The sequence below is a fragment of the Sciurus carolinensis genome, chromosome 3, assembly GCF_902686445.1.
Source record: "Sciurus carolinensis chromosome 3, mSciCar1.2, whole genome shotgun sequence".
NCBI classification, from domain to species: domain Eukaryota; kingdom Metazoa; phylum Chordata; class Mammalia; order Rodentia; family Sciuridae; genus Sciurus; species Sciurus carolinensis.
In genome coordinates, this window is record NC_062215.1 from 37,626,630 (window position 1) to 37,912,985 (window position 286,356).

Consider the following 286,356-nt stretch of genomic DNA (forward strand, 5'->3'; position numbering starts at 1 on the left):
AGAAGCAGGTGGAAATGAAGGAGATGTTAAGGATATTCCGGAAGGAGAAGTTGGGTATGGTGGTGCAGGCCTGTAATCCCAGAGACTCAGGAGGTTGAGGCAGGAGGATCATAAGTTCAAAGCCAGCCTCGGCAACTTAGTGAGACCATTCCTAAGTAACTTAGTGAGACCCCATCTCAAAATAAAAAATAAAAGGTCTGGGGATGTGGCTCAGTGGTTAAGGGCTCCTGGGTTTGATCCTCAGTACCAAAACACAAAACAAAAAAATATTCAGGAAGGAGAAAGGAGAGGGCTTGTAGCTATAAGTATAGGTTGTATAGGTAGTTGAGGAAAGGTTCCACTTCTGTTCTGGGGTTGCTATGGTGATAGGTGAGTTGGTCCAGGCTGGGGTCAAGAGACCCCTCCTCTGGCCCCAGTCTACCACCAGCCCCACTCACCATACTTATCCATTCTTTCCCAGACTGTGCTGCCTGCTTCCCCTGATCAGGGACTGGGATTGTGAGAGAGTGCCCAGAACACACAGAACTTGGTCTGGTCTCCGCCCTCTGTTGGATCACAGGGGGCGGAGCTAGAATCTCATCTGCTCCTAGGGCTCCACCCAGGAATAGCTGCCTTTTCCAGAGCCTCCAGATGCACTCAAAATTTTGGGATCCCCCACCTTTCATCTGGGGAAGGCATTAAAGGAGAGTAGAGGGTTGTAGTTGTAGCTCATGGGAGAGCGCTTGCCTAGCACTGGGTTTTATATTCAGCATAACATTAAAAAAAAAAAAAAAAAAAGGCGGGGGGGGGGGGGGCGGGCGACTAGAGGGTGTCTTTGGTCCCTGAGAAGCTGGGCTTAAATCCCAGCTCTACGATACCGGTAACCGGTACCTTTGATTAAGTAGGACTCAGGGAGCAGAGTTTAAAAAGAGCAAAAAGTCATTTCACAGGAACAATTTGGCTAGGACTCCATCACTGGAGGATACTTATGAACATGGCCCATGAGCAACCTTGAGACATTCCCCCCGATCTCATATCCCTGGCAGGCACATCTGCAGCAATGAGCCTATATTGTGACTTTTAGGGGGCATCCTACCAAAACACCACAAGCTGTCCCCAGGCCCAGTATTCGTCTCATCCTGCACCCCCAAGTCTGATCTCTCCAGCAGCCCTTCACCACCTTAGGGTATACATTCCCTCTCCTAAGAGCAAATTTGAGTTTTGTGGAACTTTTGTAAAACTTGAATTATTGTAAAAATAACATCAGCATAAAAGCACATTGAAAACGGATGTCACAGAGTAATCCTAACAGTCATCAGTGAAAACAGGAGAGTCAGCAGGCAATTCCAACAGCAGCAAGAACAGACATAAGCTCCTGCCATCTTGGAAGACCTTTCAAAGGGCCACTGATAATGAGAGCAAATTCAGAATTGACTGGTTCTGTATCCATAAGAGACAGCTTAAAGTCAGAAGAGAGCCAGGCATGATGGTTTATGCCTATAATCCCGGCTAGTTGGGAGGCTGAGACAGGAGGATCACAACTTTGAAGCCAGCCTGTGCAATGTAGCAAGGCAGTTTCAATAAAAAAAATAAGTGGGTATGGAGCTCAGTGGTAGGACACCCCTGGATTCAACCCCAGTACTTGGGGGGAAAAAATAACAAAATAACGTGGTGCAGTGGCACATTGTACCTGTAATCCCAGGGATTCAGGAGGCTGAGGCAGGAAGATTTCAAGTTTGAGGCCCACAGAGCAACATATAGAGGCCCTAAGCAACTTAGCAAGACCCTGTCTCAAAATTAAAGAAAAAATACATAAAAATAAAAACAAAAGTTTGGGGATTTAGCTCAGTGGTAGAGCATCCCTGGGTTCAATTTACAGCACCAAAAACAAAAACTAAACAAAATAAAATTGGAAGAGAATAAACTGTATTTATTGGCAAGTTGGAGCATTATTCTCTGCCATTCATAGAAATCATATTTAGAGAACAAGATGAGGTCCGTTACCAAAATTAAAGCTGCAGTTTTTTCATATTAAACTTTCATTTTTAAATTAATAGTATAAATAGCTCACTTAACTTTTTTCAAATTTTGTATTTGTTGTAATTAGTTATACATGACAATAGAATGCATTTTGACACATCATAAATAAATGGAGTATAACTTCTCATTCTTCTGTTTGTACCTGATGCACACAATCACACGGGTCATTAAGTCATGTATATACATGGGATAATAATGTCTGATTCATTCTACTATTCTTCCTATTTCCATACCCTCTCCCCTCCCTTCACTCCCCTTTGCCTAATCCAAAGTAATTCTCTTCTTCCCTGTCCACCCCCCTTATTGTGAATTAGCATCTGCATGTTAGAGGAAATATTCAGCCTTTGGATTTTTGGGATTGGTTTATTTTGCTTAGCATGATATTCTCCAGCTGCATCCATTTATCAGCAAATGCAATCACGTTATTCTTCTTTAAGGCTGAGTAATATTCCATTGTGTATGTATGCCACATTTTCTTTATCCATTCATATGTTGAAGGACATCTAGGTTGGTTCCATAGCTTAGCTATTGTGAGTTGAGCTGCTTCAATAGTTCATTAACTTCTAATAGCTAAGTATAACGGATGTGAAATATTCATTTTAGTTGAGCAATAGAGAACTTAAAAGAAAAAGTATCCAGTAAGTTAGTATGTAAGCACCATGGTATGGGAATATCTGTAACAACATCATACATTTGTATAACAAAAGGAAACAGGGGCTCTTGAACTTTGAGCATATGTCAGCTAAGATGTATTTAGAATGTCCAAGTAGTAATGGCTCAAACTTCATAAAATTTATTCATTATTAATTAGTCTGAAGGCAGAGGCTCTTGGATTGGCTTAATGTCTTGATGAAGTTATTAACAGCCCTGTACATTTTCCCCTTTCCTCATCTCCTCCTGGATGCAGAATGACTGCTGCAGCTCCAAGCATCACGACCTCATTTGACCATGGACGGAGGGGAGGAACGGCTTACCACAAACTTCTCATTGAATCTCATTAGCCAGAATTGGGGCACAAACCCATTCCTAAACCAACTAATAGCAAAAAGAAATGGGATTGCCCTGACGTAGGCTAGTTGTAACCAGTACCTTTGATTAAGTAGGACTCATGGAGCAGAGTTAAAAAGCACTTCTGTTTTTGCCTTCTGTAATTCTTTTAAACCTGCTCAAAAACTAAACAAAATGAAACTGGAAGAGAATGAGCTGCATTTATTGACTCATAATATGTGACACAGACAGTATGTGACTCCTTTCCTTGTCCCCGAAGGACAAATCAGGCAGGCCCCAGGACTTGTTCTGAGAACTCTTAGGAAATAGAAAACCCTCTAGTCAGTGAAAGTGGACACTACATCTTCTGTAAATAGGACGGCGTGTGGGCAGAAGGCTCAGTCCTTTTTCCCTCCTTCCTTCTTTCCCTGACCAACCACTGGTCTTGTCCCTCCTTGTCCCATTCCAGGCCATTCCTTGGATCCAGGGAACACTGAAATCTGGAGGTCAGCAGTTCCCTCCACAGTCTCTAGGAATCTGATGGTCCACTGTCAGCTCCCCTCTCCTGAGCCTCTTCGCCTCCCAGGAGGCCCTGCTGCACAAATCTTAGAGACCATCTCTTCGTACTTCCACATGACAGGCCCAAGGAGACACACATTTCTGTTCAAATGGCAGAAACACTGCTGATTTCAGTGCGGCCGTTTGCCTTTGCTCCTGGGATGGAGCAACACCGAAGTCACCTTTGACTGGTACTGGATGGCGCAGAGCTGCAGGAGGTGAAAGGGGAGGGGCCTGTGGCCACCCGGAGAGGATCAGTAAGGGGATCAGGGAGCAAGTCCAACCTCAGGAGCCCCGAAGGCTGTGCGCACATCATCGGAGGTCTGTTGTTGTCAGCAAACAATCTTGGCTAAACAGAGCAGAAAAGGAATTTTCTGAAAGGATATTGAATAGCCCCCACAGAACCACCAAGAAGATCGAGGAACTAGGCTCTCCAAACAGGCAGGATAAAGACCCTCTAGGGGTCCAGAACCATAGTTAAAATCCTGCCACAGAACATGGATCATGAAAGATTGAATCCTTGACTGCTGCCCCTGTGGTTCTGGGAACCAGGTGTGGATGTCACCATGGCTGCCCCCAGAATGGATTCTTCGCTGCTTCTGGGTGCCGCTGACTCCATGTCATGGCCCAGGTGGTGGGTTTGATTAGTTGAACCAAAGATACATCCGGGTGCGGCCTGTTGAACTTCCAAAGGTGGACCCAGGATCCTTCTGAGTGGGGAATTCCTAAACATGCTTCTGGGTTCAGAATCTCTGCCATATAACACATGCCCTTTACAGATTAAAGGCAGGAGGGGAGAACTCCACCTTGTTCACTGTACTTTTTTCTTCCAAATTCATTTGACTATAACTGACAGCAGACCAACTCAAACTAGCTTAAGGATAAAAGGGTGGGTGTACCCTTTCTCTGTCACTGAACCATCTGTGTCTTCTGACTAATTAAGATGTTCTCTGACCTAGTAAAAGTGGGAGCACAGATTTTTCTCATTTCTTCCTCAAAGCCCAGCTCAAATTTTATTTATGTCATTAAATCATCCAAATGGGCTGCATTTCCACCCAACCCCCCTTCAGAATTAACTAGATGCTTGTTACAGTTCTCTTCCCTCTGACACATATATTTAAATTCCTGGTGCTGGGGGTGTAACTCGGGCACACCTTGCCTGGCATGTATAAGGCTCTGGGTTCAACCCCCAGCCCCAAGAAAAAGAATCGTGTTCTATGATCAAAAAGTAAAGACCGTATTTAATTGAAGAAGACTAAAAAAGGAATTTATTGATTTATGTAATCTGTTAGCAAACAGACGCCCAAATCCACACCTAGCCTATTTCTGTATCACCTTGAGCTTAGAATGGTTCATTTTATTTTTATGTTTTCTTTTTTTTTTTTTCAGTTGTTGATGGACCTTTATTTTATTTATATGCGGTGCTGAGAATCAAACCCAGTGCTTCACACATGCTAGGCAAGCGCTTTACCACTGAGCTACAGCCCCAGCCCCCTCATATTATTATTATTATTTTGTTGTGGTGCTGGGGATTGAACCCAGGGTCTTGTGCATGCGAGGCAGGAACTCTACCAACTGAGCTATATCCCCAGCCTGTATTATTATTTTTAAAGGACTGTTAAAAAAAAAAAAAAAGCGAAGAATAATATGTGATACAGACAGTATCTGACTCTCAAAAACCTAAAATATTTGCTCTGTGGACCTTCACACACACTGTGAAGTAAAGTCAGAGAAAGGCTTTGCTCTGGGACTCTCATATGGCTAGGAGTGTAAGTCACGCCCTTGTCTCCATTCTACCCTTTAGTAAAAGGACCTGTGATCATCAGCTGCAGTTTCAGCCTCCCATGCAACTAAATGTGGCCAAATGCCTAAATTCTGACCAAACGCATTTGAGTGGAAGGGATGTGTGTAACTTCCACTTTAACTTTCTTGTATTGCCATACTGGGGATCCAACCCCAGTACATGCTGGGCAGGTGCTCTCCCACTGAGCTACATCCCCAACCTCACATCATGTTCTTAAAAAGGAAGCTGTCTGACCCATGTCTCTGTTCTCCCTTCCTGAATTTGGCAGAATTCAAAGTCCTGGGAATCCAACACTGATTGTTTAGGTAACAACGATAGCCAAAGAGAGCGACAAGATAGAAAGAACCCGGGTCCCTGTTCGACCTCAGGGGAAGCTCCCCCTGCCTACCTCTGAGGAAGAGAAATAATCTTTTCTCTTATGTGAGTCACTGCTTGGGGGTAGTTTTTGTTTGTGTGTATTCTGTTTTTATCACAGCAGCTTAGCCTGTTGCTAACTAACAGAGAAAGACATGAGATTGGCATAAAAACAACAGGACCGAGGACTGCAGCATCCTCAGGTTCTCTCTCCCTCCGTCTCTGTGCTTGTCGTGTGACAGCTTCATTCCTTCTTACTGCAGAAGGACTTTCTCCATGTGCTGGGAATTTGGACTCACATCTGCATCCATAAAGTCCTAATCATCGGACTGGAAAAAGAACCTGCTCCTACAGCTCCAGTTTGGAATGCCCGGGGCAGGGCTCTGTTTGAACTAGCTTGAGTCTCAGGCTCACCTCCTAGATCAGGACCTCTCAGGTGGGTGGGGGGAGAATCCCCCCCGCCCCAGTGGACATCTGACAATATCTGGAGACGTTTTGTTTGTCATTAAGGGAATGCGGTTACTAGTGGCATTTAATGCAGAGAGGCCAGAGATACTGCTAAATATCCTACAGTGTATGGACAGCCCCAAAGAGTTATCTAGCCTAAAGTATCAACAGTACCAAGACTAAGAAATGCTGTTTTGAACCAACCTTGTGAACTCTTCAAGAGTTAGCTAGACTGATTGTGGTGGTACATGCCTTTAACCCCAGCTACTCAGAAACCTGAGGCAGGAGGATCACAAGTTTGAGGTCAGTTTGGGCAACTTAGAATCTCTCTTTTGTTTTGTTTTGTTTTGTTTTGTTTTGTTTTTTTGGGTGCTGGGGATTGAACCCAGGGCCTTGTGCTTGCAAAGCAAGCACTCTACCAACTGAGCTATCTTTATTTATTTTTATTTATTTATTATTTTATTTTATTTACTGACCTTTTTATTTATTTTTTTATTTCAAGAGAGATAAATAAAAAGGTCTGGAGGTGTGGTTCAGTGGTAGTATAGCCACTAGCATGTATGAGACCTTGGGTTTTATCACTAGTACTTGAAGAAAGAAATAAAAAGGAATGTGAGTTCTTGGCCTACCTGGCCCAAGCCACTCTTGCTCTTCCTTGTATGATGGCCCTAGAATAACTCTTGCCTGACTCCACCTTTGGTCCTGCAGTCCTTCTCCACTCAGCAGCCTGTTACCAGAAAATCCTTCCTCTACCCAAAACTCTCTAGTACATTTTTCATTTCACACAGAGAAAACATCAGTCTCTGGAGTTACCCAAAGGCCCTGCATGATCTGGGACCCCGTTTCTTCTTAACCTCATATCCTTCTTCTCTTTGCTGTTCTTAGACTATGCTAAGAAGCTCCTCCCACAGAGATTTTGCACTGGCTGTTCCCTCTGCCCAAGCACTGTTCCCCCAGATAGTTGTGAGACTCACTTCCCCACTTCTCTCAGATCTCTGCTCAACTGTCATGCTCTCAGTAGGACCTCCCTGACCACCTTCTACAAAATCCCCACACACCTTCCTCTCTCCTTTACTCCCTCATTTTTCTCTGTGGTGTTTATCACCATCTGACTTACCATGGATTTGTTTATCTGTCATCCATCATGGGAGTAGCCTCATGACGTCAGGGACCTGATCTTTTTTTTGTTTCTTGCTATATCAGGCCTACAATAGCATCTGGCACATGATAGGTGCTCAAGAAATCTTTGTTGAATGAATGCATGGCTGTGGTTGTGGGGGTGAGGTACTGTGACTGACAGCCTGTTCTAGAAGAATTACATGGTTAAAGCAAGGGATGGAGCAGGTTCTCCAGAGAAGGTGGGAACCACAGTGCTGACAGGGATACTGGGAGAATCACTGAGAGCTGGGAGCCACCCAGAACTGTGCCTGTGTTCTGGTGGTCTGGCACTTCCACACGTTATTCCTTTATTCCTTACAACACTCCACAGAACTAGACATTATCATTCCCATTTTATAGTTGGGAAACTGAGGCACTGAGAGGCTAGGAAATACATGTCTCTTGTATAGAGATTTCAACAAAAATCCTGTCTTTGAACTCTGGTGCTGTATCTCTCATGTTTTTCCTCCAGTGCTCACTAAAACCCGAGGGACCCCAGTCCCTGACCCTGCCTTCTCCCCCACTCCCCAGAAGCCCCCACAGGGGTCAGTCTGGTGAGAAAAGCCAGCCCCGGCCTCTCTGCCGAGCTCCACCAGCTCCAGGGCCAGCTGGTGCCTGCGGGAAGGGTTAAGGAGGAGTGTTTGTAGCAAACGCTGTCTCCAAGGAGAGGAGAGGAAAGCGGAGTGGGGAGGCTGACGGCCATGCCAGGCTCCCTGGCCTGTCGTCGTGGCCGGTGGGAGGCAGCCAGACGGACCTGTTCAGCCCTGGGGGTGAGAGAAGTGTCTTCACCTCCCCCGGTCCTGGGAGGTGCTGAACACTGAGTGAACTGGGCAGTCAGAGAGTGAGGTTGCTGCAGGGCCACCAAGTAGGGAAAGTTCTGGCAGGATCTGAGGAATGTGGGGGGGCGAGGCCCTGGCCCGGAGGCTAAAGTCAGCCGCAAGCAGCAGAGCCGGAAGTCCTGGACTCTCGGGGGTAGAAGGGGACCCCCCGACCCCAAATCAGGGAGGACCAGGCCAAAACCTAGCAGGTAGCAGAAGTAAAGAGGCAGCAGTGAAAGGGAAGAGGTGGGCAGACCTGCTGCAGTTCCAGCCATGTCTCAGCAGCGGGGATACAGGAAGAGGCCTGGGACCCCAGGGCCTCCTGTGCGCAGCATCCGGCCCTTCAAGTCCAGTGAGCAGTACCTGGAGGCCATGAAGGAAGACCTGGCTGAGTGGCTTCGGGATCTCTACGGGCTGGACATCGATGCAGCCAACTTCCTGCAGGTTCTGGAGACGGGCCTGGTACTCTGCCAGCATGCCAACACTGTCACTGAGGCTGCTCTGGCCTACCTGGCTGAGGACCCTGTCCAGGCCCGAAGGATTCCCATGCCCCGGACGGGGGTTTCCTGCAATGGAGCCGCCCAGCCGGGTACCTTCCAGGCCAGGGACAATGTCTCCAACTTCATCCAGTGGTGTCGCAAGGAGATGGGCATCCAAGGTAACCACCCTATCCCAGACCCTTATCTTGTGGGGCGTTCATCCCTTCTCTGAGACCTAGGCTAGATCTGGGGGTGAGGAACCTGAGTTCCTTCCTGGTTGGACTTGAACCAGCTCACCTCTCTTCATTCTCCGTCTCCCCATCGCATAGTCGATCCTCCCAATATGAATATTGATGATTGATTAATGCTTGTTAATGATTCATTCAACAAACACATATGAAACCCCTATTCTGTATTGAGCACCAATACTTCTTGGGCATCAAGAAGTGAGAGGAATGAGATCCATTACCCAAGGAATTCATGGTCTAGCAAGGCACATAGATACAAAATTACAGCCCATGGACTGGGGATATAGCTCAGTTGGTAGAGTGCTTGCCTCTCGTGCTGGAGGCCCTGGATTCAATCCCCAACGACGGCAACAAAATTACAGCCCAGGGCAGAGGATGCTCCAAGTCCAGGCGAGTGGGCCTGGAAACCAGGAGAGAAATCAGTGAGCTGGTGATGTAGAAGTGGGAGTCCAGAAAGTCACACAGAGGAAGGAAATTTGGGTTAAATCTTGAGGAGAAATGAGAAGTTTGGGGAAAAGGGAATTCTAGGCAGGTGGACAGCACTGACAGAGGCACAGAAAAGCTGCTGCATTTATGATTCAGAGACTGGGGTGTGGGGCCAGGGTGGGAGAGAACCGGAGAAGAGGCAGAAGCCCAACAATGGTAGGGAGGGTCACAGTCATGCTGAGGCTTGCAGGACTCAGGGGAGTGACATGTCAGGGTCTGTCATCTCCTTGGAATAGGATGTACCTGAATGTTGTGCCATCCTCCAGGCCAAAGGTAGTAGGGGTCAGACAGGAAGAGGGTCAAGGTTAGGCTACAGGCTGGTGGCAAGGCAGTGAGGAACAGGATTGAAAGGTTAATAAAAGCTGGCGTTTGGGCTGAGGGTGTAACTCAGAGGTAGAGTGCTTGCCTGTCATGCATAATGTCCTGGTCCAATCCCAGCACCACTACATAAATAAAATAGGTGTTCTGTGGAGCACTTACACTGTGCCAGACATTATCTGTAAATGCCAACAACTATTAGCTTATCCAATCCTGACAACCCCGAGAGACAGACTACATCCCCACTTTACAGAAGAGAAAACTGAGACTCAAGGTCACGCAGCTAGTAGGTGGGAGAGTCAGGACTCAGCCTTAGGGGCAGTACGTGCAGAACCTGTGCTCAACCCAGCCTGGTTATACCTGGACTGGGCGCTGCGTCTGAGGTGCTGCGTGGATGCAGGAGGTGAGAGAACCTGGTGGGAAGCAGGACAAACTACTTCCTGTTCCTGGACCCAACCTGGGAGCTGAATAGGGAGAAGGGCAAGGTGGAGGGAAGCTTTCTTCTCTCCCACAGCCCACAGAGGCTCAGGGTTCCTCGGTTTTGCTGTGTCACCTCTTCCCACCCCAGCTTCTCCTGTGAGACTGGTGGCCTTGTCTGCACCCAGCAGCTGACCGAGGCTGCCCAGACCCCTCCTGCTGGCTGTCACCACCCCAAGATTCTGAGCTCTGAGCCACCTTTCCAAATCTGCTGCCTGGGTCTTGGGCTGACCCCAGTACTTCCTACAGGAGGTCAGCAGGGGACTCACTGCCTGTGCTGCTCCTCCCCCACCCCACACCAGAGGTACTGATGTTCGAGACTGAGGACTTGGTGCTGCGCAAGAACGTGAGGAACGTGGTGCTGTGCTTGTTGGAAGTGGGCCGTCGCGCCTGGCGCTTCGGCGTGGCGGCACCCACCCTGGTGCACTTGGAGGCGGAGATCGATGAGGAGCTGCGGCAGGAGCTGGCCTTGCCCCCGCCCGACCCCCCACCTCCTGTGCTCCCCACACGCCGTCCCTGCCACTTCCGCAACCTGGACCAGATGGTGAGGTGCCCCGCACACGCCCTCAGGTCCCTCACCCAGGTCCCTCTCCCCCATTCCAGCCCAGCCCCCTCTGAGTCACCCACTGCTTGAGCTCCAGTTCCAATTGTGTGGCTTTAAGTAAGTCACGTTCCACTCTGAGTCCCAACCTTAACCACAGGCTGTAACGGCTGTATCAACGTCTTACCTTTATTACCAACCCAGCCCTGCTTGGCTCTCATGCAGCCCCCAGTGGGATGGGTGTGAAGAACAGGGATGCTGGCATCCTCTCCAGGACCCTGGCTCAAGGTCTAGTTCCACTGCTTCCCCACTATGAGACTTTGAGAAAATTATTCAACCTCTCTGTGCCTCAGTTTCCTCACTGGTAGCATAGGGACCGTAACAGCACCTACTTTCCATGACTGCTGTATTAATGGGCCTGCACAGCATGTGGAATAGTCTGCAGAGAGGGGGCACTTCAAAGGATCGGGCTCTTGCTGTGATTAACCCTATTTCTTCCACTGGGGAAAATGGAGCTCATGGAAGGTTCTTAACTAAAGGCCTTTGGTGCAGTGGAAGCTGGACTCCAACCTGAGCTTACCAGATTCCACAGTCCCCCTACTTAGCCATTACTGTCCGCCACCTCCATCAGCTGACCCTCAAGGGCATTGGACCACAAAGGGCTGCTCCTGGTCTTCTCATTGGGTCTTCCCTACCTTCTACTTGCTTCTCAGCCCCCAGACCCTACCTCAGCAGCAAGCAGGGAGGACCCCATTTAATTTGACGCAGAGTTGGAGAGGGGACTTGGGTGCACAAGCAGAGGGAAGGGCTGAGCCTTCTGTCCACTGCCTGCAGGTGCAGAACCTGGTGAGCCACTGCACATGCCCAGTGCAGTTCTCCATGGTCAAGTTGTCTGAGGGGAAGTACCAAGTAGGGGACTCCAACACCCTCATCTTCATCCGGGTGAGTCTGGACTGGGGGTGGAGGGGCCCCTAGTCTCAGCAGAATAGGGTTTCTTTCCATGGATGTTGCCCGAGCCTCAGGGAAAGGACAGGAAGTCACTATACACACCAAGCCATCAAGCCCTGGGGCTTTCCTTCTACTCAGAGATTTCCAGGACATTCCTGGCAAAGCTGGCAAGCCTATCCTCTCCTTTCATCAGGGAAGCTGGAATCACCACCTGCCATTACTTCCCTCATAGCCCAGTTTAGAGAGTACCTCAAACAGAAGTGGGGCATGAGGAAGATACCCTCACTTTACATTCCACTCTGCTCCACCCACAGGTTTGGTCAGAGCAAGGGTTCTGAGAACCCCAAATCTGTGTCCAGTGCATGGCCCCGGCCACGTGGACCCCAGAGTCCACCCCTCACATAGCTGGCTTACATACATTTCTACAAAGTGAGTAGCAGTTCAGGTCTGAGACATGCCTCCCATTATCCTTCCTGATACCTGGTTGCACCTCACCAGAAGTGGTTTGTGCCCAAGCCCTTTCCTTGTGCACAGGCCACACCTGTGGGCAGAGCCAGGAACCCGAGCCCCCACTCAGACCCTGAGGCAATAACATGGGTAGGGGCAAGAAATTGTGGCCCCACTTTTCAACTGAGGAAACTGAAACCTGGAGAGACCATGAGACTTGCCCCAGTGTGGAGTGAGGTGGGATTCTCACAGATTCTGTCACAGATACACAGAGGCGAAGCCAGAGGCAGTTCCGACCCACTTTAGATAGACCTGTGGGCAGGTGCCAATCACTCTGTAGGGAAGCCAGAGAAAGGAGTGCAGTGGGGCCTGGTTAATGCCCATGTGATCCCATGTCTGGCTAGGGGACAATTTTCTGTTGGTCAATTTGGCCCCCACCCTTGAACACATGGAAAAGATCAGACTGCAAAATATGCCCACTCCCAGTCACGTGCACAGGAGTGCCTGAGTGATCTGCACACGAGTTGGCATATCCCCACATGTGTGCCAGAGGCCTGTCAGAGGGTCCAGGAAGAGGCAATGCCCTCCACCCTGCCCTCAACCTCACCCTTGCCCCCTCAGATCCTCCGGAACCATGTGATGGTGCGTGTGGGGGGCGGCTGGGACACGCTCGGCCATTATCTGGACAAACATGACCCCTGCCGGTGTACATCCCTCTGTGAGTCCCCTAAGTGTCCTCCCCCTGTGGGGCTGGCTGGTTGGAGAGGTGTAGCTCTGGGTCGGGAGGCCAGCAGCAGAGATGGGAGGAGTGTGGGGAGGATGGAGGTGGTCGACCTTACAGCGGGGCCGTGATGCAGTACTAGTTAGAACCACAAGAGGGTGTGCAACACACGCAGAATCAGCATTTGGTTAGCGTGCGTCCAGGCAGTTCTCAGGCGCAGGGGTGGCACCAAGTGTGATTTAGAAGGTCCTTCACAATCTCCTCCAACACCTCGGGCTACCCCAAATAAGCACACAATCAAACTGAAAGTCTTAAACCTGCAATACAAACACAGCTTTAAACAAGGCCCTCAGCTGGGCCCTCTGACCAGATGGTCCCCTAAACCCCTCCTGTCAGGAAACTGGTGCTGCCACTGTAAGCCCCACTAACTTTAAAGTGGGATGGGGACACAGGACAGCTGGGCAAAGGGAACAATGAGCTCCATCAACATTGAACTTTTCCTTCCTCTCTTTCTCTGGGATACTGTGTTGGTAGCCCACAAACAGGGCAGCTTACTGAAGTCCCCAGGCCCACGGGTTCAGCATGAAGTAAGGGTGCAGGATGGACCCTCACAGTTCCAGCCTACCATGACCATCAGCCGCTCACAGAGTCCACTGCCTCCCGTGGACTGGAAGACGTATACCTCATCGGGCCAAATGCTGAGGCCTCCTGCTTCCTCCTCCCCCAGACCCCAAAATGAACGGGGAGCCGGGCCAGGGGACCTCAGAGAGATGGCTTCATTCCTGAGGTACAGCAGAGGGATGGGGAAAGTCCTCTTTCTCCTTTCGAGTCCATATTCTTAGAGGCCACCCCACCTCAAGATAAAGGGAACACTGCTCCATCCCTTAAAAAACCTTAGGTATTTGGAACCAAAATAGTTTCCATTACTTTGGGATCATCTAGGTACTTTCTGTGCCCACCCATTTCATAAACAAGGATGCTGAGGTACAGAAAGGGAAGAAAACCAAGGTCCTTCTGCCATTTCATGGTAGGGCTAAGATTAAAACCTACCCTTAAGTTGGGTGTCCTCTGGTTATCAGACCTGGTCTAGGACATCACTCAAAGGATCTGAAGTCACCACAGACCTGGACCAGGTTTCCTCCTATTTGATATTCAGGGGACCAGGGGGAATAGACTTCAATAGTGATTGATATAGGGGGAATGCTCAGGCAGTCATGGGGGAGAAGTAGCATTTGTCCAATTCAGCACAAAGTCTAGCCCCCTTAGAGTTCCAATGGGGGAAAGGCCATTCTTCCCAGAGTCAGGGGACTACACTCAATGGCCCTACTGCCCTGATGAGTCTCCCCTTCCAGCCTGTGATTCTCATTTTCAGGTCCCAGGAGAGGCTACTCACCCCGTCTCGGAGGCAGCCGTCAGCAGGAGGCAGCCCACCCAGCCCCCAATTTTCTTCTACCCATAGGGGCCAAGACCCACAATATACCCCATTAGGGAAGAGAGAGGACAGATACCCTGGTGAACTCTCCAGGGGAAGGACTCCCACACCTTGGGTTTATGAGGAGAAAACCAGCCAGGCAATCCATGCCAGGGTCCCTACCCTCAAGAGACTCCATGTCCCTGAGGCCACCACCAAAGGGACATCAGCAAGAAGACCTCTCCGGTATTGTCCCTCTAGCACAGCACAGCCCACAGGCCTCAGGCCGCCACTTCAGCGTGAGGTTGAGGATGCTTCTCCCCAGCTCAGGGAGCCAGCGTCTGTTCGTTCTCCATCCCCTATCAGAGGACTCACCAGGCTCCCCATCCGCCTGCCCCCTGCCCACCCCTCCGCTCCCAGAAGCAGCTTTCTGGACACTGCAAGTGGAGGTCCCATGGCAGAAAGAGACCCCAGTCCATTAAGGGTTGTCACTGGGGATCTGGCTAAGTCCAGACATGGGGACTGCTCTGTAGAAGTGAGGCAGAAAGACCAGCAGCCAGACAACCAGGTCACTCCAGGGACGGGAGGGGACGCACAGGAGTGGGAGGGGAGGTACACACCACTGGCCTTGGGCAGAATCAAGGAGAAAGATATCTACCATAGCCTTGAAGAGGACATCGTGGCCAACATGAAGCTACTAGAGGTGGGGGGTGCCCATCCCCAGGGCACAGGGTCTCGAGTTATCCCCCGCAGTGGAGTCTATGTCCCCAGCTTAGGTGGGCAGTGGCCTGAGCCTGGGGGTCCTTATGACAAAGTCATCCAAGAACTGACTCAGGGACCCCCATGCCTTCTTAAAGTGGATCTGGGAGCCTGGAAGGGAGCCCCTAGCAACTCCCTTAAGCCAGCTGTTACTACGGACCCTGGAAACCCAAAAGGGAAGCTGGAAGCCAGAGAGAGCGAGCCAAGGGCAAGGGCCAGCCCGAGTGCCATGGGCACCAGGATGAGAACAGTCTCACCTCCAGGGAAACCGGACTGCTCACCCCTAGCTGTGTCTGCCAGCCTGGAGCACCCCAGTTCTGACAAAGCCAAGGCATGCCTGGGCAAAGGCAAGAGAACACTCCGGAAGCCCCGGAAGGTACCATCCATCTACAAGCTGAAGTTGAAGCCCAGAATCCGGCCTCGCAGAGACCACAGACCTGAGAAACGGCCTTCCCGAATCCCCAAGCCACTGGCCTACCTGCACCTGGGTCCAGCCAGGCCACCCCCCCGGGGCAGGCTCTTGAGAGCTGTGCTGGGCAGCCAGGGAGGGGAGGCAGCTCAGTTGGATGGAGCTTCAGTGAGTGAAGAGAAGAGCGAGCCAGTCCCCCCACTGCAGAGCAGCCCCCAGCCTCAAGTAGGGCAGCTTAACCAAGTCCCACTCCTACCAGAGGAGGAATCTTGGGTCTGAGGAGCCTAAGAATGGAGAAGGGAAGCAAAAGGATGCCCGTGTATGCGAGAAGAGAAGGGAGGCTCCCTCACCTCAATACAGGGCCTTGGCCAGGGGTGGCCCAGAAGATAAATATAGACTCAATCTGTTCTGATGAGCAAATGGGTAACACACTCATCCAACTCCAGCATTAGGCCAGAGGCAGTGGGGAGATCCTACATCCTATTGTCCTCCCTTGGATAAGTTCTAACTCCTGGACTCTGCCCATGGTCACCTGGTTCCATAACTGTAAGTAATTAAACACATGTGGGTCTGTTCTTGAGCCCTTAGCTTCTTGAGTCCTTTACTCAGCAATGTGGAGATGCAGGAAGATGTAGCTTCAAGCATTATCCCACCGGACGGGTAGGGACAAGGGGGAGGGAGCCTTCCTCTTCTAAGGTCCAGTCACCCTTGCCCAACAGTCTTCTCTTTCCTGGAGGCGGCAGGCAGTCAGCACCACAGCCAGGGCCAAGGGAAGCCCAATGCAAAGGTTTCTGCAGGCCACCCTTGCCAAGGACTCCGAAGCTTTGAAGGGTCAACTCGACAGTTCAGAGTGTTCCTAACACCTTTATGTCCAAGAAGTTAAGATTGAGAGGCCACAAAGTTTCAGTCCTGAGTGGGAGGAGCAGATGCAGAAGCAGTTGGGGCTCAGTCCTGTTATGAAAAGTTTCCAGAGAGTGGCAAGGGGAAAAGTCATTTTCCTCCTGGAAGGTTTTAATGAATTAGAGGGCTTGGGGTGGCGTGAAAAGAGTAAGTCTCCCACTCTTCTCCTTTGATCTCTTGATTGACCTGGCCTTTGGGACTGGGGGACACCTCATTACCCTCACCCTTCTTCTACACAGAGCTCAGAAGGCAGGCACCCTCCACTCCCCTCCCTCCACGAGGAAAGCCAGTCGACACTTTGGTACAGAAACAAGGGAAAACACTCCCTGATTTTTAATCTGACTTCCAATAACAGATCAATGGGCATCACACACACTTCCAGACCCTGTGGTGGGAAACCCTGGTGGGGTCAGGGGGTGGGGGAAGGACAGAGACTCAAAATGGGTGCAGTGGGACCTGAAATCCAAGACCTGGGGTGAAGTGGAGGTGGTGAGAGGGGCTGGACAGGGGATACATTCCAATGGCTCCCACGGGGGGCAGCCAGAGGCCTGGGTCCCCACCCTCACCTCAGGTACCTCAGAGTTGGGGGTGATAGGGCAGATGAGATGCTGCCATCCTTCACTCCACCCCCTGGTGAGCCAGGCGGTGGGGGCGCAGGAGACAGAAGGAGGCAGGCCCTCTTCCTTACCCTCCCAGCCACTCTTAAAGTGTGGGGAAGGGGAGCCACCGCCTCTGTTTCAGAGGGGGGCTCAGAGAGAGCAAGTCACTTGCCCAAAGTAGCACAGTGGGACTAGAACCCAGGAATACTGGACTGCCCAAGGTCAGGGCTGTTGATCTAGGGCTGTGCTGCCTCCAGTGAGTGGAGGGAGTAGGAATTGGTGGGCGGGGGGAGCAGGAGAGAATCACAGATTCCCTCCCTTCCTGGATCTCCATAGTAAATTCCCCACCCACAGCCCTTTCTCCAGACTTCCCTCCATCACACTCTGGGCTATTTGATTTCCTGGTCTATGTGCTTCAGCCTTGGCTAAGGCTGGGTTGTTATATGTACCCCTCCTTCAGCAAGTGTCCTTGATATCCTCCCACCAGACCAGGGCTGAGGGCTCAGCCTCAAGGAGCACTTCCTTTGGCTGGGGGCAGGGAATGTGGCACCACTTCTCCTTCTCTCCAAGTCCCCCAGCAATCCCTCAAGCCATTCCTATAATCTTATTATTGTTATTTCTAAATCGGTACAAAACTGACAGTGATCAGCTCCGGTGACGAGAGGTAGAAACCCGGCCAGGCAGCCGGAGAAAATGGGGGCGGAGTGAGTTAGGGCATAGGGCCAACTGCTGTTGGGACAAGGGGGTGTCAGATCCTGAGGGTCTCCACTTATGGGTGGAGATGCAGGAGTATCTCCCCCAAGCACAGGGGTCCCCATAATTCTTTTCCTGGCTCTGCTCCTGCCCAGATTAATAAAGGTCATCTGAGATCTGAGGCAGGCAGAGTCTGGGGTAGTCAGATTGAGATGGGACAGGGAGACATAACGGTCACAGGCACAACCTGACCCCCTCCTGGGCACCGTCCTGCCCACCACCAACAGCCCCCCAGAACTTGGCATCCCCCAATCTGGCAGACCACCCAGTGCAGGAGGTAATAGAGGACTGGAACTTGGCGTCATGGAAAGGAACTATCCTTTGGGGGATTCCCTCTCCACACTCTGTCCAACAGAACAAAAAAGTTTTAACCCAGGGGGTGATCTGACTTTGGGATCAGGAAGAGGGTGAGGGGCACCCGGCAGGGATGGACCATCGAGTTAAGGCTGGAAGGTAGGTTGTTGTGTCTCTGGGGGCTGCTGGGCAGGGGGGTCTCTCTGAAAGCAGAAGAGCTCAGCCTTCTCCCCCTGACTGATCTGGGGCCTCAACTCTCAGACCCCTTGATCCAGGTCCTTGGGTCACCTGCCTCTCTCTGCCCTGTGCCAGTGGTGCAGACAGTCAGAAGGCCTGGCATCACAAAAATGCCAGGATCTGTGACAAAGGGATGGATGAAATGAGAGCCCTGTGAGTGGAGCTGCGGGGTGGGGAGGGAGACTGGAGGGTGGATAAGACAGGTGAGGACTAACAGACACTTGGACAGACAGACACAGAAAAGGAAGACACCGGGCAAAGACAGATACACTCTGGAAAAGACAGGTGGGGGCCCGGCCAAGGTAGCACCTCCTCACCCCACCCTCCATTTCACACACTCACCCCCGATCTCAAACGGCTGTGGTGCACTTTCAGGCCTGGCCAGGCCCTGCACTAACTACAGCACTGAAGGTGGCTGTCCCAGGAAGACAACCGTGGGAGAAGGGGAGTACTGAGTAGTTAGCGGAAGCTCCCTCTTGCCCTCTGCCTCTCACGAGCGTGGAGGTGTGAGCGCAAGTAGAGGTGCGTGGCTGCGAGGGTGTCTCAGGCCAGAACCGTCAGAGTTCTATTCTTGCTGGCTCCTGCCTCAAGCCCCAGTCCTGGAAGCCGCCCCTGCACTGCTCTGCCTTCCACTGGAGCCAGTGGGTCTGCAGCCTGTAGCTGTGCAGGGCGCATGTGCATCACATGATGGCGCAGCGATTGCGGCGCAGAGCGCCCTGGAAGCGCAGGGCAGCGTGCACGTGTTTGCAGCGGGCGCAGCCGACGCTCTTGAGCAGCTCGCTGAAGAGCAGCAGAATGTGCCAGTTGTACTTGGCCGAGCATTCCACGTAGCCACACTTCCAGGTCTTGCGCACCAAGTGTGACACGTTCCAGCGTGGGATCACGCGACCGCGCTGCAGGTCCCGCTTGTTGCCTACGATGATAATGGGCGTCTCCGAGGTGCCAATAACCCTGCAGGGTGAGGCAATAATCTCAGAACTCTGTCAGTTTTACTGGACTCTACACTATGGTATGTTCTGTTCCAGGTACAGCTTGGAGCCCTTGGATTGAGTTGTATTCTCTAATCAACACAACTGATTCAAAACACAAACAAAAAAACCCAAACACCTGTTATTGTATCCCCATTTTACAGATGAGGAAACTGAGCCTTATATTATTAACTGGCCTACAGTCATGGAGCTGAGTGATCCTGGCAGTCTTGTTCCTGGAGTATATGTTCTTAACCACTTCCCTAGACACCCCACAGTTAGGGGTCCCCAAATGAGTCAATAGAAGTGGGATGAAAAATATGAGTGTGTGCATGTTTGAATGGATGTGTGAGAACCAAAGGGCACATATACTTCACCAGTGTTCCCTTTCCTCTGGGGTAGGCTAGCATCACAGCCCCTTACCGGGTCTCCAGGATCTGCTGGCGGATGGTCTTGACGTATTCAAAGCTGTCAAAGCAGCAGATGTCGTAGACCAGGATGTAGGCATGGACACTCCGGAGTCCCCTGCAGCAAGCATCTGCCCACTCCTGCAACACCCACAGCCAGTGCAAGAGTTAGAGCAGCCCTGAGAGCTCCCCAGACTCCTCCCATTAGACTGACAGTGCTTTCACCTGTCACTGCACCAGGAGCCTTCCCCTCACCCCCCAGGAGGCCAGGCCAGGGGGAATGGAGGTACTCAGTGCTACACTTCTCCACCCCCAACCCAGGACAGAGCAGGTCACATGTTGACTGACCTCCGGGGTCACTTTACTGTCTTGAGCACATCTGGAGGTTAGACCGCCTTGTGACATTTTGCCCCCTCATCCATTCATCTAGTGCTTTGTTCAACAAGCACACTTATTAAGTGCCTCTAAGATCCCAGCCCTGAGCTAATTATCCTATCTCCCAATACTCAGCTGAAGTGTCTTCTCCTCTAAGAAGCCTTCCTGATTTGCCAGCCTTCCAGGAACCAGGGAACTATTCCCCTCATCTCCTATATTCTGACAACCCTTTGATTATCTCCTGGTTAAAGCTGTTCCATTTTCAATTTCCTACATTTGTTGTGAGCTCCAAGAGGGCATGGCCAGAGGTCATTTTGTACACTCCTTCCTCTGCTCAGAGCCCAGCTCTTGTTGGCTTTTAGCTTATGCGCCTTAATGGCACTTCAGAGCCTAGTGAGCTCTCCATGGTCCTGAAGCCCACCTGGCCTAAGCTGGAATCAATGAATGTCCTGCCCCTAACACTGTCCTGAGATTGCTATCTGATGGGTCCCTTCTGTATGCTCCTTTCTGCCCTAAGGGCTGAGAAATAGAAATCTAGATACACAGGAGGGTAGGGTGGGGGAGATGGAGAGCAGGATCTCAGGTTGGCTCCACGGAGATGGACCTTCCTGAATGTCTGTGGCAACTTCTCAGGGAGGGCTGCAGCTTAAGATGAACAGGTACCCCTAGAAAGGCTGAATGTGCTCAAGAGAAGATTCCTTAAGAGATTAATTAGTTAATTAACCTGCCAACAGATGCAACTGCAAGAGAAGTTTCACAAAGTCGGTGTACTAAAAAAACGGGGGTGGGGGGCCCTTGGAGTTGGGGAGTGCAGAGATTTTTAGGGGCAAGGGGAATCAGGGTCTTCCTTGAAGTCCCATGCAAATGTTTAGAAGGAGGGGACCAGGGGCATAGCTCAGTGGTAAAGTATGTGCCTAGCATGCATGAGGCCCTGGTTCTGATCCCCACCATGAAGAAGAAGGAGGAGGAGAAAGGAAAGGCAGAAAGTCTAGAAGTGGGTGGAGGCATGTCTCCTGTCCCAATTTGAACTGAGCTGGGGCAAGGATTGGGCACAAAGGAGAACTACAGCTGGTTCAGCACCTCAAAGAAGGAATATGAGGAAAAACATTCTAGTGATAGTGGTGGAGAGGAAAGTCTGACTTCAAAACAGCAGTTGCCAACTCAAAGGTTTGGAAGATGCTGCAGTGGATTTCCCCAGGGAGATGATGTGGCATCTTTTCTTTGTGCTGAGTTTTTAATTTTTGGTGCAGGGGGAGGATGCTGAGGAAGAATCTGAAACTGTAGGAAACCAAGAAATGGCTTCCTCTCAGACCAGGGAAGAATGCATTCTGTGGGACGCAGTGACCTCTGGGAGCCAGGGACCTGTATGTACATAAGGTTACTTTCCTATCCCACACAAGGAGTGGAGATTGGTGGGAAGAGAAGCGGGAGGAGATGCTCCCACTCTCTGCAAGCTCTCTGCCGGGGATAGGGAGCAGCTGCCAGCTTCCAGGGTGACAGCCCCACCTCTCCCCCAACATGCTGCCTCCTCCAGGGGTCCTCCAAGCTGCCTCCCACTCACTCCTCTCTGGGGGCCCTAAAAGGGACAGGCAGAAGGCTTCTGATTGGCTGGGTTATCCCTTTACCCCTTGATTGAAGGGAAGAATCAAAGAAGCTCAGTTTTCCTTCCAGTTTGCTCTGTGCAAGGTTCTAATTTGTTCCCCCAAAAGACTATTTTAGAGCTGTATTAAGACAGAGAAAGAGGGGCTGAGGGCTGGGGATATAGCTCAGTTGGTAGAGGGCTTGCCTAGCATGAAAAAGGCCCTGGATTCAATCCCCAGCACCACCAAAAAAAAAAAAAAAAAAAAAAAAAAAGAAAGAAAGAAAGAGGGGCTGAGCATATAGCTCAGTGGTACAACATATACTTAGCATGCACAAGACCCTGAGTTTAATCCTTAGTATATACACACACACACACACGCAATGGAAACTGAATTTTGCTCCACAGAGACTGAGAGGCTGAGCCACCTGGTCTCAACCATACGTTTGTGGGTAATTCTTTTGGTAGGCTGCATATGCCCTCTAGCCTCAGCTTCCTTCTCTGATAGAAGTGGAAGGAATGACTTAAGCTCAGACCTAAGAAGTACCACTGTCCTGGGCTGGATCTCATTTGACATTAGGGAAGAATGTATTATTTTGTTTTCAAAGAAGAGCCATTGGGATTCTTGAGTTTATACTGATCTCTGGGGCTTCTAGGGCCGCTTCTTAAGAGTTTTTCTGCCCAAAATCCCCTACCTGTGCTCCAGAAGTAAAATCTTAGATATCCTAGAGTCCAAGATAAGAGTCAATCAGGAAGAAAAAGGCCAAAAGATCCAATAGAAAAATGGACAAAGGAGATTAATAGTTTTCAGAAAAAGCAACACAAAGGCCCTTACACATGGAAAGATGCTTGACTTCACTCACAAGCAGAGATGCAAATAAATATTACACTGAGAATATCATATTTCATCTCTCAGACTATCAAAAATGTAACAGTTTGACAATACTCTGATGGGTAACAGGTTCTCAGATACAGCAGTTGTAGGAGCACAACGTGTACAACTTTTATAGAGGGATTTCTGAAGATATCTTTTGGATTCTAAGTACATTTGCCCTTTGATCCAGCAATGCCCTTTCTAGGAGTCAAATCCAACAAGAAGGGATCAGTGGAACATCTTTTCACTGGAGTACAGAGCGCCCATGAGAAAGGAATGAGGAAGTCCTCCAGACGCTGGCAGGGAACGTCTCCAGGTTATGATGTTAAGTCAAAAAAACAAAGACTGGAGTTGGTGGCACACACCTGTAATCCAAGTTACTCTGGAGGCTGACAGGAGGATTTCAAGTTCAAGGTCAGCCTGGGCAACTTAGCAATATCCTCTTTCTTATTAAAACAAGAACAACAACAAAAGAAACAAGGTGTAGAGCTGGGGTGCGGCTCAGTGGTAGAGTGTCTGCTTAGCATGTGCAAGGCCCTGGGTTCATTCTCAGCACAAGGGGGAGGGAAGGGATGGAGAGCACTTTCTATGATTTTTGTTTTTATGTAAAAAAGGGAGTGGAATAAGAATACAGTTTTCAAACTTTTTTTTTTTAGTTTTGATGAACGTTTATTTAATTAATTTATTTATATGCTGTGCTGAGCATCAAACCCAGTGCCTCACATATGCTAGGTAAGCACTCTCCCACTGAGCTATAACCCCAGCCCCAAGAATACATTTTTTTATTTGAGCTAAAAAAAGAAAAATCACGGGCTGGGGAGATAGCTCAGCTGGTAGAGTGCTTGCCTTGCAAGCATAAGGCCCTGAGTTCGATCCCCAGTAATGCAAAAAAAAAAAAAAAAAAAAAAAGAAAAGAAAAATCACTGGATGTATGAATGAAAAAAACCAATGAGGGTCTGGGATATAGTACAGTGGTAGAACACTTCAGTATGTGTGAGGCCCTGGCAGGCCATGGATTCAGTTCCCAACACCATATAAAATCAAACCAAACCAATGAGAATGGTTACAGAGAGTAACCATGGGGTGAAGCGCGCAGGGATGGGACTAAGATTTCTCTAGACCACAGTATTTAAGATAGTTTTAAATTGTATCTGACCCATACAAAAATCAAAATTGCATTAAAAATAAACAATTAAATGTAAAAAAAAGGAACAAAACTTAGTGGCAGGCTTAGAGACAGATATGAGCATCCGCTCAGGCTACCATCAAAGCCTCCATTAGATGAGAATAAGAAGACCTGACCCAGGACCTGCTGCCTGGGACAGCTCAGCCACATTGTTTCTGGACAGTTCTGTGGATCAGGCTTTTGTCTTTGGTACTGATCCCAGGCACCTGGGATGGGAGAGACAAGTGTCTCTGGCAGGCTGGGCCAAGGTCCTCCTGCCCAGGGTTGCTGAAACAGTGCTGAGCTCCCCACCAGCACAGGTCTCCATCCCAGCCTGTGAGATGGAGAGATTGCTGTATCTGCTCAGTCACAACTGCCCAAGGCTCCACCTGCCCCACTTCTGTGGCTCCACCACGGTGCCTATCCTTCCCTGCAAATCTCTGTACACTCTGATCTGAGGCTTCATTTGTGAGCAAACATATCTTGGGGCTCAGCTTCTCCCTGTACCCGACTCTCTCTCAAACCAACAGATAGAGGGAAGGAGGCTGGGATCCCAGCAGGCTGGGGGAAGGTGCCCTTAATCTCCTAAATCTCCAGGGGCACTAAAATCCAAACCCTGCAGGGAGGTGCCCAGCATATTTGTCCTGAGATTTGGGGCATGGGGGGATCAACCTAGGAGAAGAGGTCCTTGGGCAAGAAACTGATTGGAGTCTCCAGAGTCTCTAGAACACACTTTTACCAGGTCCTAGCCTGTTTTGTTGTCCCTGCTACAAGGAAGATGAGTGGGAGTCTGAGGCCCAGAGAAGTAACAGGCAGAGTGTTCTCTGCCCTCTTCCTCACTGCCCCTAACCTGTCTAAAACCTACTTAGTTGATATCACCTCCTGTACTGCCCACACACCTGAGTCGGTTAGATGCCTCCTCAGGGCAACCTTAGTTCACTCCTCTTCTCCAATCACAGCACTTATCACACTCTATAATAAATGTATTAGTCTTCTCTCACCAGACTCTGAGTTCCTTGAAAGTCAACGCCATATCATTTTGCTGACCATTCTGCCCTGTGTCCAATGCAGGGCCTGGCACACATTAAACAGTCATCAAATATTTGTTGAATAAGCTAGCATACAAACGTCTGGCTTCCTGGTGCAGCTCTGAGCAGGGTGACCCAAGGTGCAGTGCAGAGCTCTCAAATTCAGTGGCAGAGCCCTGGCAGCAGGATAGAGTCTGAGCTGGTTGGAGTCCAGCCTCCCCAGCCCAATTGGCCCTGGGGTTGCCTACCTGCAGCGTGTTGACAGGGAAGGCGCTGATGGGTGGGAAGTCCAGGATCTGGAGGTCGTGCACATGGCCGTTCATGACCACAGCAGGCAGGTAGAGGCGGCGGGTGGTGGTGGGCACACAGACCTCGCTGAACTCGTTGTATAAGAACTGGCGTACGATGGCACTCTTGCCCACGCCTCGCGCCCCAAGCACGGCCACCCGGTAGGTGGAGACCATGCCTCCCGCCCCACTCCGCCACCGCGTCCTTGCCTGGGGCTCCCCCGGGCTGCATATTCCAGTGGCAGGGGGCTCAGCCACCGTCAGGACCAATCATTGCTGCCTCTGCTTGCTCTGGGCCTTCTGTGGCCTCCACCTGGACTGGGAGACAAGAGGTGGGCTTAGTACACAGGCTTATCCTTGGATATGTCCTGTACTTTTCCACCTCTGGGACTTCGCTGAAGCTGTCACTGCCACTTAGAATGTCTTCTCTTTCTCAGAACTGTCTCCACCTATCCAAAACCTCTCCATCATTTCTTCTCCTTTTTTCCTGCCGTTCCACCAATACATTCCATTTGACTTGCATTACAACTTGTCTTTTCACCAGGTCTGACTCCCTAACCAAGGCAGGTTGCACAGCAGAGGGAAAGAGCACCGGGCTTGGGTTCAAACACCAGCTTTCAAACTGAGCCTGGGACAGGACAGCAACTCCTGAATCTGTCTTACCTCCAGGCAGTTATGTCTCAGTGGAGGTCCTCCAGCATTTTGTGGGGAAACAATTCTTTCTTGTACAGGTCTGCCCCACATGGCAGCATGTTACCTCCTGGGAGCCATGGAAGTAACTGCCAGCAGTCAGTCTCTAGTCACTATGATGACCCAAAATGACCCCCACATTTCCCAATACCCCCAGTCAAGAATCACTGCAGTAGATGACCATATTAGCTCTGGCCAGCAACATCGTTTGAGCACTTTCTTAGCACAGGGTAATCTCCCTAAGGGACAGAAATTATTTCCACTTTAGAGAGGAGGCCCAGCGTGCCTAAAGTCACACAGTTGGGAAAGGCAACTGCTTCATTCTACTATGTTGCGGCACTTCTCACTTTCAAGTGTAGCGATTCTAAACGGTGACTGCCTATAGGCCAAGGGCTGGGACTGATTCTCTGGCATTCTTTGGAGTTCATAGGACTTGACACAAAGCTGCTGCCCAGAAAAGAGCTGCTAAGAAGCTAGACTTTGATAGGGATTTGTTAGCTTCTTGTTTGCTCAGTTTCCATGAATTTTAGAACTTGGGTATAAACTCCAGCTTTGATGTTTCCATGTTGTGGGGTCAGTGGGCAAATTGCCTGCCCAACCAAAGCTGTGTTTTGCATATATTTAAAATGGGTCCAACAGCTCCCACTTCTGAGATAACCCCAATAAGTCTCATAGCCAGGAGAAAGAGAGAATCTTTCTTCTCCAGGGAATGGCAATCCCAGTTACTAGTCCAGGACAAGTGTTTTTGCTAGACTCCGATGGGGCCATGATTTTCAGGGTCTGTACATCCTTTTCCTGTAGGTGTATGCTCTTTCCATATACACATAGCTGAATGTCCTCAAGCTGTCCTGCTTCAAAGGACTCAATCTATGGGGTGTGTGTGCATGTAGTATAGTGAAAGATTTGGAGTGGGAAGCACCAGGGTTTGAGTCCCTGCTCTGCTATTCCCCTAAAGTGTGACCTTGGGCCAGAAATTCGTGAGTTTACGCATGTAAAGCCCAGAGCCTAGCACAAAGTAGGGGGTCCAATGAACAGTGACTACTGTTAAATGCAGAGGACCTTGGCTCATTTGAGGTTTTCCACAGTTTCAATGGAGACCTCCTAGCAATCCTGGGAGAAGTCACTATCCACTGCTGCATGGGTTCACATACATGTAGTATGTGTGTGTGAGATTCTTCTCATTTTATTGAAGGAAAAACAAAATTAAAAACTCAAAGATGTATAGCAGTGAAGACCTCTTAGCCGGTTGTCAGCTAAGTCTAGGACTCTGGTCTCTCACGTACCCAGTACGTGTCCTTTCCCCAACAGGTGCCTGTACACTTATGTGCCCTCACGACTGCAGAAGTACTGATCCCTCTTCCCCATATATCCCATAGGTCCCTCCAGCATCCCTGGACACTGCCAGCTTGGCAGAGAGACTCAGCTGGGTTAATTACATAACAAGCAGGTGGGGAGGGGGCAGTCCTAGGGGAAGAAGGAAGGGCAAGGGATGCCAGAATCTGGTCTCTCTCTGGGTGTGGCAACTTGGGGGATTCTAGGATGTACCCTACCAGCAGATTCTCCTGGACACCACATTCCCTGCCCAGAAACCAGCCCTTTCTGGAGAGTAGAAAAAATGAAGACAGGGAACAGCCCTGGAGGCAGGGAGGGGGTACAAGAGAGGCCCCTAGGCAGGGACCAGCCTCCTAGAACTCATCAGGCCCAAGTGTGGCCCTGTTCCCAACTCAGAGGTGACTAGTGTCCCCTCCTTCCCAGGCAAGGGTCCTGGATCTAAGAATTTACTAATGTCACATGCCTGGTTGGGTGGAGATGGAAGGGTCCTAGGAGGCAGGGCCCAGGCCCCTGAGCTCCCTTCCCAAGGCCTGCTCTGCAGTGAGTCTGCAGACAGAGCCCGGCGAGAGATGGACCACACACTGGGACCAAAGCCTGGTTCTTGACCCCTTCCCTCTGCCAAGACACCTGGGTCCTTGCCCCAGACCAAGGAGGCCAGGGCTTTTGCTGGTCCCGAGGACCAGGTCACCAGTCCGCCGGCTGGCTGCCCCCACCACGTTCGCGTGGGGGAGGGTGGAAGGGGCACGGGAGCATGCCTGGCTCCCCACGACCTGACAGGCAGGAGTTGGGGGGATGCAGGAGCCCAGCTCGCTCTCCGCCTCCAGCACCTCGCAGGCACCCCCGGCCCCCAGCTGCAGCTCTCACGTGGCCGCTCCGTGCCGCTTCCCCGCCGGCCCCCTCCTCGGTCCCCGCTCTGGTCGCTGAGCGCCCGGGAGGACCCCGACCCAGCCCCGGCCCCGGCCGACCCCGGGCCCCGCCCGCTGCCTCCGCCGCTTACCCGGGGCCGTGCTCGCCGCCCCCTGCCCTGGCCGGCCGGCGGGACCGCGCTCCCCCCGGGCTCCGGCGCTGCCGCGGCTCTCCGCCCGGGGGGAGAGGAGGGGCGCCCCCCGCGGCGCAGTGGGCGCGGGCCGGCGGGCGCGGGGGCAGCAGCGGCGCCGAGGGTCGCGCTCAGCCCTGCTCTGCCGGCCGCGCCGCCCGCACGCGCCCGCGGGAGAGGGGGCGGGGCATTCCGCTGGGTCCCTGAGCCCGACGGATTCCTCGGCTGCCGGGGGCCGCTTCCTTCACCCCTAGCCTTGACCTTCACCTCCCTCGAGACTCTCCCTTCGAGAATTTAACTCGAACCTGGAGTGGGAGAAGGGGACGGGAAAGACCTTGAAGTCTGGCTTCGTTCCGACTCCTGTCCTCATATCCTCGCACCCCCATATCAAGTTCACGGTCACCCACCTCCCCAGCTCTGTCCTGACCTTTACCAGTCCACTCAATCAGTTTCGGTCAGGCGCCGAGTGTGTGCCCCGCACTGGGCGCTAGTCGTCCAGCCTCTTCTCCTCCACCCCGATCGAGATCTGAGCAAAAGGTGGTCACTCTCCTCCTTCCCTGCGGCAGTTAGAGGCAGACCAGGCTAGCGCAAAGCAAAGCTGATCCCCTGCCAATGCGTGACCTCCACTCCCAAAAACTGTTGTGTTCCTCTCTCCAGTAGCATTTGCCAGGGTTGAGGGCAAAATCACCCATGTATTTATTCTAACACAATCTTCATCAACATCATTTCATCACCAATAGCTAACATTTATTGTCCCAGACGATGTGCTAGGAGCTTTGCTTGAATCCTCGAATTTAGTCCCCACAACGTTCTATGAGGTAGATTCTGTTTCCCCTATTTTGCAGATAAGATCTCTGTGGATGAGAGTGGCTGAGTAACTTACTTAAATGCAAAATGTGGGAAACAAAGATTGAGAGTCTCTGGCTGGGTAGCTGCTGCTGGGTTTGGCATGGGGCTCACAGTCCAATTGGAAGACCAACAGCAGACAAGTCACTAGAAGATGTGCAGTGCGTGAAGTCAAGGTGCTGGGAGAGGGCAGAGAGAGTGTGCCAACTCCTTAGTGCCGTCAATGGAGGCTTCAGAGAAGGCAACTTTCAAGGAAGTAACCTTTTAAAGAAGTGGATTTAGGGAACAGGATGTTACAGAAGAGGACTTGCAGACAAGACAAGTTGGAAGCAATTATAGAGGTTTGAGAGGTAAGTCCAAGAACTAGACAGAATTCCAGGAGGCTGGAAGTATGGTGAGAGAAAAGGCTGGCTAAGAGGTTGGTTAAGGTGAGGTCCCAAAGTTCCTGAGTGCCAGGATGAGTTCAGATCCAGCCCTGTGTTGAACGGGAAAGTACAGATGGCTTTGAAGCAGGGCAACATGGTCAGGTTGCATTTTCCATGCTGATAGGGCGGGGAGAGTGGTGCTCTGAGAAGAGTACCAAGAGTTTCACCCCTGGGGTCCTGCATCTTCCACAGTGACTTTCCATTACTATGGGCTCCAGTTTCCTCTCAGAACTGTTTTCTTCCTCCTTTCGGGATCTGCATTTTGAACACCTTCCCAATTACTCGCCACCCAGTTTCTGTCCAGGTAGAAAGCTTAGTGGTCATGAGCGTGGGCTTCAGAATCAGACAAAGGTGAATTTAACTTCTGTCACCGAGGCAAGTAACTTGAACTCTCCAAACTTTTTATGAAATGGAGATGTTATTGTTGACAGGATATAAATGAGCTAAGGTGTGTGGAATCCTTAACACAATGCCTGGCAAGGAACAGTGCATCTCAGAGTGTGGCTTTACTTTTTATTGCCTTTTTAGAGATACACAACCACTCTAGGGGAGGAGGCAACACCCTGGAAAAGTGTTTCCATTTGTTTGAGGTGGGCTTCTAGAGGTCTGGGATGGGGGTAGGAGGAGAAAGCCTGGGACAGCAGCTGGAAGCAAGAATAGGGTTGGGAAGAATAGAGCCTCCACCCAAAGCAGAATGACTTTTTGGCAGGAGTGGAAAGATGGAAAGAAATCAGATGTTACTGGCCCCCCAGGATCATAATGGGGTCACTGGGAGCCTTTTAACTTGATTAAATTGTCTAGGACACTATCTCCTGTGGTATCTGAAAATCATTAATCCTTATTCTGCCTGAGGATCCCAGGTTTAATGTTATTCCCTTGGAATATGGTTCCATTTCAGCTCAAGGGGGACTAAAAATAAGAAATTGAGCAAGGCTTACACTCTTAGCTTGGGGTCAGGCTTCTCAGAGACATCTCAGCTTATATTATGGGGAACACAAAGTTCTGGGTTAATTATGGAACTTACTGGCTTTCAGTGGTAGGTCATTTAAAGCGTTTTTTTTTTTTTTTTTTTTTTTTGTGCAGTGCTGAGGATTGAACCCAGGGCCTCGTGTTTGCAAGGCAAGCACTCTACCAACTGAGCTAAATCCCCAGCCCTAAAGCGTGTTTTTATTAAAAACAAACAAACAAACAAAAACTAATAGTATCTTCACAGTGTGGCACATCTGCCTGAATTAAAGACATTTAATTCATTTTGGTTTGCTCAGAGTCACTTTGGGTCAAGAACATATACACTCTTAGAGACCTATTTCTTCACTTTCTGTCATTAGGGTTACCTTGGTAAAACCATTTGACAGGCTCCCCTGGATCTGTCTGGCCTTGAGTCTCAGGTGGTCTTATTGAGCTAAGCATGCCAGATGGCTAAGGTGCACACTCAGGTTCCATGGGCCCATCTGTAACATATGAGGCTTCAGCATAAAGTGGGACAGAAAGGACAAAGACCTGAATCTGTCTACCTCTGCCCCTACTCCATCATAGTCAAGGACACCATGGAGCATTCAGAAGCTGATTGACTAGATCCTGGGGCCTCTGACTGTAAGTGGAACATCAATGAAACAAGGGAGGGAATACCAGAGGCTAGACTTGAACCTCATCCTCTTAACACCCACACAGTGGGAGATGGGGATGAGTGGAGTTCTCTCAACTCAAAAGTGTTGGGGCTCTTCCCAAAGGAGGAATGATCCTAGAGATGGCAGTCTTGTCCCAGAACAATGCTCTAGGAAATCAAACCCTAGAAAATCACTTCTCTATCCAGTTTGAAGGACCGACAACAAGCACACACTTCTCTAACGGAGGAGCAGGGTCTAACCAACCCCTCAAATTAGCCTTTCCCTTGTTGGCAGCATGAACAACGGCAGGGTAAATGCTACATGAGAAACTGAAAGGGAAAGCATGGAGCCTACTCGGAAACTTTTCAAGAAACATCCTTGTTGCTAATAGCATGTCTGGGGGCAGATTGGAATTCTAGGTTTAGTGTTCAGGAGATAGAAATGGGTAACAACGGGGGAGGTGTCATCTTTCCCAAGTGCCATACCAGGTATTAAAATAAACAGGCTCTTGCCTCCTGGAGCTGGGGGTGGCAGGGAAAAGAAATCTGGGTCCAGGCAAAATCAAAAAAAGCATTAATGCAAGAGGTGGGAGTAGGAAGGCCCAAACCTGAGAGTCCTCAGCTGTTTTCTGGCTTCAGAAACAATATACCTGAGATCTCAGCATTTCCCAGTTACTATTCTAGGGGCAGAAGACAATGTAATTGTAGGTAAAAAAGTCTGGGGTCTCTGTGCCCAGAACATACTGGTCTTCTGGTCAGATGTGATGAGAGCTGAGGCAAGGCAGTGCCTATTACAGAACTTTGGGGGAATGAAGGAGGAACTGTAGTGGAGCAGGGAAGACACAGACAAGGGTCAGAAGCCTGGAGCAGTTAGGGACAAAGACGGAGTCAGAAGCCCTGGCTCTGCCACATCTCACCTGAAAAAGAGGGGAGATGAGACTGACAAGGGAATAAGCAGATACCATGTGTGTGGAAGTACTTCACCATTTCTCCCCTGACACAAGAACATGAATTTTACCATATAAGAGGAAGTAGGCGAACAGGTGTGTCTCTCTCTGGCAGTGACTTTTTGTAAAAAATTTGTTGAATGTATTTTGACATATTGTACATACCTGGAATATGACTTCACATTCTTGTGGGTATACATGATGTGTAGTTACACTGGCCGTGTATTCATATATGAACATAGGAAAGTCATGTGTGATTATTCTACTGTCTTTCCTATACTCATCCTCCTCCCTTCCCTTCATTCCGTTGTCTAATCCAATGAACTTCTGTTCTTCCCTCCATTCCCCAAACCCCTTATTGTGGTGTTAGCATCCACATATCAGAGAGAACATTCAGCCTTTGGTTCTTTTGGTATTGACTTATTTCACATAGCATGATGGTCTCCAGTTTCATCCATTTACCAGCAAATGCTGTAATTTCATTCTTTATGGATAATATTCCATCGTGTATATATACCACATTTTCTTTATCCATTCATCTGTTGAAGGGTACCTAGGTTGGTTCTATAGCTTAGCTATTGTAAATTGAGCTGCTTATAAACATTGATATGGCCTCATTACTATAGTATGCTGATTTGAAGTCCTTTGGGTATAGGCTGAGGAGTAGGATAACTGGGTTAAATGGTGGTTCCATTCCACGTTTGCTGAAGAATCTTTATATTGCTTTCCAGAGTGGTTACACCAATTTGCAGTCCCACCAGCAATGTATGAGTGTATCTTTTCCCCCACATCATTGCCAACATTTACTGTTACTTGTATTCTTGATAATTCTGGCACAGATCATCTTTTTTTTTTTCCCCATCTCCAGGTGGTGTGCACCCAAGTTGAGTCTCTTCCTGTGGAATTTCTTTGCCCAAAAGACATCACTTTAAACTGATGACTCCAACTGGTGATTTTAGGAATGCACCTCTTCCCATCTTTGAGTCTGAACCTCAAGAACGCCCTCACCCCACTCCTCCCCATGTATTTATTATTCATATTACAGCTTGGCCTAACCACAGCCTAGCAACTAGGAGTTCCTGGCTGCCAAAGGCAGTTCCTTCATGGTGCCAGGACATTCAAGTAATAAAAGTAGCCAAAGTTCTGAGTATCAATTAAGTCCTCCAACTGGAGTAGCAGTGGGAAGTATAGGGACCTGCTCAGGATCCCTCACTCCAACCTCTTTCCCCATCGGAAGGCTATGGGAGATTTCAGTGTCTGTCAGCTCAACAAATCCCAGGGTAATGTGTGTGTGTGTGTATTCCTCCCCACCCCACCCCCCAGTGCTGGGGATTAAACATGGGCTAGGGCCTTATGCATGCTAGGCAAGTGCTCTCCCACTGAGCAACTTCCTCAGTCCAAGACCCTCATCTTTACAACACCTGGGTTGTATCCCCAACACCACAAATGCAGGGACTAGACCTGAACTCCTTGGGAAGGTTGCTTGAAGCAGCAGTACTTCCATTTGCTTGGGAACATGCAGGCTCTGACTTCAGGACTGAGAGTCTTCTGCAAGTTAAGATCTAAGTGAGATGTCCTGAGTAATAGGAAACCAAGAAGCTTGGCTGTGCTTCTCCTACCATTGGGCCCTACTGGCAGGCTGCCTATCCACAAGTCAAAATAAAGCTTATTGCCCCTGGGAACACCTGCCAGAGAAGACAGAGGGGCTCCCCTGAGCACTCCCTGCCTGCAGAGATGCCTGTGCAGTGGTTTGGGGTTTGGTCAACAGGAGCCTCCCCTGAAGTATGTGATTCTTCCTCAAGTCAATCAATCAATAAATAAAATAAAATTAAATTAAAAAAAAATGGTTACTAATGTTCTGTCCTTCCCTGACCAGCTGTGTTTTCTCCTAGAGTTTCAGTTCTGGGAACAAAGTACATACCACAAACTTCATTTTGTGTAAATGAGTTTATTGACGAAGACATAAGGTCAAGCTTCGCCCAATCCCACCCTCCCCAAGAACAGATACCAATAAGAACAAAAGAATGATAAGCATTCTTAGGGAACACTTACCCCTTCCCCCACCTCTCTCCAGTCCTGGCTTCACAGCACAGACACACGGAACAGGCTTGGGTAAGGACAGACACTCAGGGAATCTCTGACCAGCAAGAGTTCTGGGTGTGTGTTTGCTTCCCTCGCCCTTTGTTATGTCTGGCCGAAACCACAAGGGGCTGGAAGAGAAGCTGTAGTGGAGGCACAGGCTATCTCTCCAGAGAAGAGGTCTTTTTATGTGAAGTGGAGTCCCTCCCTAACTGCTCAGGGTGTGACAGGAGGAGGAGCAAAGACACTGTGGATTGGCTCAGTCAGGTTGGCCAGGAATAGCAGCTGTTCCTGTTCTTGGTGGGAAGGCTGAGAAGTCTCAGTTTTAGGGGTTGAGTGACATATCCTGGCACAAAATTATGTTCTGTCTGCCTGCCCTGACACATACTCTTTCTTCTGGAACCATGGTTTGCTTTTAGATGAGAACATAGTGTTTGTAGTGTGAACCTTCTTCGCTACTCGTATCCCATGATTCCATGAATGAGTCCCAACAAGGGAACTTTATCAACTTGCTTTTCTACCCCACACATCACCAACCTACTCACCTCCCACACACATCCTGTGCTATTTCCTACTCCTCACGTGCCTGAAGTGTGGTGAGTGAGGGACGTATTTCATTTCTCCCAACCACTAATTCTTAAAAGAAGCATCTCGAGGTTTAAGAAACTGCTTTGGAGGACCCACTCCCTCCAAGTTTTGCAACTGGTATGAAGCAGGGTCATTTTGGACACGATGGGACTGTTTTCTGCTCATTTTCCATGATTCTCCTATAAGTCCAATGGGTTAGGTCTGAGTTCAATATTAGGACTGTGGACCCTGGAGTGCCTCCGACTTACACAGGGGAATCTAAGCAGAACTGTTGCCCCCTGAATACCAGGTGCCAGGCTATGCAACAAGTACCTGAAGTGTGCACAGTGTGAACACTGCTAAGTAGTATGGTGTTTTGGGTGTGAAGCATTCTTTGACCAGTTGTACATACTGTATTCACATCCCCCAGCACTCCCTCCTACTTTTCTTCCTGTGATGCTGGGGACTGCACTACTCAGGGGTTCGCCCATGCTAGGCAAACACTCTACCATTCAACTACATCCCCAGCCCTCCTCCAGTCTTTTGAGATGACAAATATTGCTTAAACTTTTGGGATGATTTTAATTTGTTTTGGAATCTGAATAATACGAGTAAAGAGCAGATCAGAGAGCTGAAGGGATAAAAGAGAATCTGCAGCATCTCTAAGCTCACTTCATCTCTGCACCCACCCTGTTGATGTTGGGAATTACAGTTCCAGGAGTACATGGGAAACATCAGCTATACCTTCATTCTGTCATCCAGATGTACCTTCAAATAACTGAAAAGATACTGTGTTGTGACCTGATGCCAATCAATATTGAGTATATGAAGAGCCACAGAGCAGGCAGAGAAAGGCAGGAGAAAGTATTGAGGAAATGAACAGCAATCAGACAGTCCTGCAGTGAAAACGACACTGATGGAAATTTAGGGGACCCAGCCTCAGCTCTGCTACTGAACAGCTGACAGGCCTTGGCAATAACACCCTTTTTGCTTTTTATCTTTCTCCTTTGTAGAAAAACAAAGTTGGATAGGTCATTAAAGTCTATTTCAACTTGAAAACTGGTTTTAGATGTGAACTGGACCTGAGGAATACAGGGCTGGGAAAGGACATTTTGGTCTTGTTCTCTTGTATCTACTCAAATTCCTCAACCAGTCTTATTAGTGGGTTAGTACAGTGGAAAGGAAGGTAGTAAGTCCTAATTTCTCTCAGCTTTCATGCTGACAGGCCCTCTGTTTCCTGTACCCTGAAACATCATTCAGTGATGATGACCATTCTAACTGCCAAGTCATCAATGAGATGATAATACAGGGTTGGGGGCGGGGGCACAAAGGCTTGCAGGAGGAAGGAGAATGGAGATTAAAAAAAGAAAAGAGAAAATATCCAAAACCTGGGACAAGGTTGCCACAGATGAGAAACCCTCTAAAAGAGTGGACTGTAGGGACTGGGGATATAGCTCAGTTGGTAGAGTGCTTGCCTCGCATGCACAAGGTCCTGGGTTCAATCCCCAGCACCACAAAAAAAAAAAAAAAAAATAATAATAATAGAGTGGGCTGTAATTGCTTCTCTTTCTCTAGGACTGCTGTGAATGATGATCATTTGTTTTAACACTTTCTATAGGTTAGACTACCTCAACTTCTCATATGTACAAAAATATAAAACAATAAAGTGCAGTTTATGTTTCAGTGACACTTTTCCTTGCATTAATATTTGTCTTTTTCTGCTTTTGAAATGAGCTGTCGATTACAAAATATCAAACTACACTCAAAAGAGGGTGTAGAAAAAGCCAGCAGTTGGCACAGCATGAAGAAGCCCACAAGTAAAGACAGACAGCAGCAGAAAGTGGCAAAAGGTGAGAAGTGACTGAAGCAGTGGTTACAAATGTTCACAGGAAGCTAAAACTATCCAACGGGTTGTGCTCTAATGTTAGCACAGGTTAGACTAGTCACTACCTTGGTGGGTGGCCTCAGTGTGTTTGGGTTCAGATTCTATACAATTTCTTCCAGTTAAGAGTTCTTGGCTTGCACCAATCACAGGGAGGTTGGAGGGTACTGGACCAGTTTATTAGTTTTTCAAAATGCTGTCGTAGACCTGATAGATGTATTGAGAGACTTCAGGAGCTCTACACTTCAGTGACAGCTGTTGAGAAGAAAAGAAGAAGGAATATTAGCATGGAGGTTGGCATTAACTCTAATGATATCCAAACATTCAGTTCAAGAAAACTCAGACACAATGAGAGTGAACCATCACTGGAGTAACCAAACAAAGAGATCATGTTTACTAGGTGCTGTGGATCCTAGAATTTCAATTTGACAAACATCAAGCTGTGTGTGTTTTTACCTCCATCCTATGTTAGTCTATGAGGTTAGGAAATAATCCACACTAAAAACATCAAAGCCTTTGACAGCAGGGGAAACAGTTGCTCTAATGCTTTACCAAGGGTTACAGGGATTACTACCGAACCAAAAAGGAAAGACAAAAACCCTTTTGGTGATGGTCATTTTGGCTGCCTGCCTCAGTTCCTCAGTCAGAGAAGGAGGATGGTGGTCCTTTCAGTCCTATTCAAAGGAGGATGTACAATGAAGTCAAATAAAAGCAAAAGTTTGGTAAGTCTTAAGATTTAAGTCCTTTCTATGTTATACTGGGGAGAGCATACACTCTTTTTTTATTGTTCTTTCTGGTCCTTGGGATTGAACCCAGGGCTTCCCACATGCTAGGCAAGTGTTCTACTACTAAGCTACACTCCTAGACTCACAGCATATACCCTGAAGGAGGGAAGACAAGAACTATCAAGTGACTTAGTATAACTGGACAGCAATTCATGCCAAATGCTTCATCTTTCATTTCAGATAGGCAAAGTAGATATTTCTGATACCACTTCTACTCCTCCCACAACTGTCTTTTCTTTTAGTTTTATGATTACCAAGTTAAACACCAAGGATTTCATTTTTTGGGACAGAAAGGACAAAATTTAAACCCAGTTTGAACTCCTTAATTGTATCAGATTAGACAAATTATTATTGACAATAACATCATAAGCAAGCAAAATGTATTTTAGAACAAGAATTTTTTTTTGGACTATTGACACTGTTGCTTTTATTTATTTTAGGACAGAGCAACAAAAGTTTGTGTGTGTGTTTTTTTTTTTTTTTTTTTGGTGGTGGTTGTTTTTGGTACTGGGAATTGAGTCCAGAGTTTAATCACTGAGCCACATCCCCAACCCCTTTTTAACTTTGAGACAGGGCCTCACTAAGTGGTTGAGGCTGGCTTTGAACTCTTGCTCCTTCTGCGTCAGCCTCCTGAGCCACTGGTATTACAGGTGTGTGCCACACACCCTGTCAAAAGTTGTTTTTAACAGTATATTACCCTAAGATTTTAGATTATTTTTCCTCTTTATTCTCTTATTAGAAACTCTGAACAATTTAACAATAGACCAAAGGTGAAAATATCTTTGGAAAAAAGTAAAAAAGATATTTGTCAATGCTCATTTTTCTGAAAAATTAACATCCTAAAAACAAAGTAAAATAAAAAGTAAAAGCAATTGAAAAAATTTTTAAAAAGATTCTATTTAAAGCTTTAACATTCAGTTTCCAAGGATGCTGCTTAATATCAGTCAGAAAGACAATTTTGATAAACATAAAAACCAAAACCAACCAACCAATTGAAGAATTTAAATATACATAAAAAACAGCTCCCCCTACCCTCCAGTTACAGCGTTAGGCATTTCACTGATTTTTAAACTCCCTATTGAGGAAATTCTTCTACCTCCTCCTCTATAGCCTTTCCACTGCCAATGTTGTGGAAACTTATAGTGGAGAATATGTGGGTTCAGAAGAGGAGGTGGAAGAGGAGGAGAGGAAGCTAAAAAGAACAAGAACAGCTTAAGGGAGTTAACTCTCAGACTAAAGAGGGGTAGTTCCTTTTTCTCAAAATACTGTCCTATATTTTTTCACACCTTTGTAATAATACTTTAAGTTTTATTGCTTAGAGGTTCCAAAAAAAGGTTCATGACAAGTAAGGAAATATTGCTATCCTTAACAAAAGCCCAAAGTGCCAAGGCTGGCATTGGATGAACGTCATGAATGGTGGATTGACCAGGCCTATACTCTGAGCATTACAGCTGCTCTTCAAAGGAAAAAGAACTTTTCTACCTTCTCTGGACTCCAGATAGTCTGTTCTCCCCACCCTCAACATGGCTTCCATTCTAGCTTTTAACAAAGAGTCACATTTGTTAAATATAGCTAGGGCCCCATGTCTCATTTTTCCTAAGGAAAAACAGGCCTTCCCTGGGACCTAACTTCTGAACTGCTGGCCTGCTTATGTGACATATTGTTAATACCAACCACTCATGAATGTTGCCCCACTAGACAAACCAAAGGAGGAGAGTCACCTGTCCCATCTAGATAAAGCCAGGACTTACACATCTACTTCTGGTGTATAATCTGGAACACATGCTTCTTCACCTGGGTCAAGTTGTCTTTCTAGTTAAGACTGACTTCTAGAGAAGTCATCCTGTGACCTCATCCTTATGAACTTTTTTTTTCATATTATATCCATTTTATTTATTTGTATAATTGAACATTATTTCACCATAAAAAGAAATACTGATACAGATAAACATATCTTCTTAATGAAATATAGTAATTACTGGGGTTAGAGGAAGATGCTTTATCGACCCCTCTTAGGAAATGAAGGGACCATTAGTCCTTCACTAGTATTGGCTTAACCAGATTTTGCTCCTTCTTAATACCAAGCTGAGTAGAGTGATGGAGGGAAGGGAATGGGTCTGGGTGACGATGAGTCTACAGCCTCACTCAGGGGAATAGATTAGATCAATGTCAGGTAATATGATGAAAGGTTTAGAAGGTCCTGTGGGCAGAGGGTACCTGGTCACCAAATGGATAAATAACACAAAAAGAGTAAAGGAGACAAATAATTATTTAAAAAGACAGCGGAGGACAGAAGGTGAGTGTGGCTAAAAAGAGATACCATTAGGACAAGATCTTGAGGTATTCTTTCTTTCATTTGTATTTATTTTAAGCTGAATTTATTCCTAGGCCTTATGGTTTTTCTTCCTTCAGTTTCTTCTGGGATATTTTCTTGTGGGCACCCTCCTCTTCTGGTTTAGAACAGTTTATTCCATTTCAATAAGGATCTTGTCAAAGTGGCAGGGGGAGCTCATGCATGGGTTAATACCATCATGAACTTTATAAGTACAGTGGCATATCTCAGGGCTTTGTTCACCTGGAAGTGTTCAATGATCAAAAATTTACATCTAAACCCTTAAGTTTAGCACTTTTTAAGCATGTGCAGAAAAAAACACAGCATTTTTGAGCCACCAGTGTTGTGCCTAGCCCTGCTATTTGGCTTAGGCTCATCTACCAACTCTACCTTTATAATATGGAATGGTACACATTGTTTCTATAAAGTGATATCTTTCAAATACTTGGTGGCTTTCTGGATTCATATACCTTTGACAACCTAGGTGGTTTCAGATGTTCTAAAAGTGAACATGAAGATCTGAACTTCTTGATATGCATGCTGTGTTTTCTGGATCAAGTAAATAGAGACCATTGTTAGAGATCACCTGAGGTTGCTTATGGGAAAAACTCACTATGTTATTTCTTTTCTTTCTTTTCTTTTTTTTTGCACAGTACCATGAGGTTAAGCCCAGGGGGGCACTCTATCACTAAGCTATATTACCAGCCTTTGTGTGTGTGTGTGTGTGTGTGTGTGTGTGTGTGTGTGTGCGTGCGCGCGTGTGTGTGTTGTCGGGGGGCTTGAGGACTGAACCCCAGTGGTTCTCCAACACTGAGTTATATCTCCAGCCCTTTTTATTTTTTACATAAAAACTGCTGAAATTTGAATACGGTATATAAGTAATTGTATCAATATCTATTTTCTAATTTTGTAAATGTAGTATGAGTGTATAAGATGTGATCAATAGAACACTGGGAACTGTGTGTTCCATTTAAAAAACTTAAGTCTTCGATTATCTAAAAATAAAAGGTTTTAAAGGATTTAACACTGTTTAGGACAGTGATACTAACAGGTTCTTCTCAAAATAAAGAATATGGAATAGGAAGCATCAATAAACACCTGACCTCTAAACACTACTCATCTACATACAAATTACACGATTGAGAACAAGTCTAATCATTCCTACTCATGGCTTCCTTGGGGGTAATTTTGCTTCTTTAACCTAGCTGAGATGAAAGGTTGTACACAATAAAATCATGAATGGTAAGCAAAAAGCAAAAAGAAACACATATACATGTGCACGCGTGCGTGCGTATACACACACACACACACACACACACACACTCACACAATCTAAGCCAATTTCTAGTGGAATTATTTTACAGGACTTTGATTTTAGAGTGAAAACCTGTTGCTTCAGAAACAGTACAGAGGGGTTTTTCTCTTGGGGAACTCAAGGTAAATGATTAGAGTGGGTTACTCTCTAAAAAAAGGCAAGGGACTGGTGGTGTGAGGGAGGAGAGTACATTGCACAAGGGAAGCATGATGTTTCCCTGCTCTCAGATGCTGGAGCAAAACTCTAACTTAACAGGACTCAGTAATTCACACATATAAGCCATTCCTGCTTACTTCAAGGGAGGGAACTGGTTGGGAAAGCACCAAGAATTTTCAGAGCTGGCTGGGCTATCCCTTAATTTAAGCTAGTAAAAACAAACTTAACTGTCAAAATTAAGAAATGGGGTCACAGATGTTTCTTAGTCAAACAGGTAAAAGGCTCCCTGGATTTACTGACTATTCAGCTTCCTCAGAACTAATCAAATTGAATGTTCTTCCCCTCTATCACTTTTCTGTTCCAGCCTTCAAAATTGCCTACTAGAAACTGAAATATAACACAAGATGACCCCCCTCTCCTTGCCAAACTCAAGGGTTTGTTTTAACTTTTCAGATAGCAGATTTGACAAGCAGCATCTTATTGAGAGACCACATTTTATAACAGTAAACAAATGCCGGTTGCTTACAGTATCAGTCTTTGCTGGTTAACAAAGAAACTGCTTCTGCCTTATGTTGCCAGAATTTTTACTTAGTTCAGTGAAGTACTGAAGGAGGTTTTCCAAACTGAAGTTCCTTTACAGGCTGTCAAGGTATGTTCCATTTTGCCTTACTTTTCACAACATACATTTCAAGTCATACAAAGGCTCATGTGTACATGGCTGATATCCTGACTTCAAAAGAGATAAGACTTCAAAAGCAGGAAAGTCCTCTTAAAATCAGTGAGGAAACCATCTTCAGAGTAAACTGTTATGTTACCACATGTGCAGTTAATGGTAGGTAAGTATTAACTTATATTTGAATCAAGTGGCCAAGTTTTGGGAGCAGCTCTATATGTAGCAGTTGCAAGAATGGGCGTGCAGCACTCCTTGCTGCCAGAGCCACCATGCCTGTTGCATGGGGCAGACACCACAATGAGGAGGTCTTCCATCAAGGCAACTGGGGAACTCTTTATTGACTGATATCTGGGGTATCTGTGATCTGAAGCACCTCCTCCAGGTCTTATGCTAAGCAAAAGTAGAAAGGCTCTTTCCTTCTTCCTCTAATCCATCTCATTCATTCTGAGAAAGTCCTTACCGTATAATTGGGGTTTCCTGGCTGGATGCGTAGCTCAGCCAAAATCCAAATGCCATTAGTGAGTTTCAGGGATTGGTATAGCATGTCCTGCCCTTCCACATTCCTCTTGGCAATAGTATAAACATTGTTGTTTTGCAACTTGCTGGAAACAGTGTCTAGAAATAGATTCAAACCCCAACACCATAAGTTAAAATCTCAAATAAATGCATGCTCTCTTCTGACATCCTTATGAGCAACATGTGCCCAAGTTCCTGACAAGTACAAGTTCCTGACAGATGTGCAGGTACACATTTCAGAAGTCCTCCCACCAACAGCAAAAGGTGAGAAACAGACTCATTAAGTACCTCCTACTAGATTTTCAAACAGAAAGCAGAATAGGGTGCAATAATTTCTAGAATGCTAATCTCGGATCAATGAGGATATAAAGACTGATAAGCAAATCTCCAACACTTCCTCCCAAAAGTCATTATTACTTCACTGTGAGCCACTTGGGTCTTAACAACAAGGATCAGAAAAAGGCAGAGTTGCAGAAGTCCTTCAAGTCACATTTAGTAATTGGGATATTTAAGATTTTTTTTTTTTAAAAGCAGAAATGATTTCTTAAAACTTTAGAGAACACCATGCCTCTAAATAAACCATGAAACAACTGTCTCAATACAAGGCTCTGCATAAGACTGAAGTGATGCAAAGGTGTCTACTGGTAGGCTTGGATACAAGTCTTCCTAATTACCAACTCAGGGTTAAGAAAACAGGTTGGTGTTTGGGCTCTTCCAGAATTAAAAATCCTTTCTCTTTGTGAGATGCTACAGCATCGGAGAAAAAGAAACTTCAAGAATACGGATGATAAACACTACTTCTTTGTTAACTATTTATTATGTTCACTTCTTTTTTTTATTATTATTATTGTATACAAATGGGATACATGTTGTTTCTCTATTTGTACATGGAGTCAAGGCATACCATTTGTGTAATCATACGTTTACATAGGGCAATGATGTTTGATTCTATTATGTTCACTTCTGATGAAAATTCAAATTACTCACGCCTCTTTCAGGAGCCAAATTCTCCTACATAAAATTCTTTCCTATTCTAGTGTGCTCTCTAGGAAAAGGTAGCCATGATAAATGGCCTTCTACCCTCAGCACAGGGATACTGGAGTTTTTCATCACTGTGCTTCCCACAGTACCTTGGGACACAACAAGGTAAATGTCATCCACATCTGTGAATATGCCTGTGACTTGGTGTTGGAGATGCCAATAGTTATATAATGCCATAGACACTAAAAACCATCTACACAGATACAGGCTAATTTGGAGGTACGGCTCGCCCCGATATGTCCTTGGACCACACTCAAACCAGCAATAGCTTGGGGAAGGATGCACTAAAGCCCCATTCATTAAGTATTTTCACCACACTTATTTACTATTTAACTTTTCCTCTTTTATTTCCTAGGTTTTCACTAACAACAAGTAGAATAGTTATATCTTAAGAAACGACTCTATCTGAGGAGCCAAAACGTGTACCTCAGAGTAGTTATATGCAATCACCTTGTGGGGGGTCAGGCGATTCTAGTTGTCATCCTCATTCCCACAAAGAAGGGTTCTTGCAGCTTAGACTGGGTTGCTAAGCAACATCACCAGTTGAAGTTTGGTTAATATCTTTTGACAGGATTGTCTTGAACACACAGGGGCTTGTGTTAAGTTGAAAAGCTATTCCTAACCTTTCAAGGTTTTTGTCCACTTCCCAGAATAACAGAAAACATATACAATAGGAACTTTTGTTTTAAGTTCTACATAGGCATGTTTGTTCTAGACAATGTGTGAAGCAATGCTCAGAGACTAGACTTATGATTTCACCACCTGTGCAAGAGATGACAGGCCAGGAACTTGGCTGTGCTCATACTGAATGAATGGCTGTATTACAACTTCTATCAGAAGACTGAATGAAAGGAGAACTCTTAACATAAATATGTTTGAAACAACTTTTTTTCTTTTCCTTCCTCTGTCCCTCTCATCTATCCATCAAAGTGCTAGGGACTGAACCCAGGGTCTTTTCCATGTATGCAAGTTCTCTATCACTGAGCTACAGTCTTAGCCCCTTTAAAATTTTTATTCTGAGATAGGGTCTCACTTAAGTTGGCAAGGCTGACCTCAAACTTATGATCTTCCTGCCTCACCTTCCCAGATAGTTGGGATTACAGGTGTGTGCCACCATCGTTCTTCTTTACTTAAATCATACTTCTTCTGGCAGTAATAAACATAAAGAAGGGACCCAAAGCAGTAAGTGGGAATGGGGGAGTTTGTATATGGAAAAGAACAGTCTATTATTTGAGCAAACGAATGAGTTAAGAGTTAACTGGGAAAGTTCCCATTTTTGAAATGTTCCAAAGGATGGGGAGAGCCATGACAAACACAGAAATTGAACTCATTATCACTTATTGCCCATATCTGAAGAAATATCTTGTCTCTCACACAGTGCCTAAAGAGTGAAAACAGATATACCATGTCTCTGAGCTTTTTAGAATATGATAAATACTTAATTGAAAAGAACAGATTTGTAGAATTGTTTTCCACATAGATTCCTTTTTGGATATGGCTAGAGATGCAACTACTTCTTATGCACTTATGGTAGTGTTCCCATATATGTATTAACTCCAAGTGCAGGTACAATGGTTGAGATGCAAAACAGATTCAGATAGATCTCTTGACTCCTGTAGAACTGATCAGTGCTAGGAAGCAGTGAGTTCTGTCCATTAGTGCCTTTCTGATAAAAAAATCTTTAGTTATTTACAACAACTAATGGTGCCATAAGCACCCTTATTGCATACACATTTCTATTAAGATCTGATTAATTATTAAGACTTGGGAAAAGGGTCTCTTTCTTTTTTAGAAAGATGGGAAAGAGCAAAAGTAAAAAAGCTCAATGCTAGGTTGGTAAGTCCTTTAAGTCTTCCTGTGACTTCTATAACCCAGAGTGTTCGTTCCATCTGTCAAATGTCTACGCTAGCACAGAAAAGCTATTTTAAGTGTTGCTGCTATTGTGATTAGGGCAGAGCAGCTGGAAAAGATGATATTTTTAGCTCTTAGCTAGACCCAGGGTGTTGAATCAGAAGGCACTAAACCTGCAAACACTCCTGTTAATAGAGCCCCATAAGACTGGAAGGAAATGTAAAGGCCAGAGCCCTCCAGACCTTGGGATAGAGTCAAAGAAAAAGTTAGAAAGGATTAGTTACAGGAAGTGGTCTTACAAAATTAGCAGTGATTTAATGTGTGAAATGATGGCCCTGGGCTGCTGGAGAAAATAAACTGGCTGGTTTTCTACATGTTCATGTGCTCCACTGCCACAAAGCAGTGTGTCACTGGAAAACCAATTCATTGGTATTTGGAGCACCTAAGGCAGGGAGGGATTGGACTGAGGCCATGACAAAACTGGTCAAATTGAATTTGCTTTGAGGGCTACATCAGAGGACACAGCTGCACTTGGAAAAAGGCCAAACATTTCCTCTTAAGCAAAATCACATACACCAAATGCAATAAGGCTTCAAAACTTTAACCTGGAAGTAGGGGGATTTTTTTTTTTTTTTTTCCTATTATTTTGGTAGAGCAGACTAAAGCTCTCATTCACTCCAACTTCAATTTTTCTTTTATGAAAAAGCATGTGTCTTTCACTCTGGGCCTCTAAAACCAAACCTAACTTCTAATTACTGTGGCCTTTCTAGGCTATCTATAAATGTTCAAGGAGCAATTATATTCCATGAGATATTAAAAAACACTTTGTGATTTTAAATTCCATGATTAAATAAATTCAGTTAACACTGAGTTAAACAGTTACTTCAATGAAAGCCTTCTCTGAGCTTTTAGTGTGTGAATGGCAACTTCTAAGAGAGGCATGTCACATGTTATATTTTCAACCTTAATTGTCCACAGAACCTCCATTCTTCTTTATTGAGGAACAAGTGATCTCAGGAACACGCTATCTGAAATGTTGCTACTGGATCAACTGCCACAAGAGTAATGGTTAATCCAGGGTCTGGTCTCTTCCAAGTGAGTGTAGAGGCTGTTTCTCTAAAGGGATCCATTCTGATTCTCACCACTAGCTCCTGTGTGTTTTGCACCCAGGGGTTCCTGAAGAATAGTTTATTCCATGCAAAGCTGTCCAACATCCTGTGCTTACCAGGTGAGGTTCCTGGTAACTGACCAGTTGAGTCTCAGTGAGAGGGACAGATGATACTGTCATCTACTTATGGCATGGCACAAGATGAAGAGAATCAACTAGTTATTTTGATGGTAATCATAGAAGACTCTCTCAACCCCTCTCCAAGGGCTGTGGAGGTGTTAGGTAATCCTACCTGAAGTTTATACATTCAAAAGATGGCAGTTTGTCTATCTTTTATATCTGAGGGCTCAAGCAGGGCTTGTCTCCTGAATGTCTCAGACAAGGCCTACTGGATCATCACATTCAAAAGAGGCATCACAGGAAGAAGCTGATCACTTCAGATTTCAAAGCTCTATATGAAAAGATGTGTCTGAACACAGAAGATGAAAACAACACAGAGAACTAATATTAAAAACAAAAAGTTGGAACAACTTTCTGTATTGCCATATTGCCTCTTTCCCCCAATATCCTGCTCCAGCTTCAAGGGGAACATGCATGTGTGCTGAAAGCACCTTTTGAGAAATATCTAAGTGTGGAAGAGGAAATGATGGGGAAATGAGGAAAGAGGACATACTGACCAAGCACCAAGGCTCATTTTCAGTCTTGTACTGAGACAGATGAGGGGGAGATAGAGGGGTAGAGGAAGTCCTCAGACAAGGCAGGCACAAAATGCAGGACTCTAAATAGTGAAGAGCTTCTTTCATTCCAGTGAAACAAATCCCCTGGGAATAACAGCTGCTATTATTTCTCCTCTTGGGTTACCCCTTTTTATGATCTATTATAGTAGTAAAATTAACTACAAAAGAGTCTAGGAATTTTTAATGGTGAATGAAAGAAGATAGAAGTATCATATAAAAGCTGATACAAGAAAAAGGTTACTAGCCAGGTTTTAATCAACCATAATGCATTCTTTAATTATAAATAGATTCTAAATACAGGATCTCAGAAAGATAGCTACCTTTCCTTCAAAACTTTTGGTATTGAAGGAAAAGATGAAATGGTCCTTTTAATTATTTGGAGAGTGCATATCCTCAAAGGACACTTCAATGTTTAATGATTACTTAAGTCATTTGATTAAGACAGATTAATGGGATGTTTAAGGAATATGATTCATACGTCTTCAACTACTGAACTGGGTAGATGGATTCATTCTAGTCTGTTTCCTAAATCTGTTAGCTTGTAAGTAATCTAGTACTTTATATCAAACATCCCAAGTTTGTAAAGAGAGATTTGCAAAGTAATGTATCTAACACTTACTCACTAGAATCATGTTTAGATATGGAAAGAAAGAGGAAGGTAAGGCAAAGATAAACTTTCAAATATCTAATTGACTTACTAAGATAAAAATGAAACTTAGTTACTACTCACCAGCATTTAAATGGCATTCCTTTATCTGAAACTGGAGTTCATTTTCATTGGGAATATCCTTCCACGTAGCAAGGAAGACCTGGCGTTCTGTATTGGGAAGCAGTGGGAAAGGGTGGATACTGTCAGCATTCTGATTTCTGGTGCTTTGCACCATTTCTCCTTTGGCCTGCTGACTCTTGCAATACAACTAGCAGCAGGCTGGAATTGGAGCCAATTTTTATCTATTGCACTGGTGTTATATACTCCAGAACAATCAATCTCTCATCAAAAGCATTAAGATACACTGGGAAAGAGTTTACATTTAGAATTCACTTTTGGCTTCCTTGTTTTCCTATTTGGGTGACTGGGTAATTCTCGTGACCTTTCTGAGCCTGAATTTCTTCATATATAATTACATCTGTCCCAACTATCCAAAAAGCCACTGTAAAGGTCAAATCAGTTAAGCACCAATACAACTTAATAGTTACTAATATTGGTTAGTTTGCTTTTTTGGGGGGCGGTGGAGATTACAGGGGATCCAACCCAGGACCTCAGGCATAAGCACTCTGCCAATGAGCTACATCCCTAGCCCTTTTTATTTTGAGACAGGGTCTAATTTCCAAAGGCTACCCTCAAACTTGTGATTCTCCTGCTCAGCCTCCCAAGTTGCTGGAAATTACAAGTGTGTACCATTGCACATGGCCTACAGACTAGTTTTCTTTTTAATTGGGTAGGGGTTTCTTAAACAAAGGAAAAGAGAAAAGTCAACAGTCACATAGGGAGTACTAATGATTTATTATAAATTACTCATTTCTTATCTTGAGGGGGTATGAACTTAGGACAGAGTTAATTATTAAATTTACTCTCATTACCTCAAGTCATCATAAAAACAATTTCCATTTTGCACTCTTGTAAACTGAAACAGAAAAGCCAAGAATCTAGCCCATAGTTATACAGCTGATAAATGGAAAAGTTAAGATTCGAGTCCACATCTATTGTCCCCCAAACCTCTCACACTGTATCCTGGGGTACACGTTTGATTGGACTATTCAGATACTAGATGCTGTGATTTAAGAGACCAATGGCAGCGCAACAACAAAATGACTCAGGCAAATAAATAAGGAACAATTATTAGGGTTTTAGAATATCCTTATTCCACTTTTTTTTTTTTTTTAACCACAAAATAACATGTATTCCTGGGGCTATGTTCTCTTGACATTCTGAGGGAAGGGCAACAATATATTTAGCAGAAGGACAGGAAGACATACTTACCCATTTTGCCATCTTCTACAAAAAGCACATTGAGTGGGATGAGGCAGCTGAAGTAGAAGACATCAATATTGTTTTTAACAGCCACCTGCCAGGAAAGCAACAAGGGAAAATGAGGACATCATAGGTGGCCAGGTAGGAGCGAAAGAAAAGTTGTGTGTCTAGAAATCTACCTGCTTACTTCCTTCCTCTTTCAGTTGGTGAAGGTGTCCCCAAATCATGACACACCAACCTATAGGTGTAAAGCACATCCTTTCTTACACCACTGACATAGAACCGTGAGTACCTGCAACCCTACTCCAGAAGGGCTGTCTTCATGGCATAACTTCTACACCCAGAATAATTTATTCAGCTATTTTTTTTTTCTGTAATATTTCTTTTGCTGGGTGCACTGGTACACTCCTACAATAAGTGACTTGGGAGGCTGAGGTAGGAGGATTCCAAGGTAGAGGCCTGGGCAACTTAGAGAGATCCTTCCTCAAAAAAAAAAAAAAAATGGGGGTGCCAGAGATATAGGTCAGTGGTAGAGGTCCCTGGGTCTAATCCCCAGTACCACTAAAAAAAAATTGTTTTCAGCTATTATCTAATACTTTTTCTAACTATCCCTTTTGAAACCTAACAAAGTAGGTATCATTTGTCTCTCATTTTACAGACGAGGAAACTCAGGTTCAGAAAGACCAAGTAACATCTAGGGTCACATAGCTACTATACAGAAGAATCAGGATTCAGACTTAAATATATTTGACTCTAAAATCTTGTTTTTTTCCTCCATAGCAACTAGTACCATATTGCCTCATCTTTCTAGATAAATGTTTCAAAGTTATTTCTTTTATAAACCCTTGTTTCCTAGGATCTATTGTTGGAAAATGCTTGCTGGGTCGAACACTGGTAAACCTGATGATTTTAATAAGTTTTCAGCCTTTTAGGTAAGCAAAGAAATGAGCTTTCCATTCACAATACAAACTTATGGCTGTGGTTTTACCATGGTCTACTCAATTCAGAGCATGCTGTTTTTAGAAAAGTTACACTTAGGTACTTCCATTAAGGGCAAGACTGATGGGTGTACACATCCAGGAACACGCAGATTCCACTGCAGCACAAGACCCATATATGGTGGGGAGGGAGGAGGAGAACTGCTCCAAAGCACCACCTCCCACTGGTTTCTGTCACAGTGACTTTCCTACCTATGCTCTTTGCACTGTAGGAAAGCATTTCTCTGGGCAAGTTCTGTGATCAGTAACCACGTCTATTTCTCTTTCATTTTGCTCTTTAAAAAAAAAAAAAAAAAGGGAAAAAAAGGGCTTGTCTGGTATCACTATTGTCCTTTCCCTTTTAGGACAAATACCTACACTTCAACCATGTATCTCTTCACCAAACTTTTGGCAATAAGATTCAAATATCTTTCTGAAGTACTTGCATTTTTTTAACATTCTTTATCAATTCATCTTCCTGACTTAACCAGTACCTTTGCTTCCTCCTCCATAACTGTCTGGTTATATCTCCCTGACAGTCTTTCTGATCTCTCTCCCAGAAGAATCCCTCCAATTACTTCCCTTGTAACTTGTGCTTTTAACCTTTCAATTACCAGGCTTAGGAGTTTCCCACCTATATCACGTACCTCAATGCCCAAAAGGCTAAGATAACAGAATTCTCAGAAAGACTGAGCCTAGCAGATTTAAGCAGAGTAAATAATGTCAAGAAAGAGGAACTTCAGACTTTCTTTAAGATGCACTAGAGCACTGCTTTCAAAGACTGATGCTAGTTGTGGGCTTCTGGGACTGAGGTATTTTCTAATCCATCTGGTACTCAGCAGAATTAGAAGGAGAACTCTTGTTTCAAATAAGGGCACCAAGATGATCTTGAAACAGTGTCAGGCTCTGCAAAGGACATCTAGAAGAGAATACTGGGGAGATGAAGTGGGCTAACGTGGGTCACATTTAGGTCTCGTGAAATATGAATGATAATCATTACTATCATTTTTTCAATATAAAGCAGTAATATCTCATAATGTGCCATCCATTCAAATGTTTACTAATTTTTTTTCTTCTCCCTGGTAATGGTGATTGAACCCAGTGGTGCTTTACCACTGAGCTACATCCCCAGACCTTTTATATTTTGAGACAGGGTTTTTCTGAATTTCCCAGGCTGGCCTAAATTGCACTCCTCCTGCCTCAGTCTCCTGAGAAGCTGGAATTACTGTGCCTGGCCCTTTTGGACTCTTTTGACAAAGAGATGAAAGCCAGGAACCCCCTTGCTGAAAAAGGTACATGCAACATTTTGACATTCAACTGTAGGAGTTTCAAGACACCCTGAAGACTACCCCAGGACTTCTGCTCTAGAGTAATTCTCTGAGAAGTGGGAACACCCTACTGGAGGCAGCAGAGACAGGTGTTCAGAGTATAGTCTGGGAGCCAGAACAGCTGATTTCAAATTCTGATTCCAACAGTGCTAGCTGTCTGACCTTGGGCAAGGAGTGCTCATATAGGTTTCTGTCTATAAAAGGAAGATCACAATGGTACTGAATTCATGGAGTTGTGATGAGGATAATGAGCTAATATTTGCACAGCATACAGAACATGCCTACCTCCCAGTATTATAACAAGTTTTTTTTGTTGTTGTTTTTTTGGTGCTGGGGATTGAACCCAGGGTGTTGTGCATGCAAGGCAAGCACTCTAAAAACTGAGTTATATCCCCAGCCCTTTAACAAGTATTTGATAGAGAAAAACTTATGCTTTCACCATCTCCTGTTTTACCTTTTTACTGAGAATTTTTCAAAATTAAGGATAACCATATTAGATTTATCTGAAATCTTATGCTGAAATGTAGTACAACCATTATGCAAGAAAAAGATTAGAAAATCAGAATTGGAGAATTGTTAGCTTAATGATTCTTCTTGTTACTGTGCCTTGATAAAATATCATCTTTTAGGATCTCCTGTATAGGTCGGTCGCTCACTGCAGAAACATTTCAGCTCTTTTACTTTAGCTTTCCAGATCTGTATTTCGCAGCTTTCAAGCTTTTATCCTTGCCTAGGATGGTGTTCATTTCAAGAATATGGCTCTCCTGAATCTGACCTAAAACTCACAGCTCTGTGCCTTTTTACATGTTGTTCTTTCTGCTTTTAATATATTCTTCTCCTTAAGCTTCAACTGTCTGGAGAATATCAATTTAACCTTAAGATTCAATTCAGTCTTGAAAATTCTCAGAAAGCTCAAAACCTTCATCACAGCAACCAGTACATACACTTCTATTATAGCATAAAGTAATTGTTTTTATCAGGCTCACTCACAATGAACTCTGTAAGTGCTGGAGCTGGCTTTCATTTTCACCAACATACTGCCTGGTGCAAGAAACATTCGGTGCATGAAATTAAGGGAAAGACTGTGAGCAAATGGAATGAAACTCTGGTCTCTCAACTTTTTCCCTGCCTCTACCTCATTGATATGCACAACATAATCCCACCAGTAACACTGCTCATTAGGCACATGGACTTTCAGTGAGGCAGGGGTAGGCGGATGGTTCTTTCAGTGAGGTAGGTGAGGCAGTGGTTCTTTTGGTTTCGAATTACTAAGCTAAAATAATATCTACACATTAAGAAAGAAGAACATAAGCAGTGGATCATAACCAAAGAATGCTAGATTCTCCAAGGATATGCCAATCATTATTTGGCAAAAAAATACCAAGGGAAAAACACAGTATGAAGCCAGTTCAATTCCAGTCCTGATGTCAACTACTCTTATTAAACAGAACTGAATCAATCCTTAAAGAGGGAAAGAGGGAGGGTGAGAGAGGGAGAGAGACCCAGGAGGAGAAAAGGAGAGGGAGAGGGAGAGAGGGAAGAGAGGAAAAGAAATTAAGGGAACTGTTTTCTTATTCTAAAATTCACTATCCCAACAGGTTCAGAATATATTGGAAGATACAGCACAGACACGCTGGAGAACTACTTCCATGAGCTTTAACATTATGCCTAGTTTGCCTATGGGAAATCAATGATCACATATACATCCAACTGCTTACTTATATCTTCTCTTTGCTAACTTACAGATATCCCAAAAGGAATATGTCTAAAACCAAACTCTTGACCTCCCTCCCCTCCCCAACCCCAAGTAGAACCTCCTGCTGTCTTTCAAACTCAGTAAATGGAATACTGCAAAGCTTTTAATGTCTCCCTACCTCTGCCCATCCCCTGCAACTCCTACTTCACAAACCCTGGCTTCCCCAGGCTATTCTCCACACACCACACTCAGTGATCTTAAAATGTAGGTCAGCTCATAAATACTCCTTGGTGCAAGCCTCCACTGACTTCCCATCTCAGTATAAAATCACAGTAAACAATTGCCTATAATCTGACCATTACCTCTGATGTCATGTGTTGCTATCCTCCCCGGTTAGCTCCACTCAGTCTCAGGAGTCCGCTGCTCTTTCTTGCACATAAAAGGCATGCTCCTACTTCATGGCTTTTTGTATTTTGCTGTTTTTTTCTATCTGGAATGTTCTTCCTCCAGAAATCTACATGGCTCACTCCCTGCCTCCTTCAGATCTTTGCATTAATGATCTTCCATGACCAAAGTATTTATAAGATTGCATCACTTAACCTCCAACCCTAGAAGTTCATACCTCAATTCTTGTCCCCCACATCATCCTCATAACCATCCAATATACTTTTTTTGTTTGTTTACTGCTTGTCCTGATGCAACATATATCACTTCCAACCAAGTACAAATTCTAAAAAGGAAGGGATTTCTGTTTACCACAGAATTCTCAGTTTCTAGAACAGTGACTAGCAGGGATTAAGTACTGAATATGATCATAAAGCATTTTTAGACAAGATATGAACTTAGTTTAAAGGTTCCAAAGGGATAGCACTTTTCATTTTTTTAGTGTTCTTCCCTTCCCTTAACAGAAGAGGAAGTGTGATACACTGGGAGGAAATGTTGAGGTGGCGAGGGAGGGAGGAGCATCAGGATTAGGGGCTTAACACAAAAGTAACCTATCATAAAAACAAAGTTTTTTTGAAGTTCCATGAAGTAAATTCTGTCATGAATCTATGTATGTTTTTAAAATGTGTTTCTCCCTTTAGCTCTGAGTAAAACTGATGCTCCAGGGAAATGGGCCTTTGTGTACTCTTTAGCTTCAAGAGTCCTTAGCATAGTGGGTCATGACCAACCAGTGGTTCTTATAATTAAGTGGGTTAAAACTGGCAGAAACAAACATATAGAACAGAAAAAAATGTGCATCTCTTAAGCAGTAATATTTCCTGTTTTGTATTTATGCATGTATGCACAACATGTAAAATGTATCTGCTACCGGAAGCTGAAGTTTAAAAAGCATAAACGCCACAATATTCACAAACCAAATTAAAAGTAGGGAAAAAAGAGGAAAAAAGAACAGAAATGCACACCTCAGTTTCCACAGAGGGTGTGCCCAAAGTGGACCATGGATGGTACAAAAAAGCTGATCACCTAATCCTCTGTTCCTCTAGTATGTCATATGTAACGTGTGACCAAAACTATATTAACTTGCTTCTCAGAGACAATAATAGGAAGAACAAATAGAAATGATTAGAAGGCATTTTGAGACACAAAAGTGGGCTATAAATGCTTAATAATAATAATGTTTTTAAAAAGTTACTTTCAGTGGCTGCTGAGTAAAGAGCAGCCTGTCAGTTTCAGCCTGCAACCAGCAATTAGTTTCTTTCCATAGTAGATGAAGCCTGCTGCAGGAGCTGCAGCCTCTTCATGGGGGCACAGCTGGAGATGAGCAGGCTAAATTAATATTCTAACCTTGCTTCATGTACTCAAAGTACTACAACAAGGTATGAGATGAACTCGGTCTCAACTCTGAAAAATAAGACCTCTTAGCACACCTCTCACTGCAGGTAACCAAAGGAGGCACCACAAGAAACACCCAGTCCAGCAAGACAGGGCTCTCCTTGAGATCCTATCATCTACTCTTCCATGACGTCACTTGTGACCTTTCCAAGTCTCTGAAGAATATTTTTTTCTATTATTCCTTCTCTCCATTTAGCTTTTGGAAAGATTATTTGCAGGCTGGTCCAAGTTAGGACCAGGCAGTGACGCCAACCATCCCCAGTTCTCTGAGGAATGATGATTCAGATGTGTTTTTTAAGCACCACACAACCTAGTCAACAGATCCTAGGGGAATGGTTCTGAGTGACAGGTTTTTAATGGCACTGAGTCCAACTATGTGATATATGTCAGCTGAGATTAAAGGAGAAGTGGCCCTTCTACTAGCTACTGGAGTTAAATTGACCTATACTTCTGCAAACCTAGTCAATACCAAAAATGTCTTCCATCTAAAGTTTAACATCATCTTCCATTTCAAACCCTATCAATGAATATATTAACTGACAATTCTCAGAGAGATCCTGACAAAACAGAGAGGTCTATCTACAACATTTGACTGTATCTGAGTAGAGTTTAAAAATATAGCAGAAATAGTCATGAAACCCTCCAAAGAAAATGTTGATTTATTTTCCTTCTGATGCTTATTAAGTTTTAACCTGAATAGCATCTTTAGTTCAATTCTGAGGCTAAATACAAACAAGAATTCTCTTTCTATAATTTTTTATAGTTCACCCAATAGATCAAGTGGATTACAAGACAGCCAAACAGACCTCAAATAGCATCAACCTGCTGTTCATTCCAACTAAAAGCCAGACCTGTTCTTAGGACATGTTAGGACACTGTTTGCTATTAAGAGCGTGTGGACAGAGGAACCCTTTATAGGGAAAAATTGACAGGTTCCTCTTCTTTCGATAGAAGCAGTGGTTCCATGTCCCTAGGATGACAGTCCCTGTGGGGCAATCACATGCACTTCAGCATTTCAAGTTTCCATATTTAAAGCCTTTGGAACCAGAAAGGAAAGCCTTGAATGGGTCTCCAGATGATCTCTAAAACTCTTAAATCCTCTGGCAGCACATATAATTATTGGGTTTTAAAAACACAATGAACAAAAAACCACTTTAAAAAATAAAAATATAGTGAGATCTTAAGATCCAATTTCCTGACCAGGTGTGGTGTGGCACACCTGTGATCCCAGTGGCTTCAGAGGCTGAGACAGGAGGATCAGGAGTTCAGAGCCAGCCTCAGCAACTCAGTGAGACTCTGTCTCCAAATGAAATATAAAAAGGGTTGGGGATGTGGCTTAGTGATTAAGCACCCCTGGGTTCAATCTCCAGTACCAAAAAAGAAGAAGAAAAAAAGCCAGTCTCTTAAGAGTTGTTTTTTGTTTGTTTGTTTTGAGCTACATTATCAGACCTTTTTATTTTTTATTTTGAGAAAAGGGTCTCACTAAGATGCTTAGGTCCTCGCTAGGTTGCTGAGACTGGCCTCAAACTTGTGATGCTCCTGCCTCAGTCTCCCAAGTTGCTGGAATTATAGGCCTGCACCACAGTGCCCAATAAGCAGGCCTTGTTTTCAGAGATGAACAAAACCCAGAGGATATTGAACCTCAAATACTATGACTCCTTCTGTAGTCCTTACTCTGCCATGAGATGTACTTAACAGTCTCAAAACACTCTCAAATAATGCAGATCATGAATTACAATGTATATAGATTAAATTATAGAATACCAAAGAGAAGATTAAGATTTTTAAGTGGCATGCGGAAGCACTGATTGAAGACTTGGACTAAACTGTCAAAATTCTGATTTGGGCAGGAGTAAATTAGAATGATGTACTCCGAGGCCGTCCACTGGGAGAAGTCCAAAGCACAGCAGGGTTAGAACTACTGAAATCAAGTTCTGTAACTCTTACAGCAACTGAAACTAAATTCTCAAATATAGCTTTAGAAGCAGCCCACTGGTAGTCATTACCTCTGAACTACAGAAGGTAGGGCTAAATTCACATACTCAAAGTTCATATACAATCTCTAATTCATGGACAGTCAGGCACAAACTCATTCCCAAAGTAAATTTCAATTTAGGGGAGGATCTCAATTTTTTTACTCCTTGCCTCTTAATTTATAATCATACCTATTTCCATCAAAAAGAAAAAGCAAAGAAAATCTGTAATTGGGAAATGTTAGACCATTAACTTTTTAAACAAAAGATTATTGTTCTTCTAAAGGCAAAAGTATTGCCTTCTGAGTATTATTTGAAAACTTGTTTTCTTAAAGCAAAGAACTGAGCAATGAGACAAAATTAGTATTCACTGGCAAAAGATCACCCTTTTTGCCTTTCCTTTTAAAGTTTGCCTCCTTAAACATACATGTATGTATGTATGTATGTATGCATGTATGTATGTATCTATCTATCTTCTATCAGGTTTATGAAAAAGATGGGTTTCTTTCTGGTCTTACTATAAAAAGGACTTGCTCAGCTCCACTTCCTGTCAGGCATCTAAATGATTTCAGTTTTCCTTGAGGCTCAAGACACTTAATGAGCATCTTTGAACTTCTTCATTTACTTTGAGCATGAGCTCAGGCCATTACTGTAGACCACTATTAGGACCCTGGCTTCTCTGCTTAGAAAACTACTAATGCAGTTTCTCCCAGATTGGTGATATAAGCCTGAGGATCAGGTTGGTGGTATAGAAAGAGTTAAACAACTTCCACAACTCTCACAGGACCATTCCTATGTCACTGGCATAGGTCAAGGGAAAATAATGCCAGGTATGCGGCTCATGTTCCGTTCCAGGAAACTCCCTCATTTTGTGTGTGTGTGTGGGGGGGGGGTGGGGTACTGTGGATTGAACCTAGGGGGTGCTCTATAATCCCCAGTCCTTTTTTAAATTTTTATTTTGAGACAGCAGGGTTTTTTTTTTTTTTTTTTTGAGACAGGGTTTTGATAAATTGCCAATGCTGACTTTGAACTTGTAATCCTCCTTCTTTGGTCTCCCAAGTCACTGGGATTACAGGCATATGCCCCTGTACCCAGCTATCATGTTTTATATGTTGGGAAAAATAAACCAGCAACTTACAGCAAGTGCACACATGACATGACATATCTCTGCTAAAACATAACCCACGTGTAGTAATACCATACTGACCAACCCTGTGACTATCCAGAAACTTTTATTATGAGCCTTTAGCAGTTCTCCCCATAGGTCTCTCAGCCTGCCTGACTGGTAAACTGCCCAACTTCTAAAAAATTTTTACCTTAAATAGGTTCTGGGAACCCTATCCAAGGATGAAAACACAAAAACCAATCAAGCAAACAAAAAACCCCTAAAGGTACTAACCTCTTTTTTCCCTTTAATGACAACTATGTGTATCTTGCTAAGACTGACTGATGTGATCCTGGTTGCAGCACCTGTTGCATCTTAGAATATTATTTATGTTAATATTTGGATGTGGGAAGGAGGGGAATCATGAGCTATTGTTTGCTGTGTAGGATTCCACTGCTCAAAACACATTTAATACACACTATTGAATCACAAGACAGCGAAGGCAGGATTAACAAACTATCAAGGTAGCCAGGCCTGGAGGCTCATGTCTGTAATACCAGTGGCTTGGCAGGCTGAGGCAGGAGGATCACAAGTTCAAAGCCAGCCTCAGCAACTTAGCGAGGTCCTAAGCAACTCATGAGATCCTGTCTCTAAATAAAATCCAAAAAAGGGCTGGGGATGTGGTTCAGTGGTTAAGTACCCTTGAGTTCAACCTCCAGTACCAAAACAAAACAAAACAAAATAAAACTATCAGGGTGATATTCCATATGTCAGTCTAGTATGTTATGGAAGGCCAACTAGAAACTTGAATAGAAGACAGACATTAGTAATAGCATAAAAACCAAAGATTATCTAGCTGCAAGTTGGAAATCAAAAGGATTTCCATGTGCTTCATGGCATATTATTCAACCTTATATGTATGAAAGGAGGTTCTGTGGTTGTAAAAGTGCCTGGACAATAGGCAGATCACTGAGCGCAGACACTGTCTCTATGTGGTCCAAGGAAGGAGGTCATACATAGAAGGGAGAGAAATTATTGGCAGGTACATAACATGAATGATGGAATTGAGAAACTGTGTTTTCATTCTGAGTATTTGCCCTCAAATTCCTTCAATGGTTCCTGGAAACAAAGGCTGCTACCAAGTCAAGAACCACCCTTTGCTCACATGATTTCTAAAACGATGAAGTAACATTTTCTTTAGTCTCCAAACCATAACTGATTATAACTATATTTGCCAGCACCCCTGTTTCTAACTGGTTCTTCTTTTTCTTTTTTTTTCATTCATTCATTCTTTCTTTTTTTCTTTTTTTTGGTGGGGCTGGGGATTGAACCAGGGGCCCTGTGCATATGAGGCAGGCACTGTACCATCTGAGCTATATGCCCAGCCCCTAACTGATTTTTCTGTTTAAAATCAGACTGACCACACAAATGCCTTTAAACTTAGGTTTTCCTGAAGTGGCATAAAAAAGAAAATGAATTCAGATTGAGAACATTTTCATTATAATCCTACTTGATTGGGCTGGGGTTGTGGCTCAGTGGTAAAGTACTTGCCTAGCACGTGTGAGGCAGTGGGTTCAATCCTCAGTACCACATAATCCTATCTGAATTTTTGGTCTTGTGTGCCTTGATTCAAATGGAAACTTGTTCTATAAAATCCTAAAATGTAGAACTAAGATCTACTATAGAAAGAATCTAAAGGAAGACATATTTTAGCTAAAATGAACAACTCCCTAATAGAGTTTTATGAAGATAGAATGGGTCATTTTTTAAAAAATAAACACAATACCTTTATTTTATTTATTTTGTGGTGCTGAGAATCAAACCCAGCACCTCACATGTGCTAGGCAAGCACTCAACCACTGAGCTACAACCCCAGGCCCAAATGGGTCATTTTAGGATAGTAAAACACTGGGAGTATTCATGTAGATACCAATGTGCCAATCACTGTCAATGTAGGATAAATTCTATCAGCAATAGATAGGGTTTGAACCAGGAAATATTAAAGGTCATTCTTTCCAAACTGTAAGATTTTGTATTCTTCATATGTACATGGTTCATATGGCTTAAAGCTTTTCAAAAGTTTTCTTTTTTTTATGGTACTAGGGATTGAACCCTGAGCCCTGTGCATGCTAGGCAAGTACTGTATCACTGGACTACAACCAAAGTCCTCAAAAGTTTCATGAGGACTTTTATGTACAGACCTCATATTATCAAGCCTACATAATCCTTACATAAAAAATATGAGAACATTATTTTCTTGCCTCGTAAAACATGATGCAAAATATAAGAGTCCATATAAATGAAAGCAGAACAGGACTCTCCAATGGACTTTAATTCAGCTCAGGAAAACCTCAGCAGTGAGTTTTCTTTCTTTTTTTTTTTTTTTTTTGGGTGCTGGGGATCGAACCCAGGGCCTTGTGCTTGCAAGGCAAGCACTCTACTGACTGAGCTATCTCCCCAGCCCCTCAGTGAGTTTTCTTTAACTTAAGGTTTTGAGTAAAGATTACCAGCAGAATGAAAACATAGAAAGATACCTTTTTCTTAAAAATTCAAATTCCCCTAATACATAAAAAGACCATATGGTTACAGCTATTTCTAATCATGTAACAATCTAGAAACCCAAAATCTGATTCCATTTTTATCAAGTCCTAACGTATGATAAAGATGGCTGTTTTATCAATCAAAGACCACAAATCACTTTCATTATTACTATTTTTGATCTACTTTTAAAAATTCATCTATCTTTTGCTCGGGGACCCTAGCATGGGTTTCTGTTTCTTGGGTAATCTTACTTCACAGACCCGCCCTGAACTCACTTTTTTGTGGGGGGGCGGGAATGGAGACTGAGGATTGAAACTGGGGCAGTCTTATCAAGGAGCTATTACCCTACCCTCAACATCTTGAATAGCTGGGATTACAGGTATATACCACAACTGGTCACTTTGGTGGTGGGGATTGAACCCAGGGCCTTGTGCATGCAAGGTAAGCTCTCTACCAACTGAGCTATAACCCCAGCTCCATAGGCCCCTTTTTATGAGGAACTAGCTTGGGTGTTTTGAGGACTGAGTTCTGGGCTTCAGAAACAACTGTATCCTGCCATTGAGGGCAAGTTTCTCATCCATCAGACCACTTCTCCTTGCCAGAATCTATCTTATTTTTGCAGGGCTAGGGAGTGAACGCAAGGGCCTCCCTCACACAGAACAGGCAATGCTCTACCACTGAACTACACTCTCCAGCCCAGCTAGAATTTTTGTCTACTTCTCATGTGTGGTCATTCAAGCTGGGCAGTTGCTGTTACTAGGCATATTCCTAAAAGACAGCCCAGATGCTGGGGATACAGCTTAGGGGCAGAGTACTTGTCTATCATGTACAAGGCCACCCCAGTACTAGGGGGAAAGGGAAAGAGGCAGAAGAGCCCAGAAACTGGTAATTGAATGGTGAGGGGCAGTGCTTGGAACAAAACCTAATGCCTTGTGCACTACATGCTAGGCAAGTAATGTACCACTAAGCTAAACCCCCAGCCTAAATCTTGGTTATTTTGGGGGGGAAAAAAAGGTATCAACAATAGCAATCTAGTAATAAAGGAATGTTTAGTAGTACATAAGATACTAAATTTCTCTAATGAAATTAAAGGACATGTGTGTAGTCCTGATGTGAAATGAAATGTGTAGTCGCAGCAAGTCATTTTCTATTTTCTTTGGTGGCAAAATGTTTTAATATTTCATAATTAAGAATTCAATACCTACATACTGCTTATGGAAAATTTTAGGTTTAGGATTATGTGCAACACTAGATCTATTTGTCTGACCGGGAAATCTCTGCATTGTTCCTATAATAGCTACCACTTCAAGAACTCAAGTGTACACAAGCAGCACTGTGATGCCACAAAAGCAATCAGAGTGTGCAATTGTGGATCTTGGAAGACCAAAGGAAGCTTTAACACTGAACTCGTTTGGACTATACAACAGTCAAGAAAAGTCAGCAAATGCCAGGCTGATTTGCTTCATTTGATGGAAGCTGCTGAAAAGGTCTTCCTCTTGGAAGCATTTACTAGTTTTTCTGGTACAATAGCTATAGTTGTGGGCTTTCTGAGTGTGAATGGACATATGCAAGACATGAAATATAAGGGACAGGCACCATTCGCAACTGACTGTTTCATAGGCTGGGACTGCAACATAGGAGTCACAAGGGACAGAATTTTCTTCTGGGGCCGTACATTAGCAAAAAACCCTTTTGGCTAACAAAGATCTTAAAGATATGTGTAAATAGGATTGGAAGATTGTATCCTTTGTAGCTAGTGTCTTCAGCACTTTGTCCTAATCATTCAAAGGTTAAATGAACAGAACTGATGATACTGCCTTATTTCAGAAGAGACTTTGAGAGAAAAAAACTGAGATTTTATATCTATTTCTTTTCCCTAATTAGCATTTAGCCTCTTACTCAACTGTGTTTATGTGAGGTTGAAAGACAATAAACAGATAAAAAGATTTTAAAAACATATATATATATATATATGTGTGTGTGTGTGTATATATATATAGCCAATAGATAAAAAATATACATATTTTCTATATATATATATGTATATATATAGAAAAAAGCCAATTCTTTATCCACAGATTCACCTCTAAGGTCCTTTACAAAATACTGTTAAAGGAAGGAAAGAAGAAATAAGAAGGTACTATCAGTCCTCTAGGCAAAGGCAGTACACTGAAAACCCCACTCAAATTTCCTTTCTTCTGAAAAAAATTCTGCCATAATTAAAGGAAAATAAAAAATGTTAAAGCCATAAATTGATAAAAAGAAGAAGTAAAAATCATAGTACTAGAAAACAGGTGGATTAGCAATAATACCTTAGAACTTTCAAAGGTTTAGGATTGGTACCACCTTTGAAATTGTACAGGAGATGGGCATTAAAAGAAAGATTGGGGCTAGGGATGTACCTTGCCTGGCACATCCAAGGCCCTGGGTTTGATCTCTAGCTACTACCGCCCACCAAAAAAAAAAAAAAAAAAAAAAAGAAAAGGAGGATTAGGATGCCATTAAGAGTTTTGGATTCCCTACCATTCTATACTGCCAGGCACTGAGTCCCTGTACAAAAATGAAGATTAATTCCTTTACAGAAGACAAAGTATACGGCACTTAGAAGTGAATGCCAGATAAGGTTGAGGGGGTGAGGATTAAGTGAATTTATACAGAGTGGATGCTAAGAGTCTCTAGCTTTCTTTCCTGACTTAGTTCCCAGAAGGCTAGCACAAAGTCTTTACGTTCCAGACAGTGGACTCAAAGATGATTTTTGTTTTGTTTTTTTGGTAACGGGTATTGGATCCAGGGGCACACTGCCACTGAGCTATATACATCTCCAACTCTTTATTTTTTATTTTGAGTCAGGGTCTCACTAAGTTACTGAGGCTGGCCTTAAACTTGTGATCATTCTGCGTTAGCTTCCCAAATTGCTGTATCAGGAAATGGGAATATGGGAAATATGCATGTAGATGATAGCAGTGAGGGGGGAGATGTAGAGTCCTAAACCTGAAGTCCTAATAAAAGCATGTAACTAAGAGATAAAGAGGTAAATGTCTACAGAATCAACCAAAAAAATTAAGATTACCTCTGTGGAAGAAGAAATTAGGGTCCTGTTGAGGAAAAAAAGATGGGGACTAGGTTTTTCTTACCTTAGAACTAGTCAACTCTTTAAACTGTGCTTTTGTAATCCTGGCAAGTAGTAACTTCAAAGAAAGATGCTACCAGTGTTCTCAGAAAAGTCTACAGCCCAGTGAGAAAGGAAGCACAGCATCTATGCAAAGACCAAGACCACCACTCTTGGGATGAACACAAAACATGTCATAATTCCACATCTTGCAGACAGACTTGAAGCAGCAGTCACTTGCCAGGTGTCAAGTTTGAAGAAGTATATTGGAAAAACATTTCTAAGCAACTAACAGATGAAATGAAAAATAATGACATCAGAGTCATTTAAACTCATTTAGAGAAAATTCATTTGGACATCTGTTAAGGTTTTTTTTTTTTTATTTAAGTAGAGGAAATCAATTCTTTTTTTAAGGAATATAATTATATGATATAAATAAACTCAAGAGAGGTTCCCAATAGGGGAAAGTTTAAATTTACTCTTTATTCTCTATAATATTTATAAATTAAATTCACAAAGGTATGGGTGTGGTGCTGGGGTTGAACCCAAGTCTCACACACATTAGGCAAGTGCTTTACCCTGAACCATGCCTACAGCCTCACAAAGAAAGACTTTTATAACCAACATGAATGAAACAACAACAACAAAAAATGTTTATACGTTTAAATCTCCACTAGTTCTTTAATTTCTGTCTCTAAAGCATAATCTGCCTTACATTTTAAGAACGAATGGTATCTTTTTAGCCTTATTTAAATGGGTTTTTCAGATCATAAACCAATATGTTGTATAATGAACATTTTTCCATATTTATCAGTGCATTAGAGTTGTATATAATGGTGGAATCTGTTATATATTCATATATGCACACAATATAACAATATAATTTGGTCAATATATCTCCCCTGTATATCCCTTTTCCTTCCCTCTTCCTTCCCCCATCCCTTTCTTCTACTCTTCTGATGGACATTTAAATAAAATTCTTATACTCAGTGTTTTATTATAGTTTTGACAACTGGGTTTGATTTATTTTGTTCTACACACTGATATAAAGTCAGTCAAAAATCACAAAAACCCCATAATCCATTCAAAATTTCATTTTCTCCCCAATCTCCCCCCATGACAATTTTATGGTGTGGAGTACTAGAAAAATACTAATTTTTCAAATAAGCTCTTAATCTAAACATTATGTAATTATGTTTAAATGCTTGATCCATTTTTCCCCCCTGGCTTTATCTGCATCTACATGGTCCACCTTTGTAGTGAAATTTTGATTCTTTTTGTTCAGATGGAGACAAGGGCAGAATGGAAGGTGAAATCTAAAGTAACTCACCCACCTTAAGCTAGTCATTAGTTTCAACTTCTATCAGAAGATGTTAAACAGAGCTGCTCTCAGGGAAAAAAATTTTTTTTTCCAATTTTTTGCTTATCTTCTCCATTGGGACATGCCAATTAATGAGAAAACTACAATTATCACATCCCTGAAAGAAGAGAACCCATGGGAAAAACTTGAAGACTCTGTAGTTGACTACAGATGGAAGATTTTTGAGTATGCTGTTTGTTTTCCCTTTTTTTTTTTTTTTTGGCACTACTGAGAACTGAACCCAGAGGCTTGTACATCCTCATTCCTTTTTAAATTTCACTTTGAGACAGGGTCTCACTTAGTTGCCCAGGCTGGCCCTGTACTTGCAATCATCCTGCCTCAGACTCCCAAGTAGCTGGGATTATAGGCATGCACCACCGAGACCTGTTTTATATAAAATCAGGTTTGTAAATTACTAGCCATAACACCATATCAATACTTTTGAGGGGGTGCTTTGAACTAAGATTCAACTTTAGGATAATTCCCATCTGGGATTTAATGAAATGGAAATGCAAGCAGGAAAGTTATTCATTTGTTTATGTTCTTATTAATAGCAGAAAATTTGCCCTGGTTTCTGTGACCCAAATTCCCTTTCCTACTTCTGAAGGAAAGCATTCTTGTATGCCTGCTGACTATTCTTGAATATTATTGGCTTGAGGTTCTTGTGGGTCAATGGGAAGTTAGATTTCAAGAAAAGAGAACAGATGCAGATTTGGGTTATTTGCTTCAAGATCTGAGCTGGAAAAGCCCCTTAACATAGTATTCTCATCATAGTAATAGCCAATTCCTACTGCACAGTATATCTTGTTTTATTCTTCTGGTCTGAGCCAAGTTATATTGTACCTCACCTTTCTACTCTCTAAATCTTTATTCCCTTTGCTGAAAGAAGCAGCAGGCTATTACTGTGGCAATAAGGTATTTGGTAGAACTGGCAAACAGGCCTGGTGCAATGAAATTTACACTACTGGAGAATGTTTAGTTTTAACTACAAGTAACTTTACTGTAACTTTACTGTTGCTGTCTCAATAAAGTATTTCCAGAACACAGAACAATGGGAACCCACCTGTCTTGACTGGAAAGTGAGTATTTTCTTTCATCGCTTCAAAGATAGTCAGTCTCATTCAAACTGTTCTATCATCTCAATTATTTATTTATTTATTTTTTATTTTATTTTTTTTTGCGGTGTTGGGGATTGAACCCAGGGCCTTGTGCATGTGAGGCAAGCACTCTACCAACTGAGCTATATCCCCAGCGCTTCATCTCAATTCTTAAATGGGGTTAGTGGAGTATTAATCTTCTTTGCCGTGTTCTTTGACTGTCCTTCACAGTGGACACCTTTTTCTTCCTCTCTTCCTAATTTGGTTAAATTGTGAGCTCACTTTCAGTAGAAGTTTTCTTTTCCTCAGGGACTCTAAATAGTCCTAAAATTTAAAACTGTCATTAAAGGGCTGCTTTCCATTTGTTTCTGCCAGGCACCCCAGATTTCACCAGTTCTGAATCAATTTTACCATAACTTATTGATTTGGAGATTTCTGCATCTACATAGCTAGTATAAATTTGGACTATATATCCATGTATGGCACAGAGTGGGTCTTCTAACAAGAGGACATCCAGAACTCTGCTTAGAGAGAAATTTTCTTATCATTTTTCTGAGATACTGGAAACATTTTTTCTAGCACCTCATCTCAAATTGGTTCAAGGTTGTTTCTACTGTCCTGGTAAGCAATGAAACCACGAACTATGGGACTTATAGTTGTTACCAATATATGTTCAGAGCTGCTACATCTTCAGCTTACTACTCTGCATTCATGTTGCTTGAATGCAGAATTGGTTTCTATTTTTCAAAGAGAAATTCGAGATAGTTGAAAACTGAATGAAATTCTAAGGTGTTACCTATATATACTAAAAATTCAACATTTTCAAGATGAAGAGGCTCTTGTAGATCTGATAAAGCTGTTCTCGGCTCCTCTACTGCTGCTTTACTATTACAGATATGTACACTAATAGGGGCATTTAAATTCAAATGAACATTTCTGTGGTCCAGTGTTCAAAGAACCTCCATACAAATTTTCTTCAAAATCCATTCTTACATAATTGACATTCAAATTTTGCTATGGAAGTTTTAGGGAAAAACGTTGGTAAGTAAAAAGTTAAGAAAAGTTAAGAAAGTTTTGTTCTTAAAATACACTGGTGTTGAAGGTGGGAGGATGGCCTAGTGGGAGAAGGTGAGGTCACCAGACACCGTGCCTCTGGAAGACATTAAAGAAGTTCTTGTGGGACCCTGATCAGTTCTTGTGAGAGCAAGTTGTTATAAAAGAGCAAGACCGGCCCCACTTTGCTCTTTGGCTTCCTGTCTTGCCATCATGATTTCTCCCTCTCGCACATGTTCCTGCCAGGATGCTATCCACCATGAGATGAAGCCCAGGGACAAGCAAGTGTTGGCACCAAGCTCTTTGACCTCCAAAACTGTTAGCTAAATAAATCCCTTTTCTTTATGAAGTACCCAGCCTCCAGGTTTTTGTTATAGCAATGATAAATAGGCTACTACAAACAGATCATTTTATATAAAAATGAAAACTGTCAAGACATCATCTAATACTACCCAGGTGAAGTAAAACTGACCTGCAGGTTATTCAGAGGTTCCATCTTCATGACTGGGCCCAAGGTGTTGAGAGGCAAGGAGACATCAATGCTCTGGTTTGGCATCAGTGGTGTATGGATGGCCAGAGGAGTGCTTGGGATGACACCAAAGCTTGGAGAGAGGATGAAGAAATCACAGAAACTGATCAAGATTTAGCCAGATCTTTGGTTTTCAATGGCTTTCTACTTCATTTGAAGGAAACATTTTTTAATACAATTAAATGGAAGAAATAGTAGGAAACAAGTTGTTCAATTTCAACTTGCTATAACATTGGTCATATCATAACCTCTGAATGATTTTCATTAAATGGACTTGGGGAAAATGAAAACATTGGTAAGTACAGTTATTCTGCTAATGCTGTGATTCTCAAAGTTTCTTCTGTTTAACATGTCACTAGAATTTTGATAAGCATCTCTTTTTATAAATCTTTCCTTAGATCATTGTTGGAAAGAAAATTTAAGAATTTCCACTCTGTAAACAATTCCTGGTGAGGATGTTAAAAAAAAGGTCCTTATACATTGTTGGTGGAACTGCAAACTAGTAACAACCACTTTGGAAAGCAGTATGGAGATTCCTCAAAAGACTAGAAATGGAACCATCCTATGAGCCAACTATCTCACTCCTTGGTCTAAAAGAGCTCAAACAGCATTCTAAAGTGATACATCAATACCAATAAACACTTATAGCTGCAAAACTCACAACAGCCAAGTTATGCAACCAGCCTAGGTACCTGTCAACAGACAAATGGTAAAGAATAGGTGGCTTAGGGCTGGGGATATAATTCAGTGGTAGAGGGTTTGCCTAAAGTTCAATCCCCAGCACCAAAAAACAAACAAACAAACAAAGAAACAAACAAACAAACAAAAATCCACAAAAAATTTATTCTTTAAATAGCTTTAGAAAGGAAGTCAGGGGCATGATATTTAAATAGAGAATTATCTTTTTCAATAGTTAGAATGGGTAAAGAAACATTTTCCTTTTCCTAACTGAACTACAAACCTATAGTACCAAAATATAGTTCAGTGATCCTGAGAGAACTCAAACCACTCATTTATAAGAGTCAAAATACATTTTTTTTTTTTTTTTTTTTTGATTTGTTCTCAGTCCTGGAAATTGAACCCAGTTCCTAAGTCATTCCTGGGACAGAAATATATAGAAGCAGCATGGTGCCAAATCTTTCAATTTTTCTTCTAAGTACAGGACAAAAGGCAAAGACAAGTAGAGATGAATGCAGGCTATGCACATTTCCTTTATTACAAAGAATTCCCCCAACAGCCCTGGTCTTTAGCAGGGGGTCAACCACCCAAAAACGGTTGGAAAAATAACTGGTCTTAACAGAAGGAAACACGAACCTTCTAGTACTAAAATGATTTCTTTCTTTCTTTTTTTTTTTAGGGGGTGCGGGTACCAGGGATTGAAGTCGGGGCACTTGACAACCAAGTCACACCCCTCAGCCCTATTTTGTATTTTATTTAGATACAGGGTCTCACTGAGTTGCTTAGCACCTCACTTTTGCTGAGGTGGGCTTGGAACTCATGAACCTCATGCCTCAGCCTCCAGAGTTGTGGAGGTATATACATCCGTGCCCTGCGTAAAATGATTTCTGATATGCCAAACTGTCAAATCCAGGATACCAAGTATTGCTAAATGATTAGAAATAAACAAGGACTAGTGTAAACTGTCATCAACCAATTTATGAAATCTGCTTTCATGGTCCAATTACTACTTTGTTACAAGCAAGCAGTTGTGTATCTTATATTTACAAATGAATGAACCTACTGTTGAAGTCTAGTTGCCAGTTTCCTGAATCACAAAATTTAATTAAAAACAAGTGATGTTTGAGAAGCTTAAGACCAAAATTTTACTTCTTAGTGTTATTTTTATTATTAAGGCACAGAACTTATTACTGAGAGCCTAATTATTTGGTTAACATGAAGACCATCTTCCATATTTCTGACACTGATAAAAGTACAATAGTTTTTTCTTGCCCAAACATGAACTTTAGATATCAGGTTTGATTGGTTCACGAATCAAGCACCAGTACCTAGAAACATCTGGCACATATATGCTAAAAATTTATTTATTGAACGAACAAATGATTCCAATTAAAAGTTTGTTTTAATTATTTTATTTAAAAATTCTAGTACTAGAATTCTTTAAAAAGACAATAAGTTCTGATTTCTTCATTTACATGGATGAATTTGTTTACAGGATTTCACTGCTTAAAACACATTTAATACACACCATGTTGAATCACAAGATAGTGAAGAAAGGATTAATAAACTATCAGAGTAGCCAGGTGAGGTGGCATACACCTGTAATCCCAGTAGCGCAGGAGACTGAGGCAGGAAGATCATGAGTTCAAAGCCAGCCAGCCTCAGCAACTTAGTGAGGCCCTAAGCAACTCAGTGAGACCCTGTCTCTAACTAAAATATAAAAAGGACTGGGGATGTAGCTCAGTGGTTAAGCACCCCCAGGTTCAATCCCCAGGACCAAACAAAACAAAACAAAACAAAACAAAACAAAAACCAAAAACAGAAACAAAAAACATATGGATGAGTGCTCCCTCCTCACCCCAAATTATCCAGGGCCTCCAGAGTTGAAGTTGAAAAGGGAAGAGACTTGTAAGAGCCCAGGATCACACTACATTGAGTAACTGCTAACCTATGAGTTTTTACTGACTGTTACATGAAACATTCTCTTATTAGACACAAGGTACACTGATGTCTCGACATCAAGCTAGGGACTCTTATCTCTTACCTATTCTTGTTAAACTGGATTGCAAAGTCTGTCATGTGTTGCAGAGCTTTGTTGGTAAAGTTCATTTCCATATAGATGTGCCCTTGGCGGTGAGTAAATGTTCCCGAAATCTCCAAACCTTTAGCCTTTACCGCAGGTAGCCAGACCTGAAACAGTATGAAGCCCAAAGGAACAAGATATGATTTATCTTGATGCTATTTCTTTTTTTAACAAATAAAAACGAAGCTAAGATTTCATTTCTTTGGGAAACTATGGTGGTTTTTATGCCATAAATATTGAGTTAAGAAGGGTCTGGACAAGTGGTAATTTCTGAAATTTGTGATCATTCTCAATTATTTAAAAACAAAAACAAAGCAAGCAAACTCAAAACAAAACAAAACAAAATGAAAATCATCTGTGTGTGATCCTGGCCCTTTCTCTATCCTCCAGTAACTTGGTAATTTCAAGGTTTTTGAGTACTGCTACCAAAATACACAATAAAAGTAAAAGAAAAATTCTGACAGTATAATCTCTGAAGACATTCATCATTACCAGTAATCTCCTTAGTGGCAGACCATGTCTTCCCCATATTTTAACTCTTGCTATTATTTCTGGTAAATAGCAAGTACTTGAGATTTGCTTAAATAATATGAATGTCTTTTCTCTACATATAATTGATTTACTACCCACACCTTGGTCCCAAAACCTGTGACATTACTGGATTAAACCAGTAAAAAAAAAAAAAAAATTTTTTTTTAAAATCAGAAATTCATGAGCTGTTCTGACCACCTAAGGCAGAAAACCAGAGTTTGTAGGTGGTGAATAATCTTGATAAAATATAGAAAAAGAAGAGGAGGAGGAGAAAAAGAAAAAGATAAACACCCACAGGATATTATTTTCTACTTATCAGAGGGTCAAAAATTTGAAAACCCCAATAAAGGAGGATATAAGATATCTGGTACTCTTATATTTTGTTGATGGGAAAGAAATCTGACACTACCTCTTTGGTAGGCAAGTTAGTAATGTCTATTTGAAAATATTTAAATGATCAAGCAAATTGCAAAATACACTAGGACATACAGAAAGCAAGGATGTTCCCTGAAACATCAACACCATCATCAACAAAAAGAGTGGGGTAAGTACTTACTGTGGATACAGTCATTCAAAAGAATGTGGTAGTGAAAAAAACAAGGTACAAAACAGTATATCCCACCGATGTAACATTTTCAAAGGATACAGATATAGGCATAGAAATGACTTTTTCTTTTTTTTGAAAGGACATATGGGAGAACACAGGAGAAGAGTTAATTTACTGTCTTGTATTTACATATTATTCAAACTGGTCATTTATAGGTAATACTTTAATGGTAGTAAATGAGTACATTTAGTCATTTTTTAATTAGTAGTAAAGTCTGTAGGGATAATATCAAAATAGTAGACCTTACAACAAAGATACTAAGTTGTGCCAAAACATTATATCTGTTTTGTCATGTTTGGTTATTCTCTGCAATGGCTGTATGCACAGCATTATAACTCCTGGAATAGACAACTGGTCAACATCTCATTAGCAAGGATCCTCCCTAAGAAGTCAGATGAGCAGACAGAGAAATCATGAAGCAAGCCAGTCTTCAGAAAATCAATTATGAAGTCAAGTCTAGCATGGTTTAGTATTCTTCCCAAGAGCTTAAATAAGCTTTGTTTATAGGAATTTCCCTGTCTTGTATTTAAATTTCAACCTGAGTCACATCATTTGAAGATGAGACTAGAAGAGCCCCAGGGACACAAACATAAATCAGAATTCTAAAGAGGTCCACTAAAATATGTGAAAAGCAAATATGAGCACTCTCGAATCCATATGTAATACCAATAAGGAAAGGAGAATAAAAGGAACAAGAAATGAAAAAGTTACTTCTCTCTGCTGTATCTTTTTCAAGCCTATGTACTATATATCAGATTTTCATTAGGTTTTCACTTCACTGTTGACAAAATAGACATTTCTAAATATGAGAACAAAAATTCAAATACTTAATTAAACAATATTTCCAATTTTAAGTCTAATTATAAAAGTATTTAACAAGCATGCTAACAGAGCTTCCTAGTGTTAATTTTGAAGTCATCTTTCACTTCCTTGCAAGGGCCAAATCTTGGATTTATTAATAGTAGAAGTAACACGATGTTAGAAGTAATTCGGGATTGTGACTCTGGTAGAATGCTTGCCTATCATGTGTGAGGCACTGGGTTTGATTCTCAGCACCACATAAAAAAATAAGTGAATAAAATAAAGGTCCATCAACATCTGAAAAATATATTTAAAAAAAAAAAAAAAAGGAATTTGGGCTTGTCCATTCAGGTGGTGGTGGGGAAAGTATTACTATGCTAACTCTTTACTTACAGCCTTAGGAGCCACATATCCACCAGGTGCCATGCCTATTCCTGTGGAGAGTTCAAACAGGTCATTTAGTCCACTGCTGACCACTGCAGGAGTAGGTGAAGGAGCAAAGGTGGCAGGCACTGATGATGGGATGAAGGACTGTCCTACCTGCAGGGAAAAAGAGGGAGAGAGAAGATCAGGAAGAACAGATTTACAGTCCTTAAAATTCTATTTATTTTATCTGTATTGATGTATCAACAAGAAAATACCACAATTAATGATATTCTTAGCTGTCAAATTAGTATATTTTTTTTTTAGTCATCACAGTTATTTTTTCATCACTGATAAGATACACACACTCTTCAGAAGCTTTATCAAGACAAGAGTATTCAGTAGGATACAGGAACACAGTAATCCAACATTTTGTCTGTTTCCAATTTTAGCTTCCATGATTCTGTGCAAAAGGCCTATAGATACCCAAACAAAGGGGGAGTTGATTTCTATAGAAAGAGGGAGAAGCAGCCAACTTAAACAGCAGTTTCATTTCCACTTGGGTTCAGCCAAATTTTATTTCCCCATTTAGGCATAAAAATGTGATAGGAAGCTCTCCTTGGGGAGATGGTAGTCACACTCCCATTATGAGGAGAGTCTCACTCTGAGTCCAGGTGACTCTCTAAAGGTCTTTCTAGATGACACCAGGGAATAAGAGCATTCTCCAGTCAAGATGGGAGGTTCCATTTCCATCAGCTCTTTAATGTCAGAAACACAAAGATCTCTACAGGCACCAGACCAATCCCTGAAGATGTCCCTAGATCACATGTGGTACATGACCCCAAAGATTCCAAGTAACCCTATACCACTATCTACTCCTCATATTACTATAAAGGTTTTGGTGTGCAGTGCTAGACAGCAGCAGTGGCTGGTCTGATAATGTGTGCAAAGGAAAGGCATCAATCAGGGAGCAGCGCTTCCCATGGTGAAAAAAACGGATGGCACTTACTGCCGGACTTCCTCCAATGCCCCCGCCAAGGTCACTGCCAAGCTGAAAGAGAGAAGGAGAGAGAGGAGAGAGAGGTAGAGTTCATTTAGCTAAGTACTAGATGCCCATATAGAATCTGAAAATTGCTCTACCGAGTTGCTGGAAATACATGCCATTCAACTTGTCTCTCAAAGCCTGAGAAAACTCTACATTGCAAAGAAATATGACCTAGGGGAACCAAGTGGTAGTAGTGATGGGGCGTGGCAGTTTTGAGAAAACTTGGAAAGAAGATGGAGCTGGGACATCTCAGGGATGTTTCAGATCCAGTCTTTCCACCAGGATACATGGGCACAAACCTAAACAAGATTTAAAGAATTTGCATATTCCAAGAAGTTCTATTTCCAAGTAGCAATGTTTTAAATATGTTTTATTTTTTCTTTAAAAATAAATTTAAAGGGGAGAAAAAGGAAAAGTAAAGAAAGACCAAAATATGCTTTGATCTATAAAACTTGCTGCCTCAATGAGATGCAATCAAACCAGTACTGAGCTGCAATTTCAAGCTTCAAAAATTATAGGTGAAACAAAAGTGATGTTTAGAACGTTCTTAAGAAAGAAAACAGCTGAAATGGAAAGATATCCTACCTAGGGAGAAGTGGAGAGGCATGCAATGCTTCAAATCTTTCTCATATCAGTACAACTAAGGGGAAATGCTGTGATTTATTTGAAGTATGTCATTTAAAAGAAGGCTAAGTATTAGGGAATTAGACTAATTGAATTAACTGGCTGACAGGAAAATAATTCCACATGATTGTAGTTTTGCCCATTTTCAATTCATGCTGAAGGCAGTCTTTCAAAAACATTAAAGAAGAATGAAGCCGAAAATAGCTGGCACGTAAAATGTAGCGCACGCGCACGCATGCACACACACACAACTAAAGGCACTGTTTACAAAGCAAAATATTTTTATTTTTGTTGTTACAGTTCCATATTTGTTTCTTCCCTAGTTCTCACTATGCACCTACAACAATCAACAAATGCCTTGTCTGCTCTAAAAACAGACTAGAAGTCTAAATATTTTCTTTTATTTTCTCTCATTCAGTTTAGAAGTTTAGAGATCATTTTGCTGTGGTTGTTAAAACATAAAACTGTAATATATCTTTAGGACTTGGGAAAGAGATTTATTTATCTTGTCTATAAACTTATAGTAGTATGTAAGATGGTGTTGCCAAAACCTAAAAATCAATCTATACTCAAAATCCATGAGGTCGACAAATGATCTCGCTGATAAGCAGATGATGACACATAATGGGGGGTGGGAGGGGGGCAAGACTGGAGGAAGGAGGACTCTACAGAGGGACAAAAGGGGTGGGAGGGGTGGGGGGGAGGGAAAAATAACAGAATGAATCAAACATCATTACCCTATGTAAATGTATGATTATGCAAATGGTATGCTGTACTCCATGTACAAACAGAAACAACATGTATCCCATTTGTTTACAATAAAATAAATAAAAATCCATGAGGTCTATCACAAAATTCTGTTTCTAGACTCGGAGAATAACCTTAGCAGGTACTTAATTAACACACTCTAACAAACTACAGAGCACTCCAAACTAGAGTCAACATTTACAGAAGCTGGTTCCTGAAGATTACTAAATGATTAGACATGGGATGAAAATCAATAGTTACACAAATGAAGAGGTCATCCCAAGCAAGAATTTGAATAACTGGAAAAGCGTGAAAGCAAATACTAAAGATTACACATATGCTTTCTCCTTGGTTCTAGAACAGCACACATTTGCAGCACACTATCTGAAAAGCATGAAATTCCTTTTATTCAAACAGACACTTATATAACATTTACTGTATGCAAGGCATGCAAAGATAAAAGGCAATAAGGGGACTGTATAGATAAATAAGAACTGGCAGGAAAAACAAAACATGAATGCAAAATCATACAGAATATACTAAAGTAAAAAAAGGAAAGTTCTGAAGGGAACAACCTCCCAGCTGAAGGATAATGAAGAAAAGATTCAAAGAAGTGGTAATGTGTGTTTATCATGAAAGGGATTATAAAATGCAAAAACAGAGGAGGGGCATTTCTCAAACAAGATGAACAAAACCTGAAAAAAAGCAAGCATAGAAGCATGATCAGGAAAAAAGAACAGACCAATTAAGACTGGAGCAGAGAGTAGATATGTGTTTTTTAAAAAGCTGTACAAAGTATGTCTGCAAAGGCAGTCTAATTTGGGGAGGTCTTTAATCTCCCCTTTATAAAAATCTGAAGGTTCTTAGACTAAGATTCAAACTTTGAAACACTAATAACTATTTCCATTATGTATGAGTAACTATGATTTTCAACCTTATATATACAATGGAATTAATCACCTGTTTGTGTGTGTGCACTGGGGGGCGGGGGTGTGGATGCTTTAAAAAACACTATTAGCCAGGAGCAGTAGTGCATGCCTGTAGTCCCTGCTACTTGAGAAGTGGAGGCAAGAGGACCACTTGAGCTCATGAGTTAGAAAACAGCCTGGGCAACATAGTGAGATCCCATTTCAAAAATAAAATATGAATTTTAGAAATTAAAAAATGCTATTGCCTGAGTCTTATTCCCAGAGTCAGTAATTTAATACTTCTAAAGGACACTGCGAGTATCAGAATTTTGAAAAGCTCCCCTAGTTGATTCTAATGTATAACCAAGGTTAAAAACATTGTATTAGAGAATTAATTATTATTTGGGGTACACATGGCTCATCTATTCAGAAATGACTTCAGAGTTTACTTCTGAATAAAAAGGAGGTCAAAATTTGGGCAGAAAGAAAGAAATCCCCTTTCTAAAGAAGGTGAGCAAACCATGGAAAGGGTTCTATAAAACATCTCATCTGTCCTGATTCTTTGATGTGGTTTTGTGACCTTCTACTAGGTTTACCCTTTATCCCTCAACCACTTCCTCCTCTAGCCAGGCTTAGAAACCAAGTTTAAAGAGAATTCTTTATGGACCTGGTTGGAACTCAATGACAAAAGGGGTTCGGGGGGAGAGAACCCACATTGGAAAGGAAACAGTAAATATGCTAAATACAATAAAAGGTATTGAGAAAAAGTATTCCTTGGTGATATTTATAACAATGGAAATATAAAGCCCATTTACAGCCTTTCTTAGAATTTATTCTTATCTTTGAATATCATGTGAACACTGTCTTAATTAGAAAAAATATAAATATAGTCTCACCCATGGTCAATTTTATTCACAATAATGGAAGAAACTGAAAAACACCCTGATATTCCTTTGTTTATGTTCAGTATATCAGAGGCAACTAGCCAGAATCAAGAACTCTTAAGGTACATATACACAATGGAATATTACTCAGTCATAAAGAAGAATGAAATTATGGCATTTGCCAGTAAATGGATCGAATTGGAGGCTATCATCATGCTAAGTGAACTAAGACAATCCCAAAAAACCAAACTCAATGTAGGGATGCTGAGCAGCGGGGAGGGAGGAGTATAGGTTCACCGGAAGGTGGGGGTTTGGGGGGAAGGGAGGGAGGATGGAAATGGGAAAGACAAAAGAATGAATGGGAAATAACTTTCTTAAGTTCATATATGAATACACGACCAGTGCAACTCCACGTCATGTACAACACATGAATGGGAAATTATACCCCATGTATGTATAATATGTCAAAATATGTTCTACTGTCATGTATAACTAAAAAGAACAAATAAAAAAACAAAAACAAAAACTCTCACTTGATCCAGACAAGGTCCTAAGGGTATCAGAGACACACAGCCAGTAATGTAAAGTTGCACCTAATTGTGCTATGTCCAGAGAGTGCAAAGAACAACTTCAATGTGTTTTCTAACTAGCAAGACTACAGCTTATTCAGACTTTATTCTGCATCTTTTCTCATAATGTAAAGAGAGAAAATAAGGGGAAGTTTATCCTCCTCTCTGAAAACATGGCAAGGTGCTAGCATAATTGGGGCGGGGGGGGCAGTGAGTAATAAATGTCAGGAAGGATGGAAGCCAATTACCCAGTAAGTGGCCTCACCTATCTACTATAGTGACAAGCAGGATGAAGCAGATAATTAAGGAAAAAAAAAAAAAAAAAAAAAGGAAACCCAGGAAAACGGTTGGTTGTACATCAGCCTGAACTAGACATTAACCATTTCAGTTCAGTTTCTGGTATTATTTGGAGTCAGGTTCATCTATCAGGGACTACTCTGGGCCCACACTTACCAGGAGCCCATATTAAATCAAATTAAGACTTGTAAAACTCAGAGTGATATCAGTGAAACTGGTGAGAGTCAACAGTGAAAAGGAATGAGTATAGGACATGGCTTTATTCCTGATCTTAGGTATCTAGATACTGTTTTAAGTGTCTCCTGGAGTTGTCCACAGCCCAATGTTGCCAGAATTGCCTTACTGAAGCTGCCATTTTCTCCATGAAGGAAATATTATCAACTACAGGCCAAATGAATCAGCATACAGGAAGGAGGGAGGGGTGCCAACTTCAGGAAAAGAATATTTCAAATGCTGAAAATTAAGCAGAATTCTCCTAAAGATCTTTAGCTGATACCCAGGTTCAAATTTTTTGCTAGTGGTATAGTTCCCCCAGACCCCTAAGAATGAAGTTAACATTCGGCTATTGTTCAAGAGTGGTCACTTTACTATGTCTGAAGTGCTAAATGAGACTCAATTCATGGTGAACTACACAATAATGTGTCATTGCACTATTAGTTCAGTAACTGAATAGTAAGCAGTGATTTCTGTGGTAACTTACTGTGACTTACAGGCTAATGTGATTTCAGAGTGATAACACGAGCTCTGTAGCAGAGTCAGGCAGAGTCAAAAGATTGAGAGTTGAGCCTTCATATAAGCTCCAGGTCAGCTATAGATACCAAAGGAACAATAACATTCAACAGCAATATGATATTGAGTCACAGAGAGAACCCAAGACCGAAGCTCTACAGGGGAAAAAGATTGCCTGACTCAAAGAAACAGAAAATACTTTTTTTTTTAATAAAGGAATATCAACTGGTCAGATTTTTTAAAAAAAAAACTGCCACAAATCAGCATAGTGACTAATCTGGGTTAGCCCATTTTAGGTATATATACCTGCTTTTGAAACTGTGGAGCTTGTCTGAGTATCTGAAGACATTTTCTTAATTACAGGTATATATTTCAGATATTTCTATGGTCCTGTCTATAGTGCTTACCTCTTTTATGTCATGCTTTCCAAAACTCACTGAATTGAAGGGAATTCAAGGAATGCATCAAGTAAGATGGCTTACCAATATTCAACAACAGAATGATGTCAAAATAGGATACAGTGGGGCTGGGGTTGTGGCTCAGTGGTAGAGTGCTTGCCTAGCATGTGTGAGGCACTGGGTTCGATTCTCAGCACCACATATAAATAAATAAATAAAGGTCCATCAACAACTAAAAATAAAAAAATTTAAAAATAGGATACAATGATTCCTATTACAAAGAATAAAACTGCTTTCAAAATCCTAGTGGTACCAAAAACAACAATCTGTTTTTCTTATTAGGGTTTAGATTTTAGAAGGCACACAGCATTTCAGAGGTGAAAGCAAGGTTCTTAGCAATTGGTTCTCCCAATAGCTATGCAGAAAAGCCTCATAATATATAACTAAAGAAATTGGTTAAAAAACTGTAACCATGCAAAAGCTATTTAAGTAAACTGACAGCTAAAAGTAGACCTCACATAGAATAGCCCAAGTGAGCTAAAATCATATAAAATCATCAGAACATTCCTTGAGGGGAAAAAAAGGCTTCTATCAGTAGTAAAGTAGGGTAATACAACAGATTACTTTCTGGTAAGGAATAAAAAGTTCTCACAATGGCCACAAAATTTAATGTTGAATATAATAAAAATCCACAGGAAAATCTCTGCATCCTGCCTCACTGTACTTCACAGTATTTACAACTTTGCTATATATGTATTTATCACTTATCTGTCTTACCCCCCACCCCACATTAGCAAATTAGCTTGCAAGGAGTCTTCTGTTCACAGCTACATATAGAACATATAACAGTAAGCACTCAAATAGTTATTTATTGAATGAATTAATGTTCTAGTAACTATGTAAGTAAGGCTACTGGCAATATTCTTGAGAAACAATTTTGAAACAAATCCTTTTATTGGAAAAGATGCTCACCAAAGAGACAGAAAGCTGACAAAATTGTTTACTAACTGGTCTAGAACACAGTATCTTCATCAACATTGCCAACGCACGTGAAAAGAACCAATGGGGGAAATATGAACCCCTCTATGCCGAAGCCTTTTCTAGAGGGAAAATGTATTATCTGTGTGGTTCTGATAGCAAGTTTTTAGCAAAAGAATACTTATACATCTTATTGTCCTGAAAATACTAGTGGTTTATTGCTGTTCACTGCCAAATAGATGGGGAGATGAAATTTCAATACTTAAAGAAGGTAAGATGAACAATCTTGATCCTTCTGCTGCAAGAAAGGTATATAACCTTGTCCAGTCTCTCTTTTCACAAATAAAAACAGTTCTACAGTTCTCAAACCTCTAGGGAAACGTGAAGGTATAGCACAGAGAGGCCCAGGGAAAGCAAGCCTCGTGCAATTTTACATTTTAAGCCCTAACACACCAGAGTTTAGTCTGTGTTTACATCACTCAACATCAAGTAAGACGACACTGCAAGACATGATCAGTAAGCTATGTTTATCGTGAAGCTTTAAATGCAGCCTGCACTTTGCTATGTACTCTAGAGACCATGTACCCATTTGATAAGGATCAAAGTTAGGTGAAACTGAAATCTATTCTACAAGTTTGCATAAAGAACAAACAAACTGGATGAATCAGGATAGTGGAAAGAGGAAAAAAATTGAAGCTTTTGTTTGCAGCACTGGCATTGTAGAACCAGGGCATTCCGCAACTAAGCTGCAACTCCAGTCCTTTTTTCTTAAATTTAATTTTTAAAAATTTGTCCTAATTAGTTATACATGACAGTAGCATGCACTTTAATACACCATATATAGATGGAGTATAATTTCTCATTCTTCTGGTTGTACATGATGTAGAGTTGTACCAGTCGTATAGTTATATATGTACATAGGGTAATAATGTTCCCAGTCCTTTTTATTTTGCCTTAGGATCTCACTAAGTTGCTGAGACTGGCCTTGAACTTCTGATCCTCCTGACTCAGACTCCCTAGTCACTGGCATTGCACGTGTGCACCACCATGCTGGGCCTAAATTTTGAAGTTTTGAAGAAATCCCAGGTTCCAGTTCTAATTTTCACTTACTTGTTATGTCACCTTGCAGTTTTCTGTAAAATGGAGAATACCAATTATGCTGTCAGATTATTCTGAGGATTAGAACTATAAAAGTTCAAGCACAAAAATTGGCACTCAATAATTAGTAATTATTCCCCAAAATGACTACTATAGTTAGATAGGTCCCCAAAGGGTACATCTGTTAAAGGCTTGGTTCCCAGTCCATGGTGCAACTGGGAGGCTACAGAACTTTTAAGAGATGGAACCTGGTAGAAAGGTCATGAGAGATGTACCCTTAAACAGGAGAGTGGAACTCTTTGTCTCTTTCTTTCATTTGCCATAAGGTGAGTGGTTTGGTCTATCATGCAATTGTACCAGGATATGCTTGCTGTCTTGCCACAGACCCAAAAGCAAGAGGGTCAACTGAACATAGACTGAAACTTCTAAAACTGTGAGTCAAAAGTATTTTTTTTCTCCTTACAAGTCTATGATTTCAGGTTTTTCTTACAGTGACAGAAAGCTGACTAATAACACTGTCTGAAACCAATCTTGACTAAACTTATGTGTTGATAAAAAGACAGCACTGATAGAAGACAAAATGAAAAATTTGCTGGGCAAAACCAGGCAACAACTTATAAAGATCTCTTTACATAACAAAACTAAAAACTAGGCCTGTAAGTCACTGCAAAAACTCCTCCAAAGGAAGAAAAGGTAAAGTGCAAAATCAGTATGAATGATGAATTTTCCATGGGCCAAAAAAACTCAACACTATTAATAGATTACTCATGAAAAAAATATCTGGAAGGTAAAAGCCTGTAAGAAACAGTGTGTGAAGTTTTGAAATACATACACCAGGAGTTAAGAAAAGTTCCCCTGCATGCTATTACACACGAACTGGGCACATAATTTACCTTTCTCTAGTACAAAACCTTTTAACAGTATATAGAAAGGGTACTTTGGAAGTGCTTCCTTTCCATTTTAAAATATATACCACTGCCACTTATCTAAACATAATAATGCACAATACCATGCATGAACAAAAGACTAATTTACCCAAGGCCTCTGCTGGCAGACTGATAGTTGGGATTCAATGATTATTTAAAAAATCCTTACAGATGTCAGACTCCTGAGCACATAACACATGTGCAAGACACAAGGTCAGTAGGTCAGGAAACCAGAAAGATCTACACTGGGAGAAAAATCAGACTACCTAAAACAAGCAATTCCATAAATATCTAAGGCATTTATAATAACAAATAAACAAAAACACAATACAACACATGCATGGGTTTCAAAACAAAGAAACAAACAAAAAAAGACCAACTACTTTTTGCAAGCCTTCACTTAAAAAAATGTAGTATTATGCTCTGTGTGCAGAGTAGATCAACCACATAAATTACATTTCTTGAATTCACTCCATAACAAGGTGATAGTTAAGGAGAAAATTACCTGTAGTTTCCTGTTATACCTGTAGTATAAGCAAAAGAAAATAATGCTGAAGGTCAAGCAAAAAATTTGGATCTGGGGGCTGGGGAGATAGCTCAGTCAGTAGAGTGGTTGCCTTGTAAGCACAAGGCCCTGGGTTCGATCCCCAGCACTCAAAAAAAAAAAAAAAAAAAAAAAAAAAAAAAAAAAGGATCTGGATGTTCCAATTAGAAAACAGGTAGGGAATTCATTTTAAGGCCTGTGCCATTCCATTTTTAACACTCAGCCTAAATCAATGATTTTCAAAGGTAATTGCCTCCTAAAAAGCATGCAACAACCTACCATCTGGGAGGTATGATACATGTATTTTCCTTATTCACAGCAATATCTCCACCCCAAACTTGTTTAAGATGTTACAAGACATTAGTACTGGTGGAAGAAGACTTGAAAATGCAGGTGTATTGTGTCAATTAATGAACATTTCCTGAATGTGACAGTTCTAGAAAAAGGTCACAATTCACTAAATCTCAAAATTTCACAAGTATGATGATGAAAGAAGGAAATAGAAACATCTCATGGGAGAACCATTGGGATATAAAAAGAATAAAAATAACTTCTAACGAGAAGTAAGGAAAGGTAGAAAGGACCCTGGGATTAACTATCTAAATTGGTCAAATTTCACTTCCAGTGAACTTCTGATAGGTTGGTTCATCTAACAGAAAAAGAAACAGAGAAGTCTATTTTTGTAGGATGTGCCAAAGAGTTTTGCAAGAAAATAGCATTATTTTAAAAATGATTCGTATTATTGTGTGTGTGTATAAGTCGCTGTCTTACCTTAGGGATAAGTTATCTAACTTCATTTGGAATTTCTTTTGGCTCAATATTCTCAATCCCGGCTGCAAAATTAAATTAAGATGCACAATTTTTTAAAAAATAACAATGTCTTGGTCCCACCTTGTGGTTTGTTAAACTGCTCGTGGGCCCAGGTATTGATTTTATGTATGTATGTATGTGGTGTTGGGGACTGAACTCAGGGCATGAGCATGGCAGGTGAATTTCTACCACAGCTTCATTCCCAGCCCTTTACATTTTTATTTTGAGAAAGGGTCTCAGAAAGGCCCTGGCTGGCCTTGAACTTGTGATCCTCTTGCCTCAGCCTCCAAGTAGCTGGGATTACAGGTGTGCACCACTGTACCCAGATAATCTTTTTCTTTGGGCGGGGGGTACTGGGGAGTGAATCCAGGGACACTTAACCACTGAGTCACATTCCCCAGCTCTTTTTTGTATTTTATTTAGAGACAGGGTCTCACTGAGTTACTTAGGGCCTTGCTAAGTTGCTGAGGCTGGTTTTGAACCCTTGATCCTCCTGCCTCAGTCTCCCAAGTCACTGGGATTACAGGTGTGCACCACCACTCTCAGCAATAGTATTGTTTTTAATGTTACTGATGTGGGACTAACTGTGTAGCTAGAGGTGAGAACTATGAAGAGGTTAGGAGCTGCCAAGCAATACTTCATAAGCTGTACACCTCTGACCTCTATGGGTGAGGTTCTGTTAGAAACCAATGCTAAAAGCAGCAGCAACTGTCTAGAGGCCTGGATGATAACTATTATGGTTTAAACATGTTAAATGCTAATGCATTTAAAGGCCTAGTCACCAGTCGCAAGTGACAGATTCTGTAGAAGGTGGAACCCACTGGAAGAAGTCAGATCACTGAGAATGTGTCTTAGAAGGCAATATTGGGACTCTGCCCCCTTTCTATCTCCGTCTCTCTACTTTCCAATTGCTATGAGGTAAGCAGCCTCCTCCATTACATGCTCCTGCCACCATATGTTCCACCTCACCAAGGGCCCAACCAAATGGGCCAAGCAACTGTGTACTGAAACTTCTGAAATTGTGAGCCAAAATAATTCCTCCTTATAAGTTGATTATCTCAACATATTTTGTTTCCAACAATGGAAGACTGAGTAACACAATACATTCTCTGAAAAGATCACTGAGCTAACCTAAATGCCACTGGCCAAATAACCACAAAATTTTAACTCTGGTCATATTTTATTTTATTATTTGTTATTTATTGTTTGATTGATTTAGGTACCAGGGTTTGAACCCTGAGGCATTTAACCACTGAGATACATCCCTAGTCCTTTTTTGTATTTTATTTTGAGACAGGGTCTTGCTAAGTTGCTTAGGACCTCTCTAAGTTGCTGAGGTTGGCTATGAACTTGAGATTCTCCTGTCTCAGCCTCCTGAGCTGCTGGGATTACAGGTGTGCACCACTGTGAACCCTGGCCATATTTTAAATGTAGACTTGAGTCACATTCCTTTATGGGGAGTAGGGCAAGTACTGGGAATTGAACCCAGCAGCTTTACCACTAAGTTACATCCCCATTTCTACTTAGTTCTTTATTTATTTAAACTAAATTGTTTAAGACCTTGCTCAACTGCTGGTCTTAAACTTTTAATCCTCCTGATCCTTCTGTCTTAGCCTCCAGTTACTGGGATTACAGGAGTAAGTTATGCCCACCTGGCTGGAGATCTGAATCACATTCTAATAGAGAGCAACACTATTCTCCCTAGAGAGAAAGGCGCTCAGTAATTTCACAAGTTTCTTGCCCTTTCTCAATTAATTTAGGGAAAGGAAGGAGCCCTTTTTTCAGGAATGAATTTACTACTGAATTCAAGAGAAAAAGGTGTCTGAGTTTACCATTAGCTATGGTTCAAATACCAAGGTCAAGTGGTTCATAGTGGTTACAGGTGTATTCTATTGTCCTTACTATACCAAAGGTGGCCCAGGGACCAGCAGCTTCAGCATCTCCTGGGAGTTAGTTAAGAAATGCAGACTCCTAGGTCTTGCCTCAGATCAACTTAATCAGTAATCTCTCCTGTACAAGATATTCAGAAGGTATACATACACACATTAACCCTCTCTAGTTTTGAGAATGTGTTCAAAAAATGGCACTGTCCATATAGATTAAGATAACTTTGAAGATTACTTTTCTCTTTAAATTAGATTATTTGCCCAAGAATAATAAAAGCAGTTTTAAAAGTGGCATAGTCCACCAGGCATGGTGGTGCATGCCTGTAATCCCAGTAGCTCGGGAGGCTTAGGTAGGAAGATTGTGAGTTCAAAGTCAGCCTCAGCAAAAAGAGAGGTGCTAAGCAACTCAGTGAGACCCTGTCTCTAATAAAATACAAAATAGGGCTGGGGATGTGGCTCAGTGGTTGAGTGCCCCTGAGTTCAATCCCCAGTAAAAAAAAAAAAAGAAAGAAAGAAGGGAAGGGAGGGAGGTGGGAGAGGAGAGGAGAGGGTAGGGGAGGAGGTAAGGGAGGGGAGGAGGAAAGGGAGAGGAGGGGAGGAAAGGAAAGGAAAGGAAGGAAGAAAGAAAAAGTGGCATACTCCATTGCTGCCTTATAAACTTATCCTCAACACAGTCAGATTTAGGCCTACCTTGTGATGTTCTTATAAAAGGAATCCTATTTCTCTGAGTGATTATGTATTCAATCCAAAGTAAAAATAAGTACTCTTTTCTTTCTCATCTTGATTTCTGGGATAAATTATATCCCAAAAGAAGCTCAAAAAATCTGTACTGTAAAAACTTTCTAGTGCTACAAGACCAAGGATACCATTTTAAATCTCAAAGTTAGGAAAAGCTAAAATTTAGTTACATTACTGTGCCTACCTAGCAAAGACTACAAAATATTTAGAAATCCAAATTGAGAAAATCATCTTATTCCCCCACACCAAAAAGAATGTTGCTTACAAAAAAGAAAAGCAGATTAAAAAGGAAAGAAAGAAATAGAAAATGGAAAACAGTCTATGTGCAACTTCAGCTAGTACAATCCAAGCAAGTTCTAACAGTTTTTCTATCTGAAGTAATACAAGAATTCTAACAGATAACTGGATATCCATATACAGGAGTAAAACTCACTGGTTTTGGAAGCTGGCAAGAATTAATACAGAGTCAAATGGAAATAACATGTCTCTTTCTTTCTGTGCTAAATAAAAGTACATCAGGAAATAAAAAGTCTAGAATCCTCCATCCCTCAATGTCACTCTTTGGGTCAATGAGTTCACTATGCCATAAGCTACCAGGGAAGGTAGTAAGCAAGGTTAAGGCATAAACTTGAAGAGGATACAATATTCAGCCTGTGGTTGATATGTCAAAAAAATAGGAAGGGCTATTTTTAATTTTATAAGGGATTCTTGTGAGCCTCCATGAATATTTAAATATTCATTTGTTTACCTTCTGATTCTATAAGGAAGCTAAATGGCAACGTGGAATGATTATATGAGGAAACTATTCTGCTTATATAATCAGTCAAGCCCATTTATTAAAGATAAGAATATGAAAAGCAAATCCCCCCACCCCCCAAAAAATAAAAGCACTCATTTGTGTCAATATAAGCTGAAGTCCATTGCTTGGCCAGTGTATAGATTCTGGAAGCAGTGACTTTCCATTAGTAAAATGCGCAACCCAGAGAGATATGACTATAACCCTATTTCCTCAGACTTTCTGCTAGTCAAAAAATAATGCCACCTGTACTGGCTGGCATTAAACCCCAGGCATAATGTTGCTCATAAAGTATAAGAAACAATGCTGGGATGTATAGCAGAGAATGAGGTTGTTTTGTTTATATATCTCTGAGAACACAAATTTTTCATAAATATGGTATTTGTCTTCCAGTGATGTGGGGAAGCAAATCAACTTATTGGGCATCTTTATAGCCACTGGGTTGAGAAACATCTCATTTCAAGTGTTTAGCTAAAAGAGACACTCTAATTTCACCACAGTTAAGTAACTTGTTTGCAGGAAGCCATGTGATAAAACCAGTTATTTTCCTGGTCTCTCTATAGACTGAAGATCACACTTAACATTTCTCATTCATCTTGTACAGCAACAAGAAAATAATTCTGGTTCCTATTGATGGCACATATTCACAGACAGTGTAGACTTTGGAGCCTTTTAGTATTAGAATCCTGGAAGCTAATTAAATTGGAAGTATAACATGGTAGAAGAGGTGGGGAAGAAGGGGATAAATAACCAATCAAATAGTTCTTCCCAATGTAACAGAAGTACCTTTATATAAAAATGGCTCAAATGGCTGCCTCAAAACCTTTCAGAATTGGACAAGGCATAAGCCAATAAAAAATTTAAAAGGTACAGGCTTGAAAACCTCAACACAGGATGATCTTTATGAGGCCTCTTTAATGCTATTCAGGTCAAAAGGAGCATTTACAGGGTTGATCCAGAGTTAAGAAGCAGGAATAATAATATACTCCATAAAGGATATTGGATATTAAAATTGCTGAACAACAAAATTCTATTTAGAGGCAAGATAATAGAATAATCGTGTACACTTGCAGACATGCCTAATACCAATGATGAACAGTACTGTAATTAACCTAGACAAATTATCCTGTCCTTTATCAAAGGACATTACTGCTTATTATGGAAAGGTCTAGTTCTAAAAAGCTGAATAAAAATAAAAATAAAAAGTTCTAGCATAATAAGAACTAAAAATAACCAGAGAATGGGAGAAGAAAGATACTTACCAGACTATCAAGTCCTCCTCCCAGGAGATCCACTGCTCCCATCTGCATGGAGGACACCTGTGGCACATTGACTGGGGGACCAAGGTCAAGATTTAAAAGATCCCCTAGAAGGTCTCCTTGAGAAGGGATAACCTGAGGCTGTTCCAGGTTGGGTGCAGTGGTGGTGCCAACAGGGCTGTCACCTGCATCAGTGCTGTAGTCATATATACACAGAGAAAAGAGAAAAGTCAATTTTACATAGGACATAACAAGGCAGCAAAGGAATATCAGATTTATAACTATAAAACATTTTAAAATTCAATTAGAGGGTTGCAGATGTAGTGCAGTGGTAGAGTGCTTTCCTGGCATGTATGAGGTCCTACTTTTGACAAACCCTGCCCTCAGCACCAGAAAAAAATAAAGAAATAAAAATTCAATAAAAAAATTGAAATAATTTTTTCTTTAAAAACATAAAAAATAAAATGCTCAGGTATTGAATTTATTTTGCTTGTTTTGGGTGTTGAGGATTGAACTTAGGTCCTTGTGCATGCTAAACACATGCTCTACTAGTAAGCTAACCCTACAGCCCCAAGATCCTCAGTTCTTAATTCTTTTAGGTTTCAAGTAAGAAAAATGAGTAGAGAAGTCCAACAGGCAGCTAATGACAAGTGACTGGCAGTGAGAGAGAAAAATTTGGGAAGAAATTCATATACATATCTCAGGTGAAATCACCACAAGAAGGTATGGTAATAAGAGCAAGGGATCAAGAATCAGAAGACTAAAATCAAGTATTGGCTCCACTAATTTCAAGTTGCATAATTTTGGACAGATGACAACTTCTCTGAGACAAAGTTTCCTCATCAATAAAATTATAATAATATCATCCAAACACAGGGCTTTATTATAGCAAGGATAAAATAAAAATATTGTATAAGTGATACAGTCTTAAAGCAGTAGTAGCTGTGGTTGGTAAATAATTTCCCTAAGGGAATACATAGATAGACATAGAAAAAGAGGGTTCTGGGGCTGGGGATATAGCTCCGTTGGTAGAGTGCTTGCCTTGCAAGCACAAGGCCCTACGTTCAATTCACAGCACCACAAAAAAAAAAAAAAAAAAAAGGAAGAAGAAAGAAAAAGAGGGTTCAGACTGAGCCTTCTGAGACAACCAAGATTAATGGTCAGAGAAGAGAATAAACATGGAACTGAAAAGATTAAAAATGATATAAGAAAGAAGACTTAGGAGGAAAAAGTATCAAGGAAGCCACAGTGAGAAGAGGCCAAATACGAAGAAAGAAATCAAAGGGGGAAGTACTTTCATATACACCTGGCAAGAAATACATGAAATCTTCATAGATTATTCTCTACACGTGAAATTATGTCATTTTATTGTAAGAACCCAGAAACCACTCTGGACATGGGAACTCACAGAATAGAGTTTATTAAGCAGAGTGTCTCCCTGCAGGGTAAGAGAGAAAATGAGAGGAAAAGAGAGAGAGTGCACGCAAGAGTGAGTAGGAAAAGAGAGAGAGCGGGCGCAAGAGTGTGAAAAGCGAGGAGAGAGAGAGTGAGTAGGAAAGAGAAAGGGCTGGGAACTATCTTTAAGCAGTCGAATTCTGAGGGTTAACAGGACCAATAATCAAGAAGGATACTTGCAAGCTGACTGATGAACCAATAGCTAGCTAGGATGTTCACAGACTGACAAGAAGTTGGGAGGTGGGGAAATGACTGCAGCGGAAAGGGTGGGGAGCAGTTTTATATTATATTACACTTATGACCTATGCCATTTAGGAAATGTGACAAAATAGATCTATTTATTAGTAATTCAAAGAATACGGTAGAATAGGTAGTTATGCACATATTTTTTTTTCACTGTAATGGAAGTAAGAGTACTATGACAAGAAAAAGTGAGTTAGATAACAGGAAGTAAAAGATCCTGTAAATTCATGATATACATTTAAGAACATGATAAATCATTAGTATACATTCTTATTAAAGGGAAAATACAAGAAAATTAATATGAAAGTGTTTCCCATCGTGACCTCATGGGAAATAACTGCATAAATGTTACCAGAGCAATATATTTAAAAGGTGAGAATTTTTCTAAATTAGACAAGTATTTACCACCTAACCTCCAGAGAGCAGTTGTTTAAGTACTAAGCATTGTGAGTATATTGAGAACATGTCTCCTTCTACTGAGTGATTTTAAAAGATACAGTGAAATAAGCATTTTTAAACCTTTTATGAGGTAAAATTAAGCTTTTAAGTGCTGATTTATTTCATATCAAAGTGTATACTTATTAACCTTATACGGCAGAAGAGAGTTAAGTAATATGTCACTTGCAGCAAAGCATCATCCCCACTTGTATGAAAAGGTATTTTTCCTATTTTTGTATATCCTTTAAAAACAAAAAGCAAGACTGCTCACTGTCAGGCGCCTATCATCCGCCATTTGCCTGCCTCTTGCCTGTCCATCGCCTGCCTTTTACCTACCCATCACCCACCCGATTGTCTGACAGCAGTCAGCAAACTGACCGCAGACCACCAGTGGAGGGCCAGCTACCTGCTATGCCTGGAAGTTCACTGTCGAAGTACCTGCAGGTTTGGTTACACGTGGCTGCCACCATTTTGAGACAACAGCCAGGCCCTGTAGGACCCCTAGCCGAACTAACTGAGCCCTGTCTCCAGTATCCCTCAGCCCCACCGATCATTCCGGCCCTCACATCGACTGACTGTTCCCCGCCACCAGGACCCCTAGACTGACTGACTATGCCCTATCACCAGGACCCCCAGACCAACTGATTGCACCCCACCCTCCAGGATCCTGCAACCAAACCAACCACACCCCACCTCCAGGACTCCTGCTCGACCAACTGCACCCTGCCTCCAGGACCTCCAGCCAACCACGCCCACACCCCAAGCTGCAACTCCACCATTTGCCAACAGCCAGAGCGGCCATCTTGGATAATCCTGGAAGCCATATCTCTCATCTTTAGATGGGGCAAAACTCATCCTGAGACACCTTCTAGAGACTGGAAGCTCACTGTCAGGTACCTCTCATATATCAGATTACTGAAAACTGGGAGGTTGGACTACTATATGACTGTTATAGTGTAGATTTTCTTTTTTCTCCTCATTGAAAAATTTTAAGTTTTTATTTCTTTACTTTTCTCGCTCTCTTTTCCTTTTGTTTACCTGTTCTCTCAGTCTCTTTCTCCTTTTTTCGCATGCTAACAACCAACTTCTTTTGATTACACTCTCACTCTTTCTATTATCTAGAACTTCTATATATTCTTTTCTTATCCCATTAACAGCTACATCCTACACCCCTCCACATCCTTTTTGTCCTCCATTAGAAACTGTAGACCTTATTGCAAATCTATGTTATACTGAAGATAATAATTGAATTAATTCTGTTTATTATGACAATATTGTTAACATCCTCATAGGGGCTATTTGGTTTAGGGTTGCATGTCTGAACTGGGCACTGCTAATATTCATTTCCCCCTTAAAGAAAAGGTTTTGGAAACCTATAGGCCTATAGGGGGGAAACTGCAATACCCCAGAGATCTACACTGTTAGTGGAGAAGATACATGAACAACATGAAAAAACAAGGGAAGAAAATGATCCAAACAAATCTAGATTCTATATTAAGAGAATCCAATGATAGTATGGTAGAAGAAATGTCAGAAAAGAAACTTCAGATTATACATGATTAAGATGATGCATGAAGCAAAGGATGAGATAAGAGAGCAAATGCAGGCAATGAATGATCATACCAATGAGCAGTTGAAAGAGCAACTGCAGGAAGCAAAAGATCATTTCAACAAAGAGAGATTCTCAAAAAAACAAAAAACAAAAAACAAATGGAAATCCTTGAAATGAAGGAAACAATAAGCCAAAAACAAAAAGCAGGAACAATTATTAATCAGATAATGACATTATATATGAGATTGTGTTTCTTTTAGATAGTTTAAGTAATAATTCTTTCCTTGTATTCAGAAAGTGTTATTTTGGATCCCCAGCACAGCAAAAAAAAAAAAAGTTATTTTGGTTCGTTGATTTGATTCATTTCCCTCCTCCCGTTTGAGGGTCAAAAGTTATCAGAAGGTCAGATTAAATGGCATACAAATAGTTACACGGGTAAGTTAAAATAGAAAATCCACATCTATGTAAAAAGTTGAAGCACAAACCAGGAGAAATACTAGGATACACAGAATATTAGAAATATTAGAAATACACAGTCACATTTAGAGAATATTGCACATGCTTGCCTTCAAGGACAAATTCCCTAATCTGTTATAAGGCCTAATCTTCATGAATCCACACATCTCCTTTGGGTTAAAATCATAGCACTGACCTACAACCAAACATTCAGCTCAACTAACGGTCATAAAAGATTAATAATTAACTTTCTTGGGTGTTGCCATTTCCTTTTTCTCTCCAAAATGTTGACTACACCAATTTGTAAAGGAATAAATTCTATGCTTTTGGCCACTCATGAACTACTTAAACAGAAATATACTTTAAACAATGGTACAACACATTCATTAATGGAAACCCAGTTATTCTAACTACTCTGGGAGTAAATTTTTCTTTCTTTTTTCTTTGTGGATTGAACCTGGGGTTTTACACATATGAGGCAAGTACTTCAGCACTGAGCTACATCCTCAGTCCTTTCTGGAGCAAATTCTACTAAGTTTTAAGACTTATTGTGATTGATAAAGATTCTGAAAAGTTTCTAAAATACACATTATAAGGATTTACTAAGAGTATTTTCCCTCCTGAATTAAAATTTTAAGGTAGCTACAAAGCAAGAGCTTCATGTTACCTGAAAGCCTGCTCATAACAGAATTTCCTTACTGATTTGATCAGTTTAATTTGGCAAAAAAAAAAAGCACTGGTAACTTAAAAACTATGCCCAATTAAAACTACATAAAATTTGGGCTGTTTATATAAGATGATTCTGTAAATATTGTTTCATTAATAGTTTTATTATATAAGAAAAGCAGGATCTACCAACTTTATTGATAAGTCTCAACCAAAGCTACAATTAAGAGATGAAGGTATAGGCTTTTTGCTAAGTTTTCAACTCTGGAAATATTTTTAGCCTTATCTTACTAGAGATTTAGGTGACTTTCAGATTTTACCAATCTAGAAGGACTTCATAATTTCCTAAAGATTATTGTACTCCTAGATTGGAATACAGAGGGACTTCCTAGGGCAGTATAGTAGCAGGCTTGCAAAATGTATAGCAAGTTCTTATCCAGGCTAAAAAAGCAAGAGGAAGACCAATCCTGTCTAAATAGTCACTTCTCACTCAAACTTAGTTCAACTGGTTACCTGCCATGATGAATTGGCAAATGCTTGCGATGGATCCCATGACTCCCCTCCACAAAAGCATTGGGAGGTTTATGGTACACAGAGGCCAAAGAACCAATGTGGCAGATTAGTTCATCCAGCAGAGTTGGCTCAATAAGGTCTGTTTCCTCAGAGATTAGTGGCTTCTCAGATAAGACTACTTCTTTGGCTGTCACAGGATCAGTTGAGAGAAGGCGCCAATAAATATAGCCCCGATCTCGAAGGTCAGGATTATCAGAATCCTAATGAAAAGGCAAATGCAAGAAGGTTTAGATTGAACCATTCATACAGAAACCCAAACTGCTGGATTTATCAAGGCAATGTTGTAGTGATTTATGCAAACTAGTTATCAAGAAGGTGTTTCACTGAGACTCATAATATAAGTCTTATACAGTCATAATCCTATAATTGCTAATATTTGAAGGAATTCCTTGAATATAATTTGAGATTAGTCCTAAGGCTCAAATTCAAAGGGAAACTGGAAAGAGGAAAATAAAGAAAGTGAACTAGTTGAGATGGCCTTGGGACAATTACTTTTAGGTACTTTTAAAAAAATTGCTATAAATACTAGCACATATCTTACATATATTTCACCCATTCATTCTTTCTTCACTAAAATATGTAGACGCTTCTCCTATGCAGACATTGGCTAAGTAGTAGAAATGAAATTCCACATGGCACTGGACTTTATGGAACTCACAGAAAAAATAATCATTACAATATAGTGTGAAAGGTACTATTATCTAAATAATCAAAACAACACTAAAGATAGCATGTAATAACTAAGGGCTTTCAAAAGGGATGGCAATTGAACTCAGTGGTTTTTCTTTGTTGGCATGGTTTTCAAATAATTTTATATTTATGCTCATGCTAAAAAAAATTTACCAATTCCATTCTACCGTTTAGAAGTGTATAATATAAAAAGAAACCTCTGCCAATTATCCAAACCCCTCCCTCAATTTCCCATTCCCCAGATAGCCTTAACTGGTAGTAATGGTATATATTTGTCCAGATAGCTCCCCACAACACACATTTATTTTATAACAGTCAGTTTCATATAACATACAAGTTCTGTAAGTTGCTCTCTATATTGACATAGAGAGCTGCAGTTTCCTACTGTATATATATCAATGCACCATTTTAACTAATTCCCTATTGATGAACATTTAAATTGTTGCCTCCTTTTCCTCTTCCTACTTTTTATGCACTGTTATGATCACCTCAAAGTATCAACAAATATCCAGGTATCTACTTCTTACAGTATGCCCATATAGCAGCAATATGAAATTGTTCAAATGGCAGATTATTGAAGGCAAAAGTAAATCCCTGTTTTAATTTCTATATTTAAAACTCACAAATGTCTTTAAAAGGTCAATATGTGGGAGTCCACATGGTTCTAAGTGAGCAGATAAATTGGTTCATGATTTAGCTGCTTAAGATATTTGTCAATATCAACAGCCACTCTGATGGGCATTTTTTGCCTCCCCCATCACAAAGAGGACTTTTGGTTACTATTAAAAGTCTAAATTTGAACAGATTCTTAGGCTGGTGGCTCATATTCACCAGCTCATTTGACTTTAGCACCTATCTCATCCCCAAGAGTATTTTCATGAAGTTCCTTGAGTTTTCCCAGTACAAATTTCAGCATCTTTACTTTTCTAAATCATGAAGTGCTAAACAGATTGGTAGGCTTTTTTTTTTTTTAAATGTATTTTCATTTGGTAGACCTGTTGGTGCTGTCTTCCATATGTGATTGCTGCATTTTTAAAAAATAAAACTCATGCACACAGAACAAAGCAAATAACCATATTTTGAAAATGAAAGACATTTTGTCACTAGTATAATCCATGCCATCAAAGGCAGTTTTTACCCTGAACACCCTCAGTAATTAGCTGGAATTTTCTAAATTATTCTGAAGATGAACAAGACTTCATTTAAACACATGACTCTTTAGACCAGGAATGCAACTTTGGTTCTTGAGTCTTTGTGATTAGTGTTTTCCCAGTATTTCTTATGCTGAACATAGCAAACAGGTGCTTTCATATCATATCAATCTTCTTCATAAAATGATAAACCACTTTCTTCTTGTCCAGTTTTCAGGGTGCTATACAGAGTCTCAAAAAGATCCCTGGTGGTTTTGACTACACAGTTTCAAATCATTTTTCTCAGATGCATAAGGTTTAATTTGTAGTCATAATGTGTTAAAGACAAAAAGCATAAAGAATACTGTGATATATAAAATTGTATATCATTAAGCACTAATTGTATATCATAAGCATTAAAATGGTAAATTTTATCATATTCATAGGTTGCATTATTCTAACAGAAATGCTTACACATATATAAAGAAAAAAAGTATATATAAGTCATATTAAACTTTCTCTAGTATTTGAAATGCCAGAGTTAAAGAACAGGAAAGAGTGATGAATCATATGTAATTTAATTAATTTTAATTTAATTTTTATTTATTTATTTACATTTTGTAGGGAGTGGGTGAGGGAATAATTTACTCCTGAGGAAGTATTAATAAATAATAATCTGAAACATCCTCACATAGGCCTCCACTTGGAAACAAAGTTGGAACATTATATGAAAAGTGTGAATTTGCTCAATCCTATCCTGAAAGAGTAAAGTGGCAGAAACAGAATCCTATCAACCAACTCAAATTAAAACAATTCAATGGACCACACTGTGCTTAAGTTGATACTCATCAGTCATAAACATTAGGTTCTTATCTTACAAACTTGAGAAAAAGAAAACTTTCAGTGGAAAAGATTTCCATAAATATACTTAATTACTCTTATGACAACTCCTCAGACATCATTAATGAACTGGACAGAAAAGGTAAGCCTAGAGAAATTGCTTATTATGAATAGTGAAACATAAAATGATCATACACAAAGCTCTTAAAACTAATAAATGAACTTATACATAGTGACTTATAGGCAATAGTTCTTCAGGCAGGATATATGTATTCTCAAAATCATTCTTAACCTTCAGACTAGAGGGGCAGAATAGCATAGTAAATAAAGGACATAGACCCTGGTGACATACCACCTGGGCTTGGGTCTCTCAGTGTTTCATTTTGTCATCTACAAAATAGGAATAGTAACAGCACCAGCACTTACTAGAATTAACTAAGTTAATATGTAAAGTGCTTAAAAGAATGCCTGAAACATGGTAAGCACTACGCAAATGGCTGTTACTAAGATTATATACTAGTCCCCACAAGGTCTAGGGTCAGGAATGGTTTGTTTATACCCTGTCCTACCCCAGAAAAGCATTTAACAAAACTTACAAAAATGAATCTATGGCTAAAGACCACGAGTTAAAACTAGAGGCTGAAGAATGCATGCCACAATGACCTGAACACTTTCCATGGGAGATCCTTAAATTTGACTCTAAGGTATCAAATAACCAATGGCAGAAAAAACAAACTTGGTCACTCAGGTAAGGCATTTAGAAGAGTAGTAAATACACATAAATGCACCAGAAAATCCAAAACTTGTTAGAAATTTGATGGCGCATCATAAAGAAGAAAATACAATTAAAAAAACAACTCTAATAACTACAACAACAACAAAGGATAGTTTTCTTATGATAACCTTTACTGGTTGATAGTGTCAATGTAATTTAATAAAAGTGAGGCTGTTAGTGTCAAGAGTCCGGGTACCCAGTTTTCTATTAATCTGGCTTGGTTTACAGATAAATTTTATACCATCTGTAAGCAAGTTCTCTAAACACTATCTCAAATTTTTATAAATACTGATACATAGTGAGATTGAGTTTGAACTCTGACAAGAAACCAAACATAGCTCTCTTAGGCTGCCTGTTAAATACAAACACATAGGCTTTAACAATGAAGACAGAGAGAGAGTTGAGAATTTGTGATAATGCAGGCAACAACCAAAGACACTTTCTTGATTATTTACAGGTGAGCAGAGAGGGAGCAAGGTCAAAATTCCTTTTAGAAATTGTTTTGACAGAATGTAAATTGCTCTAATTCTGTCATTCTATATAACTACTTGAAAGTTTAAAATTCAACATGAAATACAGTGTACAAAAAAGATAGAAAAAAAGAAATTGTCTTGAATTCATTTAAAGAGATACAAATAACCTTAGAGTTATTAATCAAGGGGCTAGACAGAAGTCTAGAATGTTCAGTTCGATATAGGTAAGATTTCAGAGTGCTCTAACAAAAAAAAATTTTAAATGTGTAAAATCAGTAATAGGAAAAATGACAGCTGAGGACTAAGCAAAGTTCTATACGAGGACTTTTAAGTTTTAATAATACATATCATTTATAAAGAGATAAAAAGGAGAAAAACAGTAAATTCAAAATCCGAATAGATTCCATGTGTATCTATACTTCTTAATTCTGACAGCCAACCCGTTCTCAAACTCAATAAAGAAAATCACTAAGTCATGATGGACTGATGGTTATTATACTAGTTACACTATAAAAAGTAATTATTTTGAATTCCAATGATCCAAAATGGTGACCTGGTCTTTAAGTTCAGTAGCCACATTCCTGAAATCATAATCCATCTGAATCTCTTTTCTTCTTCCCCAAAATAGCATATAATTCCAAGGAGGGCCAAAAATACCTAAAAATTCAAGGAAGCAGCAGAAGCACTTTAAAATTATCTCCAAGAGAAAGGCAACCCATACATGAGACCTTACTGAGGTATATACCATCTCTGCACAATACTTTATTTGAAAACCAAAGTCACCCAGGAGAGGGTACTATCAGACTTGACATCGTTTCCATATAAATATATCCACCATTAACACTACAGAATCTAAGTTCAATTTTCATGAATTATCATGAAAGCTACAGCCAGTCAACACATTTAAAAATTATACCAACCAGTTATAATTTAGTGGAACATATTAAGAGACTCTGTTTTAATAATAAAATTTTAACAGGATATAAATAGAGACTACTTTTTAAAAAACTCCCTAAATTAACCTTCTTGGGAACAGTTTCATAATTTCCTACACTTTAAAACAAGACAAAACAACCCCTCCCATTTTTTAGATTTCTTACCTGTGTTGCCAAACTCAAGACCTGTTGGACTAACTCCTGTGTTTCTGATGGTTTCTTGAGAAACAGCTTCACTATGGCAGTAAGCAGAGTGAGTTGCACCTAAACAGATAAAATTAGATAAAGTGAAAGGCATTGTATTATTCCTTGACATCATGTTTCCCCAACTATGAATTGCTCCTGGAACCTGTTTGATTTTGGTTGAGACAAAAGTTAAAACTCAATAATACTAATAATAGCAGTCAAAGGTGTTCTGAAATACAAGAGTACTGAAAATTCACTAGGATCCTATCCTCAAATTGTACTTTTGGCATAAAAAATGGCTTATTTCTGGGCCAGGTTATCAATCATATTTTTTAAAGTACACACTAACAGGCTAAGCAGCATAAAACTGGTTCCTGACCAAGTCTTAATTATTTATTTCTACCCAAAGCTAAAAGTTTGAAGGGATGATGGAAATCATCTGTCAGAAACGGGCAAGAGTCAAGACTATAGAATTCTGTCAGATCACAATCAATTAGAAGTAGACTGGTGGGCTAGGGTAGCTCAGTGGCAGAGTGCTTACCCAACATGCATGAGATCCTGGATTCAAACCCTGGTATCACAAAAAAATTGAGGAAAAAAAAAAGTGGACTGCTGAACCACTAAGCTGCTGGCTTATATGTGTTCCCTGTATTAAGCCTATTATAATTACTATAATGGGTCAGTTGCCTGTAATCCCAGTAACTGGAGTGATTGGGGCAAGAGGATCTCAAGTTCAAGGCCAGCCTCAGTAACTAAGCAAGGCCATAGGCAACTTAGTAAGACCCTGTCTCAAAATAAAAAACTATAGCCCAGTGGTAAAGCTATAATAAATAAATTAATAACATTTCTATAATGGATAACACACATGAACTTTATTTGCTGTAAGTACAAATGCCAGGGAGGAAGGGCTCAGTAATTTGTCTGTTTCTCTAGGCCTAAGGCTCACTTTTGGTAGGAAAGAGGGACAAGAGAATTTTTTCAAACTTTACTACAGTCCCAAATGAAAATCACTGCTACAATGGACCAAAGCCACTACTAAACAGGAATGTGTAGTCATCCTTATATGACAGGAAAAAAACGGTGATTACTGTCAAGTATAGTTCTGGACCAGCAATAGCAGCAGCATTATCACCCTGAATCTTGTAAAAACTGCAGTAAAGCACACCTCAGACCTACTGAGTCAGATTCTGGGGGTGAGGCCCAGCAACCTATATTTAAAAAGCCCTTCAGGTGTTTCCAATGCTCACTTGGTTTGAAAACCACTGATCTGAGTTATGTAGGTTTATTATACTAAGAAATCAATACAGCTGAAAAAGAATCATCCCTTTGGGGATAAAAATGAACATACTATATATAAACACAGAGAAGAGAGGGAGAGAAAAACAAACTGCTTATCTTTTACTTTCCCTGATCTTTCCAAAGAGATCTAGGACACAGGACAGCTGAGGACTTACTTGGGTACTTTCATCATGAAAACCCTCCAGAAAGCTCTCTAGTAACTCATCTGCATTGTCAATTCTTTCAGCATATTCTCCCACAATCCATATCATAGCTGCTCGAGCATCTGGCTCATCCAGTGAGTCTAAGTTTTCACAGAGAGTGGCAATGATACTTTCATACCTAATACAACAAAATGGACTATGGTTACCAAGGACAAAACTCAGAACTGCATTTAATAGTGAAGGCTAAAGGAAAAATATGGATGAGGGACCCTAAACCAAGCCACTGAATTATAAAAATTTTTTATTTGAGAGAACATAGGAACTTTAAGTCAGAAGATTATAAATGCCTTAAATTTCCTATTATGTTTAAAAACTAGACCTTAATAAAAACTCATCAGGTATTATTTTCAGAAAGAAAAATTAACCTGTGATGTAAGACAATACCACTATCTTGTGTTTCTAACCAGCTTTCTTATTACTAGATCAGAGAATTTTCCTCTTACGCCATTTTTGCCTTCATGGTGGAAAGGAATAGAAACCTCACTTTATTTTTAGGAAAACTAAGGTAGAAAACAACAGTGTTCACTAGAAACTGTAACTTTGTCTCTTATTCTACCTCTTTTTTTTTTTTTAAATAAAAGTGATCATTTTGTTTTTCTCTTCTAAAGTACACACATTAATGACTTGGTTTTCCAAAGAAACAAGTAATTCAAATACTTTTTATTTTTAGAGGTCTAAGGTGCCCATGTTTATCATGCTGAATCCATCTCCTTGGCTAATATAATTTTAAACATCAGAATGACACCATATAATAAATTAGATTTGAACAACTGAATAGTCCACTTAATAGTCAGCCTTACTACCACTGATTAAACCATGCTCTTGATTGCTTTCTTTAGTAAACTATCATAACCCCTTAGGGACAAATCAGACACACTTCTCTATCAATCATTAAGATACACAACCACACCCTTACTTTAAAAAGTTTAGAAACCTGACCCTCCTCTTTTCTGGCAAAATCTATGATGGTCTTTTCAAAAATTTCTAAAACTAAAAAAATTATAATTATATACACACACATGCTCACATATGTTGCTTAATAAGCTATCACCTTATCAAAATATTTCCACTAATTCTTAAGCATACCGCTAGGCAGAAGTTTATGCACAAGGTATGCCCATGGTTGTAAGCAAAATGAGACTTAGGATACTCACTTGAGAGCTTCCTGCTCTTATTTCACCCAGATTTCTTTTTTTTTTTTTTTTTTTGTGGTGCTAGGGACTGAACCCAGGGCTTTGTGCTTGCAAGGCAAGCACTCTACCAACTGAGTTACATCCCCAGTCCTATCACTCAGATTTCTTAATTGCTATCTTTTAGAATCAACACAAAAGAGAATTTTTATCCATAAACTAAGATCCCCTCAATCTGAAAAATCTGTGAAGCAAAAACAGACTTTGCTTATGCATATGGGAGCAGCTATGACATTTCAGAAAAGTTCCAAGACTGGTAATTTATTGTTACATGTTCTAAAATTTTCCATGAAATAGCAGGTATCTTGAAAGGTGAAGAATACAGCTATTACCTTCCTGGCTTTTATAGTACAGTGACCATATGATTTATCATTCAAACTGAGACATTTCTGAGGAAAAAGTACACAATCATAATTATGGCAAAAACTAAGAGCGTGCCCAAACAACCTGGAACATATAGGTTTCCTACTTAGTGATTCTGACAAACTAACTTTAATCTATGCCAAAGACACCGTTAAGGGGCATCATTTCTTCTAAAATTAACAAAGCAGAGTTAAACTCAGGTTTTAGTCCCTGCACTAACCACTTTTTATATTTACAATTTTTAATAAAGTAGCCTAGGTATGGTAAGTTACATTAAAAATAATAATTTGCGGGGCTGGGGAGATAGCTCAGTTGGTAGAGTGCTTGCCTTGCATGCACAAGGCCCTGGGTTCGATCCCCAGCACCAAAAAAAAAAAAAAAAAAAAAATAATAATTTGCACCTCGCCAACTTTCCAGTGTCTTACACATTTCCTAAATGATTTGAGGAACAGAGTAAAAAGAATTTGGACATACTTGTTGGGGTATTTGCGGAAGATGTCCCTTATGACAACAATCGCCTCTTGGACCACATAATTTACTTTGGTCTGGATTAGATCAAGCAATGTGCTTACGCAGCGCTCGGCAGATTGCTAGGAAAAAGAACACAAAAAATGAGAAAACAGATGACCTATTAATAATATTACCTCAACATAACAAGATTTGAAACACAGATTCATTGACTAATGATCAGGCACTTAATTTCACCAAGCTATAGTAGAAACTGCTATAAAATATATTTCTACATCAGAAGTTCTAGAGATACACCAAATTTTACTCTTTTTTGTTTGTTTGTTTGTTTGTTTGGTAGAGGGATTGAACCTAGGGGTACTTAAACACTAAGTCACATTCCCAATCCTTTTTTATATTTTATTTAGAGACAGGGTCTCGCCAAGTTGTTTAGAGCCTTGCTAAATTGCTGAGGCTGTGTGTGAACTCAAGATTCTCCTGCCTCAGTCTCCTGAGTCACTGGGATTACAGGCGTGTACCACACACCTGGCAAATTTTACTCTTTACAAAATATTTTGACAGATGAGTTGGTTCAAAAAGTCATCTTAGGTAGATGGAAGAATAGTTATAAGAAAGAATAAGCCAGGGAAGGAGGAAAGAATAAAGATTAAAGAATAAGCCAAAGTAGGCATTTAACTGGGTTAGTTCCTGGTTGAGTGGAGACAGTATAGGGTATTTTAAAATATCCTGAAATCATTTGCCAAATTTTGTATAAGTATACAAGCATTTCTTCCAGGGTCAACGTCTAAGGCTTTCATTTTATTTTCAAAATTATCTGTGATCCACTAGACAATATAACATCTTTAGGGCTATGGAATTTAGTTCATGGCCTTTGATAAATCACATTCCCATAGTCCATAATTCATGTATAAAATAAAGTTTAAGCTATTAATCTTTTATTATTATTATTATTATTATTTTTTTTTTTTTTTTTAGGTACTAAAGATTGAACCCAAAGGTGCTTTACCACTAAGTCACATCCCCAGTCCTTTTTATTTTTTTAAGACTGGGTCTCACTAAGTTTCTTAGGGCTTTGCTGAGTTGCTGAGGCTGTTGTCAAACTTGCAATCCTCTTGCCTCAGCCTACAAAGTTGCTGGGATTACAGGCATACGCCACTGCTCCTGGTCTATTAAACTTTTATTAAGTGAAGAGAATATGGAAGAATGCAATTGAGACTTTAAGTGATAGTTTTTTAAAAGAAAATAATTTCAAAACATTCTAAAAATTAAAGACCAATCTATCATGTTATGATGTACTTTTTTAAAAAATATTTTTTTAGTTGTTGATGGACCTTTTACTCATTAATTTATATTGGTGCTGAGAATTGAATCCAGTGCCTCACATATGAGAGGCAAGTGCTCTACCACTGAGACACAACCCCAGTCCACAATGTACATTATGTTATTCCTGATGGAATGCCATAGGAAGTATATAGCATCTCCTAAGACATATTCTTGTCAAAAACCTTTAGCATGTCTGGGCATGGTAGCACATACCTGTAATTCCAGCAACTCAGGAGGCTGAAATAGGAGGATCTCAAGTTTGAGGCCAGCTTCAGCAACTCAGTGAGGCCCTAAGCAATTTAGCAAGATCCTCTTTCAAACCAAAAAATAAAAAGGGTAGGAGATGTAGCTCGGTGGTAAAGCCCCTGAGCTCAATCCCCAAGTCCTCATTACCCAACCCTCACTCAAAAAAAAAAAAAAAACCAAACAACCAAAAACCTCAACATGAATTTTACCGAGCCTCTAAATTTAAATATTTAAAGGGGACAGAGAAATGAGATCAATAAAATCACTAATGTACAACAAACCATTTAGCCTCTGGGAAGTTCTGTAAGCCTTCAATAAATACTCAATCCCTTATAAAGGATACCAAAATAAAGCAGCTTGGGAGGTTGAGGTAGGAAGATCTCAAGTTGCCAGCTTAGGCAACTTAGGGAGACCCTGCCTCAAAATAAAAAGGACTAGGGATATAGCTCTGTGGTAAAGTACCCCTTGGGTTCAATTCCCAGTAACAATTAAAAAAAAAAAAAAAAAAAGTCTTTATCTGTTAGATATATACACTACACGTTCATTCCAGTTGGATAATATCTGTTGCATTAAAATACAATAGTACCCCTCGCCCTTAAAAGGGGAGGGACACCAAGGAGATAAAAGAGAAACAAAGTATTTCCTTAATAAAATCTTCTAAAAGTCCTATAATAATTTAAACTACCATAAGCAAAAATGTAATTAAAATGCTAGGTTGATGGCAGCACACTTGTAATCCCAGCAACTCAGGAAGTTGAAGCAGTAACACAGCAAGTTCGAGGACAACATTGGTAACGTAGGGAGACCCTTCTCAAAATGAAAAAATAAAAAGGAGCTGGGTGCAGTGGCACCCACCTGTAATTCCAGCAGTTTGGGAGGTTGAGACAGGAGGATCACAAATTCAAATTCAACAGCAACTTAGCAAGACCCTAAATAAAATGTAAAAAGGGCTAGGGATACGGCTCAGTGGTGAAGCATCCCTGGGTTCAATTCCCACTACCAAAAAATAAAAATTAAAAAATGAATAAATAAATAAAAAGAACTGGGGATAGCTCGGTGGCGGAGTACCCCTGGGGTTCAATCCCTAATACTGAAAAGAAAAAGAAACTAACAAATAAACCCTTTAAACTATTAACTATGTCCTTTTTTATTTTGATAAACTTTACAAATTTTAAAGAAAACAATGAGAACACTCAGAAACACAAAATGTGTGATTTCAACTCCCACTGGACACTTACCTCCACCTTGATGGCACATCGTCCAATGGCCCGGACAGCTTTGCGAACAAAGTCCACATCCACCTCAGTGGCATATTCTTTCAGTTCTGCCAGAACCTGTCAAATATCAAGGAAGTGGGTAATAAACAAGGATTCTCCAACAGCAAACTCACTTCTGAAGGCCAGATCTTAAGCTCTAAATCATTACAAATTTGAGACTACTTTAAAGTCTGACCTGAGCAATGTTGGCTTGGGATGCCAGACGAATCATGATGTCCAATTTCTCTAGTTTAACATAGATGGGATCATTATACTTCACAAAGAAGACTTTTATTTCCTGCTTCAAGATTTCAGGCCTGTGGGACACAGAAACACAAAAAGAGGAGGTAAAGACATATATTTATTGATCTATCCTTCTGAGTCTGTATTAAATCTGTGCCTCATTGCTCTCTTCCCATTCCACCACCAGGAAAAAAAACTCACAAACTTCCTCTATTCTTTTTCTTCTTTGTTTTGCAGTGCTGGAAATTGAACCCAGTTGTTTTGCCATATAACATTTTCATTTTCATAAATTAAAATAATGACCTATCAAATATTGATACTATTAAATTTATTTCAAAATTACAAACACTTTAATCACCAATTCACTATTTCCCAACCTTTTCTGGACAATTAGGTTGATGTTCCTCAGGGCGACATACTGCACTTCTGGCTCCCCAGACAGCAAAGTGACAAGTGGAGGAGCTAACTTCTTCAGTAGCATATTATAGTAGTCAGAGTCCTTGGGTAACAACTCTAGAAACTTCATTAGGACTTTCACCGCTGAAAGCACCACTGCTGAGTTGGCATGGGACAGCCGGGGGGTTACCCGCTCACAGATGCTGGGAGCAGAAAAGGAAAATTAATATCTTAGATCATAATTTCTTTGCTTAATCCATTTTATAAGGTACTGTTCAGAGTCCCATGGCCCAGGTATCAAGAAATTAAAGAATCAGTTAGAAAAGTCAAAGCTCCATGCTTAGGTCAAATTGGGATCCAACACTGCAGAAGCCTCATTCCCAGAAAAGTACAGACAGAGAAGACATCAGGAAACCAGCAACAGGGGATGTTCAAACTGGAAGGAAATTAGTGATACCTCAAACACTTGAACTCATGCCATTTACCTTCTGGTTTTATAGTCCTCTTTGTCTCCCTGCCTCACAGCCCATTTCTACTCAACCTATAAGAAGTCAAATTAAGCATTCTGAGAGTTATTTCATAGTGAGAGATAGCAACTCACTTGTGATTTAAGGTTTCACTGTAAGATAGAGGAGAAGGTGAATTGGCAAGAAAAACTACTTAACCCCATGCCTTTGGGATAATAAGCAAAGTTCTGAAAAGGGTTTGTTTTTCTAAATATCAGAACATCATTGCAATATTCTCCCAACTTCTTCCCCTTCTCCTAGGCCATGTCACCTATGCACAGATGACTCATGAAATCTTGGATATTTAATTATCCATGCAGTGTTCTCATAAACTAACTTATTTCTGATAGTTCTGGACAACATAAGTAGATAGCTTACTATCTATATTAAGGATACAAGATATGCAGGCTGTTATTCTCTCTTCTTCCTATACCTACTTGCCTAATTCCTGACCTCCTCCTGGTTTTCATACAAATATCACCTTCTCAGTAAACCTTCTCTGACTACCCGTTTCAAAAACTACATCCCCTCACCCGCAAATGCCTAGCATTTCTTAGATCTTTTCCTTTCTTTGTCTTACTTGCTATCACCTATTTCCATCTAATATATTGCATATTGTATTGTATATGCATATGATACATACTTCTACACCCAGCCCTCAGAATAAGTGCTCCATGAAGATCATGGGTTTCATCTGTTCACTGCTGTGTCCTTGGGACCTACAGAGTGCCTGGCATACAGCATGGGCTTAAATATTTGCTGAGTGCATGAATGAATGAGTGTTAATGTCAATGACCAAGAGAAAATAAAATTCTATGTGAAGTTCTTTCTATATTTTTTACTTTCAATGATGGAAGAAAACTACTGGGGGTTTCAGTTAAGACCACAGGGAAAAATTTCCTGAGGAATTAAGGAGCACTTATATTCTAATAGTTTGAAAATCAGCTTCAGTCAGGCAAGGAAGGTGCTTATTTACCATAATTAAAATGTCAACTTTAATAAAGAGCCAATTTTTTTCAGAAGTATCTGCCTAGTATACTGTCTATACACCCAAAATGCTCAATAAAAATTGGTGATAAAACATATATGTGTAGATGAATTCAGTAGTCAATTTCTGACAGTCAAGGGAAATCTGTAACACTAAGAAAGTAAAGGGCTGAGAAAAATCATGATGTGCTTTCCAAAATCTCCAAATTCAGACTGATATGATTTCTATATGTAATGGGAAGTAGCATATATTTTGCTGATTTAACATACTTTTTCAAGTACTAAATTACAGGTATAGTTCAGTTAAATAACTATGGTACAAAGTCACTTACTATGTATCTAACAGAACAAAAAGCATACTGTTGCACAGACATTCAGTAATCTTTATTTGCCAAATGGCTAAGAACTGAGAAATGGGAGACAATAAGGAAGGAAGTTTAGCAAAGGTATTGCTCAAATAAGAAATGAAAAACATACATTTCTTAGAAACAGTTGTTTTTGGCATGGTTTACTCCACAACCTAGAATGTTCCTAAATTCATTGAGAAAATATTTTGGGGATAAAAATGTCTACCCCACAAGTCCCTGAATCTCCTCAATCATACAGACTATTATTCTAACAGCATACACTAGAACTTACTGAATCAAGTAGGACTCTTAGCTACTACCCAGGAAAAGACTGACCTCTGAGCTTCCCGGTCATCTTTGGGGTTGTAATTAGACAGGCAGTCCAGGATGAAAATCTGGCCCCATTCTGTGCACTCATTCAGAGCTGTCAGCAGCTTATTAATGTTCTGTGGGTTCAGATCAAGTAAGTTGCTGTTTGGGTGAGACTCACTGATTTCAGATAATGCTGCCACAGCATTAGCCACCACCTGGGAAAGAAACAGACGTGATCTTGATGCACCCAGAATAGCACAAATGATGTCCAACACTTAATCAACCTTTGCTGGATCTCAACTCTTAACCATTCCTAGACATTTTATATAGTCAGTCAGAAAGAGATAAGTTATTTTCAAAACATATATTAAGACACCAGTAATAACAGCATATATAGCTTCCTAGTAGTCAGGCAATCCAGAATTATACCATCTATTGGCAGAGTCGCACATGTTTTACTATTAAAAGGTACATTAAATCATTCTAATAGTACTCAAATTATCAACAAAATAAAGACATATGAACAGCCGTAAAAATGAAGTCTAAATAAGAAATATGTACATCAGATAACAGAAAAATCTAGGTAAAAAAAAAAAATTTGGTACTAGGGATTGAACCCAGTGGTACTTTACCACTGATTCACATCCCCACCCCTTTTTATTTTTATTTTGTGAGGGTCTCACTAAGTTGTTTAGGGCCTAATTTGCTGAGGCTGGTTTTGAACTTGTGATCCTCCTGCTTTAACCTCCCCAAGTCACTGGGATAACAGGCATACACCACCACACTTGGCTTAGGTCAAATTATTTTATAGATGTATATACATAATGAGGAGGTGATGGTCTTGATCACAGGACAGGTCCTGCAGTAGAAATAGGTAGATTTGAGACCAGTTGCCAAGAGAACATATCTCTGAAAGATTCAATATCCTTGTCTGAAAACTTGGGATAACTGAATCCATCTCACAGATTTAGTTTGAAAATAAAAAATCAAATAACATATGGAGAAGGGCTTTTGACAGAGTCCTATACAAATTTAAGGTGGCTATTACTATCATAGTTCATCAAGTATAAGTTATAGATTTTCACATTATGGTCTCTGAAATTGGGATGCATTTTACAATCAATGGCCTGGCAGTTTAAGAGAAGGAATTTTTCAGGGTAGGGATGTAGCTCAGTGGTAGAGAGCTTGTCTAGCATGTGTGAGGCCATAGGTTCAATTCCTAGTACCACAAAACAGAAAAAGAAAGAAAACATTCTTCTTTTCTAGTAATAAAGAAAATAATCATGCAACTTATAATCAATGGAACTGTAGATTCAATGAAATATAGTATTCCAAATAAATCCTTTTTTTCAGAGAGTAAATGAAAAATTGCTATCCTAGGTAAGAAAATACATCTGCACCTGAACTCACAAATTTGTGAATTATGTAGCTACAAGATGAAAACTCAATACATATTCTATCAAATTAGAATACTTTTAACATAACTAAAAAAAAGTTTATAATCAATGAACATCTGAAGTTATTAAAAATGATGAAAACACTCAAAACACACAAAAATATTACCCTTCAGCCACGAACAAGTGAATTTCAAAACATTTTGTAGTAAGAACATGTTACTAAAGATTAAAAAGGTGAAGCTGAATATAAATCTGCTTAAGTATAAATGACATGACAGCATCAGCAATTATATATATATTGAAAAGATTCTCAAAAATGTCAATCCAGCTGGGTGCAGTGGTGCACACTGTAATCCCAAGCAACTTGGGAGGCTGTGGCAGGATTTCAAGTTCAAAGCCAGCCTCAGCAGATTACGGAAGCACTTAGCAACTCATTGAGACCCTGTATCTAAGTAAAATTTTAAAAAGGGCTGGTGATGTGTCTCAGTGGTAAAGTCCCTGGATTCAATCCCTAGTACCAAAGGTGGAAAAAAAACTTGAGAAATGGAGTTTTGAAATTATCCTTTCACTAGTAGGAAAAAAACCATCATGGCTATAATTTAGCTACTGGTTTTAGTATCTACAGTATATACATAGCCTGCAGATTATTCTTCTATATAATTTTGCCTAGAAGATAAATGTGAAGAGAATATAATTTTAAAAAATGATACTATTCATTATTATGTAAAGGATAATAATGGTATAAATAGCATAATATCAAACTGTAATATGGTGATTAGAACAAAGATTCCAAGATGAAGAAATCAAAGAACCACTTGGTAATATGATAAGACATTGTAATGTTATGAAGACAGATCAAGACCTACTGGATAACATATGAGATTCTTTTCTCACTTAATTTTGTTTGTTGACTCCATCAAGCAAGAGATTACGTGAAAACTAAAAGGCATACAAAGAGTGAAACAATCCCCTCTGTGTGCTTCATGAGCAGGGAAAAGATATTTTATTTCTCATGCTTAATAAACTCAATTAATCTTATAAAAATATCAAAATGTCATATTGGAAGATCAAATGCCTATTCTGATCTACTGCTGCCAACACATGCCTAATCTTTGTTATCAGTTATCTAAAATAAGCCTCCTAGCACAATTATCATTTCTGCTAGTGAAACTCTTTTTTTTTTTTTTCTTCTTCTTGTAAGTTAAATAAACCGCCCAGTTACAGAAAACAAAGAAGAAAGGTAAGAATTGGGATTTCTAAAAAGAACAGGAAGAGAACAGAAGGATGCCAAACAGAATGAGCAATTAAAATTCTTCTGTTATCATCACAGGCAACTGAAAATTAAACCATGTATACAATGAAGCTAATGCAGTATAAGTTCTGGTTGTTTAAATAGGCAGTTCCATTTATCATATTAAAACAAGGAGAGAGAGAAAGAAAAGTCAGTCTAATTAGAAGATACAGAAAGATTACATCAGAGGATTAAGCTGTTGAAAAAAAATTGACAAGACAACAGTGATCAGTGTCAGTCATCATCTGTGTCAGTGAAGGCTGGAAGGGATGCCCTCCTGCCCCCGTGCCAAACCTCTGCGCCTCTAAAACTCCTTGAGGTTCTTTCCATTCCAGTTCTCCGCTTTTATCTCCTAATCTTCACATCCAGACTGTTATGTTTCCAGAAATGTCCTGAGACAGGCCATGAGGAAGTGCTTCAAACCCTCCTAGTCAGTGAACCATTTCCCCCACTCTAATGGAAACCTGAAATAAGCCAGTCACGCTGAATCTGAGATTTTTAAAATTTTTTCAATGGATCTTTTATTTTATTTATTTATATGTGGTGCTGAGTATCAAACCCAGGGCCTCACACATTGCCAGGCAAGCACTTTACCACTGAGCCACAACTCCAGCTCCTGAAACTGAGATTGATGAAAAAAAGGACTGTCTTTAAGAACCAACTAGGTGGGGAGGACAATCATTTGTTGATGCTTACACTTACACTATGCTTCTTTGGAATTTTGTACTATGTACATATATTGCTTTTAAAAGTTAACTTTTAAAATTACAGATTGAAATTAAAATTTACTTCTTCCCAGAGAGCCTTCTTCAGACAATATATATAATAAGAATGGGATTTAGTAAAAAATCACAAAAGAACTAATTCAACTTTTACAGTAACTGCCTTAACTTCCCTGAAATATTAAAACACCAAAGAAAGTTATACCCCTTGCACTTGAAACATCACTTTGGTTTTGAACTGTTAAGACAATCATGTGCAATATAATCCCCCTAGAAAATTGGCATTTCTTAGGAAACAATGCTACAATCTCAGAAAAGTCAGTTTCCAACACAAAAAGGGGATCGGTAAAGAAAGATTTGCTTTAAAAATGAATTTATAAACAGGGTTTCTTAAGTGAGCTTTCTCAGTACATGAATTGATTTATAAAAAGTTGGCTTCTAGGTTACAAAGAAATATACCTACGGTATTAAAAAAAAAAATTAAAAAACAATCAAACCCAAAAAAACCTACCCTCTTTTTCATCTTGCCTCCAAGTTATGGTAAGTTCTAAATTCCCCACCCTTTCCCTTCACAGACTTAATGCAATATAGATGTGAGTATTAAAACTTTATACATACATATATTCACAAAAACATATGTACATACACATAAAATCTCAATCCTAGACAAATCTTTTTTCTGCCTTAACTATAGACTTCTTTGCTCATTTGTTTGTTTATAGTATTAGGGATTGAACCCAGGGGCTCTACCAGAGGTTTTACAGCCACAGCCACCACCCCCAACCCTTTTAAATTTTAAATTTTAAGATAAGGTCTCACTAAGTTGCCCAGGATGGCCTGTTGAACTTGCGACCCTCCTGACTCAGTTTCTTAAGTAGCTGGTATTACAGGCATGCACCATTATGCCCAGAAGATGTCTCTTATTTGATAATTCTTTATGGACCCCTGGAGTCACCTCAATTTTTTGTTAAGGTAAACAATTTGTACTCTGGCTTACTTTACATTATGCCTAATTAAGTGATTTGCCCAAGAGATAAAAGATTATAATAGTTAAACAAATTTATTGAACTTACTCATTGCCATTAAATCCTCATAAAAACTCTGAGGTGGTTGCTATTAAAATTCACCTACTACAGATAAGGAAACAGGCTTAAAAGTTCAGCAACCTGCTTAGGTCAATGTAGTCAGAAAGAGATACCTGCTTGAATCTAAACTCAAAGTCCATGTCTGATTCCAGTGTCTGAGTATGTACTAATCACTCTTGCCTCCAGCATTTATTTACAGTCCCTAGACATGTGAACTTCAATGAGGGTAAGAGAGAAAAGAAGTGTGTGTGGGGGGAACAATGGTAAAGATAATAGAATCCAAACATTATTTCCAGAAAAAGGTGGCATGCAGATTTATATAAAAAGAAAAGTGTATTTTTCTTCTTTGTATATTTCAGAGATAATCATATCCTGGCAGTACTTAAAGAGGCAAAATTTACTATTCAGCTATAAAATCTGATTTACAAGCTATATCTATCTCATAAGCAGAAATTCTAAGGACATAATCTGACCTCATTTTTTTTTTTAAAGGAGCAAGTTGGATATGGTTAGAATAAAAATGATCATTAAAAAAAAATTCTAGAAGGAAGTCTAGATACACACTGAGAGTGGAATATTATAGTCAGAAGCACCTTTGTGAGAACCCTCAAACATTTCTCTGTCCCTTAGAATGCTTTTCACCCTGCACTCTAATTTCATCCTCCTTCATAACCTCAGAACCCAAAAAGCATCACTTTTCAGTATGGTGACTTTCTCCTAATAACTAAATTAGTATTTGAAGGGCTTTGATTTCCAGCAATGACAGTCGAGGTTACACATACTCTAAACAAATTTATGCTTCAGTTTGTCCGTTCAATATTTTTTTTGGGGGGCTGGTGCCAACAACAACCTGAATAAAGTAAAAGCAATAGAATAACAAATCACAACTAGTATAAGGAAACACATAGGTGGTTTACATATTTTCATCCTTTCAGCAACAGTTTGGAAACTTGTCATCTCCTTTATGAAGCTGCTTCAAATGACATGTAAAACACCAGCAACATGTATTTAATCTAAGAATTTCAGTCATTATTCTCTCTTCATAGACACAATGATTAAGTAGTACTAGTTAAATTTCCCCCACTCACAAACAAGTAAAACTTGGAGCTTATACTATAAACCAAAACACTGTCCAAAAACACCAATAACATGCCTACCACATCACATTCCTTAATATTCCATTTTCCCCCATGCTCTTCCTTGGAAGGAGAGCTAAAATTACATAGTTAAGCCAACATATCCTCATTATGGCAAGAAAGTTTGATTACTTATTTTAACAAGCAAAATTAACAAATGATAAAATTCATCTTATGTGGCATAAGATATGGTCTGTCAAATTGCAAACATTCTCAAAGCCAAAATACTAAAAATAAATAACAGACAAAAAGCACTCCCTTAACAAAGAGTTACATACCAGAGGTTCTAAAGTTTCTGAAAGCATGCTACAACATGAATCAAATAAAGCCTTTTCTCTCACACCACTTATGATCTCCCTTTTGAGAGTTAAATATTTCCATGACAAATTAGAGTCTTGAGAACATCTTAAAGGAAAATAAGAATTAGCCTTCAACTTCTGATAAGCAACTGAAATTATATACAACAGACTGAGTTTTCAGGAAGTTGCTGATGAGAACTGCTTTAAAGATACATTCTTAAACAATTATTTGTAAAAGTAATTGTGCAATGATATGGTAAGTAATAATATAAAGTTCATTTGTGGGTAAGTTGCCCTCAACTTTAAAAATTTTAATCTTTAAAAGTTTTCATTTTAAAAGTTTCTTTTTTGGGGCTGGGGTTGTGGCTCAATGGTAGCATGTGTGAGGCACTGGGTTAGATTCTCAGCACCACATATAAATAAATAAAAAATAAATGTCTATCAACATCTTAAAAATTATTATTATTATTATTTTTTTTGTGTGTGTGGTGCTAGGGATCAAATCCAGGGCCTTGTGCTTGCAAGGCAAGAACTCTACCGACTGAGCTATCTCCCCAGCCCTAAAAATTATTTTTTAAAAAAGTTTCTTTTATAATCTTAAAAATTTAGTTTTTTGGTTGTTTGTGGGTTTGTTTTTGTGGTACCAGGGACTGAACCCACGGCCTTGCATTTGTTGGACAAGCATGCTACACTGAGCTACGTTCTCAGCCCTAAAAATTTTCTCTTTAAAATTTTTTAAAATAAAATTTGATACTGAAAGATTAACTCTTCTAAAATCACTAATATCCAGCACCACAATCACTATACAAAAGAGAATATACATTTTTGTCATTGCAGCTTAGTCTATAGTAGATTCAGTTTTAAGAGTTCTGCAAGTCCTCTGCTTTAATGCTCACAACAATCCTCTGACAGAAACACTATATTTAATCTCCATTTTGCAGATGAGGATACAACAACTTAGGGCGACCACACAGCTAAGAAGTGGCAGAACCAGGATACAAACTCAAGTATGTTTGTTTCCAGACCTTGAATTTGAACTAGAAGAAAAAACTTTTGGTACTGTTTTTGTAACTTTTCTGTAAATTTAAATTAATGCCCCCTAATGAGTTTATTATTAAAAAAAAACTAAGTCAGTAATAATATGATATAGTAAATAATCTCCACAAGGTGTATTATAAAGGAAAATAAAAAGTGTTCACTTTCTTCATAAGCAGAGACAGAAAAGTGTTCATATAGAGTATTGGGAAATTCAAGAGCCAGGCAACGGGCCTTACATCAAAGCAGTCTCCAATGAGTCCACTTACTCAACACTCCAATTCTGCAGAAATTAATAGCAGATCCTCCTTTAGTACCAAATGTAACTGTAGTCACTTGAGGAACTCAGACTCAGACTGAACATATTACCTACATTACTTTCATCAAATGCCTACCACATAATGACACTCATACACGCCTAAAATTCCACAAGTTCCCTAACTTATTTATGAACATTTGGTATGAAGAACAGGCTGCATTTCTAATTTCACCTGTGTATATTTTAATTTTATAACTATTACTTATTAAAATATATTTAGGAATTAAGAAATCCCATCATTAAGGCACTAAATTCATCATTACTTTTCTCTGCACAGTTTTTACCTATCTTTAACAGACAATTTAACATTGTCCCCATTAATACCAAATAAATTCTGACAAAAATCCTCCTTGAGCTTAGAAAACAATTTAGACAGACTTAACTTCTTCAGTATTTATCATTTCAAACTGACAACAAACCACTGCACAAGTAAGATTTCTAATGCCTAAATAAAAATTGTAACACCAAAAGGTGCATGTTAAAAGTATGTTCTTCAAGAATAGTTGCAGGGCTGGGGATATAGCTCAGTTGGTAGAGTGCCTGCCTTGCAAGCACAAGGCCCTGGGTTCAATCCCCAGCACCTCGAAAAAAAAAAGAATAGTTGCAGTTTATTAAGCATTTACTATGTCAGGCATTATTTAAAATTTTAAATAAATTATTCCTCTATCTTCAAAATAATCCAGTAAAATAGCAATTTTACAGATGAGAAAACTAGAGCTCATTTCAAATAACTTGCTTAAGGCCACATTTCTAGTTGTCAACCAACCCCGAACTCAAATAGCATCAACTCTGGCTCTAAGGTCTACACAGGGTGTATACCTTTATCCGGAAAGTCTGGAAACAGAAGTGTTTCAGATTTCTCATTTTTTTTTTTTTTTCAAATTTTGGAATACTTGCATACACATAATGAGCTGTCTCAGGGATGGGACCCAAGTCTAAACACACAATTCATGTTTCTTTTACACAGCTTAAAGATAGCCTTGTACAATATGAATGTAACCCATCACATGAAGTGAGTTTCCCACTTGTGGCATCATGTCAATGCTCAAAAGGTTCCCGATTTTGAAGCATTCACATCAGGATATTCTGATCAAGGGATGCTCAAGTGTCCGATCTCTAAGGCTTTACAACTTAGGCACTATTGACATTTAGGCCAGGTAGGGGGTGGGTGTGGGAATACACTATCCTGTGTACTGTAGGATGTTTAAATCTCTTGGTCAACATTTTACACTCATATTAGGATATTTCAAAGTCACTTCTGCAGATTCTCTAGTGCTTTCACATACAGCATGCCCTTTTGAATTGCTATTAGAATTCTAAGGCAGAATCCCCTGGAAGTGTTCATTTCCTGTGTGAGTCTAGTATTTACTAGTGCCTGCTGCTGCCACCATGTGGAGTAGCCTCTGAAAAAGTGGAAGAACAAAACCACTCCTCGAGAACAGTAAACCAGGACTCATATCCATCCTAAGAAGAGGATTAAGATGATTTTATAATAAAACAGTATAAAAACAATAGCTGGTTCACAAACTTGGAAACGGGCTATGAAAAAAAAAAAACAGTCACTTTGAGAAAATCAAACATTTCTATACACACACGTAAATTCTGTTGTATACATACATCCATGAAGGCAGTGAGTAGTAATGGATTTGGGGACCCAGACTAGGTCAGAATCCTAGCTACATTACTACTAGCTGCATGACTTTAGTATAGTTCTTTAATCTCTCTGTACATCTCTTGATCTGTAGCATTGAATAACTTCTACTTCACAAGATAGATATGAGAATTAATTGAAATAGTGTACATAAATGTATCATCGTGCCTTGAGCAGAAGGCATTTAAGTTTAAATGTCTCTTTTCCTAATGACACAAGACCTTAGAAACTTGAGTTGTTTGAGCTAACTGAACCTTATATTCTACCCTCCATACCTGTGAAGTTAATTTATCTAGTTACCTAGATAATCTAATTCTTAGCAGCAGCATTTGATCCTACCAATAAAAAGAAACATCAGTGTGATGATTGTAATATTTCATATAAGTTTGCTTTTTATAAATGTAATTTCTTTTTTAAGGTTACAAAGCAGGGCATACAGTTGAGGTTAAAAGTATGAATTTGAGGTCAAAAGTAAGCACATGTTGTATAAGTGTTGGCTATCTTTTAAGTCCAATCTTTTCAGTTCTTCACTAAAACAGCAAGAATACAGTGCTCAAAAAATGATTTGACTACACAAAACAAGGCCAGGACAAGAATGAGGCAAGTGAAGCATGGCACAAAATTTAAGAATACAGACTTCTCTCAGGCTTGTGCAGGTACATGGCCAGCAGTGAGTTCTTAATTTTTTTTTGGTACCAGGAATTGAACTCAGGGGTACTTGACCACTGAGTCACATCCCCAACCATACTTTATATTTTATTTAGAGACAGGGTCTCACTGAGTTACTTAGTGCCTCGCCATTGCTGAGGCTGGTTTTGAAGTCTTGATCCTCCTGCCTCAGCCTCCCAAGCTGCTGGGATTCTAGGTGTGCACCACTGCACCCATCTCTCTTTAAATTTTGCACTCTGGGTGCCTCTCCAGAAATATCAAACAGTATCAGAGAAAATTTGCTATTGCTACTGAGAAATCTCACAAGAATGTAAAAAGACTTTCTATTTAATGGGCAGTAGATTCAACAATTAAGTAGCCAATGCTGACACCCTGCTCTAGGAAAATCTGAAACAGAGACCAAAAGAATGAGCTGAGAATGTGGCTCAGTGGTAAAATATTTGCCGAGCATACCTGAGGTCCTGGGTTTGATCCCCAGCACCTCAAAAAATAAAAATAAAAACTATAAATTTTAAAAAGAGGATAAACAATAGATATTCCTGCAACAATTTTTTAAAAAATCTACCACGTGGGCTGGGACGTAGTTCAGTTGGTAGAGTGCTTGCCTCGAAAGCACAAGGCCCTGGGTTCAATCCCCAGCACCGCAAAAAAAAAAAAAAAAAAAGAATCTACCAAGTAACTTAAATCTTCTCTACAAGTAAAATTTGTGAAAAATCTCCCCAAATCACCTCTTCCTCTTGTTACTATAAAAATAAATTGAGAATTATTAAAGGTATTATACATTTTACTATAATAGTATAACATATTAAATTCAAACAAACACATTCATGTGTTGCCTGCTTAAATTACATATACCTAGGGACTGGAAAAACAAAAGCAAAACAAGATTGGCATGTATTGATAATTACTGAATCTGCTCATTTATTTTATTCATCTGTTCTTCCTATTCTGAATATGTTTAAAGATTACCATAATAAAAAGCATTTAACAAATGGCATACATATGTTGCTTGAATGTTATGGATAGAAGAAAACCAGCCCTCTCTTCTACAGCAAAAGCTTAGAAAAGAGGCTGTGGATGTCACTCTGGGGTACAGCGCTTGCCTACTAAATGTGAGGCCCTGGATCTGATCCCCAGCACTGCCAAAAACAAAAAACAAAATCTGAAAAAATCCTAGAATAAATCAGATAAACAAGGCTTGTTCCAGAAACTGTATTCTCTTAATTGATCTGGATAAACATTACGCAGGCTTAAAAAAATGCTTTTACTGCTAAATACTTAGTCCTTAACCCAGATTTTCAGGGGTTCTGCACGAATAGCCTTTTCCCCCTCTGGGACTGAATTGCCTGCAGGAAGATTAATTTTCACCTCAATCCACTCTTCTACTCCCCACCTTCTCCACTGAGAGACTCATACCCAGGGCCTCCCACAAGCTAAACAAGTGCTCTGCCTCTGAATTGTATCTCCAGCCCTCTATCCATTCTTAGCATCACTGAATATTTAATAAGTTTCCACAGGGTACATGACATTCTGCTTATCTGGTTGGTGCTTGAAACCCAAACTCTTCATCTCCTCATTTATCCTCAGAGAACTTTAAAGACAGTTGCTCAAACTAACAGTGAATCAAAAACAGTGACAAAAACTCAAGTTGGTACCAGTTAAACATTCCATAAAACAGATATTATTGCCTTATAAACTTATTTCTTTATGGAATCTTAAAAAAAAAAAAAAAAAAAAGATGTTGCATAGTGCAACTTGGGGGGCTGTGGTTTGCACAAAAATTAGGAGTACTCTTCCAACACTGGTGGTTAAACCCTTAGAGAAGACTTGGTTCAACACCCACCCCTAAGCCTAAAGGTGGCTGAAAGATTCCTGATGGTAGTCAGAATAAGTACCTCCAAAATATGTAGCTTGCTTCATTCTTTGACCTTACTACTATTCTGAAAATATAATAAACAGAAAGTCAAGATTACCCATAGAGTAAGATGAACCAAATGATATCGAAACACAGAAATGAGTACATAATTTGCAAGGAAGAAACAAAATCAATTTCAGACAAATTCTAATATTTTCCCTCCACTGAAAAAGTTCAGCAAAAAAAAATATTTAGAGATTATCTACTGATTAACTTCAGCCTTCAATTAAATACTGCACTAGACAAAAAGTGGAACACTTTAAAGAAAGTGGCTATTCCTCCCTCTTCTTAGTAATGACAGCAACCACTCAATTCAAATAAATGTCAGTGGTTCACTTGATCCTCTTCATTATATAAGTGTGCGTGACTATGCCAGGCTTAAATTTTAAAAATAAAAATTTTAAAAAGCTAGGCACACTTTTTTTTGTATTTTGTTTAGAGCATTGAATAACTCTAAATCCCAGTGGCTCCGGAGGCTGAGGCAGGAGGATCACAAGTTCAAAGTGAGTCTCAGCAACTTAGTGAGTCCCTAGCAACTCTGAGAGACCGTCTCAAAATTAAAAATAAGAAGGCTAAAGATGTGGCTAAATGGTTAGTATGGAAATAGAAACTGAATCAAAATGATCTTTATTGTCTAATTTTTTTCTTTTTTTTTCTTTTTCGTACTGGGGATTAAACTTAGAGGTGTTTTGCCACTGAGGTACATCACCCCAGTCCTTTTTACTTTGACACAGAGTCTGGCTGAGACTGGCCTCAAACTTGCAAATTCTTCTGCCTAAGCCTCCCAAGTTGCTGGAATGAGAGGCATGAGCAACTGCTCCTGGGAAAAATAATCTTAAAATATGTGAATGCACGTATAAAAATTTAAGGTAAAATCACTTGAAGAAAATGATTAAAGTGTTGGTTTATTTCTGAGGAAATACTGAGGTAGGTACAATACAAAGTTTTGTTTTAAGACTTTGTATTTTAGTGCTTATATTTTGGGCAATTGTCCCAACTCAAAATGAGAGGTAATAGCAGTCATGCTTCCATAGGTACCTGTGAGCCAACGTTCCAAAGACAGGTTTATGTTAAACATGTCTTGAAAAGGGACACATTTTAAATATTGTTCTTTATAAAAGCAGTTTATTACCATAGGATTTGAATCTGCTATGAGATCCCGTAGAGAATCCAGAAATCCCTGATCTTCCACCATTTGGGCATTGATATCATGGAGTTTTGCCACACAGACTGCTGCTGTTTTCCGAACATAGGGGTCTTCGTCCTTCAAGCACTTGCGCAGGGGCTCACAGAGATATTCTGTAATTTTGTCCACCCGGATGCACCCCATGGTCCTAACTGCCAAGGCCCGAATCAAAGGATTGGGATCTTCACAGTCCTACAGAAACAACAATCAGCTCTGAGTCTATAAGGTAAACAGTTTAGTTGATACAAGCTACAAGAGAATATTTTATTAATTTAAGTTTCTGGTTAAACCTACACATCACAACATAATCTTGCACACTATTCCTTTTCTAAGTACAAGCTCTAGTTGTCTATTCAAGAGTTTAGAAGGAAGCCAGGCATGGTGGTACATGCCTACTACCTCAGCAAGTTGGGAGGCTGAGGCAGGAGAACCAAAATTTGAGGCCAACCTGAGCAACTTAGCAAGAAGAAAACCACTTAACAGTTTAACATACACAATAAGGAAAAGCTCAGTAGTATTCAATCCAAGGCTTACCATATAAATCCATGCATAGCTCTAACTTTCAAAATATGTAAACGAAAATCTTTCCAATGGATTGGACAGAAAAAGCACAAATGCTTATAAAGGCACTAAACATGGAAAGATAATAGTGGCAAACATGAAAATGGTGATTGTGTTTCATCTATGAATCACCAGGTGGGGAGAATGAAAGTTATCTTCTCTCTGACTTTGTACAATACAGAAAAACACACAAAAAAAAGCCCCAAAAAATCTTTGAGAAGGAAGAAAGTATGTTGATTATTTTTCAAACTTTAAATAAAAGTTCATTTTAGAAATGCTGTCATTCCTCCTCTTCCCTCCTCCTCCTCCTTTTTGGTACTGGGGATTGAACCCAGAGGCACTTAACCAATGAGTTGTATCTCCAGCCCCTTTTGTTTTTTATTGAGACAGGGTCTCACTAAGTTGCTTTGGGCCTCGCCAAATTGCTGAGGCTCACCTTGAATTTACAATCCTCCTAGATCCTACTGCCTCAGCTTCCCAAGTCACTGGGATTACAGGCATGTGCCAATACATCCAGTTTTTTTTTTTTTTTTTTTTTTTCAATGTAAACTAATTTCCAATCAGAGAAAAAAAAAATTAATGGAAATAATCCCATTATTATGTTCATCAAATCTAACAGGAAAATATCTGACTGGCTATTTAATTACATTAAGGAAATTTTTGAGGTTTTAAAAGTTTTTAAAGATGTGACAGTAGTACTGTGGTTATATTTTTGAACATTCTTTTTTTGTGTGTGGTGCTGGGGATGTGGTTATATTTTTGAAAAAGAGATTTCTTTTAAACTTTTTAAATATAAATTTTTAATTGTCAATGGACTTTTATTTATTTTTTAATATGTGGAGCTGAGAATTGAACCCAGTGCCTCACACATGCTAGGCAAGTGCTCTACCACTGAGCCACAACCCCAGCCCTGAAAAAGAGATCTTATTCTGACAAATTTAAGGATGAAATGATATGATGCTTAGGATTTGCTTGAAAATTATCTAGCAGGAAATGGGGTGGGAGTCCAAAAACTACACACATAAGTATAATTATTAAAACTATAAGAAATAAGAATTTATTATAGTATGAATATGTTTAAAATTTTCCATAGCAAAAAAAAATTAAACATTTTAAGATCTATGAAGTGAAACAAAAGTAGTACTTTCTATAGTTTTACTAGTTATGACTCAGCCAATTTCTACAAAGATAAAATAGATAAAGCCTCAGGTAACAAATACAATGATAGGCCCAACCTTAATCAGCCTTGGAAGGTAAAACAGTGAGGTTTTTCACCTGGCTTTGTTCTACTCATCTGGCAAGGATACATGTACCAAGCAGTGCTAACAGAAGGCTCACCATATGGTTTGAACTTCCCTGGATGACACAAGCTGGCATATGGAATGCTTAAAACATGAACAGTCCTACTCATTGCCAATACTTCCCTGGAGGCCTTCCTCTGGAACAGAGGTTGCTTATTTGCAATGCAGACACTAATTATACCAAGAGTCACTTCTAAAACGGTATTTGAAGAAGGGACTGCTCCAGTCCTTGGGAAAGTTACCTTCACAAAGCTGTTGACAGCCATGATGGCCATGTCTGGCTGACTCTTGGCATAGTTCATCAAGTAGAGATATACGAGTTTCTTCAGTTCCAGATTGTCGGTCTGCATACAGTTCACTACATCTGGAAAGAGAGAGCTGAGGAAAGAAGGAAAAGAGAAAAAGACAGTGAACTGGTGTGGGAGTTAAGCTGCATGATAATGAAGCAATGGCTTTATATTACAGTGGTCTGATATAAGGACAATGTCTCCATAGTGACAATTACTTGCTTGTTAGGTTTTTGATTTTGGTACTGGGGATTGAACCCAGGGGTGCATAACCACTGAATCACATCCCAAGCTCCACCCTCCCCCTTTTTTTGAGACAGGATCTCACAAGGCTGCTTAGGGCCTCGCTTAGGTGCTGAGGCTGGCTTTGAACTCACAATCCTCCAGCCTCAATCTCCTGAGCACTGGGATTACAAGTGCGTGCCACCACACCCAATTTATTTACCTTTTTAACATTAACATTACACACTCACACAAATGAAAATTTGAGCATCAGTTTATGGAGGCCCTAAGCAACTTAGCAAGACACTGCCTCAAAATTAAAAATAAAAGGGGATGGGGATGTTGCTCAGTGATTAAGCCCCACAGGGTTCAATCTTTGTTGGTACCCCCCTCAACAAAGTAATTTTTTTTGTGAGTGTAATCAAATATAAAAGTATTTTATACCTTCCTCAAGTTCTAGTAATTTCATGATTTACCGTTCTCCTCTAAGTCACAGAAAAGATATTTATGTTCCCATTCATGAAATAACACCATTAGCTTGGAGGATTAAGCTTCTTGGATTTATTTATTTAATTAGTAGTGCTGGGAATTGAACCCAGGGCCTTGTTAGATTTTTAAAGTATAACCTATAGGTTAGAGAACCTGACAGCAGGGCTGGGGAGATAGTTCAGCTGGTAGAATGCTTGCCTTTAAAGCACAAGGCCCTGAGTTCGATTCTAGTACTGCCAAAAAAAAAAAAAAAAAAAAAAAAAAAAAAAAAAAAAGAACCTGACAGGGTGGCACATGCCTCTAACCCCAGTGAATCAGAAGGTTGAGGTAGGAGGATTACAAATTTGAGGCCAGGTTCAGCAACTTAGTGAGACTCTGTCTTAAAAAATAAGAAAGAAAAAGAGCTGGGGCTGTAGTTCAGTGGTAGAGTGTCCCTGGGTTCCACCCTGGGTAGAAGAAAGGAAGGTAGGGAGGGAGGGAAAGGGGGGGGGGAGGAAAAATTCAGGTTAACTATATAAAGTTAGAAATTAACATTCCCCCTAAGGCTTTATTAAGTACTTTATAAATGTTAAATATTTCTACATATCTTATAACTAGTACAGAAGAAAAACAAATGCCAGGATATTTCTACAGAAAATTAAGAGAATAACTCAAATAGTTTAGCTCCTGTACACACACACACACAGAAACAAGGTACAGAAATTATTTACAAAGGAAAGATAGACTGCAAATTCTTTTTTTTTTTTTTTTTTGTCTTTTTTGGAACTGAAACTCAAACCCACGGCTTTGCAAATGCAAGGCAGACGCTTTGCTACTGAGCTACAACCCAGACAGATAGACTGCAAATTCAAAGAATCCATTACATCTCCAATGAAGCATGAGTTCTATTTTGAAAGGCAGTAAACTGTTTACCTTATCTGTACGGTATCTCTTGTAGTTTCAGGTACATGCAGATATTAACACTCCAAAATGAGTTTTCTTTCCCTTTCCTAGAAGAATATAGCTCATGTGCAGAATGACTTTAAAACCAGTAATTAATGTGGAATATTAACCCATTATAAACTTAAGATCCTAAATAATTCTATCAACCCACATAAGATCAAGATTTAACAGTTTAAATTTTAGAGGAAAAACTGTTAAGTACCAGCTTATAAAGCTAGAAACAAACTTTCCAATATGGTAGGAACTGGTCACATGTGGCTAGCCTGAACTGAGATGTGGTATAAATATGATATAAAACACAATGGATTCTGAAGACTGTGTGATAAATGTAATACAGAATAGCTCTTTAAAAATTGTTTACATTGACTGGTATGGTGGTGCAGGACTGTAATTCTAGCAACTCAGAAGAATGAGGCAGGAGAATCCCAAGTTCAAGGACAGCCTCAGGAAATTAGTGAGACCCTGTCTCAAAAAGATCGGGGGGAAGGCTGGTAATGTAGCTCACTGGTAAAGCACCCTTGGATTCAATTCCCAGTACCTAAACCAATAAATAAATAAAAATTTAAAAAGGTCTGAGGATGTAGAGTGGTCCTAGGTTAAATTCCTAGTAACACACACACACACACACACACACACACACACACACACAAATATTTATATTGATCACATTTGAAATAATATTCTGGACATATTGGATCAAACAAAATTTACTAAAGTTAATTTCATCCATTTCTTTTCATTTTTTAATACAACTACTATAAAATTTAAAAATTATATATGTAGCTTATACCATATATCTACTGGATGATGCTGAACTTGACATTACTTGTGAAAGTGTTGCTTCCACTGTGTGTCTATTGAACACTGCTGAACTTCACATTAGTTGGAGGAGAGACTGAAATATTAACCTACAAATAGTTAATCTCTATTCTGTTTGTGCTCTTTCTAGGAACAACTCACACCACATCTCTTCCAAGAAGAGTTCTGGCAAAATTCCTAAGCTTGAATCCTTCCTTTGTAGAAATCATGCTGCATTTAATATATACATTTTATGTTCAAAGTCTTTAGCAATCAGGAAAAAACAAATCAAAACTACAATGAGATTTCATTTCTTTTTAGTTGGAATGGTCGTCATCAAGAATACAAATACCCTAGACCCCTCCACTGCCAAAATACAAATACCCAGGCACAGTGGCTCACAAGTTCAAGGTCAGCCTCAGTAACTTATGAGACCCTGCCTCAAAATTAAAAATATCTGGGGGAGAAGCTGGGGTTGTGGCTTAGTGGTAGAGCAGTTGTCTAGCATGTGGGAGGCACTGGGTTTGATTCTCAGCACCACATATAAATTTTAAAAAATAATAAAATAAAAAAATAATAAAATAAAAAATAACTTAAAAAAAAATGTCTGGTGATGTAGCTCAGTAGTAAAGCACCCCTGGGTTCAATCCCCAGTTACCCCTCCCACCAAAAAAAAGAATACAAATAGTATTAAGTGACGGAAAGGATGTGGAGAAAAAGGAACACTTTTACATTGTTGGTAGGATTATAAAGTAGCACAATCACTATGGAAATCAGTATGGAGGTTTCTCAAAAGCCTAGGAAAGGAACCACCACATGACCCAGCTATACCGCTTCTCGGTATTTATCTGAAAGAATCAAAATCAGCATACTACTGCAAAACACTACGCTTGCAGAATGTTGTTTTGGTTGAAGTGTAAGAAAAAAATCCAGCTTCATACACATACATACATAACTTGGAAAAGGGAGAAATATTTAAAAGTTTTTTCATGTAACTGGATATTCTTTGGCATACTTCAAAAATGAGGGTTTTTCACTTTCTTCTTTTAGTCCATAAACAGCACTTTCTTAAGATATTTATAATGTGGAATCTGAAACCATATGGATAATGCTTTTTTTTTTTGCAGTGCTGGGGATTGAACCCGGGGCCTTACTGCTTGCAAGGCAAGCACTCTACCCATTGAGCTATATCCCCAGCCCTGGATAATACTTTTGGACTTTGTTTCACTGAAATCCATTCACTTATCATACATTTTGAATCGACTTTTTACCCATGTAAAATTTTATAATACATGCACTGGTCATTTGGAAATATTGGTTCACTGAGTTTGCAGATCCTTCCAATGTTAACATATTTTGTTATAGCACAGCAAATAATCACATTTATCAATTTCACAACCAATCTCATTAGAAAAGTGTTTAAGCATTAGGAACCTATTGAGCTCAATTATGAGAGATACAAATTTTCTGAAACTGTAAATTTTACATTAATGCTTGAAATTTATCTACTGTCAATTTTTTTCCCTTGAAATGACAGGTTTGCTTTGCTCATTTTGATAAAATGCATCCCAAATACCAAAGTCTGATTAAATATAGCTTGTCTGTCAATCATTCACATAAAAATGGATCTGCAATTCAAATAATCACACAGGGTTTTTTCTCAACCATCACACTTTGCAATGTAGGAAAAGAACTTTATAAGTAATTTCCATTTTAATCACAGAATATTACAGAAACTTGTATTCAAAATTCAAGTTTTTTTATTAAAATGTTATTTACTATTAAAGACTATCAAATTGAAGCAGCCTAAGAAACTAAAATGTTTTATCAATAGAAATACTTGGGTTTAACATGCATAAAGCCAAGCAAACCAACAATGTGAGATAATGAATTTCTATCACACTGTCATTTAAAAGGTTAAAGTTGGGCTGGGGAGATAGCTCAGTTGGTAAAGTGCTTGCCTTACGAGCACAGGGCCCTGGGTTCAATCCCCAGCACCACACACACAAAAAAAATAATAAAAAAAATAAATAAAAGGTTAAAGTTTATTTACTTATTTTTTTTGTACCAGGGATTGAACTCAAGGACCTATTTTGTATTTTATTTAGATGCAGGGTCTCACTGAGTTGCTTAGCACCTCACTTTTGCTAAGGCTGGCTTTGAACTCACAATCGTCCTGTCTCTGCTGCTCCAGTAGAATTTTAATGCTTCATGAAGGATGGTGCCAAGTATGTTGTGGTAACAAATATAATGACTGTTATGGTCAGCACCACTGCCTTGATTCATACTAAAGCACTAACAGTTTTACTCACTGCTACTTCACATCATCAGTGCAAACATAAAAATGATGAAAAAGGTTTAACTTCTAAGCATTATTTTAGAAATAGCTTTGACCTCATGGACCCCATGAAAGGGCCTTGGGAATTCACAAGGTCTAAAGACAATCCTTACTTATTTTCAGATGTTCTCTCACTAAATTATAGAAACAAACAAAATAAGATCAAATTTATTTTGTTAACACAGATTTTCATCTTAAATTCAACTGAATATGGAATTGTTAAGTTGAGGTACTGGCTTGAGCAAATTAAAGAATATGTGAGCTTCTGCCTCTTGTTATATTTTTATCATCTAAAATTTCCTCAGCTGACAGATTTGTAACTGTGTCAGCACTCAGGAGATTTTATGTATGCAACAAAATCAAAGTCATTTCACTCTTCTAAAAAATAAACAAATTACTTAAGTCAAGAGTTAATCTAAGGAGGTGGGGAGATAGCTCAGTCGGTAGAGTGCTTGCCTTGCAAGCACAAGGCCCTGGGTTCAATTCCCAGCACCGCAAAAAACAAAAACAAACAAACAAAAAAACTATACTTCCTGATGATGTTTTCATTGGAATGAACCCATTGTTATAGGTTCTTTTTTTTTTTTTAAAAGAGGCAAGCTTGCCAGGATGACTTCAAACTCTTATTCTCAGGCAATTCTCTAGTCTCAGCCTCCCAAATAGCTGGAATCACAGGAATGCACCACTGGGTGCAACAGGTCTATGATTTTTTTTTTTTTTTTAATTGTCAATGGACCTTTATTTTTTATTTATTTGTATGTGGTTCTGAGAATCGAACCCAGTGCCTCACACATGCAAGGCAAGCGCTCTCCCACTGAGTCACAACCCTAGCCCCGGTCTATAATTTTAAAGAAAAGCAACAAAGGCCATAAAATGGGGTATGGATCAATAGCAAAGTGACTACTCTTACCTAACATCCTTCCCCACAGTCATAGCAGCAATCACTTTCTTCACAGCCTCCTTCCTCTTTTCTTTCTTTTCATTGTTGAGTTCAGCTTTTAATTCAAAGATTTCTCCTACAAGAGATGAGAACAAATGGGTGAGTTTCCAGCACCAGAGAACCAGAGCAGAACATATTACACTATGGAGTTACACCAGGACAACATGGCCAGCAATAGAATAAAAAATTATAGGTATGCAAACTTCAAATCTAGAATATTTACTAACCCACTGATAAGAACACCACAAATAAGTTTCTAAGACCTTTTAAGTTACAGTTTAAGGTGAAATTCTGATCTTTGTGAACCACAGAAATGGGAAAAAAACAAATCTCATGATATGTAACTATGATGGGAACAGAAATTTCTCATCTGAATTTTATGGTCCTGAGAAGAAAATAAATGTAGGCAAGGAGCAGGCTTAACAACAAGTGTTTCCAAACCAGAAGAGATAAGTATCATCTCATATTCCCACTCCCAACTTTACAGATAAAGAAAAGAGGCTCAAAGGTTACAAAATTTAGTGATAGAGTTGGGCTTAACACTCTGTCTCCCAGCTCTCAAATCCAGATATGCTAAACCTTGGCTATACCCTACTACTGTCTGAGAAATGTTTAATAATAACAATGCTTAGGCTCCACTATGGAGCAAATGAATCAGAATAACAAGAACTCTTATTTTCTTTTTTCTTTCTCTCTCTTTTTTTTTTTTTTTTGGTACCAGAGATTGAACCCAAGGTCACTTAACCACTGAGCCACATCTCCAATCCTTTTTATTTTGAGACAGAGTCTAGGCTAAGTTGCTGAGGCTGGCTTTGAACTTACAGTCCTTGAGGTCCCTGGGATTACTGGTGTAATCCACTGCGCCCAACTTTACTTTCCTCTTTTTAAAGTTCCCCCTAGTGATTCTAATTGCACAACTAGGGTTGGGAATCACGGCTCTAAATCAGTACTTTCATAAGGGCTTTAAGGTCCTACCCTATTCAATCAATCTAACAACAATAATTTTGAAGCTGCAATGGTATAAACAAGGCTCATTCCTAAAAGTATAATCTTTTCTTTTTTCTTTTTTTTTTTTGTCAGTGACTGGAATTGAATCCAGGTTCTTGCACATGCTTAGGAAAAACTCCACCACTAAGCTATATCCCCCACCTACAAGTATAATCTTAAATGACTATTAAGAGGCCTACATTGTGAAGTACCAGGAATTATCAAGGCTCAGTCTCCTTGGTTCACCTATCTTCAGGATGCTAGGGCCAAAATAAAAAAGAAGATAATTCTCATCTGTTTTAAAAATAAAGGGAGGAAAACACACCATGCAGCCCACGAGAAAAAGGTTGATCCCATCTCTACCTTCTATCTATATCCTTAAACTTGTCTATAACATTGCCTTATTTTTCTCCATCTTCAAAACTATTGTCAATGTTCTTTTAAACCAGACCTAATTCATCAGTATGCACACTATGTGATCTCCCTGAAGCCCTTAAGTGGGAAGGATGAAATTGATAAAATGAGCGCTAAAACACTTGTTTTATTAATATCCATTCCAAAAGGCAAGCAAACTGTCAACTGAAAAAATAGCACAGCCAGAAAAGCTAGGTCCTTTAAAGAGTCATTTTTCTTTTCACCAAGTCCTACACTACCATATCCAGCTCTTAGGGCTCCCATCATTTACTTCTGGGAATAGTAAAGGACAAACAGCAGGGTTTCAGAAAAAACTGTGAATAGCAGCAGGAATTACAGAATCAAAACAGGATGTAACTGAAATTATTCCAGTTCCAATAGCACAAATTTAAAGAAGATATTCCACTGGCAGTTCTAGTGGGCGTTGCAGGAAGCAAATGGAACAGAGTCTACCCATTTTTTTTTAAATGTGGTATTTATACAGCAATGATTCAATCTCTAAGTCTTAGACTTTTAAAAATGCCTGAATAAAAATGGTCACCAAGACCCCTTACAAGAGAAAGTTTGAAGAGTAAAACGAGGACTTTTTAAAGATCCCCTCATGTTGTTATAGACAATATGTTGGTCATCAAAGTACAAAAAAGGTTAACAGAAGAAAGGAAAAATAAAAACATCTCCAAACGATAAGAAAGTTAGGACAAGTTGAAATGAATGATAAGGAGCTAATGACTTTTGTGAGGTATAAATAATATTGGGAGGAAGTAGTTGGGTAAAGCCAAAAGGGGTACTAAAAGAGGCAAGGTATCTCATGTACCATAACTTTATTAAATATCTTCTCTGCCTTCCTGATCAAATCTACCAAGCACTGCTAACAGCTAGAAATGGTTCTAAATTCTGGCTACACACATTAAAATAATTTGGGGATCTTTTAAAATCTCCACACCCATACCACTGAAATCAGGTAATCTGGGGTTGGGACAGGACATCAACATTGTTTTAAAGTTCTCTGGACAAGGTTGAAAGCCACTGATTAGTAGATGATTAATTTTATTTTTAATTTAAACAATTCATTAAGGGGCTTTCTGAATTACAACAGAATTTTTGCATGCACATATACTACAAATGATAGAATATGACAAATTGCTTGAGTTTTCAAATGTTCTGGTGCTCCTTGTTTACTCCAGGCTTCTATACTTTTTAATTTTTCTAAAAATTCAGTCTTAAAGTTGTAAGATTCCCCTGTTAATATTTTTCCATATTTGCTTTATAATCTGCTTTTTGTTTTGTTTTTTTTCCCCCCAATTGTGCCAGGGATCGAACCCAGAGGGCTCACACATGCTAGGCCAAACAATCTATCACTGAGACACATCTCCAGCCCATCTCTGCATTTTTGTTTTGTTTTGTTTTTGTGGTGCTGGGGATTGAATCCAGGGTGTTGTGCATGCAAGGCACGCTCTCTACTAACTGAGCTTTATTCCAGGCCCTCTTCTCTGCATTTTTATATTCCTTTTCCCTATACCATTTAACAGTAAACTGCAGACATCATAACTCTTTAGCCCTGAATACGTCAGTGAATTTTTTTCTTTTTAATTCATTTTTATTGATGCACTACAAATATACATAATAGTGGGATTTATTGTGACATATTCATACACTTAACAGTGCATATTTTCTAAGAACAAGGAAATTATTTTATATAACCTTAATAAAAAGAGTAAAACATTGTTATATTATCATCATCTAATCTATAGACCTTAAAGTTCTCAAACTTGATTCCCACCCCACTGCCAACTCTGCAGCAATCTTCAGTTCAGAATTACACATTACTTATTATCAGATCTCTTTAGTTCTCCTTTAATTTGAAAATCTGTTCATTACACTTTTTTTTTTTTAAGTACAGGTCACCTATCATATAGAATCCCATTTTTTTTGTCCCATCATTGCTGATATTAACATTGAATATTTGGGAAAAAAATTGAATATTTGGTTAAAGTTGTAATTGCCAGATTTTGACACTGAATATTTTTCCCTTTGTAATTAGTAATTTGTGAAAAGGTACGAGGAAACTTTGGAAATATCCTGTTCATCATCAAACTTTCACCTGCAAGTTTTAGCATTCACAAACAACTCTCACCTAAATTATGATCTATACACCTCTATGTATGAGGGATTTATTGATTTATTATTCAGTGGGCTATGATCCATAACTATGACCACTTTTTATTTTTTATTTTTATTTTTTTTGTACTGGGGATTGAACTCAGGGGCACTTGACCACTGAACCATATCCAGCCCTATTCTGTATTTTATTTAGAGACAGAGTCTCATTGAAATGCCTTGATTTTTGCTACAGTTGGCTTAGAACTGGTGATCCTCCTGCCTCAGCCTCCGGAACTGCTGGATTACAGGTGTGTGCCACTGTGCCCAGCACCACTTTTTATTTTTGTTTTTTGATACAGCAGACTGAACCTAGAGGCTTCATCCCCAACCACTCAACCACTGAGCCTTCATCCCCAGTTCTTTTATTTTCATTTTGAGACAGGGACTCCCTAAGTTGCTTTGGACCTCTCTAAATTGCTAAGGCCAGCTTTGAATTTGTGATCCTCCTGGGATTACAGGTGTGTGCCACTTTTTATTGCTCAAATTATCCTAAATTTTGCTAGTGAGAATCCCCGTAGGCTATGATGCTCCCTGACCTATCCCGTCATTTTTTTTTAGCACTTCCTTATATTCTGGCACAAGATGTTCATATTCAACTTGTACATTCCCTCAACCCAGTCTTGGAATTAGTTATTTCTCCAAGGAGTCTAGTTCCTTCTACAATGGAACATCATATTTAGAAACCAAGATTGGGTACTAGGTGTTCTCTGCACCTAATCTGACTTGACAAAATTAGGATATTTAATCAGAAACTACACCCACAATGTTAGGGTGTTAAGTGAATGTGACTTGTACATAGTAGGTACTCAATAAATGTTTACTGAATACATGAATGTGATAAATGAAGACAGGATTCTACAACCTGCAAACTCGGCTAAACCTACAGACAACTGGGAGGTCTATACAATTGTATTTTATACCTGTGAGTTCTAGCTCACTTCTTTTAACAAGGTAATTCAATGCTTTCAAGCTAAGAGTACTCAGTGGTAGGGCACTTGCCTAGCATGCACAAAGCCCTGGGGTTCAAGCCCCCTCACCAAAAAAAAAAAAAAAAAAGCCAGCCTATAATCCCAGAGATTCAGGAGGCTGAAGCAGGAGGACAGCCTGGGCAACTCAGCAAAGCCCCATCTCAAAATAATTAAAGGGGTTGGGGATGCAGCTCAGTGCTAGAGCACTCCTGTCTTTAATCCCCAGTATATACACAAAGGAAAAACCCTCTAAACTCTACTAACTCATAAATATTCTTATCTGTATAAGTAGAAAATTCTCAATGAAATTAACTACAACATGCATGTCTGAAGAGGTCAGGAATATTTTATTTGGAACAATGTAACACCACAACTTTTGAAAAAAGTTCCAAAGTTTAACCAGGATTTCCTACTTACCCTTTTTATTAGTTGTAAAGTACTTGGAGTCAGTCATGATTTTGGATCTTTAATGTGCACCTGTAGCAAGAGAAAAGAATGTCTTTATTCAGGCTATATATATCCAGCAAGGCATCTGATTAATTTTAAGAACATTTAAGAACTTCTGCACTCAAACATGAGTGTCTTCTTGCTTACCATCCAAATTGGTAATTCAAGAGATAAAGAAAAAAAAAACATATATATATATATAACTCCTGGCTCAAGGAGTTACTAGGGACAAGTCTAAAGTCCCAATGGAATGGGGTAATAATCTGAATCTATATTTTTGTAAATAATAATAACAACCATTATTATTATTACCAAGGATTGAACCCAGGGGTACTTAACCACTAAGTCACATATCCTGCCTTTTTTTCTTTTATTATTATTTTTTATTTATTTATTTATTTTTTGGGTGCTGGGGATCGAACCCAGGGCCTTATGCTTACAAAGCAAGCACTCTACCGACTGAGATATCTCCCCAGCCCCTTTTCTTTCATTTTAAGGGTCTGGTTAAGTTGCTTAGGACCTCGCTAAATTGCTGAGGCTGGCTTTGAATCCGCAATCCTCCTCCTTCCATCTTCCCAAGTCACTGGGATTACAATCGTTCACCACCTGGCATGACTTTGTAATTTTATTCACAATTACCTTCTCAAAGCCTTCAAGAGTAAAAGCTAAGTACATCTTTAATTAATCAAACATTTAAAATAAGAAAACGTTTGTTTTGAAAGATCTCCCCATAAATTTTTTTTTTTTTTTAATTAGGAAAATCTGGTTATTTTCTTGTTTTAAGATGGAGACATTTCAAAACATAAATTCTAAAGCAGTGTAAGGTCAAAAACAATTTTGCCAACTTATTCAGCACTACATACACTTTTCTGTAAAAGGAAGCTCTTTTAAGAAAAGGAAAAAAAAAAAGACTAAAATAGGGCTGGGGTTGTAGCTCAGTAGTGGAGTACTTGCCAAGCACGTGTAAGGCACTGGTTCAATCCTTGGCACCACAAAAAAATAAACAAAAGAAAGGTATTGTGTCCATCTACAACCCAAAAAATTAAATAAATTTTTAAAAAAAGAGTAAAATGTAGGGTACTGTTCTTTCACAACAAACATCTAGAGAGACTAATATGTCTTATACAAGGACTTGTTAAAATTGTGGTCTTCATATTTCCAATAATCTACATCCCAACAGTATTCCCAAAGAAAAAAATACCAGTTTCCCGTTAAAAACAAGGCAAAAGACTGAGATATTTGTTCAGTCACACTAAGTATAAGAAAATTAGTACGAATATGGATCTCAGTCTCAACCCTAATTCTGTCCTGAGACCCAGAAAAAATTTAATCCAACAGACACATAGTTCTACTAGCAAAACAAAAGCAGCATGAACTGATCATGTTTCCTCCAAAATAATGAGACAATGCTTCCTGATTTGAGAAACTCTAGGATTCTGTCTAATGTTCTTGACTTCTTCAAATATATTCAATTTTTCTTTAAATAATAATTCTTCTGCACTCAAAAATGAGTATCTTCTTCCTTACTACCATTGTTAACAATATTTATCACCAATTTCAGGTCAAGACATATGCCACTTGCTCATTGCCTCAAGTCAATACAACTTGAATGATAATAGACTGGCAAACTCAAGCATTCATACATTTGGCAAACAATAATAAATATGGAACTGAGAGGAAAAACCTAAAGTGCCAAACAAATCAATGTAATTAAAAAAAAGGAAAAAGCCAGATAAACCTAAGATACTAAAAAGAGTCTGGTTCAAATCTGATCACTAAAATGTGCTTCTTATACAATCTATGGAACTTGCACTCATTTTTCATTTACTATTTGTGGTCTTGATTCTAATATAATAGTTCTTTAGGTTGTAGTAGAACTTCACTGAATTACCTTGTTAAAAGAAGAGAGCTAGAATTCACAAGTATCATTGAAGAATGCATAATTTGTTTCAATACTTATTATAATTAAAAATTAATCTGTAAAAAAGGCTTGCCTTATGCAATGTTTCATAATGCCTTTCTAAAAACAATTTTAAAGAATGTCATAATCAATCCATTCATAACATAAACTAAATGTGAAGTGGATAAGTGAAGAAAGAAATTCTTAAGACTTGAAATAAATCTAAAGTTATCTAGGATTTATATATATAAACAGAAAAAAAGAACATACAGAAATGATCTCTAGAGCCTGACAGAAGGGCTATCTCTCAAATCTAGTATGGTCTAACCAGGAAGTTATTCTGTCATTTAAATACTTCAGGGTCATCAAAACTTAAAACCTGTTTAAGATTTAAAAACGAAACTTGCTTGAAAATTTTCAGTCAGTTTCTTGGAAAAAGTTTTGCATAAAATCATTCTGTTCTCTAAAGCTCTCATACATATACCCACACATTACATTCTTTTTTCTTTTTTTTTTTTCTTTTTTTTTTTCTTTTTTTGGTACTAGGAATTGAATCCAGGGGCACTTTACCACTAAGCTACATTCCCAGCCCTTTTTATTTTTTATTTTGAGACAGGGTCTCACTGAGTTGCTGAGGCTAGCCTCAAATTGCAATCCTGCTACCTCAGCCTCCCAAATTGCTGGGATTATAGCTGTGCCACTGCCCCCAGTCATACATTAAATTCTTAACAGTAATTTTCATCACGTTCTATTAAACAGTAAATTGGTAAGTCTTAAATCACACCTTTATAGTAGCTCATACATTTCATTATCTCCCCTAATAAATTTTAGTATTGAGGAATGTATTTCTGTCATGTTCAGTGTAATTACATGTTCTTATCTTAACTAGGGAATAATGTACATACCCACAAAATTTCAGGGAAGAAAGGAGGGTCAAATATCTTTAGAGGCCCATAGCATAAGTCCTAAGAATCTCCGCTCTAAAGAGAAGAGATAGGAGCAGGGGAAGTAGCTCAGTGGTAGAGCACTTAACAGGCACAAAACCTTGGGTTCAATCTCTAGCCCTGCAAAACAACAATAAAAAGCCACAAGAAGAGATAAAAACACTTCTACTAAACTGGCACCATTGTAAACAATTGTAATAAATATTCCCTATCTATATTGGCAGAGAAATACTGTACCAAGTTAGTCATTGTCCTAAGGCAAAAAAAACTACAAGAAAAAGAAAAGTCTATCTGGGCATGATGGCACATGCCTGTAATTCCAGCCGCTCCAGAGGCTGAGTCAGGAGGAGTTCAAAGCCAGCCTCAGCAAAAGTGACACACTAAGCAATTCAGAGAGACTCTGTCTCTAAATAAAATAGAAAAAAAAACAAAACAAAAACATAGGGGATGTGGCTCAGTGGTCAAGTGCCCCTGAGTTCAATCCCTGGTATTCCCCCTACAAAAACAATCTAAACAAATATAAGTGAGACCCAGACACAGTGGTACATGCCTGTAATCTCAGTGACTAGGGAGGCTGAAGCTGGAGATTGCCAAGTTTGAGACCAGCCTCAGCAACTTAGAGAGACTATCTCAAAACAGAAAATAAAAAGGGCTAGGGACATGGCTCAGTGGTAAAGTGCCTCTGGGCTCAATCCCCAGTACCAAAAGTAAATACATATATACATACATACATATAAAAAGGACATGGAATATAGCTCAGAGGTACCCCTGGGTTCAATTCCCCAGTACCAAAAAAAATAAAAAATAAAAAAGTGAGAAGAGATGGTCATTGTACAACACTGTGAACGTTCTTAATGTCACTGACCTGCTCATCTTTAAATGATTTATTTTACATAATGTGAATTTCACGTCAAAAAATTACGTATACATTGTTTTTTAAAGGAAATACACTCAATCACTTTTCAGACATGGGCATAGACAACATACAGAATAGTGAAAACTAATTTCTGCATTTGAAGTCACAAGATGTATATAAGATGGAGCTGAAGAAGAACAAAGTATTTGTTGAAGTGCCAAGAAAAAAAAAAAAAAATCCAAGTCCTTCTGGGAAAAACAAAATTATTCCTTAGGAGAAGCCCAGAAATAAGCAAAGCCATAATGGAATTTGAACTCACACTACCTTTTTAGCAGATCAGACCTGACAAGTCACTGGCTGTTTTGAGAACTTAAGTACAGTATAGCCTAAGGACATTGTGAAACAACAAAGCTGCCACAGTCAAAGCACATAATCACTCTCACTTTTCCTAGCCCAGAGTGTGATGTCACGGCATTTCACAGAAGGCCTCCCTGCACAGGATTATATATCTAGATTTAATATAGCCTAGTTTCTGTCAAATATAGGTTGTGAAAGTTCCTTCTCTCTTTCCATTCCTCCCTCCCTCCAATCCCCCAAAAAAGAAACTCAACAGCAAAATAAGATTAATAGTTTGGGTAGAATAAGGTCAGAAAAAATTTTAAAAGTCTTAATGTCAAATGGCTCTTTGGGAAACTGCAGTTAAGTTAGAATTGTTAAAACCATTAGATGGCCTTTCTTTGCTCATATAGTCAGGCTTTGCAACCCAATGCTCACAGTGGAAAAACTAGCCAAAGTTAAGCAAATCATAAAGCCGAAGGGTCATTGCAGCAACCTTTTATTATAATGCAAGAGGTGTTAAGTTCATTTTTAATCAAATATTCCACAATAACACAAAGACAACAGTATCTTCAGGTATCATTTAGCTTATCAGAAAGTATGAAACATTTAAAAGCTAAAATCACCTGTGTTTTCTATTTAAGTATGATAGACTAATATTAATACAGTATTAGACAGACACTCAAAAGTTTTACATTCAATTGTTGATAAAATATCAATAAATTCTGGAAAACTTATGCCTGAAAGAAGGAAGGAAAGAAGGAAGGAGACTGAGTCCTGTCTAAATATTCCTGTTCAGCTTGGTTCAAATCAGTGCCTAATATTCTAAAAATATTGATCTTTTGAAGGATGAAACTGTAGATTTCCTCAAGTCTTTTAATTTACAGTGAAAATGTTAGCTTTATGTCAATTTTACCACAGAACTTTCTGTGAAGCTGTTTTCAGAACACATTCTATTTCCTTGGAAGTTTCGACTGTTAAGATACCTGCGAACAGTTCTCACCTTAACACCACGCTTAGTCATCATCAGAATGTGTTACACGTTTTCTTGTACAGTTGCCTCTCCTTCATCTACTGCTTTCTATTATTACTTTGTAAGTGCACCCTGAGGCTAAGCAATAAAACTATACAAGGAAGGCAATTAATAATGTAAATTGTTTCTCATTGCGACCACCTTTCTGAGTCATTCTGCCTTCTTTGGCTCACTGCGTTTTCTTTACCATTCCCTTTAAACCACAATGGTTACAACAGTGTTTGGCAGTTTAAAATACACTTTTCTTTCTAAAAGTCAAAAGTTTAATGAAGCATCCTTGCTACATTCAGACCACTTCATAAAAAAGCAATCAAGTTATTTCAACAAAAACCTAGTCCCAAAAACCACTAGCACAAATTCTTGGAATTCAAAGACTATGGAAATAACAAATTCCAGTTTCATTACTTGTAGTGACACCTACAGCCCTTCTCAAACCAGCCCGTTCCTGCTAAACCCAGAAAGAAAAACAAGAAAAACCCGGGTTATTATGTATTCAAATTGGTTTCTCTCTCTCATATATCGGGTCAATTCTGGAGGTTTCCCTTCCTCCAAGTGTCTGGAATTCCTCTTTCCCCCACGTGAGCAAGACCCTAGGGATATGTTCACGCATTACCAAGTGGGAGAGGTGTCTCTAAACCTCAAGTTACGTGAGACAGGCGAGGTTTCAATGGACAAACCGTTGGGGGAATCCCGTTTCCATTTTGCTTGCTGCACGCGTCCAAGTCTCAGAAAACAACGCCGAGTGGGGAAGAAGGATGGTTCTCTCGGCCTCGTCCAGCCTCTACCTGCCACACCCCTGGCCTTGTCCCTCCAGACCCTAACTTGGAAACATACCATCCCTCCACAGCCCCCAGCTACCTGCTGCCACACCCGAGCATTCCGTCAATCCACCACAGCCACCGCGGTGGAGACCCTTTCTCCAACCCTTTCCTCACAACGGTCACACCCGACGGCTTCCTCAACGCTCGCGCTCCTAGGATTTCCTTTTCTCCCTACGTCTCCGACCCAGCCCGGGGTTCCCTTTCTCCCCTCCCCAATCAGGGACACACCCCAAAACCAGCCGCCTTAAACTCACCGGAGGTAAGGGTGGGGGTGGCGGCGGCAGCCGGCGAGCACAGCCCGGGTGGTGTTGTAATGGTTTCCTGCCCGTCACGATTCTTTCTCTAGGTCTAAGCCACTGCGCAAAACCCTATTTGCCAGGGACAAAGATGGTGGGCCGGAACCTTTGACGTCAAAGAACATCGCCGCGTAACGTCATCAGGGTGCGCAGGAGAACCAGAAAGGCGGTACTCTGTAACCTAGGAAACGGGAAAATTTCGCTTGGTCTGGGCAAGGCCTTGCAGTTCAAGGAATGTATCAAACCAACCAACATTCTCTGGATGTTTCCTCGCACAGGAATTTTCTAAAAAACTTAAACACAGAGAAAACACAGATACGGCGAAATATTATTTCTTTTTATAAAAAACGGACAAACCTCTCCAAGGCTCAGGAATGGAAAATGGTGGCACAGCCCTCGAATACATTAGGGTTGTGAGATTTCAAGAAAGTAGTGCGAAAAGAGGTTGAGAAAGCATCAGCTCTGAGTTCGAATTCCTGCCCTGAATTAACAACATCTCCTCAATCTTATTCTTGTCATAGCTTAAATGTTACAAAGTTGATAAAGCCCTAGTGTGTATAGATGACCCGACACAAAGGTGTTTCAGTAACTAAAACCTCGATTCCAGAATCTGAAACTGGAGAACAAGGTTAATGGGGGTAAATTAAACCAGCTGTCCCTGAGGTTTATTTAAAGACGTAAGGGAGGCTGGAGAGCAAGGGATGAATTTTTTTTAACTCACATTTTTGCCCATCCACTGAGTCAAAAAAGTATTTTAAACACTTCATTCTCAGGGAAGTAGGAAGATGTAAAAATTTCACATGACATATTCGTGTGTAAGTATTCCCTACTATTAAAATAGGGGAAATTGGAAACAGATGTAAAAAGACCGAGAGAATGTAAACATTTATGGTATATCAGCTGCATAATGTAGAATATTTTATGATGAGAAAATTCATGATAAAACTTAATTTTTTATATGTGTGTGTATATACACAGAGATTGAAAGAGTGAGTTGTGTGAGGGTGGTGTATAGCTTCTTATTTATAAATAAAGGCTAGAAAGATCACCCACAATGTTAAAAGTGGTGAATTCCTGGGTGGAGTTTTAATTTTCTTCGTAATATTTTCCTGTACTTTTCAAGTGTTCCACAGTGAACATGTATTTATTTCTGTGACTGAAGTTTTTGAATTATTACCTGTAATCCCAGCAACTGAGGAGGCTAAGGCAAGAGAATGGGAAGTTCAAGGCCAACTTCAGCAATTTTAAATTACTTTCAAAATAAACCAACATAGCATCAATCCAAAACCTTTTCAGATCCTCCTACTCTTTTTCAAACTTTTGTGTCTATACATCCCAGGTACAACATTTTTTTTTTTTTTTTTTTTTTTTTTTTTTTTTTTTGGTACTGGGGATTGAACCCAGGAGTGCTCTACCACAGCTACATCCCCAGTACTTTCTATTTTTTGAGACAGGGTCTTCTGAGTTGCCAAGATTGGCCTTAAACTTTAATCTTCCTGCCTCAGTCTCCCAAGTCACTGGGATTACAGGAGTGAACAACCACACCCAGCAGGCCTCCCAGGTACTTCTAGCCATCTTTTTTCTGGCTCCTCTTACTTCACCATTCATTCAACAAATATTTATTGAGGGCTATTATTTGTCAGGAATTGTTCTAGAGACCCAACTATAAATAAAACACGATTCCTATCATAAAGGGTTCACAATCTTATGGGAGACTGCTTAAGAAGCTATTGAAGTGATCCAGCCACAGGATGAGGGTGGCTTAAGCTAATTATAATCAAGTTAATATTTATTGGACATTTATTGTATGTCACTCTGCTAAGTAACTTACATTTATTATATGTTTAATCCTCACAATCTGATAATGATGTAGGTATTATTTCCTTTCCTATTTAACAGATACAGGAAATTTAAGGTTTGAACCCAGAAGTCTGACATTAGAACTAAGAAAAATAGAACAAATGGCACAAGTTTGGGGATAGGTTAAGAGATGATGAATTACTTTTATATATGTTAGATTTGAGTGATGTCCAAAGGGTAGCTGACTATATGTGTGTGAACACAAGGAATGATTTGTAATTGAGCTATATTTGTGAACCATCAGCCTACATATGATAATATAATCTGTGGGAGTGTTCAAGATTACTCATGAAAAATGTGGAGAGAGAGCGAGTTTGTGATAGAAACAGAGAAAATCAGGAATGCAAAAAGACTGACAAGGAGGGAATCATCAGAGATAGAGGGGGAAAGCAGGAAGCTATGATGCTTTAGGATGTTTTTGGAGTTCCATGAAAGTAGAAACTAATCTATTCATTCATATCTCCAAGGCCTACCACACATATCCCCCCAAAACCCAATACATGTTGAATAAATAACTGTATAAATAAGTGATCAACAAAACCAGTTGCTAGGAGGAAAAGGGAAGGCTGAATAGTGTCTGCAGAATTTAGCAAGAGTTGTCTGGTGTCACTGCTGAGCACATCAAGTAAAAATATGAAGGCCAAAGCCATGCTGCAGATGTCTGAGGAAGAATTGGAGGTAAGGAAAAAGAAACAGGAGTTTCAAGGGTGACTGAAAAGAGATACAGGGAGGCATTTGAGAGAGAGAGGTGACAGGGATTTTTTTATTTTTTAAGTTTAATTCTATACTCAATACCTTTTCTCTACACTGTTTAGCAACATGCATATGACTCTAAGATTGCTCTCTAGCCTTGATCTACTCCCCAAACTTCATCACCAAATCAGTAACCACTGATAGATAATTATATATTAATGGTCCATTAAAATTAAGCATATCATATAGGGATAAAGAACATTAGAAAATTCTGGTTCCAGGTACATCATAAAGATGTCACCAAAAAAATAAATTGATTCATATCTTTAAAAAACTTCCAAAGGCTCCTCATTACCTAGCATGCTCAAAACCTATTCTTGCCCCATTTTCCCCATCTGTGTTCTTTGGTTTTCTCATCTATAAACTAAGGAAAATATAAATATCTGATCATAATATTGAACAATGAAATTAATTGTTATAAAGTTCTTATAACTATGCCTGACACATAATATGGACCATGTAAACATTTGCTGTGATTATGATACTTCAGTAAATTGCACTAAATTGCTCAAGCCAGAACCTAGGTGTCATTCCTGATTTTTCTCTCTCCCTCTCGCAACTGCTACATCTAATTCATCTCCAAGTTATCAATTCTATCTTTGAAATATATCTCAAATCCACCCAGTCCCCTCTATTCTACCTCATTGGTCCAAGCCACCATTGCCCTTGCTGGGATTACAAAAAGCTCCTAATTTTCCTGACCATTCTCCAGATAGCAACCAGGTTTTTAACTTTTAGAAAAAACAAACAACAACAACAAAAAACTAACATATGTTCAAAAAGTACACACATTATAAAAGTAAAGCTTGATATATAAAGCAAATATACCCATATAACCATCAGATCATCTTTTTAAAATGTAAATATGGGTTGGGGTGGTGGCTGAGTAGTACAGGGCTTGCCTAGCACATGGGAGGCACTGGGTTCGATGCTCAGCACAACATTAAAAAATAATAAAAAGTTTAATTCCTTTTTTTTTTTAAATGTAAACCTGATCATGCCTCTGGTGTGTAAACCCTTTAATGCATTCCTTTTGAACTTAAGACTAAAATTCAGGATCCGTCCCATGGCCTGTGAATCCCTATGTGGTTTAGCTGTGTCCACCTTTCTAACATTATTTTGTGCCTTTCAGTCACTCATTTCACCTTCTGCTAGCTATATTAGCCCTCAAACATACTATGCACATTCCCATCTTAGGCCCTTAACAAACATTGCTCTTAATGTCTAATAGTCTTTTTCCCAACTTCTCACATGACTAGCTTCTCATAATTTGTCTGTTTAGTAGTTTCAGAAAGGCATTTGGAGTACCCAATCTAAAATGTTCTCCTCTCTCAACATTCACTGCTACCCTAATCCTGGCACTCTTATTCAATTTGTAAATTGTATATTCTCTTTCTCCTACTAGATTGTAAATTTCATGGAGGCAAGTACCATGTCTATTTTTATTACTCCTTTTCACTCCGTTACCTAGGATAATGCCTGGAACATAGTAAGTACTCAGCATTTTTTACCAGGCATGGTGGTATGCCTGTGATCCCAGCGACTCAGGAGCAGGAGGATCTCAAGTTCGAGGTCAGCCTTAGCAAATTATTGATGCCTTAAGTAACTTGTGAGACCCTTTTCCAAAATAAAAAATAAAAGGGTTGGGGATGTGGTTTGATGGTGAAACACCTCTGGGTTCAATCCCCAGTAATCCTCAACTCCCCCCAAAAATACAACTCCTCAGTATTTCTTGATTAAATGCAAATTCGAAAAACAGCAATTAAGACCTTCTTTAATTCACCTAAATCTACTTTTCAACATACCTCCACTATTGCTGTTGCCCTGCAGTTAAACAAATGAAACCATTTCCCCCTTATATACACTCTTCACTTCTCCCTTAACCTGCAAAGGCCTTTACCACTACTCTGACTTGCCCCAAATGTACTCATCTTTTGAGGTCCACCTAATCCACAAAACTTTCAGTAGACATCTGTTATGCCATGGGAGTACAGGAAGTTCCAGGTTATCTTGCTACTTTAAAATGCAACTGGCAGAGAAGCTGAGATTAAACATGAAGTTAGAAACACCGATCTTCCCATTATGTGTTTGCATGGATCAATATACTTGGCTTCTGTTTAAGCTAGTTTGAACTGCCTTTATTTCTCCCAGCTGGTACTGTTGACCTATGTGACTTCTCTTAATGCCTTTTAATATGAAGTACAGTCACTTCTTATTGTACTATACATGATGTAGTACTGTGTGCAAGATATATAATCACCTCTTCCATTGTACTATACATTTGAGGGTGGGATTTTTTAATGAGGTATTTACTTGTTGACTGTTAAGAACTGACTTTCTTTTTAAATAGCTTTTCCTTTTTCTCATGTAATAACTTCATTTTACTTTTGGAGTAACCTCATGGGACGACTCTTCAAGATGTCTTCTGTCTCCTCTGGCTAAGAATGAAATAGTGGAAGGAGAACCCGAACCATTAGAATTTGAATTGTGACAAATATACAGAAACTGAAGTTCATTTATTGCAATAATGTTGCTTGGATGAGACTTTGTTAATTCCTGCCAGAAAAATCCAGTAGGATTGTGCAGTTCCTTTGTGAGCTGGCTTGTTTTGTATCTACTCCACATACTAGAAATTTTTTATTTTAAATTGGTTTGTTTGTTTCTATTGCTTGCAACCAAAGAACTCTAGTTGATACAATGTTAATTTTCCATTTGTTTTACTTAATGTTATTTTTCAACTTTGGTTTTCTTCTTTTTTGGCGGGAGGTGGGGTGGGAGGGTGTCTAACCAGGGATTGAACTCAGGGCATTCGACCACTGAGCCACATTCCCAACCCTATTTTGTATTTTATTTAGAGACAGGGTCTCAATGGGTTGCTTAGTGCCTCACCTTTGCTGAGGCTGGCTTTGAACTTACAATTCTCCTGTCTCAACCTTCTGAACCACGGGGATTACAGGCGCGCGGTCAACTTTGTATTTTTGATGTTCACTTAAGAAAAACTGTGCTGGGGTTGTGGCTCAGTAGTAGAGCACTTGCCTAGCACGTGTGAGGAGGTACTGGGTTCAATACTCAGCACCACATAAAAATAAATAAACCCATATACAACTAAAAATATTTTTAAAAATTATTGAAAGAAAAAAGAAAAAACTTACATAGTACCTATTATGTACAAGATGCTTTATGTAGATACGTTATCTCTAGTCCTTAAAAAAACCTCACATCAACTAGACTTTCTCAATTATTTCAGTAAAAACTATATTTTAGAACCATAATTAAGGGTAACTTTCAAGACTGAAATAAAACTAAACCCAAACCTTGTTTTCTGAGGGTTCTCACTATGCAAACCAATGGTCTACCTCTAGAGCAGTAACACCTTTTCATTACTAGCTATTTAACCCTGATGGGGAAGGGATTATGACAGAGTAGTTGAACTCAGACCTAAGTTCTGAATCAGCGACTCAAAGGGGGCAAAGCGTACACATTTTACATTAGTTTTGTTATACAAAGTGAAAAGCTCCGAGCACCTCCTGTGTCAAAGACGCCTCAGTTCATCCTAGAATTCATCAGGATCCCTCTGCTTTAAGACTGTATTCATACATGCCTAATTTGACACTTCCGACTGGGTACGAAGGCAGGAAACCATTTTCATGGAATATAAAAAATGCCTAGAATTTTAACTGAATGTAATGCCTAGGAGATAGTTAAGATACCAGCTTGGATGAAAAGTAATCGTCTCAAGTTCTGACCAACAAGCAGTGCCTTTCTCATTCCAGTAATCCTTCTTCATAATTGGCGGCAATAAAACTAGGGCTTCTAGCCTTGCGACGTCGCTTCAAATCCTTTCCGGACGGCGGCTGAAGATAAATTAAGCACCAGCCCGCCACATGTGTAAGGAAAGTGTCCTCTCACCTCCGGTCCCCTTTCTCCCTACCCTCCGGGCTCGCTCGCCCCAGGGAAAACAGGCCTCGGCTGCGGGCCCGAACTCCAGCTCCCAGCGCCACACTGTCAGAAAGACCTCCGCAGAGAGGGTCAGAGGGGTGGCTTTGCACCGCGGCAGAGCCTTCTAAGGAAGGAAAAAACAAAAGGCGCAAAATCCATCAGCCAAAACACGCTGCACGTCACCTCCTAAATATGAGCGGGGCGGAAGCGGAAGTGCCAGTGTAGGTCATAGAGTTCCCTTGTTCCGGTTTCAGTGCTGCTGCGTTTAGGGCTGGAGCGCTTCTTCCGCCTGCCGTCCCCGAGGTCCTTGCGGCTTCTATTTCCGGGTACGGCTTCTGTCATAAAGCCGAGACGTCCTTTCAAACGTGGCGTCGTGGGCACTTTGCGCCTCGCCTGGGGTCAGTGAGCAAGGACGAGCGCCGACAGGGGTACTTTATAGCCAAGAGCTTGAGCCGTCCTTGCGTCCCGAGCCCTCGCTGTGGCACTTGTGATCCCTCAGAGCCAGCTGGCTTTTCAGCCCTCACGTTTGAGGGGCGCTGGTTTGCAGCTCCAGGACAGCAGGTCGAGAGGCCAGCGCTCCTTGGCCCATATCTGTCCCCCAGTCTCGCTCTGCCCTGTGGGGTGCAGCATTTGACAAGTCACCCCCTACCTACATATCACTTAACAGCGTGCGGAAGTTAACTTCCTTTTTAACCTCACTTTGAGATCCCTCCACTCTTCCCCTGCAGAGGAGATCTTTTCCCTCTAGTTGAATTTCCCCATAAAACAAGTTTGGAGTTTCGGGTGTCATGCAGAAAGATTACCTTTGAGGCGTAGCACCCATTTGATAAAATTTTTCTTTAAAAGTTCATGCTTACTAGAGAGTTTGTGGGAAGAGTGAAACCCAGTATACACAGGATACTATGGCTGAGCACGGAGCGCACATCACAACTGCTTCTGTGGCGGATGACCAGCCATCCATCTTTGAGGTGGTAGCACAGGACAGTTTAATGACAGCAGTGAGACCTGCTCTGCAGCATGTGGTCAAGGTAAGGTATTCTGAAAGGTTTCAGGGACGATTGGGTAAAAAGCCAGTTTTGACAGTCTAGGTTTTGAAATAAGCAATTTGTTTATAATTCATATCTCATGGCTTAAATTAGTCCATCAGTAAGAAGTCCTGTACTCAATACCTAGCACTTGAGGGATGTTGTTAGACCCCCAAAGAAGTAACTTGTTTAAACCAAATAGAATATAAAGGGGAGGAAGAAATGTAAATACAAGTATAGTAGCTGTGTAATAGAATTTTATTTGATTTCTTTCGCTTCAGGTTCTTGCAGAATCAAATCCTGCCCAATGTGGCTTCCTTTGGAGGTGGTTTGATGAAATCTTTACTCTGCTAGATTTTCTGCTCCAGCAGCATTATTTGTCTAAAACCAGTGCCTCATTTTCTGAGAACTTTTATGGCTTAAAGCGGGTTATAATGGGGGACTCTCCCAGGTTGCAGAGACTGGCCAGTGCTGGCCTCCCCAAGAAACAGCTTTGGAAATCAATTGTGTTCCTGGTTCTTCTTCCCTATCTGAAAGTGAAGCTAGAGAAGCTGGTCTCTAGCCTGAGAGAAGAGGATGAATATTCCATTCATCCTCCTTCTTCCCACTGGAAACGATTTTACAGAGCCTTTTTGGCAGCCTATCCATTTGTTAACATGGCCTGGGAAGGCTGGTTTCTTGTACAACAACTTCGATACATCCTAGGAAAAGCTCAGCACCATTCACCCCTGCTGAAACTGGCTGGAGTTCGGCTAGGTCGGCTGACAATTCAGGATATAAGAGCTCTGGAGCATGGACCAGCTGAACTCAGCACCATGCAGCAACCAGCCAGGAGGTAAGGGCTTAACATTTCCAAAACATCTTTTAACAAATCTAAAATCTTACCCCAATTTTATGAAATTTACCTCCCTCAGTCTACTTTTGTTTTATAAAGTCATAAAAAAGTTATTGTGTCCATAAAACAAGGACTGCCACCTTGGTAACCTTCTCATCATATTAGGTACATTGTAGTCATACTTGCTGTGCCAGGCTAGGTGCTTGCTTTATGTACGCTTTCAAGCCTGATCACAACCCAATGAAGTAAATGCTGTTGCTCCATTGAACAGCTGAGGAAACCAAACCCTAAGTGCCTTGGTGAGGGCTGCACAAGTAGAAGATGGTGGAGTTGAGATTTATAACAGCAATACAAGTCTAAACTATTTTGTACTTCTAGCTAGTGCTTGGGTTCTCCTACAAGTTCCTGTGTGTGTATTCCTAAATACTGCTGAGTTATTTCTGTAAGTGAATTTTTTTTCCTTTTAAAATTTTTTTGTTGTTGTTATAGACGAACACAATACCTTTATTTTATTTATTTTTGTGTGGTACAGAGGATTTAACCCAGTGCCTCACATGTGCTAGGCAAGCGCTCTACCACTGCATGACCACTCCAGCCTGAAATATTTTTTTCTAGATGCACTATCTTCCACAAGAAAGTCTACATAATCAAATTCTCTAATTTTTCTTAAAACCCAAAACTTTAACCTTTTGTTATTGAAAAAAGTTCAGTCCATACTGTGAGTCAGAAAGAGGGAATCATTCAGAATAGATCTGAAAGGAGACAGAATGCAGATCTAGCAACCAGTCCATTCCCAAACCAGTAATTCTGATAAAAAGTGTGGAACTGCATTTATATTTTTGTCATCCTATGATTATATCCAGATAAACAGTTTTTCTCTTTCCTTGTTCTCTTTTCCCAACAGTGTTAGTGAGAAGATAAAGTCAGCTCTGAGGAAAGCTGTGGGGGGTGTTGCCTTATCCCTCTCTACTGGCCTTTCTGTTGGTGTATTCTTCCTGCAGTTCCTTGATTGGTGGTACTCATCTGAAAATCAAGAAACCATCAAATCACTGACTGCCCTGCCCACTCCACCACCACCTGTACACCTAGACTACAACTCTGACTCTCCCCTGTTACCCAAAATGAAGACTGTGTGCCCTTTGTGCCGTAAAACCCGGGTGAACGATACAGTTCTTGCCACCTCTGGTTATGTGTTCTGTTATCGCTGTGTGTTTAATTATGTGAGGAGTCACCAAGCTTGTCCCATCACAGGTTATCCAACAGAAGTACAACATCTAATTAAATTATACTCTCCTGAGAACTAAAGGGATTGGCATCTTATCTCATAACCTAAGTATTGCACTATAAGGCCACAGGGTTGTTTTTCAGCATGGTACATAGAGCACTGATACTTCTCTTCCCCAGTTCATTAACTGTATTAATTTTAAATAACCAAATGGATTTCTTTAAAAAACATACCTACTTGATCTTAACCTTTTAGCCTGCTCTCTAGACCCCTTCTTACAGTTGACCAAGCCAGCTGAAGTAGGAAAATCAAGATTATAGGGAATGGGCTGAAGATGTAGCTCAGTTGATAGAGTGCTTGCCTCCCAAGCACATAGACCCTGGGTTCAATCCCCAGCACCGCCAAAAAAAAAAATTAATAAATAAATAAATTAATTATAGGAGATATCAGGCCCAACATAGAGATGGACAAAAATTAGTACAGAAACTTTTCTCTTTCTTAAAGAATAAGAGGTAGAGAATCACTCATGAAAACCCCAGATTAGGCCTCATAAAATGGGTGGTGAGGGAGAAGTAGGAATTCTTTGGAAAAGGCATTTATCTCCCTGTGAGGTAGAGTTTTAACCAGTTCACAAATGCTCTTTATAGAGCAAAACAACTTGAGCAAAACAATTCCTTCCATATTCTGTGACCCATCTGTTAATTTGCTATAGTGTATCAGCGTTTGAAATTTCCTTTATGAGCCATAAATATCTTTCTTGGGAAACTGGTTGAAGGAAAACAGGCATTTATATAGTTTGAAAATTTCAATGTGAAAGCAAAGCTAACAAGCCATGAAGAGATAATGTAAAATCGTTACCTAACTGTAATGAAAACATCTTTTAATAAGCTCTTGCTATTAATAGTTTGTTCAACTGGTATGAATTTTTCTGGTTATTACTAAAGTTTCTATGAAACATTCAAGTAAATTTTAAGAATAAATGTTTCTGACAAAAAACTATTCCATGCTGTCATGATTATGTGAAAACTTAAAAAAGATTATTCAACATGTTTATAAAATAAAATAAATTTTCATTCAGACCATATTTGGCTTTTTGAGTATTTTGGTATTGATTATTAACATTTTGCTTTTTTTCTGTTTTGTTAATCCAAAAATTAGAACAAATATCATCTGTTCCTACAGACTTATGTGAAATACATTGACTCAGAAATGCTATAGAAACACTTAAGCCTGTATGTGAAAATTTATGCCATTGGATTAGCAGGCTGGTGAAAACATGGGTTTTAAAAAAAAAATCATTAATAGAAGAGGATGGATAAAAGTAATTTAAGTGCCTTTGCTTAGATAGGTGTTTTACTAATCCTTTCCTCATTTTAGCAACTCAAAGTACATTCTCTGATAGCATAAAAATAATACTGCTAAATTTTAAAATGGAATAGCTATCCTATGGATTTCAAAATGTTAAAATTATTATATACCACAAAAAGAGTATAATGGATTTTTAAAAAATTTTGTAAAACCTTAAAGGTTTTACCAAAACAAATACAATAGCTAATTAAAACATTTTTCATACAGTCAATAAGGGAACTGATTCAAATTCAGGATTGAAATGATGCAGTCCTTCATGAAGATTTCAAATCCAGATTTTCCACCTCAACCTAAGAAGAAAAATAAGAAAATATCAGTAATTCAAACGGTTATCAAAGAAACAAACTTAATGATAAAACTAATATCCCAACAGACTAGAACCACAACCAGAATCAGCTCAGAGAGAAGATTAAGGGATCATACCCTGGTCAAAGCCAACACTGAAGCAATGGCAATACCAGGTCAGACTATACTTCACTCATCATTGCATCATTGCATTTAACCTCCTTGAATTACCTAAAAACAGCTGAATGCCCTCTTCACATCCAAGAAAATTTAGGCTTACTTATGAAAAACATAGAAGCTTCCTTTTAGATATTTTTCAATCATGGGTTTTCAAATATTTTCTCTTTACTATGTTTTTCAGTAACTCTGTTATACAAAAATACAAACTTGACCAATTTTTGTTTTTGAGGGCGCTTTTTTATTTTGAAGCAGAGGAAAGTAGAGAAGCATTTACCATTCAGAAACACTTTTTATTTAAAAGAGCCCCAACTTCATGCATGATAAAATCTCAGGGATGTTTGTTAAGAATTTATAGCCAAGTTCTAAAGCAGAAGCTTTAGAAAAGACTTTCTGCTAAATTATAAAGTCTAGTTCATTTAATATAAAATTCAATTTATAATTCTGCTACCAGGAAAGGTAAAAATCACAATGATGGGCATGGTGACACATGCCTGTGGTCCCAGCTACCTGAGAGGCTAAGGCAGGAATTCCAATCACTTGAGGCCAGGAATTAGAGACCAGTCAAGACCCTGTCTCTAAAACACACAAAAATATAGTCACAAAATTTTTATACAAGAATCTTCTAATATTCCAAGTGATACTTTCTGGTTGTATACTATTGCTGAAATGGAAAAGTACCAGCATCACAAAGTTGCTTTCTCCACATATTTAACATCATATTGTCAGTATCTAAATTACAATTCTGGAGTGACCATATAGTTACTTCCTCTGTCTATAAAATGTCAATAGACTGATACTCCATAGTTAAAAACTGAGAGCTTCTGATCTATGTTCGACATTCAGCAACTAAGCTCTATAAGGAGACAGGATCTAACTCGGAGCCTGTTAAACAGGGACTATGCTTCACTCTTTAGCTGTTTGTCCCTTACAAGTGAAACAAGTGTGTTATAAATGGGGTAGGGGGGACTGAGCTTAATTTACATAAATCTACCTAAAATTATGAAATCTGTGAGGAATCCCAAGCTCTCAAACAATGCCTTCCTGATTTTTTAAAAAATATTTTTAAATGTAGATGGGCACGATTACTTTAATTAATCAATTTATTTTATGTGGTGCTGAGGATTGAACCCAGTACTTCACACGTGCTAGGCAAGCGCTCTAACACGGAGCTACAACCCCAGTCCATGACGGCCTGATTTTGTTCCTTCTACTAGACCAGACTGACTCCAGTTTTTCTCCCATCCAACACACACACACACTCACTAACCTTAAAATATGGAGATGTGAGTATTCCATTACTCACAAGCATTCAGTTGCTCTCCATGGTCCAGGAAATAAAATCCAAACTGCTATGCTGGCATTCACGATGTTTCAAAGCTGACCCATGCATGAAGCCCTGAGTTCAATCCCCAGCACCAAAACCAAAACAAAACAGACCCAGATTTATTTTTAATACCATAACCCTAACTTGTACTTTACAGTCTACCCAACCCATATTGTTCTTAAATCCTTAAATCTGCTATTTGACTTTGTACTTTCCATCCAGAAATTTATTTCCCTTAGTAGAAATCCTTTCCATATTTAAATCCCACCTCTCCATTTTGTGATCCTCTAAAATGACACCTTCTGCATAAAGCCATCTGTCCAAAAGCAAGTATCTGTCCTTCTTCTGAATTATAGATGCATGTGAGTACCTATTTTGTGGAACCTATCTCACTTTGTGTTTTAAGATCCAGATAGACATCCTAACATGGAATTCAAGTTTTGCTCCAGTCATACACAGCAGGTACATTTTCCTAACTTCTCTGCCTCTGTATATACTCTGCTACACTGGGTGCCTTCCCCTATTCCTTCCAATGGGGAGAACCCCTACTTTCAATTTTAGGATTACTCAAATGTCACCTTTTCTATTTCCTTCGTCATCCCTTCCTCCGACTCCCACAGCGCTTTCTTCCACCACAGCACGCATCACCTGCTAATTATTCACCTGTTCACATTTTCTGCCATGTCTCCCACCAGTCCTATCATGAATTCCTAAAGAATCAGGCCTGTTTTCCGTAAATGGTACTTGGAGTTCAGTAAATGAGCGTTTAATTCACAGCCTAAACTTCTGGATTAAAAAAGCAGTAGCACAATTTATAAAGAGGGCTTACCTCCAACATGAGATGTGGGTAAGGACCACACCTCAAGCATCTCCAAGCCCTAGTTCCCCACACCCTCTAGCTCGCGGCGCTCTGCACTCCGCAGGGCAACCAGGTTTACACGCAGTAGATTCTCAAATAAAACAAAGTTAAGGTCCAAGCCCCGCCAACTTGAAGAAAACTGAAGCTGTCCTTGGGGGTTAACAGAAGTAAGGCTTGAACCAAACGCCCAGGCAGGAATCCCCAACCCGCCTTCCGAACCTAAACCCCCTACGGCCTAAAGTCTCAGCAGGCACATCCCCGCCTGAGGAGAATGATGGCAACCAAGCCCCAAACTCTCCATCCTCTACCATGGCTGCTTCCCGCGTCCTCTTCTCTCCGCCTCGCTTCTGGGCCGGCATCCCACAGTCCCTGGCCCCTGGTCAGACAACCAATCCAGAGACTACTACAGGTCACGTGAGCGATCATAAGGCGGGGCTAGCATGAAGAGCAGCCAATCGGAGGCCGAGGCAGGCAGGGTGGCGGAAGTGCCTTTTCTGTCCCCTTTCTACGTAGCCGCTGTTCTCCCAGCAATTTTTACCCAGCATACAATTCCCTGCAATCGGATATCGGGGCCACTGTTAGGCAGAATAATTTTTGCCTGACCTTGGCGTTTCACAATGGGGAAAGAGCCTCCTGCGAGGTTGTTAGTGTATGTGTGCCTTAGGCTTGCAGGAAAAACCATTGATTTAGATATTGATCCCACACTCCAGTAATTATTGTGCTTGCCTCAGGTTCCCGCCTGAGACTAGGAATTGCAGTGACCCAAAAGATGAAGGTGCCCCTCTCTGTCCAGGCAGAACTCATTGGATGGCCGGGCTTTTGGGCACTTCTAAAAGAAAAGGAAAAAGGTGCCGCAAGAGAAGTGCAGCTATAACTGGTCGCGGTGGCGCAGGCCTGTAATCCCAGCAGCTCAGGTGGCTGAGGCAGGAGGATTGTGAGTTCAAAGCCAGCCTCAGCAAACCGGGGCACTAAGCAGCTCAGTGAGACCCCGTCTCTAAATAAATACAAAATAGGGCTGGGGATGTGGCTCAGTGGTTAAGTGCCCCTGGGTTCAATCCCCAGTACCCACCTTCCTCAAAAGTGCAGCTAAATACAAAAGTCGTAGGAAGGCAAGCGGAAAAGACTTGCCTGGGAGAGGTGGCATTTCTTCTGGGTCTTAAAGGATGGACAAGATTTGAGAGTTAGGAGATTCTGGGAGAAAGAACAATTTAAACTCCGAATTTCTCAAAATTCTATAAGTTAAACCGGGTGTGGTGGCACATGCCTGTAATCCCAGCAACCTGGGAGGCTGAGGCAGGAGGATCACAAGTTCAAAGCCAGTCTCAGCAATTACGTGAGACCCTAAGCAACTTAGTGAGATCTTGTCTCAAAATAAAAATGACTGAAGATGTGACTCAGTGGTTAAAAAACAAAACAAAACAAACAAAAAAAAAAACACTGGGTTCAATTCCAGGCACCCAAAAAATAAATAAATAAAATTCTATGAGTTAGAAACACCTATCAGTCATACAGATATCCTCCAAAGTAAAAAGAAAACAGAAAAAAAAAAAAAAATGTATGGCACCCAACCCAGAGTTGTCCAATCATATTCTGGGGTTCTGTCCAATCATGCATATTTTTAAAAAGAACTCCAGGGGTGATTCTGAGTCACACCAAATTTAAGGACCAGTGTTAGTATTAAAGAAAAATGGTAGAAGAAAACACAGCTAAGACTTTGCTAAGGATATTAGCTGGTTGGTTGTGTAGTTCATACTATTGTGGAAAAAGTAGGAGAATTGAAGATTTCAGAGGCCAAGGAGTTGGGTGATCAGAATTGTACTTAAGGAAACTCAGTTTACAACTGGGTTTAGATTAAAGGGGAGCAAAGAAACTTTGGATGGGGTAGAGGAAAATGGGGAGAGAGGGACAAAAAGAGAGTAGAATGAAATAGACAGTATTACCCTATGTATATGTATGATAACATGAATGGTGTGAATCTACATTGTGTACAACCACAGAAATGAAAAGTTGTACCCCATTTATGTACAATGAATCAAAATGCAGTCTGTAAAAATAAAAAAGATTTTAATTTAAAAAAAAAGGTGAGGGGAGCAAAGAGTGAAAGCAGGGGAAGACATCTCAAGGTGAAAGTAAGAAGAGCCTCAATGAGACTAGCAGTTGAAATGGAGAGGTGGCAAAGAAAAGACAGATGTGGATTGTGATGAGTGTCAGACAGTGATGGGCAAAAGGATATTAAGAAATAAAAGGGAAGCTGGGTGCAGTGGTGGTGTGTGTCTGAGATCCCAGACACTCAGGAGGCTCAGGTGCCAGAATCAGGAGTTTGAGGCCAGCCTAGGCAACACAGTGGGACCCTGTCTTAAAAACAAAACAAAATAGGGGCTGGATGTAGCTCAGTGGGAGAGCACTTGCCTAGCATGCATTAGGCCTTGTGTTCAATCGCCAACGCTGGGGTGGGGGAAAGGAAGAAGAGAGAGAGAGAAAGGAAGAGAGGAAGGAAGGAAGAAAGAAAGAAAGAAAAGAGGACATTCAGAACCTCCCTTGTACTTTTTTCCTCTATATTTGTTTCTCAGCCTAGTGCTTCCTTCCTTACAGGTTCCAGTTCACACATGTCATTTGGGAGATCTTTTCTGATTCTCACATTTATTGTCATAGTTATTGTCACTTCTCAGGATACCCAGTGTACACTGTTTATACATTGCTAGTTCTAGAGTGACTCTAGAATGCATTGGTCATGCACATGGGATTATATGGACAAGTAACTTAAACTAGGTACTTCAGTTTTCTTATCTATAAAAAGAATAAGAGGGTGATAACAACGTCCGCTTCACAGAGGTGTCATAAGATGAATACATATAATGCCTAGTACATAGAGTTCTCAGTTGATGTTATTTACTATTATGAGTTGTTTAATACATATTTTCCCTCTTTAGATTGTGAATAGGAGGTGTGTCTTATACCTCCAGCTATCAGTAAGGCTATGGGGCAGAATGATAATAGATGGGCTTTGGATTTAGATAGATTAGTGTTCAAATCCCAGTTCTGTTACTTACTAGATGAGTAACGTTGAGCTTTATTTATCTTGCTAAACTATTTTGTCATTTGTAAGATAATGGAAATAATGTCTTGTAAATTGTTATGAGGATAATATGGGAGAATTAAATTTTCATATTTGGTCCAAATGAGGCAGTCACTAAATAGCACTTTTTATTTTGGTGTGCAGTCCCAGAGCACAGCACCATGTTTGGAAGGTAGTAATCACTCATTAATTGATTCTTTCTTAAAAATGTTTTTTAGTTGTAGGTGGACACAATACCTTCATTTTATTTATTTATATGTGGTGCTGAGGATCGAACCCAGTGCTGCACACGTTCTAGGCAAGTGTTCTACTGTCAGGGGCGGGTTCTGAGGGCCCCAGAGCGGCACCCTGGCCTGATTTCTCAGATGGCGCCTGGCAGCTTGCCAGACACGTCTGCACTCTTAAACAAGTTTCAGGAAGTAACTGATTGGCTGCTGTGTGTGAGGCGATCTTTGTAACTGCCTAGTGACTGACCCTTGATAGGCTGATATCTCAGATTGACTCTGATTGGCTTATGCTTGCTAACTGCCTAGTGACTGATCCTTGATAGGCTGATATCTCAGACTGACTCTGATTGGCTTATGCTTGCTATATAACCCAGACACTTCCTCTAATAAAGGTCTTTGGTCTTTTTGTTCCTGTGAAAAAGAAGTGTACGCGTTGTCATTGTCCCCGAGGGCGGTGGGCGATGATAAGTGGTGCCGAAATCCGGGAAACAAGTACACCGAGAAGAAACTAATCAGGTAAAATCAAGGTAAATTCTGGCCAGATTAAGGTTCGCGGATAGTTTGTAAGTGTTTGTTTGTGCTTTCGCTTTTGCATTAATAGATACAGTAAATTACTTTCTAGATAGTTTGGTGGTAGAAGATGGGTATGGAAATGTCACGAGTGCGTATGGAAGCTCCCTTAAAAGATTTGCTCCGAGCAAATGGAACCCCTCTTGAAACTAAAACAGCTCGGAACTTTTTATGCACAGTGGAAGATATTGCGCCATGGCTTTTAGACGAGGGATTACTGAATATCCCTCAATGGGAGCATCTAGGGGAGGATTTGAGAGCGACAGAGAGAGTACAACCATTACCTCTGGGAACCATAGCCATATGGATGTTAGTTAGAGGGTGTTTAGATACTCCTAAGCCCAAATGCAGAGAGGCCATAAAACAAGGGGAAGAGGTTTTGGAGGAAATAAAAGAGGAAAGGTCTAAAGCATCAGAAAGGGCGTCAATAAGATCAGAGGCAGACAGGGAAAATGAAACCAGTTGTGAGGATAACTCTGAAGAGGAAATGGAATTAGTGTGTAGGGCTAAAAATCTTGCTATTAAAGGCTCACCCAGATTACAGGTGACAGTCAAAAATAAAGCTCAAGGACTTACACCGTCCACTCCCCCACCGTATAATGGTGACTACGTGGGGAAACAAAAATGTTGTTGTAGCTGTTCTGAATCATTAGGATGGGACTTCCTACAATAAGGCACAATAGCCTTTCAGGTGTTTGAAGATCAAAATAAGAGATTCCATCAATTCTTAGATTTTAAATTAGTAAAACAATTAAAAGAGGCTGTCATGACCTATGGCCCCCAAGCAGCCTTTACTTTATCACTTGTAGAATCCATAGGGGGAGTGAATCTTACTCCTGATGATTGGGATAACGTGGCACGAGCCACGTTGTCAGGTGGACAATATCTGGTCTGGAAAACAGCGTGGCAGGATCATTCCAACGATACTGCACGCTGCAATGCTGCAGTAGGAAATCCTCAGTGGAATTTAGAGATGCTTATGGGAATGGGAGTATTCACAGCACAGGACAACAGACTCAAATTGGCTATAATCCTGCAGTGTACATGCAGGTTTCTGCAGCCGCTGTAAAAGCATGGAAAAGTATACAAGGGAGTGGGGACTTGCAAGATCAACTGTCAAAAGTTATTCAGGGATCAAACGAGCCATACGCTGATTTTGTAGCGAGGCTGATGCAAACATCAGGCTGCATCTTTGGGGATGTGGATCAAGCTATGCTCTTAGTAAAACAGTTAGCTTATGAACAGGCTAATAAATGGTGTAAGGACACCATTCGTCCCTGGAAAAATAAGGACCTAAGTACATATATCAAAGTGTGTAGAGATATCAATGAGACTGTGATTCAAGGAGAAGTTATGGCAGCAGCCATTGCACAAGGATACAAGGTCCTATAAAAAGAGGAGGGCCTCCAGGAACTTGTTTTTATTGTAAACAACCTGGACATTTCAAAAAGGACTGTCCACAATTAAGGGACCCTAATCGACCCCCTAGAAGACCTAAGCCTCAACGTTGTCCTAGATGTAGAAAAGGTAATCATTGGGCATCTGAATGTAGATCTATGATAGATATAGATGGAGCTCCTCTGCCCCCTCATGGACAGACAAAAAATGGGAGTTGGGGCCCATCTCCCCGGGGCCCCTCAAAGTGTATGGGGTGGTTCAACAAGTACACAGGACTCACCAACCATTGACAAGCCAAGGAGAGTCACAACAGGGAGCGCAGGATTGGACCTCTGTGCCACCGCCAGAGCAATACTAACTCCAGAAATGGGAGTCCAACCTATCCCTACAGACCTAAAAGGTCCTTTACCTCCTGATACTGTTGGAATTTTATTAGTTAGGAGCTCTAGTGCACTCAGGGGACTCATAGTTATCCCTGGAGTTATTGATTCTGATTTTACAGGAGAAATTAAAGTTTTTGCTCATTCTCCTCAAGGAATTATGTCCATATCACCTGGGGACCGCATAGCTCAGCTCTTGATTATTCCCAGCCTTCATAAAAATTTTCCATCAACCACAGCAACTAGGGGAACTGCAGGTTTGGGATCTTCTGGGGTTGATTTTGCTTATCTTACGATGGATTTAAAAAATAGGCCTATGCTCAAACTAATGATTAAAAATAAAGAGTTTTCGGGACTCCTAGATACAGGAACTGATACTAGCATTATTACCCTAAAAGATTGGCCAAAAGAATGGCCTCTACAAGTAGCGGAACAAACTTTAAGGGGATTGGGTGTAGCTACTAGCCCACAAAGGAGTAGTGCTGTATTAACTTGGAAAAATGAAGAGGGCCAACAGGGAACATTTCAACCTTATGTCTTAGACCACTTACCTGTTAATTTATGGGGCAGAGATATTCTCATACAAATGGATTTAGTACTCACTACAGAAGGCCATTATAGTCAAGAGACTCAAAATCTAATGTTAAAACAAGGTCATAAATGGGACAGAGGACTTGGCCACCACGGCCAAGGAATTACCCAGCCTATTGATGTTAAGGGCAATCAAGGCCGCCAAGGCCTGGGTTTTTCTTAGGGGCCACTGAACAAAAGTATATAAAAATAACTTGGAAATCTAATGCACCAGTGTGGGTCTCTCAGTGACCCCCTAACATTAGAAAAACTTAAGGCGGCCCAAGAACTGGTACTACAACAGTTAGATGCAAATCATATTAGACCTCTACTTCTCCTTGGAATACCCCTATTTTTATCATTAAAAAGAAATCAGGAAAATGGAGGCTCCTTCATGACTTAAGAGCTATTAATGCTACTACGCAAGCCATGGGACCGACTCAGTTAGGTCTTCCAGTCCTTACCGCTTTGCCAAAAGATTGGGCTATGATAATTATAGATATAAAAGACTGTTTTTTCTCTATTCCACTACATCCTTAGGATTGTGAGAGATTCGCTTTCACTCTCCCATCTCTAAATCACCAACAACCTGACCAACGATATGAATGGGTTGTTTTGTCACAAGGTATGGCCAATAGCCCCACTATGTGTCAAATTTATGTTGATCAGGCATTAAAGCCAATTTGACAAAAGTACTCCAAGCTTATTATCTATCATTATATGGATGATATATTACTATGCCATCCAGAAGAAGACATATTAAAGAATATCTATGCTAATTTAAATCATGGGGACTCGTTATAGCCCCTGAAAAAGTACAATTGGGTACAACACAAGAATTTTTGGGAGCCCAACTAAACAAATCAATAGTAAGGCCACTAAAAACTGTCATCAGGGTAGACCATTTGAAAACATTAAATGATTTTCAAAAACTGTTGGGGGATATAAATTGGATTCGTCCCTATCTCAGGCTCTCCACAGGAGAACTACTTCCTCTTTTTAATATCCTACAAGGGGACCCCCATCCTACGTCTCCCAGAGTGCTAATGCCTGAAGTGTGTCAAGTATTAAATTTAATACAAAAAAGATTAGATGAGGCCCAAGTAGATCGTATTGATACCTCTAAATCATTATAGTTCATTGTTATTCCTAACAAAAAATTACCTACTGGAGTCTTTTGGCAGGATGGTCCATTATTTTAGGTTCACTTGGCCTGCTCACCCAATAAAACACTTTTGTCTTACCCAGAGACAGTAGCTCAAATAATTTTAAAGGCACTCAAATCATCTATTACAGTATTTGGAATTCATCCAGCTACTATTATTGTTCTCTATGATAAGTCTCAACTTTCTTGGTTATATAATTCCATAGATTCCTGGACTATTGTTAAATGCTCCACTCAAGCTAATTTTGATACTCACTATCCTAAACATCCTTATATACAGTTTTGTCTCAACAATCCTGTAGTTTTCCCAAGACTCACCAAACAACAACCTCTCCCTAAGGCTCCTGTGATTTTCACTGATGGATCTAAAACAGGTACTGTAGCTATTTATTATCAGGGTAAAGTTCAGACGTTTCTTTTCCCTGGCTCTTCTGCTCAACAAGCTGAAATATTAGTTGTTCTTCAAGTTTTTAAGATGTTCCCTAATATTCCATTCAATGTCTACTCAGATAGCTTGTATGTAGTTCAAGCTCTCAATAATTTAGAATGTACAGGATTTATTGCCCCAAACTCTGCCATTTCTCATCCTTTACGGACTTTACAACAAATGATTTGGGATCTTTATGACCCTTTCTTTATTGAACATATCAGAGCTCATACTAATTTGCCTGGACCTTTAACTCTAGGAAATAGTCTAGCAGACATAGCAACTAAAGATCTCCACATCTTTTCTGCATTAGAGGCAGCTCAAAAATATCATCAAAAATTCCATGTTAGTTCTACCACTTTAAAACTAAAGTTTCCTATTACTAAAGCTGCACATACAATTGTCGAGTCCTGTGGTAACTGTGCAGTTCTCCATCATCCACCTTCTATAGGAGTTAATCCTAAAGGACTGTTACCTAATCATCTATGGCAAATGGATGTTACTCACATTTCTGAATTTGGTAACCTTAAAATATGTACATGTATCTGTAGACACATGTTCAGGAATCATCTTTGCGTCGCTACACAGCGGAGAAAAAGTCAAAGATGTCATTTCCCACTGTCTCCAGGCTTTCGCAGCCTGGGGACTTCCTAAACAACTTAAAACTGACAATGGCCCTTCTTATACTTCAACCTCTTTTAATCAATTCTTAGCTAAGTTTGATATTACATTAACCACAGGTATACGTTATAACCCACAAGGACAAAGTATTGTTGAACATGCACATCTCACCCTCAAAAACAGTCTTTATAAACAAAAAAGGGGGAATAGGGGAGACCTTCAGGTCCCTCAAAGACAAACTCTCTCTTTCTCTCTGTATTTTAAATTTTTTAACTCTAGGTAATAAAGGTTGCTCTGCAGCTGAGAGACGTGGTAATCACAAACTGTGTGATGAAGCGATGGTAAAATGGAAGGATGTTCTTACTGGACAATGGAAAGGCCCGGATCCGGTGCTTTACTGGAGCTGCGGCTCGGTTTGTGTGTTTCCACAGGACAAAACATCGCCTATCTGGGTTCCTGAGCGACTAACTCGACCAGTGCCAACGCTACCAACAAGTAACTCAGACCAACAAAATGAAGATGCTGAACATACTCCGGATGACCATGATGCTCGTAGCCTTTCCCCCCTTGAACTAACTTACAACCTCTTTTTAGTCTCTTAGGAGGAACAGTTCAACTATGTACCTTTCCACCTACCCCAGTTTGTGTGTTCCCTCCTTTTATGTTTTTGTTAACCAATTCTTCAAATTCTTCTTCTTCTGTTCTCAATTGTACCACAGACCTATGTTATCTATCTCAATGCTGGAATGCTTCAATGTTTTCACGGGCCGTCATAATGCATGTTCCTACTTTCCTACCTGTTCCAGTCTCTGTTACAGATGCAGAGTTGCCAGTATTGCTATCGAGAAATAGGAGAGATTTTGGCATCACAGCGGCCGTGGTTGCCACGGTAGCAGCGGCAGCAGCATTGACGATGACCATACAGACAGCAACAACAGTCAATCACTTGGCTGAAAATACAGCTACAGCCTTACAGACTCAAGAAGCTCTAAACAACCATTTAAAGGCAGGCATACTCCTTGTAAATCAAAGAGTGGACTTACTACAAGAACAAGTGGATATCTTGCAAGAACTTTTGGGACTGGGATGTGTTTATCCTTTAAGAGCAGTGTGTGTCACCCCTATTGCTTATAATAACCTTAGCTCTGTGGCTATGTTATCTAAAAATCTCTCTGTCTACCTTACTGGTAATTGGTCATCTACCTTTGATAATTTAACCAGTCAGTTACGAGCTGAAATACTCAGAGTCAGTGCCACCAGGGTTCAAGTTACATTGGTATCTGAGATGTTCTCTTTGTTATCTAAAGCCCTGGGATTGACAAAACAGTGGGCTGGAACAGTAGCTGTTCTGATTATTATCTGCTTAGGGATAGCCTATGTTATACACAGCCAAATCAGAGCTCGCCAAGATGCCCGACATCATCGATGGGCTATAGTACAGGCGTTGACAGCCATTGAAACAGGCACATCCCCCCAAGTATGGCTAGGCATGCTGGGCCAATAGTCAAAGACGGGTAAGATCCGTGGAAATGCATACCAACCTAAGACAGGGTTCTGACACCTGGAGGTCAGAATTCCAATGACGGGTAAGGATGTAATTTGCCATGGACAACCTAAGACAGGCATGGTCCCAAGTCATCTTTTCTTTATTTAAAGAATAAGGGGGAGATGTCAGGGGTGGGCTCTGAGGGCCCCAGAGCGGCACCCTGGCCTGATTTCTCAGATGGCGCCTGGCAGCTTGCCAGACACATCTGCACTCTTAAACAAGTTTCAGGAAGTAACTGTGATTGGCTGCTGTGTGTGAGGCGATCTTTGTAACTGCCTAGTGACTGACCCTTGATAGGCTGATATCTCAGACTGACTGATTGGCTTATGCTTGCTATATAACCCAGACACTTCCTCTAATAAAGGTCTTTGGTCTTTTTGTTCCTGTGAAAAAGAAGCGTACACGTTGTCATTGTCCCCGAGGGCGGTGGGCGATGATACTCTACCACTGAACCACAAACCCAGCCCCTCAATAATTGATTCCTGAATGAAAAGCTGACATTATATGCCTGACACCACACCTGGCTCTTTGTGTGTGTTGTATCACATTATTCTCACATGTACTTTGTGCAGAGGCACTATTATTATCTCCAATTTACACGGAAAGGCCCTGAGGCTTAGATTAGTTTAATGCAGGTCTAATAGCTAGAATGTAGGAGGACTAGGATTTGAACACCCTATGTATCTCAAAGTAGCTGACAAGATGAAAAAATAAATGGAAGTTTTCTAACCCAGAGTCAGGTGGTGGCATTGTGGAGCCAGGACTATTGTTCTTGGTCACTCTTCTCTCTACAGTCTTCTAGTCATCACTCTGAAAGAATTGAGGGTGAGATGGAGGCACCTGGCCATCAGGAGACCAACCCTCCCTCTTCAGCAGGTACTTGACAACTTCTCTTTGATGAACATGCAGGCTATGCATAATAATCATTGCTGATAAACCGAAATAACTAGTGAATTAACACATCTTAAACAAATTAGGGATTCTTGTTTTTAGTCAATTTGATGATACAGCATGCTAGATGATTTTCCCAAGACCAAGGGGTGGGTGGGGAAGCACTCTCAAAGCTACTGATTTCAAGTAGTTTTATATCAGGAACATTTGCTTTAGAGAGATCAAAGTCGAGATGTGAGGTGCTTCCGGCCTGACAGTCTAACTATTCATATCCAGGGGACTTACCTAAGGAGCTTAGAAGAGTGAAAAGAAATCCATTTTGCTCATTGTCCACATTATGCCCCATTTGGCTGATTTGATCCCCCACACTACACGGCAGGAGAGAAAGGAAGGAGCAACAATTCAGTTCATAGTTTTGACGTTCCTCCTTGACTGAGAAGGAAAAGGGAAGGGAAACTACTGATTTTGAAAGCTGCCAAGCAACCCAGAAGCCCACACCTGAAAGCCTGCAAGAGGAGTAAGTTCATTTGTTGTTGTTTTGTTTTTTTGTGGTGCTGGGGATTGAACCCAGAGCCTTGTGCATGCAAAGTAAGCAAGCACTCTACCAACTGAGCTGTATCTCCAGCCCCAGAGTAAGGTCATTTGAATTCAATTTGGTTTTGAAGTCCAGCGCTTCCATTTGCTGGCCATGTAATCTCGGTTTCCATGCAGTGTGTACAGCTCTCAGCAAGGTCCCTTGCATCTAGGAAGCACATTTCTAGCAAATGGTAATCATTTTTACTCTTCTAAAAGTAAATAATTGCAGAGGGATTTCAGTGCAGGAGTAAGACTGAGAATTAAAATAGGTGGTAGGACCAAAAGTGAAACTGGATTCAGAAGTGGCATGAGTGAAAAGAAGTTAAAGTTGAAACTGAGAGCAAGCTGTAGGAACTTATTGTGTTTCTTTTCTGATCATGTCATGGTATCCATTCTGCCTCCTATCCTGGAAACTCCATTCTGTCAAACATGTGCAAAGAGGTGTGCCAGCAAAGCAGAGCTTCATAGGGGTACTAACCTCAGGTTAACAAAAGGATAAGATAAAATAAAATAAGCATGTCCAGAGACCTATTTAAGAGTGTCACTTCATTGTAAACAAATTCAAGCAGAAAAATAGAATTGTTTGGCTGGTTTGATTTACAGAGAGAAAAGTGTATTAGTTTCCTATGGATGCCATAACAAATAACCATGAACTTAGTGGCTTAAAAAAATAAAATAAAAAAAAATTTATAGGTCTTTCCAGATCAGTTTAACTAGGCTGAAATCAAGGTGTCTCTAAAAGTGCTATAGGAGACTCCATTCCTACTTTCTTCCTGTTTCCATCGACTGCCAGCATTCCCTTGCTTGTGGTTGTATCACTTCCAACTTTGTCTCTGTGATCACATTGCCTGTTCCTGTCTTGTGTATATTAACTCTCCATCTCTCTTTTATGAGGACACTTATGACAGTATTTAGGATCCACCAAGTAATCCAGGATAATCCCCATTTCTCCATCTCAAGATCCTTAATCACATCTGCCAAGACCATCTTTCCTTATAAGGTAACATTTACCAGTGCATAGCAACACCAATAATGGGAGACCATTATTTGGTCTACTACAAGAAGATTGAAACAGTTCAATCAACATCCCCAAATGAAATGCCTGATTCTCAATTGTTTAATTTTTCAATTATAAAAACAAACAACCCAATCAATAAATGGGCTAAGGAACTGAACAGACACTTCACAGAAGATATATAATCGATCAACAAATATATGAAAAAATGTTCAACATCTCTAGCAATTAGAGAAATGCAAATAAAAACTACTCTAAGATTTCATCTCACTCTAATCAGAATGGCAATTATTAAGAATACAAGCAACAATAAATGTTGCTTGTATTCTTAATACAAGCATATATTGCTGGCAGAAATGCAAAATGGTGTAACCATTATGGAAAGCAGTATGGACATTCCTCAGAAAACTTGAAATGGAACCACCATATGACCCAGTTATCCCACTCCTTGATTTATACCTAAAGGACTTAAAATCAGTGGGCTGGGGTTGTGACTCAGTGGTAGAGCGCTTGCCTAGCATGTACGAGGCACTGGGTTCAATCCTCAGTATCACATAAAAATAAATAAATAAAACAAAGGTATCCATCCACAACTAAAACATAAAAAATAAATAAAATGAAATCAGCATACTACAGTGGCACAGTCACATCAATGTTTATAGCAGCTCAATTCACAATAGCTAAACTATAGAACCAACCTAGGTGCCCTTCAACAGTTGAATGAATAAGAAAATGTGATTTTATATATATATATAATATAATATATTCCATATAATATATAATATATAATATATTATATTCCATATAAATATATATGGAATATATATATGGAATATATATATAAATATATATATATATGTGGAATATTACTCAGTTTTAAGGAAGACTGAAATTATGGTATTTGCTGGTAAATGGATGGAGTTGGAGAATATCATGGTAAGCAAAATAAGCCAAACCCCCAAACCAAAGGTCAAATGTTTTCTCTGATAGGCAGATGCTAATTCACAATAAGGGGGGGAGGTGTAGGGCTAGGGAAGAATAGTTACTTTATATTAGGTAGAGGGGAGTGAAGGGAGGGGAGGGGTTTGGGGTAGGAAAGCTAGTAGAGTGAAACAGACATCATTACCTCATGTACATATATGACTGCATGACCTATATGATCCTACAATATGTACAATCAGAAAAATGAGAAATTAGACTCCATTTATGTATGATTTATCAAAGGTATAAATGCATTCTACTGTCATGTACAACTAATTAGAACAAATTTTTTAAAAATTGAAAAATGATTCATGCTTATTGTGAACCATTTTAAAAATTATAGTTGAAAGCACCCAGAAACCACTCTGGATGCAGGAACTCATGCAAGAGATTTTATTAAGTGGACAGGCAGAGGAGAGGAGAGGAGAGGAGAGGAGAGGAGAGGAGAGGAGAGGAGAGGAGAGGAGAGGAGGTGTCGGGGAGGCAGAATAATGGCGGCAGCAAAATAGCAGATCTGATACCAATAATAGTATAATTGAAAATAAAAAGGGAAAAAAGAGAAATTAAATGAAAAACTACCTATAATCCTTCAAGCCAGGGACAGTCGCCTCCTCATCTGTGTGCATTTAACTAGACTGGGTTTATGCCTATCAAAGAGGAAGAATAGGAGAAAGAGAAGTAAGTAGAATAAAATATCAAATTTGGAAAGTAATGAAGTAAGTTAATATTGCTCACAATGAATATGTACAGAGCAGCCTAATTTAAAATGAATGTAGAGCTTGGCAACAAAATTAACCAGGGCAGAAGGTGCTTGCTGATGTGTGGAACTGATGCTTATTCACTTAGAGGTTTTAATTCAACTTTGGCTGCTTACTTGAAAACCCCTGAATTTTCCCTATGGCAAGGACCTGATTCACTCCCTGAGGTCAGCCCCTGGCCTGCTAATCTGCCCTAACATAAGCTCTTCTTGAGTCCTTATCGGTCTTCCTCAGTGGGTCAACGTTATGACAACTGGGGGAGTCTGGCAGAGTTCCTGCTCCTCCCAGGCTGATATCACAGGGCAACAGCAACTGTGGCAGAAGGCAAACACTCAGACTGCAGCCAGATGTGGAACTGAAGCATCAGCAGGAAACAGAGGAGCATCAGGTAAAAAAAAAAAAAAAAAAAAAAAAAAATGGTTTTTAAAATCTCATTTATTTTAGGTGCAGTTTATGTCTGAGAGGATGAAGGGCTTAGTATAATAGTAACTAAGGAGAAACTTGTAAAGGAAAATGAATGAGAAATTCTAGGAAGTGTGGAAAGATATTCAAATGGATCTAGAATCTCAGAAAACTAACATTTCCTGGTTGTTATCAGCTTCCAAGTAACATCAATGAGACTGGAAGTTGTGAAATTAAAGAGTGTGCTGGTTCAAAATCAGTGAGACTTGGGCTATGGGTCCCAGCAGTGAAAGTTATGGGGAGAGAAATTGCAGCTGAAAATGAGGAAGCTATGTCTAACAGAGCTGTCAGAAAATAGAGTGAACTACTTTGAAACATAATGCATTTCTAGTCCTTGGAGGTATTCAAACAGCTGTTGGCTTGCATTTGTTGGGAGTTGGGAATGTTACTGAAGGAATTTAAGAATCAGATGGATAGTCAGACTGGAAGATCTTGAAAGCCCTTCCAACACTGTTGTGATTCTATGACACAAATAGAATGTTATGAGAAATTTCCCTAAGGAATCATAAAATACCACATTTGCAGGTGCTTATGGGAGAGTTCACAGATTAAAAAGCAGTTCCTCAAGTTGATTCTGGTTTTGCATGAAGGAGATGAAAAGGGAACCAGGAGGAAACTAATATCAGAGGAGGGTACACATCCTGCTGGATGCCTGATTTTTCTCTCTTAGTACCAACAACATTCATAATGTTGTTTTGCAAACATCACACAGAAGAGATAGGTACTTTTCTCCTGGAGGAAGACCTGTGGTTTGAGTTAGTAAATATTTTGTTGTGAAATTATTCAGAAGTAAAGGGTCCTTTCTGAAATATTTGCTTCAGAAATCTAATTTCAATTCACATGACTGTTTCTCTGGTTTATGAGACAAAAGGAGGGCTGACCACAGTTTAATGAGCAGGCCCTGAAGGCTCACATTTTTTTCCAAGTCTTGGAGGTTCCCATAGCGCAGGGCAGCACTATTAGAAGGAAAATCCCTGCTCCTACATCACACTATCTATGAAGAAATTCATTTTTATAATTTAGAAGAATGTGTAAAAAGCTTAAAAGATTTCTGCATTTGGTATTGACTGACATTCTTTCAAGAGTAAAATAAGGTTTTTAAAAATGTATAAAATAACCCATAACAATATCAAATGTTATGTTTGTTTTTATAACAAGATCTTCTGTAGCATATATGCTTACTAAAACGACAGCCCCTTGGTTCTCTACTGCCTTCCTTTATTTTCCCTTTGGATTATGATTAGGACCATCTGATTTTAATTTCTGCATATTTTCTAATAACATATTTTGGCTCCTATGCCAAACTGTGCCCTTTGTATCTAGGCCTAGTGTTGATGCTTCCTGATTTTAAGTGGGAATTGGCTGAAAATTTCAGCAATATAATTTTTCCATTACAGCAAAATATTAAGAATTCACTGTTATTTATTCTATTCATGCTAGAAAGGCTAAGGGATATTTGGTAAAGTTGTTAGAAAACAGTAATATCAAAGATTTTTGTAATGTTAAAATGTATCTCCAATAATTTATAGCTCTGAAGAAAATATTGTCGTCTCTGGAATTCTCATTAACATAGAAAACACGTTTCTGTTCTGATTATTTATAGGAACCCCTTTCTCTTATTGTTCAGTGAAGAGAGACTCCTGAGATGGAAAGTCTCAAGACCGATGTAGAAATGCCCTATGCTGAGCTCATCATAAAAGTGGGCAAAGTGACTTTTGGAGAAGAGAACAGGAAAGTGATGACCAATAGCTCTTTGAAAAGAATCGAGAATTCAAATATCATCCAGGCTATCTGTGCACTGCTAAATTCTGGAGGGGGTGTGATCAAAGCAGAGATTGATGATAAAACCTACAGTTACCAATGTCATGGGTTGGGACAGGATTTGGAAACTTCATTCCAAAAGCTCCTTCCTTCAGGTTCACAGAAATACCTTGACTACATGCAGTACGGGCACAATCTCCTGATTTTTGTGAAATCATGGAGCCCAAATGTTTGCAGCCTCCCACTGAGGATTTGCAGCTTGCGCTCCAATTTATATCAGAGAGACGTGACTTCTGCCATCAACTTGAGTGCCAGCAGTGCCCTGGAGCTTCTCAAAGAGAAATCATCTAGAGCTCCAAGAGCTAGACCAAAGCTGCATTCTCAGAAAGTTTTCAACAGATACGTTCAGGAAGAAGAAGACATGAAGATGTCCGCCTTGGAATTTTTTAACAGGGATAAACTCACATATAAGGAGAAGCTCAACTTTACGGAGTCAACACATGTCGAGTTTAAAAGGTTCACCACCAAAAAGGTTGTACCTCGGGTTAAAGAGATGCTGCCTCATTACGTCTCTGCATTTGCCAACACTCAAGGGGGATACCTAATTATTGGGGTTGATGATAAGAGCAAAGAAGTGTTTGGATGTAGGAGAGAAAAAGTGAACCCTGAGTTACTAAAAAAAGAAATAGAAAACTGCATAGAAAAATTGCCTACGTTCCACTTCTGTTGTGAGAAGCCCAAGGTGAATTTTACTACCAAAATCTTGAATGTGTACCAAAAAGATACCCTGTATGGTTATGTCTGTGTGATTGAAGTAGAGCCCTTCTGTTGTGTAGTGTTCGCAGAGGCCCCAGATTCCTGGATCATGAGGGACGGTTCTGTCACAAGGTTGACGGCTGAGCAATGGGTGATCATGATGCTGGATATTCAGTCAGGTAAAGAGGGAGGCGAGTCACTGTCTAGGGAGGGAGGAAGGGAGGAGGTTCCTTCTCTACCTTTTGTGGGTAATTGGTCATATACTTTAGTTTAAAACAGAAATTTGCTTTTTGCTTAGAAAAGTTCTGACATGGTATTTATTTATTTATTTATTTATTTCGGTACTGGGGATTGAACTCAGGAGCACTCAACCACTGAGCCACATCCCCAGTCCTATTTGTATTTTATTTAGAGACAGGGTCTCACTGAGTTGCTTAGTGCCTCACCATTGCTGAATTTAGCTTTGAACTCACAGTCCTCCTGTCTCAGCCTCCTGAGCTGCTGGGATTACAGGCCTGCGCCCACTGTGCCTGGCGGTGTCTTTTTTCTAACATTTTTAGTTCTAACGTCTCAGAATCTGAACACTTTGAGGTTAAGAAATACTTGGTTTTCAGTCTGTTTGGAGAAAGTTATAGTATGCCATCAATCACGGATTAGTAAATTTCCTCATATGCACTAATGAAGTCTTGTTGAAAAAGTTTTGCAGGCTGCTTTTCCTACTGTAAATGGAAATAGTCTCGCTCTACAGATGATCTTAAGAGAAATACTCTTTAAGAATGACTCTGCACTAAGACTTTCAAGGGAAACATATTTTGACAAATATGAACTGTTTCAGTACCCCTGGGAGCTATAATACCTTAAACCATTGGGTTTGTGGCATCACCAAGTGGGAAAACAATGATCCTAGGACAGGGGTTGGCAGTGGAGGAGGAGAACCCCTAGTGTTTTGTTCTCTTGCAGCCTTGGTGATTCCTAATCAACCCATAAAGAATTTATAGACTAAACTAAGCTTATCACCTTGGTATGTCCCAAATTTGATTAAAGAAACTGAGATCATCAGATCAAGACTCTAGTGATTAGAGAATTTTATTGGATTATCCTTTTTCTCTTCCAAAATTTAAATTTGTTTGATTTACCTTCCTCCCCACCCACACAAGCACCAAATTAGAGACTTAAACAACTAAAATCAGCCTGTACTTAACCTTTGCTGACCCCCACTAGATAACCTTTCTTCTCAGAGTTGACCTGGAATCAGAACATTAAAGTTAGAAGGGCACTTAGGGATCACATTAAAGTTAGAAGGACACTTAAGGATCACCACCTGCCTCTGGTGTCAGAGAGAAGTGAAATGACTTGCCTAAGATGAATCACACAGTGAGTTAAGTTATGTATGACCCCTGCAGCTGTTCCCAAACTTCCATTTCTGACATGCAGGCTGGTTGAAGCATAGTAAGAGTGATAGCAATTCAGGCACCATACACAACACATGTGTCTGACAGGAAGAGCGGTATAAAAGTTATTTTACTTCTGATCTTTATTTTTGTCTGAAACAACTTTCCATGTAATTGTTTAGCTCCTCCCAGTTTGGCCACCGACTACAGTGCTCACCTGATTTCATCAGCTTCAACTGCACTGAGAAGCCCAGCGTATCTCATAAAAGTCATGGAATTTAAGGGGGCTCTGCAACAGCATTTGTTTCCAGGTATTCCCTCTTAATTTCAGCTGAGGGGACTATTTGTTTTGTAAGATTAATTTGGGATCTAGGGGTGAACTCAGTGGTAGAGTGCTTGCCTAAAATGTGCAAGACCCTGGATTCAATACCCAGCACTGGGGGAAATAAAGGTTGAGAGGAATCAGTAGTAATTGGTCCAAATCTTTCTTCTTACAGAAAGTCAAATATAAGATTAAACAGACATACTGGTCCTGAAATATACATACATACATATATATGTATGTGTGTGTGTGTACATATATATGCTCATACACATGCATATATGTATATATGGGATCACCTGAATTCCTTCTCAACCTCAGCACTATTGACATTTGGGTCACATAATTCTTTGTTGGGGGGTGAGAGGGTGCATTGTGCATTGTCAGATGTTTAACAGCGTTCCTGGCCTCTACCGAGTAGATCCAAGTAGCATCCCTTTAGTTGTAACAATCAAACATTCTCTAGACATTGTCAATAGTTGCAGGGGCAAAGTTGCCTCTGGTTAAGAAGCACTGTTCTAAAAGAAAGCTCTTAGTTTCCCAAAAGCGTCAGGTTCATTAAAAGTTCTTAACAGGAAGGAGCACCTTCTTGGCAGTCACAGACCATCCAGGCCTAAGGAAAGGAAGCTAGGAGGCTGCTCGGACCAAATCCCTCCCGAGAGCTTTCCCTCGTGCCAGAGCTGCCAGCAATGAGAACTTCTGATTGCAGCTCTGGGTTGTGAAGAGGGGATGTTCTCTTTGCAACTAGGAAACCCATGGCCACAGTCATCCCTCTCTACCATGTTGTGGGAATACTTGGTTATGCTTTTCCAAGTTTTGGTAACTTACTCCTATTCCTTGAATTTTCAGTGACACAAGAAGAAGTGATACAATTTAAACCAGAATCCCTGTGTAAGAAGTTGTTCTCAGATCATAATGGACTGGAGGAATTAATAAAGATACAGCTATGTCCTTGCTCCCAGGGGATTGTGATATTTTCTAGAAGCTGGGCTGGTGACGTTGGCTTAAGCAAAGAGCAGAATGTCCTGTGTGATGCTCTCCTGATAGCAATTAACAGCCCCCTGGTGCTCTATACAGTGCTTATAGAGTCCAATTGGATTGGAGGGTTCGAATATGCCCGAAACACAGCTCATCAGTTAAAGCAGAAACTGCAAACTATTGGTGGCTACACAGGGAAAATGTGCATCATTCCAAGGCTTATTCACTTGGCCAGCAGACAGTGTAGACCTGGTGAATTCCTTGTGCACTACCCCCAATCCTACAGACTCTCCAGTGCAGATGAAATGGAGAATTTGCTGCAGGCCCTTGTGGTCATCTCACTGTGCTCTAGGTCTCTTCTGAGTGACCAGCTGGGCTGTGAGTTTTTCAACCTGCTTGTAGAGGAGCAGAGCAAGTTGCTTTCCAAGAACCTTCAGGAAACTCGGGAATTGTTCATCCACTGCCTTCCAGGAACCAGGAAGACAGCCCTAGCCATGAAGATCATGGAGAAAATTAAGAACTTGTTCCACTGCAAGCCAAAAGAGATCCTCTATGTTTGTGAAAGTGACACCCTAAGGGATTTTGTGATGTAAGAATTTTATAAACTAAACTTTTAAAAAATGATTTATTCAGTCTTTTCAACAGTGCCACAAAAGTAATTTGTGTTTTCAGTTGAAGATTTTACGATGCCTCTTTCCTGCAGAAGTTTGAGTCCAAACCAATTACGTATTTCCAAATGATCAGGTCGTTGAGTTGTAAATGGGTAATTCATAAAGTTCAAATTTAAGCATATTATAAATAAGCCAAATATGTATAACTTTAAATTTACAAAGCCCCAGATTGTGGTTTTAATCCACAATGAAATCTAAGAAAAGTAGAAATTAATTTATCTTTCTAGAAATATATTGCTTGATAATATTTTAGTCATAAGGTGAGTCACTGTGCCTAGCAGGAACTCAAATATAAATACAATTTGCCTTTTTTTAAATTAAATATTTTCATTTGTTTGTCTTGCTATGCATCAATAATTTTAGAAAACATGCAAAATTAATTCTAATTTAAATTTCTAGTTTCCAATTCAATGATATAAATTGGTTTTACAATTCAGTCAATGAGGACAAATTCATTTTGATTATTGGTTTGGTTTACTATATTCAAGAAATCTTTTTGAAAAAAATATTTTTGAGCACCATTTATATGTTAGACACTGCAACATTTAGTGGTAGAGAAGAAAATCTAGTAAAGACCTTGTCCTTAAAAAGAAACAATATAAGTGTTGTGTGATAAGTGTAAGAAAAGATACGCTTATTTTAACTTAGACAGTAGGTATATTGGCAAATACTCTGGTGAAGGAGACCCATTGGGCACACTTTTTTTTTTGGAAGGGGCACACTCTTAATAAACCAGTCGGAGAAATAAATAAAACAGAAAGGGTTTTCCAGACAAAGGGCACAACAAGTTCAAAGGCATGAAGACACAGAGATTCAGAATGGAAGGTCTGGCTGAAGCAGTGGAACAGTGTTATATGATAGGTGATGATGTGGGAAGGGAGGCAGATGCCTGATTATGAAGGATCCGGTGAACGCTGCTAAGGACTGTATTCTTTACTAAGCTTTATGACTGAGTTTAAAAAAGATCCCTGTCAAAAGGCTAATTCAGGGCTAGGGCTAGGGTTGTAGCTCAGTGGTAGAGCCTTCACCTGGCACATGTGAGGCACTGGATTCAATGCTCAGCACTGCATAAAAATAAATAAATAAAAAAAAGGAATTGTGTCCATCTGCAACTAAAAAAATATTTAAAAAAAAAAAGGTGGGTTGAACAAATACAGAGGAAGATGCAGAGATGGCTAAATATCACTGTTTTTCTTCAAGAGCTCACAGAGTTCAAACTGGAAGAGAAGAACATAGTTATGAATCAAGGCATAGGGAATAAAGCCCCAGGGACTGCATTAAGCAAAATTAGGGAATCTGTAGGAATGTGTACTGTTACTTAGATTAAAATTAGAGAAGGCAAGAAATAACCAAATTTGATAAGGGGGGAAGTTATTTGTGTGTGTGTGTATATACACACACACATATATATAATTACACATATACATATATATGCTACAACATAAAGGAATATTCAATTGAGAGAAAAAGCTTCCCAAACCTAAAGAAGTTTCCATTTTGTTCTATGAGTAAGTGAAGAAATAGAATTTGCTTTAGAGGAATTTGATTAATGTGTAACTTTTGTGCTTGTAAAGATGATGATGTACCTCTAGGAGACTATTCTCCAGCCCTAAAAGGGACAGAAAGCAAAGAAATGGTAGTAACAACTATAAATTACTTTGGGGATTTCCTTTAGCTATACAGATCTCATCTTCAAAGATTGTCAAGCAGTAGAATGGACTGCTAATAGAAAGAATAAAATCTACCTATTTTAAAAGAATGAAAATTTCGCATGCAGATTTAACTAGATAACCCCAAAGAAGAGGGTATAAAATTCTGCATTCTATCTATCAGGTAGCTTTTAAGTAGAGCAGTTTTGCACTATTCACAACACTATTGAATTGATGAACCAATTTGCAGAGAATTGGCCTGATTCCAATCCAGAGAGTAATGAATACTAGTGTTCCTTTGGTTTATATGTCTGAAACCCTGTTTTCTTTTCCATCCTTACAGCCAACAAACTACCTACCATGCTGTGACCCGGAAAACCTTCATGCAAGGGGAGTTCCCAAAGATTAAACACATAGTAATGGATGAGACTGAGAATTTCTGCAGTAAATATGGAGATTGGTACAGGAAGGCTAAGAGTATCACCCACCCCAAGGTGAAGGGGTTTGGAAGTGAAGACCTTCACCATGGGATCCTCTGGATTTTTCTGGACCCTTTCCAAGTCCATCATGCAGATGCCAATGGTCTCCCCGCTCCTTCTGCTCAGTTTCCTCGGAAAACAATCACCAATGGGATCTATTGTGCTCTGGAAATAGCAAAGGTCATGAAAGAAGAAATGAAGATGATCAAAGCAAAACCTCCCTCCAGCATATCTCCAGACATGTTGGCATTATTCCAAGAAGCTTCCTATGAGGAAGCAATGTGTGCCCAAGCTCTGCCTGGGGTGTGTGAGACCAAGACTAACCTAACGATAGAACAAATAGCGAACTATGTGGTAGAAAGATGTCATAGCCTCTTCCAATGTGGCTATCTGCCCAAAGATGTAGCAGTTCTGTGTAAGAGAGGAGAGGACAGAGAACGCTATAAGCTTGCACTGCTTAAAGCAATGGAATTAATTAAGGACCATGGGACAACAGAAGTTGTGTTTAGCCGGGCCACTGGTGTTGGGGATAATGATATTGTTTTAGACAGTATTCAGCACTTTTCAGGACTGGAGAGGAATATTGTGTTTGGGCTTAGTCTTAGTCCAGAATGTTCCCAGTCAGAGGAATTTCATAAGCTCTGTTTTGCCTCAAGAGCCATTAAACACCTCTATCTCCTTTATGAAAAGAGGGCAGCCTTTTGAAAATTATTATAAATAACACAGGAATCCAGAAAAAAACAGAGTTTTCCTCCTGAACAGAGGGCAGCTGCTCCTTTTTAATATTATAAGTAAGGAAACCAAGGCACATCAGTATGGTGGGGAGCCACAGAAATGTCTCTTGGGGCTGATCCTTTTTTTTTTTTTTTTTTTTTGGCAGTGCTGGAGATTGAACCCAGGGCCTTGTGCTTGCAAGGCAAGCACTCTACCACCTGAGCTATGTCCCCAGCCCAGGGCTGATCCTTGCTTGCAGTGGCACTGCCTTTTTCCTAGTTCACTTCTCCTCCCTGTACAGTTATAGCAAACTTAGAATCGGTCCCCTGTCTCCAAGTTTTCCTAACTCAATCCAGCTTTTGTTCTGTTGTTCAAGTGTTATCCTCAAAGGGAGAACTGCTTTTATGACATCCTTTGCTAACACACCTCCAGCGAGTCCCCGCAGTCTTCACGCCAAACCAGTTCTCCAGGCTTTCCATGATGTGCCCTGACTGACTCTCCTAACCAGGCCCTTGACTACACTTCCACCTCCCAGTGTCCTAATGCACCTCACTGGCCTATTTTGTGTGTGGTGGTAGGGTGTCTTCTAGACCAATTACTTTGACTAGGTGTCTCAAGGGTGCTGGTACCTGGGCTAGTGTCTCCTATGTTTATAGATTTCAAGCTTTACAGGTTCAAAACTTGATTTCCCCTTTGCACCAAATCCAGATCAGTCTCTTGGGGATGGCTTCATGCTAACCAAGACCAACACATGAATCAAAATGCCACTTTGTTAAATTCACATTGAGAATTGCAGTAACAAGGGGGTCAAAGGCTTTTGCTAATCTGTGCATTCAACAATAGCATAGAAAGTCAAATTATATGAGCAGAACCTTGCAATAAGGGGCGCTGGTAATCTGACTCAAATGTAAGGAGTATTCAGGCTATATCAGACCATTGAAATATCTATCATTATATTGCAATAATTTCTAAAATAAAGATATTTTCAGCACAAGGACCATGCAGGTCAGGCATATAAGCTAAAGCAAATTTAGAATGCCAAGGACGATTAATTGTTCAATATTGTCTGCCTCAGGTGAAATTTTTCCCCCTAGTTTTTAAAGTTTCTAGGTTGACCCCCAATCTTCCCTTCATTCACTACAACACATATCCATTTTGCTTACCTTCATTCTCTATATGTCAAGACACTCACGTAGGCTAGACACCGTCACATAGCTGCTTGCCTGGAAACTTGTCTGTGAGAGGCCTTTGCACCTCTCTGATCCCTTCCATTATGTTGATTATGGTGTTGATTTTATAGTCCAACTCTCAGAGCTCTTTTACAGGGAGGCTGAGTGGCAACTCTATCACTTACATCGCCCATACACATTCCTGGCTCTTGGTCTGTCCCTGTGACATTTGTTTTCAGTCTTTAACCCTTTTTCCATCCCTTCCACCTTTGAAATCCTTACTCTTCAATCAAATTCTTCTTCAAATGTCCATCTTCTCCATGAAAATTTTACCATCCCCCTCATGGTGAGAGTCTCTTTTTTGGCCATTCTGTTGCTTTAAAAAGAATGTCAATGATAGTATCCAATTCATTCCCGACTGTTCAGAGAAGTAGTTGTTATCCTAGCAGAATCTATGTAAGATCTTCCTGGCATGTCCCTTTTCCAATGTATGTGAAATATATTAGAAATAAAATCAGTTTCCTAGTCAGTTCCCCAAATGGATAAACCAATCTTGTGCTCTTCAATACAATCTTACCTTTGTAAGGACTTTTTTTTTTTCTTTTTTTGATACTGGATCTTGAACCCAGGAGTGCCACTGAGTTACATTCCCAGTCCTGATACAAGGTCTTGCTAATTTGCTGAGACTGAACTCAAATTTGAATCCTCCTGCCTCAGTCCCCTGAGTCACTGGGATAATAGGCTTGCACGGCAATGCCCTGTGTCTTTTTTTTTATTTATTTTTTTCTTTTTTTAAGACAAAGCCTGGCTATATTGCACAAGCTGGCCTTGAACTTTTGGGTTCACATGATCCCCCTGAATAGCTGAGACTACAGGCATGTGCCAATGCACACATTGTATAATTTTATAATATGGATTTTAAAATTGCTTTGGAACTATTCCTATTTTCAGACTGTTTTTAACTTTTAGAAAAGTTTAGGACAACTTGATTGATACTGGGGAGGCTTGAACCAAGGAAAAAAGTGTGGAACTACTCTTTTGAGCAGGATGCTATGATGCATGTTATAATCCCAGAAGCTCGGAAGGCTGAGGCAGGAGGATCGAGAGTTCAAAGCCAGCCTCAGTAATAGTGAGGCACTAAGAAACTCAGTGAGACCTTGTCTCTAAATAAAAATACAAAATAAGGCTAGGAATGTGGCTCAGTGGTGGAGTGCCCCTGATTTCAATCCCTGGTACTCACCCCCCAAGAAAAGCAAATACTCTTTTGACTGTAATTTCAGATAAAGGCCCTCAGCCTTCCACAGGTGGGAAGAACAGACAGGGCTTGGAGAGTCTCTCCTAGCTGCCATTCTGAACTTCTTTGATCCACCAGAGGGAGCAGTCTGAACCTAATGGCCAGCTGACTTGGGCAAGGATTGAACAGAAAAACGTCTTCTCTGCCTCCTGTTGCTTCAAGTACATAGTGTTTCTTCTTTTTTCTATCATATTGCCTTAATATGATGCAATATATTATATATATATATTAAAGCAATAGATTACTCAGATAATAGAGTTGCCTGCTGTGAGAAGCTTCGAAAACTACCCTTATAAAGGAGGGTGATATAATATTGTCATGTAAGTTTGAGAGATGGAGAAAAGAAAAAGTCCTTAAATCATCTCAATATCTAGGTATGATTTTTTTCAGTTTTGCTTATTACTTATTTCCATTCTTTGTTGATATTAAAATGCTTTTATATAGTTATGATCAAGTTTTGTACTCAATTTTATATTCTATCTGTGTGCTCTTTGCATTTAACTTTTTTTTTGTGATGCGGACATATGTCATATATGTGTAGGTAATAAAACCAAGTCACAGAGAATTTAACTTTCTCAAAGTCACATGTTCATTAAGTGGCCAACGAAATTAAATATGACATTGAAATAGAATACTTGATCTGGTAACCTCAACTCTGAGGATTTATAATATTCTAGAAACATACTCCAGAGTATCTTGGCATATCCAGAGTAAATAAGAATACCTCTGTTTGCCATCAGGATCCTCTGGCAAGGATTAGCCTTCACTGTAAATAAAAACAGCTGATACATATATGTCATATATGTGTTTTCAGCATTTGTTCTCTTGGGTTTCTGTCATATGAAGAACATGCCCTGGATGGCCCATTAGTCACTAAGGAATGAGAGACATATGAAACTGACTTCAACTCAACTCATGGCTTCAGCCAAGTTCAAACAATCCCAACTAAATCAGTCAAATCCCATCTGACCTGAAAATACGTTAATAAGAAACATTTATTATTTTGTAACTGAACTTTTAAGGTTGTTTGTTTAGTAACAGTTTAAAACAGTCTGTTTTTTCTATAGTTAGTATCTATCTATGAGTCTTTATAGAATCTTCTGATTATTCTGGGAGAATATGAATTTCTTGACCTGCAAAGCTGGGAATCAGACTCTGGTCACATTCCTGACCCAACCAAAGTCAGGCCCTTCCCACGTGAACTGCCAGATCCCCTCCAAGCTGCTATGTCTTGGCTTCTCCCACTGCAACCTTGGAGGCATTTCCTGGTGGTTTAGAATACAAAATCCCTAATATCCTGCCTCTAAAATCCTTTAGGAATATCCATATGATGTCAGAGTCAATCTCTGGTTACCAAAAGAAATGAGTTCCAGTGATGGTATCTTCCCTCTGAATCTACCTGATGCACAAGGATAAGGAGCAGTCTTAGCTTGCCTCATTCTATATGTTCAGCTGACAAAAGGGAAATATGATTGCAAAATAAATGGTATCAGTTCTCAATTTTGTTCCTTCTTTTATTTTTGGACTAAAATGTAGATGACAAATGAGGAATTAAAATATAGGCATATGTACTTTTCCCCCCCAGTACTGGGGATTGAAACCTGGGTTGCTCTACCACTGAGATACATCCCCAGATCCTTTTTTTTTTTTTAAATTTTGAAACAGGGTCTCACTAAGTTGCCAGGCTGGTCTCAAACTTGCCGTTCTGCCTCAGTCTCCCTAGTGGCTGGGATTATAAGCATGTACCATGGCACCTGGCCATACTTTCCCTTATTATTGTTTACTATTTCAGAATTATCTGGTCTTTTGCATTTAAAGTTCACCTTTTTTCCTGTTTTAATCAGGGAAGGTTGTCTTCTTTACCCACTTGTACATCTTAGAAGAGGCATGTAGTGGGAGAAGGAGGACAGTGAAGGAAGCAGGGGCCCTCTTCCTAGCCAGGCTGATGTAACAAACTCCACAAGTCATAGTTAATACCTAAGAATGCCTCTACACCTACATTCCTGTCTTCTGACATATATGACTATAGCTAACATATTAAATGCTTACTGTGTGGCAGACCTGGTGAAAGTTGTTTTAAATAAATCATTGAGCCTCCCAGCCACCCTTTGAATTAGGTAGCACAGGACTGAATTATGTAAGGCAGGATAAGGGACTGTGTTTTTTCCCAACATTTTTTAGTTGGTGCATTATAGTCATACATATTGATGGGATTTGTTGTTACATATTTGTATATTACACACAATATAAAAACATAATTTGGTTAATATCACTCCCTAACACTTCCCCCCTCCTTCTCTGCCTTCCATAACTTGGTCCCTTTTCTCTACTGATCTCCCTTTGATTTTTAGGCAATCTAACCCCACCTTTGTTTTCCTTTTTTCCTAAGAATGCTTCTATACCCACATTCCTGTCTTCTGACATATATGACTACAGCTAACGCATTAAATGCATACTGTGTGGCAGACATGGCGAAAGTTGCTTTATATAAATCATTGAACCTCCCAGCCACCCTTTGAATTATGTAGCACAGGACTACATATGAGAGAAAACATATGACCCTTAACTTCCTTTTTGGGGCAGGGATTGAACTCAGGGGCACTGGATCACTGAGCCACATCCCCAGCCCTATTTTGTATTTTATTTAGAGACAGGGTCTCACTGAGTTGCTTAGTGCCTTGCTTTTGCTGGGGCTGGCTTTCAACTCTCAATCCTCCTGCTTTAGCCTCCCAAGTAGCTGGGATCACAGTTGTGCACCACCGTACCCAACTGACCCTTAATTTTCTGAGTTTCACTTATGTACTTACCATGATGTTCTCAAGTTCCATCCATTTATTGCAAATACCATAATTTTCATTTTTCTTTATGGCTGAGTAAAACTCCATTGTGCATGTATACCACATTTTTTAGGGTGAGGTAGTGTTAAAAGTTTGAGTTCTAAGGTAAGATTGATCCTGGCTTTGAATTCCAACTCTATTCTTACTTGACTGGATGACTGGACAAGTTGCTTTACTCTGTAAGACTCCATTTTCTCATCTGTAAAAGAGAGGGAAAAGTGAATACCTATGCCCGAAGAGAAAGATGAAGATTGAAATAAATACTACATTTATATAAAGCCTGGTTTGTGGGAAATTCAAGAAATTTGGCCCTTATTAGCTCTGATTTATAGTTGAGAAAGCCATGAATTTAAAGGCAAATATCTTACCCAAGGTCACAGAACTAGTAAGTTCTGAACCCAGGATTCAAATCCATGTTTGTCTGACTCCAAAGTTCACATTAGCCTCTGTGGTTTTCCACCTCCCTATACACAAAAATGCAAGGTACGAGTGTCCATATTGATAGTATATAATTTTATGTTGATACTACAATAGGATATACTTAAATATTTTTGGTATTCATCAACTTAGTTAAACTCAGCTTCTATAATTTTTGTCCAAAATCAATATAATTGCTCAAATTAATGACATAACAGGAAATATTTAAAGGGAAGCATCTTTCTACACTAAGAAACTTAAACATATATAATGTTCATGACAAAATCCATGTAATGACAGAAAGATGGAAAAAAAAATAAGAGAGCCACAAAAACAAACCAAAAAACCTCATCCCAATTCTTACCATCGGACACACAGGTTTTTTTTTTTTTTTTTTTTTTTAAATTTTTGCTTGTTCATGTCCAATGTTAGTCCACTGGAAGATATATTTTGCAGAGTTGTAATCATGGTGTGCATTCCATTTTGTATCCTGTTTGGGTTGGTCCCTTCCCTCTCCGCAGTCTCCCATGTTGTAGGTGAGGCGTTTTCCACATGGCAGCTCAGGGCAAGGTGGTTCTCAGTGCCACTGACCGGGAGGGCGATTCTCGGTGCAATAGGGTACCTTAGGTTCCAGCTCATTCCTTGATGCAGCCTAAATTCAGACCTACAGAGAGGAAGAGGGTGACAGGGTGGGCAAAAGATGAACAGCTCTTCATAAACTCCACAAAACATGGGTTAAGGTAGGGTGCAAACATTTCAGGGGACTCAGCAACAGAGGGACATAACTAGGATGAAAACATTCTTTCCTCCTCATCTCTCTACTGTCAGAAGCTGGCCGGGTAGTTATGCTCTTGAGGAGTGCTTGTTGCCAGGCACAGAACTCAGGAAGTCTGTCTGTAAAACACATCTCTGGTTGCCCAAAAGTACTCAACAGTGGCAGAATGTGCCATCCCAAGTGCAATTTGAAGTGGGCGTGGTGGCACATCCATGCAGGTAATAATCCCAGCTACTCAGGAAGCTGAGGCTGGAGTGTAACAGTGGTCCACTTGCCCTTTTGAATATAGTTCTGAGGCTTATTTTTAAAAGGGACAAGTATTTCTTTTTTTCTTCTCCCTCTTCTGTTCCCTAACCTGGTGGCAGGGAACAAAATTACCCTGAGCTATCTGTGCTCTACAGGAAGGAGATGCCAGCTGAGAATCTGGGAAATGACTCTCTCAAATTAACAAGTGAATGTTAACACACCTGCAGGGCGTCCTGGGACCACCTTTCTGGACACACATCTGGAATGTAGCCTTTGAAGAGTTCCTTTAAAATCCCCCCCGTTTCTCCTGATGGGCAGAATCACAGCCTTTGGGATAGGAGTCCCCTGTGTTTCTCCTTTGCCAGCAAAGCAATAAACCTTCTTTTTCCTTTTTCTCAAAACTGTGTCCTCATTATTGAACTGGCATTGGGGACAAGGACTGAGCTTTTGGCAACAGGAGGATTGCAAGTTTGAGGCCAGCCTGGGCAACTTAGTGAGACCCTGTCTCAAAATAAAAAAGTAAAAAGGGCTGGGAGTGTAACTCAGTGGTAAAGCACATATGTGAAGACTTGGGTTTGATTGTGAGCACTGCAAAAAGAAAATGTCTGTATGGCTTTTTTTTTGTGTTAATTTGTCACATGGCAATTGTCAGGCCCTGCTAAAAATCCTAAGAAAGTAGAGGTAGGGACTGTGGCTCAGTGGTGGAGCGCTTGCCTGGCATGTGTGAGGCACTGGGTTCGATTCTCAGCACCGCATATAAATAAATGAATAAAATAAAGGTCTATCAACATCTAAAAAAATTAAAAAAAAAAAAAAAAAGAGAAAGTAGAGGTAAAATGTTGCCTTCCCTACAGTTTCTGCCAATGAGGATGAGATCCTAAAATGTTGGGCTGCTTTACTTGTTCTGGAACCTGTGGAAGGGATCCTGAAGGAGCCGACAAGAAGGTAAGACTTCTTAGCAAAGTCACTTCTCACAGATCCCTCTCTATAATGCTCAGTAAAGAGAGGAAGGTAAAAAATTTTCCCCCTCATCCCCTTTTTTCCAAATGCAGACTGACAGGAGAAAAACTTTTGTAAAATTTAGTTCTCTAAACTATGACTCTTGTGAATTAGGTTCTGTGTGTGATAGATAGCCTGCCAGGAGTAGTTTTCTTTTCTTATCTCTGTCTTTTTTATTATGTCATAAAGAGGAAAATCATGAGATTCTCCTTCTGTCTTGTTTTATGTTACAAAAGCTTGGCCTTGTGACAAATGAAAACATTCTCTTTGGTCTCAGCCAGTCAGAAGGTGCAACTGTTGGTTTTTATCAGGTAACCAGCCAAACAGGCTGGGAACAGAACTTGTAAGGTGACAGGAAGCACCCTTTTTATCTTACTGTGCCAGTTCTCAGGGGAGTTTGTCTTAATAGGAAGCACAGGTTCAGAAGAGGCCTTTGTTGTTTCAGATACCATTATCTTGATAGTGCTGGAAAACCCTTATCTTGGGGTACCACAGGTTATTGGGTTTGTGACTAGAGGAGTTTTATGTTCCCATGGCCCACTTGACCCCACAAACACTCTTCTTGTTATCTGTGACAAGGATCTTTGCTTTATTTGGCTTATTTTGGGAGTGAACTTTCTGGGTCTTGGGAGGATTGTATTTTTTGCACCCTCTTAAGTGACAACTCTTGCATCCACGGGTAAGCCATAAAAGGCTTGTCTTTTAAGCCATAAAAAAGGTACTGGTTTTGAGTCACAATTAAGATTGGTATACTACAGTAGCACACATCTGTAATCCCAGTGACTCTGGAGGTTGAGGCAGGAGGATCACAAGTTTGAAGCCAGTCTCAGAAAATTAGCGAGACCTTAAGCAACTTAGTGAGACCCTGTCTCAAAATGAAAAATAAAAAGGGTTGGGAATGTAGCTTAGTGGTAGAGCACCCCTGGGTTCAATCTCTAGTGCCCCTCTCCCCCCCCAAAAGATTGGTATGTCTTTGAAGATTTGGACTTGGAAGGATTTTTTTGGAGAGTTCTCATCCTAAATAGATGTCTTAATATTACTGATGGGAAGATTATATTGAAAGGTAAATATTAAGACAAGATGAGAATCAATTCTTAAATAAATTATAAGTTTTTGTAAGTTCTGCAATAAAACCTAATTTATGGTTAAGGTTTCAAATGAAAACTCCAAGATGACTGTTTGCTTCTGTTTGTATATTTATTCCTATGTAAGTGTGTTATGTAGCTGTGACATTTTTCTGCCTCTGGATGATATTGCACCAATATATGACAGTTCGAGTCAGCATGCCTGGAAAGAAACCCCACTTTTTTGGCATCAGATCTGCTATTTTGCTGCCGCCATTATTCTGCTCCCCGACGCCACCTTACAACCCAGATTGTTTGCCCTGCAAACTTCCTAGCCAGTAATTGGTCCAGATTATTAGCCCACGAACCTCCTCGCCAACCATTGGTCCGTTGTTATTAGCCCAGGAAATTCCAATATTAAGGAGGAGCTCCTGCGCCATTCTTCCTCTCTCACTCTTTCTTTTCTTTCTTTCCCAGCCCCTAGCAGAAGCTGTGGTCCTCAGCCTACTAAAATCTCTGGTGTGAGTTCCCTTATCCGGAGGGTCTTTCTGGGTGCTATCACTGGACCGCGACTCAGACCGGGCACCCCACAGTGCCTGCTCCCCGGGATTTAAGGGTCTGAGCTGCCTTGGGACCCGAGTTGAGCCGTATTTTTCTTAGAATCTGCACTTTTGAAAATTGTGCCAAAAGGTTCTGACAAGCAGCCAAGACTGGGTATAAATGATCTGGTTTGTGATATCTGTAATCCAGTTCTCTCTAGTGCACAACACCTTTTCTCCTAGCTAAAAACGATTGTTAAATCCATGCTGTAACAATTCTTGCAGCCTCTAAGGGCACCCAAAGGAAACTAAACAAGATCTTAAGGGAATGGTGACTTGTGTGGGCTATGGAGGGTTAGCAGCCAAGGTGGTGAGTAGCAGAAACTTAATCAGGATGATATCTACAGTATCAGCTGCTGCTGCTTCGTCAATCACAGGGGATCCAGCAGGAAGGAATTTCTCCTCTTCCTCCTCCCCAGGGCTTTACTACTGAGCTGCACTACCAGCCCCACCAACAGGAATTTCTTTTCTGGAAAAAACACTCTACCCACTGAGCTATCTCTCCAGCCCTTTATTTTCATTTTGAGACAGGGTCTCTCTAAGTTGCTGTCACTGGCCTCAAACTTGTAATCCTCCCACCTCAGCCTCTTGAGTCCCTGGCATTACAATTAAGCACCCCTGTGCCTGCCCCATCAGGAGGCATTTCAACTGGGCGCCAATTACAACGCTCAGGATTATAAAAGCTACTAGAAAATTTAAGTGGGGAAGTCAGTGAGATGCACTGCTTCATTCTCTGACTCTAGTGTTTCTTGTTTGCTTGCTTATTTCTTGCCTTTTTTTTTTTTCCCCTTTTCTTACTGACAAAAATATTTCCTCAGTCACTTAGGCTTGTTGTGATACTGCCGTTTATCAGTGAGGAGTTCTGCTCCCTCAGGTGTTGAAGTATAACATCAGAGAAGCACGCCAAGGCAAGCATATCAAGCAGGTTTTATTTAAAAGTAGTAAAAATACAGATTTCTCCCAGGAGGGAGAAGCGGGCCATGGCTGATGTTCTAGAATCCCAAGAAGTGAGCCCACCCTACATCTTTTATAGGTTAGGGTCTCTTTTGTTCTCTAGTTCTTTCCCCCCTTATGTGTCCTTCCTGCCTAAGTGACTAGGTCCGGTTTTGCAGGTGAGATGCATGAAGTGAGAAGCAGATGGGCTGGGGGAGAGTCAAAGTGATTCAGTCAGGCAAGGGCCCAGGGGGCGTTAATTAGCAGCTCCCTCCGGTAGTCCTTGACAAGGATAGGTAAATTTGGTAATCAATGGGCTCCAGAGATCCTTGACATTCCAGTCTCCAACTTCCAGAGGCAGATGGCTTTCACGGCCTCCATTTCCTGGATTTGACCAAATCTCCCATTTCTACACTAACTGCCTGTCCCCAATTCTAGCTTCAATTGTACAAAGTAAAATCCCCCTTCCTTTCCATATTCTTCCTCCACTCTTCCCTCCCTGGGGGTTAACAGTTGATTGTGTATTTAGAATTTTTTTTCATACATTATTTTCTCAGGGTTTAACGTGTTTCTTATGCTGAGTTTCCTTAGTCTCAAGCCAAGATTAACTAGAATTCACTCCATTATTCAAGGGATGAATTCTTACTGACAAACAAGAAATAGCATTTCTCTCTCTCTCTCTTGTTTCTGAGAAATGGAAACTTTCAAAAACGCGGGAAACGCTAGTATAATGTTCCAGGAAGTTGAAACTTGGCATTCTTCCCAGGCTTGCTTTTCTCCCTGGGGCTTAGATTTAAGGACTATTTCTTCCCTTTGAAGGCGATCACCACCCTCAGTCCAGCTGTGAACCGATGAATAGATCAGGGGGCCCGGTCTCAGCATTCCAACGCTGGGAATCTTCATACCCAAGGTAAGTACAGATTGCGGAGAAACCAAGCCGTGCTTATTCAACAGAGAGGTCTTAAAAAGACATCACAGGGGCTGGGGCTGTGGCTCAGTGTGAGAGCGCTTGCCTAGCATGTGTGAGGCACTGGGTTTGATTCTCAGCACTGCATATAAGTAAATAAAAAATAAAGGTCCACCAACAACTGACAAAAAAAAAAAAAAAAAGACATCACAGAGCCCGGCGCTGTGGCGCTAGCCTGTAATCCTAGAGGGTCCGGAGGCTGAGGATGCAAGTTCAAAGCCAGCCTCAGCAACTCAGGTGAGACCCTGTTATTGGCATCAGATCTGCTATTTGCTGCCGCCCTTATTCTGCCTCCCCCACACCACTTTACAACCCACGAAATTCCTAGCCAGTAATTGGTCCAGATTGTTAGCCCAGGAACCTCCTGCCAGCCATTGTTCCGTTGTTATTAGCCCGCCAAATTAGCCCGCCAAATTCCACTCTGCGCCGCCCCCACCACCCACCATTTTCTCTCTCTCCTCCTCACTCTTGCCGTAGGCTGCTCTCTCTTTCATTTTCTTTGTCTCTCACCCTGCAGGCAGATACTCTGCCTGTCCGCTTAATAAAGTCTCTTGCGTGAGTTCCCCCAACTGGATGCAGAGCACCCCTGGGTTCAGTCGAGAGAGAAAGAGAGAGAATGAATGAGAATGAATGAATGCATATGAATGAAAATCCACTTTGCGCCCGCGTGGTGCTGCACTGCTGTAATTCCCACGTCTGGGTGGCTGAGGGAGGTGGGTTGCAAGTTTGAGGCCGATCTCGGCAATTAGCAATACCCTTGTCTCAAAATAAAAAACATAAAAACATGGCTGGAGATGTAGCTCAAAGGTAAAGCGCCCCTGGGGGGCGGGGGTGGGTGGGAAATCACCCTGGGGCCGGAGAAGTTTGCCTTCCTTAGGCAAGAGAGGCGGAGATGGACACAGGGAATCCAGACTACTTTTTTTTTTTTACTTTTGTTTTTAGTTGTAGATGGATACAATGCCTTTACTTTATGTATTTGGTGCTGAGGATGGAACCCAGTGCCTCACTGGTGCTGGACAAGCGCTCTGCCACTGAGCTCTACCCCTAGCCTCCTCCCACGCTTTTCTTAATTGCACGAAAACACACAGTGAGGAGACCTGGTTTTTAGAAGAGGACTTACTTTTTAGCTGAGGCCAGGTGTACAGAAGGTAGGCTTCCAGTCCCAAGCAGGCTGGCGGAGGTCTGAGACCCTGGAAGGCGTAGAGGTGTTTTTCAGAGTAGCGGAAACCAACCCCCAAATAGAACAAGGGAGGAAGGAGCTAGAGCCTTGGTGGGAAGGGATGCCTGTGAAGAAGTTACCTAATTGGGGGAGATTCAAGGTGAGATTAGAGAAAGACTGCGTTCCTAGTTTTCTTTTGAGCACTACAGGGGCGGGATCATGCTAATTTAGTTTTCTGAGAAAAACTTTGAAAAAACGGGGGAAAATTCTAGTGTCATGTCTCAGAAAGCCGAAACTTGGCATTCAAGCAGCTGGAGTACTGCTGCTTAGTCAGGTCTGGCTCCCTGGATGTAGGATCTCTGTACTTTCACAGAGAAAGCCCCTTGGTTTAATGCCCCACTGTCATTGTCTTAAAATGACATCATAATTTTTGAATTTTAATTTTTCATTGGACTTCAAAATTATGTACCAAACTTGAGAATGCTCCTTTCAGTAAATATTACTAGGTTAACACATTGCTTTGGTATGCCCACAACCCATGAACGTTCATTTATATTTATTTTCAACAACCACTAGACTTAGTAAAGGAATACAGATGCAGTCCATGTATTCACAGAAAGGAAAAAAAAAAAAAAAAAGAAAGAAAACACACTTACCCTATTGATTGATGTCTATGAAAAGGTTCTCCAGATTTTCATAATATATATATTATTTTGTTTTCAGGAGAGACTTGCACTCTATTGATTGGGAGGTAATGATAGAGTTGGATTTTTGAAGTTATTTTTTGCAAGTATGTCAAAAGACATTTGGTTATTTTACCAACACTAATTAAAACACATAGTTGTGAAAGCACGAATTAGTGAATTTGCTCAGCTTTAATGAGTTGTATCCTGAAATCCTTGTGGAGATGGGACACAAATGAATATATAATTAAGAAAAATTTATCAGGTGGATAGAGGAGAGATGTCTGCCACTCTGCAACAGGAAAACAATTCCCTGTAACATAAGATATTTATTTTCCTAAATACCCACATATATTCTAGATATTTTCTCTAAACATCAATTGACACATTTATTTTAACAACATAAATGGTTTTTTTTTTTTTTAGTTGTCAATGGATATTTTCTTTTATTTATTTATATGTGGTGCTGAGTATGGAACCCAGGGCCTTGCACATGCCAGGCAAGTGCTCTACCACTGAGCCATCACTCTGGTCCCCATAAATATGTTTTTTTATGTTAGCTACAATATCAGATGATTTTTTTTTTAGAACTACTTCAGTCTGTGTGCACAAGAAAATTTGGAATACTAGAACCATAGTGCTGAAGTGTGGGGGCAAGAAATGAGTACAGGAGGCAGTCCACTCGTGATTCCAGGCCTGAGCAGGTTGTAACTGAGCTTGCTTCTTCACATGTGAGATTTAGGATGGCATGGGACTTGGGGACCAGGTCTGAGAATGTGGGTCTCATCAGTGCAGTGTGTTCTTTTTTGGCTTGTGGACCCTACTTCCCTATTCTATTTTGTTAATTAATGGTTTTTCTTGTACAATCTTTATTCTGGGATAAACCCAAATTTGTGTGTGTTTAATAATAACAATAGTGCTAAACTTAAATAAGTGTAAAGATATAATAAAACACTTGTTACTCCAAATTTGTTCTTACTCCATTACCCCAAATGGAGAATCAAATTGTTGACATTTTGCCACACTTTATTAAGCTCCTCTTCCCCCACCTTTTTTTGGTACTGGGGATGGAGGCCGGGGCACTTAACCACTGAGCCACATGCCCAGTCCCCTTTTAAAATATTTTATTTAGAGGCAGGATCTTGCTGAGTTGCTTAGGGCCTTGCTAAATTGATGACTCTGGCTTTGAACTCATAATCCTCCTGCCTCGGCCTCCTGAGTTGCTGGGATTACAGGTGTGTGGCACTGCGCTTGGTTTATTTAAGCGGGTTTTGTTTTTTGTTTTTTTTTTTGGTACCAGGGATTGAACTCAGGGTCACTTGACCACTGAGCCACATCCCCAACCCTATTTTGTATTTTATTTAGAGACAGGGTTACTTAGCACCTTGCTTTTGTGAGTCTGGCTTTGAACTTGGGATCCTCCTGCCTTAGCCTCCCTTTCTTAAAAATATTTTTTTGGTTGTCAATGGACCTTTATTTTACTTATTTATATGTGTTGTTGAGACTTGAACCCAGTGCCTTACACATGCTAGGCAAGCACTATCACTGAGCTACAACCCCAGCCCTCAGGCTCCCTTTTTAAACCAAAGTATTGTGGAAAATCTGAAGTTCTCTTTGCCTTCCATTTTCGGTTTCCCTTTCCTCCTTTTCCCAAAGGGCAACTACTATTCTAAATTTACTATGTATCTTTTTTTTTCCCCACCACCATCCCAAGGGAGCTAACCTAGCCCATTTTCTTATTATGTATCTTTACAGAGGATTTTTAAACAGTTTGTCATACACATATCCAGGAATAATATGTAATATTAGGTATGCATGTTTAAATGTTTAATTTTTTTTTAACATATCACTCACATGGATCATGAGAATAAGCAAGGTTTTCTATCCTCAATCAGAGAAAGTAGACTTTAAAAGCCGAAGTTACTCAGAAAGGACAAAGAAAGCCATTTCATACTGCTTAAGGGAATTATCCATCAATAAGACATAATATATTTATGCATCTTTGTACATCAGACAAACCCTTCTCAATTTCTAGGATCAAATAAACCACAACACAATAATACTGGGTAACTTTAACATGTCTCTGTCACCACTGGATAAATCCTCCAAACAAAAACTAAAGTATAGAAGTAAAATATACAATTGATAATTTGAATTTAACAGACATATAGAATATTTCATCCATCAATGACTGAATACATTTTGATCTCAGTAGCACATGATCCTTCTCTAATATAGATCATGTTATGTTAGCTATTACATATGTTGGCATACAATTGTAATATTACCTGACTATATTTTTATCATCTGTAGGGCTATTTTGATAGCTCCCTTTCACTGAATTGATTTTTGTGTTCTTACTTTTTTCTTGATTAGAATTATTTATTTTTTAAATTAAATTTTAGCTGTATTATTTCTTCTCAGTTTCATACATTTCTGCTCCTACTGTTATTTTTCCTTCCTACCTAATTTGAAAATAATTTGATTGTTATTCTAGCTTCTTTCTGATAGAAGTACTTTAAGTTATAAATGTTTAGCTGAGTACTGTTTCATCCCAGAGATCCTGATATTTTAAGCTTTTATTATCACTTAATTCAAAGCACTTTTTATTTACTTTTCTTGTGCTTTCTTCCTTGACATCTGAGATATTTATAAGTGTGTCATTTAATTTTAAAATTGTTGACATGTGGGATGGAGTTCTATATATCTGAAGATGATTAATTTCTAATGTAATAAATCATGCAGGAAACACATTCTGCATAATTTCAAATTTAAAAAAGTAACGGAAGGCTGGGCTCAGTGGCAGAGTGCTGGCCTGGCATGTGTGAGGCACTGGGTTGGATACTTAGCATCACATAAAAATAAACAAAAATCATGCTGTTCATCTATAACAACAATAAAATTTTTTAAAAGAGTGATGGAAATGCTTTTTATATTATTTTATTGGTTATATACATGTCAAAACTGATCAAATTGCATACTTCAAATATGTGTATTTTGTTGTACATCAATTTTACCTCAATAAAGCTACGGAAAAAAAAGTTTAATTTTTTTAGTACTGGGAATTGAATCCAGGGGCACTCTACTACTGAGCTACATCCCCAGCCCTTTTTGTTTTATATTTTGAGACAGAATCTTACTAGGTTGTCCAGGCTGGCCTCAGTGTACCTGCTTCTGGAGTCGCTGGAATTATAAGTGTGTGCCACCAACCTTGACTTTAGTTTATATGAACTGAGTAATTCTATAAGTATGTTTCTGCAACTTACTTTTTAAAATATTTTTTAGTTATCGATAGATCTTTATTTTACTTATTTATATGTGATGCTGAGAATTGAACCCAGTGCCTCACACATGCCAGGCAAGCACTCTACAACTGAGCCACAACCCCAGCCCCAACTTATTTTTACTCTACATTTTGTTTCTGATCTAGATCAGCAAGCATGTGTTGGTTTATTGTCTTAAAGCAATATTTAGTAGTCCTGTAAATAAATGTTACTGTGTTTTTTCTCTTTTCTTTATTTATGAACATTTAAGCCAGTTCCAGAACAATCTTACAAATAAGGCTAAGTTATTGTTATAACAATGGTTATTGTTAAATAACCATTCTTGTCACTCCTTGTCAATGTACATTATGGACAAGGTTTTTTTCATAAGGAATAAACCAAATTGTGGGACTGATGGGCCAGAGGTTATGTACATTTTAAGTTGTACTAGAAATGACTTATTTCTCTCCATGATGTTGCATAACTTTATATAGCTACCAATAATGAAGATTCCCAGTTTTTCTACCTCTTGATAAATGCTTCATATTGCTAGGTTTATAGATATTTGCTCATCTAAGGAAACAAAATGGTATCTTTATCTTTCTTTACATTTGTTTGACTACTCTGAGGCTAAGCCATCTTCTCATATTTTATTGGCCAGTTGTGGTTCCGTTCCTGTTCTGTGAATACCTTTTCATTTCTTTCATTTCTTTTTTTTTTTTTTGGTACCCAGGATTGAATCCAAGGGCACTTAAACCACTAAGCCACATCCCAACCCTTTTTATTTTTTTATTTTTTTATTTGTGACAAAGTCTCACCAAGTTGCTTAGGGCCTCAATAAATTGCTGAGGCTGGCCTTGAACTTGAAATCCTCCTGTCTCAGCCTCTGGGGTTGTTGAAATTAAAGGTGCGTGCATCACCATGCCCAGCTTTTTCTTTTTTCTTTTTCTTTCTTTTTTTTAATGCTGGAATCATCAACTACTCGATCATTTCTCCATTTCTTTTCCTATTTCCACAGGGATGTTTGTTTTCCTTTTATTGGTCTGTAGGCCTTCTTTGTATACCTTGATACTAATCCTTTCATTTATGCATTATAAAAATATAATATTCAGCCTCATCTTGTAAAACACCTTATTTTGAAATAATTATAGATTCACAGAGTTTCAAAGCTGGAGGACCCATATACCTTTCATCCAGTTTTCCCCAACAGTTAAACTTTATTGTAAAATACACCATCAACCAGGAAATTGACATCGGTACAATGTAGATGTTCTATTGTATATCCGTCATCTCCCCAATTAGGTGCAGCACAACCTCATCAACACAAAAATCTCCCTCACACTACCTCCTGGTCATCCCACCTGCCTCCTCTTCTCCTTCATCTCTAACTCCTTGTAACCACTAATTTTTATTCTATAGGTTAGTAATTTCAAGAATGTTATATTAATGGAATAATATACATGTGATCTTTTGAGATGGACTCTTTTCACTCAATGTGTCTTTAAAATCCATCTAGTTGAGCTGGGGATGGAGCTCTGTTGGTAGACTGCTTGCCCAGTATGCACAAAGCCCTGGGTTCAATTCCCAGCAGCACCAACACCACCAAAAAAAAAAAATCCATCCAGTTGTTTTGTGACTCAATAGTCTGTTCCTTTTTATTTCTCAGTGATAGTCTGTGATATAGATATACCACAGTTTATTTAACCATTCACCTATTGTAAACATTTCAAAATTTTACAATCCATTTTGAGTTAATTTTTGTTTAAAAACTTTTGTAAATTTTGTTTAAGATGTGAGGTTTAGTTTTAATCTTTGTTGGTACTGGGTATTGAACCCAAAGCTTCATATATGGTAGACAAGCCCTGAGCTATATCCCTACTACTTTTTATTTTTATTTTATTTTGAGACTTCACTAAGTTGCCCAGGCTGGCCTTGAACTTGTTATCCTCCTGTCTCACCCTCTAAGTAGCTGGTATTTGTCATGTGCTGTTGTACCAGGTTTTGGTTTGGTTTGGTGCACATCTAAATTGCTCTAGCACCATTTTGAAAAGGCCATTCATTCTCTATTAAATTATTTTTATGTTTTTATCAAAAATCAGTAGCTGTCTTTGGGTTGGGCAGTTTCTGGGTTCTCTATCTGTACATTCTTCTGCCAGTATCACACACTATAGATAACTGGAGCTGTATAGTAAATCTTCTTTTCTTTCTTTCTTTATTATTATTATTATTTTGGTATTGGGTATTGAACTCAGGGCCACTTAACCGCTGAGACACATCCCCAACCCTTTTTTGTATTTTATTTAGAGATAGGGTCTCACTAAGTTGCTAAGGTTGGCTTTGAACTCGTGATCCTCCAGTCTTAGCCTCCACTGGGATTATAGGCATGTGCCACCAGCTATATAGTACATAGTAATTCTTAATGAAGTAGAGTGGTTCCTTACACCCTCCTTCTTCTCCTCCTCCTCCTCCTCCTCCTCCTCCTCCTCCTCCTCCTCCTTCTTCTTCTTCTTCTTCTTCTTCTTCTTCTTCATTTTTAGAGGCATTCTTCTGTGCACTGTTCCTTTTTTAAAAATTCTTTTCTTATTTGTAGGTGGAGACAATACATTTATTTATTTATTTATTTTTATGTGGTGCTGAGGATCGAACCCAGTGCCTCACAAGTGCTAGGTAAGCTCTCTACCACTGAGCTACAACCCCAGGTCTATACTTCATTCTTCTTTTTAAGAATATTATGTTAACTATTGTGTTAGTTCCTGTGCCTTCCCATAAAAAAAATTATTAGAATAATTTTGTCTTTATATAAATAAAGTCTTCCTGGGATTTTGATAAAAATTGTGTTAAATCTGCATATCAATTTGAGAGAGAATTGACCGCTTTTCTATGTGGTTCCATCTTAAGTTCCCTTGATAATCTAAACTGTTGTGCATAGGAGCTGCTTATTTACTTTCTACATCCCCTAAACAGCAAACTCTCAAGAGCAAGGACCACATTTATTTTGTTCAGTACTACATTCTCTGGATTTAGCACAGTGCTAGGCAAATAATAGATACTCAATAAATATTTGTTGAGTAAATGATTTATGAATATCACTTATGATTAACTACTAACAATTTAACAATTGAGAAATGACCAATGAACATGAATATGCTTGGTGAAATGCAATGTAGCCTTTGAAATATATAATTATAAATGTGACAATTTCAAAAATTTGGAGAAGTGATAAAAGATAAAGACAATGCAAAATTCTGTTCATTTGATGATTATAATTCATAAAAATGTAATATTATTAAAGATCATAGAGGCAAGGGAGATACAAGTAAAAGGATTATTGTCATAATATTTGTGAAATTTTTAGAACCAAAAAAGACTGAATTTTATAGCTTGCCATATTTTTATGTGTCAAATGATGTATATTTAATAATGTAATAATTATAGGATTTTGAAAATAAAAAATTTTCTCCAGTAAACCCAACAGAACCAGGTACCTCATAAAATTTTATTTGATAACTGTTGTGATGTTTTACTGTTATTGATTGAACTCTCTGATTGAGTTCTCAAATTTTTATTACTCTAGTTTTGTTTTTCTACATGTTTTTAAAACTGTATCTGTTTGGGCACAGTAGCAGACATCTGTAATTCCAATGACTGAGGAGGCTGAGGCTGAAGAATCTGAAGTTCGAGGCCAGCTTCAGTAACTTGTGAGCAATTTGGAGAGACCCTGTCTCAAAATGAAAAATAAATAGAGCTGGGGATGTAGCTCAGTGGTAAAGCACCCTGGGTTCAATCCCTGGTACCAAAAACAAGCCAAAAAACCCTCCAAAACAACAACAACAAAATATATATTTATATATTTTTCCAACTTTCTTAGTATGTATTTGGATGGAACAAAATCTTATTATTTTATTGAAGAACTCAACCAGAGTTTCCCGTTGATTGATTTTCCTTCTTAAAGGGAAAAAAAAGATTAGGCACTCCTGGGTTTCTACCTCAAAAAATATAACCTGCTCTCTTGGATATAGAAGGGAGTTATCAATATGAAAATAGTTATCCTAGGAAACTAATTAATATGTAATACTTGAGCGTAAATGTCCATATGAATAAGCATTAACCTTTGAAGTTCATATCACAAGTGGCACTTTTTATAAATAATCTGATAAGAACTTTAATGATCATAAAATAGAACAAATACAGTATAAACAGATTTTATTACAAAGAACATTTCAGACCTAAGGGTAGAATTGTGAGTAAACTGGCCGCCTCAGTAATTTACTGCTCAGAATTCTATTTCCTTTCTACACCTGCATCAACCATCCTTTTATTCGTCCAGAGCTCTTCTTATTTATTTATTTATTTATTTACTTACTTATTTATTGGTACCAGGGATTGAACTCAGGGGCACTGGACCACTGAGCCACATCCCCAGGCCTGCTTTGTATTTTATTTGGAGACAGAGGTTTCAGCGAGTTGCTTAGTGCCTTGCTGGATTCCCCTGCCTCAGCCTCCTTAGGGAGCTGCGGGGATTATAGGCATTCACCTGACCACCCTGCCCATCACCGCCAGATCTCTTTTTAAATAATAAAAATGCCGGTGGCTTCTCTGAAAGACAAACCTCAAACAAACCAAAAAGCGAAACAAACAAAAACCAAATCTTAATCTTGTTAGTTAAATAATTGCTTTAGCACCTTCCAATTTCCTTCTGCCTTACATTTATCATTCCCTCTATTTTTGTGTTTCTTTGTTATCTACCTCTTATTTTAAAGTGATATGAAGCACTCTACTTTTACCTTTTTCTCATACTAATATGGGCACTTAGGGCTGTGAATTTTTCTCCATTTTTTGTTTTGTTTTGTTTTATTGTTTTGGTAACAGCGATTGAACACAGGAGTGCTTAGTTATGATCCACATTTATAGCCTTTTTTAATATTTTATTTAGAGACAGGGTCTTACTGAGTTTCTTGCGATCCTTCTGCTTTAACCTCCCAAGCTGCTGGGATTACAGGTGTTTCGCAGTCATGCCCTGCCAGGTAGATTCTTTGTGTCTCTTGTCAGCCCTTGGTGTGCCCCAACTGAGATCATTGAATGTTTCCTGAACTAATAAATCAGAATGGCATGTTTATTTTTTTATTTTATTTTATTTTTGGGTACTGGGGTTGAACACAAGAGTGCTTAATTATTGAGCCACATCCCCAGCCCTATCTTGTATTTTATTTAGAGACAGGGTCTCACTGAGTTGCTTGGCACTTCAATAAGTTGCTGAGGCTGACTTTGAACTTGTGATCCTCTTGCTTCAGCCTCCTGAGCCACCGGAATTACAGGCATGTGCCACCTCGCCTGGCAGAGTGGCATGTTTTGATGGCATGCTTGAATGTATCATCAAGCAAAAGAGAAAAATGACTGCCCAGGTTGCAGTCCAATTATGCGTCTTCAGAGCACCCTCCTTACCAGAGTACAGGGAAGTTTTTATTGATTTGCACAACCACTTGCAAATATAATGTCTTTGAAATCAGAAACACTAAGAACCGTGGATCCTTCTGTTCCCCATTTGTCAGGCCTACTCCCAGCTATGGTCATCTTCTTTTCCAACTTGGTCCACCTAAGAATGTGCAGCCCAAAAATTTAAGCACTGTATTACCAATGTTCTAACTTCCTATGCCTCACTGTTCTTTTAAATTTTGGGAGCCAAAGATTTTATATTTTATGTTGTGAATTCTTTCAAACTTACAGAGAAATATAGAGAATGATATCATTATAGTATTATATAATTAGACACTAGTATGTCCACCACTAAAATTTAAAAGATAAGGTCAATAAAAATTTTCTTATGGATACTTTTAAACTATGCAGAGAAGTAGAGAGAATGGGATAGTGACTCCCACTACCTATCCAGTTGCCCAAGTCATAACCCCCGTGAACTACATTTTAGCCCTTTTCCTCTATTTTTGTCAAGTCCATCATAGCACCATGTTAATTTTATTTTAAATCTCTCTCAGATCTAGGAAATAAATTCTTTGCACCTTCGCTGACACCTCTTTGGCCCCAGGCCACCATCTCTCATGTTGTTTACTGTTAAATCCTTCTTACCGGTTTGCCCTCTCGAATTGGTTCTCTACTCTGAATTAATAAAATGCCTACCCCTTTAAAAAATTTACAGTACAGTAAAATTAACATTTCTGGTGTATAGTTCCATGTGCCACCCCTTTGTAATCACACTTTCCCCCTTCCCATAGCCCATGGCAACCATGGATCTGTTCTTCATTTGTAACATGTCTTTTAATGGCTACCTTTTCATGTCACTCTCCCTTCTTCAAAAATCTTTCCTTCACTTTTCACTGCTAACAGCAGTGACCCTTTTCTAATTCTGAGCTTTCTCTTTCACTGTTTCTCTCCTCATCTACCATCCCCTGCTACTCTAAAGTTCTGGTCAGACTGAACATCTTTTTTTTATTTTACGTTGTGCTGGGTGCTGGGGGTTGAACCCAGAGCCTTGTGCATGCGAGGCAAGCACTCTACCAACTGAGCTATATCCCCAGTCCAAGACTGAATATCTTTTTCCTGCTTTATTTATTTATTTTGCCTTTTTATTTTTTAATTTTTAATTTTAATTTTTTGGTACTAGGGATTGACCCCAGGGGTGCCACATCACTGAGCAATCTTCCTGGCCCTTTTTATTTTTTGAGACAGGGTCTTACTAAGTTGTTGAGGCTGGCCCCCAACTTGCAATCCTCCTGCCTCAGCCTCCCCAGTCACTGGGATTACAGGCATGCTGGGCCTCTTCACTGCTTCAACACACTATTTTCTTTGCTAGTTTCAGGACTTCCCATATTTCACTCTGATGGTAAAGTTTTAATTCCTTTTCCTACTGTCTAATTCCTGTACTTGGGTAATTTGGATCTTAGCTTGAATACTCTTTCCACCAGGAAGCCTTCCTTATTCATATTAGGTTGGTTGTTAATATTTGATGCTTCTTCTTTCAGAGTACTTTTCATATCATATTTCCTCTCTGACTGTAAGATCCGAGAGGCAGGGGCTATGCCCTTTCTTGATTTGTCACTGAATCTCCAACCCCCGGTACTTAGCAGGAACTTGATGAACATTTTTGAATGAATGAGTGAATGTATTTCATGTGTACTATTCAATTTACTTTTTATTAATATGAGATACATGTTTTAATGGTTTTCAGTTGCAGAATGGACATGGAGAAACATAATTCATCTTTGGCGGAAGATTTATCTCATCCAGACTTAGTCCTCAACATAGGAAAAGTGACTCTTGGTGAAAGATACAGAAAAGAGCTGCAGAAACCTCAGAGAGAGCAGGAGAAAGTGAAGATTTTACAGGCTGCGTGTGCTTTATTAAACTCAGGAGGAGGAGTGATTCAGATGGAAACAGCAGACCAGGTTGAACAGCCAGTGGAGATGGGACTGGACTTGGAAGAGTCCCTGAGAGAGCTTATTCAATCTTCAGACTTGCAGGCTTTCTTTGAATACAAGCACCAAGGGAGGTGTTCTTACATTTTTGTTAAATCTTGGAGCAGTGGCCCTTCACCTGAAGACAGTTCTACTAAGCCCCGCATTTGCAGCCTGAGCTCTTCGCTGTATCGTAGATCTGGCACTTCCGTGCGTCTCATGAAATCAGGAGATGCATTCGATTTCCTAGTAACCAGGAAAAAGAGTGTAAAATGTAGTCAGAATAATGAAGAATTTTTACAGAGTAAAATTTCCAGAGCTGCACATCAGAACATCTCTGAAGCAAATCTTGCTTTCCAAGTGTTCCAGAGAAACCGACTTGAATATGGTGAAATTCTACCTTTTCCTGAGTCTCAATCTGTAGAGTTTAAGCAGTTTTCTACAAAACACATTCAGGAATATGTAAAAGGCATAATTCCAGAGTATATCCCTGCATTTGCAAACAGTGGTGGAGGCTATCTTTTTATTGGGGTGGAGGATCAGAGTAGGAAAGTCCTGGGATGTGCAAAAGACAAAGTTGACTGTGCATCTTTGACAAGAGCCGTAGCAAAAGCAGTTTCCAAGTTGCCCATTGTCCATGTCTGCTCTTCTGAAGCAGGGTTGTCTTATAGGACCAAAGTCATAGATGTGTTTCTCAAGGAAGACTTGTATGGTTATGTCTTTGCAATTGAAGTGGAACCATTCTGTTGTATGGTATTCTCAGAAGCTCCCAGTTCATGGATAGTAAGTGATAGGAAGAACATCTACACCCTGACAACCGAGAAATGGGTAGACATGATGACGGACACTGATCCAGGTAAAAGAAGAAAGCTCCTCCCTCCCTATCCTTTCTGCCTCTTGGGCATCTCCACATTACAATTTTTCTTTGTTTTCTGTGACACTGGAAATCTCACATCCACTGAGTACCTTGATTCTCCAAGTACCTTGCTTTTCATACAAGAGAAAGTTCTGTTGTGTAGATTAGAAACCTAAATCAGGTTTTTAAAAAAATTTTATTTGTTCTAATTAGTTGTACATGATGATAGAATGCATTTATACATTTTGCTAGATCATAAACAGTATAATCTCTCATTTTTCTGATTATATATATTGCGGAATCACATCGGTCATATAGTCATACATGTACATGAGGTAACAATGTCTGTTTCACTCTACTATACAACATACAAAATCTCTGGGACACTATGAAGGCAGTACTAAGAGGAAAGTTCATTGCATTGAGCTCATTTATTAAAAGAATAAAAAGTCAACAAATAAATGATCTAATACATTTCAAAGCCCTAGAAAAAGAAGAATAAATCAGGTGTTTGATAGAGGAAATTTTCCACATTAGAAGTCGAAGAGAAAAATATTTCGGAAGGGATGCTCTTGAAATGGTGTTCTGAAACTGACTTTTATTGACTCTAAGGCCAATTATTAAATTTTCAGAGCAGACTGTTAAACACATCCTTTGTGAATAGCTAAGTTTTTGTTTTTGTGCTGGGACTGAACCCAGGGCCTTACACATGCTAGGCAAGGGCTCTACCAACTGAGCTACATCCTCAGTCCCTGAATAGTTTAAGTTTTAATATATGCTTGCAATTAAATAATGTATATTACAAACAACTAATAAATACAAACTCACTACTTCCTAATTATTTACTAAATTTTACTATTATCTGTGCTCGTGAGATTATTTACATCTATTGTGTGTGTGTGGTGGAAATACCATAAAACGGAGTGCTGCTGTACATTTTTTCCCAACTCTGCATTTAGTGACATTATGTGGATGGTTTGAAATTTCCATAGTGGGAATATTTATACCACAGAAATAAACAGTTGGCTACAAATGAAAAAAATCTTTTCTCAAGTAGACCTGGTTATTAGACTTCTACTAGCATAGTGCCATTTCCTTAGATTAGCTACTTGTAGTATTTAAAAATCTTTGAAGTTTGCTGTAACCTCATAATAGTACCTCTGCCTAAATTAAGATGCCTTCTGTGTCTTGATCCTTGGAAACATTGGTGGCTTTGCAGCTCAGAAAAACCCAAAAGTAACTCAGGGTGATGAGGGACATCCCAATGCAAATAATATAAGCCAGGTCTGTCCTCAGTACCCTCACATTCTTCTTGAATGTGCTTTGAATAATTTGTCTTTATTTCCACTCGTCACCATGTACCCATTATGCTCTAAGCCAGAGGCCACAATCCAATTGACTACTCTGCTCCTAACAATTTTCCATACTTGGCATTATGATATTTTCCTAACCTTGTTTGCATATTTTCCTCATCATGCTATGATTTGGTGGACTAGTGGTCTATCTCAGTCTTTCTGGAATGACTGAGAATTTGCCAAGCTTGGAGAGACACAGAGCATCATATAAAATTTGGGACACAGTCATTTGTGTGACATGGGTGGCTTGTTGGAAAGGGAATGTTATAAATCTGACTTCCATCTCCAAATCATGTGGAAGAGCTTAATTATGCAATCCCTAATGTCCTTTGATTTTATACCTCGTATCTTTAGGAATAAACATGGGTGTCTGTATGCTACTGAGATCTTTACATGATGAGTTTCTTGTTCCTGATATTTTTGAATGGAAATCTTTTTGTTCCCCACAAGTACTCCTGATAGGTAGAAGTCAGCATTCATAAACATAACTACCATGGTCTTGGAAAGTTTGTGTAAAAGTAAATTGAGCATATTTTAACTATATAAAAATCAACTTAAAGAAATGATTTGTACCCATCTGTTTACTCAGTAAGCTGATAGTAATGTCATGGTTCAACCTAAAATATAGTAGTGATTTAAGTGAGTGAATGAATATTTGGTTAGTGAATTTCACCTAAGCATTTGCTGTTAGGGGCTAGTTGAATTCCTGAAATGTGATGATCCTTACATTCTATGCTGCAAGAGATATAAGGTAAGGTAAAGTTTATGCTTCTAAGGGCCTTCATTCTTTGATTTTTTTCTCCACATTTTTTATTGGTGCATTATAGCTAATTCATTTTTCATTCATTTGAAAAATATTTATGTTCTAGGAATATCTACACAGATCCAAAGCAGACATAGTTCCTGACCTTTGTGGAGTTTATGGGTCCATCAAAGAAGATAGTCATTTAAAAAGTCCCTAAACTAATATATAATTAGAGTCCTTATAATGACTGCTGGAGAAAAGTACATGGAACTATAAGAACATTTAACAGAGATGAAAGTTGGGTGGAGGGAAGGTGGTAAAGGATAGAGAGGTGATATAAAATAAGACACACAAACACAGATGTGGGAACTAAAAGAACGTGCTATGTATCATAAGAGACATACAAACAAAATGCAATCCTGACCAAGAATGAAGAATGATATTGAAAGGAGAGATACATTCAAACTTCCAATTACTGGTCCTTCAGTGGTAGATTTTGACAGTGTTAATATGCAATGAACACCCTGTCTAGACAGGTAAATGGGGAGCTGTCTCCCAAGTCACACCACCTAGAAAATCATATATTCCACCCACTGCTCAGGCCTCTTTCAGACATGAGGGGATGAACTGAAATGTCAGAATAACATGAGTTTTTCTTCTTTGTCAAGATCTTCAGTGTTTGTCTGAAGACTTTGAATCTCAGCTAAGCCTATCTAGTGGACCTCCCCTCAGCAGACCTGTGTACTCCAAGAAAGGCCTGGAACACAAAGAGGATCTCCAGAGAATCTTATTTTCAGGTAGTAACTGTGGTTTGATTTCTTGACACCAATTTCTATGTTATGATGAAGGGAAATAGGTTGTTATGTTTGTGTTTTAAAAACTTGAAAACTCTGCAAATTCATAAGCTGGAGGTGATAATGTTCCAAGCCTATAGGTGACAGGTGATTTACTCCCTCAACTCCAGGTGCTGGGAATCAAACCCAGGGCCTTGCACATACTAGGCAAGTGTCCTACACCTGAGCTATATCCTCAGCCTTGGTGATAGGTGTTTAAGAAGTGAATCCTCACTGACCTCACAAACTTAAGGCGGCATGACACATAGAACCCAGGAACATTATTTCCCATAAGGAAACTCCTTGGGACAATTGACAAATGATGTCTTTTCTTATTTTCTACTTCCTTTGTTTTTCAAAGCTTCATTCTAAACATATCCTTAAATTACCTTATTTTTTATACAGTGAGCAAAACAATTACCAAAGAAATAGGAGCAACTGCATTTAAAATGATCACAACAAATCTTGATTCTCATATATACTCTCACATCATCTCAACAGGATGAAAAACAATATCATTTTCCCTTTGGAACACATGGTCATTGAAATAAGTTTGAAACCCTAAAATGCAAATTTATGCTTATGTGCCATAATTGTTTCTGTTGCCTGAGGCTAAGGGAAGACTTTTGTGATGGGCAGAGCCCAACAATGATGGCAAGTGACAGAAGCAAGAGTTCTGCTTCAGGAGGCACCTAAGGGCCTTGCCTGAAGGTCTCCCAGCCCAGGACTGCAAGAAATCCTCTGCTCAAAAAAGTTTTACATGACTCCATCTTCTTTACAAATACAGTGTTAAAGATCATCTTATTCCTGGAAAGGCTACTTCTACTCCCATCATGGGGATTCTTCAGGGACATTTTGGGATTCACATACTTTGAGAAAAGGAAGGAGAAGGAGCATTACCATTTCTCCAGTGGCCACGATGAGCTGGACACTGTATGCTGTTTCATCTATTACTCCCCATAAAACTTGCCCTTGGTTAGTTTTCTTTTATAGGAGAGGGATCAGTATCTTACAAAGGTTAGGGACTCTCTCAAGACATTTAAATAATAGGTGCATAGATTTAGATGAGGTATGTCAGATATTTCAAGGCTTCTTTTTCCTGGAAATATAATAATATTTACAAAAATATTTAAAAATCTGTCTTAACCAATTTATTATGATTAAATATGATTAATAATTACAATACATATATTTTTCGTCCCCCAAATTATCATTCTTTCTATGTCTAGTGCCACTGGAAAATGTACGATACACTCCTGAATCCCTCTGGAAGGAGCTGTCCACACAGCATGAAGGACTGGAGGCGTTAATAAGTCAGCAAATGGATCACTTCTCCCGGGGAATTCTGATTCTCTCTAGAAGCTGGGCTGTGGACCTGAATTTGAAAGGGAAGCAGGAAGTCATCTGTGATGCTCTGCTGATCGCTCTGAACAGCACCCCCATCCTCTACACTGTTCTCAGGGATCAGGATGCAGAGGGGCAGGCTTACTGCACCAAGACTGCATTTACTTTGAAGCAGAAGTTGGTAAACATGGGTGGCTACACTGGGAAAGTGTGTGTCGTACCCAAGGTTCTCTATCTGAGTCCCAAGAGCAATGCAGAGACCATGCAGGGGTCGGACTTTCTGATAGATTACCCCTCATCCTATTACCTTACAGAAACGCAGGAAATGGAAACCTTGCTGCAGGCCCTCGTGATTGTCTTGCTTGGCTTCAGATCTTTCCTGAGTGATCAGCTTGGCTGTGAGATTTTAAATCTGCTCACAGTCCAACAGTATGAGATATTATCAACAAACCTCCGCAAGAGCAGACACTGGTTTGTCCATGGCTTGCCTGGCTCAGGGAAGACAATCATGGCCATGAAGATCATGGAGAAGATCAGAAATATGTTTGGCTGTGAGGCAGATAGAATTCTCTACATTTGTGAAAACCAGCCTCTGAAGAACTTTATTGGGTAAGCAGTTGGATCTTACACCTACATGTGTTATTTAATCTGGGTTTATTTTTCTGCTAAGCCACCTTGTTCCTTGAGAATTAGATGGTGAAATAATTTGTGGCAACAGTGCTATATTCAATGGAGCACAAAAGAGTGATTTTCTCCTTTATAAAGTAAAGGAAACTTTTGTGTGTCATTTTCATTGTTACAGGTATAAAAGGATCTGCCAGGCAGTAACCCGGAAAACATTCATGAAGGCAAACTTTGAAGAGATTCAACACATCATTGTGGATGAAGCTCAGAATTTCCGCAAGGAAGATGGGGACTGGTATAGGAAGGCAAAAGATATCACTCAGAGGGAAAAAGAATGTCCAGGAATTCTCTGGATCTTTCTGGACTATTTTCAGACCAGCCACTTGGATGAAAGTGGTCTCCCTCCTCTTTCTTTCCAGTATCCAAGAGAAGAGCTCACCAAAGTAGTCCGCAATGCGAATAAAATAGCCCAATACCTACAAGAAGTGATGAAGGACATTAGAAGGAGACCAGCACCTAACATTCCCCATGGGTCCTTGGAGATGCTTCCTGAAGCCGAATGGGTTTGCAGTATCCAGGGAACCTTCCAGATTCTGAGAAATTTGGCTATGAATCAAATCGTGACCATAGTGGCAGACAAGTGCAAGATGCTCTTTGAAAAGGGATATTCATTCAGAGATATCGCTGTGCTGGTTGGTACCACAGATGAAGTGGAGCGCTATAAGCATGACCTTCTGAGAGTGATGAGGAAGAAAAGGGTGGTGCAGTTCAGTGATGCAAATGGCATGTTGAGTGACCACATTGTGTTGGACAGTATCCGGCGGTTCTCAGGCCTGGAAAGGAACGTTGTGTTTGGGATCCTTGAAAAGTCAGCCGAGCCTGCTATCTTAAAGAACATTCTGGCCTGTCTGGCTTCCAGGGCTAGACAACAGCTCTTTATTCTGTTTCATGGTAATTTCTTAGTGTGATAGGCTGATAGATCTGGCTCTGTGAGATTACTATAGGCCAGACTCTAAGGGAAAATTACTAAACAGACTCCATTTTGCTCTGAGACTCCATGTTATGCAGATAATAAGTTTCTCCCATGGGAACACCCCGCCTCTGTACCCATCATCAGTTACTTAGTGTGACATGTTTAACAATACAAAATGACAATTCCTTTGTAAAGAAAAATTGCTCTTTTGATTCCTATTGCTCCTAAACAATGTATCATGTGAACAGTGATTGTGTGGATGTTAGTAACCATTCTTTAGTTTGTACCTAGGTAAGGATCATTTTGACCCACTTCCCCCTCTGTTGTTGATCTCATGATGTTAGTTTATAATTTCGAATCATAGCAACAGACACTTATGATTGATATGATTTTTGGTATAAGAACCCCTACAACCCTATGGTCGGGGCTGTTCTCCCAATAGCCATTTTTTGGGGCATTGCGTGCGACAGTCAGCTGACCGGTTTAATAAAGACTCTCAAATTTGGACTTCTCAGTGGTGATCGGTCTGTTCTTAAGTTGCGCCCCATAACATTAGGAAGAACTGCAACCTGAAATGGGTTAAGACAACTGCTATGGAGTTGTCTGTGTCTGTTTGGTTTTGCAGAAAATTTCTGTTTGGTTCACAGGCCAGATTTTGGCAGAGGTAAGAGTTGGGAACTGCTTGTGTCCTGCTCACTCTTTTCAGAGATTATTCCCCTACCCCTTTCCAAAGACTGGTTTTCCCCCTAGTTCAAAGGAACTTTAGCTGCCCTGCTCAGGGCAGACCAAAAAGTCATGAAAACAAGAAATGCCTCCTATAGACTATTTTTCTTTCAAGTCTAGACTTTTTAATTGTGACTACACATAGTTTTTGTTTTTTCAAATTTGTCCAATTTCCATTTGTTTTCTGAAGAAGGGTAGTTGGTGAGAAGGTCATTTGTTCATTGAGGAAGCATAACTTCTTTATTGAACTCTTTACTTTCTTTTCTGTATTATTATTATTTTGGTTCTGGTGATTAGCCCCAGGGTCATTCTACCACTGAGCTCCATCCCCAGCCCTTTATATTTTTTATTTGGACACAGGGTTTGGTTCAGTAGTGGAGGCCAGCCTCAAACTTGTAATTGTAAGGAATCCCACGGAAACCACGCCGGATACAGGAAATCACATAAGGGAGTTTATTAGGCAAACAGAGTGTCTCCCTGCAGGGTAAGAGAGAAAATGAGAGGAAAAGAAAGGGAAAGAGAAAGGGCGCATGCTAGAAAGAGTGGAAAGCGAGGAGGAGAAAGAAAGTGAGTCAGGAGGAGAGAAAAGTAAGAGAGAAAAGATGGAGGTGAAGTTATCTTTAAGAATCCTGCGGGGCTAATAGGGGACCAATAATGGAGAAGGATACTTGCAAGCTGACTGATGAACCAATAGCTAGCTAGGATGTTCACAGACTGACAGCAGTTGGGAGGCGGGGAAAATGGCTGCACTGGAAAGGGCGGGGAGAGCAGATTTCAGACTGACAAGCTAGGTTGTGATGCAATGGAAAGGGTGGGCGAGCAGCTTTGTATTACAGTAATCACACTACCTCAGCACCCCAAATTGCTGGAATTACAGATGTGAGCCACTGCATTTTGCTTTCTTCCTGAATTCTTGACATTTCCCTTTGCTATATTGATTCAGGACTTGAAAGATTCCCAAGATAATTCAGTCTGACAGAAGAGGTCTTAATCATTTTGGCAGAATGAAGAGCACTACTATGATTATTTAATCTTTTTAAATTGTAATTGTCAGTATATGTTCTCAGAATGGGCCAGATTATGCCCTACAGTGTCATAATAAATGTTAGTTGCTACTTCACAAATAAATTACAGACTAAGAGAAAGCACACATAAACCTCTTTGTGTGACTTTCAATAGGAGATAGTATTATGGAACAAAATCTGATTCTAAAAATGCATATAAGTTCCCAAGGGAATAGAAATAGGAAAGAAACGGTCCTTAAAAATCTATGGGTGAGGGGCTGGGGAGATAGCTCAGTTGGTAGAGTGCTTGCCTTGTAAGCACAAGGCCCTGGGTTCGATCCCCAGCACCCAAAAAAAAAAAAAAAAAAAAAAAAAAATCTATGGGTGAGCTGGGCCGGGTGGCACAAGCCAGTAATCCCAGTGGCTCAGGAGGTTGAGGCAGGAGGATCTCAAGTTCAAAGCCAGCCTCAGCAACAACGAGGCACTAAGCAACTCAATGAGACTCCATCTCTGAATAAAATACAAAAAAGGGCTTGGAGGCTGGGGATATAGCTCAGTTGGTAGAGTGCTTGCCTTGCATGCACAAGGCCTTGTGTTCAATCCCCAGCACCACAAAAGAAAAAAGAAAAAAAAAAAAAAAAAAAGTGGGGGGGGGGGGCGGCTGGGGATGTAGCTCATTGATGGAAGTGCCCGGTACCCAGCCCCTCGGGCGCCAAAAAAAAAAAAAAAAAAAAAAGAAAGAAAGAAAAAGAAAAATCTGTGAGTTGCCCAGCTCTGTGTGGCACACACCTGTAATCCCACACCTGTGTGGCAGGTTCAAAAAGCCAGCCTCAGGCTGGAGTTGTAGCTCAGTAACAGAGCTCTTGCCTAGCATGTGTGAAGCACTGGGTTCCATCCTCGGCACCACATAAAAATAAATAAAATAAAGGCATTCTGTCCATTAAAAAAATTTTTTTTTTTTTTTTTAAAGTCAGCCTCAGCAATTTAAGGAGACACTGTCCAAAATAAAAAATAAAGCGGACTGGGAATGTGGCTGGGTGGTTAATCCCCCATACCAAAAACAAAACAAAACAAAAAATTCCAAGCAGTTGTGGCAGAGAGCATGGGGAGAAACAGCGCAGTCTGCACCCTGGGCCCTGTGGATGAGCCGTTGTCCTGGCGCCTATGGGTGGCGGCGGGCATGGCGTGGCGTGGCGAGGAGAGTGGCAGGCCGCCAGCACACCGCGGAGGCCGGCAGGGGCTTCCAGGACCCAGGACAGGGAGTGCACGCGCCAGCTCCAGTAGCGTTAGGCAGCGGAGCCTGTGCTTCAGGGCTGTGCGGCTGGATGAGACAGGACCTTGTCAGCGAAGGCCCTAACCATCCTGGAAGAAAAAAAAAACGTCTTCTGGAAGTGACTTTGAAATGGATTTGTTAGAGCACTACAGGAGGACACTCGTCCACGTGTGTTCAGTGGGTAGCGAACATGGAGAAGACTTTGACCATGAAAAGAACAAGGTCCTGTGCCAGTCTGGTTATATGTGAGAGACATTTTTCATATTATATCCATTGTGTGTGTGTGTGTGCGTTTTATTCCTCATCACTGATGTATAGTTGACAATGCTAAGTACTTTTTTGAACTATCTAGTCTTTCTAGTGTGAAAGAGTAGAGACCCCCTTATAAAAAGAAAAAGGTAGAGACCTTCTGCTATGAAACAAATATATCTAGTTAAGATTGACCAAAACGGGTGCAAATAAAATCATTGAGTTGGACTGACGGTGGTAAATACAAGGACAGTACCTGAGATAAAATAATGTAGTCATGAGTTAAGGACATTGTGACCATTTCTGTGAAGCACCCCATCCCTTTGGAGGCACCAGAAGCTGCTGGTCTCAGATACGGGTAGTCTGGCTCCCCCTGCCTAGCTCACCCTGCTAACCCGCCAGGTGCAGCCTGAAATAGATAAGCTGGAGTTGGCTGTTTGCATTTGGGGAGACAAAGGAAAAAGTCCCCTGTTGTAAACCTGTCAGAATTTTTTTAGTTTTTTACTTTAAAAACGAGCTTGCTGAAGTCACTCCCTTCTGCTGCCCTACTTGGAGTAGTGGTCCTGACATGTTAGTCTGTTCTCCCTTTTTTTTTTTTTTCTCTTTTCCCAGAATAAACCTTTTTCCTACTTTAGTTTCTGATGGTCTCACTATGCGTTGATAACCAGACCCCACAACACGAGAGGTTCAAAAGTGCCTGACATGTTAATAGTAAAATTTCTTTTTTTTTTAATTTATTTTTATTGTAAACAAATGGGATACATGTTGTTTCTGTTTGTACATGGAGTAACGGCGTACCATTTGTTTAATCATACGTTTACATAGGATAATGCCGTTTGATTCATTCTGTTATTTTTTCCTTCCCCCCACCCCTCCCACTCCTCTTTTCCCTCTATAGAGTCCCTCCTTCCTCCAGTCTTGCCCCCCTCCGACCCCCCATTATGTGTCATCATCTGCTTACTACAGAGATACAGTCACATCAATGTTCATAGCTGCTCAATTCACAATAGCCAGACTGTGGAACCAACCTAGATGTCCTTCAATTGATGAATGGATAAAGAAACTGTGGTATATATATACAATGGAATATTACTCAGCCATAAAGAAATATAAAATTATGGCATTTGCAGGCAAATGGATGAAATTGGAGAATATCATGCTAAGAGAGAGAAGCCAATCTCAAAAAACCAAAGGACGAATGATCTCACTGATAAGCAGATGATGACACATAATGGGGGGTCGGAGGGGGGCAAGACTGGAGGAAGGTTATCTCCTGTCCATTGAACTGTTCCCAACCTGTCTCTGGAGGCAACAGCACCTTTAAGCTAGGGGACAGCAGTGTCGTTTGGGGAATAGGAGTAAAGTTTGGAAATATTGGATTACTGAGCTAGTGGCTGGCAATTCTTCAATTCTGGGAGAGGGCGTCTCATAGCACACCTGGGCAAAAGCACATAGCCCGCCTATTCCATGGTGAGTGGTGATCACTGTGATGCTGCAGAGTGTCGGCATGTACTGAATGGCTTGTCTGGTCCCTGTAAACTGCTGTTATATGGATTTATTCCTCTTTCTTTCCTGTGTATGGAATGCTCATCATTGGCATACAAATTCTCAATTGTTCTTGGGCCTCAAAGTTATCATTATTTACATGTGATCAAGAGTTCATGGAGGGCTGGGGAGATAGCTTAGTCGGTAGAGTACTTGTGTTGCAAGCACAAGTCCCTGAGTTCTATCCCCAGCACCGCAAAAAAAAAAAAAAAAAAAAAAGAGTTCATGGAGACAATGGTGATATCCATGACCTACGACTGCACCTATGCCTACTACTGGTCCAGCAGTGAACAGGAATATTATGACCCTCTGATGACATTTTCTGGGTAGCGATGAGTACCTCAGATGGACTTTTCTCTCAACCATCTGTAGGCCTGTTGATAAACCCAAAATTCTTTTAGTTTTCAACCTGTAGCAAAACAGTAATCCCAGTGACCATAAAGGAGAAGAGTTAATGGATTAGGAATACACAGACTAAGGCAGACTTCCTTAGAACATTCAGGGTGCTATAACAAATCACCATTGATGTGGGAGGGTAGCTTCTAAATAACAGAATACATGTTACACATTACTAATGATTAGAAAGGAGATATAAGCACAGATTATTATTTAAGGAATTAGAAGAGCATGATAGAAAACTAGGGCAACAAATTTGAAAAATCAGTAAAAGTGTAAGATATTATAGTCATAGGTGAAAATCTGTCCAAAATATTCTTACTTTCTAGCCATGTATTTATCAGTCCAGTGGGACTTCTGCAAAGTGTTTTATTGTATTTGCCTCAGAATTCAGAATATGCTCACTCCTGCTCAAGTCCTATTCTAATGGCTCTGTCTATTTTATAGGATAGAATTTCAGCTTGAAAACCAAATGGGCACTGAGGACATGAACATCAGTATTGATTTGGAAACTGAATGTGGTGACCTGGTTTGACATGTCTGACAAGTCACTCTTGGAGAAAAGAATAGGAAAGAAATGGAGGATGAAAAACTGAGAAGTAGGCAGAATGGAACTATTTTACGAGTTATGTGTGCTTTGCTGAATTCTGGAGGAGGAGTGATCAAGGCTGAAATTGAGAATAAAGAGTATAACTATAATGCAGGTGGAATAGGAGAAGATTTGGAACAATCTTTTACTAATATCCTGTTATGATCTTGATCCTGAATGATCTTGACTTCATGCAGGATCCTGACAAAATCCTGATTTCATTGAAATCACGCAGTTCGGATAGCTCTGGTGTGAAGATTTTCATCTTGCAAACCAATTTGTACCAAAGAAATGTAATGTGCAGTTGTCATGAATTCTACCAGAGCATTGAACTTACTCAGAGAGAAAAAAAGTAGAAGCTGGTCATATTTAAGACCACAGCTGCATGCAGAGGGCCCCTAATGTACAAGAAGAAAGTGACATAGAAAAGAAGGCTGCTAAAATTTTTAACATGACAGAACCTATATGCAAAAAAAATTGACTTTACTGAATCCACAGTGTTGACTTTAAATTGTTCTCAACAAAAAAGGCACTACAACGCATTAAGGAGAAAGTCCCTCCATATGTTTCTGTGTTTGCAAATACTAACGGTGGATATTTGTTCATTACTTTACAAGTAAAGGATAGAAAAATAAGTGGTTTTGAAGAAAAGCAGAGTTATATCTCTAAGATAGAAAGTGAAATCGAAAAGTCCATCAGGAAGCTGCCTATCATTTCTGTGAAGAGGAGAAGATTAATTACTCATGCAAATTCCTAGAAGTCCATGATGAAGGAGGTCATGGTGGATTTGTCTGTGTGCTCCGAATAGAGAGATTCTGCTGTGCCATGTTTGCTGAGGAGCCTGACTCCTGGCATGTGACAGGGGACCGTGTGATGTGGTTAACTACAGAGGAATGGATCAAGTGCATGATGGATGCTGAGCCAGGTTGAGGAAGGGGGATTAGCAACGAGCACACATTTGGCCAGGGCGGTTGGAACGTTTCCTTTTTATGATTTTCAGCAAGGTCATTGATCCTCAAATGTCAACACCCAATTTACCAATCTTTAGTGGATCCAGTTTTCCTCTGCCCACATAGAAGACATATTACACACAGCAAACACATTAGCTTCTGCCAGTAGCCCCATGCTTTGGTCAACTTTCCATCACAATGACAAATTTCTGAGATAACCTAGGAAGAGAAAAGTTTTGTTTAGGTTCCCAGTTTTGGAGGAGGTTCCCGCCCAGAATGGATTGGCCTCTTTTCCTTTTGGACCAGATCATCTTTTTTTTTTTTTTTTTTTTTTAATGTTTTTACAGTTTACTAATCCTTATGAAAAATTTGCTCAATTACCTCAGATAAAAATCATTGCAGAATCTCTACTTTGGCCGTTTCCTAATCTCCAGCTCGCTTTTTACCAGCACCAACATTTGCCTTTGCAGTCCCCCCAACCTCTTTCTGTTCTTGCATTCCTTTTGCTGTTTTCTTGAGGTCTTTTTCTTTTCATCCAGGCCAATCTACATTTGGGTTCATTTTCCTTTTCATAATCCAAGGAATCATGAATCATGCCAAAGCCAGTTGTCTTGCCATCTCCAAAATGGGTTCTGAATCCAAACGCAACGATGACATCTGGTGTGGTCTTGCACATTTTGGCTACTTTTTCTCAGATTTCTGTCTTAGGTGCTGTTGCTTTCCCAGGGTGAAGAGCATCAGTGACCATTTGTTTTCCTCTGAGGTAGTCAGTTGGTCATGAACTTCCTGGTCTGGATAGTTACTGCAGCATTCACCATGGTGGCAGAGCCTCAGAAATCTGTTGCCGCCGGTGGCAACAATTGCGCAGGTATTTATCGGAGGGGCCTGGAAATAAACTATTTTTCCTGTATTCACTAATATATAGAGGAAGAGAGATCCTGAGAGAAAGATAGGCTTTGCTTAGAGGAAGAGAAACTTTGCTTATCAGGAAGAGAGACTTAGCTTAGAGGAAGAGAAACTTTGCTTAGAGGAAGAGAAACTTTGCTTAGAGAGAAAGTTTTAGAGAAAGAGGCTTCTACAGTTATCAGAGATCTATTTCTTCTTAGTTCTGCTGCTTCTTCTTAAAGGTGCGTCCTGCATCCTGTGAACTAAGGGTGCGTCTACCTAAGATGCTTCTTAGTGATGCATCCTGCGTACTGCGATCTGCCTATCTGTGATATGCAACCTAAAGATGTGTTCCCAGTTCTCCGCTCTGCGATCTGCCTTCTGCCGCTGCCTCTACTTCCCTCTGCGAGCTACTTCTATCTGCTTGCTGCTTCTTCTTCCTTTCTGCTAATGGCTTCTACTCCGCTTCTTTCTGCTAGCTCCTGCTCTGCTTGCTGCTGCTCCTTACTCTCGCGCCCCCGCCCACTGCCTGCTTATATTCCCTCCAGGAGGCGGAGGGCGGGGCCATGCCAGTTGCAATAGGGAGCCAGCTGCCCTATCACGGCAAGGGTTAAAACGAGCAGGCCCAAGCAGGCGAGCTCGGGAACACCTGTGCACGCATTGTGCGTGTGGACTTAATTGAATATGGCCAGTGATAAATCACCTGAGTGTGCTTATGTCAATTAACCTCCTCACTGCCAATGTGATCAGGCGCCGTTCTGGCTGGCACAGCCCCCAACAGAAACCCAGGGAGGAAAAGAGGGGGACCGCACATCTTGACAGGGAGCATAAGGTGGCCACCAACTGTTCATGTAATGGCCAGGGAGTGAAAGTGGGGAAAAGGAAGGGTGGAGGGACCCACAATCCTCTCCAAGAGAAAGGAGAGGAAGAGGGAGAGACTGGGTGCCATAATTCACTTCAGAAGTGTCTGAGCCCCCACCAGAATTGCCCGTTGAGCTCTTCTTAAAGTGGTGAGCTTTTTCTAGAACCTCCCACTAGGCCCTGCATTCTAATGGCTCCATCACCTCCCAACAGTTCCACTCTGTGTAGCCAGCTGCTAGGACCTCTGGGAGACACATAAGTTCTAAGCTATGTCATTCTACTGCAGCCCCACCCTGCAAAGGTTCATATCCCTCTCACAAAGCAAAATGCATTTAATTCATCTGCAAGGGTCCAGAAGTTTTAACCGTTTTAGCGTTGCTCAAAAGTCCAAGTTCTAAGTATTCTCTGACACTCGAGGCCAACTCAGCTCTAAGTCCCAATTGAAAAAAAATAAAAGTTACATACTTCCAAGGTATATTGGTGTACAGAAACAGGGTAAGCATTCTGGTTTCAAAAGGGAAGAACAGGAAAATTGTAAGGAGATACAGGACTGAAGCCAGACTGAAACACCAAGGTCAACATCGAATCCACGTTTAGTACATGGGCACACTGCTCCAGTAGCTTTTCTGGTTGCAGGCCTCCTATAACTCTCTTGGGGTGGCATCGTATGCCAAGTGCTGCTGCTTTTGTCAGGCATTAGTCACTGCCGGCATCTCTTTCGCCCTGGGGTTTCCATTGCAGCCATGTCTTCCCAATACCCTGATACAGTTCCTTGGCTGTCCTGGGTTTCGGGATGCTCTTGGGATTGTTTCCTTGAGCTGAAGTCTTTGAAACAAATTGGCATTTTCCTGTTCCTCAGAAGCCCTCGGGATGGCTTTCCCATTGTCTGTGGTCAAAGCCTTTGGATTCTTTTTATGGGCACTAAAAAGAATTTCAGCCTAGGCTGAAATTTTACATGTGTGCCTTCTTTTGGTCTTACTGCAAGTTTTCCAGTATTTCTGTTTTGTTGTTTTTTGTTCCTGATTCTCACTGTGAACTTGGTTAAAAGCAGCCAGTAGTACCCATGCCACTTTTACAATACTTCGCTGCCTTGAAATTTTTTCTACCAGATAAACTGGCCCATCACCTTTAAATTCAGTCTCCACCAAAGTCTCAAGAAATGAACAAATTGCCATTTTTTAAAAAATTGGAACTTACAGTTGAGTTGGCCTCAAATCTCAGAGAATACTTGCCACACTATAAGAAGCATAGGCTCTAGTCCAATGTCCAGTGGAATCCTCAGTTCTGCCGGACACCTCACCTACATAGCCTTTAGAGTCCATGTTCCTCTCAGCATTTTCCCTTCTGCGCCCTCACCAGAATTGTTGGAGTTTCACTGATGGCACCTTGTGCTGTTCCTAACCTGCTTCACACATGTCCAGATTACTCCCATGAATCAATTCCTAAGACTTTCCAAACACACCATCAGATATAGTCAAAGCAAGAACCCCATTCACAGTATCAGCTTTCTGTGTTAGCTTTCCCTCACTCTGAGAAATACTTGAGATAATGAAAAAACAAAGAAAACAGGTTCCTTTGTCTCACAGTTTTGAAAATTTGAGGAGTGGTTGCTTTTGGGTCTGTGTTGAGGTAGCATGTCGTGGTGTGGAGCATCGTGGACCAAAACTGCTCATATCATGGGTAGGGAGAGGAAGAGAGCAAGGGCAAGGGGCTTGGGCCCTGCAACCATCTTCAAGGACACCCTCTAATGACCTAAAGACCTCCCACTAGGACCATCCTGTAGAGGCTCCATAACTCCCTGTAGCACCACCCTGCAGAGAACACCATTCACACACGGGCCCTTGGGGGACACGTAAGTTGCGATGTGCAGGCCCCTATACTGTGGAAAGATCCAATACCCCTGGATGGTTCCATCTACCACCTCTTTACTCATGTTTCCAAAAAACATGCTCAATCCTCCTTTTTCTTCTGAGCCTCAATCTCAGAAACTGACCATTTCTTTCAGGAGCACTTGCTCCTTTTATTTGCTGCTTCATTTTTCTATAACCACTTCCCATTTACCCCATACCTTAAAACCTCTTCCCTCTTCCTCTCACATATGTGGGACAAAATGTAACCCTAAATTCCACCTGAAAGAAAAATGCTGGTGTTTTGTCTTGTTTTGGGAAAGGAAAGGCTCAAATGAAATTAGATAGGCACTATCAACTTACAAAATCCATAAAAATGCAAGCTTTTCCTCAGATAGCACAAAACTCAGCACACCTTCACTAACCATCATGATTTCTGATTTTAACTGCTTTTAAAATAAACCTAGTTATTTGGTAATATGTTCAATTACTATTGCAGTATTCTTACAATTACATTTCATTGCAAACATAGCATTTCAGTAGCACAAAGAGTTAATTTTACAATTTCTTTTTGATCCAACCACAATATCTGACCATAATTCTTTTGGGAACGGGGTCAGTTCTAAGTCAGCTTTTAAGGTATAGGCACCAGTTAGTTTTCCTTGTGGAAAATTTGACATGTAATTTTTGTTTCCTTAGGTTTTTCTAGCTTATCTGAAGACATGTCTCTTCCATCAGGTATGTCAACATTATTCCCTGTAGTTGTAATTATTCCCTGTAGTTGTCCTGTTTATAAATATAAGAGTTTGGAGAATTAGCAGCAGGGATGCCACCTTCTGAGTAGTTTAATTTAGGCTTGTTTGGATTTGGTGGTGATCCAGCCTCCATACTGCAAGTCAGTGCTGTCTTAAAATGTGTCATTGAATCACATTCTTATGTCTATCAAAATGCCTTGGTGTTTTTGTCCTTTTGTCAAATTTGCATTCTTCAGAATTTGAATAGGTTCTTTTTTCACTTTTTGCTTTCTTCCAAGATGCTGGGGATTCAAACCCTGGGCCAGTGCACATGCTCAGCGAGCGCTCTACAGGATGAGCTATTTGCCCGCCTTGATTAGGTTCTCTTTTGAAGCTCCTTTATGTGAAAGTAAGAGCAAACCAACTCAGTTTAGTCGAAGCCAAATTTGTAGTCTACATATTACATCCCTGGGAAGTCTAGCTTGAGATCTAGTTTCCAGGATGGCTCTATTCAGTTACTGAAGAAATGCCAACGGTCCTCCACATCTCTCATTATCTTTTTTTCTTGTTGATGATGGATAACTGACTGATTTCCTGGTTTCTGCTTTATGAACAGAACTTTCCTGGTTCCTGCTTTATGTTACCTTGAACATTGTTATTCAGTCTTTCTGGTGCATGTGTGAAAGTTTCTCTTAGGAGTACACCGAGTAGTTGAACTGCTAGTTCTGGAGGTGTGAGTATATTCCAGTAATTAGGTAATGCCGATACTTTCCCAGGTTAGACAGGTCATTTAACTCTCATCAGGACTACATTAGAAATTCCTCCTTTCTTTCAATTGTTAGACTTTTCTTCATCTTTCTCCCTCTCCTCTTCTCTCTGACTGCCTGATCAGTATAGAAGATACAAAATGGTACATATGACTATAAGTATATCTTTGTGGTATGCACTTTCCTGGTTATTAATTTGGTTGAGCATATCTTAATATTCTTACTGGTTGAATGTCCTTCATCTTTCATTCAGTGCCTGTTCTATCTTTGTCCATATTTCAATTAGACTTTGTCTTTTTCTTTTTGCTTTGTTGGAATACCTTACAGATTGTAGAGACAATCCCCTTGTAGTCCCAGGTGTTATACACTGCAGACGTCTTCTCCAAGTTTCTGCTTTACATTTTCTCTTTTCTTAAGGCAAATTTATAAATTTTAATAGAGTCAAATTTATCACTTAAAGTCTTGTAGTTTGGTGCTCTTTGAACCTTGTGCTCCGCTACCCTAAGGTTACAAAGATGTTTCCCTTCATTGTCTTCTGGAAGCTTTAGTTTTGCTCTGAACCTTTTACCTTTAAATTTGGGTTGCTATTTCATCTTGTTCCATGTGTTTAGCCATTTCCCCAATATTAATTATGGAAAATTCCCGCCCTCATCCCTGGTCTGCCATGCCATCTCCAGTGTATTTCTGCATACATCCATGTATAGCTATAGTTTTTGAACCTCTATTATGTTTGGTCAGTGTGTCTGTTGCTAGATAATTGTAATGTTAAACTGAATATTAACATCTGGAAGTGTAAGTTGCTTTATTCTCTCTCTTTGAAAATATCTTGACAGTTATAATCATTTAACCTCCTATACATATTTTAGAATGTACTTAAACACAAATAAAAAGAACCTTTCAGGCTTTGATTGTGGTTACATTGAATATATAGAAAAATTTAGGAAGAAATAGCATATTGCTTTTTTAAAAAATATTTTTTAGATGTTGATAGACCTTTATTAATTAATTTTTTGTGGTACTGAGAATCAAACCCAGTGCCTCACACATGCTAGATAAGTGCCCTATCACTGGCCTACAACCCTAGCCCTGAAATAGCATATTTCTAACAAGAAGTCTTTGTATACTTGAACATAGAAAGTCTACCCGTGCATTTCTATCATTATTACTTTCTTCACAGTTTAATTTTTGTGTACAATTCTGTACATCTTCTGTTTGATTTATTTTAATTTTAATTTGATTTATTTTAGGTTATTTTAGCTTTTGTTGCTATTGTAAATGATGTTTTCTTTAAAAGTTATATTTTTACCTTGTGGATTTCTGCTATGTTGAAATGCAACTGATTTTTAAATATTGATTTTGTATCTAGCCACCTTGTAAGGCTTTCTCATGATTTTAAGCACTTGTCCCTAGGTTCTTTGTGTATTTCATATACATAAACACATTGATAGAAAATGTTTTGTTTCCTTCTTTCCGGTAACTTATGCTTTGTGAAATTTTTCCTAAGTGTTTTGTTTGTTTGTTTTGTCTTGTTTGTGTGGTGTGTAGTTATTGTAGAGGATTATTTTCTGGATTTCCTTCTTGGCTAATGTGATATGAGTATATAGAAATGCTACTGATTTTCGTATGATGATTTTTATCCTGAAATGTTACTAAATTCTTTTATTACTTCTAATAAGATTTTTTGTGAAATTTTAAGTTTTTCTATAAATAATGTCATTTGTACACACTGTCAATTGAACTTCCTGCTATTTGATTTGGATACCTTTAATCTCCTTTCTTGCTCAGCCTGAGACTTCCAGTACTACACTGAATACAAATGTTGAGAGTGGCCATCCTTGTCTTATTGCTGATCTTAAAGAAAAAGTTTCAACTTTTTCACTATTATGTATAACGTTAGCTGTAGGCTTGTCACACTGGGCCATTCTTATACTGATGTGTATTCCTTTTATACTCGATTTGTTGAGATTTTTTATTTAGCATGAAGGACATTGAATTTTTCAAATATTTTCTGCATCTATTAAATGAGCAAATAGTTTTTGCCTTTTTTTCTATAAATGTAGCCTATTGCATTTATTGATGTGTGTTGAACCAAGCTTGCTTTGCAGGGATACCTTCCATTTTATCATGATGAATCATCCTTTTAATGTGCCATTGAGTTGGTTTGCTAGTATTTTGCTGAGAATTTCTGCATCTCTTTTAATCAATGATAGGGACTTGTAATCTTCTTTTCTTGTAGTGCCCTTGTCTTGTTTTGGTACTATGGTAAAGCTCACCTCATGAAATGGGTTTGGACATTTTCTTTCTCTTTAATATTTGGAAGTAGTTTAGAGGATTGGTATTGGTTCTTTTTAAAAATATTTGACAGAACTCATGCTGAGTTTCCTGTATTTGCGAGTTGGTGTCTTTGGTCAACTTCAGTAAAATTATTATTGTTGCTGTCTTCTCACATTGCTTTTGTCCTTATTCTGTCCTTGTGTGACTCATGCAATAAATATGTTATGCCTTTTGAGTACCTCTGACATGTCTCCTGTGCTCTGGTTTTCCATTCTTTTTCCTTGTGGGTTCCACTTGGAATTTTTTTCTACTTGGTCCTCATCTTGCTTTCTGCTGTTTGTCTATTACATGGAGCAAAATTAATATCAGCATCAGATACTGTCCTTTTTTTTTTTTTTTTTTCTTTTTGTGGTACTGGGCACCTCACATCCAAACCTTAACTCTTGACAAAGGCTTACCTGGAGAATGGAAGATGGACTGGGCTACAAAGATATTTTTCATTATAAAGATGATGATGAATGAGATAGACATCATTATCCTATGTACATGTATGATTACATGAATGGTATGAGTCTACATTGTGTACAACCATAGGAGTGATGTACCCCATTTGTGTACAATGAATCAAAATGCAATCTGTAAAAAATTAAAAATAAAAAAAAATTAAATTAAAAAATGAACAAACAAAAAAAGATGATGATGTTCTCTAATTTTCAAAAGTGCTCCTTTGAAAATGCCTGATATTAAGCAGCTTCACCTGATGTTGGAAAATTAAATTTAGCCTCTGTTCACGTCTTCCTGAATAATGTGTATATATATTGCTTAAGGACAATTAGGAAAATTAAAATTTTAACTATTGTGTGCACAAATTTTACTTACTCTGTTCTTCTTCATGGACAGATTTTATTCCACTTTTGAATCAGGACAGATGGCATTCCTTAACAACAATGAAAACTGCCCAGGATCTACTTAGAGAATGTTTAAACTTGGAAAAGATCATCATTAATGAGGGTCATAATTTCCACAATGGGAATTAAAAAGAAAGGAAATGTCATCACCCCCAAAGAAAAACCCCAGGAATTCTTTAGGTCTTCTTGGAGAACTTTACCTCTGCTCACTTGGAGGATTTGAGGCTATCCTAATCACTCACGTAGCACCGTTAAATACTCACCAGAAATGTTGTTTCTGCAAACGTTTCTGAAAGAGGAATGTGAGTTGACAAAATCGAAAAAAGTCTCTCCACTCATTTCTGGAGGAAAGCATCTGAGATAGAAGTAGAAACTCTCTTGGATATGCAGAGTTTTCATTAGAAGGAACACTGGGGCTCGACATTTCTCCCTCATCAAAGATGAACTGGGGAGGATCATGAAGCCCAGTGGAGCCAGATATACCCTGGGTGGGGTGTTCTGCATCCACATCTAGAGGGTCAATGGGAACAGAGCATAGAACAGAGCATAGAACCGGGCTCCAAGCAGTGACTCAGCCTTCCCCACAGTCCAGAGGAGAGGAACAATGCCCTCAGAAATCTGAGGAAAAAGAGAGGTCACCCAGGGCTATTTTACCAAGTCATGATGTCATTTGAATGTAAAAGAAACCCATGCTGATCATTATCCTGAAAGACAAAATCCAAAACTCCATCATCCCAAATGTTTAAATCCCAAAAGATTAAAATGCCAGTCTAGAACACTTGAATTATTCTCAAATCTCCAAAATCATAATCCCAAAAGACTAAAATCTCCACTGCTGAGATTCAAAAAAGTCCCAATTCCAAAAATCACAAGTTCCATGAAAATAGGAGGCCATTTAGAGGGATAGGAAGCTGAATTCTGGGGAAGTGATTGGCCATGTGGCAAGGCAACAGTGACAACTTCAATGTAAACATGTGTCATTGGTGTGCACTGACATTCCCTCCTGCTGACAAAATTCCAGGAGCTTATGATGAGTTCAATCACCTTCACCAGAAGGAGCCAACGAGGTTACCAACTCGTGAAAAATAATTATATGCACTGTAGGATGAGAAGACACTCTGCATGTCACTGTTCAATCGCTGTATTGTTTCTGCCCAATCCTCGGTCTCTGTGGGAGTGCATTTGGGATAGGTTTCCACATCCCCCAAAATGACTTATTTAACTTCACATATTGAACACATTAAATGTGAGATCTGACAGTAGAATATGGCATACAAATGTCCTATGTATTTCTAAATACATACAAGGGTCAGGTAACTAAATATAAACATTGTTATAAGTTCATTTTCAATCAAATAGTTTATTTACTCGAGATCTTTCTACTAATTAACTTATCAGAAAGGTTCTAAACATTTCACAGTAAGAACCTGAGATGCAAGAGTAATTACTTCCATGTTTTCCGTGACCTCGGTACACTCTGTTGTCCATGAGATGATAGAAGAGCAGCATCATTCTCTTCACCAGATATGCAGGATATGGGCAAGGAGGTGTATCAGAAGGAATGTCTCTTAAATGGTACTGAATTGTGGGAGCTTTCTTCTCCCTTTTCAATGTAATATGTGATTCATTTAAAATAAAGCCAGTGCATTGTTCAAATTTTCTCTAATGTTTTCATTTCTAGTGCCACTAGGATGTTTGCAATATACTGCTGAATCCCTCCAAAAGGAGCTTTCCTCACAACATGAAGGACTGGAGAGATTAATAAATTAGCAAATGCATCCTTTCTCCAGGGAATTCTTTATCTTCTCTAGAAGCTGGGTTGTGGACCTGGATTTGCAAGAGAAGCAGGAAGTCATCTGTGATCCTCTGACAATCGTTATTTTTAAAATTGTCTATGCAGTTTTTGAGTCTTAGTGTGACTCTGAGTAATCACTGTTTGCAACTGCAGGATTGCCTTCTGTTCTTGAGATGCCTTTGGCTTTGGCGTTGGGATAATTTAGACTCATACAATGAGTTAGGAAGTGTCCCTCCTATTGATGCTTTTTTGGAAGAGTTTGGGAAGTATTGGTATGAATTCTTCTTTTAAATGTTTGACTGAATTTACCAGAGAAGTCATCTGGGCTTGTGCTTTTCTTTATTTGAAAGATTGTGTTAGTGATTAATCTTATTTTATTAGTCAATTCAGGTTTAATATTTCTTCTTGAATCAAAGTCATCAGCTTGTGTATTTCCAGAAAATTTCCTGGGGAGGGGGAGAGGGGAAGGAAAAAGAATAGAATGAGACAAACATCATTACCCTATGTACATGTATGATTACATAATTGGTGCATCTCTACTTCGTGTACAACCAGAGAAATAATAGTTATACCCCATTTGTGTACAATGAATCAAAATTTAAAAAAAGAAAAAAGTTAAGAGATTAAGATTAAAAGTAAAAAAAAAAGAAAATATCAATTAACAAATAAGTAATGTTTTTGGAAATAAAGAACTGCCTATACAAAAAAAAAAAAAGAAAAAGAAAATTTCCTACTTATTGTCTAATTTCTTGACAGGCAATTGTTCATAGTATCTTCTTATGATCCTCTCTGCTTCTATAAGCTCAGTAGTAATGTCTACTCTTTCATTTTGGATTTACTTATTTAGACTTCATTCTCCTTTTCTTTCCTTAGTCTACCCAAAACTTTGCCAATTTTGTTGACCTTCTCAAAGAAACCAATTTTTAATTTTTCTAATTCCCTGTTTTGTTTTCCATGTTCTGTTTTATTTATCTCCCGTGGAGCATAGGGCTTCACAAGTACCAGGCAAGTGCTCAACCCCTAAGCCACATTTCCGGTCCTTTTTATTTTTTATTTTGAGAACGGTTTTGCTAAGTTTCTGAGACTGGCTTGAACTTGCAAGCCCTCCTGTCTCAGTCTCCCAGTCGCTGGGATTGCAGGCAAGTGCCACTGAGCCTGGCTCACTCTTTTTTCATAGAAGTATTTACAGCAATAAATTTCCTCCTAATATTTTCACTGCATCTCATAAATTCTGATAGGCTGGGTGTATGTATTCATTCATCTTTTACTATTTTCTAATTTCCTGTGTGACTTATTTTACCCAGTGATAAAGTTTTTTATTTTATGTTCATATATTACTGATTTCTAAAGTTACCTCATGTGATTTCAATCATTTTAATTTTATTGAATCTTGTTTTGTGACCCAACATGTGTTCTGTCTTGCAGACTCCTCCAAGTACACTTAGCAGCATGTGGATTCTGTTGTTCTGAGACATTCTATTTAGATGTCTCATAGGTCCTGGTGGTTTGTGGTGGTACTCAAGCTCTCTATTCCCTCACTGACCTTCTGTTCAGCTGATTTATCTGATCTTGAAGGTGGTGCATGGAAGTCTTCCGCTCTTATTGTAGAACTATGGTCTCCCATCAGTTCTGTCAGCATTATCTTCATCTGCTGGCCTCTGTGTTTTAGGGCATGTATCTTGATAATGATCACATCTTCTTGATGAGTTGAACTTCTCACCAGTATGGCTGATACTCTGTGGTGTTGAATGGTTTGGGATTGGAGGTCTGTTTTGTATTTTAGTACAACCACCCGGACTTTCTCTTGAGGATCATCGTTTTGGATGTACTTGCCCACCTTTTACTTTCAACCTACTTATGTCTTTGGGTTGGAAGTCAGTCTCTGCAAGATGGTGCACAGTTGGATAATGGTTTGTTGGGTTTTGGAAGCCTTTGTAAAAAACTGTGTCTTTTGACTGAGAAGTTTAATCACCTCACATTTAAAGTAATTACTGATCAGAAAGGAGTTAATCCTGCTACTTTCCTAATTTTGTAGATATTATGACTTTTTGCCCCTCATTTCCCCCATTCCACCTTCTTTTGTGTGTAGTTGATATTTTTTTGTAGTGAAACATTTCAAAACCCTCCCCATATTCTTTTGTGTAAATGCACGGAGATTATATTTATCCTCCTACATTGAAACCCTGTATTTTGAATTGATACCAACTTAACTTCAAGGCATACAAAAATTTTGCTTCTCTATAGCAATATCAACTTGCTTTTGTCACAAAGTATTTCTTTATAGAATGTGTGCCTAATAATATTGATTTATGATTATTTTAATCAATTTGTCCTTTAAATCATACAGGAAATAAAATAGGGAGTTACAAAGGAAAAATACAAAAACACTTCCTTTTCTATTTTCCCATGCATTTACCTTTATACCAAGGGTCTTTATTTACTCACCCAGAGGTGTCATTATTAGAAAGTTTTAGCCCAGTCTTAGTGAGCAAGAGAAGGGTTGTGATTGAACTCTGACTATGAAAATCTTCAGTGTTCCATGATAGCATGGGGTGGCAGGAGACAGGGATAATTGGATAAATTAAATGCTCAGGTCATCATTATTTAGGAAGAATGTTGGATTAATTTAAACCACAACCCTCCAGCACTTTACAATAACAAAAGATTCTTTTATGACCCCCTCTCCTTCCCTTCTCCTGGTCATTCCCTAAGAAAAATAATTAAGCAGCAGATATCTGGCCAAAATGATAGGCCAAGCTACCATACCTGTAATGCCAGCAGCTGGGGAGACTGAGGCAGGAGGATAGCTGGTTCTAAACCAGCCTTAGCAACTTAGGCAGACCTCATATAAAAAAAGGCTGGGGATGTGGCTCAGCTTTTAAGCACCCCTGGGTTCAGTATGCACTGTCAAAAAAAAAAAAAAAAAAAAAAAGAAAGAAAGAAAGAGAGAAAAGACATCAAATTATCAGCCCTCCAGAGGGTTCTATGATTGCAGCAGTTCCCAAAGGAACCATGCATGACACTGAGAGTTTAGCTTCCAGAAAGTCACTTCCAGTGATCACCCCAACATGCCCTCCTGCTCCAATACCTCCTGCCCTGCTTTTGATTCCTCTCAATGAAATGTCTACCTGTGCTAGCAATGCTCCTGTGAAGTGATGGCAAACACTTGGAACCAGGACATTCTAGTAGAAGTCTGCACTTGCTTTTTCTCCCCTCATGGATTCTTCTGGGCCTTAGGTGCCAGGTTCCCCCAGTTAGGGCCTGCTATGATATCCCAGGCTGCTCTCTGGTTAACGCTTGATGTCACAGGCAGGTGGACATCAGCACTAGGATTTCACTACACTCAGGTAAGCAGAGGAGCTTCAGGTTTCAGACACCCCAGAGGAGGGTTCAAGATAGGCAAGATAAGCACCAGCCAGCTGTGCTGGCTTGGGGGAGGACCTAGACACTGAACCCAGGAACATGAACTTGCCAACCTGACCCCAACTTTCTTACCCACTGGAAGAGAAGCGCTGGTCTGTGTCTGCAAGCAGCCCACATGGGCTGTGTGTGATTCTGCTCCTTCCAGGGCCCTGGATTTCACTACAGCCCACTGGCAAGCACCACCCACCAGGGTCAGGAGGATCCACCAGCCCTGGGCAGGCTGGCCACTGAACACCCCCACCTGGCGTCTGGCACCCATGTCTCGGCAGCTCCAATGGATGCAGGAGAACCTGCGGGAGATGGGCGGTCACAAGGGGCATCTGTCCTGGATAATGATCCCAACAGAGATGCCCTCCCACCTCTCTCCTCCAGATCCAGGCTCACTGATGTTTTGTCCAATCTGGAGACTGGCCCAGCAATCCACCTGTGACGAGGAGTGGCAGCTTTGGACAACTGAGGGAGGTGGGTTATGGGAAGCTTGATTGTGAAACTTCGCAATTATGGCAGGTGTCTTCCACCAGAGAAAGCCAATACCCATGACAGCTGGAACCTTCCAAGAGTGAACCCTGAGGGGATCTCCAGGTCTGTGGGGTGTCTGTGTTGGATTGAACTGGTCCAAGGTGAACAGGTCTTACATGGCAGAATCAGTAAGTCAACTATTGTCCCCAGAGCATCTAAGCAATGAAGACATACTCAAAAAATTGGAGCATCTTGACCCCAAAATTCAAAGAAAGCAGCCCAAACATGAATAAAACCAGATGTTGTGAGCACATTAGCTGGGTTTTCCTGGCTTCCATACCCAAGAAAGGACTGTGTACCCAGGGTACCAGTCCCTCCCAGCCTGCCCTGGTGAAACCTCAGCCCGACGCTGGGTGGCGCCCACGCTGTGTTCTCAGAGACAGGTCCCTCCAGTGTTCCCAGAGGAAGTGCAGGAAGACACACAGGTCATGACCCCAAAGCTGCCACCACCTGCAGCTGCCGCTCAGCCAGGAAACTTGCTCCCAGCAGTTCCCCTTCAGTCTGACCAGGCCCATGCGGGACAGCAGGCAGCTCTCTGACAGCTCTGGGGCGGGGCGTGGGCGGAGGGATTCCTGCCAAGGCGAGAGCTGCTGTAGATCCCACAGCACCCGCCCTCACCAGAGCGAGGCTAGACAAAAAACGCTAGCTCACGCCTTCACTGCGACAGGGGAGGACAGAGCGTCCTGTCCGAGATCCTGGTGAAGCCATCCCCTCACTGTGCTCACTGGCCGCACAAATGCGGGACCAGTCCTGTGCTGGCGCACCGCCTATCACCTATCATAGCTTCCCCCCTTCAGAGGCCCGCACTCCGCTAACCTGCTCCCGCCTGCTTCTCTTCTCCACCCTTGGTGACACCTGGGACACTCATATTGGAGCCCTCGTCACGACCCACTTTGCCAGAGAAGGGGGCTCCTGAGGTCGTCGGCCTGCCTCTCTCCCGTTTCCTTGTGGTTTGGAGCCCTTTGGACTTCTTTGGGCTTCGGCCATTTGCTGGGTCAGGGAAAGCGAAAGATGGCAGATTTGTGGTACCAGAGAGCAAGAGGGATGGAAGGTACACAGAGGAAGCAGGCTTCTGGGGAGGTCTCTGCTGTCCCCAGTAACTGTGGTCAATGCTGAGCCCACACCATCAGGAAGCCCCCTGGGGAGAAGGTGCACTGACTCCTCTGCCTGTAGCCCTGACGCTGTGAGCAAGAATAAGGTGACCGCCTGCTGGAACACAGCACGCAGCAGGTGTGTGCTGACTGATAGGCACGGGTCAATGGAGCTATTTTATAGCTCGAATTTTGGGTCAAAGTTCAGGAAAGTGGGATGGAATGACGTGTTTCAACCTTTCCCACTTTTACATAATCAAGCTGCTTCTTGGGGTGCAAAGGCATCAGGCACCAAAAGAGAGGCCTCTGCTGGATGACAGCAGAGTTGTCCAAGGAGAAGATAGATGATGCTATCTGCTTTAAACCCTGATGCTCCCTAGATCCCAACTGTCTTCCACTCCCCTCAGCTGGGCCTCAACTGGCCCTGCCTCCACTGCACAGGGCCACTGTGCATCCTATCACCTTCACCCTAGGATGGTGAGTCTGGCATGCTCTGCCCCTTAAAGTCTTGTCACAGCACTCAATTTGACTGCCCAATCCCAGGGGGGCCGTGCCATCCCCACTAAGACAACAGCCTGTAGGAGCAATTCCAAGGTCAGACACCGGCTCTCTCTCAACCTATAGCCCCTCTCTCCTTCTGGCCTGCTAAACACAAAGAATCTTAACTTTCTTAACCGTGAGGATCCTGAGAAACTATCAAACCCTTTTTGAGCACATTTGCCTCCTGCTGTCCCACTTATATCTCCACAACTGCTGAGCAGAGTCATCTCCTCTTCAATAAACCCAGTGGAGGCTCTCCTCCATCACTGGGCTGACAACCCAAATGCTCCCCAGTCCAACAGGAGCTTCCCCAAGACACAAGTCTAATCAGACTCTGTCTGTTACAGGAGCAGCAGGAAAGCCCCAGGAGCAGGCTGTCCTGCAGCCCCTGGATGCCACTTAGCAGGATGCTCTGCACTCTCTCTGTCTCCATTCACCCAACAAGGCCTGGCTCCACTCCCAGGCAGGGACATCCACCTAGCAGTGTTCTGCTTACAGTTGTTGTGGTTCTGAATCAGGGTCCCACTGGACATGGAGACCCTGTTTAGACAAGTTTCTTCCACTTCTAGGTTACGGAACAGTTTGGGAGCACTGGTGTTACTTCTTCTTCTAGAATCTGGTCAAATTCAGCACTGACTCCATTGGGACCTGAGCTTTTCTTTGTCAGAAGAATTTGGTCCTGCTGTAATCTCCTTCCTCGTTACTCATGTTATGTGAATGTTTCCATCTTCTTGATTCAACTTGGATTCCTAAGTTTGTCTGTTTGTCCTAGATTTTGCACCATGCGGGCATATAGTCATTCAAACTACTCCCTAATGATCCTTCGAGTTTCCTTGGTATCTGATGTAGGACCTCCTTTTTCAAGTCTCATATTGTTGATTTGGGCCTAATCTCTCTTTCTTTTGTTAATTTAGCTAAAGGTTTGCCAACTGTGTTTTATGCTTTCTTAGACCTGCTCTCTGGTCCCTTGAACGTTGGTATTGCTCCTCTACTTTCTATTTTATTTCTGTCTGCCCTGATCTTGATTCTTTATTTACTTCTTCTGATTTTGGACTTGGTTTGTTTTTGTTTTTGTTTTTAAAAATTTTTTACAGACTGCGTTTTGATTCATCGTAGACAAATGGGGTACATCATTCCGTTTCTATGGTTGTACACAATGTAGGTTCATACCTTTCCTGAAATCATACATGTACATAGGGTAATGATGTCTGTCTCATTCCACCATTTTTCATACTGTTTTTGTTTTTCTAAGACATCATTAGGCAATTTACTTGAGGTCTCTCTCTTTTATCTTCCAGGTACAGATTCCTGCCAACTTTCCTCTTCAGAGTGCTGTTTCTGGATCCCACAGGTTCTGGTGTGTTGTGTTTCCATATTCCTCTGATTCTAGGGATTTTTCACTTCTCTAATGGTTTATTGTATAATCTTCAAGTGTATGTGAGGTTTCTGAAGGTTTTCCTGTTGATTTCTAGTTTCATTTTATTGTGATTGGAAAGGATACAAGAAATTATTTCTTTTTTTTTTTTCACATTTCTAAACACTTGGTTTATGCCCTAATACATGATCTACCTTGGGGAATGTTCCTTGTGCTGGTGAGTGTAATGTTTACCTGAAGCTGTTGCATGGCTTATTCTGTAGAGGTCTATTAAGTTCACTTGACCTAGAGTGCAACTTAACCCTGACATTCCCTTGTTAATTATTCATCTGGAAGATCTATCTCCTGATGAGAGGGGGGCACTGAAGTCACCAAGTTTATTGTGCTTAGACCTATGAAGAGAGAACAAGACCTTCTGTACAACAGCTGAAACAAATTCTAACCTCCATGTAGGAGTTTCCTTCCTCTAAGACAATACCCTCAGGACCCTCCACGTATTTTCCAGCCAGGAGCCTCAGTCCTGATTAAGACATGGAAAAACCCAGAATCAGAAGAGCAACTCATGAAAAAGTGGACAGGCCCTCATGCCTGCTCAGACCTCTCAGATTCTCCACATCTGAGGAGGAAAGGCACCACCAGAGTATGACTCCCCTGCCCATCCTGGGGACCCACAGTCCCCTGGTTAGCTGACAACCCCTCTATAGAACATCGCATATCTCCCGAGGAGACAAGTCCCAGATGGGACATCTCATCCAGTCTTGTGTTTAATTATTGTTCTTTTTGACCTCCATCCATACATCCAGATCAGATTCACTTCCTCCCAGTTACAGATTGGGCTGTTGGTTTCTGAGCTCCATCAAGTGGCTGGGATCTGGAGCACTCCCTCTGCTGGCCACCGACCAACTATCTCGGAAAATTCAGGCAGGAGTTTCTAATAGGCTCAAACTCAGAGGGAATGCTTTCTGCCACGCCCAACAGAAAATTTCTCCTTCCCCTTTCTAACCAGGAGAGTCCTGGGATATTCAAAATGAAGGCTGGGAAGAGAAAACATGTCTGTTCTGGAAAGAGAAAGTTTCCATCCCACTCCAGACAGAGTTGGTGTAGGTGCTGGAGCCAGACGGCTACTGGCAGGAGGAGCTGAATGGATGAGAGAGCCACCTAATGCACCGATGCACTAAATTATTTTTGTGGGACTCCCCAGGGATAGACTGGACTCCCCAGCAGATGTGGACTGCAATCATCACTCCAAAGGACACCTGTGCCTTGGCCTATAGATCCATTCTTGAAAAATGAAGCATCCCCTCTGTTGATCTATTCAAAATTTCTCTCAAGTTGAAGGGATGGTGGCCTCTGATCTAGTGCACGCAGTAGAAGTGTACAGGGAAGACTCACACTAGCTGTTGGGGCTGTCACCTGTGACCCACCTCCTGGGCCTTGAGGGGGCTGCATCCTCTGTCACATCCACCAGGGGGCCCCACCGCACACGTTTTGTCCTCTCTGAGGTGGCCTCTTCTTTTTTTATCCTTTTTGCTGTTTGTGTCTTGGGCCATCACCAACACGAACATCTCACCCTGAGAGTGCAGGCCTGGTATCTAAACACCTGGAACAGGAAGAACAAGGATATAAAACTCATTTTTGTTTTGAACTAGGGAAACATTAATTCAATGATGTAACATATTCTGAGGGATGGGTAGCATTCTGCCTTGACAAAGGAGAAGTGGCCCCTGAATATCTCTCCCCTCTTTCCAGTATGGTGATGGTAGCAGACTGTTTTCTGTGTGAACAAGCAAACTGAATCAGATTTTAGTGGGAAAGAACAATGCAAATGCTTTCAATTTGTGGACCAAGGCACGTGGAGCTCTGTGGTCATCACCCCCACAGCCCTCAGGGGAAGACCGGACTGAAAAGGACTGCAGCTCTCAGCCCCAACAGCAGATGGAGGTCCAAGGACCAACCACTGCTCCTAAATTGGGTCCCTGGAAATTCATACCTTCAGCTTAACAGAGCACGGGGCTCTCCTGGAGACTAACTGGGTAGGACAGCTTACAGTGTCATTGGCATGTAGCTGGAGGTGCAGTGTGGTCACATTGCATCACTGAAAGGCCCCATGAGAAGAACCAGTCTCCTGGAGCTGCTCACACTTTCACTTTCAGTGACCACACCAGCTTTCCAGGATGAACCTCAGAGAAAGCTTCCCTCAAGGTTCTAGTAGGAATAGAGGAAAGTGAGGCACTGACATCTATGTCCACCTGGCTCCATTCTCCTTTTCATGAAAAGAACATCTGCCCTCAGGAGAAGAGCAGAGCCTCACCAGCTTGGGATCCAAAGGCATCTCCCTTACCTGGGGCAAGGGAAGGCTCCAAATCTAGCCCTGTCCTTTTACCAGGGAGAAGGGAAATATCTACCTCCAGGTCCCTCTGCACTTCCAGTCACACCTGAGGAGGAGGAATGAGAAGGATTTGAGGAAGTCACAGCTCAGAGTGTCAGGCTCACTCACTGACTGGTCTCAGGATGAAAGAAGGCTTCCCTCACTCCATGCCTCCCCCTGCATCTCTAGGACCTCCATATTCTAACAGCAGGTTTCAGCAGAAGGAACTGCAAGTCTCAGACCTTAGGAAGAAGAAATTCCTATGCAAACCAAAGTCATCAGCCCTTCAAAAACAAATACACCACATTTTCACAGCATAACTCTGAGCCAAAAACATATAAAAAGTAACTCTAGAGGCCTAAAGGCCTCAGTAACTTTTTCCCAGTTCATCATGTCCACATCAGGACTAAGTGTGAAAGATGCACTTAAAAAAAAAAAAATGCATCATTCGAAGAGACAGAACCAGCCCCAGAATCATCCTGAAATACACAGTGATGGGAGGCTGCCCAGCTGAGAAAGAGAAACGACTATGGTTAATATGCTAAGGCTCTAATGGACATGTAGGGGACATGTAATAGGAACAGAGAGAATGTGCAGTGTGGAGAGACAGAGCAAGCCTGAGAGCCAGGTTCCGATGTGGCAGAGGTAGTGCAAGGGTAAGGCCAAGACTTCAAAATCACTCTGGTCATTATGGACCTGGATCTAAAGTGAAAGGCAGACAGCATGCAGGAACCGATGAGGGATGTAAAGAGGGCAGTGGAAACTCTAATGGGAACACAAACGTGAAGATCAGATGTTATAAAGAGTACTAACCTGAGAGGGCATTCCATGCATGGGCTCCTCAGGACATAGACTGGGCAATGGCCAGGAAATAATCCGTGAGAAAAGGGATTCGAAAGAGCCATTTGAAGTGAACTCAACGAATTCTGAGAAAACACAGAGAAGCAATTCAGAAACCTGCAGAGAAGGTGAAGCAAGGGATTTCACTAAGTTTCCAAAATCATGCAGGAATCCTGCAGCTGAAAATTACAGTGATGAGCTCCCAAACATGCAAGCAGAACTGATCACTCGGAGGAAAGAATCAGTGAGCTCAAACACAGTTCACTTAACACATTAAAGAGAGGAGAAACCAATGGAAGGAAGAAAAACAGAGTAGGACATTTGGGAAAGGAATACGAAAAACCGTCCCATAAGATAAATAGGTTCTCTCATCAGCAAACTTTAAAACAACGCTGAACCTACCAGAGTAGAAAATGGGAGTGAATAAACGGGTCACATGTCACTGTGGAAAACAAAGTAGAAAATCTTGATGAGAATTAGAACCCTAAGCATGTTACCTGAATAAAATCATTGACACAAAACACAAATGCTAAAGAATTCCTACAACATAGCGCTCTTACTTTTCAACGAATGGCTCATGTTCATCAGAAAGATGCTGCATCCTTAATGACTAGTTGCCTCAGTCCCTTCAAAGGCTGTAAGTGAGGAGAAGGACAAAATACTTGTGAAAAACATAAACATGATCTCAAAGTCCATAAAGCCACTGATGAGAAGTCAGAACAGCTTCCTAGACCCACCTGTGCAAAATGTGGCCGGAAAGCATCCTGCCCAAAGCAGAAAGAGACTACAGCAAGTTTTACAAGAGTGGTGGCTTGCTGTACAATGGTATGCATAAGCTGGCTTTTTAAATACCTGCCCTTGCTCCTCAGTCACATAAGATACACTAAGAGGTTTATTCTGCTGCTACTTTTTTTTTTTTTTTTTTTTTTTTTAGGTGCTGGGGATCGAACCCAGGGCCTTGTGCATGCAAGGCAAGCACTCCACCGACTGAGCTATCTCCCCAGTCCCTCTGCCGCTATTTTATACTTTTCATGAGGGAAAAATAAAAGCTTCGTAATTGCTACCAAAGAGAGGGGGATTGCAGTGCCAAGGAGCAGCTCTCTGTTGAGTCATCACCTGGAGGTTTTCCAACTCTCATTTAGCTTGACTTCCTTTCCTTCCCATTTCAACCAGGACATCTAATTCACCGAGAGTCACCTTTCCTTTCCCAGAAGGTTGCCACTTCAGTACAAATGAGTGCTGGTGTTCCTTTTAGTGCCTCCTTGAACTTTAGATGCCAATTCCTGTAGGCCATCATCTCATCTTCAATGGTAGGCTGATAGGCCCCCCATAACAGCTGTTCAATGGGAATTCTGACACTGATCAGTTTTAACAGCTGTCCCATTCTCAGGATTGTGGTCAGGATAAAAATGAGATTTCCTGGAATCCTTATCTTTTGTTCCCATATTTTTGCTGGCGCATTACAGTTGCACACAATGGTGGGATATGTTGTTACATGTTCATACATGCATGCAATACAACAGTATAATTTGGACAACATCTCCACAGCACCTCACCCCCTACCAGCCCTTGGTCCCTTTTCTCTCCTGATCTGTCTCTGATTTTCATGAAGTCCACCCCATCTCTCTTTTACTTTTCCCTCTCTATCCTCTGCAAATGAGAGAAAACATACAGCTCGTGTTTGCACATCAAAGTTCTTCAGGGATGTTGGTGTGCAGGTTTTTTCCTTGATGCGTCCTTATCCGGTTTGGGTGTCTGTGCAATACTAGCTTCGTAAATCTGGAATGTGTTTCATCCCTTTCTATTTCATGGAGCAATTTAAGGAGTTTTGGCATTAATTCTTCTTGAAAGGGTTTTGGTAGAACTCTGCTGGGAGTCCATTCAGGCCTGGGTTTTTCTATGTTGGAAGATTTCTTATTAATGCTTTTATCTCATTTCAAGTTACTGGTCTGTTTAGGTTTTCTTTTTCCTCTTGATTTAGTTGTGGCAGATCATATTTATCTAGAAATGTATTTGTTTCTTCTAGGTTTTCCAATGTATTGGAGAACATGTTTTCAAAATAATCCATAATGAGTTGCTGGATTTCTGTGATACCTCTGGTGATTTCTTTTCTTTTTTCTTTTTTCTTTTTCATCTCTAATTTTGTCCATGTGGCTTTTCTGTTTTTCTCTTGGTTATGTTTTCATTGAGGTTTATCCATCTTGTTTATATTTTCCAAGAAACAACTCTGTTTCATTGATCCTTTGTATTGCTACTTTTTATTTTCACATTCATTAATTTTGGCTCTGATTTTAATTCTTTCCTTCCTTCAATGTTTGCTCCTCTGAAATAGCCTGGCTGGTAAACCATTTCCCATTTACAATGTGCATGAGGGGGCTTCCTCAGTAGAGGGCGCTGAAGGGACATTGCAGGAAGAAGAGGCCTCTTAGGGCTAAGCTACTGTACCATTGCTCCCTGAGTCGGCTGTGAGTCTGCACCAGGACAGCACGGATCAGGTGATGCGATTCTCAGATACCTAGGAAGACTTTGGTCCCCAGCAAAAATTTCCCAACTCTTTCCAAGCTGATCTTAGGTGATGGTGCCTTCGTGGCAAATGGTCCAACTGTGGTGGGAGGCACGTGGCTCTGAATTCAGGACCTGGCAGTCCCTGGCCCCACCCCTGCTCACCTTCCTGTGACTGTAGAGCTGAAGCCCATCAAGTCTTTTATCTTGGAGGGAAATTTCCAGAATATTAAGGAAGAACCAAAACAAGTCAGGTTCTTGGCACAGAAAGGAAAAGCATGGGTTTTGAAGAATGGTTTCTAGAGTAAGGCTTAGGCACCCTACTTTTCTAAAGTACCCTGGTTGAGTTTAAGGGTGCAGGTAAGCAAGATTCATCACTTGGGCCTGAGGTCAGAATTTGAACTGCTGCTTGCTTGCTGTATGCACTTTATAAAACCCTTTGTTGGTTTCCTTCACCTATGATATAAGACCATGGGGGAGGGTGAGTTCAGTAGGGTCATGCAACCAAAGCCCAAGGAGCTCAGCACAGTGCCGAGAACATAGCAGGTCCTTAATCTATGGTGATATTATTATTATTAAACTACTGGTGTGGGATTTTTTCAGCCATGTTGTGTAGACTTTGGTGGTTTGGTGGCTTTGTTTTCTTCTTATAAATGCTTTTGTGAAATGTTTTGGTTGGACTTCTTAATTTAAGACATTTCATTCACATTTGAATAAATTTACATTTGAAGAAATTAAATCAATCGGTCATTAAGGACATGGCATCTTTGCGATGGATAGAAGCAATTCAAGGAAGAGTAAGGATGGTGTCCTTTAGAAATGCTTTAGGATATATTTTTTTGAGTCAATAAATACCATGCTAACATTTTAATAAATATTTTATTAGGTCTGCTTAGTTTCTACATTTTTGTATTCTTGTAGCATTTTATCTCATTTCCATATTTGTTGATGAGAGAACCTATTTATCTTGAGAGACATCATATAGTGCTATGCTTCAAAATTTTCAGCTGTGTAAATCCAGATGCTTGGGTGAAGCTGCTATGGTGTGAGGGAAGCCATTCCTGATAGGTCATGTGCCAGTAAGGCAAAATCAGCACATGGGAAATCTAGGTTTGTCAGGGAGTCCATGTATGTATGGGCACATACACTGGATGACAACCTCAAAAGCAGATGCTGGAATGATCCCTGGTGAACGTGTTGGGAAGCTATGGAGGCCCTGCAAGGCACAATGACTTCTTCAGGGTCACACACAACCAGAAGGAGGGAATGGTTCTGAGCCAAGCTCTGTGTCCCCAAACAGGGGATCTGGATATACCCAGGCCTATCTGGGGATCTGATTCAGGGTGTGTTCATGTAACTGTGTCCATATGTGCATATGTCATGGGAAGAAGGAAATAGCCCACATCCCAGGAGGCCTTGGGAATAATCTTGTGTGAGAAAAGGATGCAAGTTAGGAGTCCCCAAGGGAAGTGACATCACTTCTTTGTGAGGTCACTTCCTTGGCAATGGATCACACTGGACTTGGGACCCTAATACCTAAGCAGCCACTGTCCAGATAGAATCCCAGTCTGCTCACTGGTGTTGAGACAGTAAACCAGAGCCATGAGTTCTTATTGTCTGTTGATCTATGTATGCTCAGGTCTCAGTGAAGCCCTGAATAGGGGTGTCTCTGGAGTGTGGAGGTGCTGGGTGAGCCCTGGGTCCCAGTGACTCTTGCAATTTTTCCCAAGGAAACCAGAGGTGAGATAAGGCAGGTCACTGCATGCGACAATTGTATAGCTCAGCACCCAGATTCCCCTTTCAACAGTTCCAGACCTTCACCTTGTGTGTGTGTGTGTGTGTGTGTGTGTGTGTGTGTGTGTGTGAGAGAGAGAGAGAGAGAGAGAGAGAGAGAGAGAGAGAGAGAGAGAGAAATCTCCTAAGAATATAGAGGGAAAATCTGTTTTATTTTTTCTTGTCTGTATGACAGTGATTCATTTTGGAGATGACTACTGTTTCCATGTCCCTCTTGGATTCCCCCAACCTGGGGTGAAGATAATAAAGATTCAAGAGCTGATGTGTCCCGTGAGTGGAAACCTTGACAGACCTTGTCCTGCAGGAGCTTGAGAATGGCCTGGTGCCTGCCCTGTAGAAGGAAAACATCTCCTGTGTGCAGGAGTTTTGTACTCCTACCAAAATTGGACCAGTACCCAAAAGGTGCTGGAGCTCTTCTGTAAAAGGTGTGTGTCGCCTCCAAGCTCTGGCTCATGGCCATCTCCTGGCTTGGTGTTGGGATCTCAGGCATCACTGGGCACTTTGGTCAGCTCTGTGGAAAGTAGAGTTTTCAGAGGAGAACCCTGCCTGGGAGTTTAGAAACCCAAGCAGGATGAGGCCTAGGAGTGTTTGCCTCAGGCCTGGCCACGTGGAGCAGACTGCCAAGGGCTCTGGCCTGCCCCGTGGGCCTGTCCCCACAAAGGAGAAAGTTCTCTGCCTCTAGCATCAGTACTCCAAGGCCTCAGGAAAAGCAGTTTTCACATTTGGGAAGGAGTCTGTGGATTGCATCTGGGAGGGTTCCTGCCCTGCATGTTGTCAGAACTGGGATCCCTGGGGTGAACAGAGAGGGTCCTGACCCTGAGGTTGCCAGGCAGTAGGTGGTTGGGTCCATTCATGGTTTAAATATATGTGAAGCACATACCATTGGCAGGTTCTTGGCCTGTCATTTAGGAAGCAGTGCAGACAGACCTCCCAGCCCTCTTCAGCTTCATTATTGTCAGAAAGTTAGTCAAGCCCACCAGGTATCTAGGCAGTTGAGGGGCACAGGATGTTAGAGGTGACAGCCTCCTGTCCTTCTCTAGGTATGGAAACCTCCAGGCAGATGTTGAGGAGGAGTACCTTCAAGGAACGAAGGAAGTGGTCTTTGAGCCAAGAGGGAGGACTCCTGTCTCTTGAGTGGTCACTTGCGGGCTGTTGTAGAGGATGGCTGGGCTCGCCCTAGGTACCTCCCTGCAGAAGCCCCAGGTCTGGGACTTAACTTGTAGAAGGAACGTAATGAGTTGTGGTGGAAATCTGGATCCCTTCCCATCACAGCCAGTCCCATATATCATTGCCCACACTATTTTCTACAGAGACTGGACAGCAAGTGTGGGGAGTTTCCTATCCACACCTGTGCCTCTCTGGTTTGCCACCTTTCCTGTGCTGTATGTAACCTGCCTGGGCACTCTTTGGGAAGCCCACCATGCAAGAGACCTTGCCAGTTTCCTTGAAAGGAGAGATCCACCCCCTTATGGCTCCCTGTCTCACTCCAAACTCCACATTGCCCTCTGCTCCAGCATTGAATGTAGCTGTACCTCTGTTCAGAAGATGTCCTGAGGTCCCAGGACTGGACAACCTGAAGCTTCTCAGGACCTCCCTGTTGCTCTCATGGCTGAATCAGAGGTGAACTTCCACGTCCCGAGATCCCTTACATAGCAGGAAATCACAGATCCCAGTGCATCTGAGCCTTCTGAGGACAGGCCTGTGGTGGTGACTGACGGTGTGTGCAGAGGAATGTGTGTGGCGCCTCTGGGATCTGGCATCTGATGTCAACCCAGACGAGCGTGACATCCTGCAACTGCTGGACCCTCATTTGGGAAGACGTCCTTTGTGGGAAGAGGGGCAGGGCTATTCTCAAGGCAGGGTTCTAGTGTGAACTGGGAAAGGCCCAGGGAAAGGCAGTCCTGTTGGGGTGTTTCTCCTGCAGCTCTAGCACCACCTCAAGTGACAGATCTGCCTCCAGCAGCAGTGGCCCAGTTTACCTGCTTCAATTTCAGGCAGCATATCACCAAATTCCCTGTGATGGAGGAAGAAGAGGCCTCAGAACTGGAGGTTGGTCCAACTCCAGGAGAGACTGAACCACCAGTGGCCACTGTGACCCTTCAGGAGGAGGAGGCAGCTCAGCTGCCACTAAGAGGCCAGAGGACAGTGAGCATTAACTCCAGGTTGGTATAGATGGTGATCCAAGCTGCCATCCCATCCTAACCAAGAGACTCAGCTTTCTTGACAGCAACATAAATTTCAGGCACTGAAATGCCAGAGGCGGGGTGTGCAGAAACTATTAGGCAGCACCCTCCACTTCTCCTGGGACATTTTCCTGCTGCCCTCGTTCCAAATTCCTCTGTGGCATCTCCACGTGTGAGCTCTGAGCATTACCCAGTGGTACATCCCCCCACAGCTATCCTGGCCGCCCCTGTGAAGTTGTCTATTTTAGTTTTTGTGATGTTAGTGTTTTTCCTTGTTTGGGACGGCATTGTAAGTATTCTCAGGAACAAGCTTTTATATGGACGTAAAGTGCTCATCCATTCACAGGCTGTGCACCACCAGCTCTGTGCAGCTGAGGATGGAGCCCGGCGAGCACATGGGTCCTGCGTGGGAGGAAGGAGGCTTAGAGGGGAAGCGATTCAGTTATGAGAGCCTTGACACACACAGTGACTTAGTCCCCTGGCAGGGAGAAGAGGCAGCTGTCAAGGAAGGGGACTCTCTCCACCATCCGCAAGACTGAGGGTGCAGGCGGCCCCTGCAGAGGCCTGTGGGGCAGGGGTGGAAGTGCATAGTGGCCACGGTCAGCAGTCCACAGCAGTGTTTCACAGCGTTGATCCACATTGGAGGTGGCCAGCAAGCAGGGGCAGCGTCGGATGCGGGAGCAGAGGCCTGGATCTGCGGGGAAGACTAGATCACTGAGCCTCCTGGTCCAAAGGCAGTTTGGGAGTCAAGTTGTATGGTGGCAGCATGGAGACTCAACCTCAGGCTCTAAGGACGGTCACAGAAAGAGGTGATGGGCAGTCCAGCCTTGGCCTTGGGCACCTGTGGAGGCGTGGGTGTTTGGAGTCCTGTTAGGGCAGCGGTGGCAAAGGCAACTGAGGAGTCTGGAGGCGGCAGTGGCAGGCGAGGCGTCCAGGTAAGTGTCCTCATCCTTAGTAGTGGCGGGAGTCCAGTTTCAGTGCAGTGGTGGTGGTGGCATTGCAGGTGGCCATGTGGGGACTCCAGTGGCCACAGTGTGGAGCTCTGGTGGCAATGACAGCGACAGCTTGGGGCAGCAGGGATCAGAATCAGAGGCCAACTGGAGGCTGGGGTGGCCTCTGTGGTGGCTGCTCCAGGTCACTGGTCTTCCTGGCGGAGCCTGCCTGCTCAGGAAGCAGGACCCAGGAGGCTTCATTACTTAGACAGCCTCTGAAGACCTTATGCTGCCCGGCCACTGCGCCTGGCACTGGCCTTGAGCCCAGTGGGTGGCTGCTCGCCCCACCCCTGGGTTCACCCTGCCCCTCCCTGGGTTGTGGCCTCTGCAGGGGGACTAGGCCAGCTGCCAGCTGGGGCAGCCTGGGGAGAGGACCCCACCCTCCCCAGCCGCATCTCCCTGGGCTGTGGGGGCAGAGCGCGGGGTGGGGGCCTTGCAAATCCTCAGCCTCCAAGCGCTTCTCTGTGGCGGGAGGAGGTGGAGGGCATGGGCGGCAGAGGGAGCCCGAAGGCGAGGAGCCTCGGTCTTGGTCTTCTGCCGCCCTCTGCCGCAGAAATGCGCTCTGAGGATGACGATTCCTAGGTCCTGCGCTCTGTCCCCACAGCCCCCGTAGGGTAAGGCTAGGGAGGTGGACTTCCTCTCCCCAGGCCGCCCCACCTGGCGGATGGCCTAGTGCCCTGCAGAGGCCGTGTGGGGGATGGGGCGAGCAGCCGCCCTCTGGGCCCAAGGCCACTACCAGGCGAGGCCCAGTTGGGCAGCATAAGGTCCTGGGCAGCTGTCTGGGTACTGCTGCCTCCCGCGTCCTGCTCCTGAGCAGGGTGGCTCCGCCAGGAGCAAGACCGAGGGCAGGAGTTCCCACCACGGAGGCCATCCCAGCTACTGGTCGCCACCTGGCTCTGAAGCCCCCTGCCCCACGCCCTCATCGCCGCAGCCAGACTGGGGCTCCTCGCCGCAGTCACCGGACTCCCCACACGGTCGCCGGATGCCACCTTCGCTGCCACTGCAGCAGGACTCCCGTCACTGCTGCGGGATGAAGACGCTCTAGGGTGGACGCCTCTGTTGCCGCCACCCCATTTCCGGACTCTACTGTTGCCTCCGCCACCGCGAAGCAGCGGGACTCCCAAACCCCGGCTGGATGCGGACGCTGCCCACCCAGGCCCCAAGGTCAACGCGCTTCACCCCACACCTGGACCCTGACACCCTATTCCCAATGCCCGGCGCCCATGCAGCTGTGCAGCTGAGTGTTCCTGCTGCCATGGTCAGACTCTGGGGCTCAGGGTGCTGTCACCAACTCCAACATGACCGCCACGATGAGACACTCAGTAGTAGATGCCGACATTATTGCAACTGCATCGGGACTCCTGTCAGCACAGCAGGCTGAACACACTCGTGACTGGACATGTCTCTGTTGCCACTACCACCACTTCAGGAATCTTCCACTGCCACCATGACCACGCTGGAGCGTGTCCCAAACAGTGGTTGGACGCGACACCTCTACAGCCACCCCATGCTAATGCGCAACTCCCACCTCACAAGCCTGACGCCCTGCACCCAAAGCAGCTGCACCTTGCTGCTGTCACCACTAGACACGGCCAGTCCATGCTGCGGCTGCAGTGAGTCCCCTGAGGCTGCTGCTGAGCCACCCAAAGGGCAGGAGCTGGAAGTTGCGCATTCTCCATCAGAGTCCCCTCACCAGCGTCCACCCCCTGCCACCTGCCTTTATCCCCCAGGACCAGCTACCAGCCCTTCTGGGCCCTGGAGGAGTTGTGGTGCTAACTCAGGGACCTCATCCAAGGAAAACAAGTGAGTAAATAAAGGCTGCAGTCCTCACCCCACGCAGGAGGCTGGGCTAAGTGGGTCCAGCCCCGTGGTGAGGGGGCCAGTCAGAGCCTGGGGGCTGCTGGCCTGGTCTGGATCTTGACCCTGTGGGCAAGCTGGAGAGGATCTCTGGTTGCTCTGGGAGCCCAGCCCTGGGAGCACCTTCTGATCCTTTCTCCTGAGCTTTCCACCCTGTCCCCTTCCCCCACACCCCCACTCCTCCCTGAATGGGCCTCTGGGATTAGTAGGGATTATGCTGTTAACTTGTTTCTGCTTCCAGAGACAGGGCTGTCTGGGCATTGGGCCAATGGACTCTGAGCTTCTGGGCAGCCATTGAGGCCCAGGTACACTGCAGCAATCTGGGGACAGTCAGACTGGTCAGATCCACCCACCTGGACTTGGGCAAAAGCAGCCTCTTGGAAAAATACCCTCCTAGATGTACCAAATTTAGCCTGACATTGACTTCTTCCAAGAAATTATCAAGAAAGGAAAAATTAAGTGAGCAAGTTTTGTCTTGCTAATGGGTAGTGTGAGAGGCAAAGACTTCAGAGTTGGTAGAGGCGGATTCAAATCCCTCCCAACTGGGTGACCTTGACCAGGGTACAGAACTAGGTAGAACCTTGGTTTTCCATGTTGTAAAATAAAGCTGGTGAGCGTGGTAAGCCATGGGTAATTTAAGGTGTTGAGCACTACCTCAATCTGGGAGCCAGGTAGGCATTTGGCATGATTTCCATGAGAAATGTATGAGGATTAAAGTGACACACTTAGAAATGCACCTTTAGAGCACAATTGACCTGTGAAGCAGGGAGTTGAAATTTACTGCATGTTTTTAGTTGAGATGATAATATTTGGAAGATCATAAGGCAAAGCATGAAATTATGGGTTAGGCTCATAAAATTATAGGCTCTTCGTAAATTTGTTTAAAGTTGCCTTGAGATCTGTGTAGTATAAGCCTCCTGGGTTATCCCCCACCTCTGCCACACACACATGGAGCAAAGTCCACAATTTTTTACTCTTCTTAACAGTGTCACCCAATATGTCAATATATGTATATACACATACACAGATATACATTATGCAATAGTTTGTTCCTTTTGACCTGTTTTGGTCATTCTGAAAATAGAATCTCATATTCTCATGTACATTCTTTTGCAGATTTACCCTTAATTTGCAACCCTTCAGCTGACCATGAGGAAGAAGGTAACACCAGAGAAGCTTGAGGATCAGAGGGACACCAACCTTGGTCTGCTCACTCTGGATGCTGACTACCCTGGGCATGTCCAAAGCTGGAGGGAACATCAGCCCTACTTCAGCCACATGGGGGCTGGCCAAGCAATGCAGAGTGAAAGATAAACTAACCAACAGGACAAATGGACTGTTCATCCTCTAAGATCAACACTGTGATGTGTTGCCACCGCATACTTCTCGCTAATATCCATAGTCCTTTCCTTGGGACTAATAACAATCAAACACATAACCAACAATATCAGAAAACTAGATGATGTACCAGTTTAAACCTGGAAGGGCATTAAGGTTTGGGATCCAAGCTCACCCTTCAGAGGATGGTTTTCTATTCCGAGTGGATTCAAAACCTTCATTGACATAGTAGGGATGATGCTCTTAACTTGTTTATTGTTTTCATGTTTGTCTCCCTTTTACATTAAAACCATTGCATCTATTCTGGAAGCAACTGTTTAAAAAAAAAAGAGAGAGACAGCAACTAAGATTGTGACATTATAGAAAGCTTTAAACCAAGAAGATAATGATGTTCTCTGATTTAAAGGATTAAATAATGAGCACCAAAGGGGCCCCAGAAGACCCCAAAATGATGTAGTCCCCAAAAGATCCCCACATTAATTGTAACATATAAGATTTTTTTTTTAAAGCCTGCAGGATTTCTAGAGAGCTTATTGTGAGTTACTTTGTAAAGTGATTCTTCTTCCTATTATAGGTGTGAAAAATTACTTCAGGTAATGCAGCCGATGCCCGTCTACAGAACTCACTATGAGTAAAAAGGGCCTAGAATAGTTCCTTTGTCCTAGAACGGGTTGGATCCCAAATCTGCTGCCTCAGAATCTGCAGTGCAACCACATCTCCTGTGACTGATATGCACTTCTGAGAAGTGCTGGCCAGGTGCTGCCTTGCTGGCTCCATCCTGTTAACCTGGTGTATTCCTGTGTGAAAGAAATATCTAAGTTGACACAATCAAAGTGGAGTCACTGTGTCAGCCCTAACAACAAAAAAAGTAAACCCAGCAGGGAGATTACAAAGGAAGCATTCTTCTGCATGTTTGCCTGGTAGTAACTATCACAAAAGACTCTGCCAGAACCTAGGACATGAAAGAGGCCACCCCAACCTCATATGAAGAATACTTCTGCCCGGGCATGTGCTCAGCAACCATCTGTCCAACCGCAGACTGATCCACTCTTGTTATTAATCATTTGTGATCAAGGACTATTATTTCAAAGTGTTTGCTGTAATCCTCAGTTTTGTATTTAAAGACCACCCTTCCCTCCACCTCTTTGAATCTGCCCATAGTTCACATGGCTCATGAGTTCCCATTGCTGTACTTTGTTGTTCCCAAATATATATCCTTATTCTTTGGGGACTCTTTTCCTCTGATTTTTTTTAAAAACATTTTTAGCTGTAGATAGACATAGTATATTTATTTTTTTCATGGTGCTAAGGATTGAACCCAGTGGTAGGCAAGTGCTCTACCACTTAGCCACAACCCCTGCCCTCTCTCTCTGATTTTAAAAAAGATTGATACCTGTTTTGAATGAAATTCTTCAATGTTCCTTATAAATTTAGGTGGAAGTTACTTTCCCAGCAACCACCAGAGGCCCAGACAAAAGGACAACATCCAGCGACACATCTGCATGGGACCTCACCAACAGGGGTTGACTAGCCAGCACAGTTCCAATGACAGAATCACAATGTGAAAATTCAAGAGGTTTTTTTTTTTTTTTTTTTAATTGTAAACAAATGGGATACATGTTGTTTCTGTGTTTGTACATGGCGTAAAGGTATACCATTTGTGTAATCATAAATTTACATAGGGTAATGCTGTTTGATCCATTTTGTTATTTTTTTTCCCTCCCCCCCCACCTCTCCCACCCCTCTTTTCCCTCTATACAGTCCTTCCTTCCTCCATTCTTGCCCCCCTCCCTAACCCTAACTCTAACCCTAACACTAACCCCTCCCACCCCCCATTATGTGTCATCATCCACTTATTAGCGATATCATTCTTCCTTTGGTTTTTTGAGATTGGCTTATCTCACTTAGCATGATATTCTCCAATTTCATCCATTTGCCTGCAAATGCCATAATTTTATCATTCTTTATGGCTGAGTAATATTCCATTGTATATATATACCACAGTTTCTTTATCCATTCATCAATTGAAGGACATCTAGGTTGGTTCCACAATCTGGCTATTGTGAACTGAGCGGCTATGAAAATTGATGTGGCTGTATCTCTGTAATATGCTGATTTTAAGTCCTTTGGGTATAGGCCAAGGAGTGGGATAGCTGGGTCAAATGGTGGTTCCATTCCAAGTTTTCTAAGGAGTCTCCACACTGCTTTCCAGAGTGGCTGCACTAATTTGCAACCCCACCAGCAATGTATGAGTGTACCTTTCTCCCCACATCCTCGCCAACACCTGTTGTTGCTTGTATTCTTGATAATCGCCATTCTAATTGGGGTGAGATGGAATCTTAGGGTGGTTTTGATTTGCATTTCTCTTATTACTAGAGATGTTGAACATTTTTCCATATGTTTGTTGATTGCTTGTAGATCTTCTTCTGTGAAGTGTCTATTCATTTCCTTAGCCCATTTGTCGATTGGATTATTTGCATTCTTGGTGTAGAGTTTTTTTGAGTTCTTTATAGATTCTGGAGATTAGTGCTCTATCTGAAGTATGATTGGCAAAGATTTTCTCCCACTCTGTAGGCTCTTTCTTCGCATTGCTGATAGTTTCCTTTGCTGAGAGAAAGCTTTTTAGTTTGGATCTATCCCAGTTATTGATTCTTGCTTTTATTTCTTGTGCTATGGGAGTCCTTTTGAGGAAGTCTGGTCCTAAGCTGACATGTTGAAGCTCTGGACCTACTTTTTCTTCTATAAGACTCACTGTCTCTGGTCTGATTCCGAGGTCCTTAATCCATTTTGAGTATAGTTTCGTGCATGGTGAGAGATATGGGTTTAGTTTCATTCTGTTGCATATGGATTTCCAATTCTCCCAGCACCATTTGTTGAAGAGGCTATCTTTTCTCCATTGCATATTTTTGGCCACTTTGTCTCGTACGAGAAAATTGTATTTATTTGGGTTTGTGTCCGTGTCCTCTATTCTGTACCATTGATCCACCTTTCTATTTTGGTACCAATACCATGCCGTTTTTGTTACTATTGCTTTGTAGTAGAGTTGAAGATCTGGTATTGCGATACCCCCTGCTTCACTCTTTCTGCCAAGGATTGCTTTAGCTATTCTGGGTTTTTTATTCTTCCAGATGAATTTCATAATTGCTTGCTCTATTTCTGTAAGGTACATCATTGGGATTTTAATTGGAATTGCATTGAATCTGTATAGCACTTTTGGTAGTATGGCCATTTTGACAATATTAATTCTTCCTATCCAAGAACATGGGAGATCTTTCCATCCTCTGAGGTTTTCTTTAATTTCTTTCTTTAGTGTTCTGTAGTTCTCACTGTAGAGGTCTTTCACCTCTTTTGTGAGATTGATTTCCAAGTATTTTATTTTTTTCGATGCTATTGTGAATGGGGTAGTTTTCCTAATTTCTCTTTCTGAAGATTCATCACTTATATATAAAAATGCCTTAGATTTATGTGCATTGATCTTATATCCCGCTACTTTACTGAATTCACTTATGAGATCTAAAAGTTTTCTGGTGGAATTTCCTGGTTCCTCTAAGTATATAATCATATCATCAGCAAACAGGGATAGTTTGAGTTCTTCTTTTCCTATTCGTATCCCTTTAATTTCTTTGGCCTATCTAATTGCTCTGGCTAGAGTTTCAAGGATGATATTGAAAAGAAGTGGTGAAAGAGGGTTTCCCTGCCTTGTTCCAGTTTTAAGGGGGAATGCTTTCAGTTTTTCACCATTTAGAATGATATTAGCCATGGGCTTAGCGTAGATGGCCTTTACAATGTTAAGGAATGTTCCCACTATCCCTATTTTTTCTAATGTTTTGAGCATGAAGGGGTGCTGTATTTTATCAAATGCTTTTTCTGCATCTATCGAAATAATCATGTGATTCTTGACTTTAAGTCTATTGATATGGTGAATTACATTTATTGATTTCCTGATGTTGAACCAACCTTGCAACCCTGGGATGAAACCCACTTGATCATGGTGCACTATCTTTTTAATATGTTTTTGTATGCGATTTGCTAAAATTTTGTTGAGAATTTTTGCGTCGATGTTCATTAAGGATATTGGTCTGAAATTTTCTCTCCTCGATGTGTCTCTGTCTGGTTTAGGTATCAGGGTGATATTGGCTTCATAGAACGAGTTTGGGAGGGTTCCCTCCTCTTCTATTTTATGGAATACTTTGAGAAGTATTGGAATGAGTTCTTCTTTAAAGGTTTTGTAGAACTCGGCTGAAAACCCCTCTGGTCCTGGACTTTTCTTTGTTGGTAGGCTTTTGATGACTTCTTCTATTTCATTACTTGAAATTGGTCTATTTAAATTGTGTATGTCCTCTTCGTTCAGTTTAGGCAATTCATATGTCTCTAGAAACCTGTTGATGTCTTCGAAATTTTCTATTTTGTTGGAGTATAGATTTTCAAAATAGCTTCTAATTATGTTTTGTATTTCAGTCGTGTCTGTTGTGATATTTCCTTGTTCATTCCGAATTTTGGTGATTTGGGTTTTCTCTCGTCTTCTCTTTGTTAGTGTGGCTAAAGGTTTATCAATTTTGTTTATTTTTTCGAAGAACTAACTATTTATTTTGTCAATTTTTTGTATTGTTTCTTTTGTTTCAATTTTGTTGATTTCAGCTCTGAGTTTAACTATTTCCTGTCTTCTACTACTTTTGGTGTTGGTCTGTTCTTCTTTTTCTAGGGCTTTGAGCTGTAGTGTTAGGTCGTTTATTTGTTGAGTTTTACTTCTTTTATTAAATGCGCTCCATGAAATAAATTTTCCTCTAAATACTGCTTTCGTAGTGTCCCAGAGATTTTGATATGATGTTTCTTTGTTCTCATTTACCTCTAAGAATTTTTTAATTTCCTTCCTAATATCTTTTGTTATCCATTCATCATATAATAGCATATTGTTTAATCTCCAGGTGTTGGAGTAGTTTCTGTTTTTTACTCTTTCATTTATTTCTAACTTCAATCCATTATGATCTGATAGAATACAAGGTAGTGTCTCTATCTTCTTGTATTGCTAACATTAGCTTTGTGGCATAATATATGGTCTATTTTAGAGAAGGATCCATGTGCTGCTGAGAAGAAAGTGTATTCGCTCTTGGTTGGATGGTATATTCTATAAATGTCTGTTAAGTCTAAATTATTGATTGTGTTATTGAGATCTATGGTTTCTTTGTTCAATTTTTGTTTGGAAGATCTGTCCAGTGGTGAGAGAGGCGTGTTAAAATCAGCTAGTATTATTGTGTTACAGTCTATTTGATTTCTGAAATTGAGAAGGATTTGTTTGACATACATGGATGAGTCACTGTTTGGGGGCATAGATGTTTATGATCGTTATGTCTTGCTGATTTATGCTTCCCTTAAGCAGTATGAAATGTCCTTCTTTATCCCTTCTGACTAACATTGGCTTGAAGTCCACATTATCTGAAATGAGGATGGATACTCCAGCTTTTTTGCTGAGTCCATGTGCATGGTATGTTTTTCCCCATCCTTTCACCTTTAGTCTATGGGTATCTCTTTCTATGAGGTGAGTCTCTTGCAGGCAACATATTGTTGGATCTTTCTTTTTAATCCAATCTGCCAGTCTATGTCTTTTGATTGATGAATTCAGGCCATTAACATTCAGGGTTATTATTGAGATATGATTTCTATTCCCAGTCATTTGGTTCATTTTTAAAATTTTATTTTTTTGACACATCTTGGTTCCTCCTTTATTTGAGAATTCCTTTAGGATAATTCCTCCCTTTGCTGATTTGCTTCTTTGTGTTTTATCTCTTCCTCATGGAATATTTTGCTAAGAATGTTCTGTAATGCTGGCTTTCTTTTTGTAAATTCTTTTAGCTTTTGTTTATCATGGAATGATTTTATTTCATCATCAAATTTGAAGGTAAGTTTTGCTGGGTATAAGATTCTTGGTTGGCATCCATTTTCTTTCAGAGCTTGAAAAATGTTGTTCCAGGCCCTTCTAGATTTTAGGGTCTGGATTGAAAAATCTGCTGATATCCGTATTGGTTTCCCCCGAATGTAATTTGGTTCTTTTCTCTCACAGCCTTTAAAATTCTGTCTTTATTTTGTATGTTCGGTATTTTCATTGTAATGTGCCTTGGTGTGGGTCTGTTGTAATTTTGTGTATTTGGAGTCCTATAAGCCTCTTGAACTTGATTTTCCATTTCATTCTTCAGATTTGGGAAATTTTCTGATATTATTTCATTGAATAGATTGTTCATTCCTTTGGTTTGTTTCTCTAAGCCTTCCTCAATCCCAATAATTCTCAAATTTGGCCTTTTCATGCTATCCCATAGTTCTTGGAGATTCTGTTCATGATTTCTTACCATCTTCTCTGTTTGTTCAACTTTGTTTTCGAGGTTAAATATTTTGTCTTCAATATCTGAGGTTCTGTCTTCCAGGTGTTCTATCCTATTGGTTGTGCTTTCTATGGAGTTCTTAATTCGGTTTATTGTTTCCTTCATTTCAAGGATTTCTGTTTGGTTTTTTTTCAATATCTCTAACTCTTTATTGAAATGATCTTTTGCTTCCTGTATTTGCTCTTTTAACTGTCGATTGGTGCTATCATTCAATGCCTGCATTTGCTCTTTCATCTCATCATTCAATGCCTGCATTTGCTCTTTCATCTCATCATTTGCTTCTCTGATCATTTTAATTATGTACATTCTGAACTCCCTTTCTGTCATTTCTTCTGCCATGCTGTCATTGGGTTTTATTGATGTAACATCTAGATTTGTTTGGGGCATTTTCTTCCCTTGTTTTCTCATATTGTTCAGGAATCAGTGGGTCCTTAAGATATTGCAGATTTCCTCTATTGACTTATAATATCTCTGAAGATTGCTAGTATATCCCCTCTTATCCTTCAGTAGCCTGAAGTCTTGGAGGAAGTTGATAATGCGGTGCTCCACAAGGAAGCTGCCTCTCTAGGGATGGTGACCCTCAGGTGGGGTATATTCCCTGCTAGTGGTCAGAGGTGTCTCTACTTGTTGACCAATGGTCATCCAAAGGGGAACTAGGCTGCGGGCTGAGGCAAGGCCTGTTTGTGCCTGTGTCTCTGGTTTTACCGTCCTTGTGGGAAAACCTCACCCGGCAGGGAAGACTCACCCAGTGGGGAGGTCTCGCTGGTCAGTTCCCCTCCTAGAGGTTCCCCTCAATCTACAACTACTGCCTGGACTGGGCTGCCTTCCTCTGCAATGTTCCCAGGGACCCGGACCTACCTCCTGGGCCTGGGAGCCTCACCCTTCGCAGACGAGTCTCCTTAGGCTGCCTCTCCTCAGAGAATCTGCCCGCAGCCCTGGAAACTTCGCTCCGCCCCTAGGCGTGTCTCTGTGCTGCTCTTCCAGCAAGAAGCCGGTCCTGGGACCCTGCTCTGCACCTAATCGCCTGGCTATGCGGCCCCTCCTCTGAGCCGCCACCTGGAGCCCCGTACAATAGCTCCGAGACCCAGAGACCCACCACACACCTCCTCCTCTGGACAGCCGCCCGGTTTCCGACGCAGTCCCTAGGAGTCCAAGCAACTCACTTCGCGTCTCCTCCTCCCGCCAACCGCCTGTAGCCCTAGGCAGTCACTCCGAGTCCAAGTGACCCACCTTGTTCCTCCTCCTCCTCGGGGTAGCCCCCCGGGTGTTCAGGAGTGGTCACTTTGAGTCCAAATAACTCACCACTCGCCTCCTCCTCTGGCAACCGCCTGTGGCTCTGATGCAGTCACTCCTAGACCAAGCGACCCGCCGCGCTTCTCCTCTTCCTCCGGGCAACGCCCTGGTGTTCGGAAGCGGTCATTCTGAGTCCAAATAGCTCGCCACGCAGCTCCTCCTCAGGCAGTCACCTGTAGCTCTGATGCAGTCACTCCTAGACCAAGCGACCCGCCGCGCTCCTCTTCTTCCTCCGGGCAGCCCCCCTGGTGTTCAGAAGAGGTCGTTCTGAGTCCAAACAGCTCGCCACGCAGCTCCTCTTCAGGCAGTCGCCCGGAGCCCCAGTGGTTGCTCCGAGTCCAAGCGCTGTGCTGAGCCGCCTCCTCTACGATGATCCCAGTTGTCCGTGTTTACCGCTCCAGTGGGGGGAGGGGCGTCTCGCCGAGCAACTCTACTTCACAAAGTTCCCTGCGTTCCGGGGCTACCGCCCCATCCGGGACGCCTCCCCAATGGGAAAGACTCACCCGGCGGCTTTGAGTTGGTCCCAAGCCTCTCACTATCTCCTCTTTTGAATCCTGCGTTCTGGAGCAACATGAAATGCAGCCGCCCTCTAGTCCACCATAACTCCAGACCTCCTCCTTGATTTTTAATTTTTTTTTTTTTTTTTTTTTTTTTTTTTTTTTTTTTTTTTTTTACTTTCAGATCCTCAAGCTGGGCAGGGTGACCAGAGAGATGTAAACAGTAGTCCTTCATTCAGTTCTCATGTAGCAATAGTACATGCATGCACACAGGAGAGGACTTCCCTATTTTTGGGTCTTTCAGGTGGGGTTACTTTCTGTTGTGTACTCCAATCAACTCTGGTGGCAAAGGAAGCTGAGCAGTGTAGCACGAACCTGGTATTAAAACAGGGCTCTGCAGAAGGATTTCTTTTATCTCAGTCACCCTAGGTAGCAATCAACTATTAACATTCCATTACTCCTAAGAAAATTGACCCTTAGAAGCCTAGGCTGATGGCTAAGGAAGGCCTAACCACTTGGACCAAGGAGATAATAAAACCCTCCAGGAAAGCCCATCCTTCATATGGTAGTATTCAGGTTAGGGTAACTAGGATCAAAATTCCAATGAACACATGGAAGAAGAAATTTATTTATTTATTTTTTATTGTAAACAAATGGGATACATGTTGTTTCTCTGTTTGTACATGGTGTAAAGGCATACCATTTGTGTAATCATAAATTTACATAGGGTAATGTTGGTTGATTCATTCTGTTATTTTTTCCCTTCCCCCCACCTCTCCCACCCCTCTTTTCCCTCTATACAGTCCTTCCTTCCTCCATTCTTGCCCCCCTCCCTAACCCTAACTCTAACCCTAACACTAACCCCTCCCACCCCCCATTATGTGTCATCATCCACTTATTAGCGATATCATCCTTCCTTTGGTTTTTTGAGATTGGCTTATCTCACTTAGCATGATATTCTCCAATTTCATCCATTTGCCTGCAAATGCCATAATTTTATCATTCTTTATGGCTGAGTAATATTCCATTGTATATATATACCACAGTTTCTTTATCCATTCATCAATTGAAGGACATCTAGGTTGGTTCCACAATCTGGCTATTGTGAACTGAGCGGCTATGAAAATTGATGTGGCTGTATCTCTGTAATATGCTGATTTTAAGTCCTTTGGGTATAGGCCAAGGAGTGGGATAGCTGGGTCAAATGGTGGTTCCATTCCAAGTTTTCTAAGGAGTCTCCACACTGCTTTCCAGAGTGGCTGCACTAATTTGCAACCCCACCAGCAATGTATGAGTGTACCTTTCTCCCCACATCCTCGCCAACACCTGTTGTTGCTTGTATTCTTGATAATCGCCATTCTAATTGGGGTGAGATGGAATCTTAGGGTGGTTTTGATTTGCATTTCTCTTATTACTAGAGATGTTGAACATTTTTCCATATGTTTGTTGATTGCTTGTAGATCTTCTTCTGTGAAGTGTCTATTCATTTCCTTAGCCCATTTGTCGATTGGATTATTTGCATTCTTGGTGTAGAGTTTTTTGAGTTCTTTATAGATTCTGGAGATTAGTGCTCTATCTGAAGTATGATTGGCAAAGATTTTCTCCCACTCTGTAGGCTCTTTCTTCGCATTGCTGATAGTTTCCTTTGCTGAGAGAAAGCTTTTTAGTTTGGATCTATCCCAGTTATTGATTCTTGCTTTTATTTCTTGTGCTATGGGAGTCCTTTTGAGGAAGTCTGGTCCTAAGCTGACATGTTGAAGCTCTGGACCTACTTTTTCTTCTATAAGATGCAAGGTCTCTGGTCTTAGAGTCAGACCTTGCATCTTATAGAATTAATCCTTAATCCACATGGAAGAAATTTAGAACCTGGCTCTCACTAGCCTCCCAGCCCAGCGAGTGTCCTTCTCACCAATTCATGTCTTAATCCTTTGGGAGTAGATGCATCCTCTGAAAATGCTCAGGGATTATGGCTAGTGGGTAGTCTCAAGGCAAGTAGCACCTAGTAGCCCCATTTCAGCATTCTCACTGAGTTTTGGGGTTCTTTGTTCTGGAACAACGCTTCTCAAATTCTAATGTGTAATGTGCCTGTGAATTATATGGCAATCTTGCTAAAATTCTGATTCACAAGTTCTGGGTTGGGCCTTGAGATTCTGAAATTTAATGTATCTCCCAGAGATGCAGATGCTGCAGGTCCACAGGCCATATTTACATTTAGTGAGATTCTACAAAGTGCCAAGGAAGCTAGGGCTTTCAAATGTATTAACTATACAGTGTGAACCTGAGTCCAGGCCTCAGCCAAACCTAGAAAGATGTTAGCACTTGCAAGGCAACACACTGACTCCCAGCTAATTGTTAGTGGTTTTAGCCAGCTCAAGTCTTGATTTAATCCTCCTTAATTTAAGATCTTTAGTCCGGGCTGGGGAGATAGCTCAGTTGGTAGAGTGCTTGCCTGGCAAGCACAAGGCCCTGGGTTCAATCCCCAGCACTGCAAAAAAAAAAAAAAAAAAAAAAAAAAAAAGAAATCTTTAGTCCACATTGCCATGCTTGTTCCCCAGGCTCTGCCAGTGCACACTGATGAGGTGTGCAACATTCTAATGTACAGACTACCTCCTGGTAGAATGCCTTTGCTTCTGCATCTGGACTATGCAGGGATCTAACTCTCCTTGGATGGCTGGGGATTCAGTATGGGATCTTGGGCAAGCTATGCATTCACTCTACCATGAAGCTATACCTCCAATCCCCAGGATCTAACTCTTATTATGAGATAAGGTTCTGAGTTCTGAGGAGGACCAACATCAGTTTAGCAGACATCTGGCCTAAATGTAGTTGTCCAGTCAAAGGAAGGCCAGTCCCCTTAGGCACAAGTATGGCTTCTAATCTACAAATTTTCAGGGAATCAAAGTTCTCAGCATCTGCCCAAATTTTCTTTCTTCATGTCTCAGGGTCCATCTGCTTCCACATCAGTGCCCTTTCCTTAGAGTTAGAAACCTAGCATGGCTATAAACTTAATAGACATTAAATTCATCACTACTTATTATAGGTCCTTGGCTTGGTACTCAGCCATATCCACCCTGCAACTATAGGAGGTGAGGGACTCCTTTAAAACTATCACCAAGTCATTCTGGTTCCATGGATGTTCTCAGCTGGGAAGTTTCACTTTTTTTTTTTTTCTTTTCAATTTATTTCTCTTTTTTATTATTATTATTTTTATTTAGTTTTTAATTTTTAATAGACTGCATTTTGATTGATTGTACACAAATGGGGTACATAATTTCGTTTCTATGGTTGTACACAATGTAGATTCATATTTCACTTTTGATCTCAATTTGTTTTTACTGCCTTTGCCTTTGCAGTCCAACCATCTTCATAATTTATATTGTTGTCATAGAAACCAAACATCACAGGCACTTGAATTCCAAGAAGCTTGCCCTCCAACTTCAGATCATTCTGAAGGTAATTGGTGTGATCTGATGTCAGCACATGTGTGCAAACTGCTAACAAATTTGATGAAAGGAATCCAGCAAAGTCTTATAGTTACTGCCCCTGTGGGAAAAGTAGAGAAATTGGATGTGAAAGAAGGAAGTGCAATTCTATTTTAGCTGCAATGTTTCATGTCTTTTATTACAATACAAAGTTTGAAGCAAAGGCGAAAAAAGTTAGCATTTATAAATCCTACAGAGAAAAGATTTTTTATTGTTTTATTGTATTTCCCATTTTTTTCAAATTTTACCAGTCTTTATTCCCTACACAGCATTATGATCTTAAAGGGTTTAATCTCAGGATGTAGGTTGATAGAAAATTGAGAAACGAATTAATAAAACCATTACAAGAAGTAAAAATGCACACAGCGAAATCACTACATGGTACAGAACTCAATTTCATAACAAGAAAAAGCTGTCTTTTTCTTCCTCTGGTACCCATTTGTACTTTGCCAGAGTCAAATACTAGCCTCTTAGGAATACTTCCAAAGATATTTATGTGCTCCCAAGCACAAACCTATGTTAATTCTATAATATAGAGATTATTGGGCATATTGCTATGTTCACTATACAATACATCTTAAAGATGATCTCACATCAATACATAGAGAGATCTCCCTTTTATGACTTCTTGGTATTGATATGCCATAAATTAATCCATTATACCCTCTGGGTAGATATTTACTATCTTGCTATTTTCTGCTACTAGAAATCAAGTGAAATCTCATACTTCTCTACAAAAGTCATTTTGCCCATATTTGAGTATCTATACAGAATAAATTCCTAAAAGAGAAATTGCTAGGAAAAGGGATTTGTACATTTCAATTTTGGCAACTACTGCGAAATTGTTCTCTACAGAAGCAGTACTAATTTCTACAAAATATGAAGGTGCTGTTCTCCCTGTCAAACAGTATGTAAACATACTTAATTATTTGGTCAATTGATATTTTTACCATCATGATTGGTGTCTCCATTTGTTCAGAAACTACTCTAAATTCCTTTTCTACCCGTCCTATTCTTTGCCCAATTTTCTTTTCAGGATCTTAGAATTTTTCTCTTTCATTTGTAGGAAGATTTTGTTTGTTTGCTTGTTTTGGTTTGGTACTAGGGATGGAACTCTGAGGTACTCTACTATTGGGCTATATCCCCAGTCCTTTTAATTTTGAGTAAGGGTCTCACTAATTTTCCCAGGCTGGCCTTGAACTTGGGATATTCCTTCCTCAGCTTTCTGAGTCACTGGAACTGCAGGCCACGTACCACCACTCCAGTTTAGGAAGTCTGAAATAAACAAGGAATTAACTATTTGTGACTTTTGCTGCTGATAGATCCCCAGTGCAGTGTTTTTTGAACCTTTCATGGTATTTTTTTCCTACAAAGATAATTTTATTTGAAATAGTCATTATTTCCTATCCTAGTTTCTTGTGGAAGCCATAGACTTTCCCTATGCTGAATTTCTAGAGCAAGAGGTTTGCAATATATTCCAACTTAGCTGTAAATCACTTCATAACCAACTAAGTCCATGCTTTACTGTGAATGTGCCTGAAAAAATTGAAAAGTCAAGTTCTTAATATTGTAACTAGCTGCCAGAAACGAACCAATTCTAGCTTAAAATTCATAGTTTTTACAATGAGAAGTTTACTGGGTTTCACAAAGGCTAAAGCTAAGCATGCACTCTGCCACTAAGCTACACCCCCAGCCCTGTGTTAACACTAAGTATCAGTGTTTCTAGTTGGAAGAATAATTAAATAGCTGTATTAGTGTTCCTGGGCTGCAAGGAAATCCCACGGCTTCACCTTCAGAAATTCGTTTCCTGTACTTCTGGTGTCTGGGAAGCCCAAGATCAAGATGGGTTTCTTCCTGAGCTGCTTCTCTTCATTTGCAGGTTGCTGCCATCTCCTTGCGAGTACACAGGCCCTTTTGTCTGTGCACACAAAGAAGAGGGAGCAAGTTCCCTGGCATCTCTTCTTCTAAGAACACCACCCTGTCAGATCAGGGTCTTGTCCTTATGACCCAGTGTAACCTGGCTGACTTCTTCAGTGTCCCCATCTGCACACTGGGCATTAGGGCTTCTGCATGTGAAGGTGGGAGTGAGGACATTCAAACCCTCAGCCCATAACTATGGCTCACTAAGCTGTGAAAGTAAAGGGAAGAATCAGGTCAGGAATGAGTCCTCACTGTAGTGGCTGTTAAGCAGCAGTAAGTGGAACTCAGATGAGAATGTGTCACGTAAACTAAGGAGCTTACATTTTAGTTTATTTTGAGATGTGTGCATAGGGGTCTAACCCAGAACCCTGGGCATGCTAGACAAGCATCTACCACTAAGTTACATCACTGGAAAACTCATAGATTTTTTTTTTTTTTTACATTGTTTAGAGGTGGTTTAACAATCCCAAACACATTATTTCCCATCAGTTTTTAAAAGCTATTTAGTTTTGTTGTTGTTGTTGTTGTTTTGGTACAAGGTATTGAACCCAGAGGTGATTAACCACTAAGTTACATCCTCAACCCATCTTATTTTTTTATTTTGAGACAGGGCCTTGCTAAGTTGATTAGGACCTCACTAAGTTGCTGAGGCTACCTTTGATCTTGTGATTCTCCTGCCTCAGCTTCCCAAGAAGCTAGAATCAGAGGTGTGGGCTACTGCAACTGCAAAAAGTTTTGTTTTATTACTACTTTTAAATATATCTAGCTCTTCTAAATATATAGAAGGACTAGATATTTCGCATAAGAACGTGTCCACTATGCACACAGTACTGGTAACTAAAATTGCCCATGTAGCAAAGGTTATAATCTGAAGTATCTTCTTTTTTAGGGGAGAGTACTTGGGATTGAACTCAGGGGCACTTGGCCACTGAGTCACATCCCCAGTCTTATTTTGTATTTGTTTTAGAGACAAGGTCTCAGTCACTTAGCGCCTCGCTAAGACTGGCTTTGAACTTGGGATCTTCGTGCCTCAGTCTTCTGAGCTGTGGGGAGCCATCCGGCCACACCCCCGCCTTGCCACGTGTTGAGCTAATTGCCAGATGCTGGCGGGCCTGCCTCTCCTGCACACGTAACTGTCAGACAATACTGTGTGTATCAGGCTGGATTGCGCGGTGCTTCATCACTGGCCAAGTAGCTTCCTTGTTCGAGCTCTGGCGCGTGGACAAGTTTTGCCTTCGCACGCTTTCCCCTTATTTTTTCCCCTGATTGGCTTTTGTACTTGATATTAACTGGGTTTATTCCCCTAATAAACTTGATCAGGCTTTTGTCTTGTCTCCATTTCTCGTGTCTCTTGTCTCTCCCAATCCCTGCTCCCCCCTCCAGGTTCCCGTTGTAGTCCTGCGGGTCGGGACAGTTGGCACCCAACTTGGGGCTGGGATAGGGGGAATTCGGGAGGGAAGAGGCGTTTATTCATTGGGCCGAACAAAGCGAAAGCCAGTTCAAGAAGGATTGCTGCAGGAGCCTGCCGCATCGCTCTTAAAGGTACAGTAACGCCTAATTATGGGACAAGAATTAAGTAAGCATAAAGTTTTTGTTAAGCAATTAAAAGAAGCCTTAAAGACATGGGGAGTAAAGGTTAAGAGTAATGATCTTTTTAAGTTTTTTGACCTTATTAAGGACACCTGTCCGTGGTTCCCACAAGAAGGAAGCATTAATATAAGAAGATGGAATAGGGTAGGAGATGCCTTGGGGGACTTTCATAGAACATTTGGCCCAGATAAAGTTCCTATTACAGCTTTGGCTTACTGGAGTCTCATAAAGGAGCTTTTAGAACATAGAACAAACGATTCTGATATAGCAGCAGCGGTTACTCAGACAGAGGACATTTTAAAAGCAGCATCAAAACAGGATCTTCGGGAAGAGCCCTCCGAGGATAAGGGGGAGGTAGATCTTATTTCCCTTAAGAGTGAAGATGAGGAAGTTACAAGTCCCTTTCCAGATGTAGGCAGCACAGATGTTAAAAAGAAAACTCAACATCAGGACAAAGCTCCACCTAAAATTTATTCTTTACTGGCTCGTTTTAAAGACCCTTCAAACGAGAATAAAATAGACAATGAGGAAGTTGATTGGGACCTCATAAATGAGGAAGCCTCAAAATATCATAATGCCAATTGGCTGCCTAAACAAGGACAGTACGTTTTCTCACCTCCACCTCCCTATCGCACGCCCTCTGCTCCTATGGCAATGGCGGTAATAGATCCAAAGGAAGACCTTAAAGAAAAAATTAAACATTTAGAGGAACAAATAAAACTAGAAGAACAATATCAAGCTCTGATTACCAGGTTACAAAAATTAAAGACGGCAATGAGTCAGCGCCCAGTCCTGATGGATTTAAAAGGGATATTCACCCCCAAATTCTACCTGGACAACAGTGTCCAAGAGGAGGAGTTCCCTTAATGAACGGAGATTTCAAACCCCCTCCTCTAAGTGCTTCCCCTGTTACTGAGACCAGGGATAATCGGGGACAACCCTGGAGGCACCACACTGGCTTTGATTTTACAGTCATAAAAGAATTAAAAACTGCTGTTTCTCAGTACGGGACTACAGCGCCATACACCCTTGCTATTTTAGACTCCATAGCAGAAAATTGGTTAACACCACAGGATTGGAATACTTTAGTCAGAGCCACCCTGACTGGAGGTGACTTCTTGCTTTGGAAGTTTGAATATTTTGAAAATTGCAAAGAGACAGCTAAAAGAAATCAACAAGCGGGAAATGGGTGGACTTTTGATATGCTCACTGGAGTAGGTAATTTTGAAACCACGGACAATCAGATGCAGTATGACCTTGGAGCTTATGCTCAGATATAGGCGGCAGCCACTAAGGCCTGGAGAAAATTGCCTGTTAAGGGAGACATCAGCATGTCCCTTACAGGAGTCAAACAAGGCCCTGATGAGCTCTTTGCTGACTTTGTTGATAGACTTCTAACAACGGCTGGCCGTATTTTTGGCAGTTCGGATGCAGTCCTTGACTATGTCAAGCGACTTGCTTATGAAAATGCCAATCCTGCATGCCAAGCTGCTATAAGACCATACAGGAAGAAGACAGATTTAACTGGATATATTCGTCTGTGCTCAGATATAGGACCTTCTTATCAACAGGGCTTAGCAATGGCGGCTGCCTTTAGTGGACAGACAGTGAGAGACTTTCTTAATAATAAAGACAAAAACAAAAGGGCCTGCTTTAAATGTGGCAAGGGTGGACACTTTGCCAAAGAATGCAGATCAGACTTACAAAAAACTCTTAAGGCTAAGACACCTGGTCTCTGCCCTAGATGCAAAAGAGGAAAACATTGGGCTAATGAATGCAAGTCCAAAAGAGACAATCAGGGAAATCCCCTTCTGCCACATCAGGGAAACAGGAGGAGGGGCCGACCTCAGGCCCGGAAACAAGCATATGGAGCAGTCAGTTTCGTTCCAGCCAACAGCAACAACCACAATCCATTTCAGACCTCAGCAGAGCAACCCCAGGGAGCGCAGGATTGGACCTCAGTTCCACCTCCTATGTCGTATTAACTCCTGAAATGGGCCCTCAAGCCTTGAGTACTGGAATTCTTGGCCCATTGCCCCCAGGTTATTTTGGCTTAATTTTAGGAAGAAGTAGCTCCACCATGAAAGGTTTACAAGTACTCCCAGGAGTTGTAGATCAAGATTTCTTGGGAGAAATTAAGATTATGGCTAAAACAGATAACAACATTGTTACTGTCACTCAGGGAGAAAGAATAGCACAACTGATACTGTTACCATTAGTTCCAACCAAACACCCACTTCAAAATCCTAGAAGAGGAAATGGAGGCTTTGGATCCTCCAATGTATATTGGGTACAACACAACTGATCAAAAACCTTCTTTGACCTTATAGATAGATGGCAAATCCTTTACAGGTCTAATAGATACAGGAGCAGATGTGAACATAATTAAACAAGAGGATTGGCCTTCTTCTTGGCCTACCACAGAAACTATGACTAATCTTCGGGGTATTGGTCAAAGTACAAATCCCAAGCAGAGTTCTAAATACCTCACTTGGAGAGACCAAGAAAACAACACAGGCCTCATTAAGCCTTATATCAGACCTCATTTGCCTGTTAATTTGTGGGGAAGAGACCTACTCTCTCAGATGAAAGTAATCACGTGCAGCCCCAATGAAATGGTTGCTGCTCAAATGCTATCTCAGGGATATACACCAGGCAAAGGGTTAGGAAAGGCTGAAAATGGTATTTTACATCCCATTCCCAATGTGGGACAGATAGAAAAGGCTTGGGAAATTTTTGATTTCAGCCATTGACATGCCTGCACCCCAATTGTGTGCAGATCCAATAACTTGGAAATCAAATGAACCTGTTTGGGTTGATCAATGGCCGCTAACTTCTGAAAAACTTGAAGCTGCTCAAATGTTAATGCAGGAACAGCTAACAGCTGGACATATCATAGAGAGTAACTCTCCTTGGAATACTCCTATATTTGTAATTAAGAAAAAATCTGGTAAATGGAGATTACTACAGTGTCAATGTCACTATGGTGCTTGTGGGAGCCCTACAACCAGGGCTGCCATTTCCAGTAGCCATCCCTCAAGGATATTTTAAGGTAGTTATTGACCTCAAAGATTGCTTTTTCACTATCCCTCTACATGTAGATGATCAAAAAAGATTTGCTTTTAGTCTATCATCAATAAATTTTAGAGAACCTATGAAAAGATATCAGTGGAAAGTATTGCCACAAGGGATGGCTAATTGTCCAAACTTGTGCCAAAAATTTGTCACTCGTGCCTTACAACCTATTAGAGATTCTTGGAAACAAATGTATATTATTCATTATATGGATGATATACTCATAGCAGGACAATCGGGAGAACAGGTATTACTATGTCTCACATAGCTTAAACAGCAGCTGACTGCAGTAGGGTTACAAATTGCTCCAGAAAAGGTTCAGCTCCAAGACCCTTATACTTACCTTGGTTTCCTGCTCAATGGTCCTAGGATCATTAATCAAAAGGCAACCATCAGGAGAGATCATTTAAATACCCTTAATGACTTTCAGAAGCTTCTAGGTGATATAAATTGGCTTCGACCATACCTTAAATTAACCACGGGGGAGTTAAAACCATTGTTCGAGATTTTAAAAGGAGACCCTAATCCACAATCATCCAGGGCTATATCCCCTGACGCATTAGCTGCTCTTAAAAAGGTGGAGGACGCTATTGCAGGTCAATTTGTTACCAATATTGATTATTCTCACCCCTTGACACTCATTATATTTAACACTTCCATCACTCCAATGGGCCTTTTCTGGCAAGATAATCCTATTATGTGGATTCATCTTCCTTCCTCACCCAAAAAGGTGCTATTGCCTTATTATGATGCAGTAGCTGACCTGATTATCAAGGGGAGAGAAGATTCTAGAAAATATTTTGGAATAGAACCATATAAAATTATTCAACCCTACACCCGATCTCAGGTCAATTGGCTGTTACAAAATACTGACACGTGGCCTATAGCTTGTGCCTCATTCACAGGTGATATAGATAATCATTATCCACCAAATAAATTGGTTCAATTTTGCAAACTACATCCTTTTGTGTTCCCTCATATTATTAGAAGGGAGCCCTTACACAACGCTCTTGTTGTCTTCACTAATGGGTCATCCACAGGAACAGCTGCTTGCACCTTCCTTGATAGGACTGTCACTTTCCGGACAAAATGCACATCTGCCCAACTCGTTGAATTACAGGCTCTTATTGCAGCTTTATCTGCCTTTCCCAATAGACCCCTTAATATCTACACAGACAGTGCCTACTTAGCGCACTCGGTGCCACTCCTTGAAACTGTCTCTCAGATCAGACATGTTTCTAAAACAGCATCACTATTCCTTCAGTGCCAGACACTCATCCATAACAGAGGGGAGCCTTTGTTTATTGGACACATCAGAACTCACTCTGGCCTTCAGGGGCCATTGGTCAAGGGTAATAAAATTGCTGACACAGTCACCAAAGTGGCTGTGGTAGCCTTTTCAGATAATATTAGGCAAGCTCAAGACACTCATAACCTACATCATTTAAATGCCCGCTCTCTTAGGTTACTGTACAAGATCACTAGGGAACAAGCAAGAAAAATAGTAAAAGGTTGTACCATGTGTGCTACTCATCTACCGGTTCCACATCTAGGAGTTAATCCTAAAGGCCTTGTTCCTAACATGGTGTGGCAAATGGACGTTACCCATTTCTTAGAGTTTGGTAATCTAAAATATATTCATGTCTGCATAGATACATTTAGTGGGTTTATATTGGCTACACTTCAGGCTGGAGAAGCAATGAAACACGTAATCACCCACCTATTACATTGCTTCTCAGTCTTGGGCATACCTAAACAAATTAAAACAGATAACGGACCTGGATATACAGCCAAAACCCTCCAAAAATTTTGTGAAAAATTACAAATTCAACATGTCATCAGAATTCCTTATAATCCTCAAGGCCAAGGGATGGTTGAGAGAGCACATCTTTCTCTTAAAACTACTATTGATAAAATAAAAAAGGGGGAATGGTACCCAATCAAGGGTTCTCCCTGTAATATACTCAATCATGCTTTACTCATTCTCAATTTTTTAAAAATGGATGATCATGGGAAATCTGCCGCTGATCGTTTCTGGCACCCGGAATCTCAAAAGCATTTTGCCATGGTAAAATGGAAAGATCCATTGGATGGTTCATGGCACGATCCAGACCCAGTCTTGATCTGGGGTCGAGGCTCAGTCTACATCTTCTCTCAAAAAGCTGATGCAGCCAGATGGCTGCCAGAGCGCCTTGTACGCCAAGTTAATGAAGTTACCCCCTCCAGGGACAAAAATCATCCTGAGAGTCTTTTCTTTTCCTTCCACAGGTATGGACAAAACATTGCTTCTCTGGATAATGGCTGCCTGTTCACTGCTCTCCTACAGCCATGCAGGGTTTGAGGACCCTGCTAAGGCTCGTGAGTATTTACTCAAACTCAAAAATAAACCTTGTCAGTGTGAGGGAGGATATATGTTAAATAACAAGCCAGCAGACCCCTCAACGCTTACGCATAGATTGCGGCACTCACATTGCATTTTGGGAGACAAGTACTCAGTGGTACTGTATCAAAAAACCACAAATTAATCCCCCAGTTAATGGCAAATCTGCACTCTGTCCTTGCACGACCTTTCACACTTCTTTCCATAGCTCTTGTTATTCCTCAGCTCAAACCTGTTCTTCAGGGGATAAAACCTATTTCACTACTACCTTAATAAAGTCCTAACCAGGATCAACTGGAGGGGATTGGTCTAATAACCCTGGCAAATTAAGTGTTGCCTCATGTCCTGCAGACTTAGTGGGGAAAACAGTTTGCTGGTCTACTATGGCCCCCCTACATGTGTCTGACGAAGGAGGTCCCCAAGATTCTAATAGAGCCAAACAAGTCTATGATAAAATTTAACGGATGTACGAGGAACTGCATCCCAGTCTCTTATATCATCCACTATCATTACCTAAACACAGACCTTCTGAGATAGACCCTGCCACTTATAATATTCTTGAGGCCACTCATGCCTTGCTTAACCGGTCCAACTCTCCCTTGACTGTAGATTGTTGGCTTTGCCTGCAGCAAGGATATCCTGTTCCACTAGCTATCCCAATGATTATAGAAATAACTCTGCTACCAATGACGCCATCCAGTGGAGTCAATTTGGCGCGGGGGACAAAAGAGTAGCAAGGCTCTTGAATTCAGAACGGTTTATTGATGAATCAGGAAACCCGGGAACTGGAACCTCAAACCTGGAACCTCCAACCCCGAACCTGGGGCCTCGAACTTCGAACCTCAAACCCTGGCGCTCGAGGAGAGCTGAGCGCTGGCTTATATCCCCTCCAGGAGGTGAGGGATAGGGCTGATGCCAATTATGCAAAGATTAGGCGAGGAGCTAGCTGCCCAATCATGGTAAAGGTCAAAACGAGCAGGCACGATCAGGAGCACTGAGGAACACCTGTGCACGCGTTGTGTGCGTGGACTTAATTGGATACGGCCAATGACAAATCACCTGGGTGTGCTTATGTTAATCAACCTCCTCACCAGCCAATGTGATCAAAGCAACCTCTGGCTAGCTGCAGGTGCCATCCTGGCGCCTTCCGCACGGCATAGCCCCCAACAACTGACCTCACAATGATAAGTTATAAGACTATGACCAATCTTGATGCATCATGGTCCAGTTTCACCAGTGGGAATTGTTTACCGACTCCACCATTTTTGGTATAGCCATTTATGTACTCCAATACTACTTGCTTCTTCTCACCTGGCTATAATAATACCTGGGATTTGGATATAGGAACTATAACATTTAGTGATTGCTCCGATACATTCAAACTTTCATAGCCATTGTGCCCCTCTAATGGCACTATATTCATTTGTGGAGGTAATAAGGCTTTTACTCAACTGCCAATCAACTGGACTGGACTATGTGTCTTAGCTGCCTGGCTCCCAGACGTAGACATTATTCCAGGAGATGAGCCTGTTCCTATACCAACAATTGATCACATTGCAGGGCGACCCAAACGCGCTGTCACTTTCATCCCTTTACTTGCAGGCTGGAATAACTATAGCAGTGGCCTCAGGTACTGCTGGTCTGGGGGTTTCTCTTACTCAATATACTAAATTATCCAAACAATTGATCTCCCATGTACAAATACTCTCGAGCACCATACAAGATCTTCAAGATCAGGTAGATTCCTTGGCAGAAGTGGTCCTACAAAACAGGAGAGGCTTAGACCTTCTAACTGCCGAACAGGGAGGCATTTGTTTGGCTTTACAGGAGAGATGCTGTTTTTACGCTAATAAATCAGGAATCGTAAAGAACAAGATCAAACAACTGCAAGAAGACCTAGAAAAACGCCGACGAGCATTGGCTGATAATCCACTATGGACTGGATTCAGTGGACTCCTTCCCTATCTCCTTCCCTTATTAGGTCCCCTCCTTTGCTTGTTGCTCGTAGTATCCACAGGTCCTGTGATATTCAATAAGATTATGGCTTTTATTAGAGCTCAAATTGAGGCTATACAGGCAAAACCTATTCAGGTTCATTACCATCGACTGGAGATGATGGATCGTGATGGCGTAGCATCAAATCAATATATAGATCTTAATAGACCATCACCCCTCTGAGCTGAACTGGACAGCCAATGACGGGTAAGATTCATGGAGAGCTCATGCCGACCTAAGACAGGAAATGAGGGCTAGAGCCTCATTGTCCAATGACGGGTAAGGATGTTGCTCTGCCGTGGACAACCTAAGACAGGTGCAGTTCCCAAGGGATTGTCACTCCAGCTCTATAAAATAAAAAAGGGGGACCTGTCCGGAGCCGTCCGGCCACGCTCCCCACCTTGCCACATGTTGAGCTAAGATGGCGCCTGCCAGATGCTGGCGGGTGGTGCCTCTCCTGCACACGTAACTGTCAGACAATACTGTGTGTATCAGGCTAGATTGCGCGGTGCTTCATGACTGGCCAAGTACGCTTCCTTGTTCGAGCTCTGGCGCGTGGACAAGTTTTGCCTTCGCACGCTTTCCCCTGATTGGCTTTTGTACTTGATATTAACTGGGTTTATTCCCCTAATAAATGAAACTTGATCAGGCTTTTGTCTTGTCTCCATTTCTCGTGTCTCTTGTCTCTCCCAATCCCTGCTCCCCCCTCCAGGTTCCCGTTGTAGTCCTGCGGGTCGGGACACTGAGCTGCTGAGATTACAGGCATTCAAAACTGCACCTGTCTGAGGTTTCTTTTAATATGACCAGTGTGTCCCTGAAACTTTCCTTTCTCACTTCCTTTTAATTTGATTCCAGCGGACATATAGAGACATACATAGTGCTTAGAGATGGTTGAAAAAAATTCATAGTTAGATATCATTTACAGAGAACAAGCTTTCCTATGAATTTCAACACACTTGCAGTGTACCTAATGCAAATTGAGATGTGGTGTAAGTACGCATACACACTGGATTCAAAAATTTAGTATGAAGAGTGAAAATATTGAGCTGAGGCTGTAACTTAGCAGTAGAGCACTTGCCTAACATGTGTGAGGCACTGGGTTCAATTCTCAGCACCACATATAAATAAATAAAATAAAGGTCCATTGACAACTAAAAAAATATTTTAAGAAAATGTTTAAAAAAAAGAATGAAAATATCCCCTTCATCATCTTTTTATACTGATAATATGTTGAAGTGATCATACTTTTGAAGTGTTCCTTTAAGTAAAAATAACATTAAAAGTAATTGTGCCAGTTTATTTTCTACCTTTAAAAAAATGTAGTAACTGGAAAAATTTAAACTATGTATGTTACTTGCATTATACTTGTTTTGAGCAGCACTGGTGTTCTCATTAAAATGAGTATGGCCAGATGTGGTGACACAGGTCTGTAATCCCAGAGGCCGGGAGGGTGAGGCAGGAGAACTGCGAGTTCAAAGTCAGGCTCAGCAACTTAGTATGCCCCTAAGCAAATTAGGGAGACCCTGTCTCTAAATAAAATATTAAAAAAAGTGCTGGGGACATGGACAGTGGGTAAGAGCCCCTGGGTTCAATTTCTGGTACAAAATACTACTACTACTACTACTACTACTACTACTACTACTAATAAGGTGTTCAATGCTTGACTAGAGCAGAGGTTCTGAACAGGGTGGAGGGGAAGGACATTTTGCCCTTTAAGGTATATAATGTCTAGAGTCACTTTTAGTTGTCACACTTCAGGGGAATTTTCATGACCTAATGGGTAAAGACCAGCATACTGCTAAGCACCCTCCAAAGTATAGGACAGCACTCCACAACAAAGAATTTTCCAACCAAATGTCAACAGTGTTGAAATTAACAAACCCTGATGAACAAGTGTAGTTCTCTCCCCTTAAGTAAGTACTCCAGGTTGGAAGGGTAGATCATCTAATATGACTGATCTGATCACAGTGATGGTGGGGTGTCTTCTTATGATACTTGAGGCCCAAAGGACTGATTTCCTCTTCTGTACTGCTAGCGAGCTGGTAGGCTCAATGAAGAGTCCTGGGCGATTCTGTGCCCCCAGTAGGGACCCCAACCTTTCTAAGCTGGTGAAGTAACACAATTGTAAAAGTTGTTTATTCCTTGTGAAGTGTAGGGAATACCAAGGTGAAGTACAGAAGCAGCGTCCTTTGAAAAGCATCCTATCTTCAGAGGGTCTTAGTTTTTCTCCAATCCTATGGGTGTCTATTGACTAGTTACAACACATTACTAAGTGCTTATATAAATCTAGTAGTGGGGATTTCCAAGATTGCCAGGGGAAAAAATAAGAAATTAACCCAACAGCCATTGTCCTTGAAATATGCTAACTCTTTAAGAAACATTCCAGGCATGGAGAAAATAAGAATATATAAGCTAAAGGACAGTTCAATTCACAATAGCTAAACTATGGAACTAACCTAGATGCCCTTCAACAGATGAATAAATAAAGAAAATGTGATATATGTACATGATAGGATATTACTCAGCTTTAAAGAAGAATGAAACTCTGACATTTGTTGGTAAATGGATGGAGTTAGAAAATATCATGTTAAGTGAAATCAGTCAAACCCCCAAAACTAAAGGCAGAATGTTTTCTCTGATATGGGGATGCTCACAATAAGGGGGTGGGAGAATAGGGAAGAATAGAGTTACTTTATATTAGGTAGAGGGGAGTGAAGGGAGGGGAAGGGGAATGGGGTAGGAATGATAGTAGAGTGAAACGGACTTTATTACCTCATATACTTATATGACTGCATGACCAATGTGATCCTGCAATTTGTATAATCAGAAAAATGAGAGATTATACTTCATTCATGTGTGATCTATCAAAATGTATACAGGCATCCTACTCTCATGTACAACTATTTAGAACAAAAATATTTAAAAAAAAAAAAAAAACAAAAACCCTGAGTCGGTAAAAAGTTGCACAAGTATGTGAAATGCATTGTTTAATCTGAAGACTCTCTTCAGAACTCTGAATATCATGATGCTTTCTGGTTCAAAACACATCACGATTGAGAAAATATGTATTCAAAAGATTAAAATACAAAATCAGCAGAGTAAAATAACAATGAAAATTAATCTAATACAATGTATAATATTTCTTCTCTCAAATATAAGCCATTTCTGTCTCTAAGAATGTTTTGGGTTGAGAAATGGGAACATGCTTTTGGGAGTGTGCTCCCAGTGTAGACATTCTGGCCTGTGATCCCACTCATCCAGGAGGCTGAGGCAGGAGGATTGCAAGTTGAAAGCCAGCCTCAGCAACTTAGCCAGGCTCTAAGCAAGACTTTGAAGGAAGATTTGGAAGGCTGTGTTATTATGTGGTAAAATAAATAGGAAAGAATCAAACATGATGCTTCTAATCAAGGTGTTGCCTTTCTGAAAATTGTTCCATAAATTCAGCGAATCCAAAATGGCTATTTTTTCTGTGATGCTCCAAGGTGTGAATAAAGAGGCAAAGAAGACACTTTCCAGACTTTTGGATTGCTTAGGAATTTCCAAAATAGCCCTAGGAAGCTAGAGGTCAGATGGGTATATTACCTACATTAAATGTCAATAAAGGACCCTAAACATGGCCTTCCAGAGCTGAGCTACGGTGGAAATGAGTACCATGGGTTTTCATCATTTTTTGATAAGCTCAGGAAATGGTCATTTACCTGGGCCTACAGAGTTATTTTGCCTTTTCGGGCAGGATGAAATTTTAAGCCCTCCAATTTGTGACGAAATGATGAAAACATTTTGTGCCCTCAGTGACTTTTTGCAGAAAGGGATGGGTGATCTCCAGCACCTGTCACCCTAAATCATAGTCCCCTGAGCTGAAGGTTTGGGGAGGGTACAAAGAGGAGACCTGAAGGCAGTCCTGCTTTTAACCAGCAGGGAAGAAAACAAGCTCTGAGCTCGCCCAGAGCTGGCGATGGCAGCGAACTGGGTCCCCCACCTGGAATAGGGCCCCAAACCCACGCTGTAAATGCTGGTGGACGTGGGGCAGGCCCACGCTCTAGCTTCTGCTGGTTCCTGCCAGGAAGAAGGGGAGGAGATCTGGTGGGGCGGGAGGAGACGAGGGTGGAGTGGGGAAAAGGCAGGAGGGAAAAGGAAGGGCTGGAGACAGGACGCAAGCGGGGAGCAGCCCCAGGACGCTTCTGTTGTAGTCGCCTTTCAGTTCCTAGCGGGATCCTGGCTGCACCGAGGTGGAGAACTTTCTCGTACCTTCGAAGCACTTCACAAGAAAAATTTAAGGACTTATTCTTAACCTCATTCTCCCGGGATGACTCTACCCGGTGAGTGGGACGTGTTTCCCGGTGCCCCAGGCATCCTTAGTCCGGAGGAGCTCCCCTCCCCGTGGTGACGACTCCTCCTCCCAGGACGTCACTCCCCCGCCCTGCGAAGGGCGGAGCCTCAGCGCCCGCCCCTGGGCCCAGATTTCTCCTGGAAATTTGAAGACACACCTGGCGACGCGGCAGATGCTGAACCAGAACTCTTTTTTTTTTTTTTTTTTTTTTTTTTTTTAATGAGTTTGTCTAGTTTCTTTCGCTGTGCGAGCTTCGGATTTTCCCCCCTCTGGGCGGGTCTGGTCGGTTGTTAGTGAACGACAGGGGCAGCGCCCACTAGGGGTCAGAGTCCAGTCTGGTCTTCAACTCTGGGGAAAATGGATGGGTGGGCACCAAGTTCTGCACCCCTGGAGCTGAGGACCACAGAGGGGTGTGGGGTAGGGAGGCAGGCACAGCTGAAGCACCTGCGCCACTGTGCCCCTCCCAGGTGGCATGGGTTGAGGGGAAGAGATGGCTGTGGCAGGAGGCTGAGGTCCCAGCAAGGGAAATGCATTGAGGGGAACTTCTTGGCCTCGGGATTCTTGGCAAGTCCAAATAGAGTCAGGCTGACCTACCTTAAATGGTGACCAACTGCATCCTTTTATAAGGCACACACTCCTAAGGCAATGGGGACTTCGCTCTATTCTTAATCACCTCTTAAATGTCCCTTCTCTCAACCCTGTTGATTGGGGAGTGAGTTTCCAACACACGAACTTTAGGGGACACAATCAAATTATGACATTCCTTTTATTTTCAGTCCTTCAGTTGTTGTTTCCTAAAACTAAGGGTGTTCACAGTACAACCATCAAAATCAGGACATTAACACTGATACAGCACTACTACCTAAAAGTACCTTTGTTGAATTTTATTAATTGTCCCACAAATGTCTTCAAGGCAAGAAGCAGAATTCTCCTCTAAAATTCTACCTAGCATTTCCCTTTCATTCCTTTCAGTCTTACTTAATGTGGAATCCTCCTTCAGTCTTTCTTTTATGATATAAATACTGCTGAGGGCACAGGTCTATTGTTTTGCAGTATATCTATTTAGGTGGGTCATTTCGTGATTTCTCATGGTTAGATTCAGCTTATGCATTCTTAGCAAGAGTACCATGGACCTCAGTGTATCACGTCAAAATGAATGTGATATGGATTCATTCCATTACTGATAGTAACTCAGTTACTTAGATGATATATAGTATAAATAGTAAATTAGTATTTTCTTATTCATAATTATGATTATCTTGAATGGGACAGTTTTTGCTTTATAGCACTAATATTTAGGATTTTTTCTAATTATAAAGTAACAGAGTTCAGAGGTGTAAAGGAAAATTGGGGTCCAGCTATAAGGGTTAAGGGTAGGGCTAATAAAGAGGCAAGCACATAGGATGGTGAAGAGCAAGAAGTGGCTTCCGTGGGAAAGCCAGTCCAGTTTATCATCTATTCCAGGGTCATATCAAGTTACCTAGGTTGCATAGTACAGTTAGCTTTGTGCATGTGCAGATCACATAACTTGCTTGCTTCTCAGAGTCCACTACTACCAAAGGTTATTATAACAAGATAATGTCTCCAGTCCTGAAGGACAGAGGAGTTGCAGAGCATCTCTAAGCCTTTCAAACAGAGCACCTTTAATCCTGAGGAGTGTGCTCAACTCCTATGTACATTGACTGACCTGAAATCCCTACAGGCAGGCTGTGTCAGAAGATGAGGAAATGCACTGCTGCAAGCAGAACACATGCATGTGCACTTCTTGCACACGCACTCCTGGCACGTGCACTCCTGGCATGTGCACTCCTGGCACGTGCACTCCTCCCACACTCATTCCTCCCACGCACGCAGAGAGCATCACAAATGCAAACTCTCAGAGCACCCTGCTCACTTCACACCATTTGGACTTTCCGAGTGCACACACCCTCACACACATGTGGGTGCACACACTTCACACACACATACATGCACATGGGCAGTTGAGCCCCACAGCTCCAGTGCAGTGATAACCAGAGGCTGCTAATGCCTCACTATATTATCAGGGCAGAAAAGATAATAGGAAAGCACAGGTCACAGGGTGGCAGCCAGACCTGGACAGCATTGCAAGTACAGGAGGGGTGGCCCTAATGGAGAGGGATTGGAGCAAAGCCAGGCAGCCCTCTGAGCTCCACTGTACCCAAGGGGTCTCTGCAAGGAGGGGCTGTGCATAAATAACCCTGAGGGGTCCTTGTGAATACAGGAGCTTGTCAGAGGGAGGTGGCCAGGAGAGTATCTACCCCATTCTCACAACGACAAACAAATAGTCCTGCAGCTCCGGAAGAACAGCCATTACCATGCACGCCCTCACTGAGTTAATTACAAAGATTCTTATCTGTTCATTAACTCCGATAGAGAGCCATCTATTCGGAAGCACTTTTCAGTTAAAGGGACTATGCTATTAACTCTAATGAAATGATTTATTTGGGGCTGGTGCCTGGTGAGGTGGAACCTGGAGACGGAATCCCTCGTTCAGGGGAACCCCTGGTCCTCTGGGAAGATAGTCTCTGCATGACAGCTGAGAAGTCTTCTGGGAGGAGAGGGACCAATCCTGGGGCTGGGGAGCCCTAGGAGAGGGCGGCTGGAAGGAAAGGGCCGCTGGGGGACTCAAGCTCACTCTGGTCGGGCCACGGAAGAAGCCAAACTGACTTCTCCCTGAACTTTGGCTCCTGGTTTGTGAAATCCACACCTACCTTCTAGGGTTCTTGCAAGGATTAAATGAGTTACCTCACATGACAAACAGAAAATGTCTAGTCCCCAGCTCACCTCAGCGAAAGTGAGCCATTCGTCTCTCATTTTCCAAAGTAATTTTCTAAAGTGACGTGGCCTACAGATCTAATCTGACCCTCCCATCTGCTACTCCAATTATTTGCTGCTTGTTTTGGTTTGGGGTTCAGGGGCACGACTTCCATCTTGAACTGAGTCATCTCTCAGGGGGACTTCAACGATTTTGAGAAGAGGATGGGACTCTCCAAAAGAAAGATACTGATGATTTGCGGGGTTGGGGCAGGACGAGTTGGAACGATTTGCTTGACATCTCAAAAGAGGGCTGATGGTGAGTTGGTGGCAGGGAGAGAGGCCTTTAAAACCTGCTTGAGAGACATTTCCTGATGATGCCTGGTCCCTGGAACTCTAAAACAAGGGGCCTGAACTGAATATTTCGTGCAGTGGAGTGGGCACACATTGGTCTTGGTCCAGGTGACAGTAAAGGGGAAGCAATGCTTAGGGAGAGCAGGCCCCTGGACTCTGGTCACAGAGCCAGTCCCTCCCCCAAGACAGGCCAGCAAGCCAGCTCCCTCCCCCTTCTCAGCCTGGCACGGAGCTCCAAGTGCCACTGTGGGCCTCAGTGTCCACCAGGTGAAGATGTCTATCTGCAGGGCCAAGATAAGTCCAGGCCAGCAGCAGGGAGCTTATCTCATGCTGGTCTTTCTCTGGCTGTGTTCACAGGCTGGTGAGGACACAGCCAGCTGGCCAGTGCCACCTCTCCCCACTCCATCCTTCCATTCCTCTCCTCCTCCAGGACCTGCGCCTCGGTTCCCCAGATGGGGCCATCACTGGGTCAGAGACTTCCAGACACACCAGCCTGGACCCTTCCAGAGGGAGAGGTCTCCACCACTGGGGCTTTCAGGGTAAGAGGAGAGAGGAGCTGGGGACCCCTAGAGTCTGCCAGGTGGGGGACCCTTTCCAATGCAAGGCATGACCAGGGAGAGATAGCCTCATTCACAACTGCTCTCTTCATTGGGACCAGCCTCCTGGTGGACTACGGTCCCTGACCCTGCAGTGTCCAGGGAGATGGCCCCAGGTCCCCAATGCACATCTAGGAAGCTGTCTTCTACTTGTCCCCTCCCAGACTCAGACAAGGCCACTGGTCCCTGAAGTCAACTTTGCACGAACAGAGCTCCTGGATAGTTGCCCCAGGACCCAAGGACAAGTGGGAAAAGTGAGCTCTCTGCCCAGCTGCCATTCCCCAGAGGGCCCTCCCTGAACCCTCTACCTGAGACAGCAGTCCTCTATTCTATCACCTTCCATCCGTTCAGCTGGCTTCAGGGTCCTCAAGGCACCTGCCACCACCTGACCTCCTATTTAGCTAATGTTCGGTGTCACTCTCGCTGGGATGAAGGTTTCACGGAAACAGGGACATGGTTTTATTTAGCGCTGTATCACACACACACACACACACACACACACACACACACACACTCTCCAGAAGGAACTTCACATGTGTGTTTGCATGAGATCTATGCTGAGCTGCTGGGGTTGGGGAGCAGGGGCAGGGGCCCCACCTTCTCCCGCTTACAGGGAGGGGGATGGCCGAATGTGCACCCTCGGGGGCGCCGTCCTCTCAGGGTGGAAGGGATTCCAACGTGGCAAGCTCCTGGGGTCCACACCACCCCCACCCAGCACACCAGCTTCGCCCAGTGGCCCTGAGTCTGTGACGAAGCCTGAGGCAGTCCCAGGCTAAGGAGGGCCCACTGCCAGCAAGGGCTCAGGACCAACACTGGGGGCCGGGGAAGGACACCTGGGGCGGGAGACTCACAGGCAGGGACTCCCACTGCTGTCAGAGGCGCGGAAAGGAGACCTGGCTGAAGGGAAGTGGCCTGGGATCGGGTGGGAATTCAGGCCTGAGAACAGAGCTCCTCACTAGGAGTTCGTGGAGGGCTTCAGATGTCCACAGACTCCCAGAGTGACATCTGAAGGGAGGGTGGCTGTGCATACTTACATACCACGTGGCTGTGCACACTTACACACCAGGTTTTCTGCGTCTCATTCCATTCTCAAGGTGACCTGGGCTCCACATAGGGCATGGGAGAGTGTGCAGGTCTCACCGGCTCCTGCACTCCCAGGGCCCCAGGAGGAACCTCCCCAGGTCACACTGAAGGGGACTCCTCTTAACAGTAAACAAGGCCACCCACTGCGGAAGTAACACCACAACAAAACAAGATAAAACCTCTAGACCCAAGTAGCCCATAGCCAGCCCCAGACAAAATGGACGTGAGTCGGAGCAGGATGATTGTACTGGGAGCCCGTGCTCCCTGTCCTTCTGCTAGAAGAAAACGAATGAGCAGTGACTCTATTTGTCCTCCTGGGAGTCCACGAGAAGCTCCTGCAGGCATCCAGCTGACCAGCTGTGTCTCCCACAGGTCACCACTACAGTCACCAGGCAGGCCTGGGGACAGCCAAGCACAAAGAGCAGGTGGAAGAACAGCTGCCCTTGACGACTTAGGCACCACCTGCTCCTGCAGCTCTGTCCTGGAGAAAGAGGCTGGACCTCCTCACCTGGACAGGGTCCCAGGGGTTGGGGTGGGGAGGGGACAGGTCTAGTGGCTAAGACAGGAAAGGCATTAGCAAGTGCCCACACTTTCTTGGGGACAATGTAGAGAGAACTAATGCTGGCAAGGGGAGGGGACCCAGAATCAGAAAAGACCCAGGAGAGAGGGGATCTGGGGAACCTGGGAAACCCCAAGGTTCCTTCCACTAAGTTCCATGAACAAGCTGGAATGGCAGGAGCAGTGAGATGGAGGATAGTACCAAGAGCCAGGATCTCTCCCTGACCCGAATGTGTACCAGTGGAGACTGAGTGGCCCCAGCAGATTATCCCAATGGGTTTTAGAAAGATGGTCATGATGCAGGAGGGAGCCAGGGAGGGATGAGAGATGACGTCACACTGGGTGTCTACTAAACCTGGGAATAAAACGTCTTCCCAAAGGACTCTCTCAAGTGGCTCCCATCCCTCGTTTCAATCACTTGCTCCTCTACAAGATTCCCTATGCCCAGGGAGTCGAGAGTGTCTGTGCCCACATGGTAGAAAGAAAGGACATTGGTGGTCAACGGGCTGGGCTTCAATGTCGGTTCTGCCACTTACTACTGTGCTGTCAGTATCTCAGTCACCCAGTCCAGAAATGGCGCTGAAGTTTGACTTTTTCCCAAGGTCATCATGGAGCTCAGTGATCTTCTCCGTACTGCCGAGCCACATGGTAAGTGCTCAGTAAAGAGTGAACATTAATTAGTACCATGTCTTTAAAGTCACTACACACGTGGTTAGTCTGGAATCACCAATGCCTAGTGCTGGAAGGAATCCAGACCAATAATGAAAGAAACCAAGACTCGGAGCATGAGGATGGCTTATCCAAAGTCCTAGATTTTATTGCTAAAAGAGCCAGAATTCAAATTCAGGGATTTTACCACGTTCCATCCTCCATCTCCCCAGCTGGCTGATTCCCAAGCAGACTTGGCTTTGGGCATTTTGGTGAAATGATGCCCTTTATCATGCTTTAAGGTTGGGTGAGGGTAGCAGGTCTGTACCTGGTACCTTCTCTTTGGCCCTCACCTGCTCCCACAGTCCTGGAGCATCTCTCTCCAAGAGCTGTCAAGCACCAGGTCCGCAGCAGCAGAAGCCCTGGGCAGCCCTGGGCAGCGGATGGATCTGCAGGGAGCCAAGGGGCTGCCGCAAGCAAGGGAGAGATGCTAAATGTTCGCCACCTCTCCCCTGGGCCCCAGCGTGGGGCTGAGGAATGGGCCTGTGCTCTGTCAGCAGCCCCAGTTTGCGATGGATGTGGAACCTGGTAGGATGGTGTCGGCAACACTTGGCGAGATTCATTTTCCTGCTGCTATGGGAGAAAAATGGGGCCTCTGTGTCATCTATCTGCTCTGCAGCGAAGTGGCAAACAGGCAAGCCTGGCAGAGAGCTGCCCGGAGCCGAGCCCAGCTCAGGAGTTTCCCGGGGGACAGGGAGGCAGCTTGGGGACTCATTGCCTTGGATGGCCACGACTGGCAGGTCATCTGGGGGCACCCACTTGGGTGAGACCTTGGTCAGTGACTTGCACCTGCAGGAACCGGAGGTTAGAAAGTCCGGTGGACCATGACTCCACACCATGAGCATTCTCACCTCTGGTGTGCTCCAAGAGAAAAATGGCAGCTGAGGATCCGAAAGCCCTGGCTACACCCTGCTGGCCCCTCCCGCTGGGCAGTTCCTCTCCATGGCCCTCCTGGAATCCTGCCTGTGCCAGCACACAAGCTGCTTCTTCCAAGGAGCTTCCCAGACCCTCCCAGCCTTGCTCCCCAGTACCTTTAGTGGTCCCCCTTCCATGAAATTCAGCTTTAGGTCGTTGAGTAACTTTTAGCCTACCCGGTCCCCAGGAGTCATATCATATCTGAACCTCCTTCCTCTTAGCTTCACTTGTAAGGAGACGGTTTCATTCCAGTGCGGTCGGGACTGAGCTGGAACGCAGGGAACAACACACTTCCCCACTGCCTCCCAAGCCACAGGCCACCTCCCAGGAGGCTCTGTCGAATGCTCTTGTCAAACACACTGCTTCCAAGAAAGGAACTAACTATGGATGCTCCTCTGTTTCCAGTGGAGTTATGTCCTGATCAACCCATCGCAAGTTGAAAATATCATAAGTAGAAAATGCAATGAATCCACCTAAAGTACCAAACGCCACAGCTTAGCAACAAGGTACGTTGTACGGTGTCTGTCATTTCCCCCTCATGATCACTCGGTGGCCTGGGAGCCCTGGCTTGCTGCTGCAGCTCTGTATCTTGACTGTGCATCTTAGTGCTTATCGCTAACCTGGGAAGAGATCAAAATTCAAAATTCAGAGTACAGTTTCTGCTGAATGTGTATTGCTTTCACACCACCATCAGATGGAGAAATTGTAAGTTGAGCCATCGGAAAGTGGTAGACTGTCCACAGACACCGCAAGTCAGTCTTCACTTGTCAAAGGTTGAAATTACAACAAACGTAGCTTAAAGTTCATACTTGCCTTTTGTTCACGATCCTAGAATTGAGCAACCCTCGGAATCAGAACAGGTTCAAAGAACTCCAGGGTAGCAATGTGTTCAGGTAGTGTTTGTGGACAGAAAACGGAAGTGACAATAGAGACAGAAGTTTGCATTATTTGAATCAGTTGGCTACCTACCATTGACTAAAGCTCAGCTGCTGCAATTGACTGAAACCCAGTCGTTCGTTACATGAGTACACGCCTAAGTTCATTAGTTTCATTGAGCATGAGTGACCCCATATTGGTTTGGTCCATTGGGCACACTACAGAAGCCTAGTCCAAATCAATGGCCTCCTACAAATTTTATTTACCCTACTCATCCTTCTCCTGGTTCTCCCCTTCGCTTCCTCCCCTCTCCCACCATCTCTTCCTGTCATAACCTTTCTGAGGCCTTGTCCACAATTCCTCCATCTATCCTCCACAAGCCTCAAAGTGCTTTCGTGCCCTCCCTCTTGTCCCCAGGCCTCATTTGCTAAGAAGTGTTGCTACGATGACGATTTCCCTCTTAGCAGATGGGGGGAGTGAGGCCCATGCAGGGATGCGTCTTTCCCAGAGTGACAAGAAAGTCAAGACAGGGACAAAGGCTGGCTTCATTCCAAAACTTCAGCAGCAATCCTTTCCACGTCTTTAGAGTTTCCAGCACCAGTGTGAGGCCCCCGCTGATGACAAAGGAGCCAGCAGGGACAGGCTCCACTTGAACACTCTTTCACGCTGTCCCTGGACCCCTGAGTCACCAGGACAACCATGACACCCTCCTGCCTGGCCTCACTGCTGCAGCCTTTGGCCTCAGACCATCTTTCTGATCTATATCAGTGTCTGGGGGTGCCCTCCCCTCCCCGGCCTCTCCAGGTGTCCTTGAGGGTGTACAGAGTCGGGCTCCTGGCAGCCCAGAAGAGGAGGTGCTCTCGGTCTGTCTCCTCCAACACCAGCCCCCTCACCAATCTCAGATCCTCTGGCGGAGCAGGAGGGACAGCTGGTCCCTACAGCTGTGCACACCGGACTTTGCCTGGACCTCTGGTTTTCTCTCTCCCTCTGACCCCCAACACTTCAGCCCCTCAGTTCAGAAGAAGAGAAGGTCAGTGAGGGACAATCAGGAGCCCTGGGTTCAAGTTCCCCTCATTCAATGCGCCTGCTTAACGGGAGGCTCCAGAGACTGAGGGGAGATGAAGATGATGACCGCCACCTAGTCCAGGTCCCCAGGACCCCCCACCCCATGTGACACTGGACAAGCCCCTTCCCTTCCACATCTAACAAGCAGGAAGGAAGCATTTAAGAGATTTAACTTGGGTGGCGCATGGACTGTGCACACACCATGTCTTAAAAAATTCTGGCTTCTAGAACATTTCACATGCTCTTCAGTGGGGGTGGTTGGCCCACTGAGGGCCCCCCACGAGGGCTCCCCTTAAAACTCCATGGAGGCCACTCTCAGAAGCCCTTGTTGGATGGTTCCTAAGAAAATTTCCAGCTTCTGCATCCCTGGAGAGGCCAAGTTCAGAACAGTCCCCCCCTGTCCCCTGGTGGCCAGGCCCAGAATAGGCAAGGGGAGGGGCCATTTCTCCTCTCATCCCTCACCTGGTGGTTAGTGCAGCTGGTGGCAGCTGTAGCTCACTGAGCCAATCTCTTGCTCCAACGCAGGCCCAACCCCGCCCCCTCCTCTGGAGAACCAAATTAAAAGAGATTTGTCCTCCAGCAGCGACAGCTCATCTCTCCTGCAGGAGAAGCGGCCATTTTCCTAGACTGGTGGCTGAGGTTCTCTGCAGGGTTGCTGGCGAGAGCCTGGGCAGAAGCCCGACAGGCGCCCCTTGGCAGTGGCTTTGGTCTTCAGCTCTCGGCAGCCCCAGGCCCCATCCATCCCTCCCCGCAGTCCTCTTCTGTCCCACTTTCAGCCCTGCCACGTTTTAAAGGGATTCAACTTAAAACCTCAGAGGCGATCCCTTCCCACACTGTTAAAGTTCACAGCCCAGCACCAGGCTCATTCGCTCACGCTTTCCTTCAACAAGTAGCCCAATTTGTCGCCTCCTGATCCCTCCAAGCTGAATTATGGTGCCCTACTTGGAAGTCTCAGGCTGAGCACTTCCTTGGGGCTCCGGCCTCAGGGCGAGGGTGTACTGCTGGCCTCTCTGTCTCTCCCCCTGTGCCATGAGCTACTGGAGGGCACAGACCCTCTGGATTCATTTGTGTAACCCCCACCTGGGCCTGGCAGACAGCAGCCTGTGCCAGAGAAGCTAATGTAGCTGCAAACTGTGGATCCACCGTGTGGCAAGCACAAAGGGACTGACCAAGAAGGATGCATCTAGAGGAGGATACGGATGCAAAAACAAAGATAATGTCACCATAACCATTGCTGCTACAGGATAAGCATGTCCACCCCAACATGACCCTTTACTTACACACTGGTCTCACCTCCAAGCTGGATCTCACTCCCCAGAGCAGACACTGGGCCTCACTCTTCCAGATCCCTTAGCCATTACCACCACCATCCAGGTCACTGGGGCCAGAAGAAAGAGTGCTCAGTACCAGCTTGGCTTCTCAAGAGGTGAGTGGGGGACTGTGGGAAATTCCCTCTTGGCTGTTCTTAGGAAGGATGGGGAAGGGCTGGGGAAGGGCTGGTCAAAAGGGAGAAGCACAAAGAACCATTCTCTTGGTCTGGCCCTGACCACTGTTCACTTTGACCTCTTTGGTGAGAGAGTATTGTCCCAAATGTTCTGGGGACAGCAAAGTCATTACAAAAAGCTATCAAAGCCTTCAGAACTGATTTCGGACAGTCTGTTCTGGGAAGCCTTCCCAGCCCCCTTCCCAGACCTTTCTAGCAACTGCAGCAGAAGATTCAACCAAATCCTTGCACGTGAGGGCTCTGTTCAGGGGTTCCCAGGAGGAAAAGCATTCAGACCCCGGCAAAAGACCTCCCTGCCTGAGGGTCCTAAGAGACCCACTAGTAAACACATCAGGCTCATAGGCCATGTGGTCCCTGTTAAGACTACTGCGCCCTTGCAGCTTGAAAGCATGGACAATATCTGAACAAATGGGCGTGGCCACGCTCCAACACTATTTGTTTAAGGGGACAGCCATCTGCTGGGACTCGTACACACACACCCCCTGAAGAACACATGGGAGCCTCTGGTCGCTCAAGATGATTATGCTCAGCAGTGTCCTGGTGTAGCCTGGAATCCTGAGCATCTGCTCTTGTGATTAACGATGTGGAGTGTTGGGGGAAAGGCTCCCCCACATTTTTCGCTCTAGGTTCTCAAAATAAAAGATGACAGAGTCCAGTGCCATGGAGGTTGCTGGAATCTGCTGCTGGTGACATGGGTCCCACTTCAGAATATGGAGAGGGTCTGAGCAGCAGAACTCTTTAGGTAAGAAAGAAGATGAATTCATTAGCTTTCCAAATCCTTGCTTGCTGATAACATGAATGCAAGAAATTCTTGAAAACCAAAGTATCATTTCCAAGGAATGCCAAGTATCCACTTTCTAGCTGTCTCCCTGTTCTAATTAATGGTTCTGAAAGCACTCACAAGTTATCCAATTACTTGTAGCATTTGTTCCCATTGACATGGCAGCTGAGGAACATTTTGCAACATGGGCAATTTATATAATCACATGGAATATTTGTACACCTAGATGTAAAATACACAATACTTTCACTGTAGTAAAAAAGATGGGACACAATGCTAAAGTTGTGAGTAGTTTTATTGTTATAAAAATGTTTAATAACATTTAAATATCTTTCAAAAAATAAATTTGTCAGTGATATTCAAATGACTTTGTTTAAAATTTTAATATTCATTGTAATGTAATTACATCTTTTAATTTTAATAGATCATTTTGAACTCTGAAAATGTATGAGAGTATAATTTTTCAATTTTATACTATTATTTGAACTTAAATGTTTAATGAAAATACATTCAAATTTCAGAGACTGAATAAAATTGTATTTTATTCTCAAATCCTTTATGCAAAGGATCCAATACATTAGCCACTATCTGCATATGGCTGTTAAGCACTTGAAATATGGCTAGCTTGTATTGAAATGGTCTATAAGTATAAAATACACACCAGATTCCAGAGACTTAGCATAAAAAAGAACATAAAATATCTCATTAATAGTGTTTTTTTATGCCAGTTACCTCCTGAAATAACATTTTGGACATTTTAAATTGAACAAAAAATTAATTTCACCTACCAGGCACAGTGGTGCACACCTATAAACCAAGCAGCTTGGGAGACTGAGGCAGGAGGATCGAGAGTTCAAAGCAACTTAGTGAGACTCTAAGCAACTCAGTGAGACCCTGTCTTTAAGTAAAAATATTAAAAAAGGACTGGGGGTGTGGCTCGGGGGTTAAGTGCCCTTGGGTTCAATACTGCCCCCCCCATTAATTTCATCTGTTTCTTTTAATTTATTTTTTTAATATGGCAATTAGCCATACCTGTGACTCCTATATTTCCATTGGACAGGGCTACTTTAGTTCATTACTGTCAATACAACACAAATTATATGAAAATCCTAACTTTAACAATGAAGTTACTGATTTTGCTAGCATAATCGCATGAAAAATAAATTTTATGGAATAACTATGAAATAATTGAAGCATTACACCATTTTAATTTGTGTGATTTGTCCTAAATTTCTCATGATTCTGATGTCATTAAGGTTTTGTAGCTAAGGTGTGATTCATGTACAATGAGATGCTCTTGTTTTACGTGCAGTTGGGTGAGTTTGGATCAGTGTGCTCCCCTCTTCCACAATACCTGGTCTAGATAAGAACACCGCATAACCCCAGAGAGCTCCCCGAGACCCTTTTGTAGTTAAAGCCGCCTCCCTGAAGTGATTTTCACCACCACAGACTCATTTGTCTGCTCTTGAACTCCACGTAGACAGAAGGGTGCGTTTGCCCCTCTTTGCGTTCAGGCTTCAGGTCTTTGTCTTCTCTCTCATCTAAACATTCACAGCCCACCCACAGAACATAGGGACACGCTCAGTAAAACCTCAATTCCATTGTCTTCCATATTAGCCACCTTAATAGCTTCATATATGCTTTTCCATTTTGTCATGGTGAAAGTATACTTGCCAAGGGCCAACCATAAACATATTTTGTTTGCCAGTCTGTTCGTTGACAGAACGACTTCTAGGTGTTTAGACATATGGTATGCGGGTCTCCCTCTCACTCCTGTCCAGGGTCCTGCAGATGGTAGGTGTGCATGGTTGGCCGGGGAGGGCAAGAAAACAGAGCCCAGAGCTGCGTGAGCCTCTGCCTCCAGCCTGGAGCTGGCCCAGGAACTCCCAGAGACAGTCCACACCATGGAGTGCTGGACCCCGAGGAGGGGAGGGGCAGAGGAAGGGCAGAGGGGTCTAAGGGCCACAGATCAAGAGGACGCTACCTATCCAACTGACAAATCCTTACTGAGTACCTAGTGTTCACCCACAGTGCACTAAGGTTTAGTTACAAATGGAAAAAAATAAATAAAAAGACATTCCCTCTGGGCTCATGGAGCTCAGAAATTGATAGAAGAGACCAATATTAATCAAATGGTCACATCCACAGGGGATAAGAACTACAGGATATATAGCCCAAATGCTCTTGAGGGACATTTAAGCCCTTTCTCCTGCCACCAACTCTGCTGCAGATGCCCTTCTGGCTCTTTCCTCCTCCTGTGAAGGTCCTATTTATTCAGCACATGCCGCCCCTCTGCGAAGCCATCCCTGGTATCTCCCATCTGTATTTGCCTCCCTTCCCATGTCCCCACAGTCCTCACTTCTGTGAGCACATGCACAATACCAGGTGGGCACCTTTGCCTCAGCAGCTGCACCTCTCCCCACCAAAAGGCCTCTGGTGGGGATGGTGAAGGAAGGAAGGGACAATGTGGTTAGGGCTGCACTGGGGTCCTGGCTCCACTACCATAAAGCCCCATGGCTCTGTGCAGGTGAGTTACCACCTCTGAGTCTCCGTTTCCTGCTCTGCACAATGGGAAGTAATGGGCACTTCCTGTGGTTTTCGTGAGAATTAGTGATCTCTACAGGCACATGCGGACACCTGTCAGTCCTCACTCCCTCCCACCTTTGCTTGGGATGCCCAGGACCCCTGGAAAAAAAGCACTGGCCACTGTCACCTGACCTCAGAGACTGTGCATTCGTGACTATAGCGCACCTCAGTGGAGGTAGGCAGCTAGATTAGGGAGTGAGAGGAGGCAAGGTTAGCCTGAGGGTCAGCACCCCTGGGCTCCCCAGCTGAGAGTAACTAGTGAATGGCTCCCATCTGCAATGTGACTAAGGGTAGGGAAGAGGTGGCTGCACAGACAGCTTCCAGGTTTGGAGTCAGCTGCTTAGAGGGACCTGTGTGATGGCAGAACAGGCCCAGAGCAGCTGGATCCAGGTGGGCACTGCCAGGAATAGGCCCACAGCCTCTTCCCCAATCCCATCTTCTCTCCATTCCCAGAGTGTGGCTGCCACACTGCCAAGAAGCCTGGCAGCCTCTGGACCCTCCGTTTCCAGAACAGCCTGGGAGCCTGGGACGTTGCCCAGCCGGCCACTGGTGGACTGAGGTGCCCCTACCTGAGCCCTGAGAGCAAAGCCCCTAATCTAAGCCGTCACCAAGCTCTGGGCTCTGAAGTTTGACTGCAAGCTGTTCTGGAACAAAGCTTCCAGACCTAGGGACATCTCATCGCCTCACCCAAGAAGGCAGGATGGAGTTCTAACCCTGCACCCCAGGCTTCACCGCCCACTCATTCTGTGACCTGGGCTGGTACTTGTCTACCTTCTCATCCAATAAGCTTCCAGCCGCCATCTCCCACCACTCTGTAACTGCAAAACGAGACGCCCCAAGGAAACACGTCTTACACAGGGGCCACTGACTGCCTCAGCCGACTTGTTGCCTTCTCTGTGCCCCAGTTTATAGGAGGCAGCAGCAGGGCAGTTGCTAACACGGCACCAGCCCCCCACTGCCTACCCCGTCTGCATGGCAGAGACGGGAGGGAGCATCCCCAGCAGGACCATCGGGGTGAATGCCAGGCTCTCTGTTGCCCTTAGAGAAAGCACAGGCTTGATTCTCCCCCACCTCATCCATTCTCAGGAGTATTCGGGAGAGTTCCATGTCTGGAGGAAGTTCAGAGGGCCCCCATCCTTAAAGATAAGTCCCCACCCAGAGGCCAGCTCAGCTAGCAGCAGCCAGGCTCCGCTGGGCCCGCATCTCTCTCGTCTCTCTGGCAGCTCAGACCTTGACCCAGCAGGGTATCTCCTCCGCCTTCCTGTTCCAAAAATCACTGCATCTAACAGAGATTCACTGAAAGCCTGCTAAGACCCACAGGGACACCACCCTGCACCATGGGGCCTGGGGTCCCAGGACCAGGTGCTCAGGTGTATAACATGCAAATGAGAGGCTGAGACCTGAAAGGGCTCCTCTCCCCTGGGCCAGGCAGCCAGCACTGGTGGGGACCCAGCCCAAGGTTCCCAGGC

The 286,356-nt window shown here is 41.3% G+C and overlaps 7 protein-coding genes, 2 long non-coding RNA genes, 2 other non-coding genes and 1 pseudogene across 17 annotated transcripts; 5 read left to right on the forward strand and 7 right to left on the reverse strand.

Annotated features, from left to right (window-relative positions):
* Positions 1-8,019: 8,019 nt before the first annotated feature.
* Positions 8,020-15,952, forward strand: Gas2l2 (growth arrest specific 2 like 2). The gene is made up of 6 exons (XM_047546937.1): positions 8,020-8,803; positions 10,456-10,697; positions 11,529-11,636; positions 12,711-12,807; positions 13,345-13,597; positions 14,183-15,952. The coding sequence occupies exons 1-6, from the start codon at positions 8,419-8,421 to the stop codon at positions 15,666-15,668; spliced, it is 2,571 nt and encodes an 856-aa protein (XP_047402893.1). The 5' UTR covers positions 8,020-8,418; the 3' UTR covers positions 15,669-15,952.
* A 639-nt stretch (positions 15,953-16,591) lies between these two features.
* On the reverse strand, positions 16,592-28,435 carry Rasl10b (RAS like family 10 member B). Of its 3 annotated transcripts, none has more exons than XM_047546940.1 (4): positions 28,341-28,435; positions 24,817-25,168; positions 19,564-19,688; positions 16,592-19,123 (listed from the first exon to the last, which is right to left on the reverse strand). In XM_047546940.1, exons 2-4 carry the CDS (start codon positions 25,030-25,032, stop codon positions 18,853-18,855), a joined length of 612 nt encoding a protein of 203 aa, XP_047402896.1. In that variant the 5' UTR covers positions 25,033-25,168; positions 28,341-28,435; the 3' UTR covers positions 16,592-18,852. The 3 variants fall into 3 exon arrangements, with proteins under 3 accessions (XP_047402896.1, XP_047402895.1, XP_047402894.1); XM_047546939.1 differs by lacking the exon at positions 28,341-28,435 and adding an exon at positions 27,875-28,131; XM_047546938.1 differs by lacking the exon at positions 28,341-28,435 and adding an exon at positions 27,875-28,131 and having other exon boundaries at positions 24,817-25,173.
* Positions 28,436-33,712: 5,277 nt separating this feature from the next.
* On the reverse strand, positions 33,713-145,642 carry Ap2b1 (adaptor related protein complex 2 subunit beta 1). Of its 3 annotated transcripts, XM_047542753.1 has the most exons (23): positions 145,473-145,642; positions 138,909-139,131; positions 132,735-132,794; positions 127,759-127,864; positions 122,015-122,150; positions 119,857-120,102; positions 107,230-107,420; positions 105,035-105,256; positions 104,611-104,731; positions 104,397-104,492; positions 101,596-101,711; positions 99,521-99,686; positions 98,046-98,144; positions 92,978-93,237; positions 87,658-87,850; positions 73,428-73,469; positions 72,449-72,595; positions 70,078-70,223; positions 67,299-67,428; positions 48,761-48,845; positions 47,510-47,596; positions 41,987-42,141; positions 33,713-36,520 (listed from the first exon to the last, which is right to left on the reverse strand). In XM_047542753.1, the coding sequence occupies exons 3-23, from the start codon at positions 132,769-132,771 to the stop codon at positions 36,446-36,448; spliced, it is 2,856 nt and encodes a 951-aa protein (XP_047398709.1). In that variant the 5' UTR covers positions 132,772-132,794; positions 138,909-139,131; positions 145,473-145,642; the 3' UTR covers positions 33,713-36,445. The 3 variants fall into 3 exon arrangements, with proteins under 3 accessions (XP_047398709.1, XP_047398711.1, XP_047398710.1); XM_047542755.1 differs by lacking the exon at positions 73,428-73,469 and having other exon boundaries at positions 145,473-145,640; XM_047542754.1 differs by lacking the exons at positions 138,909-139,131; positions 145,473-145,642 and adding an exon at positions 138,692-138,743.
* Positions 126,331-126,488, reverse strand: LOC124981542 (small nucleolar RNA SNORA8). The gene has a single exon (XR_007108052.1). It is a non-coding gene; the product is annotated as a small nucleolar RNA SNORA8 (small nucleolar RNA).
* Positions 145,643-145,812: 170 nt separating the features above from the next.
* On the forward strand, positions 145,813-149,061 carry Pex12 (peroxisomal biogenesis factor 12). Of its 3 annotated transcripts, none has more exons than XM_047542758.1 (4): positions 145,813-145,828; positions 146,349-146,530; positions 146,809-147,362; positions 148,267-149,061. In XM_047542758.1, exons 2-4 carry the CDS (start codon positions 146,405-146,407, stop codon positions 148,664-148,666), a joined length of 1,080 nt encoding a protein of 359 aa, XP_047398714.1. In that variant the 5' UTR covers positions 145,813-145,828; positions 146,349-146,404; the 3' UTR covers positions 148,667-149,061. The 3 variants fall into 3 exon arrangements, with proteins under 3 accessions (XP_047398714.1, XP_047398712.1, XP_047398713.1); XM_047542756.1 differs by lacking the exon at positions 145,813-145,828 and adding an exon at positions 145,855-145,900; XM_047542757.1 differs by lacking the exon at positions 145,813-145,828 and adding an exon at positions 145,912-145,930.
* A 755-nt stretch (positions 149,062-149,816) lies between these two features.
* Positions 149,817-152,959, reverse strand: LOC124978864 (uncharacterized). Its single transcript, XR_007107566.1, has 3 exons — positions 152,574-152,959; positions 151,688-151,816; positions 149,817-150,245 (listed from the first exon to the last, which is right to left on the reverse strand). It is a non-coding gene; the product is annotated as an uncharacterized LOC124978864 (long non-coding RNA).
* On the reverse strand, positions 150,349-150,445 carry LOC124981539 (Z30 small nucleolar RNA). The gene has a single exon (XR_007108049.1). It is a non-coding gene; the product is annotated as a Z30 small nucleolar RNA (small nucleolar RNA).
* A 15,952-nt stretch (positions 152,960-168,911) lies between the features above and the next one.
* Positions 168,912-175,978, forward strand: LOC124981001 (protein SLFN14-like). Its single transcript, XM_047547145.1, has 4 exons — positions 168,912-169,962; positions 171,357-171,485; positions 172,346-173,063; positions 175,138-175,978. The coding sequence occupies exons 1-4, from the start codon at positions 168,912-168,914 to the stop codon at positions 175,976-175,978; spliced, it is 2,739 nt and encodes a 912-aa protein (XP_047403101.1).
* A 2,918-nt stretch (positions 175,979-178,896) lies between these two features.
* LOC124981313 (uncharacterized) lies at positions 178,897-188,587 on the reverse strand. Its single transcript, XR_007107956.1, has 3 exons — positions 188,408-188,587; positions 182,069-182,368; positions 178,897-181,486 (listed from the first exon to the last, which is right to left on the reverse strand). It is a non-coding gene; the product is annotated as an uncharacterized LOC124981313 (long non-coding RNA).
* Positions 187,139-206,680, forward strand: LOC124981311 (schlafen family member 11-like). The gene is made up of 5 exons (XM_047547610.1): positions 187,139-187,230; positions 199,573-200,654; positions 203,423-203,551; positions 204,817-205,540; positions 205,734-206,680. Exons 1-5 carry the CDS (start codon positions 187,172-187,174, stop codon positions 206,521-206,523), a joined length of 2,784 nt encoding a protein of 927 aa, XP_047403566.1. The 5' UTR covers positions 187,139-187,171; the 3' UTR covers positions 206,524-206,680.
* A 5,525-nt stretch (positions 206,681-212,205) lies between these two features.
* Slfn12 (schlafen family member 12) lies at positions 212,206-213,237 on the forward strand. The gene is given in 5 exon segments (XM_053743368.1): positions 212,206-212,469; positions 212,472-212,602; positions 212,604-212,705; positions 212,707-213,014; positions 213,017-213,237. Coding segments are annotated over 5 exon segments (1,026 nt in total).
* Positions 213,238-213,680: 443 nt separating this feature from the next.
* Positions 213,681-214,075, reverse strand: LOC124979295 (40S ribosomal protein S24-like; annotated as a pseudogene).
* Positions 214,076-286,356: the final 72,281 nt, after the last annotated feature.

Excerpts from the sequence above, each read along its gene's own strand:
- Gas2l2 (XM_047546937.1), top strand. The coding sequence starts at position 8,419 with ATGTCTCAGCAGCGGGGATACAGGAAGAGGCCTGGGACCCCAGGGCCT. Across the intron at positions 11,637-12,710 it reads ACACCCTCATCTTCATCCGG|ATCCTCCGGAACCATGTGAT; the intron begins GTGAGTCTGGAC and ends TTGCCCCCTCAG. Across the intron at positions 12,808-13,344 it reads CTGCCGGTGTACATCCCTCT|CCCACAAACAGGGCAGCTTA; the intron begins GTGAGTCCCCTA and ends CTGTGTTGGTAG.
- Rasl10b (XM_047546940.1), bottom strand. The coding sequence starts at position 25,032 with ATGGTCTCCACCTACCGGGTGGCCGTGCTTGGGGCGCGAGGCGTGGGC. Across the intron at positions 19,689-24,816 it reads TCCCTGTCAACACGCTGCAG|GAGTGGGCAGATGCTTGCTG; the intron begins GTAGGCAACCCC and ends TGGGTGTTGCAG. Across the intron at positions 19,124-19,563 it reads CAGCAGATCCTGGAGACCCG|GGTTATTGGCACCTCGGAGA; the intron begins GTAAGGGGCTGT and ends CTCACCCTGCAG.
- Ap2b1 (XM_047542753.1), bottom strand. The coding sequence starts at position 132,771 with ATGACTGACTCCAAGTACTTTACAACTAATAAAAAGG. Across the intron at positions 93,238-98,045 it reads TCTTGAGTTTGGCAACACAG|GATTCTGATAATCCTGACCT; the intron begins GTAAGAAATCTA and ends CCTTTTCATTAG. Across the intron at positions 36,521-41,986 it reads CAGGAAACCCCAATTATACG|CTGTCACTGAAGTGTAGAGC; the intron begins GTAAGGACTTTC and ends TCTTCTCAACAG.
- Pex12 (XM_047542758.1), top strand. The coding sequence starts at position 146,405 with ATGGCTGAGCACGGAGCGCACATCACAACTGCTTCTGTGGCGGATGAC. Across the intron at positions 146,531-146,808 it reads CTCTGCAGCATGTGGTCAAG|GTTCTTGCAGAATCAAATCC; the intron begins GTAAGGTATTCT and ends CTTTCGCTTCAG. Across the intron at positions 147,363-148,266 it reads ATGCAGCAACCAGCCAGGAG|TGTTAGTGAGAAGATAAAGT; the intron begins GTAAGGGCTTAA and ends TTTTCCCAACAG.
- LOC124981001 (XM_047547145.1), top strand. The coding sequence starts at position 168,912 with ATGGAAAGTCTCAAGACCGATGTAGAAATGCCCTATGCTGAGCTCATC. Across the intron at positions 171,486-172,345 it reads GCAACAGCATTTGTTTCCAG|TGACACAAGAAGAAGTGATA; the intron begins GTATTCCCTCTT and ends TTGAATTTTCAG. Across the intron at positions 173,064-175,137 it reads ACCCTAAGGGATTTTGTGAT|CCAACAAACTACCTACCATG; the intron begins GTAAGAATTTTA and ends CCATCCTTACAG.
- LOC124981311 (XM_047547610.1), top strand. The coding sequence starts at position 187,172 with ATGAATAGATCAGGGGGCCCGGTCTCAGCATTCCAACGCTGGGAATCT. Across the intron at positions 187,231-199,572 it reads TGGGAATCTTCATACCCAAG|TTGCAGAATGGACATGGAGA; the intron begins GTAAGTACAGAT and ends AATGGTTTTCAG. Across the intron at positions 200,655-203,422 it reads GATGACGGACACTGATCCAG|ATCTTCAGTGTTTGTCTGAA; the intron begins GTAAAAGAAGAA and ends TTCTTTGTCAAG.